The sequence below is a fragment of the Apteryx mantelli genome, chromosome 4 (genome assembly GCF_036417845.1).
Source record: "Apteryx mantelli isolate bAptMan1 chromosome 4, bAptMan1.hap1, whole genome shotgun sequence".
Classification (NCBI taxonomy): domain Eukaryota; kingdom Metazoa; phylum Chordata; class Aves; order Apterygiformes; family Apterygidae; genus Apteryx; species Apteryx mantelli.
The window spans coordinates 44859126-45101458 of NC_089981.1; the positions used below are offsets into that span (position 1 = coordinate 44859126).

General features: G+C 42.5%; 10 protein-coding genes across 31 annotated transcripts; 5 read left to right on the forward strand and 5 right to left on the reverse strand.

Moving 5' to 3' along the window:
- Positions 1-36119: 36119 nt before the first annotated feature.
- On the forward strand, positions 36120-54775 carry C1QTNF4 (C1q and TNF related 4). Its single transcript, XM_067295552.1, has 2 exons — positions 36120-36207; positions 53084-54775. The coding sequence occupies exon 2, from the start codon at positions 53089-53091 to the stop codon at positions 54190-54192; it is 1104 nt and encodes a 367-aa protein (XP_067151653.1). The 5' UTR covers positions 36120-36207; positions 53084-53088; the 3' UTR covers positions 54193-54775.
- A 1650-nt stretch (positions 54776-56425) lies between these two features.
- On the reverse strand, positions 56426-60983 carry FAM180B (family with sequence similarity 180 member B). The gene is made up of 3 exons (XM_013959358.2): positions 60583-60983; positions 58336-58415; positions 56426-57672 (listed from the first exon to the last, which is right to left on the reverse strand). The coding sequence occupies exons 1-3, from the start codon at positions 60647-60649 to the stop codon at positions 57229-57231; spliced, it is 591 nt and encodes a 196-aa protein (XP_013814812.1). The 5' UTR covers positions 60650-60983; the 3' UTR covers positions 56426-57228.
- A 5789-nt stretch (positions 60984-66772) lies between these two features.
- On the reverse strand, positions 66773-72161 carry NDUFS3 (NADH:ubiquinone oxidoreductase core subunit S3). The gene is made up of 7 exons (XM_067296335.1): positions 72087-72161; positions 71870-71941; positions 70859-70956; positions 70453-70602; positions 68806-68931; positions 68275-68394; positions 66773-67018 (listed from the first exon to the last, which is right to left on the reverse strand). Exons 1-7 carry the CDS (start codon positions 72136-72138, stop codon positions 66851-66853), a joined length of 786 nt encoding a protein of 261 aa, XP_067152436.1. The 5' UTR covers positions 72139-72161; the 3' UTR covers positions 66773-66850.
- Positions 72162-72264: 103 nt separating this feature from the next.
- Positions 72265-80229, forward strand: KBTBD4 (kelch repeat and BTB domain containing 4). Of its 3 annotated transcripts, none has more exons than XM_067296332.1 (4): positions 72265-72384; positions 74639-75259; positions 77854-77960; positions 78548-80229. In XM_067296332.1, the coding sequence occupies exons 1-4, from the start codon at positions 72366-72368 to the stop codon at positions 79406-79408; spliced, it is 1608 nt and encodes a 535-aa protein (XP_067152433.1). In that variant the 5' UTR covers positions 72265-72365; the 3' UTR covers positions 79409-80229. The 3 variants fall into 3 exon arrangements, with proteins under 3 accessions (XP_067152433.1, XP_067152434.1, XP_067152435.1); XM_067296333.1 differs by having other exon boundaries at positions 72265-72295; XM_067296334.1 differs by lacking the exon at positions 72265-72384 and adding an exon at positions 72582-72731.
- A 149-nt stretch (positions 80230-80378) lies between these two features.
- PTPMT1 (protein tyrosine phosphatase mitochondrial 1) lies at positions 80379-83095 on the reverse strand. 3 transcript variants are annotated; one of them, XM_067296337.1, is made up of 4 exons: positions 82893-83095; positions 82743-82823; positions 81928-82119; positions 80379-80639 (listed from the first exon to the last, which is right to left on the reverse strand). In XM_067296337.1, exons 1-4 carry the CDS (start codon positions 83061-83063, stop codon positions 80499-80501), a joined length of 585 nt encoding a protein of 194 aa, XP_067152438.1. In that variant the 5' UTR covers positions 83064-83095; the 3' UTR covers positions 80379-80498. The 3 variants fall into 3 exon arrangements, with proteins under 3 accessions (XP_067152438.1, XP_067152439.1, XP_067152440.1); XM_067296338.1 differs by having other exon boundaries at positions 80551-81099; XM_067296339.1 differs by lacking the exon at positions 80379-80639 and adding an exon at positions 81106-81192.
- Positions 83096-83275: 180 nt separating this feature from the next.
- CELF1 (CUGBP Elav-like family member 1) lies at positions 83276-148047 on the forward strand. 14 transcript variants are annotated; one of them, XM_067296341.1, is made up of 15 exons: positions 83299-83338; positions 100584-100624; positions 117116-117303; positions 119344-119426; positions 119861-119909; positions 121855-121989; positions 122188-122267; positions 122663-122824; positions 124193-124274; positions 127404-127532; positions 135011-135124; positions 135297-135482; positions 136431-136574; positions 138499-138667; positions 145042-148047. In XM_067296341.1, exons 3-14 carry the CDS (start codon positions 117126-117128, stop codon positions 138624-138626), a joined length of 1470 nt encoding a protein of 489 aa, XP_067152442.1. In that variant the 5' UTR covers positions 83299-83338; positions 100584-100624; positions 117116-117125; the 3' UTR covers positions 138627-138667; positions 145042-148047. The 14 variants fall into 14 exon arrangements, with proteins under 14 accessions (XP_067152454.1, XP_067152442.1, XP_067152441.1 ...); XM_067296340.1 differs by lacking the exon at positions 83299-83338 and adding an exon at positions 83360-83440; XM_067296345.1 differs by lacking the exon at positions 83299-83338 and adding an exon at positions 83360-83440 and having other exon boundaries at positions 135014-135124.
- A 4453-nt stretch (positions 148048-152500) lies between these two features.
- On the forward strand, positions 152501-161792 carry RAPSN (receptor associated protein of the synapse). The gene is given in 8 exon segments (XM_067296358.1): positions 152501-152919; positions 155393-155731; positions 156436-156594; positions 156953-157051; positions 157147-157269; positions 159972-160025; positions 160645-160844; positions 161583-161792. Coding segments are annotated over 8 exon segments (1293 nt in total). The 5' UTR covers positions 152501-152673; the 3' UTR covers positions 161656-161792.
- A 319-nt stretch (positions 161793-162111) lies between these two features.
- Positions 162112-170528, forward strand: PSMC3 (proteasome 26S subunit, ATPase 3). Its single transcript, XM_067296357.1, has 12 exons — positions 162112-162238; positions 162362-162442; positions 166314-166439; positions 167533-167637; positions 167729-167791; positions 168268-168405; positions 168535-168678; positions 168882-169030; positions 169535-169631; positions 169780-169925; positions 170107-170188; positions 170308-170528. Exons 1-12 carry the CDS (start codon positions 162212-162214, stop codon positions 170416-170418), a joined length of 1269 nt encoding a protein of 422 aa, XP_067152458.1. The 5' UTR covers positions 162112-162211; the 3' UTR covers positions 170419-170528.
- Positions 170529-171208: 680 nt separating this feature from the next.
- Positions 171209-184275, reverse strand: LOC106498251 (transmembrane protein 178B-like). Of its 2 annotated transcripts, XM_067296354.1 has the most exons (4): positions 183840-184275; positions 176815-176928; positions 175440-175577; positions 171209-172629 (listed from the first exon to the last, which is right to left on the reverse strand). In XM_067296354.1, exons 1-4 carry the CDS (start codon positions 184219-184221, stop codon positions 172385-172387), a joined length of 879 nt encoding a protein of 292 aa, XP_067152455.1. In that variant the 5' UTR covers positions 184222-184275; the 3' UTR covers positions 171209-172384. The 2 variants fall into 2 exon arrangements, with proteins under 2 accessions (XP_067152455.1, XP_067152456.1); XM_067296355.1 differs by lacking the exon at positions 175440-175577.
- Positions 184276-187982: 3707 nt separating this feature from the next.
- Positions 187983-211118, reverse strand: SLC39A13 (solute carrier family 39 member 13). Of its 4 annotated transcripts, XM_067296360.1 has the most exons (11): positions 211033-211096; positions 205245-205358; positions 201517-201816; positions 200976-201089; positions 199158-199279; positions 197652-197804; positions 192106-192195; positions 191686-191736; positions 191323-191455; positions 191094-191193; positions 187983-189486 (listed from the first exon to the last, which is right to left on the reverse strand). In XM_067296360.1, exons 3-11 carry the CDS (start codon positions 201782-201784, stop codon positions 189411-189413), a joined length of 1107 nt encoding a protein of 368 aa, XP_067152461.1. In that variant the 5' UTR covers positions 201785-201816; positions 205245-205358; positions 211033-211096; the 3' UTR covers positions 187983-189410. The 4 variants fall into 4 exon arrangements, with proteins under 4 accessions (XP_067152461.1, XP_067152460.1, XP_067152462.1 ...); XM_067296359.1 differs by lacking the exon at positions 205245-205358 and having other exon boundaries at positions 211033-211118; XM_067296361.1 differs by lacking the exons at positions 205245-205358; positions 211033-211096 and adding an exon at positions 207717-207754.
- Positions 211119-242333: the final 31215 nt, after the last annotated feature.

The following is a 242333-nucleotide window of genomic DNA, read 5'->3' on the forward strand; positions in this document are numbered from 1 at the left end:
GTGAAATGCTGAATCCAAACACTGCTAATGATGAAAAGTAAATCATTTTCGTTCTTACAATACAAGCTGATAATTTTAACATTTTAATATGATTTTTATAGTGATAGCATTCCCTTAAAATAAAATAATAGCTTAATTAAAGAGTAAACATGTCCATAAATATATACATAAAAAATTAAATTGCCCCACATTTCTGCGTGAGTGAGAGGGAAGGAGAGAAGTAATGTACAGCAAGAGGTTGGTCTGTATTGTTTTGATGAGTGGCTACAAGGTGGAGGAAGAGGAAGGTGGCAGCACCCATGGCAGTGTGTGCATTTATATCAAACTTGTTGGAATAATAACCTATTGTAAAACAGTTCATTGAACCAGATCCTCATATAGCTGGGGCTTGCATCTTTGATGGAAATAAATGAACTCATCTGACATGAGAGGAATGTTTGATGAGGGTGGAAAGAATGCAAGGGCTTTTTGAGTAATCAGGGTTTAAGCTTACAGGAAACAAATGTCAGCTTGCCTGAGGTCACTTCACCTTCCTATGACAGGCATTCATTGCAGAGGAGTCAGAGTCTAAGCAGTGGAAAGAGAATGATGCAAAGGAGTGGAAGGTTCCTTCCATTAATCAGAAGCCCAAGAATAATCTCAGTTTTGTATCAGCAAGCAAACAGAAGTTGTTTGCATATACGTAGACACCTAAAGGTTTTGTGTGAAGTCAGTTAGGCCTTGGATTTGGAAATAAAGTATCAGTGAAAGTAAACCAGCACCATAAACTTATCATGACAGAACTGGAGAGAGGCCATGAAAAGGTCTTCTGACAACACCATGGTTGGCTACAGAAATGACCTGTCTATTAGGGAAAATCCAGAGAGAAGCTTACAGAAGAAGAAATCCTGGGAAACAAACAGATGGGGCAGTTTCGGAGCTGGAGGGAAGATAGCCTGACTGCATAGGGTGCAAGGCTTTCAAGCACTGGCTAATTAATCTTCCCTGTACTCATGAAAAAAGATGAATGTAATTGAAAAACACAGATTCAGAAAACATTAGTGGATCCAGACTAGGCCACAACTGAGTCCAGAGTTAGAATCTTGAGTCCCTGTTTTATCTCCGATCAAGAGATAATGATTTGTATTCTTGTTAAACTTCTAAAAATAAATCCCAGTGGTTTGGAGATTATCCCATTTAAAGTGAAACTGGCGCTAAACAAAGGCTGAAGCCAGAAAGCCCTGGAGATTTTTGTTTTTTCAGGTACAGTGTAGATGCAAGACAAGAAACGTCACAGCATGTTTCCCTGTCTCAGAGATGAGAAATTGCCCATGAACCAGATTTAGTTGGGCCTTGGATACATTAAGCCCACAGTCATGAACAGTCCCTTTACTGATCTGAAGGGTCAGCTGCCCTATGGCATTCTCCTGCACTAATATACACGTGTCTGGTCTCTGGTGCACTTTGCTGCCCTTGTATAGCTATGATGGCAAGTTACAGAACAGCACCCTCCAGGAGTCTAGTACTAACACTCTGCTGTTCTCTCATCTGTTTGTCAGCCACAGACAGTGGGATAGGTTTCAGGGCTTTGAAAAGAACAGGAGAGGGAAAGGCATCTCCAGGACTCCCCACCAGTTTAGAAAGATGTCAGGCTTTCCCTGCTACTGAAACAGAGAATGATATTTTGAAGCTGCTGCCTCTTTTCCATCCTTCTGCAGGCTAGGGAGGACTTCCCATTTCCTCCAAAGGATGGAGAAGTGGCTGCAAGATTCCTATCTCACAGTGTTGAGATAACACCTAAGACTCTTGCAAGAAAGAGGACTGAGCTCTTCTAGATCTTCCATGCCACTCAGGAGATCAGGAGGGTGTCCAAGGTTTTCTGAGTTAAGGAGGTCAAGATATGGCACAGGGAACATTTAAACAAATGTCTCCTGGTTCCCTGCAATTATTCTGGCTGTTTCTCTGACTGCTCCCAAGCAAGTCAGCTTGGGTCTGAGCTTGGTATGTGTAGATTCACCAAACACTCCTCCATGCTCTGCTGTCCGCCGGTTATTCTGTTTGGCCCTCAGGATGGCAAGGATCCTCTCCGCATGCACCTTTCTTCAGCCTTTGCAAATACGACTTTGCCCTGATCTGGTGAGACCACCTGTAAATGCATGAAAAAAGTTTGGTCTCCAAGATCTGTTAAGCTTCCATCCTCTGCCAGGAGTTGATGTATGACCAATTAATACCAACTTTGAAGATAGATTTCAGTTGAGAAATTGGTCAGTGACCTGCCAGAGCAATGAAATGTGCAGATTTGATGGAAATTTCTCAGTCCATTCTCTCTTGCATTTGTGTGTAAGTATGGCCTTTCCAGTCTCCTCTGAGAAAGTGGGATGATTTGCACAGCCTGTAATTACTGCTGAAGGAAGAGCAGACAGCTTTCTGAAACCTCAAAAAGTTAAGAGAATAATGTAAAGCACCAACAGATTCATTTATACTCTGGCATATGAAGCTGAAAATACAAAAACTTTCTATAATGCACAGTCATTATCCTCCTCTGATGGTAGTGTTGAATTGTGCACAGTGGCAAGAAAAGCAAAGATCCCAAACCTACCAACTGCTGTGATAAGAGGGAAAATCCTGAAGTGAATGGGACTGCAGTAGGATTGTGACATTTTAGTGATAGTTTAGATATACAGAAATGTCTGAAGTGGACATAGTCAATCTTCTATTCATTCTCTTTCTGTGTGAATAGCAGTCCTGTAGGAGATAGAAGCATAAGGTGAAATTCATCCACAAGCCTTTCAGTTTTGGGGACACAGATTTAAGGAACTTTTAAATCACAAATTGTTTTTATCTGAAAATTATGTAGTGAGTTTTCATTTTGCTTCTACGAAGTTTGTCTATATTCAGTGATACAAATACATTGCACAGAATTTGGCACATTTGATAGCCTTTTCTCTTCTCTTTTGCACTGGCCATCATTCCCACCTTCTCTTCGACAACATATATCCCAGTTCTGCTGTTCTGGACATGGTGAGATATTCTGGGCATGGAAAGGCTCCTCTGTTTCCTATAAATTATACCATTCTGCTGTTTCTTCTCCCTATTTAATTGTTCGTTCCTGAACCAGCACTCCCTTATAGCTCCTTTTTGCCTTCACCCTGTTATGTCAGACAGCTCTACTCCTCCTGTTAGCAAATCCCCTTTTGCACTGGACAGGCAAAGACACCCCAGAGGTGGGAAGAAGATGGAAGCAAGGGAAAAGGGAAGTGGGAAGAGGGCAACTAAGAAAGATGGGAACTGAGAGTGCAGGGAGATGGAAGAGTTGGCTATCTACAGAGGCTGTACCACTTGAACTGCAAGTATGATGTCATATCATTTAATCAGGCATAGTTTTACATATGTAGATCCTTTGATTAATTTAAGCCAAATTCCACAGTAGCCAACCCCTGGGTTTTTGTTGACAGTCCTTTTGTGTTTGGTAAATATCCTTAAACTCACAGCTCCTGCAGGCCAGTGCGTATGTTCGACATAGGCTCTGGTTTCTTCTGCTTTTTTTTCCCAAGTTCATGTGACCTGAGCACTACCTAATGACTCAGAAACACTCAAACTAGTGTCTTCATAAAATTTTAAGATTTTACACTAGGTGTCATGATAAGAGATTAGAAAAGCTGCCAGTCTGACACAAAACTATTATAATAGGCTGTTCAATACAAAATTTTACCAGTCTGACTAAATTAGTAAGTATTGTTTTGTAATTGAAACTGGTGGAAATCAAGGTGGAGAGACAGGGGGAGAGCCTGAGTATAGATAAGAAAGATTCTGGATGAAGAGAGAGAAAGATCTCATCTAGACTAAGGAAATAAGTTGTGTTTAAAAATGTGATGTTTTGGTCACTACTGACTCTGAGCTCCCTTCAGGACTCATTAAAATACAGGTTTCCCTATTTCCATGAGGGGTTTAAAAAATGTAATATTGCTTGTAACACTTTTTAAAAATACATCTGTTATCCAGGCAAACTGTGTGGTTTTGAGAAAGTAGTGGAGGAAGAACTGTGGAGTAGAGGGTATTTCACAGCACGTCCGAGGAAGGAGGTCAAATATGTATGTGAGTTTTGGGGGGAGGATCTGTAGCATGAAGGTCTGTTTGTGAAACAATCAGTTTGCCTTGCACCCAGTCATACCACAAGACTGCTTGACTTAACTCAGGAAGCAAAAAGTTTTGTAATATCTGCTTGCTTAGTATAGTTGCATAAAAATAGTTAAACTGAGATAACAGTACCCAGTCTGCAGTTATTTAAAGGAATCAGGTGACTGGCATGAAGTCTGCAAATAGATAACATACATCTGGACAAGCCAGAATGAACTGGCTATGAAAAGAGGAAGTAACCATTTGGGCCAGGCTGCTCTTGACCTATGCTAATATGTATACAAACAGCAGTGATTCACTGATGGTTAGGGGAAGAGAGAAGATGGCCACTTCAGTTCCAGCTTTCCTCATCAAAGAGCTCTCACTCCAGGCCATTTTAATCTTGCAAAATAAGTACCAAGAAAATGGCCGCCAGATCCAAAATGGTGTCAGAATCACATCATTGTATTCCTAATACTTAACTAGTGGGTTTGGTAAGTGCTTGCATTTTAGTTGATAACGGATGAATTGCCTAGTAGTTGAAGTTTTGAGACTCCCTGGTGCCTCATTTTTGCAAGTGCCCTTACCATAGTGGTCCCCCATTCATGTTAACAGTTACAACAGATCCAGTGTGAGGATTGTGAGGAACTGTGAAGTTTTGGGGGAGATGGCTCCCATGTTTGAACAGAGTGTGAGGGAATCTGCATATATTTCTTTAATTTTGAGGGACAAGCTACAGAGTTTGAAAATACTATTGCCAGTAGTCCATACAGCCTTGTTAGAACAGAGGTGCTGCAGAGCTGTGAGAAGTGTCTCTTTACCAGTGCCTGCCTGTATGACTCAGTGTACCAGGAAGAGGCCAGTAACTTCTGAGTTTATAAATCACTAAAAAAAAAATAGAAATTAAATAGTATAATAAATGGGACTGCCATTGATTATATGTCTCAGGAGAAATATCACCACTATGTTTCAGAGATTTTTTGAGGTCTGCCTTCCTATTCCACTGAATCATGCTGTTCTTGATTGTTTCCTCAGATCATTCTCTCCTCTTCCAAAAACTCACATATTCTCTCACTAAACCTAGTAATACATTGAAGGTCTAGTAATTTTATCATATAGGATTTAAACTAGGAGACACAAAATGCTTATTTTTCCCAAAAAAAGTTAGAGGATGAGCAATCATGGTTTTAAACATCAATCTTTTGCTTCCTTTTGCCTGTATGAAATGTGTTATGGGAGCTGGGAGCAAGAGCGACAGCAGGGCAGGCAGGGCACTGTCCTTACCAGCAAGGGCGCAGGCCCACCATCCTCAAGCAAGGGGAGCAGAGCCGGTCTGGCGACACCAACCAGGATCAGGATCAGTTCAGGGTCAGGATCAGCCCAGTGCCAGAAAAGTCTGTAGTGACGAGGCAGATCCAAGGTCAAGCCAGGGATTCAAATCAGTGGATCTGGATCAGTGAGGTACATGTCTGCTGCAGCAGAGCTCAGGCAAGGACCAAGGAGGGGCAAGACCCTGAGCATAAGGGGCAGTCCCCGATGAGACTCCTCACAGCTCTCTCTCATAACGCTCTTTCTACAGCAGTCTGATCCCAGGTTACAGCTGCGCATATCAGAGCTGACCATGGGCACAGGCAGCCAAGCCCCTTGCGGAGGGGAGAGGCTGTGCCTGGGGCCCTGACAGCTGACACACAGGAGGGTTCATAGAATGGACTTGATTATCTACAAGGGTGCACACACATTTAGCAAAAAGTGAGTTAAAAGTTTTTATCTTTAGAGGTGGAAATTATTTCTCTTGAACTCCTCATTCACATTAAACCTGATTTATCAGTTAAGCTTGCATTGGCAAATTTACCATAACAGTCAATCCCCGGGTAATCCACTTTGATGAGAACTTTTTTCTATTCATACTAAACAGGGGTGGTGGTAACTCTTCCTTTTAGTCAGATGTTGATGTGAATCACGGCTGAGATAATTGATAATCCAGACAGTGATAGCTGGAAATAGTGGCATTACAGGACTTCCAGATTCAGTTAAAGTAACATTAATTTTAATCGCTGTCTGGTTCATGTTTGCACAATTAACTGCCTGTTCTCTGCTATCTTAAGATGCTCCAGTCCCTCCAATAACAAAGGGGAGATGCCCATTTCTCAGGCCACATGGAGGTGGTGGCTATAGGTGCTGGGCCATGCTCCTGTAGGGAAGAAGGCATGGCTACTTGTCTGCTCTCAGGAAGCAGAGATGGCCAGGTGTATTGTATGGTCCCTAGACTGCCACTTGGACTATGCTGTATTCAGAGAAGAAATTCTCATAATCCTTGTTTATGTTTCCCTGCCAGATCCCTTCGGATGGCGTTAAGACATGAATGAGAACTAATTCTGAGAATGGAGCATTACATTCCTCATATTTACAAGTTTGCTCATCACTCTAGAACTAGCATGCACTTTATTGTACCTCACCTATACAAATCAAAAAAATCTTGAGATGCAATCTGTAACATTTTATTTGACAGTCAAAAAGCTTGAAAAGAACATTATTAAATATTTCAAGACAACACTTTTCAAAATAATATTAATGGTCAGAAAGTAACATATTTTCTTTTTTATTGAACTTTGGTGGGTTTTTTTATTTAGTATTTTTCTGTCTCTGTTGACTGAATATTTGGAACTATGCTTCCTCTGATTAGTCCAGATAGTTTTTTATTTCTCTTTTTTATCTCTTAAGCATGTTTCTTTTCTGTTGTTTGTAGTGTGACTTACGGAATCAAATGCAAATAACACAGAAATAAATATTTCATATGTCATAAAACCTGACTTCTAAGTGTAATGTAAGTGAAGAAACTTATGAAACTTGTTTCTTAAATCTCCAAGCTTATCAAAAAATTCTGAGATATTGACACAATTTTGGAACACTAATATTTTAATAACACAAGTTACATTAAAAAGAAATAAACCTCACAATAGGAGAAATATTATGTGCATTAAGAATGTCCAAAAACGTAAAAAGGTTGCTGTTAAGTTATTTTAAATTAAACATGAGGATCTAACAAACCTATATTCTGATCAACTTCTTTCCTTCCATGAAAACTGCAATGAAATTTTTTGATTAGCTCCTGCCATCTACTGCATGGTGGAGGAAATACAGCATAGAAATGTGAAAACTGTGTCAAATACAGGTATTTGCTGACAGTTCAACAGAACAGAAATACTCCATAAAGTTAGGGCTATGTCCCTTATTTTTTGTGTTGGATACAGAACACAAAGGAAGAGGAAAAACATTTGTTTTGTCCAGTATGCTGATGAAATTTGATTCCAAAGATCTTGCTCTAAGCAAGCTGCCATGCTGCACATTATATAGCTTAGCAGTGTGCTAACTATTAAGGGAAACACTTGTTAGATCAGTTAATTCCTTGCTTAGGAAAGAAGTCAACACCTGTGTGCTGTTTGGACCCATGCTGTCCAAACAAATAGCATTAACCTTAACGATCAAGGATTCCTTTTAACAAGTTGTGTAATATTGCTTATGATGATCCAGTCTAATTCCTTACCCCTCAGCAGGTTTTGATATTCTTGTGAACATCATTTCTGTAACTGTCCTTACATGGCAGAGCAGTCACAGCTGTTCACCTTCAACCAGCTTTAACTGCTAGTCATTGTGAAAGATAGAAGCCACAACCACTCCAATGAACAAGCAGGAGGATGCAGTAGGACCTCTGTTCTCTCCACAGAGAGAGCTAATGAAAGAATATCTGTCTCCAGGAAAACACAGTACATGATTCAGATGTCCCCTATGTTGACCAGGCTAACCTCAGTCTGTTGGGGCCCTGAATGCACTAATAAGCCTTCATGGCCCTGACCAGCTTCACCTGGGGTCTATATTTAATGTCATTTAGGTCTACAGGCCTGGGCTTTCTGTCTTTGCCTAAGCTATTTTGCAAGTGTGTCTGTCTTCAGCTGTGTCTATGCCTGGCTATAGACCCTGCTGGTCCTGACCCACAGACTGACTTTCTGGCTTGACCTTGGACCTGTATGGTCACCATGAAGTTGTCTGGTGGCCTGGGCTCTTGGTTGACCCTGACTGCTATCCTCAGGTCTACTCTGCTCACCTTACTGAGGTATGGGAGGACTGGGCCCTGGTTGGTGAGGCCCTTGTCCTGCTGTCTGGGTTATTGTGTTTGGCTCCCTGTGCCTTAGAGAGCAGTCAGCCCTTGCTGCTCCCTAGCATGGTCTACTAGAGCTGGTGATACCTTGCTGCACTTCTTCAGAAACTCTCTACTGTACCTTGCCACCCTTTTTTCTTTTTAGGAAGCAATTACAGGGGTGAGAGAAACACAAATCTCTCTTCTTAAAGTTCGAAGGAAGAAGTAAAGCTTGATTGCCTCAACTTGGAATTAAAAAAAACTCTTATATAACCCTTTGTTAAACTGTTACATGTGGTAAAAATATCCTTAAATGGTATTATGTATTAGTATTAACTGTTTTACCTTAGTTGCCCTTCTAAAAACATGCCGAGTTTTCAAATGAGATGTGGTTAGACTGACTGCATTCTCTGGGTGACAGCTTTGGTTAGAAGGGCTAGTTCTAGTTCCAGATAAAGTCTGGAAACAACTACAGATGTGGTTCTCTTAGCTTCTCAAGGCAGAGATTAGATTCTTTTCATTGCTCTCTATTGTCCCATGGCTCTGGCAAAATTAAACTCTTAAAAGCCTAGGACAAAAAAGGACTTAATGGGTCATCAAGTCTTTGCTATCACACATAGTGTTACTTACACTTAGATAATCCTATAAATAAACTTCTATAGTCTGCTCAAGACTAAGTAAGAGAGCCTCCTGACTTTTCTCTGTATTTGAAATTCCCTTTGCTTATACAGAATTTCGGGCAAAACTTTGTGATTGATTAATGACATACCTTTGCTAGTTAAATAAGTTTGTGAATGAGAAAGCCAATAGTGAATCACTTCTAATACCCAAACTTGCAAGGCCCGTTCTAGGTTACAATTTGTTAGATAAAATCATAGTAGTTGAAAGCTCTTCTCCATATATTGTTCATAAATGTCAGCATTTCAAGTATTTAATCAATAATAAATCTTAAGTTCTATAACTGCTTAAAATTCTTAACAACTTAAGAAACAGTGGTGGAATTTTTCTTAGGGCATATTGACTAGGCATTATATAATTGGGAACAAGTCACTGCTATGAAAATCAACTTAAAATCTAAAACTAATAAACATGTTTCATAAAATGTAATATAATTAAAAGCAGTTTCAGACTGCCTTGACTTGGGGCATGAAACTTTATTCAAAATTGTGCATATGTATTAGTGTTGCAATAGAGCATGTGCCTGCACATGTATGTTTGGGTAGATCTGCATGCATGAATGTATTGCTATTCTCTAATGATTAGAGCATTTCAGATCAAGTCAAGTTTCATAAATTTGCAACTTCTTTACCTTAAAAAAAAAAAAAACAAAAAAAACTGCAGTGTCAAAGGTAATTCGCAGTGCTTGTCCTACAGTTCAGGAGATAGTTGCTTTGAGATTTCTAAGAGTTTTTGGATGTCAGTAAGGGCCCTCCATTAAAATGTGGAACATGCTTTGAGTTTCTATTCTCTACTGCAACAAGGACTCTAAATGTGAGAAAGCCCCCAAGAAAAGCCCTTGGCTTGCTACCTTTTTAGCAAAGAAGTTCTATGAGTAGCAGAAATAATGGAGTCTAGTAACCTACGGACTTGTGTCCCCTGATTTTTTTTTTTTTATTTTTTTTCCCCCCTCCCTTCTTTCACTCTCTCAGTACCCATAGATTGCTCCCAGGTCATCTACTTCTGTGGCTGGACAGAAGGCAGCATGATTCACTGGGTTAGTGGTTTGCAGTTACATTTGAGCTGACTCCTTAACCAGCTAATGCCTCTTAAATGGATAAGAGATAAGTGACCATGTGATCTTTGTTGAGTTAGAGAAACAGGCTAAAGAATCAAAAGCAGTCACAAAAACCAGAGGGTTTAACTTAGTGACCTCTATCTGAATTATGCCATACTGGAATTTAACCCTGTTGGGTCAAATGGAGAAACCTTATGATATCTCTATTTCCTCCCTTTCTGGTAACTTCCTGAGAAAGTTAACACACTTAAATTTGGGGTGTGTTGGGAGAATTCCAGTCAGGCAAACCCTCATGTTTGTCCCTTATAACACTCAAAATGTGTGATTTCTGGAAATGTTGCTACACAGACTAGCATTTGCATAAATAGGATTTCTCCCTCAAAGACAACACAATCCTAAAAGATAAAGGAAAAGTGCAAGTCTATCTGCTCAGTAATTCTCTTAGAAAACTTCCTTCTTTTACAACACAGCATGTGTCATCTGGCCATTTAGAAGGGCAAGGAATATTAATTGGAGAAGACATTTTAATATGTGGGAGGGATTATGGCCATTTTATGTGTCTGCACAGGGTGGGGGGGAAGAAGGCAAAGACTATCAAGGTTTGTGGGAATCCTAGCCTTTCACTTGCAATATACTTTGAATTATTAGCATCTGACATGTTCTTCCACTTCCCATGTTTTATTCTGAAAGATGGCTGTGACTGGAATTTAACCCCAGGATTCCTTCCAGGTAGTCTTGCACAGGCCTTGCATCATGTACTGTAAGCTTGGGAGAGATTTTTAGGATTTTTAATTTTGCGTGATAGCTCTTCATCCTGCAGCATTAATGGGTGATTACTGTGTAGGAGAGATGGAAAGATTCTTTTTTAAATCTAAGATGACCTCTTCTCACCTCTTAGGAATCTAAAATCCAGTGTCATTTTAGATTTGTGTTTCAAGATGTTTCTCAGACTCTATTCCTAGGAAACACCATGTGTAGGCACTAGAACAATATGCCTTTATACATCAGCTGCTCAAGGGTAACTCTACTCTCTTTGGAAGTAGACATGAGGAAATTTGAGATAATTTACCTTAAACTAACTTGTGTAAATGTGTTTAGGGAGATGTTTGTAAATGTAAAAATGTGAAATATTTTTTCCATGTCCAGTATTGAAAATGAATTTAGTGATTTAGCTGTGGGTGTGTAACAATTTTCATTTGAAAGACCTCACATTTGAATAGGCTTCTTGCTCAGAACTTTGATCTTTCCTTCTCAGATTGCTATCAACCTTTCTAGTATCTTCTGAATTTTTTCAACCTATCCCAGAGCTCAGTTTCTGATCAGATTCCTATTCTTTATAGCTTACCTAAGTCTTATAAAGCTGCAACACCTGTACACCTGTTGTGTACAACACCTTATAAAGCTGCACACCTGTATGGTGATACCAAATTCCTTCACCACAGCAACTCTCTTATGGAGAACCCTTCAAGGGACACTGCATATATCTTGTAGAGCTGATCTCTTCCTGCTTCATTGCATTAGATTTGATTCCTGACAGGTCTTCACTCATGATATTGTTTGCTGGTATATATCTGTTTGCTTGTTTATTAAGGAGAAAGTACATCTTCACTTTCAGAGGCTTACTGGGTTTCTCTTCACCATCCAAAAGGAGAGAGCAGAAACAAATGAAGGGGAAAAATGGTATTACTGACCCATTTTGTTGATGAAGAGGCTAAAATACAGAAGTTTGATTTACCCACAGGATCTTGGAAAGTATGATGTAGCATCAAAAATCAAGTTTGCATTACCCAAAACAAGTTTATGTAGATGACTGAGTCATATTTTAAGAGGTTAAAAGCTTTGGCTTCAAAAGTTTTGTACCAGAAGCACTGCCTTCAGCTCTGTTTTTAACCTGAATTTTTTTTTTCCCCCTCAAAGCAAAAGAGATTGCATATCCATTATACATCCCTTTTGCATGTCAGTGTGTGCTTGGGGCAAGTAGGAAAGTTTATTTCTCTGCATCTGATGACACGAAGCCATTCCTTTAACTGGTAAGTCTTTGTCTGGACATGCTCTAGAATCAAGCCAAACAATAACTCCCTGGTTTTGCACTCTGTTTCCCCCCCACCCCCACCCCATCCAGCAAGCTGATATTTCAGTTGCTGCAGGAGTTTTCCCCTGAATGGTTTTGGTCTTCCAAATGAGTAAATTACTGGTAAATTACTGGTTCTTGTGGATGTCCACTGTCATTCTCTTTTTTCCTCTTAAAAGGAAAATGAGAGACATTAGAAGGTAAAGGCCTATGTCAGATGGACAAAGCAACCATCTGTCTCTTTATGAAATCTAAAACATGGTCTGGCTCTGACCATCATAGTTGCATGAGTCATTGGCCAGGGATGTGTTACTTGGCTTGTGAGCCTGCATGTCTGCCAGAAGGATGCCAATCTGTTTGAACTGTTCTCACTTCTGGGCTGAAAAAGCCCACAGCATTGCCCTGCAGGAGTGAAACACTGCATGTGTTTCATTGTGCCTTACCAAGCAGTCATGAACAGCAATGGTGAACTCACAAAGTTTTCCAAGCTGTCTTTTAGTCAGATCATCCTCTCCTGTGGCACTACATGTTACATATACTAATTTTCTGAGTTATCCACAAGATGAGAGAAAAAGAGGAACAGTTATACATCTTGGAGGCAAAAACCTAAGCTCTGTTCCCCAGGTGCATGTAATGCAGCTCTGCTGTGTCTGACAAAGGAACTGTCACCAGACGAGACCACTGGTAGAGTGCCCCTTCTTTCTTTGTTTCCTACCCTTAACTGGGGACTATTATCAAGATTGGAAGCTGTTAGTTTTGGAAAATAATGAAATACAAAGGCAGAGTCTCTTTTCATGTTCCCTCTCATGCTATTTTTTATTTCTTGCTCCTTGATATATGGTGTTGCACCACTGACTGGCTGGACTTTGGTTGTTTTTCCTCCATCCATCTAATAAAGAAAGCAGCTGCAAGTAATACCTGTTTTTTCAGACAGAGGATTGCATTTCACTGAATTGGAAATCAAGAGTCATAGACCTAGCAGATTGTGCAAATCCAGCTAGTAGTCCATTGACACTTCTGGCAAAAGATGCTTTTGAAATCTCTTCTGTAAAGGACCTCTTTCTTAGAAGGGGAATTAAACAGGAGAGAGCAACAAAGAAATAAAGAGGCAATGTGAGCTCTCAGAGTCATTCTTTATTAAACTTCATGTTGAAACCAAACTGAAAATTGGCAATGCTTCCAGGAAAATTTAGCAGAGGAACAGCTTGCAGTAATCTAGCAACAGGAGTTACTATGGCAATAGCAGTACACTGTGAGATTTAGTAGATATAATTTTCCATGATTCACTGTATATTTTTAGCTATTTTTCTTTTTGTTCTCTCCTGCTAATTGCCTTTCTGAAGAAAAGGAAGGACAGAATGGTTAAGTCTTGCCCTCAGAAAAGATAGAGGTGTCAGCTGATGCTTAAGGGGAATCTTCGTACATCAGCCTCAAATGATCAGCCCTCCAGAAGAAATCCTAGGGCCTCTACTCCAGCCTTATCCATCTTGTCTTGACCCTTTTAACACCACTGACTGTTCTCTGCTTCTTGAAATCCTTTCATCCTCTGTTAGCTTTAATTTCCTTCTCTAGAGCTTCTCCCTCCTAATTCACTGTCCAATCCATATGAATCATTTTTCTCCTTTTCTTATTTTTTTCAGCAGTTATCCAACATAATTCTTTTCCATAATGCCACCTCTTTGTCATGGTTTCAACTCGGGGACCCACAAATTTAGCTCCATTATCCTGGCCTCCCTCCCTCTATTCAGCGCTCTGTGACTTCTTTGTGGCTTGCTGATAGCTTGCATTGAACAAGGCTTTAATATTCCCTTATTGTCAGTCACATTGGTCCAATTCTTTGACCAAATGATAAAACTTGTCATCTGAAGCCTTCTCTTGTTCCACTACTGCTATAGTCTCCACTCTTGTGCCACGCGTGTTCAGACTCATTCAAAAAGTTGATGACTGCATGACCTTCCCTGTTCACTTCAATTGTTAAGTTCCCTTGTGTTATTCCTTCTCTGCTATGTCAGGTTCTACTTCTTCTTTTTCTCAGCTGTGTGAACTTAGTTAAGTGCCTTCCTCTATATTGGTGCTTTTACCATATACCATTACTGATCATCCCCTTCACTTCACCGCTGTCTTCATCTTTTTGTTCCACAACCTGTGCAGGTATCTCAGTGCTTTGTCACATAGACCTTTATACGTGACAGAAGCATCATGGAAAAGGTAAAGATTACTTGCTTTAAAGATTATTGCTTTTTTGCAATTCACATGCCACCTTATATGAAACAGTAGCACCTTGGTAGTGTGTAGGCAACTAGAAAACTACATCAAATCACAGGTAGTCACCAGAACATACTCATGCTATTATTACTTGTCCTTCCTTACTCTTCACCTCTAACCATTTGTTTGTTGAATTCACTTAAATCTTGTAATTATTATGGTTCTAAATGTTTTAAAGCTGGGACTGTCTGCCTACAATATCCTAGTATATGCACAACTCAAGGAAATGAGGTTCTGTGAAGCCTCTAAGAACTTTGGAAAGACAGTATAAATAGGAGTGGCAAAAATGCTGACAATGAACCATTCTTTAAGTTATTCAAGGCTGGAGAGGTTTCCAAGGATCTCCAGAGGACTTAATAAAGGGCCAGAAGTTGGATACCCACTGTTCTTTACTCCTACTGATTTCAGTACTAGCTGCTAGGATCAGCATAATAACTAAAAATAAGCACGTATAAAAATAAGAAAATGTATCTAGGAATTAAAGTTTAAAAACACAGACAAATCGGTTTATTAATGCGTAATATAATTATCCAGTCAAACTTCCAACTAAAAGATACAGGAAGGTCTACATGTTCATGTATACTCATGAGCAGTTAAAAGGGCTATAGTGCTTCATCTCAAGACCCTGCTGATCAGTAGCTGGGGCTGTGGTGCAATGTTATATAATGCAAGCTTATGACTTTGTAAGACATTTTCCTATCCAGCATTTCTGGGTTGTTTTTTTTTCCCCTGTTTAGAAAGCAAAGCATTTCAAGTATATATTCTTTCTGTGTTTTTACACTATGTAGGATGTGCTAGATGCAATCATAGTATAAAATATAACAATACTAATTGACTTATGTCACAGAGGATAGCAGACAAAAGATGTCCTAATCTATTTTGTGATATCATCCCTGTGCTCTTGAAATGCATTTTTTTCTTGTTTCTGAACCTCAATGAGCTATGACAACATGGGCATAAGGCAAAATAAAAGGAAAAAGCTTCCCAGTTCTGAGTGGCTCCCCATGTATGAGAAGGAAGGAAGGAGGAAACACCCCATCCCTCAGAATAACCTGATTTTTAGACAGGTGATTAATGCAAAACCTGAAGAATGAGAATTCCTTTCATGAGAATCAGCAGTATTTGGACTACATTGTCTTCTTCATAGTATCAAAAGCAACTCATGTTACAACCAGCTCTCTGGGTGAATGGGTTGCTGTGTTCTAGTGCAGCAGATGGTACTGCAGGACTGTGACTCTTGTTCAATCCACAGCATTTCTCTTCATCAAGAAATAGGACCTTCTGCTAAGAACCAAAGCATTACTCTTACTGAAAATTTCTGTAGGAATATAGTAGTAACAAATCATTTTTATTAAAATCTAATTTCAATAACCTATCATAACTGGTTTTGATTCTCAATCTGTTCAGTTTCATAGAGACTTAGAACAATCTGTCGAGTTCTACTGATGATATTTTTAAGTCTTTTCCATGCACATGAAGAGCATCTGTCTTTCAATCCACCAAACTAAGGTCAACCAACCAAGGACCAAACCAACATCCATTGCAGCCAAGAGATTCAAAACTTCTATTTCCCACTGGGCTCTGTTTTTTCTGACTTGATCTGATTTCCTTTCTAAGGTGATAGGAACTGTTGTCTTCTAACTGTAAACTATTTTTCTGAGTTTCTTTTTAAAGATGCTCAAAGACCTTTGGTCATTAATGCAGATTTTTAAAAAATGATTATTATTGATATTATTATGGTTCTACAGCTAAACACCTTTTAGTAAATGTCACATATGTAATTAAATGCAATAGTGTAACTTCAGAAATGTTTCCTGTTCCTACAGCTATCACACAACACTTCCTGCTTCATGGAACAACTAATGTTCAAGGCAGAAAATCCCTGTTTAATCCCCACGTTTTACCAGAGAAACATCAGAATTCTGGAGAAGAAAGCAAACGTAAGATGTTCTGCCTATTCTGGATGGCTTGCCAAGATACGGTATTGCTATATATCAAATTTAGAATCATAGTTTCCAAACTGTATTCCCTGAATTATCCAGTAGATGATGCTGATGTATTACAAACTATTCTGTGTTCAATCTTAGTCAGAGGAAAGAGAATCAAATCAAACTTGCTTTTGTTAATTTCAGACACTTTTAAAAATTCTGATTGCCCTTTTTAATCCCTATCTCTTCTAATAGGTATAATTCTAAGTTTCACAATGTGTTGTTTTTTAAGCAGAACTTCTGTTACTAAGGGTTGACTCTTTCAAACATCTACCTATCAATCTTTCAAAACTTTCTGGCATTCTACTGAGTTTTACAAAACAGTTTGACCAGTTTCAGAAGTCCCTTGGGTATAGTTACCATCTACTTAATCAGATGTTGTGATACACAACATTTGGTTTTGTGTTGTCAAGCATTTATTCTTGTTTTCAGACTGCAGTAAATACATGAAGACAAATCCTTGCTCTTAAGGGAAAAAAGCTAGACATAAGAAGAAATAAATGTTCCATTCCCATATATAAAGAAAAGGACAGACCTGAGTCTCTATGAATATCCCAGGGTAAAGAATGATCAGTGATCCTCAACTCTTCTGATCTTTCCCTAATGTAAGCATACCTTAATTATAAACTATGGGAGGAAGCTTTATAATCACTTTTACTTTGCAGTGGATTCTGAGTTTCTTGCTGAGAGAGAGTTGCTCCTAATTTCACAAGAGGCCTCTTTAAAGATCCTGGAATTACTTGCAGAATGAGCGTACTACTAAACATATATAACGGAGTACAATCTTTTTCAAACAGTGTCAGTGTTTGCATGGCATTTATAGACACTGCTTATACTTTGCTGCCAAAAGGAAAGCAGGGTATAAAGAACAGATCTGCCAAGGTAGATGGAGAAAAACTTGAGTTTACTCTGCTTGCCTCACTCTTGACCTCATTTTTGGAAGTGGTGGGCTTCTAGCCAGCCCTAACCAGAAGCTAGGTAGCTAGTTAATATTTCTCTTATACTAGTAGACTAGAACTTGTCCTTCCAGCCATTGGATCCTCTTACAGCTGTGGTACCTGCTTGCTCAATTGCTACATGGCTAGAAGAAGAGCCAAGAGGAACAAATACCATGTTCCAAGGAGGAAAGAAAGAGTACAAAAGAGAAATGAGTGGCCTTTCTTTGCCCTTTCTTTCTTTCTATCTCTTTTCAACTCTGCTCCCTTGGGAAAAGTGTGGGCACCTGAGGAGCTGGAGAAAGGAAGGCTCTTGCTTCCTGCAGCAAGCAGGTCTGACTGCCTGTTCCTTCCAGGCTATGAGGCTGAGGCTAATTAGACCATTTAGCTTTTCTTATACGTTTCCCTGCAGGAGGGCTGAGTAGTGTGAGAAAGTTGAAACTTCTTGTGTCACTCCAAAACAGGCTCAAGGACAGGCAAAAACCATTACTGATAATTGTACTGCAAGAGCTGGCAGCATAAAGGAAGTCAAGAACTGGTAGCCCAGCTGGCAGCCAGAACATGAAGCAGACTTAGGAAGAACATGAAATGCAGGATTCAAGGTGTAGGCCTTAGATTGTGTGCCTTAAGCAAACAGCTGGGCAAAAAGTGCCAAAATGTGCTAGTAAACCAGCAAGAAAGCATGTTAGCAGAAGCATATTTAGTCATGTAAGTTACGTAGGCATAGCTGCCAGGTTGGTCATTGTGTAGTTATTGATCAAGGGAAAATAAGACAGTGGAAGGGCAAATTGTTTCAATAGAGAACACAGTCATCACCTGATCTCTTTGCATTTTCCTAGTGTCAATCAGCAACAAATACCTGTGTCACTATATGTAAGGAAGAGAAGGGAGACAGAAAACAGTGCTTCAGCCAACCACGTCTTCTCTTCTGGACAACAGTCCTGGCCAGCAGTCTGGCTCAAATGTGTTTTTGTGATGTGTAGGTTCATCTGGATGTAAGTTAGCTTCATGCAAGTGTAGCAAAAGATTCTGTATTAGTGTGTTGGAGGCATAATATTGAAGTGCATAATAATTTGTATCGACAGTGTCAAAGAGGCATCTCTAACAATCCGAGGAAGGTCCTATCACATGAAATAGCCAAATCAGTAGTGCAATAAAAGTCTGCTTTTCTCCACATGTGTATGCCATGGCAGGAGGTCATAATATAGGAAGCAGCTGGATTCCTCTGCACAGCACTTGCCTCTGTGAAACAAGAAAGGAAAAAACTTTCTATAGAAATGTAAAAGGAAGGGAAAGGATTGAGAAAACATAGATCTTAGAGGTTGCCTTAGGCCCTGGCAGGCAAAAGAGCCATTGGACTGAAGAGAGAAATACTGAAGAATTGGATCTGTTTTGTTTCATTTTGAAATTTGATACACCCTGCAGAGGGACAAACTTTTTGTGTAATTGACAGGAATTTTAACATACAAGTACAGCTGGATGATGAGAAAAAAGGTGCTGGTTGCTGTAGCTTAACTTGACAGAATTTGTCAGAAATGACTTTGCTTGCTGTGATGAGTAGGCACAGGAGACATTTGATTGCCGCTGTGGAGGCTGTTTTTAATTCATTGGAGACATTTAGGTTGGGAGGCTGAGCTTTGTGGGGCATTGTATTTAAGTAATTTGGAACAATAGTTTGGGGTGTTGTAGGGGAAGCTAGATTTTGAGCACATTGATAATGAGGAAGAAATGTTGAAGTCAGCTTGTATAAAGCTTTGGATAGTATGTGGAGCTTTGTCTGCTTCAGTGTCTATATTGAGATGGGTATTTTTAGTTAGTTGAACAAATTTGCCTTAAAATGGTTTAGATTTGCACATACAGGCATGAATTCCTGGGCTGTATGCTTGAATATGGAGAGACCTTCATATTTAATAAAGATCCAGCCAAAGAAGATAGGTGATGAGATATGAAATGTAAAGATTTCCAAAAGATAAACAGGAGTGAAGATATCCAAGAGATGTCATCAAGAATGATCAAGAACTCCATAATGAGAAAGAAATTTCTCTCAAGGTATTAGTTATTTCTTTAAAAGAAACTGAATTTTTACAGAGAAAACGTTTTATGATAAACATCCAGTTCATGCAATATTAAACATTTAGCATGCTGAAGGAACAACGTTTTTTTGTCATTTTAAGTAGTGCACAGTGAAAGTACACACACAACTTATTTGTATGCAATCTCTGCTTCTGTAAATTGCTTAGAAATTGGTATAGCTAATGATTTGGGACTGCATGATACACACGTGGGGGTTGGGAAAAGTTGAGATTTCAGGGGGATTGGAGCACTTCAGATAAGGAATGAAATATTTGAATATGAAGGCTTGGGATGTTGAGAAGGACTAAGTATTCTAAACAGCTTAATGCAAGGGAAATACTGTGTACAGAGCTACAAACTACCAAATAGAAGAAATCTGATCAAGTGGCCTTTTCCTATGGGTAAACAAATTAAAAACATAGTACTCTTGTGGGGAAAGGAGAGGAACAGAATAGCAAAAGTAGGGCATGATGACATTTTCTGTCCAGTTAGGTAGAATATTTGGAAGTGAATGGAATACAGTTTGCACTGTTACTTTTGCTTCAATGATTAACAGGCAAAATAAAGTTCATCTTATGATTTCAGTTATAGATCTGAATATCATGAAAATATTTTTGATTCAAATAGTGAAGCCCTTTGTAGACAAAGGAGCTGGCACAGATTGAAAAACAAAGGTACCTTCTTTAGCCTCTTGAGGTAAATACATATAACTTACAACAGATAGCAGTTGTGTAGGAAAGTTGGCAGTGTTAGATAATGGAACAACAGCAGTGAAAAATATTGAGGAAAAAGCAGTTAATGAAAAATTAAGGAAGGCTTAGAAGATTTTTGAAGGCAAATTAGTTTTGGAGTGACAAAACTGACTTGGAGCCAGCTCCCACAGCACCCAAGTCTCAAGAATGAGATTTCCCAAATGTAGGTGATGTCTTTGAGCAATATGCTATTCATTTTTTCATAGCAAATATGCAGTTGGGGAAAACACTGAGTTAGAGCAGATGCAATAAGAGACAGCTTTCCCACAGTATGTGAGAAGACTGGCAACATGAAGCTGCTTTGATCTTTCCTTTCTCGTGATTTGCAGGACAGTCATGAATACTGCCAAACTGTGTATGCAACTTCATAAGAATTCTCAGAAGAAGGAATGCAATACAAATTTACAGCACCTGTTCAGGTTTCAGTTGATGATGATCTCTAGCAGTTATATGGCATGTGCCAATTAGTCTAATATAGTTGTAGCAAATTCAATGCAGCCATATTTGAAGAAGATTTTGGAGAAAAATAATACCTGGATAGCTTTTCTTCAAAATATTTTGTCAAGCTGCACAAAAATTTTCTACTGAAGCTATTTTTTTCAGTTTTTGTGAACCAGCATACCACAAAATCTGTCTGCTTGCTGTAGAAAATTTTTATATATTTTTAAAGGAGTATCTAGTGTATGTTTACTTTCAAATAAAAATAAACAGAAAAATATTAGCACCACAGTAACTCCAGGGGGTTATTGTTGGGATGACACATGCTCCTGTACTTCCTCTGTATTCCATGAGGCACCACAGGAGACAGAAAACGAAGTCCATATAGAGAACCAGGTTAATACAAGACGATAGGGCCCAAAGGGAGTTGAACTGAAATTCCTATTGCACTTTGGTTTAACAGGTTGATGTTTTTCTACCAGGCCTAATCTTAAGTAATTTGCATGGCACCAAGGAACATTTGTTTAGGCTACATAACAGATAATCTTTTATGATCTTTCAGACTTTCACTGAAGTTTTCCTTATTATCAGGAGAATATTTGGGAAGTTCTGGTGAAATTGACGGTGTGAATAAAGAGTTAATCAGAAAATACAGAAACGGAATTGGAGAGGAACTATCTTCAATTTATTTGTATCAAAATTTTTGGATTTTCACAGAGAATTTCAGTGAATATGACAATTTTTTAAAGACCTCCTCTGAGTAAAGTGGAAAATGATCTATGAAGTGTTGCAGTCATATGGTCATGTATTTCTTTGTCTAAAGGTTATACCAGTCCCTGGTGATAGCAATTGCATGCAGCTTTTATTTTGGGCTCTGCAACCTGTGCAAAATGAGACTGTCAGGAATGATGCTGCCCTATGATCACTGATTCTATTCAGAAACACACATGTAAATGACTGACTGGGACTTTGTTATGGAGATCTGGGGTTTGCAGTCAACTTTAATTAGAGAAGTGAAGGAATCTGGTGTTTTACAGCACTGTTTGAAATCAAAAACAGTGAAGAAAACATCACTCAAAAAATGAGAATTTATGACTGTTTTGTTGCGTGGGCAAAGTAGTGTGGAGGGGTGCTTTATTGCAGACACTTCTGTTACGTCATTCACTCAAAATAATGTGACTTACCACACATACAGACTGGTAGCTTATTTCAGCAGATACAGTTAAATGCTAAACTGAGAACTGTGGAAGCAAAAAATGCTGTCTTGAAGAGCTGGAGTGTGCATGCATGCTGATCATTGGTCTGGGATCAGATTTAGAGACAGGGGAAATCTGCAGCTATCTAAGATGTTTGAAAGAACTACCTAAGCACATCTGGAAGAATTATATAAGCCTTGTGAAGAGATCTAAAATGACATTTGCAGGAGGCTGTGTATGTGTTGGTTTGACAAACATTTCTTCTAATGACAATGTTGCCTCAGCTGTCCTTGCACATGCCTGATTTCTGACAGATGCTGCTCCCCCCGTTGTGCCAGGACAAGAGTTAGTGGAACTGCACAATGAACAGGACCAAGGAACTGACCCAGGTGATGAATCACCTTACTCCTCAGGGTATTTTTCAGACAGATCTGTTTTCTAAGGTGGGTTAACATGTGGCAGCAAAAGTACTTACCCTGAAACATTTGAGGACACATTTGAGGGACAAGAACAAAAATTGCCAAAGGATAGAGGTTACTTAGACTGAATCTTTGTTCAATTATATTTGCAGGAGGTTCAGAAATGCCCTGGTATGTGGTTATCTGTACGAATAGCTTGGAAGGGTGTTTGTTCTATAATTTCAGCTAGTAAGGAAAGATCTTGCATCCCAGTGATGCCTAAAGGAGAGTTAATAATATTAAAAAATTTGTCAGTTTACAAGTTTAAAAAAGTGACAAATTTAGTCTTAAACCTGCATACGTCTAAGGAATATGGGGTGATTTCTGATAATATGCAGATTGTCGAATAGAAGTATTAAAGAATGAAGTTACTGAAAAGGTTGATCCATCCTGTAAGAACTTTTCTCTGCCTCTTTGACTCTTCTAGTTATTCTTTTGGATTGGGTATGAAGAGTTTAGTATTCAGATCTTAGGGAAAACACCTCTGAGCTGTAAAGTAACTTTAGCTATTGTGGGTAAGTGCACCATAATTCAGAACTCATTCAAGAGACTTGTAGGAAAATCAAAGGTGGATATAGAGATATAAAAGTATGCACTGAGGACAGGATGGCCTCAGTGTTGTTTTAGAATGTGTTTAAAATATAGAATTACATTATCTTCATTTGAATATAAAATACATTTTTATAAAAAGATTTATGAGTTCTTAATTTCAGGCAAATTTTATTAAAACTAAAAAGCTCTGGTGTCGCGGTCCGCGGGAGTGACGGGAATGAATCATACGCATTCACAGAATGCAGGTTCAATTCCATCTTTATTCAGCAATTTGCCTATTTTAGAAGTACAAGTATTCGGCGCTCTGGCCCTTGATTTGTGGTTCATACAGATTATGTCACAGGTAGCCAATCATTGCACCGATCACGCACACAGCGGTCATGCCTTGTACCTTGCTGCTTGTTTAGCAAAGCTGTCTAGCCCTTAACCTTGGTTCCCACTGGCTTCTGCTAGTTTATCTGTACTTTCTCAGGATGTATCATTCCCAGCTGCACCAGTGTCCTTGGTAAACTACTTCAAAGCACATAGCAGCAGCTACAGTCTGAGGCCTAAGGCTTCAGCAAATTTAGCTACTTATGCTAAGCAAGTTGTGCTAAGCAACTAATCCTAAACAGTGTAGTTCCATACTCTATATTTCATATAGATTATTGTTCTGAAGTACCGCAAGGGCCCCAACACTTCCCCCTCTTCTTTCAAATAATAGATCAACCATTTTCTGTACCCGAGCTAGGATACATTGTAGTATACAAGGCCCACAAATCAATAGGAACATACCCACGATACCTATGGTAATCAGTTGTTTTAATCCTGCTGCCAACCAGGGCCCGATCCCCAGCCCCCGAAGCCACCCGTCAATCCCAAGGCCATTCTCCTGCTTCAGCTTATATAGCCCATTCTGAATGTTTCGTATACGCGCGTGGATTGATTGTGAATGGTCGGTAAGATTGAGACAACACATCCCCTCAAACTCGTCACACCCATGTCCATGAGCTAAGAGCAAGAAATCTATAGCGGCCCTATTTTGTAACACAGCGTGGTTTATGCTCAGTGCATCCTGAGACATCTCATCTAGTACTCGTGATGTAATAGTTAACTCATTTTTGGTCCAACAAGCCAATTGCTCTGCCAATTTCATCGCCTTAAGCCCAGCGGCTCCCGGCAGTAGCGTAGCAGTCGCCAGCTGCCGGAAGCCTGACCAAAATACGGGATCGCCAATGTCCTTGCACTCTAGCTCATGCACACTCCTTCTGCCCCGCCCGCGCTTCATCAAGACCAAGTTCTGCAGTTGGGTGAGATTGGGGTGGAACAGACTCAATCTCCCCAGGTAGCACAGGCCTCCACGCAGGATGCGTGGCACACCGTTCCAGGCCCTATCCCCGCATATCAGAAATATACCAGGCGGCAGTGCTTTCGCTGTTATGTGGCTTGTTGCGTTGCAGTTCGTATACACCTGGCCATGCACGTCACCGCTGCTTAAGGCGGAATTCAAGGTTACCCATTTTGATGACCGCTCTTCCACCAACCCCCCCAACACTCTTTTGTTCGTGCCCAGTCATTGCAGCACGCTCACAATCACAATCCCGTTCGTTCCGGGTGAGGCTGGTGCTTTGTTTTCGTCCTCTGTCAAGAGCTTCCAGTTCCTGCCGCTGGTCTTCAAGCGCAGGTAGTAGCTGACTCACGGGCTGTTTCCAGTGGGCAGTCGTCCGCAGGTCCAACGTTACTCTTCTTCAACCACGGTCGAACCCACTTCGCGGGTATCCACTCCGTACCAGTACCTGCAATGACACAAGCATACCCTCGGCCCCAAGTGAGTAATTCCACAGGCCCCTGCCATGAATGTGTTTGTGGTACCCATCGGGACACGAGCGTCTTAATAGGTCTCGTAGTCTGTGCATGGCGTGCCCCTGGGCTGATCAACTCCCCTTGGTCTATTTCAATGAGGTTGCGCCAATTTAACACATAACAGCTTTTTGCTACGATGTCATGGACGGGGAGAGATACCTCCCCCTCCTTTTTCAAAATAGCAAAAAGGCGTTTTAAATCCTGATGACGGCGCTCCACTATGGCCTGGCCAGTGGAATTATAGGGGACCCCCGTGGAATGTGTAATGTCCCAAGCTCTCATAAACTCAGCGCACGCGGCGCTCGTATAGGCAGGTCCATTGTCGGTTTTTATCTGAGCCGGCTTCCCCAGCGCGGCAAAGGCTTGCAGCCAATGCAGGCGGCAGGCAGTAAAGCGTGTGGAGGTTGCGGCAGTGGCCCAGGTCATTTTACTGAATGTATCGACTGATACATGGACAAAGCGCAGTCGCCCAAAGGCAGGGACTTCTGTGACATTGGTCTGCCATAACTGGCGAGGTTCTAACCCGCGTGGGTTTGTCCCTGTATCCTGCAGCGGGGGAATGTGTGCACAATCAGGGCACGCGGCCACTATGGCCCTGCTTTCTGCCCGGGATAAGTTGAACTCCTTTTGCAAAGATCTAGCTGACTGGTGAAAAAACGCATGAGATCGTTGTGCCAGCTGTAACCTAGTTTTTTCTTCACCGGCGGCTGAGACTTGGGCATCTATGCGCTGGTTGCCCTCCGCCAATATTCCCGGCAGTCCCGAATGACTACGGACGTGTGTGCACCAGAATGGCTGAACGCGAGAATTTAAATGGCCGCTTGCTTGTATCAACAACGCCTGAATCTTGGGGTTAGCGGTCTGCCCAATAAGAGCAGAGTGTAGTCGTTGTAACACACCCGCCACATATAGTGAATCAACTATAAGATTAAGAGGTTCTTCTGCAAAGTCCTTCAACGCGAGTACAGCTGCCATGAGTTCTAAAATTTGCACGGAGTGCTCGGGGGCACCTTGCATGATCTTTCGAGCCCATTCTCCTCGTACATTCACGTATTCGTATCCGTACTTCTTTGTTTTGCCGCTAGCGTCCGTAAAGACGGACTTCGCGTTGTGGATGGGGCCATCTGCCATTACCTTCCTTTCTTCAAGCATCAATTGCGTGTGCAGTAGTGGGTGCTTTGGATAATGATTGTCGAGGGGAACCCCACACGTCGCCAGGGCGAATGAAATGCTCTGTTGGGTCCATTCGGATACGAGATCCAAAGAAACCAGAGGCAGAATGATGCGTGAGGGCTCCTTCCCTGATATGATGCGGACGCGCTGTCTTGTTTTTAGTAACAGTTCTCCCACAGCATCTTTCCTGGGCATAATCACTGTGCATGGCTGGACTGGCGAAAACACCCACTCCAGGATCGTGAGCTGATTTGTCTCGTTTGTTTGACCAATTATGCCAACCACCTCCTGTTGTTTATTGTAGCACACTATGTCAATGGGTTTCATGGGGTCATAGCGATAGGCTTGTACATTTCCAAGCTTCCTCTCTATGTTAGCCATGACTTCCTGCACTGGAGGAGACAACGTTCTTGCTTCTCTGGGGTTCTTGCTATTCTTAAGTAAATTCACCAGCGGTTGAATTTCCTCATTGGTAATGCCGCAGTAAGTACGGATCCATTGAATGTCCCCAAGAAGTTTCTGTACATCGTTCACTGTTGCGATCTTCCGCGTGATCGAGGTTTTCATTGGGTAGACTCAGGTCTCGGTTATGACCATACCAAGATAGTTCCACGGTGCGTGTTGCTGGATCTTCTCAGGGGCGATGGTAAGACCCCAGGCCTGGAGTTGTTGACTCAATTCCCGTTGACTCTCTTCTAGCAGCGGGGTTTCTGTTGCGACTAATATGTCGTCCATGTAGTGGTATACTATAGCCTCGGGATGTCTCTGCCTCCAGGGTTCTAAGGCTCGGTCTACATACCATTGACATATCGTGGGGGAGTTTTTCATACCTTGGGGTAGAACGACCCACTGATAGCGTCTCGAAGGACCAGATCGATTTATCGTTGGCACTGAGAATGCAAAGCGTTTGGAGTCCTCCAGATGTAAGGGGATACTAAAGAAACAGTCTTTCAGATCAATTACTAGCAGACTCCATTCCCGCGGGAGCATGGTAGGTGATGGCAGTCCTGGTTGTAACGCTCCCATATCTTCCATTGTTGCGTTCACAGCTCGCAGATCGTGTAGCAGTCTCCATTTTCCTGACCTTTTCTGTATGGTAAAGATAGGTGTGTTCCATGGGCTGGTTGAAGGTTGAATATGTCCCAATTGTAGCTGTTCTTCTACCAATTTGTTAAGTTCCCTTAGCTTCTCCTTTTGCAGCGGCCACTGCTCGACCCACACTGGTTCGTCAGTCTTCCATGTAATTTTCAGCGTGGGCGGAGAAGTGTCAGCAGCGGCCATTACTAAAAAGGGCACGAGAGAACTAGGCCCCACTGAGACAGAAGGTCCCGGCCTAAGATCCAGAGAGGGGTATTCATTATGTATGGTGTTACCACGCCCAAATGACCTTCTTCGTCGCAGATCTTCACGGGTCTCGCACTTCTCCAGGTGGGGGCTGAACCACCAATCCCCTGTACTGCAGTGGTGCTATCCACTAGCGCCCAAGCGGCAGGCCAGGAGTCGCGAGGTACTATGGTGACGTCGGAACCGGTATCCATCATCATCTCGGCTTTTAGGTGATTCATTCCGTCTGGAGAGGTAATGATGACCTTTCGAATGGGTCTAGTCGAGGACACAGCAGTCGAGAACAAGGCCAGGGGCGTCCCCGTAGAGCCGAAACCTCCTCTTCTATCATCTCCGCTGGCCAGGGGGACCGCAGACTTGAAAGGGATCAATTGGGCAATTTTGCTTTTTGCTGGTATTGTAACTGGGGGACAGAAGACCTTCAGCATGATTTTTATAGGTCCACAGTAGTCGGCGTCGATGCATCCAGGGAGAACAAAAATTCCCTGTCTAAAGGCAGATGATCGTCCTATCAGTAAGGCTGACAGCCCCCCCCCCAAGGGGCCACAAACGTCTGAATTTACCAAGTGGACCTGCTCAGTGGCAATGCTTACTGATTCTGCCAGGGCCAGATCGATTCCGGCGCTCCCTCTTGTGGCTGCATGGTGTTCGAAGAGGCAACCATGGGATATTTCTTCGCCGCGTCCCAGGCGCAGCTGTTCCAGTTTCCCGACAACGGGGTGCCGCTTTTCTTGCATTTTGAACGGCACTCACTTGTCCGATGCCCAAACTTGTCACAACGCTGGCAGATACGGTTGTCTTTAGCCAGTCGTCTGAGGGGGCAATGTTTCTTCCAGTGCCCAGGTTGTCCGCAGATGTAGCAGTTCTCTGTTTTGCGGCCGCCCCCTCCTTGTGTAGGGCCCTGTTTCATAGCTACAGCTAATGCAGTAGCATGGATCTTCGCTTTTTGTTTTTCTAGCTCCATGGGTGCTCGGGAGCAAATTTCCACCATTTGGAGCAAAGTCGCTCCTGGAGGCAAGGTGGCAAGCAGTTTTGTGCAGGTTGGATTGGCGTTCTGCGTAGCGATCTCCTTAACCATGATTGTTTTCATATCCTGTGGCACGTTTGGGGCCGCATCAACGGCTTCCTTAAGTTTGTCCACGAACTGCAGGAACGGTTGGTCTTCCGCCTGCCTTATTGACAGGTAAGGCGGATTAGCTTTCCCTATTTGGGGCAGTGCAGCGAATGCCTCTAAGGCAGCGTTTTTTGACTGCATCAGGACTCGGGGATGCAGTGCCGCCTGTCGAGCGGGGTCTCTAAAAGCTCCGTTGCCCATCAGCATGTCCAAAGATGTCATACGTAACGGGTCATCTGCCGGTAAGTCCAAATTAGATAATTGGCATTGACCAAGCAGTTCCTGCCACTTATTCAGAAACACCAGCAAAGAGGTGGGCCCCAAAATCAGTTCGGCAAGGGCGCGGATGTCGCTCGGCACCAAGTTTTGATATTTTACCAGTGCTCTCAGCTGCGCTTGCACTTGATGTTTATTTATCCCGTACTGCATTACCAGCTGTTGCAGCTTTGTTACCACTTGCCAATCCAGAGGCTCCCACCTCGTCTGTCCCTGACCCGTGGTCACGACCGGGGCTACTATAGGGAAAAACTGCATGTCCCCAACCAGTTCAGCATTCTGAATGATCCCGCGCCACCTTTTTGCCATGTCAAAGTCAGGGTCCCTAGGTGGTAGGGCTTTCTCCGGTGCTCTCGGTAAACAGTCCAAAATCATTCGATACTCTTTCTGTGTTAAAGGGTTTTTTTTCCAGGCTTGCAGATGTTGCTCCGCCTCCTCAAGGGACCACGTCCCTTTGAGTACATTGGTAATCACCCAGTCTCTGGGGGCGATCTCTTGGTTCTCCTGGGATCCGCCGGCAGGATCCCCGGAGAACCGTTCCTCAACCGCCTTCAGGCCGTCCACAATAGCCTGATGTGCCTTCTTATACGCCTCCCTCACATGCGCCTTTTTCGACCCCCTATCCAACCTCCTCATTTCCTCCAACAGTTCCTCCATTTTTTTTGAATATTCAGTCAGATCAACGCTTTTCTCCTCAGGTAAAGGCACAGTGGCCGGATCCACTTCCATAGGGGGAGCGGACGGCTGCGGGGGGGCGGCAAAGGCATCAGCAACGTCCCCTTTCTTGTACGGTGGCAAGTCCTCATATCCTGTGCCAGTCCCCCAAGCCTCCCGCTCTAGCTTAGAGAGAGGTGCCGCACACGGCAGGGAGGGCTCATCTGTCACCGAGGGCCCCCCCGCGGATGGTGTATCAAAGACAGGCACCGCGCACTCCGCTCCGGGCACCGCGCACTCCGCTCCGGGTACCGCGCACTCCGCTCCGGGCACCGCGCACTCCGCTCCTTCCGCGCACTCACTCCCCGGCGAAAGTGCCGCTGCAGAGGGCTCCACTTGCAGCGCCCTCCGTATGGCAGCAGTCGCCTGTGCCTCCCCGTGCAGCTGTTCGATCATGAGCCGCACGTCTCGATATATTTTGGCCAGACGCCTGGCCTCTTTTTCTCCGTTCTGGATGGATTCCCACAGTTCCTTCCCGACCTTCTTCCAGGTTACCGCGCTAAAGACCTGGCTGGACTCCCGTAACAAACCGCGCCGCCTTCCCCACCACAGCAAGTCCACCAGCGCCTGGCGCTCCACCTGGCGCTCTGTTTGTGCTGCCACTTGTAACAATTTTTCTAACGTGGCCTTTTCTACCGCTGATACAGCGTTTCCCATACCGCCCGCCGCCTCACAAGGGCGCCTGACTCACCGGTCAGAAGAGTTGCGTAGCTACGACTTTTCTTTTCCCGTCTTCTTTCAGACGGCCAGGCTCGTTTTCCCCGGGCACGAGCCTCCCGGGCGGTATCCACTCCCGTTACTCGAACTCTTAGCAAAGCCAGCTTCTCCTCTGCAGTATCACGTCGGGGTCGCCAGATGTCGCGGTCCGCGGGAGTGACGGGAATGAATCATACGCATTCACAGAATGCAGGTTCAATTCCATCTTTATTCAGCAATTTGCCTATTTTATAAGTACAAGTATTCGGCGCTCTGGCCCTTGATTTGTGGTTCATACAGATTATGTCACAGGTAGCCAATCATTGCACCGATCACGCACACAGCGGTCATGCCTTGTACCTTGCTGCTTGTTTAGCAAAGCTGTCTAGCCCTTAACCTTGGTTCCCACTGGCTTCTGCTAGTTTATCTGTACTTTCTCAGGATGTATCATTCCCAGCTGCACCAGTGTCCTTGGTAAACTACTTCAAAGCACATAGCAGCAGCTACAGTCTGAGGCCTAAGGCTTCAGCAAATTTAGCTACTTATGCTAAGCAAGTTGTGCTAAGCAACTAATCCTAAACAGTGTAGTTCCATACTCTATATTTCATATAGATTATTGTTCTGAAGTACCGCAAGGGCCCCAACACTCTGGAACTTAGCTGTCAGTGGATACAGTTTCAATTAAGATATTTATGCATCAAGGAAGTGATTGCCTCTCTGTTTATATAGTTACTATCAACAGATTGTGGGGTTTCATTTGGGCTTCTGAAGGGATGCGAGTACAGTGGTATTGTTAATCTTTCATACATGCATATGCTAACTGATCCTCATCTTTACAAGTTGATACTGGGACATTACTATTGAATATAACCAGTTAAGACTTGATTATCATATTCAGTTGTGTCAAATTATCATATTGATATGTGAAACAACTATTCTGGAAGATATAATTCTAAGGAAAAGGGAGAAAGAGTGAAGGAGAAAGGGGCAAGAGAATACCTGGAAAGATGGTGTTTTCCTTCCCAATTGGATGGGAATCAATTGTTAGGCAAACTTTTTTTAAAGCAGTTGTTGATTGTTTGGGGGCTTTATAGATGACTTAGATGATCTGATTGTGATGACAATTAATCCACTGATGGACATATACAAGGCCTGTGTATGTGTCTGTAGGTGTCCCAGTGGAATTCAGAGTTGCAAAGCTTTGATTTAGTTAACTACTTCGAATGTAAGGGAGAACACTTAGCTTCTCTCAGAAGGATTTTCAACTTCCCACCCCACTTTGGTCATAGTGAAATGTTTGGTAGAACTTTAAATTTTGTGAGATTATAACCACACCTTCCTTCCTTCACTGGTTATGTGAGCCTTCAATATTCCAGTCATGGAAATCATCCTGACATTGCAGTGCTGCCAGTTATATCAAATTCTTTTTATCATACAGAACTGACAATTTTTTTTGTACTTGTTTCACAGGCCCTAGCATTAGGAGATTGAATAAGTGAAATGTTCTTTCTCTTTAAATTCTTTGACACATTGTGTGCCATACACTGAGTTCAAACAATACTTTTTCTACCTACTTCTGTTGCCAATTTTGTGTCTTCCTATCTGCTTCTCCAGTGAAAGATTAGCATTCATGTCTATCAAGCGCAGCAAAAATGCAGCAAGCTGCCCTGTTATCACTGTCGTTGGCTTTATCTGTGCTTTTTGTCATGGAGTCACCAGCAGCTATTGCTCACCTTCTTGCAAGAGCTCCTATCAGATATTTCCTGCAATTTTCTGTTCCATTTTGCCAGACATGTTCCTCAGTAGGTGGGTTGCTGAGAGTCTAACACCCATTTGATATGCTGAGTGTTTTCCGGGTGTCTTTCCTCCTCATATCATGAACTGCTAATTTGCAACATATGGTTTCTGGTCTTCTGTGGTTTCCTGTTGCTGACCCTTCTCCCTGCAACCCTTACCAATGATGCCTGAATCTAGTCATCCAAGGAATATTAATTTGCTCCTATGGTACCCAGGGCTACACTTCAATTCCAGGAACATATCTTATCCAGCACTTCCATTTGCTTGCACCACATGCACCCAAAATCTCTTTCAATTAGCAAAGAGGGAAACACAGCTCATCCAACACTGGTCTCAACAGTTGTTCCCTCCTCATTCATGCACATGTCATAGAGCTACTCCTATGTGGAAGGAATCACAGTTCCCCTCCAACATACATTTCTAGATGCACTTACTCCAGATTTTGACAAATCGACTTACCCAGAATATCTGCCCCCTTAGCTTTCTGCTGTTACAGCACTCCCCAAGCACCAGATATGATCAGTGACCCCAAGGCTTAAGCTTTGTAACTTTGTATTCCTCTAAAGCCTATGACATGAAGGTCTCTTATGTGGACTACTCAGAATCACAGAACCCCAGCCCATGAAATGGAACAAATCAAATAAAAACTCACCAGATCCTTTCATTTCCAAGTACAGTATCTGCAGCTGGGCTCTCAGAAAATCCTGTTAGCTATGCAGTGACCCATGATGGTCATTGATGATATCTTTCCTTTGCTGTTGAGAGACTTCATTGTAAATCAGGTGATGCCATCTGCTAGCAGCTGATCATTTCATTTCCAGATTAGTAATATACAAACCAGCAGTAACCTAATACAGAATTTTGAGGCACATAACCGTTAACTGTTTCCGCATCAAAAATGAACCATGTAGGTTTATTTCTCTTAGCCTTACACTGTCCTACTATAACTTAGTTTTCCAATTAGTGATTGTTTACATATTCTCGGGGTATTCTTTTTAATCTTTAGGCTTCTTTGAATCACTAGTTACTTTAAAGCTTCTCATCTTTAAATTGATAATATTAGCAGCTGTAAACTCAGCCTGGAAGTTTAGAGAATTGATTTCCTCAGTTATTCCTCCTCAGTGTACAGTTTTCCTAGTTGAAGGACACACCAAGTTTCTTCTCAAAGAAGCAAGGTTTTCATAAGTCAGGCAGATGTATCATATATCAAGAATTCTCAAGCTGCTTGTTTTCACAATACTTTAGAAAATTAAGTATTCATTGTTGTCTGTGACAAAAGAGAAATACTAACATTGGTCATAAATGAATCATGATGGCGATGCCATTCAACAATACAGATCGAAGGTTAAAACAGTGACATGGATTAGTTACCAAGGACAGAGTCAACAGCAATAAGACTAGTAAAGAATAAGGAATATGCATATCTCAAGACCAGAAGGTCTGCGCTGCAGTAAGACCACAGCAAAGATGCCTTAGCAGCAGAAAAAAATGGGTTCTGACAACAGGAGGATGGCAACAAAGTTGCAACATGTCATACTGGCCTTTCCTTTTGGCAGATACCCAAAATGAGAAAGCAAAGACATGGGCAGCTGCCTTGCCCAAGATTTATGGATGATGAAGTGAGCAAAACTGAGGCCATAATCATAACTATTTGACTCCTAAAGGATATAAAGGGCTTGTCTAATTTATAGGTTGTGTCCGAGCAATGTGAACCTAAGAGACATACCAAGGACTCGATAACTAATGTCCCTTGTCCTGTGTCACACACACATGATCCTGACCAGGCTGCTTAGACACATCTCTTGGTGCTTGTGAGTCAGTACGAGAGAATGAATGAGTGAAATCTAAGGGAAGGAGTGCAAGTGACTGAAATCAGTTTTATTTAAAATAAGTATCACCATCCCCTTCCATAGGGTCTTTTGCTGAGTTTTGTAACACTGATTCTTACACTTCTAAGACTACCATTTAGTGATGAGTTATACCATGAGAATTCTGATGATACTAACACCAAAAAAGCACCATGGCACTCCCAGGAGCCTTCTGCAGGGGATACGTTCTTGTGGGGAAGACTGCAGTGAAGGCTATGGTGTGAGATGGCACTAGGAGGTCTAGCACTTTTCCTTCTTCCCTTCTCAGTTTCTGGGAAATGTATTCCCTTCCCCTCACAAAACCTATGCCCTCACCCACCTCCTTCCTAGGGACCTTCCTAGGGACAGATAAAACAGCTCTGATCTGTTTTGACACTTTTCCAGGGGAAAAAAAAAGAGAAAATTCACAGGCTGGGTGCTACTGGGTGGGAGAAGTGCAGTCCAATTCTTACCCCTCTGCCTCCCCTGGGCTGGGGCAGAGAAGGCGTATCGCAATATTGTCCCAGAGAGGAGGAAAAACTGGTGGAGAAGAGGCACAGCTGGTCGAGGCAGAGCAGAGCTCATCTGGATTACAAAGGACAATGCAGAGCATTTGCCCAGTTTACAGATACTTTTATAATACTGTAGTATCTTCGTAGTCAGTCATTTTGGCCTCAGCAGCAACATATATTTAGAATGGCAGCACTATCATACCGTTGATAAATTACTCATCGCTGCTATCATTGCTAGATGATTAAAAGAATGCATTTGTCTGGGCTATGCTCAAGATGAGCATTCTCATCTCCTGGGAGATAGTGGTCCATTCATTCCTCTAGGAACAGTAAATTGGATGTTGAGTAATCTATCCTTTGAAATGTATAAAGAAGCTGTTCAGACAGCACAAAATGTGTTTACCCAGCAGTACCAGCTGGATGTGAGCCTATCCAGGATCTTTTGTTCAGCTGACAGTTGTTACCAAAGCCACATGAAGGTTAGCCTCTAACTCGCTTGCATCTCATTCTGCTTGTCACCTTTCCCTTGGTTCTGTTCTGTAGGAGGGCAGAAGGAGGAGGATATAACACACAGGCAGATGCAACCACTGGTGGGGAGAGGGCTAGGGAGGATTTCTACAACAGCACATATTTAACATGGTGTGGGCACCTCCATAGATGTGCTATTGGGGGAAAGGGTGGAGGCAAATTCTTATGCTATAAATTGCCTCCTTGTAATAAAGAGGAAATTACTTTCTGGTCATTCCAGCCCTCTTCCTGTCTTTGAGGAAAGCTGTTGCTTTTTCTTTTCATGCTCTCACTGTCAAGGGCTGGGGATCAGCCTCATGACTCTGTATGTGAGCTCTGGCACCTAGTGAGGAAGGGAGTGGAAAGAGGTGATGGAGAACTGGTTCAAACGTGTTGGTGCACAAGTCCAGCACCAGCTAGTGCAGGAGGAGATCCTGGTGCCTGCCAGAGCAGGGGTAAGTGGAAGCGAAGGTTGGAAGGTAGCATAGGCCAAAGGGAGGGCAGCAAAGGCCACAGCATCCTTGCCAGGTGCCCTGGGCACACTCTGAGATGAGTGCACTGGCATCTACATCTCCCAAAGCAGGTGTGTATAGGAGAGGGAAAGAAATCTGGTGTTGGAGAACTAGAACTTTATTTAGCCATTCAAATCTTTACATTTTCTTTCTGGAAGTTGACCTTAGAAGATTTCACTGGACTAACAACAATAAACATGCTTTACAAAACCCCCAAATTGCTGTTCAGGATAGAACAGTAATGTGAAAAGCCTGCTATTTTGCCATCAGCAAAAATCAGCGCAGACCTTCCGGGGAACCAGTATTAACCTTGCTGTTCTTAGGTGATGATCTAAGGCAAAGCAAGCTTTCTAGAGAGTGAGAAGAGCTTTTGTTAGACCAAACAATACTGCTGGTCTATAGACAAGCTCTTGGACTCACAGATCTTCAGAGCAGGAGAAGGTCAGACCTGAACAAGGTCTCGGGTAGCCGAAAGCTTGTTTTTTTCCCCGTTATATCATTTAGCCTAAGTAACGCAGTTCCCTCTCCTCCATAAACTTGCTCGAAGGCTCCCGGGGTGGCGGCGCTGCTCTGCCGGTCACTTCGCCCGGGACAGGAGGGCGCGGAGCTGCCGCCCCGCGGCCGGGAGCGCCCGGTGCCCCGGCCGGCCCCCCAGCGCCGGCCTGCCCCGCAGCAGCGCCGGGCGCTCCTCCCTGCCCCCTCCGCCGCCGCAGACGCCGCTGTCCTGCGCGCCCGGTGCGCAGCCCCGCCGCCCCGGCTGCCAGCGCTGCTCCTGCCCGGGCAGGTAACGGGGAGCCCGGCGCGGCTTCCCCGCGGCGCCCACCCGGCGCCCCCTTCCTTCGCCTCCCGCTCACCCTCCTCCCGCGCCCGCAGGGCCCTTGGGAACCGGCGCCTCCGGAGCGCCGATTTGCTGCCGGGTGAGACAGGGGAGCGGAGCCCGGGGCCCCCTTCTCTCCGCCGCCCGCCCCCCGGGCCCTCCTCCTGTCACTGATTCGGTGCCGGAGCCCCGGCTGTCTGAGCCCCCCCTCCGCGGCCCCGGCCCCGGCCCGCCGCGGCGCCGGCGGCTCCGAGCTGTCAGTGCGCAGGCAGCACTGCCGCTCCGCGCACAGCCCCGCGCCGCCAACGGCCGCCAACCGCCGCCAACCGCCGCCGCGGAGCCGCCGCCGCGGGGCGGCACCAGGTACCGTCCCGGGGGAGCCGCTGCCGGCGCGGCCGGGCTGCACCTGAAGGGGAAGCGATGGGGATGGGGCTCCCCCGAGCGGGCAGGGGACGGCTATGGGGCTGAGGGGGGACGCTGGCCGGCGCGGCGGACGGCGAGGCCGGCGGGGCTGCGGCGCCGGGAATGGCCGTGGCCGGTGCGAGGCGCCTGGGCGCGCTTTGTTGTCCGAGCCGCGGCGGCGGGGCCGCCTCCCGCGGGCTGCGCCGCTCCCCGGCCCGCGGGCGGGCTGCGCCGGCCCACAGGTTAGTGGGAAATACCTGAATGAGCACCCCCTCTCCCCGGCCCCCCGTTCTTCTTTTCCTTTTCATCTCCAATATTAAAGGGTTAGCATTTATGAGGAAAAGGGTATGACATTTTGGCCGCGCTCTGGGCGGTTAGAGTACTTTCCCGGGGCCACCGCGGGGGAGGCCATCCTGGAGAATTTCCCAAGGGGCAGTTTCTCAAGTGGGAACTAGCGTTAGGCTTGCGTGGATCCCTGCTTCCGATTCCTGAGGGAACCGAGTCTCTCGGGTTTTCCGAGACTGGTATACATGGCCGATTCTGCGAAGTGCAGATAATCTAGGCTAATCCCTCTCTGGGTACTTGGCAGTCACCCTGTCGTCTCCTCAGCCCACTCCCTGAGAGCTCCTAGGCAAATGGGTCAGTATCTCCAGGTGATCCATCTACCAGACACTCGGGGAGCTTCTGCACTGCTGGCTGGCTGGCTAGAAGGCAGCATTGTGGCCCGTCAGTTTATGCACATACTGAATGAGCCATACTTCAATTATTCATTCGGGTGCCTTTGCAATCTTCTGCAGTTTCTCTTCTCTGGGAGGATGATGTGTAACAAGGCTTTGAAATACTTTGCCATTGAGGCTGTGATGCTATCTAGGCACATGGCAGCTGTTTGCTTGAATAGCCATCCTCAAGGGTTAATTTATAACAGTAAAAGGTATGTAAAGGGAGAATGAGGATTCCCAGGAGGGCAGCATTACCCTTTACATTCTTTGCGTTCCCCTCTAAAAAGCCATAATGCAGCTAAGACCAGAACCTTGAATAGTTACTACACTAGATTCTAGAAATGAGATTCATATTTTCTGTCTGGAGGAATTAATGCCTTCAAAGTACATGTCGTCTCCATAATGGAGAACCTATGCCTTCAACATGGGGTTGATTTAAATCTGATAATTTGTCAGTGTGGTGGGCATTTTCTGTTTTACAGATGAAGAGACAGGTGCAGAAATGGAATACACTGGAGACAGAGAGTTGGTGGCAAAACTTGGAATCCCATTTGTTGTTATTTCTGTTTTATTAGTGTGATAATCTGTCAGTTGTGCTGTGGTCTTCTCCACTGGCTCCAAAGAGTGCCCATTGATAAACTGAGAACCATTCGCATTTTCCAAATAAAGGAGAAAGGGTGGACCCACAGTGGCCAGCAGCTGTACTTATCAAAGTATAGGACTACTATACATTTCCAAACAGCAGTATGGCCAGTAGTTGATCTCCAGTTCTTGGAATTCTCTCTCTTGTGTCCGATAGTAATCCAGATGAACACAGGCACACAAACAGAGAAATGCTGTGTCTCTAAGGTGTGAAGAGCCTAGATTGAACCTTCCGTGTGTAACACCCAATATCATGAAGATCAGAAGAAAAAGACACTAATAATAGTGCAAAGCAAACATGCAGTGAGCCTCCAGGTGTTCCCTGTCATTGTACCAAAATTTCCACACTCTTATTGTTAGTTATAGGCAGAGTGCATTGAAATAAAATAATCTGATAGTGGCAGCTGGTGAATTTCCAAGATGGAGAGTACCTCTGAGAAGTTAATATTCTCAGCTGGGAAATATCTCCCTCCAGGAGACTTCAGGTCAGTACTTCGTTATTCCTTTCAGCTTTCCTTGATGTTTTCTTTGCCCCCCTGTGAAAGGAAATTTGCTCAATGCTCAGATGAGATACACAACTGCTGTGCTGCTGCCTCTCTTGTCAATCACTTGTCTTCCCCAGAGTGCATACTTCCTCCAGACAGGTTAGAGAACAAAGGAGGAATTCCTGCTGCATCTGATCAAAGGTCTGAGGTTTCCAGCAGATGTAACCCAGCCAGCATCAGGAACTGATCACAAAACAAAGCAGTAAGTGGCTACTCTGGAGACTGGTAATCAATTGCTAACACCCCATCGGGAAACAGTGCAGATTGATAAAGTCCTGTTTCTCCACTTTCCCCATCTATCTGGTTCATCCATTCCATGGGTTTTTTCTGCTATGTCTAGGCCTCAGCCACAGTGCCAGGAAAACCTTCCCTGACTGGGGTAAGGCATCTGGGGAGGCTACGCAAGTGGTTACTGAAATGAGAGCCAGAGCCAGATGAAAGATTCAAGCCACAGTTATTAAAAGGAATACCAGACCATCTTTATTCCTATGTGTACAAAGGATATCTATTATGTGCCTGCTTGTGATCACCCTGACTGGTGTTTTGAGCTCTGAGGACGGGACCTGCAGTCCTTTGGTCAAGGGCAGATGCAAAGAAAATGTTTAAAGTCCTCTGAAATCAACCAGGTGCTTCAGTGCATTTCTTCCAGTATGTGCTGCTGGGATAACCCACAGTGAGTATAATAAATTAGGACATTTTTAATATATCCCTAAGTCTTTGAAGAGAGCTGGTCACATCTTTCCCATTCATTGTTTCAGGATTCCAACAGATTCTGACAGAAGTCACTGAATTGGCTTATGTTCATTTTACATATTAAAAGGTTTTTTGTGAAATAAAAGTGAGAGATATAATTTGTTTTTAAGTAAAAACTGAGATTCTCGATCGTGGTTGTACATTAATTTAAATATTTGCCATGGCAAGGTGCAGATCTTAGCAGGTGAAAGAGGCTATGGACTGAGTAAACATGATTTTCTGAACAGGAAAATCTTCTTTAAATAAATATTGGAAGATTCACAGGTCATCATCTGTGTATTTTTAGGCTATTCCACTCCTTCAGACAGACCACAAGCTGCTTAAAACTGATTTGATAGCTGTATCAGTGTGTCCTGGATTTGCTTCTGTTTAGTGTTTTCTTGGATGACCTGGATGGTAATATAAAGAGTGGGAGTATCAGATTTGCCAATGACATGCAACAGTGAGACTTAAGTACGTCAGAGGAAGAGATCAGAATTCAAAATTATTCCCACAAATTGGAAGAAATGCTAGGAAAATTTGGTAGGAAAAAATGCAAGGTATTACAGCAAGGCAGGAATAATCAACTGCATAAGTGCAAGAGAGAAGCAAATGACTAGGTGGCAACTCTGCGGAAAAGAAGCTGAGGGTTATAACAGATCACAAGCTGAACATGAGTCAATGTCATGCTGTTGCAAAAAAAGGCAAACATCTTGCTAGGATATGTAAAAGACATATAGCCTAGAAGACACGTGAAGCAATCCTCCTGTTTTAGTCAGCATTGCTAAAGCATCAGCTGGAGCTGTGTTAAGTTTTGGTTATTACACTTTGAGACAAGTATGGGCCAATTGGGAGAGAGTGCAGAGAAGGGCAGCAGGACTGATCAAAGGTCTGGAAAACATGACCTACAAAGAAGGTTTGAAAGAACTGAGATTGTTTAGCCTAAAGACAAGAAAGCTGGCAGGAGAATATAACAGGAGGTAAGAAATAGCAGACTTTAGAAATAACCTTCTAGGAGCTAGGATAATAAAGCTGTGGAATATTTTCCAGAGAGGAGGTGAAAATTCCATCATTTTAAGAACAAGTTAGACAATTATCTGTGAAGAATGAAATTAGGATAGTGATTCTATCATGGGGAGATACATTGTACTATTTGACTTACTGTGTTCCCTTCCAGATGTATTCTTTTATCATTTTGTGAAGGCAACATGCTCATTTGATGTAAATGAAATAAAAGCTACCTGCTAGCCCCGTTCTGATGTCTGCCTAATAACTCAAGGGTAGCACAAGCCCTGTGCAACAATGCAGCACTTTCTGAAAAGAGCCTGAAAGAAAAGGAACAGCTTACTAGAAGACAGTTAAAATAGCTCTTTTTGGAGAAGACATAGGTAACGACATTCTGATTTCCCTGGAGCAGATGCTTGACTGAGTCTTATGAATGCTGAAAAGAATGATATGGAGAAAGAACAATGAATGAGGCTTAGCTGTTAGCAAAATGATATGAACTGAAAATACAAACTCTTACCTCAATTCTAATATTTTACTTCTTGACTGAAAGACCATAGTCCAAAAATGTTTTTTTAGAGATAAAATAAAATATGATAACAGCATTCAGAACTAGAATAAAATAAAGCACAGTTCTACAATTGATGTTTTTAGGCATCTGTCCAGGGAGGGAAAATCTAGGTCCTCTAGTACTCATGGTTTAACATATATTGTTTAATATAAATGGAACAGATGGTCCCCTGTGCACAGTGAAAAATACTGGATCTCTGAGAGGAGACAGGTAGAAAGAATTAAGGGAGCAATGATCATCTCTTGGATGCTGTAGTGATGGGCTGCCCATAAGATCCTGAACAGAACACACTTTGAGTCCAGCCAAAGAATTTTTTAATCCTCTAAGGGGAGAAGGATTTCTCTTTCTCCCCAGGCTATTTAGACTTTTCCACTCAGACGAAAGAAAAGGTCTGAGAGAAGCTAAAGACATACTAGGAGGAGTGGAAGTGTTTTTTACACCAGTCAGGCAATTGGGAATCTTTTATATGAAAACAGATACTCTCTGGGACCAAAAGGCTGCAAAGTGACTGATTGAAAGAATCTGTGTTGAATGAACAAGACAGGAGAAAATGAAGAATTAGGCTCTGCTGTTTAGAAGGCTATTTTCACTGAGCTGTTGCTCAATGAACTGTAGCATATTAGCATTGGAATCTGGTGTAGTTTAAACACTCTTACACTGGAATTACCGTAAATTGTTTGAAATCCTCGTAGTTTGATTTACTCTGGGACATGTGAGTACAAAGTGTAACACTCTATAAGCTCTGATTGCTCTTTTTTTCCACCCTCATCTTTCATGGGTGCTTGAATACTTAGTAAAAAATAATGATTTATTTAGAAAGCTGGTCACTTGGTGCCCCAGATATTTTGGATTAAATTCACATCCCCTCCACCCAAGGACTGACCTGTGATTCACATTAGCTCCTACTGCTTTGTATGAGTTTATTTCAGCTCTCCTTCTTCTCCCATTCTTTGCTTTGCTTTCTTCACTTTTCATATGACTATAACTGATCTCCCAACCCAGTCTTTATTTGAGAGAGGGAAGGGGTATCCAAAAGAAGGCTTACTGTAGCTTGATACTAGACTAGGTTCAGCTGTGGAACAAGGTGGTTCTGGAAGGAGAGGGAAGCAAATTATAGTGTAAAAGAACTCCTTTTTTTTTTTACTAATAGGAGGAGGGAACAACATGGAAGATTTGTTCTCTATGGAGCCTGGGAGGAAATCTGAGAGACAGGCTGGGTAGAAAACTACTGAACAAGCTAGAAGGGGTTCTGCAGATGGTAATATGCTGTTGGAAAGTCTTGAAAAGGTGTTGATAATTGTCTTATTAGACAGAAATAGCTAGAAGGAAGATGTAGGACTGAAAGAATTTGGGTAGAGAGAGCACTGACTTGGAATTTGTACTGAATATCAACATTTGGTTCCGGATGCATGGCTGAAGTTTCCCAGTGGGTTTGAGAGGAAAATGTGTAGGCTATTGCAAATGGTACTTCTGGCAGTATACACCACATATTTACTGTAGTGTAGCGATATCCAAGACAGCTTTAAATAAGACATCTACACAGCAGTGTTTAGAGCAGGCATATCCTTCATGTTAATTCATTTTTATTTTTTCTTTTATGGTATGACCAGTTAGGGTCTAAAAGTGAGGTAAATCCTGCCACTGTGTTGCTATCGTTGTTACTTTCAGTATTCTAGCAAAATTCTTTCTATAAGAAAAGATTAGAGGCAGCAGCTTCAGGCTGGCAAAGGCAATTTTGTCTAGGAAGAAACTGGCTGGTCTTGCATATGAGGCTGGAATCTGTGAACACTTGACAGGCTGTGAGCACCTTCTGCCATGAATGAGGAACTGATGAGTGAACAGCAGTGTCCAGCCACGCTTTTTGATGGTGATGCCAAAGCCTTTTGCCAGCAGCTTCCCAGTGCAGATTGTGAGTTTCACAGAAATAGTCACACAAACATTTCTATCACCATTAAGAAAAGGCTGGCCTTTTTGAAGTACTGAAAATAATGTAAATCCAGAAAGCAGATATTGGAAAGCTTTGTAAAATTATATGAGCGTATGGAGGAGATTGTTCAGTAAATGCTTCTCCCTGTTCCTCCAACCAGGGCAGTAGACTGTGCTGTGGCTTGTGGACAGCAGCACCTCTGTATCAGATTTACACAGGGAAGTCCAAGTTCAAAAGAGAGGAACTTCATAGCTTCCTGTTGAAAAAGATGACAAACTAGTTAAACCTGTGGACCAAAATATACTCAAGAGTTTCAAAAGTGGAAGCAGAAACTGGGGTTTTCCTGAAGATATCAACTGTGGATTCACAGCCTCGGAGTGTCTCATTTATACCAGATACAGCCCTCGAAGAAATTGTTGTTAGTAAAATGTCTAAAAAATTGGAAGGGTCCAGGTTCCAGCTTTCTATAGATATCCCATGGGTCACATGAAAGTTATCATTCCCCAGAGAGGTCTCATTGCAAGTGATTTGGCAGGAAAGACCATTGGAAATGGGGAATTAGGCATTGCTGATTGTGAAGGGTCATTGTAAACAAACGTTACAATGACTAACATGAAGTACTGCTTTGCTACTTATGACTCTGTGTATGTGGACATAAAAGAAACAGAATCCTGCTGGACCTAGAATTTGATAAGCCTGATTTGTGGAAAGCAACTAATGCTGAAGAGCATTATGTATACTGCAGGACTTCTTTGCTAATCAGGAACTGCTGTACCACCCCAGAAAAAATCCGAGTCTCAACAGACCAGCTGGTGACAAAGGTGGGAGAAGTCACTTGCAATGTTTATTCCTTAAATGATTATTTATTGATCCATCTACCAACTTGATGGGTATGAAAGCAACAGGATTGTCATGTCAGACCATTTACAGAGAATAGGACCAGAAAAAAAAAGTCATTAGTGTACGTGAACTTTCATTGACACCTCCCTCTCTCAAAAACAGAGCTTGGCACAGCAGAGTTTTCATTCTGAAATAATACCGGCCTCTGCTTTGGTGCTGAGTGCAGAATAGTTGTTTCTTAATTCTCCAGCTTCAGGCCTGTGTCCTGCCCCAGCAGCAGGAGCAGAAAGGAAGATGCTAGAGCAGAGATAGAAGTAGTGTTCATGGAAATATACGGATCTTTAGTGCTTTTGATCACCTTCACTAAACCAGAGCTCAGTGAATTTCCAAATTGAGATGTTGCAGCATGTTGGCAGTAAAGAGCAGCACTGCAGTGCAATTCACAGTGTTCTCTGACTATCCTCACAGTAATGAAACAGTGGGGTATGAAAAGAAATGAAGGTGATTTTTTTGGCCAAGTGTGATGGCAGATGTTAAGAGACAGCATGCCTTCTTGCCTTACCTGTCAAGACAAGAAAAAAAAAACACCCCAGAAAAGCAAAATTCCTGTAGGCAAATGCCTCAGTATAGGATAGGGTTTGTCCAGATGGATTTGTGAAGCCTACTGTCAGAACACCAGTAAATGGCATGTGACATTTAAGTATGTTAAGCTCAGCATTTGATGGATCAAAAGACCAAAACAATTATGTTTTCATTGATGAAACATAGCATTACAAATTGGTCTGTCAAGCTGCTCTTGCTGCCATCAAAAGGGAACTGAATCTGATCCCATTCTGAAATTTTCTGTTAATTACAGATAATCAAGGAGAGGATCAGTTACCCAGTTTATGAACCACATCTTTGGTTGCATTGGTAAAGAAACTCCTAGCAGTCAGTGAGCTCAGACATGACTAGGATACAAAAATACTTTTGTCATCTTTGTATGTAATCCCAGCTGGCACTTAGCTATTCATTAGTTTCCTTAGGGGATGATTATTGTACTCCACAGGCTCATCCTAACTTGTGATAGGATGATCAGCCAGCAAGAACCAGCATATCCCCCTTTGCTTTTATCCAGATGGGCGAAGTGGCAGGTCTTAAGCAGAGACCAGAGGGCAGCATTCCAGGAAGGTGGGAAACAGATGAGCTGGAAGCAACTACACCAGGCACAAAGTTCCAGGAAAAATGAGGATTATGTGCCCATCCAGATGGGAGAGACAGAGAGAGAGAGGAGGTGTGGCTATGCAGTTGGAGAAGAAAGTACAGAAGAAAAATCTAAAACTTGTTCTGTTTTTGCATAGGACCTTACATAGCAGTTAAACTAAAATATTATCTTGGCTGATACAAAGTACAGGAGCACCAGCTCATGGAAAAGAAATTGAGCACATATAACCATTCCAGAGAGAATGAAGAACAAACCTTCATAGGACGCCACAAGTTCCAACATCTCATAATGATACCTCCACAGCCTTCAAGAGGAAGATGTAACAGAGAAGGTGTGATTCCTGTAATCTAGAGAGAGTAAAGAGAGTTTAGGACACCTTAGTGGGTGGCAGCTTCCACAGATTCCCACTAGTTCCAGGACAAATAAGCTTCTCATTACAGTTGTTTCATTCTTACTGAGGGAACAAGATAAGAACACTTAAGGCTTACTGTGAGATCATTTCCCCCAGTTGCTGCTGGTGTACCTGGCATATCTGTTGTTGGCTGGCTGGGAATATGAATGAAAGTGACAATAAGGAATGTGAAGTAAAACTAGTACAGCCTGCATCTAGCTGGAGCAGTTACTCTCATTGTGATGATACTTGCATTTATTTCTATAGGCATTTGTTACAACTAGTGATTGAAAGAAAATTGACAGATGGGATATCAACTTTGAGAACAGAAAAAGAACCTCCATTTTTGGTCTGCATGGTGGGAGGATGAGGTGGAGAAGCTGAAAAGATGCCTCACTCAGTTACGTTGAAGGGAACTGCTAATCAGACACAGAGAGAAAAGCATGGTTGAGAAAATGAAACAATAACTACCAAGAACTATGCCTTTGAAATGCTGTTAGATTTTCATTTGTTAACAGAAGGAATGGGGATTATCCTGAGAGCTAAACTTTCTTTCACTGGTGAGGAATTTATTTGAGGCAGTGACCACAACTTAAGCCAAGGAAGGCTCCAAAGGGATAGAAAGACTGAACCATGGTAAATGACAATAAAACAGAAACATCAGAGCAAGAATCTGAATTAAATGATTTGAGAATATAGATTGTAGTGTTGTTCTGCACACTTAATGTTTCTACTTTGTCACTCACAGCTCAGACTTACTTGGTTGGTTGTAATGCAGAGATGTTTTAAAAACCTCTAAGGATGAGGGAGCTACAGCGCTACTTCAGGAAACCTAAGAATGAGCTTCTGTTTAGTATGGCTGTCTAAATAGCTTTTTCATTCTCTATCAGCCCTGTAAAGTCCCCATGCTTCTTTACTTCTTGGGAAGAACATTTCTCTTTTTCCTGTCTAAAATTATATTATAAGAGAACTCTTAACCTCTTAAGAGAGTCTCTCATGGTCTCTACAGCCATTACCACCTTCTTCTTCACATTCCTCCTTTAACACTGCTGTGGTACTAACAAAATCTTGCCTGTTGATTCCAGCTGGTCAGATGATGAAATTGTCTTTTCAGCTGAACAGTAGGTCTGTGCAGGGGCAGTCTCTTTGGCAGCTTCCATGCGCTTCATATGGTTTTACCTCCCGAGACAAAGCAAAAAACCTAGGACTTCTATGAAAAAGTCCTCCCTCTATGTGACTTCCAGCCCAGCCACTTGAAACAATGAAGTTACCCTCTGCTCTGTTCTCCAAGATCTCTGTGCCTATCAATCCCTTTAGAGCTAGCTTCTGCTCTGGCCAATTTGCCTTTTGGGGCTTCTCTCTCTCTCTCTCTCTCTCTCAATGGAGATCTTTATGGTATATGCTCTCAAAGTGTCAGTTACTTTCTTCCATCTACCAAAATGCTCCTCGTATTGCAGGTCAAACCATCTCAGTTAATCCTTTATGCCAGTGTGATCTGCCTTCTGGTGCAGCAATCCAGTTCTTTCTGCAGAGATGGGATGCTTCAACAAAGCCTAGTTCCACAGCCTTAGTATATCTTGCGCATGCTAGGAGAAGGAGATACATACATAAATCAGGCTAAAAAAGGAAATTAGGCTTGGGGGTGGGAAAAGACGTGGTTTAGCTTTGACATTACTGTAACTGCATCCATGCAAAAATTTCTACTGTTGAAATGGTCTCAGTGTTTTATGTCTAAAGGTAATAGTGTTAAATAAACACTGTATGGTAACAGAGGCTTCTGGCTTTCTAAGGCTGTGGTTCCCAATCTTCTCTGCCCTATGCTTTCACATAAACCATGTGCCACTGAACTCATTCCAAGCAATGGTTAGTTTTTTCGCTACTTACCGCTGATGTGATTTCAGCTACAGTTGGTTTAATTGCAAGTGAGGAATAACTTCATGGTATTCAACACTCATCTTATAATCTATAATTTAGTCTAATGTTCTAACAAAGTTTTCTGTTCTTTTTCCACTTACTGATCAGTGTCAGAGTATGTTTCTTCTCATTGCCTCTTTTAATCTTGTTTGCTTGAGGAGTGTGTATGTGGTGGAGGTTGGATTTGCGTAATTTATTCATTTAAAAAGTAGCCAACATTTAAAATCTGTAGTACATTTTAGAGCCTTAGTCATTTAGTCTAACTCCTGGCTCCCATCTAGGGTATGTTTTAACCATCTTCTCTGTTAAAACACCACTTTGCCCATCTAAATTAATACATATTTACATATATGTAAGTAGTCAAAAGGAATATCACATTGTGTCACCCTGGCACTTCAGATGTGTATACCAAATTTCCCTGAATGTTTTTTACAGGAAGAACAGGCTTAATATCATGACCATTGTGGTGCATATATATCATCTTATATATCACATTCTAGCTTAAACAGAGTTGTTAGGCCTTTGGTTGAAATGTAGCAGGTTTCATTAATGTTCCAAAGTGCAGGCTAACATTAGAAGTTTCTGCCAAAATACAGTCTCTCCATTTCCTTTTCCTGAGTATGCCTGGAGTTGGGGCACTTCAAAAGAATTTTTTTCTCTCCACAAATCTTGAAGTACACAGAAGCTGACTTAATATATTAACAAACTCCTTTGACTCAAGGAGACATTTAAAATGAAGAACTTTATATTTTAGTGCCCTATAGTTCTGCAATTCAAAGTGTTGCTTATAGTTTCAAAAAAGCATCCCAAATGCTTCAGACTGTTTTACCCCTCAGGATTGTTCCAGAGTTCAAAAAACCACATTCATCAAAAGCAGAGAAAAGCCAAAGCCATAAGTGAATCATTGAGTTTGTCACAAAGTACTCTTTATACAGATTTTGCTTTCAAGGAACTGCTACAACTAATTTCTCCTTGATGTTATAAGAAGTGATGCATTTGCATCATTATCGGATGCTCATAATCTGTATCTGGTGAGTGGAACAGGCAGTGTGTGGTGTCTGGGAAGAAAAAATCTTGCTAACCAAAGGCCAAGAAGGCTGTTCATTACGCAGGCTTCTACTGATTAAAATAATTGAAACACTTGCCGCTGTCCTTAAATATTAGAGTAAGAGCTAGGAAGAACAGGGCTTCCCTCTTGCAACTTACAGGATTCTATGAACTTTTACAATTAATCCAACTGCAGTGCTTCACTTTAATTTTATATCTCATTCTTCAGTGATCGTATGGGTAAAACTCCCACTGAAATTAAAGGACTTTTGCTTAAGTTAGGACTAGGGAATCTAGCTCATTAGTAATTTGGGGGGGGGGGGGGAATCATGAGTTTTACAGAAAATCTGGCCTGCAAGTCTAGAAATGGGGTCACCTTTCTATTATTGAAAGCACCTTTCTAAATCTGTGCATTTCAGTGGAAGGATAAAGGTAATTGTCTTTCCACTGGTGGATTGATTCTGTTCCAGGACAGAAAAATCACCTCCAGCCAGCACAAAGCTATTCATTAAGTTTCCTGGGTCATGCAAATGGTGAATTCTCTCTTTCTTTTCAAAAAAGGTTTGTAACTCCTGCCTTGCTATGTGAGTCACTGCCATTTCAGTCCCTTCTTTTCAGGTCACTAATTTAATGCCAGTGCCTTTGAGAACCGTTTAGCTCCGTCATGTGTTTTGTGCCTCCAATTCCAAAATTCGTTTCTTCTCTTCTTCCCTCTAGGCCACTGTCTCCTGTTGGTACAGCCTGGTGTAAAGGCACTAGGGTATCTTATTTATTCCTTGGGTCTGCTTAGCTTCATTGTGTACTTCTGTGGTAACACTGGAGGTACTACCATGATAAGGAACAGCAGGGTGGGGGACAAAGGAGTAGCACAGCTGCTATGCATGACCCATGCATGACCCATACTGAAGACCAATTTCCATCTCTGGCCTGGGTCTCTCACCTTGCTCTGCAGTTTCAAGACTAACGCCATAGCATGAACTTGAGGCTGATACCATAGTGCCCGTGACCAGCCTCACACCCCTGATGCTATCTGTTCCCTGACAGTTCGCTGGAGGCAAGTTACCACAGTAAAAGACATGGGGAACAGATGCAGTTGCTGGAGGAGCAAGAGAGCATTTTGAAGGCTGTATCTTTCAATCTTACTACATTAACACTTAAGCCCAAAAGTTGTTGCGAGTTGCTTCTGTTTATGGCACCATTGTAGCTATCTGAGTCTTCTTGATTGGCAAATTATTCTTAGACTTGTTTAGTGTGAAAGGCTGTTATTAGATACTTTCTACATTACTTGTAATAGGTAAAGAACCTAAATAGTCCTGAGAGTGGTGAGTGGGAGTGTCAAGGAAACAACATGCTAATGGCAAGACAGCATAATTAACTGCCTTATTTAAATGACTTGCCAGTAAGTTATTAGGAAGAGCTGATAAAGGGACTCTGCAGCAGCAGAGGGTCTTTGCAACTGTAACTGTCTGATCTAACCTTTTTCAAAGTGACCTTACTACAGAGTAATTAGCTTTGGAACTGAAACAAGGGTAGTTGTCATTTGAAGGAACATTAGGTCAGATTCACTGAAGAGTTTATTAAACTGCTTTGTCTTTCTGCGATTGTTTTGCCAGCAGTGCTCTGCTTATGATATATTCCCTGACTCCCAGACATGCTGAGCGAGCCCCGGAGCACAGGCAGTGCTTTAGAACCAGGCTGGTTAGAGTGACTGAAAACACAAATGCCAAATCCTTTCCTGTCATTTCTTGTCTCAAGAGCATGCAGCGATGTCAGAGTCATCCTGGTACTCCATGCAGCCGCACCGTGGTGATTAGTGCAATAACAATGGATGAGCATGAATCAGAAACATCTAATAGACCTTTTACGTTTGTCTTTAGGGCTTGGTTTTCCAAGCTGGAACCTGAAATAAGCCTGCAGTGCTAGACGTAGAGCTCTCTGCAAACCTAATTCTGCTGAAGCAGAGGCTGAGCTCAGAGTGGGACTGGGATTTAGTTCTTGATGGGATGTTAGGGCTTATTAGTGTTGTTTAAACTGCAGCAGTGGCCAAATGCTGTACAGACACAGGAGAGGAGAGAATCTTTGCCCTGAGGAGATCACAAACTGAAAAGCAAAGGGAGGAAAAATAAAGAGCATGGAAGCACATGCATGGCAATTAGCCATGGCTTAACAGTTCCATTAAAAATGCTTTCTTAAATTAATTTGCTAGATAAAAGATAGTCTCAGAGCTGCCTTTAGCTGGGTATGTCATGCGTAGGGGTTAGTAATGTTGTGGATTTACAGCTCTGAGAAGGCAGAAGCTGTGGAAATCAGTTATTATAGAATCAGGAATCATGTCTCAGGAGGTCTCTAATCCAATCTCCTGTTCAAAGCAGGGCCAACACTGAATGCAGATCAGGCTGCTCAGGGCTTTATCCAGTCTGGTCTTGGAAACTTCCAAGGATGGAGGTTCCACAGTCTCTCTGGGCAAATTGTTCCAATGTTTATTATCCTCACAGTGAAAATTTTTTGCTTATACCCAGTCTGAACCTTCTCTTTTTCATTTTATAACTACTGTCCCTTCTCCTCCCACCATGTGCCTCAGTAAAGAGCCTGGCTCTGTCTTGTCAGTGACCTCCTCATACTGGAAGGCTACTAATAGGTCCCCCTGAAGCCTTCTCAGGGCTAAACAAGCCCAATTCCCCCAGCCTCTCCTCACAGGGCAAGTGCTGCAGCCCCCAACCATCTTGGTGGCCTTCCTCCAGACTCACTCAAGTATACCAACATCTTTCTTGTATGGAGGGATCCAAAATTAGATGCAGTATTCGAGGTGTGGTCTAACGAATGCTGAATAAAGGGAGATAATCACTTCCCTTGGTTTACTGGCTGAACTTGGTTGAATACAGCCCAGTGTGTTGTTAGCCTACATCACTTCCAAGGCACACCACTGACTCATATATAACCTGTTGTTCTCTAGGATCCCCAGGTCCTAGAGACCTTTTCAGCAGAGCTACTCCCCAGCCAGTGAGTCCCCAGCCTATACCAGTGCAGGGGGTGCGTCCATCCAAGGTGCAAGGCTTTGCATTTGTCCTTGATGAATTTCATAAGGTTTCTGGTGGCCTATTCCTCCAGCCTGTCTAGGTCCATCTGAATAGCAGCTGTAGCCCCAAGTTTGTTGACTGCCTCCTCTCACTGCCCCAGTTTGGTGTCATCTGACACTGATGAATGGGCATTCTGTCTCCTCCATGTCTCTGATAAAAAATATTAAAGAGGATATCTAAAACAAACCGTTTAACCATGACGCTTTGAGCCTGACCACCCAGCCAGCCTTTTACCCATCTAGTAGACCATCTACCTAGATTATAACATCCCAATTTGGATACAAAAACACTTTGGAGGACTGTATCAAAAGCCTTGCTAAAGGGTGAATAGCATCCACTGCTCTTTTCACAGATATAGTCATTTTATCACAGAAGGCAATCGGTTTGGTTAGGCATGATTTACCCTTGGGCAATCCCTGCTGACTGTTCCCAGTCCCTTAATCATCTTTGTGTCCCACACTGAACCCAGGCTTGGATGTACCAAGACCTGCTCTATGATATTCCCAGGGACCAAAGTGAGGCTAACCAGCCATTAGTTTCTCAGATTGTCTTGCTTGCACTTTCTGAAGATGGGTGCAACATTTGCCTCTCTCCAGTCACCAGGCACCTCCCTTGATCTCCACAGCCCTTCAAAGATGATACAGCAGCCTGGCTATGGCATTGGCCAGCTATCTCAGCACCCTTCGATGCAACCCGTGAGGTCCAATGGATGTGTTCAGGAGAAACATTTTGAGTCAGGAAAAGCATGTCAGGAGCAGGGAGGAAAATACTGAGATGTTTGTGAGAGAAGTGATCTGATGTAAAATCAGGACATGGATGGATATGTCTTTTTATCTTTGCTGGTATGTCCTTTTCATGTAATTAGGTGAGAATTTAATTCATTCTCATTTCAAATTTAAAGTTTTAATCTCAAGTATCATGGAACAAGGACTGTAGGTCAAACTGAATTCCTGCTAATGAGTTATTCTAGCTAGCACATCTTGCCAAAATGGGGTCCCATTGCCATCTCACAGTCTATGTGGATTCCATCTGCTTTACTTCTATTACTAGGTCATCCCAGTTCTTTCAAAAGCTTGCCCCTTTATCCTTTGTAATTCAGGATTTATCTTCACCCCTCCCCCAATAAGTAGCGTGTTTTACTCCTGTTCTGCTGGCCTGTGAATTCATTGTTTGCTGGCTGGCAAGGCACCAGTTCTAGGGTGACAGATGGGGTAGACTGCAAACCAGGCAGTTGCCTCCCAGCCTGAATGATATTTTAATAAGCGCAGAGAGGTGACAGAGAGAGAAGCTTCTCACTGGAATGACTGGCAGTTTTGTTTTCAGCCTGAAAGCACTAAGAGATGATTTTTGGCCTTACTCCAGAAAATCACAGAAACTGGAGGCGAAAAATCCCATTAGCTCCTAATATATCCCTCCTTTTTAAGGGTCAAAGAAGATTTTTCTCTTTGGTCTATTCTGCGGATAGTGAGTTGTTTCCCCTTTTCTAGTATTTCAGTTCCTTCTGTACTTTGGAAGACTTGCCTTTTACCTATCTTTTCCTTAGTTTTTTCATTTCATTTACTTTCTTCATTTTCATCCTTCCTCCCTAAACAATCCCTCTGCCCCCAGTTTCTCTACACCCTTCACAGATTCACAGTGAAGCTCGTTAAAAGCCATCAGTCTGTCTGAATAATGGGGCCTACCAACTTTGTTGGCTTCCAGCTTCTACACCATGTGAAACAGCTAGTGCAGTGCCAGTCAGTGACATCTGCATGGGAATCTCTAGAGCATATGTCCTCTTTTCCCTGCCCTTCAGCTGCATCTCAGTTGCATAATGCAGGTCCTGTGTAGGGCTTTGTTTCTTCCTTGGTCTTATGAACAAAAGTTTCACAAAAGGGAGCTCTGGCAGAGTCCCAGCAAGCTCTGAGATCCCTCTGCATTGTGAGCAATGCAGTTCTCTGCTGACAAACTATAAGATAGCCAGGATGTCAAAGGAGATAATTTTCTTTCTTTTATAAGTACAGGACAAAAAGGTCCAGCTATCAGTGAGGAAATTTCAAAAAGGTGCTGCGATCTAAACTGAGATATGGTCCCAAACACTGATCAGAGAATGCACTGGAAACTTCTCAGTGCTTGACATAGACCTTGATGTCTATTTTGCAAGATTCATGTCTGGGTCTCAGCTGGTGTATGAGCTGGAAATTAATGGGATTCCTGGTAAAATGTGCTTCCTTTTCCTTTCAGATACAATGATGACTCTGAAGGTTCAGCTCCTGTTTGGCTTCCTCTGGTGTGTGCTTTTTCTGCCTACAGACAGCTTCCCAGCAGACACCAGTACTGAATTCCGCTCTGCTTTCTCTGTAGCCAGAACCAGCAGCATGGAAGGGAGCTCTGAGATGGTCATTACATTTGATAAAGTGTATGTGAACATTGGCAATGACTTTGATCCGAAGACGGGGTTGTTCCGGTGTCGGATCCCTGGAGCCTATTACTTCTCCTTCACTGTTGGGAAACACCCGAAGAAAAATTTGTCTGTCATGCTGATGAGAAACAAGAATGAGGTGCAAGTGATTGTGTACGATGAACATCACCGCAAAGAACGGAAGGTAGCCAGCCAGAGTGCCATGCTGCAGCTTGACTACGGTGACACAGTCTGGCTGCGTTTACATGGAGACCCCAAGTATGCTCTTTACAGCAATGTGGGCCCCTATACAACTTTCAATGGCTATTTAATCTATCCAGACACTTCTGCCTTCTTCCAGAATGCTCTGAGCTCTCAGGAGCTAGGGCCACTCCATCACACCATTCAGCAACTTCCAGGAGAGCAGAATGAGGCTTCACAGCGACGCATGTTATCTGATCAACCAAACAGGGAGCAAGACCCTCGCTCTGCATTTTCTGTTGCTCGCTCACAAAGTCTCCAGGGGACAGATAACAAGCAAACCCAGCATGAACCAATCACATTTGACACAGAGTTTGTGAATATTGGAAAAGATTTTAATTCTTCCAGTGGCATCTTCTCATGCCGTATACCTGGTGCATATTATTTCTCCTTCACCATTGGCAAAATGCCCTTTAAGACCATGTCAGTGAAACTTATGAAGAACCACAATGAGGTGCAGGCCATGATCTATGATGACAACCACTCCAAGAGGCGAGAGATGCAGAGCCAGAGTATCATGCTGCCCCTGCAATATGGGGACACTGTCTGGCTCTACAGCCATCAGCACGATGGCTATGGTGCCTACAGCAACCATGGCAAGTACATCACCTTCACGGGCTTCCTGATCTATTCAGAGGCTCAGTCAAAGCGGCTTCCGGGTGCCAGCTCACCCCAAAGGTCAGAAAGTTAAATGCAGATGTGAAAGGAGCATTAAGAGAAGCCAAGGTGCCATGTACTTGGGTGTAGCTCCTGTTCAGGTATCATCCTCTACTTTGAGCATGCTAACATGTGTCCAGTGTTTTCCTTAAGCCGCACGCTTGTGCCCTGGCTGCAGGGCTGTTGCTGTATCTGTCATTCATCCATAGAAAGGTCTTTACAGGATGTATGTGTGTGTCTCGTGTTGGTGTTTGATTTAAGCATAAAGCATGTGGTAGTTTTGGGGACAGGGGTGGGGCACTGTAGTTAGATGCTGAGGATCAGAAAGTAATGTTACTGCAGATCCCTAGCATCCAGAAAGCAAGACTTTCTTTGCATATCTGGGGAGGTAACAAATGTAATGCAAATGAATGTAATAAAAATACAAAAGAAAAAACATAAGATTTGCTGAGATTTGAATTTGTTATTACCTGTGAGAACTGTGTGCTTGTAAATGCCTGAGGTACCAATTCAGGAGAAAAAGAAACATGGTGGTTATACGAGCTGTGGTATATATTACTGAGCCCGTCTGTCTGTGTATTCTATGCAAGATCAGATGTGTGTGTGAAGTGTTGGTACCTTTTATGATTTTATTGCAAGTTTCACACAATGCTTTTCTTAATCTGAAGTTGCTGAAGTCAAGAAGCTGTGTTTGAGAATCTCAGCTTCCATTTAATGAAAATAGTAATAAATTTTAAAATAAACAAAAATCACACTTCTAGCCCTTGTAAAGGAGGAAGGCCCAAGTCTATGAACTGACCAACCTTTGAAATCTCAGAAACAAGGTAAGTAAAAGGAAGACAACATGTGTTTTCTAATCTCCTAATTTTTGTGTCAGGAGCAGGCTCATGATTTATAAGCATGAGTAGTATGCCATGCAGTGGCAGTATTGACTGCAGTGGCATTTATACTCCCCAGCAATGATCGCCTTGAATGCAAGGGTATGGCTAATCTGCCTCACACCATACTGCTGACCTAACCAAAATGGGATCAAAGATACCATTAAGTGATACTTTCAGCACCTGTGTTCCAGTGGTTTCCTATCAAACTGTATTCCTTGGAGCCCTAGAGCTGCTGTAGGGGGACTGATGTGGCACTATATTCCTGCAGGGCAGGAGATAGCCATAGCCTAATAGGCTGAGGTGAGTAATGGGAGACCAGTAGATTGGCAGTTTCATTGTAGCTGTGTGATCAGTGCACTGGTCTGTTTGAGCTGGGCTCGATGCTCAGCTGAGCCATGGTTTGTCTCCCAAACATAACTGCAAAAGTACCCCAGCTTAAATGTGCATGAAGCTTTGTGATAGCACTTGAGTTTAATTTATAATCATCTGCTCAATAAACAACAAAGCCCCTAAAATGACCCTAATGAAATCCTGAATTCAAAGCAGTACATTTGTCTTTGAATCACCAAGCCAAAGCCTCACCTTTATCCAGACATTCACATAGCTCAGACTTTATATTCTCTAGCAAGACAATATTTTCATGAACTGGTGCCATCCCAACCCAGCCTTTTAGTCAAGTTCTCTTCTCAAGCTGAACTTGGTTGCAGTCACTCCCTACCTCCATCACCCCTGCATATCCTAGACATTAAAGACTGAGGACATATTCAGGTAAAGTGTGAAGGGTCTTAATTGAAGGTGTACCAAAAAAAGCATAAAACTGGAAGACCACTGAAGTGTTACCCTAGCTGTCTTGAAGTTAGAATTTAAATAAAACACTAATCTTAATCCCTACATCCTTTGGAAAAAATATGCCTTACAAACTGTATAAATCCATCTTCTCCTGTTACAGTCCTAATTGACCTCTAAAACCATTCTCTGTGACACCTTGCTTCCAGGCTTCTCATTCCTGTTTCCCTGTTTCTCCTCTCCATCTGTTGGGTAACAATGACATGGAGAAAACTAAACTAGGTCAAAAGGTAGCAGTTCCCACTTTGAATGTGATACAGTTCTCTTTTGTTGAGCCTGGAAAATTAAAAGTATATTGACACAAAGGGTATTATCTCTCTCACCTAAGTGCAGGGACTGCATGTTCAAATTTAATGTACCTATAATGGCAGCACGAAACCCAATAGAAATAAACAAAAAATCAAAACTCTCCTGGGTAGTTAATTACATTCACTTAATTTTGCACTACAGTGTGTAAGACAGAGAAATGTAAATGCTCTCTTTCTACAAAAAAATTACATTCCTGTTTTTGAGGATAGAGATTGTGTATTTATTATACTGGGCTTGTAAAGTGCCATAGCTGTACAAAAAGACTTCACAGAAGAGGTAAAATCTGCAGTTGCAATAACTAGGTCATGATCCTTAGGAATTTAAATGAGATATAAGGAAGTGTATTCCAAACTTATAACTGATACAAAGCAGTATATATATGTAAATGTGATATATGTATACCAGAAAGCTTCACAGAATACATACATTTGGTGGGGGTGGGGGGAGTTGTTTTTTTTTGTTGTTAAGGAAAATGAACACACAATATGGTAAATTACTGTAGACACATAAAATGTGATGCCACATGAACAGAAATCTGAAATTAAATACATCACCTTTACGGTGAAACACAACAGCGTCTACTCAGTTGGTTCCTGGAGAGAAGAAAAAAATGCTGCATTCAGCTGAAACCATGGAATGAATATAAGGAGGCAAAACTGAATAATCGAGGATGAATTCAACTGGTATGCCAGTGTCAACACCCTGGAAAAAACAATGCCAGGACATCCCCCTATTAAGCATCAGGGATCGAGCTGGGTAACACTTCTAAAGAACCGGGCCCCCTCAGCACAGCCCACTTCAGCAGCACAGATGAAAGGGTGAAATACACTTTGCAGCTTTGTCCTATTTCATTTAAAAATGAAAGCCTATGGATAAATCCCCAGAAGGTTGGCAGCACAGTGCAGAAAGCCGTACCAAGAAGGGGTGCTGCACTTGCACAGTGTCCCGCATCATGTGGAATGGTTGCCAGCACTGAAAACAACTGAGCTTGCAGCTGAACTCACATGTGTCCTTTGCTAGGGCAGTTTCTCTTACTAAGTGGCTCTCTTGGTCCTGGCCAGGTTGGAATGATAGAATTGCTTTAGCGATGCTAAATGTAGCGGCTTCTCCTTCCAAGGCCAGGAAGCCAAGAGGAGGGTGGAATTTGCAGGGCAAAACCCCTTGCAGAGATCGCGAAAGATTTCATCAACTAGCTGTGAGAAAAGACTGATCCAGAGATTTTTATCCAGACCCTGAATGGAGCGAATCTGATAGGCACAGTAAACACTGGTGAAAAGGAGATGGTCAAACTCCGTTACAGGTAAAGGGGTATCAGTCAGTGAATAATATTTCAGTTGCTGCTCAATCTCTGTCGGTGTTTTGGGAACTTCATTCTCTAAAATCCAGAGGAACCGCCGTGCTGGGCGCAGGGAGGCCAGCTCTTCATCCCGCAGCTGGACCATCGTGTTGGCCTCAATCTCCAGCCCTGCCCAGAGCATCTGGAAGAGAAGAGCAGCTCGCTAACGGGAAGGCCAGCACAAAGCTTCACAGAGACGGGAGGCCACCCGCAACTCTGACAAACCTTGGGTTGGACTGAGAGAGGGACGCTCTCGACTTGCTGCCCAGGACCCTCCTCATCCTACCCGAGCCCGTCCCTGCCAGTTCCAAACCCCTTCTGCCCTGCATCTCGCCTTCCCTTTGGGCAGGTCCTGGGGGGGCGGCAGGCAGCCCAGCGAGGCGGCCAGAGGCACGACAGGCGGCAAAGCGGCCCGGCGGGCAGCCCCAAGCTCCTGGCAGCCTCACCGCCGCCGGCAGGGTGCGGGGCACGGGGCAGTGCGGCCGGGGGCACCGCAGGTCTGCGGCCCTTCCCGGGATCAGCCCCCTCCGAGGGGGGAGCGGCGCCCGGGCGGCAGGGCAGCAGCAGCGGGTGCCTGGCGGGGGTGTCACCTTGGCGCTCAGGGACCCTCCCAGCAAGGCCTGCGGGGACAGAGCCTCGCTGGGCTGCACCCCTGCTTCGGCAGGGCGAGTGCAGATGTGATTAGATAATCGCTGCGGTGCTTTCCAGGCCCCGGCAGCGATGCAAACACGCGGCGCATGGGAGTTCCTCTGCGCCGGCTGGGCGGGAGCGGCAGGCGGGAGCGGTGCCTCGGCCCGCAGGCGACCTCTAACAGCACGGCGGCGTCCTCCGGCCTGCGATGAACTACGTTTGCCCCGGCACCATCCTCGCTGTAAAGATGCTCATCTGGAAAACATTAGACAGAGTTTGGGAGTGCACGAGCTCAGCCCTTGTTTATTATTGTTATTCACTTGTCAGTCACGTCCTCAACATTTTTGAGCTGCCGCTCATAGTTTGCCAAATATGGCAGATGCTGACCACGAGATTTTTGATGAACAAAACAGGATCTGTAAGAGAAGCAGAAGGGTTAATGGGGGCAAGTGTAAGTGTGGGGGATGCTGAGCCTGCCCGCTTACAGAGCTAAAGCGTATGGGAGCGAAGGCACCTGCTTTGCTAGACAGCGAGGAAGCCCCTCATGCTGAGGGCTGGTTAGAGTAGGATCTTCGACTGGTGTTTTTCGTTGCTTTCTAGTTTTTCTAGGAGAAGGTAATGCTGCCCTGGGTGCCTGGAAGCTATGAGAACTTTTGGTGGTTTTATTATTTGATGCTTATCCTGGTTTTATACCTGTTCCCTAAGCATCTGCAACTGGCCACTGACAGAGACAGTAGTAGGCTAATGAAAATCGGTTCAGATCCAGTACGGCTGCTCTTATGTCCTGCTAATTCCTTTCTGGGCTGCCTGACACCACTTAAACTGGGGAAAAATTGTTACTGGGTCAGAGGAATGGGAGTTTATTAATATGAGTCATATTAATCATAAGAATTCTTCAGTTTTCATTTACTAATTCTTCTAAAACTTCTACTCTAACTTTGTGCATTTATTTTGCCTTTATATATAATTTCTTTCTCAGTTTAAAGAAAAAAAAGCAGTGTCAGTCCAGGACCCTGAGAGGGAGGCTGTAACCCCTCCCTTTTCGGTGTTATCAGTGTAGTCATGTAACCAAGACCCTCTTCTACCTGTTAGAGGCTCATCCTTCAGGCCAGGAGAGATGAAACAGAGGCCCATAGGCAGCCAGTCTGAATCACAGACTGGCTCTGGGCATAAGGACTGATGCAGCAGAAAGGAGAAGGCTGGCAAGAAATAGTAAGCTCTCTGACACATTTTTTTTTTTACATTTTTGTATTTATAAAGGCTTTTTCTAATATAAGAAAGGGAGAAAAAATATGTATTCGAGAGTTAATGTCAGGAGGTGCTTATAGAAAAAATAAGGTTTAATTGTGTATGTGTGTGGTGACTACTACCAATCCACTTCCAACTTTCCATTCTCGATTAAAGCTTTTCAGGGAGATGTGCAAGCTGCCTGAAGGAGTGCACTGCTCTCCCCTCTGACTAAGGAGGTTTGTTTCTCTGCACAGCTGCAGGCTCCCTGATCTAAGCCAGCTGCATTTTCTGGAGTGTGAGCTGGGATACTAGCTGCTGTTTCCTCCTGTGCTGTGGATGTGCTATTCAGGCTTATAGCTCAGGTAAAAATATTACTTCCTCCGAAACTTCTGGGCTTCTCTCTCAGTTAACTGATCCACATTTCACCCTCCTGTAGCTAAGTTCACAGATACCGCTACTGAAAGACATCTAATTGGATGCAAAGTCAATGAATTTGTTGAAAGCCACCAAACTGCTCTTATTAAAACTTACTGAAATTGTCTCATAAATATATGCAGTCTTAGACTTTTTTAAAGAAAGTAATGCAAAAATAAAACAAGACATAACAAATAATGTTTTAAAATAATAACATAAATGTCCTTTGGACATGGGAGGATGATTCCTTACTTTTTTTACCATTCAACAGGTTTTTTTCGAAAATCATCTAGAAAATTCACAAACATTATTGCAGAGGCAGACTTTTTCAGCAAAGACCCGAGAAAACTCTCCCCCTGCCAACAAAAGTAGCACAGGTCTTCATCTTGCAAGTGGGCATAAGCGTCTCCCGCACTGAACACCTGGGCACACCGTAGGAGGTAGTGCAGCTAGTAATCGTTTGTGACTGAAGGGTAAGACATTAGCACAGACTGTAAAGGGAAGTAAGACATTCAGGGAACAAGTAAGCAGCATGTACTCGGAGTAAGGCATCCTCAAAACTCTATGGAGATAAATTCCTTATTTCTTTTCCTCATTAAGAGCAGAACCCAGCTGGGACTCCAGTTAATATGCTCTCAAACCCAGAGCTGCCTATGTCAGCACAGCTTGCTGATGCATCTGACTGTATTTGAAGAAGCAAGCAAAATGTAGCACCACTGGAATTGCACAAGCATTTGCCTAGCCAAGAAGCCACATCACTAACAGATGTCCTTCCTACCTGTCAGCCTCTGGAATCCAGCAAGTGCATACAGGATCAGCCAGGCTTTGAGCTGCACATGGGCCATGGTAGCTGTGCCCGGCAGTGGTTCACACTCGCTCTGCAGATAATGTGTGAAGTGCGAGCTGTTTGCTGTGCTCTCTTTCCTTGCTTCTTCTGATCCCAGCAGCCTCTGTTGGAACAGATCCACCTTTCTCTATTTCTGGTTCCAGCCCTGGGAAGGGCTTGCAATTGAACTTGCTGTCCCCGAAGAATATTTTCCATAATATTTTGGAAACTTGAAGACTTAGTTGTGAAGTTTTTGGCAGAATTGTTCAAGCTCTTCTTCCACAGGATAATTTTTTCACTGCAATATATTAAAGAAAGTTATTAGTTGCAAGAAATTTCACTGAACACTTTAACGCCTCTGAAGAGTGGGTGGACCTCCCAGTTCCTTCCCCCTCTACACAGTGTCTCCATCCCATCTCCCTGACACTTCTACTCAGCTCCTTGACTTCATTTTCAGTTTTCCCTTTTACTGAGTTTGAAAACCTGAAAGCAGTCCTGAAATGACACAAAAGGATAAGGCTGGCAGTCTGTGTGGATTCATCGTGGGGCAGCAGCAGCCAAAATGTACAAGCAGGCAGATGTCATTTGTTCAGTTCGGTAACAAACCTCCTGGAGAGAGAACTTAATATAATGACCTAGCAAACAGCAAGGATCAGAGCCAGTCAGGCTTTAGCACCTTATCATCCTCTGCTGGGACAAGACTTCTGGGTCACAGTGAGCATGGTCTGCCATAGGTGTTGTGAATTATATAGACAAAACTTCATATTACTCCTTTCACAGCAGGTATCTGTCCTAGCATACAGCTGTAATCTGCAATGGAAAACGGAAGCAGCAGAAATCTACATCTCTGTGTATGTGTTTAAAATTGCAAATCAGAGACCCAAACAAGGTAACAAAGTAAAAAGTCTAAACAAACAAAATAATATCTACTAATGCAAAGAAATAATGATCAAACTGATGATCTACACATCTTTGCATTTTTATTAGTGCCTAGTCCCCACTCAAGCTGTTCTGTATTTCTACTGTGTACGGCACAGTATTGTCATGGGCTCACCAACAGGTTCTTGGCTGCTAGGGTTATACAAATAAGTAGTTATACCATCTCTGTCAGGTTAAAGCTGTCCTTTAGGGAAAGAAGTCTGTCTTCTGATTAAAAAGACATGTGGTGGAGCTGAGACACTCACCTTTCTCAGCAGGTTAGAGGATGCAAGTTTGCAGCGACTACTGTCACTAGATATTTTATTGAGGGTAGGGATGATGTACCAGTTAGTAAGTTGTCAATGATGTGCAAAGTAACAAATCTTCTAAAGCTTCCAGGTAGCTATACCTGGCAATATGTGGACTAACACCAGCCGTGAAGAACAGCAGCTCATAGGAAAGAGATGCAGATATTTATCAAGGGGGTGGGGGGGAGATTGGATTTTGAGGCCCTCAAAATCTGGAGACAACCCTGTCCTCAGTTTGGATTGAAACAAGAGCTGTGTTTCTGTCATAGCCTTGGCTAGCTTAAAGTGAAGCTACCTTCTGTCAGCTTTGATTATTTTCTGCTACTTCTGCTTTAGTTACATTCCCTTCTTCAAGATGAGATATCTTTTATTGAACTGTGAATAATATGCTACTCAAGAGGCAGACTCTGATGACCCGTCTGTGTAGTGAGATTGATGTGCCTTCTGTTTTGTGCCAGAGTCCCCTGACAATCCACGGTGTACACATGACCCTGTCTAGAAGTCACATTGCAAAAAGCCTGCATCTGATGGGGGCCATGACACAGCCTCTCTTTAGAATGCATCTTCGGGGTTTTGTAGCACGTGCCAAAGGAGGAGACTAGGATTTTGGCCAACATCTGCAAGGACCACATTTGACTTTATTAACAAGAATATTTCCGAGGAACAGCATGCAACTAACATATCGAAAGGAAGATACCTGTGCTGGTGAGGGAGAAGAGAGGAGGCACACAAATTGTGCTTAGGTGACTGATGCAGCAGCAGTCAGAAGACGAACATTAGTGACAGATGTTGCCTTGAGCTGGGGGAATTTTGCAGAATTGCTGCATCTCTCACTATCCCACACAGAAAGGTGATTGGAGAGTGTTCATAAATGTACCCTAAGCCTTACTTGTTTGTAAAGCAGCAGTAATTATTTGGGAGTTGTGCACAGAAACAAGTCTGGGTTTCTGACAGCTGCACATTGTCCCTGCATGTGCAATGTTAGGTGGTGCACCTGCTCCTCCTAAGGGATTTTTGTCTTTACCAGGTATTCACAGCTGAGTGTGCACAATCCTGCCCCCTCCACACACCCTCTGGTCATACCGTCTGTTGTAGAAGCAGTTTCAAAGTGATGTCACATCAGACAATGTTTCTGCAGGGGCACCTTAACCAGCTGAGTCATTTCCACTATGAGTTCTTGAAGTAGGAAGATGGGAAAGGAGAACAAGATCTGCAGAATCAAAATCTGCAAGAGCTTTTTGAATGTTGATCCAAACTTTTTTCCAGGTAGCTGAAGCTTTGCCCAGGACAGGAGAGAGTGCAACAGAGCGAGGAAACATCAGAGGAAGAGACTAGTGAGGTATCAGCCACCTTAATACTATGTTGCTGGGGTCATAAGTGGCAGCATCTGCTGGGAAGAATGTAGGGACAATGTGTGAAGGTGTTTGAGTCCTCTGGTTCTTACATTATAGACCTCATAACTCATGTCTGCTTTTTGGCTTATTTAGTGCCCCTGTTCATCATTATTTTGTTTGTACAGACTTTTTACTTCTTTACCCTGTTTGGATCTCTGTGATTTTCAATTTTAAACACATACATAGAGGTGACTGTACAGTTGAAGTTACACATTCTCTCGACACTGTAGATTGCTGCTGCTTCCTTTTTCCATTGCAGATTACAGCTGCATGCTAGGACAGGCATCCTGCCACAGGTACCCACACAGGTTGTGCTTAGAAACATATATGGTCTAGGGCAGTGCTTGTAAAACTGGAGAAACCCCTTGATTCACATGTCTGACCCAGAACTTTGGAGCTCACAGTCCCCAGCCTGGGCCTATCTAGCAGATGCTGAGGGGAGGAGGATGAGGGGGAGAGGGAGGTTAAAAAGAGGGGAAGAAGTAGATATATTTGTCACAGGGAAGGGGCGGTTTGAGTCACAAGAGGCAAAGAAGAAAGAAGTGCTTGAGGGAAGTAGGAGGGAAGCACTGTCTGTAACTAGGCAGGGCCTCCACCATGATGCTGATATTTTACAGGTATGGGGCTGTTGGCCCTTAAGCAAATGGCTTCCTTGTCTTTTTCTTTCAGTCTGTGAGCCAGATCCACTGCTTGAAGCAGTAACAGGCTGCGCGGCAGTGACAGAGGGGACCCTGTCCCATTGCACCTGTACACAGAGGCCTCCCCATAGGCCTCACACAACTTGGAGAGGATGTAATGGGATGCAGTGGTACACATCATACTGAGCACACTGGCGCCTAGCCTGTCCTTCAGCAGTGCCATAATCTCTACTCTGCAGGAGTTCGAGGTCCATCTGAAATCCTCATCTGGATTTTGACTGTAGATTGTAAGGGCCTGTGCAGACAGAGTAGCCCCAACGCTGGTGGCTGCTCTAACACTGTCAATAGCCACATCCTCTGGGAGAGGAACCTGCTGGCCCAGCTGCAGGGATAAATGCCAGAGTTCTGGAAAACTCCAGCAAAACACACTCAGCTGGGGTAGCTCAACATGCTGTCTGTGAATCATTATGTAAGGTGTACTAGACCCTGCAGTATCAGGAAATGTCTCTTCCAAATAATGTAGCTGTGAGTCAGCTACAGCAGGTACGTATCTCATTCATTGTCCTCCTACATTTGGGGAATCCAACCCAGGCTCATGGAGGCTGACAGTGTGGGCCAGGCAGGGATGGAGGATTTGGAAGACAACTTTGTGCTTTGACTGAGCTGACAACAGCCTTGGCTGGCATGAAGCGAGTGCCCACCAACCGCTAGGAACCCAGAGGGGGCAGGCACTGTAGGCAAGGACAACTCTTGGGGCACAGAAGCAGGGGCTCTGGAGGTAGTGTGCCAACACTGGCAATACTTTGCAAAGTTGTTTGGCCCCTAGTCTCCTGGGAGAATGTCTGGGTGAGTAAATTATGCTCTTTGTAAACTCCCAGACTTCTCTAATGACAAGAGATTGGGGTCCATTAGCAATTATTCTGCATATAAAAGACCTGCTGGATCCAATGCCTGTCCCACAGGGCTGACTACTCACACTTGAGTACCCACCATTCTTTAGCAAACCTTGCACTTTGTTTAACTTGACATGGCATTGTGTCTAACATTTCTCTCTGTCATGTCAATCAAATTCACCCTCTGCACACATATTATGTTTAAATGGCAGTTTTCCTTCTGTTCCAGCTACCATCAGTCTTCTGGCTTATCACAGTGAGAAATACATATTTTTATGATATGCAGACCATGAATCTTGGCATAGTGCCTCAAGCAACCTGGGATGGGGGAGGGAGAACGTAGGGGGAGAATGTGCTTTATAAAGCATTTTCACAGTAACAGAAATGATGCCAGGAACTTTTCTCTCTTGAGCAAGAGGCATTGGCATGCAGGAAGAACCAGTGCACCAGAAAACAGAACCAGCTGTGGAACGTGTAGGAATGACTAAAAGTACATTTCCTACTTAATCAGCTCAACTGATGGAGCAGGCAGACCTGAAGTGGAGCTAGGAATTGTATAAAATCTAAAACTTCTGTTAATTTCCGTGTTCCCTTCTCCTTCCCATAAAGAGCTATAACTTTTAAGGAGAGTGGCAAATGCTATTGGTTTTAAGTGGAAAATGTTGCTCTGAGTAACATATCAAGTATTGCCAGCCACAGCAATCTGAAACAAATTAAGGGGGAAAAAAATATTTAGCAGGTCCAGGCTTACAAGGCTAGGGTGGAAACAAACAAACATAAAAGTTGATTCTTACCATACAGTTCAGCTCTGGGATTTTGTTCCTGCAAACAAATCACATTCTAGTCAAACTGGTTAACTGCCCTTTTTCTTTTTTCGTCCTTTATTTGAATTTCTTATTGTCCTATCCCTTCCTTCATCCCAAACCTCTAACCTCCCCCAACCCCTTTTTTTAATTAATCATCTTTTAATTTAAAAAGCCATAAGTGGTGCTGTGATGATTTAGAGGATCTCTACAAACAGTTGGTGAACTATTTTATGAAGTCTCATATATGATAATTTTCACACCTTAATGAAGGCAGTCAGCTTTCTGACACACAGCTGCATCATGCATTTTCTGGACTAGAGACAAGGTGACATTATTAACTGATGACTGCTATCATGTAATCTTGTTCAAACAGGTGATGGGTCAACTGAAACTACAATATTTCTCCACCTTTTTTGGAGAGTTGAGATTTTCCACAAGAACAAAGATAATGCTATTATATCATAGAACTCAAAAGATTTGGAATAGCGACAAAAAGACTTTAAATCCTTAGAGGGAGGGGAGATGTTTCTGACTGCAGGAAAAAGTATGATCAGAAGAGGCTGGAGAAAGTAAAGATCACTAGATTCTGAAAAAAACGCCAGTGTGAAGGAGTGGCATGCGAGAGGTTACCTGCAGCTCCTCCTTGTGCCAGCAGAACAGACGCTGACCTAATTCCCAACGAAACAATGCAGACATTGCCACAGTTGTTTTGGTCTGCATCCACCTACTTGTGCTGTCCTAATAGCAGCTGTATTAGAACCATTTACAAAAGCTCTGCCTGTTTGCTACATTATTACGGTCTTCCCAGCACCGTCTTCCCAGCACCCGTCTCAGAGCTGAGATACTGCTGTCCATCCACTTAAGCTCCACAGCTGTTTCAGCACAGGCTCCTAGAGTTTGCACTGGTGAGAGCTCACGTTATGATTTACGTCTGCAGGAACAGCTAGAAGCAGTGTATCTAAAGTATCCTAACCACAGGAAATGCCTGGACTCTTTTCAATTTGCAAGCCAAAAAGACACAAATCCAGTGTCTTGTGACTCAAAGCAGGAGATAAACATCTACCAATTGGACTGTCAGGATTGTAAATTGCCACTCCTCATCCTGTGCTCTTCAGCTAGTTCAAAACAACATGATTTATGCAACCATGACAAGCAAGAAAGTCATATCAACATGACAGGCAAGAATGTCATATCAACTTTTATTATTATAAATACTATGGTAGAACAGAAAGGATAGTACCACACATATTCTCCCTTCTGCTACTACTTTGCATCTTCTTTCTTGGCTCCTGCTTCTATTTTCAGGGTTTCTGGAGCTGCACGATAGGCAGGAAATGTCTCCCAAGGACTATTCAGATCAAACTTCCGAAATTCCTGAGACAGCTCCACAGGTTCTGCCACCACCCGTTTCACCTCATCATCATACCGCACCTGTAACAGTGCAAAGGACACAGGCCAGTTGTTATCATACAGTCCCCAGCCTGAGCAGCTCTACCATTAGCTGTACCCAGTTATGACATGCTCCCAGACCACCCTCCAGAACAGGCTCTCCCAGTTCTTGTGCCATACATTGGCCACAAGTCTCTGCCACAGTTTCAATCCTCCCCATTATTGGAAAAAAAAACCCAAACCCTCCAGATGCCACCATGGCCTCTGAACGCTCCAGGAAAACCTTCATCTTTGTTACCACATATCCCAGGCGTCCTGGCTAACCACCCTGAGGTAGGAGTGCCCAGGTTACAGTTCATATGCAGTCCACCGGGAATAACATGTTCAGTTTGTCATATGACCAAGTTCTCTTGAGCCACTGAAAACCTGTGGCCCATCCCTGTGGCACACCTGGGTACCACTCTCATGAATCTTTACCTCCGCAGTTTCTTTGGTTTCAGTTTGTGTTCTTTACGTAAAGCTCAGAACATGGGGCAAAAAGAAGACCTGAGTGAAGTGTAGGTTAGTACCAAACACTTCTGACAGGTTTGATTTGTCCTCATTGTGCCAGTCCAGATCGCCAAACCACATCTCAGGAGATGCTGCATGATCCTCACTCACAGCATTCCCTGCTATTTCTGTTCTCTTAAAACCCTCTGCTGCCCCGCAGCACCTCACTTTCTCCTGAGACTCAACTCAGTCTTAGAACTGCACCATATATGAGTGCTTCTGCAAGGTTGTCATTTGGACTGGGCAGAGACCAAACACACTTATTGCACTCGTGATTAACATACAGAGGTAAAAATTTGATAGACAGCAAAAGTCAGTGCAACTCAAGAGTTTTATAATCTAGGCACTGGCCTACAAACACTCCACAATGTGGAGTTACAGCTGCATAAAGATCAGCTCAGTCCTTTAAGCCTCTGGGAATCTCCAGCTTTTCAAAGGAAAGCTTAATCTTCCAGATGAGACACTAAAAGCAGAAGAGTTTTCTCTGCATGACAATTCCCTTATGCTTGTATACAGCAGATGAAATTTGCTCAATGTCTCCGGCCTTAGGCTCCCTTGTTATGGATGATACTTTGTGAGGACTTCAAAATTTCCAGGCTAGAGGTACACACAACTCCTCTGGAAGGCAGACACATGAAATATCCTTAGGGCCTTTCAGACCAAGGATTATAAAGCAATCGCATCTCTGTATTAGAACTCAGAGAACAGTATCAGAGATTTGTAATTTTAGACATCAGCATGTCTCCTACCTCCACATAACCAGAGAGTGGAAAGTCCTTCCGGAAAGGGTGGCCCTCAAACCCATAATCTGTGAGAATTCGCCTTAGGTCAGGATGGTTGGCAAAGAAAACACCATACATGTCCCAAACCTAAATGAAAGGGAGCCAAATAAGTTGAATTAGATAATATATCTCTATCTTAATCTTCCTAGCAGCTCTATGCTTCCCCACCTCATCCAGAGAGGCCAATCCAATCAAGAAAACAAAGGGGTCCTCTAGCACAGTGCTGGAAGTAAGGCTCTTCTTATTTAGAAAGAAGACCCCTTTGTGTATTATGCCAGAAAAATTTCAGTTGCATGCCCGGCTTTGTGCAACTCCTGTGCAACTGATTCAGGAAATCTTTCAAAAGATTATCTAAAACTTTTCTTCTCCTATTCCCAAAGGCAGCCAGTGAAACACTTCTCCCTCTCTTCCTCAGTGCCCCAGGAATCCGTTTAATCAGGAAAACTGCCTCTCTCCACTGGGATCCCACTTCCAAGAACTAAGCGCACTGGAACTCACCTCTCTTTCATACCAGTTTGCTGCCTTGTGCACAGACACTGCCGAATCAATAGGTGTCAGCTCATCAGTATATGTCTTCACACGGATCCGACTGTTGAACCGCAAAGACAGGAGATTGTAAACAATCTGAAGCAAAACAAAACAAAACAAAAAGATTGGTCTTGTACAGACTTTACAGATCTCTTCACAGTATAGTACTGGCTGAGCAGAGATACATGTAGACTATTTCAAACAACTTTTTTTCAGCAAAATCACATGAGTACTTCAGAGTTGGGTGCTAAAAGACGCCCCATAACCGAGGCTCCAGTAGCTTATCTCAGTTTTTCCCTTAGAAGTGTAATAAAAAGGATGAGAGATTTAGAAAACACGACTTAAAGAAGAGCTCAAAAAAACAGGGATACTTATCTTAAAAAAAAATAATACTGAAGAGATCCATCACAAACAAAATAGCTATCAGTTACTCTCAGCATACAGTGGGAGAAAGATAAGAGGAAATCCACTCAATTTTCAGCAATGAAGTTGGATAGCAGGGAAAATTTCAACCATTCTGGTGATAAAATACTGATAAAATCTGCTTAAGAGGATTATTAAAACCTCCAGTGGGGAAAAAACATACTACAAGCAGACTAAAAAAAAAAAACATTTGTAAGGTATCACATAGTGTGTTTGACTGCCTTTATGCAGGTAGCTGGAAAAGGTGAATTCATCACACTATTTCTATTACTCTACTATCCTGATTTATGAGAGAAAAATTCTAAATTCAGAAATCTTCAGCTTCTTCAGAGACTGGAGGCCTCTGAGCTAAGAAACTCTCTATTCACCTCTGAGGTATTTTAGCCTAACACAAGTTATGTTATTAATGTAACAGCTAATAACTGTTAGCTGTTATTAGCAAAGCAAAGAGCCATATTTGAAAACAACAGACGTCCTCCGATTAGGTAATTCAGGTAAGGTAAACCTGCCATCCCTTACTTTGTTTTCTGAGCAGCAGTTGCCATTAATTTATCATCACAAGATAGACCAAGAAGAAGAAATAAATCAGCTACTTTTCATCATCCTTGCTACTTGTTGGGAACTAAAAATCTACCATCATGCTGCTCAGATTTTCTCTCGTCTGAAAGATGGTCTGCCCAAACTGGACAAGGAAAGGACATCTCTTCAGCCTAAACCATAACCAAACTCCTACAGCACATGAGTCCTATGTATCTTCTGCTGGTTTACATCTTTTTTTTTTAAGAAAAGGAAAATTGTTAAGGAGAAGATTGGTAGAATTTAAAGAAAAATACGTCTGGTTCTGTCAATGACAGCTGACAGGCATAACTGGAAGAAAGAATAGTACTAATTCACACCCATCCAGAAAAAAAGTGTTTAAAAATTTTGGTAAAAAAAGAAACTTGCAGTAAAACACAAAGGGAAAGCCAGACTAGGAATGCATTTAACTGAGTGCGTCAGTGCAGTGTCAGTTACAGTAGTGCAGTATCCATTACAGTAGTGTTTCCACGATCAACAGGTTAAACAAAACCCAGCATTTCAGAGTGGATTTGCTGACTGTCAGAAAGCAAAGAATGTAGTCAGAGCTGCAACAGCATCCAAAGTCATCAGCACTTGCGAGAGTTTCGGAGTCCTGTACCTACAAACAATTCTTACCTCAAAGCGATACTGCCGAGATGGGACATCAACAGCAGTCAAGTCAGCCAGTGATTTGAACTGAGCATTGGTGTGATCTCGAAGGAAGGTCAGAACTGGAATGATCCCATCTGGATGAATCAAAAGCTCCAACTCATTGAAACAGGTCACCTAAAGAAAACAGTGGAAAGAAAATTAGTATGGACACTAACAGGATTGAACCCTGCGCTGAATCCAGCAGGACACGTCAGCAAGGAGAGTATATGGCACAGCAGACATATACATGACATCAAGTAAAGAGGCTCAATAATAGTGGTAACTTCTATCTAATTCTGACAATCTGTGTTCCCCAAAACAACTTCTCACATCTAACAAAAAAACAGTGCATTTGTCCCCTTCCAAGAATGATTCCATGGACAGCACCTACCTGCACTTGCTGGATATACTTGGGCAGAATCTCAGCCACGTACTCCCCAAAAGCACATAGTTGCTTCTGTTCTATTTCATTTTTTGGTCTGACAGTAGCTAAAGAGAACAACAAAGTTCCCAAAGTTATAACAGGGTAAGCTACAGAAAGAAGAGTAGCCACTCCCATCCCTAATTACTAAAAACAAACAAACAAAAACCTTCAACCAGTCTAGCAGTCTCTCAGTAGCTCTGGCATAGCTGGGCAGCTTCGGGTTCAGAAAATCTACAAAGGTCAGCTCACATATGGGATATCTCAAACTAAACACAATGTATATAGATAGTGGAATATATAGTAGACTATAATAGAGATTAGACTATATCAACATATGTGGTAAACAGTACAACATGGAAATAGAGACCTTCATAAGGACAGCAAGTCTACATCAGAGCTAAGCCACATGGTCACAAACTATTTTCCCTCTGGAAAAAAAAGGAAAAAAAAAAGAACCTTTTTTTGTGCATTGCATATACAGCAGGAAGGAACAGTCCAACAAGATGAAAGGAGAAAAAATAGCAGAAAGAAAGAGAAAGAGAGAGAGAGAGATAATGTAACAACCTGAATTTAGATAATGCTTGTGATATTCAGGCTGATCTAGGAAAAAGCTGTTTTTGTAGACAGAATAGTCATGTTTTCATGCGATCTGCCAGCATCTAAGAAACTCCCTCATATCCAAAACACCTTAGGGTTGCATTTGATGAGTTCTTTTTTAAAACGACTGCAAAATCATCAGGCAAGACTCATGACAAGAAGAGGTTATGCAGTTGTTACCCAGGAACAACGCTGAATAGAACAAGCAGGCAGTAGGATGAGGGAGGATGGGGACGAGAGCACAGAGCGAGCACGGCTAACGGCTGTCAGCGAAACCCCACTTCTGCTCGGAGCTCAGGTTAACGAGCGCGACGCATTCGCCGTTTTCGGATACCCTCCCTGAAGGACGGCACCGCGCACAGATGCGGCCCGGCTACTTACGGCGCGTCTCGGCCGCGGAGCCCCCCGCCGCGCGGGCCTGCACTGCCGCCGCCGCCGCGGGGCCTACGCCAGCTGCGGAGAGAAGGGGACACGGCTGGGGCGGCCGCCCGCGCCCGGGACGCCGCCGCGGGGCAGGCGCCGCGGGAAGGCCGAGCCCCGCCGCCGCCAGGGCCAAGGAGGCGGCCCCCGGCAGCCCCCCCCCCCGGCCCGGCCTCACCTCGCAGCGCGGCCCGCGCCAGCCCCCGCGCCGCCGCCGTCGCCGCCAACATGCCGCCGGGGCCCGGGCGCGCAAGGGCACGGACCGGAAGCGGAAGGCGCCTCCGCCGCGGAGCTTCCGCCGCGAGGCGGAGGTGCGCGCGGAACTACGCGGGGCGCTTCCGGGTCGGTGGCCGGAAGCGGCGAGTGCCTGGCGGCGCCTGGCGCAGGGTGAGGGGCGCGGGGAGCCGCTCGGGCACCCCGGGGCGGCGGCGGCGGCGGGAGGCTCCGGGGCGGCGGCATGAAGGGAGGCGCCGCAGGTGGGTGCCGTGGGCCCGAGGGGCGGCCGGGCCGGGCCGGGCCGGGGAGGCCCGGGCGGGCTGGGGGCGCGGCGGGGCGGCCGCTGGGCGCGGGGGGGGCACTCTGTGAGCCCGGCCCGGCCCGGCCCGGGGGTGAGGGGGCTGCGGGGCCGCGGTGAATCCGGCCGCCGAGGGGCGGGGCCGCGGCCAAGCCGGGTAACGACGTTTGCAAAATGTCTTCGCTGCGAGGGGTTGAGGAGGCGGGAGCCCAAAGGAGCCCAGGTGAAAGCTCTGCTCCGGAGACCAGCTCGCCTTCGGGCGTTTTTAGGTTTTGTGCATCTCTTCGTAGTTCTCATGTGGCCTTAATGGTAATCTTTGATTTCCCATGAATTAGGTTTCCTTCCGCCCCCCCCCCCCCGCCCAAGGTATAAAGTTGCTGTCAGTTCTGTATTTCACTTCTTTGATGCCACTCGCTGTCATGGCATCTGCGAACCTCTCAGGAGAAAACAAAGAACTAGGTGTGCCAGGTATTAGCTATGTCATTACATAATATCGGGCATACTGCAGTTCACCTTCTCTAGCACAAGGAACGTGTGGAGTGTAAATTTTTGTTTCTTGGGACATTTTTAATGTTCCTGTGCTTCTCTTTTCTTATAGTGGAGAAATCACGGATGAAAAGAAGGACTTCTTGTTTACAAAGAGGGACATGAGATTTACAGTAGTCTTTAGCTGCTGTTGGCATTTTTTTCATAGCTTGGCTTCAGTCCCTTGGAAATTGTGCAGGGCTCCCTGGGCAGATGGTTCTCCTGCACAGTCTTGTTAGTTCATCCTTATCCTGGTTCTTGGGCAGTTGCTTAGGTGTTCTGCGCTGTGGCTTTTGGGTACCTTGAATATAAGGATCAGGAGCGGAAACTGAAGTGGGAGCTGATGCGGATGACAGGCTTGTGCTTGCAAAACTGTGTTTCACTGGAAAAATAGTACTGATATACTCTGCATTGATTGCAATTTCTCGGTCTCTTACAGCTTAATGTGTAGATATTTTACAATAATTCTAGTCTGGCTGAAAAGTAACAATAAGGGATATAATTGAGGCAGGCCATCATCAGGGATGGGAAAGAGCTGACAGCCAGTTAGAGATGTAGAAACTACCTCCTGTGAACAGAATTTTAGTAAAAAATTTAGGAGCCCTCCTGTACCGAGTAGACCAATGGTAAGAAAGTGCTCTCTTGACAAAATAAAGCAGAAGTATAAAGTGGAAGAGTAACTGTAAATCTCTAGGGGGAAAATCCTGTCTCTGGGTGATGTTGTATAGAAATCATGTTCAGTATTAATTGAAGCAATTTGTGCTATCAGTCGCCATGGCTAATGGTTGAGGTTAAAAATAAGTTTTAATGTGAATGCAAGTAGGCATCTATTTGCTTCTAATGCTGTCAAGATCCATGTTAAAAGCTCTTTTGTACAGCAGTTCTTCTTTGGGTCATAAGCCTCCTTCTCTATCGACAAACTGTTAGGAGCTCTGCAAATAATCTCTGTTCCCTACTAAGAGGTGTTATCTTGCCAGTTGAGTTCTCCTTGCCACTTGGGAAACAGTGGCTAACAACATCTAGCGTGTTGTTTTGCATATTGAAGATGTCTGGCACATTAGCAAACTGAATATGACCATCAGTTACTTGGCAGGCTTTTCGTTTGGTTAGTTTGAAGGACTGGTCATTTTGTCTGGCAGACTTTTTACGCCTCTTTTTTGGTAAAAACAAACTCACCTGATTTGATACCACTGCACAAATTCATGATGCTGTTTTTGAATGATAATTGACTCCTACTGATGATATGAACTGCTGCCTCTGCTCTTTGTTAGTACAGTGCTGTAATCCTTCTTTCTTCTACTTAGCGCAGCTGTACTACTGTGGCATTCTCTTGGCTTTGCCAGTTTCCTAGTGTGGTTGCTGGATTTTCCACCTGAATAACTGTTGCTGCATTTCTTTGTGTCAGTGAAACGAGTGGTGAGAAGATATGTATGTCTTCTAATTCTGTCAGGATGTGATGCTGACTGTACTGGAAGTTTGGTATATCTTATAATCTTAATCGTGCCAACTTCTCATTTGTTTTAGCTGTTTGAGGTTTTGAAGCTCAAGCAGAAGTTTCTGGCAGTGCTATTTATATTCAATCTAAAATATGCTGGCCTCTTACCAATATCCTTGATTTTTCCCTGTACCCTGGACTACTGCATAATCTTGTTAGTGGAGGGAGAAATCTTATAACTGTTGTGATTTTACAGATTGCTGGAGGTCTGATCTGTGCAGCACCATGGACTCATCAGAAGAGACTGGAGGCTCATCCACAGAAGAGAACTACTTTGTGAACTACACCTTCACTGATCGCTCCCACTCAGGCCGTGTAGCTCAGGGCATTATGAAATTGTGCTTGGAGGATGAGCTGTTTGCTGATGTTACAATATCAGTGGAAGGCAAAGAATTCCAGCTGCACCGTTTGGTCCTCTCGGCTCAGAGCTGCTTCTTTCGTTCCATGTTCACTTCCAACTTAAAGGAGGCCCACAACCGGGTGATTGAGCTGCAGGATGTTAGCGAGAGTGTCTTTCAGCTCCTTGTGGACTACATTTACCATGGGACTGTAAAGCTGAGGGCAGAGGAGCTGCAGGAAACCTATGAAGTGGCAGACATGTACCAGTTGACTGCCCTTTTTGAAGAATGCTCCCGTTTTCTGGCCCGAACGGTGCAGGTTAGGAACTGTCTGCAGGTCATGTGGTTGGCAGATCAACACAGTGACATGGAGCTCTACACAGCTGCCAAACACTGTGCCAAGTCACATTTGTCTCAGCTTCAAGACACAGAGGAGTTTCTACACCTACCTCTCCGCCTATTGACAGATATCCTTACAGGTAAGGAGTTTTTGAGACTAGCTAGAATGTGAATGTGGAAGGAGACTTGAGACTGCAGTGAGAGAGTGTGGCAGGGACTGAATAACCAAGACAGATGGAAAGATACAAGCTTTCAAATCACTGTCTGTTCAGAGACTTAGCTAAGCAAAGCAAAACACTGAGCATAATTTCATCAGAGAAAACTGTTAACCATCCCTGGTCATAAAGCGATTAAGCTATAAAGCAGAGTTCTAGGAAGAAAAGATTTGAAAGGGACATAGAGGATGCCGGTAATTCCCAGCAGTTCCTGAGGCAACAGGTAAGCAGCATGCGATCTTGCGTGTTTCTGTGAGAACAAGGAATCCATGATTACAGATTTCTTAAACACAGTTTATTAATCTTCAACAATTTGTTGACTTTTTGTTTGCATTAAAAGTGAAAAGAAGAAGCCTCATCAAAAAATTAATGAAAGTCTTTTTTTTTATTCTTAATCATTTAACATAGTAATGCAACAACTCAACAAGCTGTATTTCTGGACTTCTGTTAGTGTTATTACCAATTGTATCTAATCATTAGGATTATTTAGGCTAGGCACTCAGCTGACTCAACTAGAAGTATTGTAAAATCTTAAGTAATACAGTAATTACCCTTCTTGTAAAGGTAATAGCCTTCTACAGGAATGGTTGCAATGAGTCAGTGTTGTGAAGGACCTGTCAACCCATCAACAGCTTAGTCCAATTTCCACCAATCCCTACAGATTCTGTGCTGCCCTAGTAGCCTACAGCCAGGGCTTTAAAACCTGTCCATGATGCTGCAGTACAGTTCCATTTTTGTGGGTTTATGTATCATTCCTAGAGAAAGCAAGAGTATAGAAGAAGCCTATACATTCAGATATGCTGGATTTGGGAGCCCAGAGCAGTCTCCTTTGTTGTTATAATTAAAAAATAACAAAACCAAAAACTTCTGTAAACGGGTAAATCACTACACTTTGTGTCACATATGGTTTATTTGCCGTTATACCAGTAAATCTACCATGACTGGCTTTTGGGGAATATTGGCAAATCTGTCCTTGAGACTTAAAATAGCCTTTAAAGTTGATGCTATGTCAGTCTTTACAGATATTGCAGTGTCGTATTTGCTTTGCATCTAAAGAAAGTCACAGTCAAAAACCTATTGAGAGTATGTACTGATACCTCAAAAAAAACCATGATAAAACTAGAGGAATTTTGATAACAGTTCCTAGTTTTGTAAACCTAAAAAATTCGAAGTTGTGTCTTCATTAAAAAAAAAGATCCTAAAATGACAGTTGAAAATAAAGCTATAGTGGCCAGTCGCCCTTAACTCTTCCCATTGGTGATGCTATGCAATAACCATTGTTTTAAGATGATAACCTTTAGTGTATGCAGTCTTAAATTAAACTAATCGCTTAAGAAATTTTTTTTCCATGCATCATCTATTTCCTTATTTAGGTATGGAATAGAATCATTTTTTCTCTTGCAGTTCCTGTATGTTGATTTAGTTAATGGATAATTAAAGAGAGGAAGCTATTAGTAGCAAGGATTAAAATAAATTTCATGAAGATACTTATTTATAAAGCTTACCTTTTGTTGTGATCTAGGACCGATTTCAAAATCAAAGCTTTTCTATTTGCCCACTTTGGCCTGGCTACTATATCCAGTGAACAGTTTACAGAAATCCCTTTTACTAATAAGCAAGCTCAAAATACTGCCTTTCTTCCCCCTTCTTCCTGTATAGAGAAAAATGTTGGAATTTGGCTGATGACTTCCGCATCATTGAGCTTGGACCTTTTTGAGAGAGCAGATTACAAAATCGGAGAACCTTCATAGGGAAGTCTCTGAATGAATACAGGTGTAAATGCTAATGTTATGGCAGCTAGCTGGCTTTTAGACTAGAAACAAATATCTAAAAACTTTTGGTAATATACTGATGATGATGCAATAGCTTATGGCATAACCAAAACTTCCAGTTATGTCTGGAAGCAAACGGAAATCTGATGCACTCTGTTAACTGTAGAATGCTTCCTATTATCATGCTGCTATGGAAAGCTACAGTAGCTCACCACAGTACATGAGATTTCCAAATGCTGACAGGATAGCAGCAAGAGCAAATATTCAGCCTTGAGGGTCAACTGTCTGAAACAGTGCATGGGGAAGAAAAATTTTTGCAAATCACCTATGCTAGATTAACTTGCAGAAGCAGTTAGTGATCCAAGAAATGCAGCTGTTGCAATTCTCAAATAAGAGAATCTTTTCGCTTAAATGAGAGAGTATTTTTCATCCTCTCAAAGCATATAAAGTCTCTTTCCTGCCCTCTTTCTCTCTGACATAGGTTCCTTTGTTGAAATTCATCCAAAATATTTAAAATCTGGCAGCTCTGTCTTCTGATATTTAACCAGGCAAATTTGATGTAGATACCTGGCTGAGCAGTGCTGATCATGTCTGCCAAAATCTATAAACCCCTGTCTCTTTTCTTCCACTCTAAAGGTAGGGTTTGTGGCTGGATGGCGAGGAGTTGGAGAAATGGAGGGTCATGGGTGCGTATATCTTTGATTTTTGTGTAGATCTGATAAATTCCTTTCTGTCCCTGAACCACAGATGGCGTCCCATGTTCTCAGAATCCAACGGTTGCCATAGAAACCTGGATCAACTTCAACAAGGAAGAGCGAGCAGGCTTTTCGGAGACGCTGCGGTCGAGTCTGAAGGTATTAAAAGGCCTTCTGTTCTGGGGTTGGTGTACTACTTCTGGTTTTGCACTTCCCCAGGAAAGGGTCTTCTACTCACAGGTGTGACTTGAAAGGTGCAAAACATGAATTGCCATTGCAATTCATGGTGCTTGGGTGAGGAATACTTTGTCATAAATAGAAACCCCACCGACAGCTTCTTCAACTTCACGCTGCTATTGCCAGCAATTAGGGCCATGCCATAAGTAGTTCATTTCACCAGACACCCAGTTACTGAAGAGCCCATTCAGAAATCTTACAGTTTGGCATTCCCCTCATAATAGCTCTACTTGCTCAGTGATGTGACCAGCCTTTAATTAAACTGCAGACAGTAGGATTCAAATGAACAATGTTGCTCACTGCTAGATCAGAGATGAGGGGTGGCTTGAAAAGGCTTTGAGACTCTGAATCCTGAGTGCTCTAGGATGGCAGGTGTTGGGAGCAGGTCACACACCACCGGCTCCTGGGTGGGTCCTAAAACACTGAAAGATTCAGTCTTAGACAGGAGTGATGTTTGTGTAAACATGCCTGAGTTCTGCTGAAGCTGACACACTCCTCCTTTCTCTCAGGTGATTGGAGAAAATGTTCACATCTACCTGATTGGGAAGGAGTCATCGCGTACGCATTCGCTAGCTGTCTCTCTGCATTGTGCCGATGATGACTCCATAAGTGTGAGTGGCCAGAACAGCCTGTGTCACCAGATCACTGCAGCCTGCAAGCATGGTAGCGACCTATACGTTGTCGGTGGCTCCATTCCACGACGCATGTGGAAATGCAACAACGCAACTATAGACTGGGAATGGTGTGCCCCTCTGCCCCGTGACCGGCTCCAACATACCCTTGTCTCCGTGCCAAGCAAGGATGCTATATATTCACTGGGGGGGAAAACTCTGCAGGACACTCTCTCTAATGCTGTCATATATTACAGAGTACGAGACAATGTATGGACAGAGACCAGCCAGTTGGAAGTGGCCGTATCTGGGGCTGCAGGTGTAAACCTTAACGGTGTCATTTACCTGCTGGGAGGGGAAGAGAACGACTTGGACTTCTTCACCAAGCCCTCTCGGCTTATTCAGTGTTATGATACCAACACAGAGAAATGCCACGTGAAGCCATACGTACTGCCTTTTGCGGGCCGCATGCATGCTGCTGTACACAAAGATGTGGTGTTCATTGTAGCTGAGGGGGATTCACTGCTATGCTACAATCCCTTACTGGATAGCTTCACCCGACTATGCTTGCCAGATGCCTGGAGCTCAGTACCATCCCTCTGGAAAATCGCCAGCTGCAATGGCAGCATCTATGTCTTTCGAGACCGCTATAAAAAGGGTGATGCAAATACTTTTAAACTTAACCCAGCCACCTCTGTTGTAACAGTCACAAGTGGCATCAAAGTGCTGCTCACTAACCTGCAGTTTGTCCTGGCCTAGGAGGGAAAAACAGGCCCAGTGGTAGAAAGGGCAGCAAAGATGTTCTGCAGTGCACCTCAGAGGCACCCAGCATCCTCAGCACCAGTTCCAATTACTACAAGCTCACAACATCCAGTAAACAGCCCATCCTCTATACCCGTGCAGAGGAAGTACCAGCCGTCTGGCTGTGGGCCTATTCTCTTACATAGCACTATTAAATTTGAACTGCTACATCTTAGGTTTCAGGTGGACTAAACACTACTACTGTGATCCCTTGATAATAAGCTGCTTGTGTTTGAGGCCAAAACTCCAGCAAGTGGCTTTTTTAGCCTGGAACCATCCACCAATAACAAATCCTATAGCATATGGACAACCTCCTTCTTGGCCCAGACTGCTAGTTTTAACTGTCCAGGAGACTGCATTGCTGCCGTTGCCAGTCATGGAGAGTAGATGTGCTGTGTCTGTCCTCCAGGGAAGTCCCCATTTAAACATTCCTGTGTCCCTGTAGCAGCAGGAGGGACTGGCAGAAATATTTACAGTGGACAGATTCCAGAGCTGAGCCCAAACCTTGAGTGGGTTGTGTGCTTCAGCACTTCTCCTAGAGGAGCGGTAACAAACTGGGAACCTGCTTTCCGCTGTACTGTCACCTAGCATAAAGAGGGAGATGATTCTTAAGAGCATTGGCTTTCTTGTCTGTACAGGGAATCCCAACTTGTAATCATAACGTAGTGTTGGTGAAAGATGGAATTAAGTCCACTTCCTCCTACCCCTCTCTGGTACTGTAACCCTTTGGGTGAGAAAGTGAATAAAGTCTCTGCTGAGACACGGTTTTCTTTTCCTTTGCTGCAAATACTACAGAGCATTATGTGGATGGCAGTTTGGCTCTGCACTGATGTTGTGTGTGGGAGAAAACTATGGGGCTTTAAAAGAACTAAGAGCCTAGCCATAAGGAGAGAAGCATTAATGAAACAGCCCAAGCTCCCCTTCAAAGTAGTGTATTGTAAAAACTTCTTTATTGATTGTCGAGAAATACAACACTTGAGCCTTCATTAGTTCATTAAGATCCAAGTTTTTTTGAAAAGGAGCTGAGACACTGAGATTTTTATGGTTCTTACTGACACTTTTCAATTGTCCCAGCAATGATGTTCCTGTGAAACGCCTCCAGGACCTTGACCTGTTTGTGCCGAATGAGGATGTGGGGACGGATCTTGGCAATAGCCTCTATGGCTTCCTGAGGGCTCCAGTGATGCAGCTGAAAAGGCAGAAACACTGCATGTGAAAATCTGTTCTATCCTTGTACAGGTTAATGGAGCCTTCAGGGAGGCTACAGACAACGTAAGAGTTCAGATAGAAAACTTGCTCCTTTTGTCCCTCTCAATTAATTCCTCTTCCTCTCAGAGGGGCCTGAAAGTCAATGCAAGTTCATGAAGTGAGTCCCTCAGTTAAAGAAAAACATTTGATGTCTGTGACCTCCATTTTCTCTCTCTCATGCTTCTGTGATGTAAGTAGTTTCTGTCCTAGTCCCACCAGACTGGAGGAAAAGGGCTTGTTTCTTTTCTTTTCTTTTTTTTTTTTAAGTCTCTATTAGTACTCCCCTTGCTCCAGCACTTTTGTGCATTACTACGGAAAGATTTTCCAGGAAGTGTTTAAGAACTCCAACAGAAGGATCCACGGTGGGATTTTGTTTTCAGAGCTAGCTTACACAGTTGGATCTGCAGAGGAACTCAGAAAACCAAAGTTACTTCTCATGATCCCGAATTATGTTTTTAGAGGTGCTCACCACTTCGGGTAAATAGGGAAAAAGTCTGAACAAAAGAAAAAAGGAAATTTAGCTGCTCAGTTAGTAAATTTACCCTCATGTGAGTGACTTGTTATTCCCAACTCAATCTGTTCCTCCCTAAAAAGGATTATGAACAGCAGAGTCATTCAAAACCTGATCAGAACATGCTGTATTAGTGGCCCAGTAAACTGAACAGCTTCTTGAAGTCTGACTAATCTGCCAGAACCAGCAACAGATACTATGAGACTGCATGTTTCAAAGCTTCCTGTCAACAGCAATTTCTGTCCCATAACATCAAACCTCTTTGCCAGTGTCTGTGCTAGTAACTGAGCTGTCAGAGGCAGACTGTGCATAAGAATGAAAAGACTACTTACAGTGGTGGCTCCTTTGCAACTTCACTATCTCACTGCCAGGAAGCATTAACTGGTCAGTAACGTAAGGGCAAATGAACAAAGTGTGCAAAGATAAGCTACATTATCAAAGGAAGCTCAGACTGCTGTTCAGCAAATACAAGTGTCACTTGTTCCTTTACCTTGTATTTGCCATCTTTTACAAGACAGCAACATACATGTGGGGCCTAGCTACCTACCTCTCTTCAAATGGGTCTCCAGTCCAAACTCAGTAAAATCATGGACTATTTATGCAATTGTACGCGCTTAGGTTTCTTGAACAGAATCAAGTTGTAGAGGGCCATCTCTGAACACTTTATTTGCCCAGAGTGTATGAACATAAACCCCACTTAGTACAGAACCTTTCTTACTTGAATTAAATATGCTGCCACCATGGTGGCACTGCGGGAGCGTCCTGCCTTGCAGTGCACATAAACACTGTTACCACATTCTCGGTGTTTCAGTATGAATTCAACACCCTTGTGGAGGTTTTGCAAGGTGGGAACTCCAGTTAGATCCACGGTGCTGAGACGCAGTTGCTGTACTCCCATTGCCTCCCATTCCTGAAATAAGCATGGTAGATTCAATTAGCCAACAGTTGTGGGGGTTTTTTTCCTAGAAAGAAAAACCTGACCCCTGTGAAAACATTTGGGAAATATAGCAAAGTTGTAAGCAGATTTTGCAATGTTAATCCTTTAAATCACATACAACACAGAAAGCTTTAGTGCTGGTTATCAGAAAGGAGAAAAAGAGAACTGAAGGAAAGCTGATAAGATGTGGTTCAGCTAAAGGAAAGGAGGCGAGATGGGTTCTCAGCCTGAAAAAAAAAAATCTCATATTTTCACAGCAACACATGTACAATTAACGCTCCCCTTATCGCCGCCATTGTAGCCCTAATCTTATTCTTGCATCCTCACCTTTTACCGTTTTGTCCCAGTTTTAAAACTTGGCCTAAGCCTGAGGAGGCCAAGTCCCTATTTACTGTTAGCAGCCCCAGTACTTGCTGCCGGGATCCCGGTGGGGAGCAGCTTGCCTGCACGCCGCAGCGCCCGATCCTCACCTACCCCGGGAGGAGCCGGGAGCCGGCGGCGGCGGGGGCAGAGCCGGGCCGGGCGGCGGGCGCGGCCCCCCCCGCGGCCCCGGGCCAGTCGCTAGGCGCCGGCGCGGCGGGCCGGGCCAGGCTCACCTGAGCGGAGCAGCAGAGGAAGCGGGTCTCGTACTCCTCGTTGAGGGTGAGCACGGCGCGCACCTTCTCCTCCGCCACCAGCTGCGGGCACAAGCACCGTCAGCGCTGCGGCGCGGCCCGTCGCGGCCCGGCCGCCGCGCCCCGCCTTACCCTGCGGCTGCGCCCCCGCAGCGGCAGCGCCCCCAGCAGCACGGCGCCGTCAATGCGGTGGAACCAGGGCCGGTGGGAGCCGGGCAGCCGCGCCCGCACCGCCGTGTACAGCAGCGTCGGGTAGAAGAGCAGCCGCGCCGCGCCGCCGCGCAGCGCCGCCGCCGCCCCCATCGCAGGCCGCACCGCGCCGCGCCGCGAGGGGCGGGCAGCGCCGCGGGCGAGCGCACCGCGCGGGAGGGGCCGCGGGAAGCGCGCGGGCGCGGGGGGCGGGGCCGCCCCGGAGCAGCGCGGCGGCGGCGGCCGGGCGCGGGCGGCGAGGGAGGAGCGCGGCGGCCCGGCCCCTGCCCTCGGGCCGCCGTGGACTCTCCCGGAAGCGCCGCCATCTTGCGGAGCCGGCCTGAGGCGGCGCAGGGAGCCGAGCGGGCGCGGGCGGATCCGCAGGGCAGGTGAGGGCGGCGGCCGCCAGGAGGAGCTCGGACGGGACGGGCAGGGACGGGACGGGACGGCGCGGAGCGGAGGCCGTGGGCAGCGCGACCCGCCTGGCGCAGGTAACGGATCTCCTGCGCTCCTCGCGCCCGGCCGGCAGGCCGCCCCGCGCCGTGCCGCGGCGGGACCCTGCGGGCGGCCGCGGAGCCCCGCCCGCCTCTCCCCGCCGCGCCGCCGGGGCTGGGGCAGGGGCCCGCGGGGGGCCCCGCGCCGCCGACCGGGGGGAGGCGGCCGCCCAGCTGGCGGCCCCGAATCGAGGGCCGCCCGTTGCCGCTGGGGATCCGGGCGCTGACAGCGCCGCGGGCGCCGCCAGGCCCCGGTCGCAGGGCGGCGGCGGCGGGGGGCGCTGCGGGTGCGAGCGCGGCCCGCGGTGGTGTCGCCAGCGGGCGCGGGGAGCCCAGCAGCCCCCGGGGGCGGCGGCCGGGGTGGTCGCGGGGATGCGGCCGAGTGCCGCCGGGTGGCACCCCGGGGACAGGGGACCCCGAAGATGCGGCCCTGCGGCCCTGGGGCGTGCGGAGGGATAGAGGCGAGTCAGGGGTGGGAGAAGCGAAAGGCGGGGGCTCGACTTCACCACAAGGTAAGAATTTGCAGTCTCAGGCGTAAGGAGGAGTGGCAAACGCCACTGGGATGAAGTGGGAAGAAAAATAAGTCAATATAAAAAAGAGGAGAGGCTGCACATCAAATTAATGATAAATGCATAAAGAAGAAATAAGAATTAACAGCATGAGATTTTTTTGTAGGAAAATTGCTGAATAGGAAGTTCAGAGGCAGTATTAACTGGGGAACCTTCCCTCTTTTAAATTCTTGAGGACTCGTGGCCCAGACGTTTTCACCTTTAAGGCACAGACATTCTCTTCTGCCAGAAGTTGTCAGGGAACATTTTTCAGATGTTGCAGCTTTCTTGTATTGTATTTCTTCAGTGTGGTCAGTGGGTGTGTTTCACCGGGAGCTCACTTGATGCAGAAAAATATCTGGCTGGGATTTGCATCTTGAAATATGCTTTGCTTCTGGTCTACAAGAGCTAGGACTTTCTGAGTGTCTTGCGAAGTTCATGGTATGTGTGTGTGTGTGTGTCTGTCCGTTCCTCCAGGCTTGACTCTTAAAATTAGTGATCGCAGTAATTGCCAAATTCTATCTTGGAGTCTTTAGTTGTCTTTCCTATTCCTTTTCTATACATGAGTTCATCAGATAGCTTTTATTACACTGGCTTGCTATTGCATATCCGTAATAAACCCACCCTTTCCTGCCCCCCGGCTCTGTTCTGGGGAGTTCTGCATAACGTCAGATACTGTTTAAAAATATTACTTACCTGTTTGCTATTGGGATGGGAAACCTCCAAGTGAGTGCATCCTGCAACTTAATATGTCCAGTTGCATCTCTCCTGGTGAAGAGTCCTCTGGGTAGCAGTGTGACTCTCTTATCTGCCAAGGGACATAAGTGCACATATATGCACCAGTACAACTGTTCCCTAAGTAGGGATTTTAAAATATGATGATGTCACTGATTTTTTTTGTTTGTTTTTAAGGAAGCTTGCCATTCTCTTTCAGCCTGTACTCACCTTCAAAATTACTGTTGATACTTACTCTGGGAAATTATATGCTGTTTTGTGGAATAGGTTCACCTTTTCCAAATAATAACTCTGAGATGGAGGTATTTTTCCTTTCCTATCCAAGTTCCTAATGTTATATTGGAGAAAATGCAGGCCCGGATCCTGCTGCCTTAGTTATGTGCTTGACCTTCTGTATCTGGGTATGCTTTGTAAATAAAATAATCTAGTAAATGCAGGATTGGGAACTTGTTGAACTTGGGAACTTTGTGTACATAAGGAAGGAGGAACATAATGTCTGTAGAAAGAAGGTTTAATATTGTCTTAATTGAAAAGTGTCTGTCATAAAATCATGAATATGAAGAACGCTAAGATTTATATGTTAAGTATTTCCTTTTGAAAGTATATGGCCTAAAATAATCAAAAGAATTTACCCATCTTTCAAAATGGAGGTATGGTAAAGAATGCCACAGTAGTACCTTGTACTTATTACTGTATCCACATTTTTTTGCTACTTGTTTAAAACTAGATGCAGTGGTCAGATTAGCATTACATGGTGGGGGGAGGGTGTCTTTAACTATTGTTTCTTTTGCTAAGAGTAGGAATTCTGAAATTATGTGTTGCCTAGCACTGCTCCTCTAAAGGGAAAAGTAAAAAAGGTGACTGTCATAGATATGGATTTATTATTGATAAGGTATACAATTATTCCATAATTTGCAAGGTCCCTTGCAAGAAATCTTTGCATAAATTGAATAATTATGAGGTGAGACAGAAATTATGGCTGCATAATGTAAAATTTGAGAGAAACATTTTTTAATATTGTGTAATTTTTCTTTTGAAATTACAGCAAACAATATTATGCTGATCAGTAGAATGTCATAAAAAATTAGGTGTTTATGTTGTTCTTGAAAATATTTACAATTGCATTCAGTAAATAAAATATTGCCTGTAATCCAGTCTCTAATTGAAATTAGTAAGAAGCTTTGTTATGAGCAGGTTGTTCCTTAACTATTTCTTGCACCTTTTTCTGAAATGTGGGCATTGATTATCAGTTACTGCATTTATTCTTAATTTCATCTGTCTGTCTTCTGGCTCTTTTGGTCACAAATCTTTTCAGAGGGCCCACTCTAAATAAAAACTATTTTAGTGTTTTTTACGTTGCTTGCCAGGCTACATGGGAATTAACATAAATTCTCTTTCTTTTTGAGGTTTCACAGTTGTTAATCTCTAAATCTAATAATCTAAGAAGAACTCATTCTTCTGACTCTTGAGCTAGAGACTGCTGTTCAGTGGTGATGTCCATGATGCAGTCCAGGTTTCCAAGTCATAATGTGAAATTTGCTAGTGAAACAGCAGCCATAGTCCAACAGACTCAGAAGATTTATATTTCTGAGTTCTTATTTATCAGTCTTGCCATAAATGTCATAATGCTTTATTTCAATCTAAGCATTTTCAAAATTGCTTCTTGTCTTCTAGTTTGCCATTCAGCAGGACTCTGCAGTTATTCCTTGCCTTGGTAACTGCCCTCAGGCAGGAAGGTATCATTTTTACCCATTGATCAATTATTTGGTGGAAAAAAATCCAACATAAAGCAGAATGAAATACTTAAGAGTTTATTGGAATGAGAGTTTTAAATTGAGAAAAGTTATCTAGGCCTTATAATGGGTATTTCTCTTGGAATATCCCAACAAAAGATCCTGAGTTGTGATTCCATCACAAGATTTATTGAGATGAGAAATTGTCTTCAGTGAAAAAGATAGCCAGTAGTTTTAATACCCTTCATCCTGTCATTAGAGATGGTTGTTTTATATGGAAAAATGCAAGATAGTGCTTTTTCTGCTATTGCTGTCTCATCTATTTTAGATTGTCCTGCCAGGAGACTTTGTATTCAAGGGCATTATAGTGAAAAGAGAGAGCTTTATCATTCACACTTTCCTGAAGAGATTTCCGAAATGTGAACTGGACTTCATCTTATTTGTACCTGATACAATATTCAAGCATGTAAAGCTAAAATGTACATTAGGTCAAAGCAGGAAATTTCCATAGAGCGGGGGAGAAAACACAAACTGATTTAAAGCTCCAGGGCAGGTTACTGAGCAAACGCTTTGCTGCAGGGGTGAGTAGCTCATGTCTGAACTGTGATAGTCAGTGCAAGATTATTGGTTTACGATAACAGCATAGTAGGGCACTGTCATCATCCAGCTAAAGGAAGTCGTCTTTCTGACATCTCACGTAGTGTGGAAGCTTCAGTCTAGCTCTGTGCATTTTAAAAGAAAAAGCATTGTTGCTGGCTTAATTCAGGATGAACAGTGAGCAACTAGATAGGTGAACAGGAGTCTTCAACATCAAACTAGTAGTTTTCAACTCTTAGTGAAAAATTTCAGTTGGTGATGCAGCTTGTGGCACAGGTATGTTTGTTTTATATGCCACGTGAGAGCTTTATCCCCAAAGTGGAATCATTAGTACATAAGCTTTCTTTTCTGTCCCATGTATGCATGTCATCCTACCATCCAGATTTGTCCAGGAATTTCAAAGAAAAGGTAGCTACTGATGCTAATGATATTTTATCATTCAGTAGTGTTATATTTCAGTATTCTCAATATATCATGGTCTGGGGGGGTTTTTTGTTTTGTTTTGTCTCCCTGTCAGAGGCAGAATACTTACAGCAAACTCTGTTTTGGTAATTACTTTGTACTGATTTAGAGTGGACTTGCAATTGATTTAATGAGCTGGCTTGCGGTGATAAAGTTACAGGCAAACTAAGATGCTATAAGCTGGGCTTAAAGTTGTGTATCTATGGTTTTTTGCAATCATTTAACTAAATTACTTATAAATTTAACTTGAAGTGACTGGCTTAGATCAGGGCATTTTCTTCTCATTTCTCTCTCATTCTAGAACCTTGCTAAAATTCGGGCAGATGAGCAGTGACTTTGGGTTCTTTATCCTAGCTTTTTGTAGCACGTCTCAAGGAGATCTTAAATCAGCATTTGAATAAAAGGATGATGGCTGTTGAGTATCACAATATCATGCTGGTACACTGTCTATCAGGCTTTTCTTTGCAGGCAAATATTTCTTTATCATTGCGTATTGAGCATTCTCTTAGAACTGAATTCTGTCCGTTTCTCGTAAGAACTGAGTTGAAATTCTGTGGTGACTTATTGTTTTTACTTGAAATTAATTCAAGTTTTTCAGATTTTTCTTAATCTCCTTCAAAATTGGTCTTCCTGTTTTCTTTCACTTCTATCTGCAGACAGTTTCTTACTGTGCCTTTCACAATAATAGTGTAGTTCTTATCTACTGAATTTCAGTAATATACAGTTCAAAGTATTATGGTGTTTGTTCAAACAGATTTAAAAATCAATTTTTCACTGAATCCATGGAAATTCCTTGCTTTTTTTTTTTTCCTTCAAACTGTGCAGTTCAAGAGAAATTCCAACATATGCAGGATATCCACAGATCCTTCAGAATCTGTTGGAAGGGGAACATTTGCATCTGTCCTTTCAAAGCAAAGGAGATGTTTATTTGTGAACTCTGTAATTCAAATGAAGTATTTAACAGACAATATCCAAGTCCTCTTATGAAAATAGTTGCATCCTCTTTAACTTACTCTAGGTAGAGATTTGCTGAATGGTCACCAGACCTCTTAATATCTTTGGAAAATTTTACAAATTAGAGCGTGGGTAGATGATGCTTTTTGTGAGAAGGCAATGACATACTGTTTTTTCAATGTCACGTCTAGCTCTTGCATTTCCAGCAGGCACAACAAAGTGTAAAAACAATTCTTCTTTCATTTATAGTCATGTGTTCCCAAGTAGAGCACCTTCTCAGAATCTTTCTCCTTAGTTACCTCCTTCTCCTCATTATTTCCCTTCCAAAAATTCCTGTTTTCTATTTAAACTTCTAAATTAAAAAGGTAAGTCTTGATGACAGGTTGACTACATGAAAAAATGCATTTTTTTCTGTTCTTTTGACTTGCCTGTCATTGTGTTATGACTGTATGGTGCCTCGCACAACTTACGAACAGAGCAGTAATGATTCCTTGCAGAGTTGTAGCCAATATTAGAATTTACCATTAAAAATGGTCAATATGCAAAATCTTTGGAGAGAGGGTTGTTTGTTTACTTTTCTAAAGCACAGTTTTGACTGCTCAGAAAACTGATTATATATTAGGTGACTTAGGAAATAAGTGAGAATTTCCTGGTATTTGTGGAGTAGAGCCCCACTTATTACATTTTGGATTGTACATTCAGTGCCTGAATTTGATCATTATCAGAGTCTGGGTATAGATAGTACTATGTATATTGCATGGTTAAAGAAGCTGCTATAATATTGATTCTCTGCTGCAGAATTTGCTTCAGAAATTCTTTTTTTTTTTTTTTTAAGTATTTTTTGCTTAATTCAACAGTACTAAGCATAACAGGCATTTCGTGACTGAATTAAGGGGAGCAGGACTAGGGCATAACTTTTTTGTGAGGAAAATTTTGAAGATGTGCTTAGCAATACAGCTAATCTTGAGTATAGCAGTGTCTTCCTGAAATTGGTAGGAGCCTAAACCTTTACTTCTGTCATGTGAAATATGAAGAATATCCAGATGGTTGGTTTAAATACCAGCACTTTCATGTCTAATTGCCAGTCACATTAGCAGAACTATCTGACTGATGCACTTTTCATTCTGAATTAGTTACTATTTTTCTTGAATTAGTTACTGTTTTTCTGGTATAGCTGAAAGCTGCAACTTCTACTTACTTATATGACAAAACTTTTCTGGTAACTTGTTTAATGGAGTTATGCATCACCACAAAAATGTGTGATATAGTAAACATAAGAAATAGCAGCATAATGTAATAAATCTGTCTCATGAAAATTACATGCTTTAGTATGTAAACGCAGCTGCTTTAGAGTTTGCAGCCTGTGCCATACCAGTGCACTGAAAAATTTAGGAACTAAGCCACAGCGTTTGATTTCTTTTAATATTTAGGGATTTGGGTTTTCAGTGACACTAATTGTTGCTCTCTTTCTGTGCCAGAATACCAAAAGGAAAAAAAGGTGGGGGTTATACAGAGGTGGTTTTCTTCTTTTTGATTTAAGAAGAGTATATAGAAAATGACTATGTGTTTAAACACTGCTGTAATGGACTGCTGAGAAAGCAGACTTAGGATGTGTCAGGTCACCGTGGTAGTTTCTATCAACCAATGGGAAAATTCTGCTTACTGGTTTAGGAAAATACTTAAAGCTGGGGGGGTGGGGGGTGGGGCAAAATGATTGCTATAATTCAAGTAAAAAAAATCAAACCAACAGCTTAGTAGATGGACATGTGCTTCCAAAAGCAACAGGGAAGACCTGCCAGTTCAGTAGTTCTTGAAATGCTGGTGAATGTGGGGATTCCCTGGAAATTATATTTTGTCTTGTGTCCAAGTGGCTGCCTGGATTCTGTTGGATGGAGAGTGTTGGAAGCTTCTGCATTACAAAGGTGGACTCGAGCAAAATGGACTTGGAACTCATTTCAAAACAGTAACTCTTTTTTTTGACTTCGTATACTTTCTTCCCCGGTACAGTATGACAGTGAATGAGTGTGCGTGTGTGTGAAGGAACTTGTCTTAGCAATGGTCTCTCTCAGAGACCATGTATGGGTAAAGCAGTTCGGCTAGTTCAGCTCCCTCCTCCTCCCTCCTGGAGAGCTGAGCAGAGTCTATTCTGCTGAAACGGTTGTTCCACTTTCTGCTTTCTATATTTGTACAGCAGCAGCACGCTAGCTAGCTAGGCGGTGTGGCCGGCCTTACGCACATTCGGCATTTGCTGAGCAGAATTGAGAGCCAGGGCTTACAGTCTCTGTCATTACGTCCGTCCGTCTCTCTGTCTGTCTCTGCGTCTCTGGGAAGGACTGGCGTTCCAAGTGAAAGGTGATCTGTTTGTGGATGTTTTTTGGTTTTTTGTATATTGCAGTTCATCCAAGTTGGGAGTCCAGGACTGGGAGTGGAGGAGGGTAGGCAGTTGTCTTGCAGGGAGAATATGTAGTGGGCGGTAGTGACATCAGAAAGGTTCAGTTTTAGCCTCCAGAATTGCTGCTGGCTTCTGGGATGAGGGTTTTAATGTCCCTGCCTGCTTTGGGGAATGATTAGCAAGGACCTAGATCCTGCCCTCCAAGGTCTGTTGTCACCACCTGCCATGAGGATTAATGAAAACTAGATCCTGCGTGTGCTGTCTTTGCTTGTTATGGGCAAGGGGGATTAATGAGGAGCTAGACCCTGACCAGCCTAGTTTGGAATAAGGAGTTGGTGTTGGGGGATGGGGCTGTAGGGAATACCTTATTAGGAAGAGCTAGAAACATGTAACTAGGATTTCCCTAGCTGTATATTTGCATAAACTTCATAATAAGGTCCTGCATGAAGTGCAGTGACTATTCAAAATTGCTTTTCCTCAGTACTAGATCAGGTGAACAAATATTGTAGCCTAGTGCAGAAAGTCAGTTAGCTGCTGACGCTGTAGTAAACTGTGTTGATAAGACATTCTTTGAGTAGTGGAAAGGTGCTCAAAATAGTGGCAACAGCTGGATCCATGCTTAACATTGGGGGAAGTTTTTGGAGGGAGAGAGGGAGGGAAATGGATAATAGGGTGCTTTTTCTGTCTTTTGGGGGATGCTGCCCATTTACAAATACTGCTGCCTCTTGAGCTTCTGAGTACGCAAATAATCAAGCCTTTTGTTTCTGGAATTTGAGCTAGGAAAACATTTTTACTTGTGAAATAGAAGGCAGCATACTTGCTAAAATCGTCCTTGAGGACCATGTTCCAGAAACTGTCTGAATTATTTTCCTTTTCTACCACTGCAATGTGTCTAGCCTATTTCCTCCTGAAAAAGCTGTGTGTATCTCAAACTTGAAAGAAGCATATTTTGGAGGTGAATGGGGAGAGGATCTCAGCCTCCCAAAAATATCTGGATACTTTGTCTACAGGCAGGGAACTGTGATTGATTTGTGACAGAGGGTCATTTCGCTCTTGGACTGCTTACACTCAAGTGACTGTTGTGTGGCTGGTTTCTGATTATTCTTTGTGTAACAGAGACACGCAAAGATAGTTGTTCTGTCTTCATCTGGGAAACCTGTGAAATTCACTGTGAATATGCAGCTTCTGGGATGTTACAGTCTTTCTTAAGTGTCCTGGTATCTTTTACAATTCCCACACACTCCTCAAGATCTCAGCCTTTCTTTCTTCCTGCTTTTCCATTCCCCGTCTGCCTGATTTACATCCTTCCATTCATACTGGCCAGAAGAAGATGACAAAAACAAAATCTGAACTGTTTCGAAGTTGCAATCACTAATTAAAAGCAAATTTTGGCGTCGTTTAATGCTGATGATCACGGTTACTCAGTTCCAGTGCTTTGACATGTTTTCTAGTAGCATGCCTAATTTTTGCTTGTAATCTCATAGCAAGAGCATAATTAGGCAGTTTCAAAGGCCTCTTGAAAGTATATTCACTGTTGTGTTTTTAAAATGTTGTTTGTCCATTCTCTGAAAAATGTCGTGGTAAACGGGTAGAACATTGAAGAAGTTTGTGTTTACCAAGTGCATTGAGCCGATGAGCAAGATAGAGCCAGGCCACAGAATAACAACAAGGAATTTAAATCTGCCATTTTGTAAAAATCTTCTTACAGACAGTATGTAAGAGAGCAACATTGTTTAGAACCAAGCTGTCAATTATGTTTCTTGGAAGGCAGATGCTTTGAGTTATCTGTGTAGTAAATCTGTCCTGTACCTATTGCCCACTTGTGCAGAAAGAGTGACTTAGTACTCACCCTATTTCTAGTTTGAGTGATTTATGTGGCATAATATAATGCTTTAGATATTTATAGACAGAAAATCCTATTTGGTGAATGCACTTTGAGTTTAAGGGGGAATGCCCATTAATCCATTCGGGATTGACTGCATTGTTGTCCTGTTTGTAGAGACAATTTAAGCAAGGCTGGAGACAGGTGAGAAATTAACTCTTATCTGACATTCTTTGAAATGCAGGTTCTGAAATTCCACAGGAGGGGTAACTTTTTACTTTCTTCTTACCTTTAGTACTTTTATTTTTTACTTAAAAAGTTGCTTTTTTTTTTCCCTTCACTATCATAATCATGCAGTTGAGTAGTAATGTCAGACTAAGGGTGTGCATGTGGGAAGATTTACAGGTATTTGGAAATAAGTCCAGGGTTCATTTGAAGTTAGTTACACTTGTAAATGCTGTTCAACTGCAGTTACAGATAATATACTCCAGGAGGAAAAAAAGTGAAAAGTGTAAGTTGAAAAGGTTTTACTTTCAATTTAAAAAGCTAAATCTTATATATTAACCAAGAATAGGAACTGAAGTGTCTTTAAATATTAGATGCAGTCCACTGATAAATAATTCTTTAAGAGGCTTAATTGTCAGTAGTAGAATTCAACTGCAAAGGGACAGTATAAAGGTGATTATGTGAAAGAACGTGTACACATATGTCTTACAAAGCATGTTTTTCTTAATGGAAGTGGTGGAAGCCTCAGCACTTGGGGCCTTCGAAACTAAGAAGAATTAATCAGTAGAGAATTAATTATGGGACATTCAGCACTAGATATGATGTAGTTCTGTGAGTAATTTGAACAAGCATATGCCAATATTGCTGTGAAACAGGCTTGTTCCAGCTCTCATGCATTCCCACTCTCCTTTGTGCTGCCAAGAGCACTGGTGTGGTTGCACAGTGAACTGAATCAGGGACCATGCCTGGGTTAAATAAAATTTGTTCCTGTTGTTTGTAGGCTAGATCAAGCCTGGGTCGTTTCGCTCCTCAAGCTCGTCATGCAGAGGTGGGAATGGATAGCCAGGGAGGGAAGAGTTGGGCTATATTCTTTTGGTAAGAGTGCTGGCTTAAACTGGATCTGCAGTAAGAGTATCTTTCAGTTGCTTTCTCCCCATTTCCATCTTATCTTTTTGGAAAGCTTACATCCAATCTTCTCTAGAAATAAAGCCCCAGAAAATGAAATAAGAATTGTTTGCATCTGGTGTGTTACCTGCTGTGGCACATTGAATTTGGTCCTACACAGAGAGATACTAGATGCTGTCATAATATATTGCATTATGAATTCAGTAGTTGATACATGATGCAGCTGTACAGAGAAGCCTGCTGTTCTTTTGGGAAAAAAATTGGTGCCCTCTGCTGATGTGAGGGCAGAGGGAAGATGGTATGCCACACAGATTGCTTTATGTGAGTTTTTGATGCCATTTTCTTAATCCAGATATGTGAAGTAAAGAAACCTCAGGAATTCAGCAAAATATATAAGAAGATTTTGTCTGTTTTGATTCCTCATTAGGACATGCAGCCAAAAACTATATTTATAGTACTTGTTTTGTCATAAAGTTTCTGAAGTCTTCTGCTAACATTGGAAGCCAGCTGATGTCGTACTGTGCCTTCCAGGAAAAGTGAATGGAAAGAATGGATGGAAACGTGCATAAGTGCAGAATGTCTGAAAATACGTGCATGAAACTACAAGCGAACGCTGAGTTTCACCAGTTCTTGGCAAAGTGCATGGACACTCTTGTTCCCGTGTGCAGCTGAATCTAACAGTGCTGAGTACAACAGTCACTGCAGTGAATAGCTGCCTGCCTGCACCACCTTCCTGCCCACCCCCAAAGGTCTTAGGTCGAGGCAGGGATGGAGCCTTGCACAGCAGGGAGAGCTGCTGGGTCCTTGGGGAAGAGAGCAGCCAAGCTGCCCTGGCAGAGCTGTCAGTGAGCATGAATTACTAAAGATGAGCAGCCTGGAGGGGGTGTTTTGGGGTCCCCACAAGGGCATGAGGGTGCTTTGTGGAGTAAAAGGCAGTGGAAATCAGTAGGAAGGACATTCTCTTCCAGTCTTCTTTAGGTGACTTTTAGATGTTCAGGACTCAGAGTGAAAGTTACGCTTCTTATGACAAAGCAAGCTCATCTGAGGAGTGGCGTTAAATGTGTGAATGATCTTCAGGCAAAAATAATGCTTCAAGGTGCTACATGTTTTTATGCATTAATGTGTTTTCAGTCTGTATTAGGTTGTGAATTAACACAGGAAATATGTTTCTTTTCTAATTTTTTTACAGTGCGTAGTATACTTCAGACTCTATAGAAGAATATTGAAGAGAGGGTGTATATTGCAAAAAAGAAACCAAACTTTATAAAGATGATGAGAAATTGTGACAAATCTTCAGAGAGCTTGAGTGCAAGCTTGGGAAGAACTCCTTTTCAGTGAAAATGGCTAGATTTTATTTCATTAGATTTTTGAACATAAGTTGGGACATTCGTAAGTTAATGGTTCCACAGCAAAGCCATAGTGTTTGCCTCTAAAGAAAAAGAAATAATACTGAATATTTTGAAAGGTGCAACTCTACACACACAATATTTGCATCTCTAGAAGTGTTAATGAAAATTATTTGCTCTTGGAAGTGGTTTGAATCAATGCTTATTCTTTAATATAGAGCATTGACCCAATTCTTTGCTGATGTCAATGAGTATAATTTAAGAGTTGCATCCATTTACTTCTGCAAAGGCTTGAACCTTGTGCCTGTTTTAAAAAAAAAAAAATATATATATATATATATATATATTTACTGTCTGATTTGCAAGCGTGGCAATGACAGGTTCTGCAAGGTAGAGTTCATGGCAAATATTTGTCTAATATAAGCCAAGAAAGAGGCATATACAAACTTACAATAAATCAGTATTTTTAATTGTTCTTCTTTGAAATAAATGCTTATACTTCATCATTTTGTGAATGAATTATTATATAAGATTATATAGAATTCTTAGAATTTCATACCTACTTGGAATTTTTTATTCAGTTAGATTCTGATCTCTCAAAATTAGGACGCTTCAGAATTATTTTGCATCTGAAGCTGGCATTTGATGCTGGAAATGGTCATATGCACAGTATCCTCTTTTACTAAATTGTATGTATCAGTACAGAGTGATGATGACCTTAGTTTGAGGATCATGATGTGGGGAGATCTGGCATACCTCTTTCTTCTCTCTTTGAGTTTGAACCTATTCTCCTCTGTGCAGTCAAAAGAAGGAGGTATGTAAGTACCTTAGGAGATAATTATAAAAGATTTATTTCAATGCAGAGTTATGCATATTCTGCATTTAAACAGTGCACAGGGATGATCTTCCCATGGAGATTTTTGCCATTGGATTTAATGATAGGTAAGTGGAAGTGTATTTGAATCTTTCAGCTGAGATGGGTGAGGTTGTAAAAAAATTTAGCTGGTATTGTCGCTTCGGGAAGTAGCCTTAGCATTTAAGCTTAGAACGTTGCTTCTATTCAGCGCTGCTCGGTTTAAGTTTTCTCCAAAGAAACCAGTAAAGTCTGCACTAGAGTTAATATGTGTTCCTCTGGGGTGTGCAGAATCCATAAAGACAAAAGCATGAATGTGCGAGTTCTGGGTGTATTGACTCCTCATTCAAAGAGTAAATGTAATGTTGCACTGGTGTGAACATTCTGTATTTGCAACAATTCAGATATTTTGAGAGTCCCTTAATGCAGTAAACTGGAAGGATATAGCAACCTTAACTCTTTTGCTGATGAAGTACTTTGCTTTTATTAACAGACAAATGTTTTGTGGAAACTTTTTTTTTTTTTTTTTTTTAATGAAATCTACTGCATTTGGAGCTGAGATGCTGCTGTGACAATGTGATGATAATCTCTGGCTCCTATTAAATACTTTCTATTAGTAGTTCTCAGAATATTTTTTTTACAAAGAAAACAAATCAGATGCTGGTAATGCTGTGCAAATGAAAATATTTAGGATCATAAAGTGATTTCTCTGATGTTATTCAGACCCGTGGCTAGTAATAGATCTCGTGTCTTCTAAGCCCCAATCTCATATTCTTAACAGTAGACCTTAGGACTGTTTTGCATTCTCAGTGTGTCTTTTTACACTTTCTTTATGGATTACAAGGCTAATGTTTAATCTTTGAACAGTTTAAGCTATAATTGTTGACTGGGCATGGAATAGACATTGCAGATATGGGCTACATCCCAAATCTTGAGAATGTTATGATATTCTGGTTACCTGAAGCATGAGGATTAAAATGTTTTCAGTCTTCTTTTTTATTTTAATCTGTAGTAGTCCCAAAATGTCCACTTCTTTTATTCTTCATTCCATTTTTCCTATTGTATCTGTAAGCCAGAGTGGAACAAAACTGTCTTGTGAGTAGTTCAACTGCTTCTTTTACTAGCTATACAGATTGTCTGTTAACCTGTATGCACATTAGTACTTGTGCCTGGAACACTGAAGAAAAGTGTTTGACAGCTTTGTCTTCAAAAATAAAGTGAACAGTCACAGAGACTAGGAGCAGTTGTGCTGCACTGAGCAAGTTGCTTCGGATGCTGAGAGGTCTGGGTGGTATAAAGATTGCAGTGGAAGATGGGAAAGTATAGCCATGTCTTTGAGGTTTTGGCATTGTGGGAGCCTCTGGTTCCTATCAGGTTTCTCATTGCCACCTCTGTTGCCTTGTTGTCTCGTAAGTAACATTTACTGGAAGGTGGTGCACTTTCTGTGGGTTGTGGCCTAAGGTGTGTGGTAACTGAGACTTCACCTGTTTTGTATGGGGCTCCCTGTTCATGGCCTAGCTTGTGCAATGCACTTGCTCCTTCACTCTCTGACTCATCATTATCCCCCTCTTTCACTTGCTCCGGAGAAATGGGTATTTTTATGTTTCCAAGTTTTTAGCATTGGCCATATTGAATTGATACTTATAAGTGTATAAATCTGCAGTGAATCCAGACTTGCACTGATTCATCTGAGAGACTGTTGACTCCAGGATATATATCTGAACTAGAGGTTTGGGGTCTATTGTCACCCTGTTTAATGGTAAATGGTAATCCTGACATCCCACAAATGTTAGTTTCTGGAAAGGCTAATCGGAAATCAGAACTAACTTGTCTAGACAAGTGCTGACTGTCATAGTAATTTCATTGATCAGAATCCATTAAATGATCCAGTAATTTCTTACAGATGCTCCAGGGTATTGGTGGGACTGAAATTTTGCCACTAAGAGAGGAATAGTATCGCTAGATTTGTTTGGCTTATCTCTGTTGTCTGGTATCTACTGGCCAGAGCCACTTGTTTTCCTTACCAGACACACTCCTATTTGTATTGTATTGCATGCCGGAAGTTACAGCTGTTCATTCATCAGTGGCAGTGTATTTTATCACTCTTAAATCTGGTAGGGCTAAGTGATAAGCCTTCATTTTTCCGCCTGGGATTGTCTGGTGGTGTCAGAATTCCTCCCAACTTTGTGCAGAAGAAGTTGGAAGTGGCCTCTCTGCCCAGATGCAATATTTCAGTCAGGGAAGGCAATTACAGGAAAAATTTTCTTTGCGGAAGCTGTGATGAGGTGTCACAGTTCGCACCTTTTGCTTGTTTTGCTGTCCCCAGAAAGAATGTACACCCATGCAGATATGAAAACAGCTCACCATCAGCCTCTAATGCTGGGGCAAATACACAGTTTGCACAAGACCTTTTGCCATGTCCGCTACTACAGAAATTGCTATGCTACACACATTGCTAGCAGCATATCAGCCATATGTTCCCTCATCTGAGGTATCTAAGTCCTGATTTCTTTTGAGATGAAATAGAGTTGTCAGATTCTTTGGCCTTTGGGCCAACTCTGTCTGATGTATAAACTTGCATAAAGTATTCAGTGTATTTATGTTCTGCTTGCAATTAAATAAACCAAATAATTTTGTTTTGAGAAACATTTATGATTTAACAGCATTCTCCCAGGCTCTCTACAGGTGGCTGTCTGATTTGCTGCTTGCTTTTTTAGAGCTTTTATTGAGTTAGATTTTGCCTTTGATTCAGTGAGGTGGATATTTTTCTCAGTGGTATCCACGAATTATGGGTTCGTCTGGCTATGTTAGCTGTACTTTAGTCATCTTTGAAGTTTTTAAATTAATTCTGAAGAGTGTTGTATAGTTACATGTGCTAAGGGAAGATTTTTTTGAAACCTGAAAAAGTTGTTTACCAGTATATTCTTATGCAACATATTGATCTTACAAATGCTTATTTCAGGTTTTACTGAAAGTTGAATATCACAAAAATATACCTCCGCATTTGTAGCAGCTCCACAGGCTTAAATATCTGGCAGAGTTTGGGTTTAAAGGGAAGAAAAAAATAAACATTTGTATTACTTGATGTTTTGAAGCCAGGGCTGTTAGCAGGCTTTTGAGACCGCTTTTCCCCCATAAACAAATACTCTTTAATTAAACTTCAAAAAAGCAAAGGAATGTGGGTGAGGTGGAAGAAGGTGTCCTCAGGTAAAAAATTTGCCTGAATCACTAGTAGGAGCTTCATAACCAAGAGTGTTACTTTAAAACAAAACAGAAAAGTATATAAAGTGTTTTCTGACCAATAATCAGTTTTCTGTAATATTCTAGAAAAGATAAATGAATTCACAATTTTTGAAACACTCATTTCAGATAACTAATTGTTGTGTTTCTTGGGATTCCTGGGTGAATTTTTATTTTCTTTTCCTAACTAGTATTATGAGAAAATTCAGTTGTTTTAGTTTTGTTTAGGCTGCTGTGCTCACTTAAAGGATATAATATTTTATTAGAACAGTTGAACAAATTGGGAACAAATTACGACTGAAAATGACCACAAAATAATGATAAAAAACCTCAAGAGATCTCCCTTTGGAAAAAAGGTCATGAGTACATGTGATAAAGTTGTAGTATACTAGCAGGCAAGTTAGAAAAGGAGAGGGAGCACTTATCCTCGCTTCTCAGAGAATATAGAACAGAGGTTATAAAGAGGCCTGCAAAGCAGGGAAATGTGGGAACTCCAACAGCCTTGCAAAACTCTCTCGTTGCAGATGAACGCAGTTCGTTTGGTTACCTCTAAGTAGGTAAATGGATTAGGATTTTCTGTATAATACTGCTAGACAGCTGTAAATGTAGTCCTGCAAAATTGTGTGCAGAGAAGAAAACCTTTCCAGAAAACCCCCTCAAAGTTTGTATTTAAATATGAAGCCAGCTTGTGTTGTGGGTCATCTACTGAGTCTTCCTGCAAAATAAGAGCCCTGTGTCACTGAATAGTGTTCCCTGTTTATGAGATGCAAGCAGATGTTGCTAGTGCAGAGAGTCTGTATAGTTCCTGACTGGTGATTTGCTTAAGATGTCGAAATAACACTTTTCCTTGTGTTGTTAATCATTTGTGTTTCCTAGTTCAGAGCTTTTTCATACATTTCCATTTATACTATCCTACATTAGACTCACCATCCTCAGGTTTATTGTCATCCTTTACTGCTGCTGCTGTGAAAATAATACGATATGGGAGTTCAGGATTGCGGGTGGTGCTGACAGTAACTCTGCAGGGGGCACAAAAAGCCAAGCAGGTGGCATAAATCCACTCAATATTATTAGGAAACTGCAAGACTTCTTCTTTTCAGTCCTTTCTTTTGCACCTTCCATTTGTTCTCCTTATTTTTAAAATATATAACTTTGTTTTTGAGTCTAGTGAGGGTGGTTACCACCTCATAATGATTTCTGTTACTAGAAATATGCTTTACTTTGACAGTTCTGTACCTTTCACAAGATGAAGTTCATGTTGTCATGATTCCTATTATCTGATTTTTAACTCCAAAGTCCTCAGTGTCTGTTTTTCCTTGTCTTTTAGAGTGAAGACTGGAACTGCTAGAGGGAGGTGCATAGCTGCAGGTATGAACCAATTACAGTTCACATCTTTCAATTGCTTATTGAAGCCTCCTTTCAAAAGTCTAGAGAAAAGCTGTTTTCAGTTTCAGTGATGAAAGCGATCATTTTCCATTGCAGTGAGCAGTGCTCCCTGAACCTTAAGCTCTTAGTGGTTTCCTGCCTTTGTGCTGCTAAAGAGGGTTGGGAGTGTTAACAACTTAGATTGTGAGTACCAAGTAAACAGGCTTTCTGAGCTCCATTCAGGATGTAACAATTTTAGAAAAATAACTAACTACAAAACAGAAATGTTTGCCTTCGCAGTAATTTCTTGAACAGAACAAATCTCAAGTACTCTATAGTACATGAAACCTGAAAGATGAGTATTAGTGGAACAACTTCCTACATGCTGAGACAGATCAGATTATGTGCAACATAATGGAAGCATGGTCTAGGGAGAAAATGCTTGGAGCCAAGTGTGGGTATCTTCTGGTGCAGTTTTGTGAATGCTTGAAGCCCAGTAAGGGTGCAGTTTCACTACATGGCTGAGCCAACCTAATGGCTTGCTGTTTCCCTCTTGCCTTTACTCAGTTCCCAAGTGAGTAGTCCTGCTTCTTTGGCTATGTGTGGCTCTCATGGTGGTTTGACTGCATGGTAAATAAAGTCAGCTTGCTAATCCAGGGAAAAGCTCTTTTGTGATCAACTTATTATATCTCTGGTTTAGCCATTTGGATTGATTTACTGTGTCAGAGGAGCACCAAAGGAAGAGATCAGACTGTCTCATGTAACTATGCTTCTTAAGAGTTTCAGTTTCGTTCTGAGAACGATTAGCCTGTGACTGCTATGTTAAGTAACACTATCCTGCTCAAATGGCAGTGTTTGTTGCTCTTCTGATGAATAACTCTGCTATGGCAGAAATGTTTCAGGCATGCTTTAGTCTGTAGACAAAAGAGGGAAACTCTTTGACAAGGAGTCAGTATAACAGTCATATCACCTCCCAACCCTTGCAGAATGTTCTCAGTAGCTTTACCAGGGCCCTTTAGAGGCGAGGAATGTATGTTTTTATCAATTACAGGAAAGGTAGATTTTTTTTTTTCTATATCACAGTTTTGAAAAGAAAAGTATACTCCATCAGTAAGAGCTTGGAAATATTTGAAATGGTATTCTGCCAAAGATGATGTTTGTTAATACATTTACCTCAGCTTGAAATGGGATATAGAGGTCCGGGATGAAGTGACTGTCCCTTCTCAAGAGATCTGAGAAATAAAGCAGTGACATGATTTTACAAATTCCTCTGAATACTTGAAAGACATTCAGTTATCCTTTTGTACAAGACTGCCTTCTTGTTCATTGCCTTGCTCTGAATTTTCTTCACTGAGCTTAGAGGTCTGTTCATTAGTCAGGCTTCTCATGGCTTAGTCATACTTGTCAATTAATGGTAATGCTGGGAGCTCCCTTATGCTTCATTTTGGCCTCTCTGTAGTTAGTAGCTCAGTGAAGTCATCTGCTACAGAACTTTTCTTAGTTCTTTCTTTTTTGGTAGTTTTTTTTTCTTTTTTTTTTTTTTTGGTAGTACTTCTAATTCCAGGTTGTCTCAGTGTTTTGTTTGCCTTTTGGGAAGACTGTCTATTTAGGTTTACCTGAAAAGAGGAGGCATTGGCATTGATTGCTATGCTTGTGGATATCTCAGGCAGTCAGCGACACTGCAGAAAGCCAGAAGGAAGAGAAAGGATCCGTTCCTTCTGCTTCACTCCCTTAGCAAGGAACGTGCTTGTAAGCTTGGCTGTCTCTGTGTGTAGAGCATAGTTTCCCCTTATTTTGGTACGTTGACTTACTTGTCCTATCCAAGACAGAGAAAGAACCAGGAAGAACTGTGGTGGGGAAAAAAGACATGGGGCAAACTTCTTGCTAATGAAAGTAGTACAAAAGAAGTACTATGGTCAGAGGATAATTATGCATAATTTGATAGCTTATACTAGAGGCCAGTCCTGGTGGCCAGTCTGGCCACTCCTAAGGTGCAGAGTATGGGATACTGATAACAAAACCTGTAGCAAGGAGCCTTTGAGATTAGCTCCATTCCCTACCACCAGCTATAAAATGATTATCTGTGTGTCTCTGCTTATATCCTAGGCAAAGACTTCAGAGGAAATACAGGTCCGAGTGTCCCATGTAGATCCAGTTCAGTAAGATATTCTGGAAATAATTTTTTGAAACCTGGACTAGGGTTCAGAGTGTTCACTGTGGGAGGAGAAGCAGTAAGCATAGTCTTTACAAGGTGAAAAGAACTGCCTGGGGAGAAGGGGTTGTGCAGTCCATTAGCACTCCCAAACAAAGCAGGGTTAAAGAGATTTAGGTTTAAAAATTGTATTTTTTTCCTGGTTTTATAGAGTTCAGTAAATCAAATCAGTGCAGGAAAAAAAGAAGAGACTGTAAACGTGCATTGATTTTTCTTTGAGTATGTATGGATTCATACCTGAAATAAAATGTATTCCCCCCTCCTTTGAGAAAGAAGGGACTAGCTTTTCAAACCAAAGTGTAGGGGTGGGATAGTTAAGGAAGCACGCACCAGAAGGAAAGGGATTCATTTGTCCTTAAATTGGAAAACAACTAGTGAGGGCTGAATTTTGATATTGAGATGAGGCATTTGTTTTCTACTATGGCCAGATCATGTTTGCTAAAGCTTTCATAAATACATTGAGAAGGATTTAATCATGCCGATAACAGAAAGAAAATCAAATTTGTCTTTAAAGGGCAGGATTTCCTGTCTCTGTGTGCTACTCATCAGGGTAGAAAGCTAAAGTTGGAAAGAAAAAAAATCTGACCCCAAGAATGTCTTCATTTTCAAGTGATTTTAATGAACTGGTGATTGATCTCTTTGTATTTGGAAGCACCAGTTTGATCTCTCTTTGAGGGCATTGGTCTCCAGGTATCATGGATGTGGCATAACACATGACTACTTTTGTAGCTGGCTGGTACTCTGCACTTCACCTTTCCTGTTCTTTTGCTGCTCCTTTGGGACTGTACAGAAGTTAGGAAAGAGAGAACAGCAATCCTTGTATTTATGTGCTTTTGTCTCAAAAGGTTATCTCTGTTGAAACAGACTAATCTGTCATTGGACTTACTAATTTTTAAAACTCACAGAAGTCTGCTAATTACAGAACATGGGTCCAGAATCAATTGGTTTGGGTTATTTAACAAAATAATCAAGTATATGATTGCTGAAAATAAGCCACAAAATGGAGTAGTTCCATTGGTGCAATATCCATAATTTCTCCTATTAAGAGAAACATAATCTGTCTTTTCATTAAGACACACCTGTCTTAATGTGAATGCAGAAAGGTGTCCTAATGAAAGAGGATCAAGTCTTTTCTTGAACATATGGTAATGTTGAGTTGCAAAATTTTCTGTATACATCCTGGTGTGAAATGCCACTTACGATGATGAGCCTTTAAATGAACTCAACAGAGATGTATCAGAGTAAAAGTATGATGGAATTCTGCTTTCAGACTGGTACAGAGAGGTAAAACTGAGGAGGAGTTAGCTTTCCTTTGAGACAGAAAATCAACTGACCTTCGAAATAGCACTTATTTTCGTTCCATACTTTCTTGGTAGCTGCTGTCTCTAACCAGACAATTTTTTTGAAATGGAGAGGTTACTCTGAGACTCAGGATTGCTCCTTGAATTCAGAAAGTCCTCACAACTTGCTTACCACACTTTCCCAAAGCAAATTAAACAGTTATTCTTCTCTCAAATATTATTGTTGTATAGTACCTTATGAGCACTGACAATTTTAGGACTGAGGAATTCCTGCCTTCTGTATTTACACTTATCAGATCCACACTCACCCTGTTGATGGTGTTCTGTTGGGGGACGAAAATGCCTTTATACTGTTTAAATGCCTGAAGAATAAAGAGCGCTCTAATGTTCATGTTGTTTTGACTTCCCTGCCTCTCCCTTAGGGTAATGCTGCTGTTTTCCTGAAAGCTCCCTTGGGATGGATCTGTAGGCCTGTTGTATGATGAAGAATAGAAACACTTATCCTTACCTGACACACATCTCTCTTCAAATAAAGTTTGTGCAGATCTGAGCCACTTCCAAAATAAAGTGTTTGATATGGAGATGGAAATGGATATTTAAAGATTTTAGATTTGTCTAGTCAGAAGGAACTTCCGATCTTCCTTGAGAGAAGTTGGTTCTTCCTCAGAATACTTTAAGGCCATTTATAGTTTAGCAAAGTATATGTAAATTTCTTTCGTTAAGATTTTTTTGTTTGTTTGGAGGGACTGTTTTGGATTTTTTTTTTTTCCTCCTTCTGTTGGTGAGTGACGGGATGAGTTGAGGTCTGCCCTGAAGTTGAAACCTGCAGCTGTCTGGTGTTGCATGTGAATTCTCTTCAGGTAACATGCAAAGCAAAGTTTTCATTAGGATAAAATGAAATAAGTAAGAAGTGGTGAAATGGTGACTGAATTTTTATCATAGTATACGGTTAACTGGTTCAGTTTTGTATCTGATACTGTTAGTAGAAATAATTTGAGACTGAAGGTCTCCTTCTCAAAACAGCTTACATGGCTATTCTGATGGCTGCAAAGGACAATGAAACTTGAAACTTGTTGCTTTCAGTTTAGTCCTAAAGGTTTCTTCGAACCTCAGGGGAGAAAAAAAACTTTCTAACATACTTTTAAAAGATTTTTTTTTAAGATGTCTGACTGCTATTCTAAGACACATCAGAAAGAAGACATTTTTAAATTATTTAATAGTATGAAGTTTGTTCCTTTGAGGTAGGGTTACATGTTACATTTCTTATGTAAAAAATCAACTCTATGACCCGTTCTTATTTTAAAATTTATACACAGGCACAAGGTATGCTGCTTTTACAAAACTTGATCAAAGACATTTTGACTCACTGTAGTTCTCGTGTGGGGTAATACAGCATGCTTTATATGTGCAATTGTGCTTGAATTGTATAGCTCAGTCTTTAGTCTCCCTTGGGTCAGATATGCAACTACACGGCAAGTCTCCGTGTAACTGGCTTGTGGCAGGCTTGCTTTGACGAGGAACAGGAGCTGTTCAGACCTCTGCAGCACCCGGCTGGTTTGGAGCTCCTGAGTAGAGGAATAGCTTTTAACTGTGTTTTTGGGGCACTCGACTAGCACAGTTCCTAGGTGATCTTTTAAAAAGCTCTCTTGCAAATATTGCAGAGATGACTAAATGTTTGTTTTACAGTGCATCTTTTTGACTAAGTACAGACCTGCCGATTCTTATAACACAGGAAAAAGTAGAAAAATACAGGCCTATTTGAAGCTAGATTTCTAGGTCTTGTATTGGTATTTCTAAAGTAAAATAGTTGAAGGAGGTCTAAATTATACAGTTGCAGAGAAGTGCCTACTGGGTTGTTTCTTAGACAAAAAGTCACCTTCCAAATACTTAAAGGTGAATTATTGACAATCAGTAGTGATTTCTTCAAATCTTGAAAAAAGATTTTTATAAGCTCAGACATATCATTTGGGGAGAGGAAAGGGAACAAAGGTGGTGCAAATGAAACCTTGCCTCTGCTTTTGGGGCCTGATAGTGTTTGCAAGCATCACTATTTTGATTCTTTCCCACTGAAGATTAAAAGCTGGTGTCCAAGTGTTGTTTACCATCCATACTGTGTATCACAGGCTGAATTCAGTTAAAAAAAGATGGAAAATACCTCCTATTGCCATGAATGTTCCATCCTGTGTCTCTCTCTTCACAGGACAGAGATGCATGTTCTCGCTTTCTGTACTCTGCCCATATCTTTATTTTCTTTCCTCTCATTTCTTGCCTTGTCTCATGTTCTGTGTCATATTGCTGCCTTTGTTTCCTCTTACTATTGCTGTGACCAAGCCACATTTTCTACTGCTTCAAGAATTTTTCTGTCTAGAGTGCCAAAGTATCTACACATCTTTCACATGTCTCCTAGGAACTTAAGCTTCACCTTCTTTTCCCAAAGTGATTTCCTCTGCATAGTTTCCTTTCCATAGTTTGTCTCTGCAAGATACAAGCGTCTTTGTATTTGAGCACTAGAATAATAAAAACTCAGAATATCTCCCAAGCTGTCTGGTAGAATTTTGGCAGGTGGTTTAAAAGAGAGGGGGGAAAAAAAAGACAGATGGCATTTTTTTAAATCTGAATTTGTCTGTTGCTCATCTTCCAGCAAAGCTTAAATAACAAATTTTATGTCTGTTTACAAAAAAAAAAAAAAAAAAGCTTTACAGACGAGGATAAAAGGATTGAATCTTTTGCAGTTTTAATGTCTGCATTTTTTCTTAGACGAAAATCAGCAGGGATAGGAGGACACCTATAAGCTTCTGCTTTAAAAGCAGTTTTCCTGGGATTCGTATGTCAATGCATCTTCCTTGTATCAATTATTAATTGTCAACTCATAGACAAGAAGTAATCATCACGTTTATCCCTTTTGGTGAGACACTTCACAAAGTTAGTTATTCTAGTGAGCCTGCATTAAGGCTTGTTATCTGTTCCACAAATAGAGACGTTAATAGGTTTTCATGCATCAGTTGCTCCAGATTCATGATTTGCCCTTTTGGCAATTTGTTCATCTGCTCATATGCTTCATCTCTGCCTTTATTACAAGTCCTTCTCAGATTAGTCTTTGCTGTCTTCTGTGCATCATGGCAAATTTTGCTGGGTTTTGGGTGTGTGTGTGGTTTTTTTTTTTTTTTTTTAATTCACTACTGCTATTAAGAATCAGCTGGTAAAGAGATCTTTTCTCCCCACCCTCTTCCACCAGTCTGCAAAAAATGAGGAAACGTGCTAGATAAAATCAATAAACAAAATTTAGCTGGGAAAGACGGAAATCTAATATACATTTAGATCACTGCTCTGAAGGCCATAATTGGGAGCTTTAATTAAAAAATTGAAGTCTAAAACTGGTGAAAGAAGATGTCTTGCACTATAAGGGAAAGAAAACAATCCAGGTACCTCCGTTGTAGAGCTTTATAAAGATTAACAGAAGTGTTTAAAGTATCATTGGGAGACAAGTATGAGAAGGAAGTGACTAACACCAAAGAAAGGAAAGTATTTTAATTTGAAGATTTTACTGGCCAGGATGTCTGTTCCATTTATTTCACTGTGCTGATGTTGTGGACTCTTACCCTGAGAAGAGGAGCTACAGGGTGGGCAGCTAATATAGCTGCCTTTGGAAAATGCAGGTAAATACTAAGCAAAGCTGTCTGTTCTGTAAATGGCACCATTAGGGACTGTGATGTTTGAGGTTCTTTCAAGCTTCTACCTTTGTCTGAAGGAGGAATTCAGTAGTTACAGATTGCGGAAATAGTTGTATACTTCAAAACAAGGTCGAAAGATTTTAATAATCTCAAACCAGTGAGCTGTGGAGGCTATCGGCTTGCCTGCTTTTTGTTGCTGTAGGGTAAAGAGGAATGTGTGGTCACAGACAGATATTTGAGGCCTTGGGCAGGGAGACGGTTTCATCACCCCCACCCGCACCCCCCCATTCCTGTGCAAGTCTTTGCAGCTTTGTAGCTTCATCATTGAAGTTGCGTGCACAGCTGCAGCAGGTCAAGTGCAGGGTTCGCAGCCGTATGCTGCTCTGTTAACTGACGGCTACGTGCTAGAAAAGTCAAAGTCAGCGCGGTATCGTGCAGCTGTTGTGCCCTAGAGAAGCAGGTCATTGTTTGCAGAGCCGTGGGTCACTCGCGCTGCAGGCTTCTGCTGCCCACGCCGCCACCACTTCTCACAGAGTAGATTCACTGCACGCTTTGTTTCCCCCCTTGGGAAAGCAGCTGAAGAGGCAGTGCCTCAGAGGGAGATGAGCGGAAAACTGGAGAAGTTTGGGGCCACAGTCTGAAATCTGTGAATTTCGTTTATCTGCTATAAGAGGGTCTGAAGACTGATGATTCAGCTTTTATAAGCATTTGTTAGGCATCCTGTTACTAGCAGTTACTGGCAGAACAGGACCTAGTTGTAGTTTTTTGGCTTTTCACATCTGAACAAGTGGTGTAATCTGTTTCCTAGTAGATTAGTTCTCGTGTTGCAGAGCTACTGTCTCTGCTTTGGTATAAGCTGGCCTCAAGAGTTAGCCAGGTATTGAGTAAACTGCAGGTTGAATTTATTCCTCAGTAATATGATGGCAACATCGAAAGCACCTGCAAGGCGTTTTAGGAGGAGGGGAAAATTTGTGTACTGGTTGCTGTCTGTGCTGTAACATTTCCTGAAGCCCAAAGGTGAGACCCCCCCCATCCCCCCACACACACTTATTACCAGTAATATTGTCAGTTGCTTTAGTAACAGAGTGTTTTTAATTAGCATTTTTGCAGTATGTGTATAGTTTGGTTCTTGAGTGGTTTTGATAGGACATATCTTCTCAGTTTCTATAGTGATTCTTGCCCTCCCTTTCTCCCAGCACAAATGCATAGGCGTACTCCTCTGGCACATTCCAGACTTTCCTAGATTCACAGAGGGTAATATTCAGTACTGTTTGCTGTCATCCTTTTGCTACAAAATCCTTTCACCCAATCTCCAACCAAACTGACCCAGTAATCTCTCAGCCTCTCTGTTTTCGGTTCAGGAGAGCCCAGTCTGTTGTGGTTTGTCTGGTAACCTCTGATGGTCTCTTCCAAGTACTTGTCCAGACTGCCCTTGCCCTCATGTAAGCTTATTGCATCTACAGTGTCCTTCAACAAGGAGTTCCAAAAATGTGCAACCCTTTGCATGAAAAGCCATCTCCTTTCCTCCTCTCAGAGGAGGAATCCTGCAATATCAGCCATTAAGGTTTTGCTTTCATAGCTCTTATTAGAAAAGCTTGCTTGGAGATGTCAGCTACGTGAGAAAGTAATATACACACACAGCCTATTACAGTTGATACATGCATTCACCTTATTGCCTGTAGTTCAAAGTAACAGTAAGAGCAGCATCTAGACATGCCACTCAAGTAAACATGTAGCAGTCCGTGCAGAACTGTTTGGCATCACATTGATATTTGGATAACATTGTAGATAAAAATCTTTGTTACCTGTTTGTGCTGTTACATTAAGGTCAAGGAGGGTGCATCAGAGCATTAGTTGATTCATGGACTTTACTGTGTGTACTTCCAGTAAAATGGTGATTTAAAAAGCCACTAGACTGTCTAAAACCACGGTGTTCTAGATTACTTCATTGATGCCTCTCTGACGTGCCTGTACACTAATGTACACAGCATGGCGAATGAACAGGGGGAATTAGATGTCTCTGTGCAGCTGCACAGCACGGTTTGGTTTTGTATCTTGGTTCTGGTTATGCCTTAGAGAAATGAATGTTAATAATTATAGATTAGTCTGTGTTTTAAAGATGAGGTTACTCAAGTTCCTTCCTAATGTTAGCTAGAAGGTGGTAGTTCTTATGCCCAGTATTTTGATGCATGTAACCCATGCGTTATTAAAAAGCATAATTGAGATTTTATATATACGTGTAGTAAATACAAGTAGAAGAATATATCCCTGTAAACATACAGTTGTGCTAAAATCCTGTCAAACTTTGGCAGGATTACAGAATTCACTGCCACTAAATATCTATTTTATCTATACATTCAAAAAGAAGTATTCCCTCTTACCAGCTTTAAATTTGTCTTTGTCAGTCTCTTCTTTAGTCATATGAACTTAGGAAAGTATAACTGCTTTAAGAATTGTGTGGCAGGTGTGGTTTTTTTGGTTTTTTGTTTTTTTAAGTGAATCAGATGTAGCAATAAGAAGATGGGAAGAGTGGAAGAAGCAGAACTTTTAAAAGAAGCATGTGTATTTAAGGAGGCCCATAGCTGATTTAAAAAAATACACATATATATGTATGTCTTTCTGTCTGTCTTCTTATAAACTCCACCATTCACCCTTCACTAGGACAGTGAATTTGTTCACATATCAATGCAAAAAATTATTTTATGGCCTTCCCCAGCAAGACAACCTAATTCCATCATTTTAGAAAATAGATTTTTGTATACTTTATTTTGAATTATTTGTCTTTACTATCACAGAAAAGTGTAAGGTTAGCCATCGTTTTATTTTTTTTTCCTTTCAGAGGAAACATCTTCCTGTAAGCGAGAGCAATAGGTGACTTTTGCTGCTTCATCTGGGGGTTCATCAGCCAGACAAAAGTTCCACTTCAGAATTCATTGCTTTTGAGCTTTCACAGCACTAATTGGAGTAGGAGCTACAGGTAAATAGTGACCTTTATTCCACACCTGGACGCAAACCAGATCAGATCTCCTGATCAAGAATTTATTTCACTACCTGAAGTAATTATTTTTTCCAGTTATACTTTGAGAAAGAAAAAAGTTTATATTACAAGCTATTTTTAGACTAAAATTTACCTACTTAATATGTGAAAATCCAGCTAGAAGATCTGGAAAGTAAGGAGGAATTAAATGCTCTCAGTTATACAGATAACAAAGCATTGCAGAACTTTGCTATTTCTGACAAAAGCAAATGCCATGTCCTTCTGTGCTTTTCTCCACTTAGCAACTTCATCAAATAGTTTATGTGAATTAAAATGTTTTTTAGTTATTTGAATCTGAATTACAGTCAGCCCAAAGCTTCTTGTATTTTGATGGCTAATTCAACATTTTCAGTGTTTCAAAGATTTGTGTGTTCACAGTGTATAACTATTGCAGAGATTGGCAGAGTAAGAAACTGAGTTTTGGCAGCAAGGTAAGGGGCTTTTTGTACACAGTGAGGCGTGGGGAGACAGTTTGGGTTTCAACATAGGCAGAAAACATTCTGTCAACATGTTTATATGATCAACAGGGAAACAATAAAGAATTGACAAGTAGTTACTCTATTCCGATGCATGTAACCTAGGGGTTATCTGTTTAAAAACAAAACTGCAATTCAGCAACACTGTGGGGATCTGGATATGCACAGATAATACAAGGGGAAGTTTATTCTAGGACCTGTCTCCTTCAAAGCTCCACTGACTCTGATTTACCCATAGCCTGCATCCTTTCCCATAACTGCCTCTCACCACCCTGCTCCTTCAGCTTCAGAATTATATATGTTATTTGAGGTTCAGATTATATAAAGTGGAAGCTGACATTATCTGTAACTTTCAGAGTTAATTGTCTGTGTCTAAATGAACATGGTACGGCTTACCTTTAGGGAACAGAAGTACTATGCAGGATGGAATGTGGGAGGTGTGGGGTGGGTTTGTTTTTTAAGGTTTTTATGCCCCAAAATATGATATAGTTCTAAAAATGTATAAATAAATGCTGACATTTTTGCAATGCATATCCTACAGTATGAGGAGTGTATGTAGCAGTATATTCTGCAGCATAATCTGGGGCTTCAGAATTATAGAAAAATGAGACTTAGTCTGCACTGTGTAGAAGTTTTAATGTTCTTATTGTCATGTTAGGACCACATTTAAATGTGTAGCTGCAGTTCATAGAGCTCAGAATTTCAGACATTGTTTCTATTATCCTTTGAACAGAAATAGTCAAAGAAAGGATCTGGAAGCCAGCAGGAATTTGACATCCGAGCAAAAAATAAGTGTGTCTAGCTCTCTTATTTTTGTTTCTTTCTTTGTGAGCAATAGCTAGGATGGCTGTTCCATCTTTTATAATTCCAAAACAACACAACTTCCTCATTTAATTCCTTCAATTTCTACACAGCAGTGAAATACCATCTTTTCCCACTCCTACAGATATTTTTACAAGCAAAGTCTGTAAGTCTTTTAGTCTCACATAACTTGATGCCTTCACCTAAATAATCTGAAAACAAGTGTTTTGTATACTAGTGTTTTGTCACTGAACTTTGCCATCATTATTCCAGAAATATGGTGCCCTGAGGCATAGAGTCAGAGCAAGCATACCTTCACACATCTATCCACCATTCATTCTAATATCAGTTCTTCCTTCCTCCAAGTTGTACATAACAGCATGTGAAATATTTTTGGCACCTGTTCATTAAATGCAGTGAGCACATCACATGAGAAATGAGAGCATTTGTAACAAGAATTAGAAATTATTATGTAGCTGGATAATCACACAAAACTAATGTTTTAATTATTAGCAAGGCCAGTAGACAGGTTTAGACATGGAGAATAATAGCAAGCCAGTGAAAGATTCTGGAATTTTTCTGCTTGTTGCATTTTTGTGTTAATTTAAAAAATGAGTATGTCTTCCACTTTGGGACCAGAGGGTTAAGGGAAGGGATGGGATAGGAGCAAATCAGAATGATTTAGTGAATTTTTTCTGATAACTAATCAATCTCAGTAACCTCTTTAAAACACATTTTCTAGAGTATCTGTTGCCAGCATCATCTTTAATTGAACCTGCAATGAGCATGGCTGCTGGGGGTTTTTACTGACTGCTTAAAAAAGCTAAAGATGGCAGGAGGTGTTCTGTTATCTCTTCATTGGTAAGACTGGAATTTACAGTGCTGGGCTATAGAATTATATAAACAGTGGACAGAACCCCATTGCATCTTCTCTTGTTTCAGCCAAATAAATCCAAAGTGTTTCCCCTCATGGGTTCATTTTGAAGAAATCTGTAAAGCGGGCTCCAGGCTAGATTTGGCATTTGAATATGAACAGTTTTATAAAGTATGGCATTTTTCAAGTAGGAAACCAGTAAGACATGTCTGAAGATAGACACAAACTTGCATCCTAAAAACTAATAAATTGACCTATGTTCCACAGTGCCTGTTTGTGTGCTCTGAGCAGGGGTGCATAGTAGCTGGCTTACACCTTTTTCATTAAAGAATAAGCTTTCTTGCATTTACCACATAGTAAGAGCATGCATGAAGTAGTTCTTGTTGGACATCTGGTATATGATAAATTCATATCCTCCCTTATTTTGCAGTAACTTGCTTATGTCTCTGTATTATGAGACCTAATTCCTTTTATATGTCTGTCTGTAGGCAGAAGATGGGAAATGCTCTTTTTCCAGAGGTTGAAAATGGTTGTTTATGTAAGAATAACTCCTGTGCTGCATCTGTGCAGTCATAAAGAAAGCTGTCTGTACTGGCCAGTCTAGATAACTACAGGTACATGCTGCAGTCACTCACAGGCAAGGAAGGTGATGACAGCTGTCCATCTAGCGTATTCCTGGATGCACTAAGAGAATTTATTAGTTGGCTGTATTGCATGTATACTTAGGGCTTATCTGGATTCATGCTGGACTTGAACTAATCATCCCTCCTGGAGAGCTCAGACACACCCAACTGGCTCTGCAGCACTAACTCTCTGCAATCAAATGTTTCTGCATCTCTCTGCATTCAGTGTTAACTAGGTTATCTCCCCAGTAGTTTGGTGACTGAAGACTTAGCGGTAGGTCTCTATTAGGCATATAAATACTACACCTCACAGTCCTTCAATCAACCCATGTTATTCCTGTTTTAATGATGAAGAAGCTGAGGTGTTATGATCACTGTTTTCAAAGAATGTACAACAGTTTTCAGCAAATCACTGCCAGGAACAGGATAAAAACCAAGGGTACTGTAACCACTAGACCTGTATTTTAATTTTCTTCATCTATAGGGTCTGTGTGTGTCTGGATATGTAGATGCATGATGGCAAAATATTGTTTCCAGAAAAATGTATGTTTTGCCCCTCTAAAGAGAAGTAGTACCTGACGTTCTGTGGTAGTTAAGGAGATTTTGAGTGATCAAATCTCCTTAGCTTTGATTTTTTGGACAGGTTCAGAGAAGCCTTTGGTTGGCGTTTTTCTCTTTCTAAAAGTTGGTAGAGATCCAAAAATAGTGTACAGGATGAAAAGAGTGAGATCAGTGTTTATGATAAAGAACTTCTAGACTTGTGCTCACCCTGTGAGTTGTCCACCTTAATACTGGTTGCATGGGCCTGTCTCTCTGAACCTCAAGGCCTTGGGCTGCCACTTTGGGAGGTAAGGAGTTAGCTGTGGATGGAAAGGCTGGAGTTTGTATTCTTTCTGCTCTATCACCCATTGCTATCTTCATGGATCTGACACTCTGTTTATCTGACAGTGCACTCGGTACTGCTTCGCCAGGGAAAATTACACAAAACAAGCCCAGTGCATCAGCATTTTCATTGTGTATTGAGCTGAGCCTCCCTTCACATGGTCACATCCCCTTTTTAATCTGGGATTCCATGTCCCTTTCCCAGTCCAGCCTGTTTCTGTGGTGTCTATTGCTGGTCTCCCTGAGCTTCTGTCTCTGTGATTTGAGTGTTTTTTGCGTGGCTGAGTGTTAAGACCTGCAGGACTTTTGGAAGTGGCGTTGTTTGGGGTTTAGGCAATACACTTGATTTAGGGTTAGCGGTTTGTGACAGACTGAGGTGATGGCTGCGTTCAAGTTGGATTTCCTTCCAGAGATGATGGTGGACCATTGCTCCTTGAATGCTAGCCCTGTGTAAGTATTTTCTGTCTTCATATCTAATTTTATAATTACGTTGACAGTTGGAACTGCTGCCTCTGAAGCCTTTACTGTCTGATGAATTTCCCTTGAAGGGGGAAAAGAAAGGAGCAGGAGAGCTTGCAGTGTGTTTTCTTGAAGAAATCTGAGTGGGTGTTGATAGCTGATGTTGGTTTCTGGACAGGGCAGAAAAAAATATTGTTCTGTCAGTTAATTTTTGGGTGGAGGCCTATGGGGGATAAAGCTATCTGTCAGGACTGTTTACAATATGCTACAGGTGCTCGTGCCATGAAATTGGTGGTTGAAATCCATTGTTGGGAGAACAGTTCCAGTTCTTCCCTATTGATGGCTTTTAATCCAGAATAAAAACATTATAGTCGGGAATAAAAGATTCCTTGAAATACTACTGGGGCCATGTTAAAAGTCACTCAGTTAACAGGAGCCACACTACACTCTCGAAGCTACACATGGGAAAGAAAGTAGTGCTGTAAATTACTGCTGGAGGAGGGTAAATGATTTCCAGTTGCTCACCATCAGAATGAAAAAGCCTGTCATTTACCTCTTTGTAAAAGGTGGTGTTTGCTTTGATGTTTGGGGTGGTGTTGGCCCCTTCCTGAGGGGGAAGGTCAGGAGGAGGAAGTGATTGGTGATGATTCCCTTCCTTTCTAGTAAGAAGCCTTGTGCTTTCTTAGGTCTGTTTGTAGAGGTTAAAATTATGATTTCTTTCTGGCACCAGTGTTTCCTCAGACTCTGGACAGCAACATGGTGAGGGGCAGGGGACAGACATTCCACATATACCAGTAAGCGAAATTTTGACAAAAATTGACAGAAATTAATGATTTTTAAATTACCTGGTTTGGGGAATTTTTAATACCAGGGAAGAATATGATTGCAGGTGGGCAAGGGGAGGAGCACTGTTTCCCATAATCTGCAGTTAATAAGCCATTCAATAAAAATCTTTGAAGATAAACAGCAAAGGGAGAGAGAACTGACTAGTCTGGAAGAAGGCTGCTTGTATCCTTTAACAAAGAGTTTGGGGAGGGGGGCAAATCATTCCATAGTTATTACTCCCCTCCATGTCCTTTCTAGATTATACAGGGACTGTCAGCAGTTTTATCGAACCAATCGGTATAGCTGCAGTAGGATGTCATTGCAGACAGTCTGTCACAAAGGCTGGTCCTGTGGAATATCAGGCTTTGGCTACTGATAACAAGACTTCACATTGCGCTTGGCAAACAACAAGGAGTCAGTACAGACAGCAGTGTATGGCTGACAGCTTGTTATGTAGAGTATAACATAGCCAGCTTTGTTAAGAGGCTGTAAATTGTTGATGTTACTCAATGTAATGCCTTGAAGCCTATTGAAGGTCTCCATGCTCGAAACTTCAGTGTTGCTGTAGTCTTAAGAAATAACTCTTCTTCTCTGTTAGCACTCTACTGTTACTCAACCTGATCCGCTCTGTGATTAAATAGATTGTCCAAGCCCAACCTGTTCAGGTTCTGCCATAAACTGAGCCTGTTTTTTTGCAAAATACTGTGCTGTAAACCTTTCATGGGACTTCTCATCTCTTCAGTTGTGCTCTTTTCTCTGTTTAAAGATGGATCTTCACCCTGGGGAACAGTTGCAGATAGTCACATTTAAACAGAAAATAATTTTTATCCTCTCATTTTTCACTGTATTAATACTGCTTATTAATGACTTCAGTATTCTGCAAGAAGACTGAGTTCAGGCTCCTTTCTGTTCTGGTTTCTTCATCTGTAAAATTTCAGAGTTGAACTCATGGTATTTTTCAGTCATCTCAACAGATTTATGTCCTGAATCCTAAATGTTGACTATATTCTAAGAGCAAACATTAGGAGAGGTTTAGCTGCGTAGGGAGCATTTGGTTTCCAAGTACACAACCGATGAGTGTGAATGATGTTTCTGAATATTTTCTGATATGCGGGACTGTGAAGGTGCAAGAGTCTCTTTTCATATATATATGTGTGTGTGTATATATATGTATGTATATATATATATATGTGCACACACACATATATAAAAAATGAATATATATATATATATAAATAAAAAATAATCTCACTATAAACATGCTTGTAGCTGCAATAGCATGTAGAATCTGTGGAAAGATAATATAATAGAAATTCCTTGTTGTTTTTCCTAGCTCAAAGAAAATGAATGGCACACTGGATCACCCAGATCAACCAGATCTAGATGCTATCAAAATGTTTGTGGGTCAGGTCCCACGGAGCTGGTGTGAGAAGGATCTAAGAGAACTCTTTGAACAGTATGGTGCTGTCTATGAAATCAATGTCTTGCGGGACAGGAGTCAAAACCCTCCTCAAAGCAAAGGTGAGAATTTCTGATGTGAGACTTGAGGTCTCAGCTGCTTTCGCACAATTACATTCTTCCTTGTTTGTTTATTCACCCATCCCTTTCTCTTGGAGCTCTGTGCACCCAAGTGTGCATGCAAGCCCAGGCTTTATATTCTTTAACTGTTTGTGTCTAAATATAGTTGTCCTTGGACTGTGACCCAATTGTTAAACTGAGCTGAGGAAAACCAGACTTTTGGGGAGACCAGAAGTAATGGCAGTGCTTGAAGAGTGCAGGTTATAAATGCGAAGAGGAACATCTTATGAACATTGTTTTGATTCAGAGCATCATTGTGATGCTGTGGCATGCTACAATGTTACTGAAATGTCATATTTTAGATAAGATATGAAAAGGTCTTAGACATTTCTGTCCATGGAATATTTTAAGAGAATGCTAATCCAATATCCTGACTAAATTCTATACCTGGTTTTGCAGTTCAGTAATATGCAGTATTTTATTTCCTGTGAAACTAGGTTAGCTTGGGTACTACCAAGTAATTGTTGAGTTTACCTGGGGAAGCTGACGCATTGCAGAGGCAATGAGCTGCCTTAAAATGACAGATGAAAGAACTTTGTCAAAAAGTGGCTGAATGCATCTGGGAAAAGACTGATGTAGTCTTATTCTTTTAGTTCATATATTATACCTATATTTTCCTCAGGTATTTATAATGTGACTCGTGAGAAGGGGGATTTATTGTGAGATGTTACTTGAGTTCACAGCTGATTAGCACATCCATTTTTGTTTGTTTTGTTTTTTGTTTTTCCTTTAAGGTAGAATGTGAGTGTGAGGAAAATCTTGACTGATATAGATTAATCATTAGTTATTAGCGAATAATTGCTACTGATCAGTGTCAGAAAATGCCATTATCTTAGACTTTGAAGCTAAAATAAACAGCAAACAAGGAGCAATGAGGTTTTGAAGCTCATGCCTAGGCTCTAGAGTATATACTGGTTTAAAATTAGTAAAGCAGATTACATTGACCCATACTTCAGCCTGCACTCTGACTAACACCTTCCTGACCAAGTCCCTAAGACTTATTAAATGGATGAATGAAGAGAGTTTAACCAAGGGAATTTGGAAATTTCCCACTGGAATGGAAATGGTGATGGATGGGGCCTTAGTTACAAATACTGTTACGTGTACTGTCCAGCTTCTATGAAGAGAGAGGGAGGAAGTAATTGGGATTTGAGAGAACATGCCCTCTGCTGACTTGCAGTTCTGCACTGGCACTTAGACTTGAGAAAGCAGCATAGACCAGAAGAAAATGTTCTTTTCTTCAGCTTGTGAGCAGCAACGAAGAGTTCAAGGTTGGGGCCTGCTTGTGTACATCATGACTGTATTAACTGTACCTGCTTTTGGAGACAAGTGGTTTATAATGAACCAAGAATTTTCAGTCAGGTGCCATCCTTATTTTCAAAATAACTCATTTGAGAATTGCTGGAGTGCAACCACTTTGCATATCAAAGACCATCTAGAGGAGACCAGATGCTGTTTCCAGGATTCAGGCCAAAGGCTACATGTTACTGACTGAAAGTAGGAAAAAAATAATACTGACCGGTATGTGCTGGTTGTCATTACTGGCTGGGCAATTTAACCGTCTGTATGAAAAAAAAAAAAGTTTCATTTTCAATTTACTAAGAGATAACATATTAGTTGGCCAGATATTTAGGCAAGGGATTTGAACCATCATACAGGGCAGCAAAATACTGTTCTTATTTATAGAAGAGATGACAGCCTTAGCCAAGAATTGTTTGGCAGATACATCATTAAAACATACAGTCATTTAGATACATTTGTGGTGTTGGGTCAGGTCTGAATAAATTCTATTTTATTACTTATTTCACCAGGAATCTTTTTGTAAATGGTCACAATCAGTAATTCCTACCTATTTACATGTCTGCCCTCTCTTGCCTGTCAGGTATTTTGCATGAAAAGGATAGAAGCGGGACTTGTAATATCTGTACAACACAGCAAGATACATAATGTTCTTTCTTGGCTAGCATTTTGTTTCAATTGCAGGGTGCTGTTTTGTTACATTTTATACCCGTAAAGCTGCACTAGAAGCACAGAATGCTCTTCACAACATGAAGATCCTCCCAGGGGTAAGAGAAAAGGCATGTTTTTCTTCACAACTCTATCTTGTCTTTCTGAGCTCTGGCACCACTGATGTATAAACATATGTTATCTTGCCCTCTGAAACTGTGTTTTAAGAGAACGGTCTGAAAGACCAAGGTCATGAGATTTATATGATAACAAATCTTAGAAGAATTTTGGAGTGTTTGGGGGAATAATATGGTAATTAAATGGGTGGTGTGGCTCCTCTAATAATAGTTTCTGAGCAGGAAAGATGGCATATCATTAGGAAGTACACAAGAAAAGCTCTCTTTCTTCTTCCGGAGATTTATGTATTGTCACATATGCCATTCTCTAAAGGCAATTTAGGCTATCCTCTCTAGCTTCCACTACTCTTGTGGGTTGTATTTCATCTAGTATAAAGTGAATGCATTTAGGATTAAATGCTCTTTCTGCATTTCAGATGCACCATCCTATCCAGATGAAACCAGCTGACAGTGAAAAGAATAATGGTAAGCTTTACTAAAGTCTGAGTTTTGTGGCATCATTAATGGTAGCAGGGAAACTTCAGTGTTTTCCTTTTGTTGAACAGCTTCCGACAGAAGTCTTCATGAACTGCAGATTTGATTAAAAAAAAAAAAAAAAGTGCTTTTAGTACTGTAGGTAGTGTAAGTGATGTCTCTAAAATTCTGTGAGTCTGCATCTCCTATTGCTTGTGGTAAAACCATGATGCCAGTTGGGGAAACATCCAGTGAGTTCTTGTTTGTACTGAGATGGTTTAAATCTAGAAAAAAATTTTTTTTTTTTTTAAGTGCTTTGCCAGTTTGAAGCAAGGCCTGTTGCAGCTTCAGTGGGACTTAAAACATCATCTTTTAATATACAAGGGAGAAACAGAATTCAAAACATTCTTTTAGAGAAAAGACTGTAAATATACTTAGGTATATTGGCCAGTCCAGGTGGATTAAGATGTTTAGCGCCTACCATTGTGTAAGTGTTGATTTATCTATGTATTTCCATGATGAGGTTTTCATATATATATGTATGTATATGTATAAAATGTATATACACACATGTGCACGTGCACATGCACACACATATAAAAGTATATGTTGCTGGCTACAACCTTGTGATTTAATAGCCAGTTAAAGTCTTGTCAACTGGAATAGTTTGGAGTTTTCCTCTTCAAATTCATAGGCAACTCAGCGAATAAGTTGATTTCTCTGCCTTCCCCCTCTCCATTGCACAGAATAGAAGACTATCTCCCTTGAAGCTTCAAATTGTGCAACATCCTTCATCATATTATACTTTATGTTGTGTTGAATATTGTATTTGCAAATTGTTTTATATTCCCAAATATTATTCTGGATACTTTGCTTCATCTCTTAAAAGTAGGTGTTTCAGATGGTGATTGGCATTTTTAACCAAGTAAAATGAGAGGTGTAAAGCTCTGCTCTGGATTTAAATTTATCCCATTCCCTCTAATTGACTACTAACTGAAAATAGTAACCACTAACTGACAAGTTAGAAGAAATGTTTGTGTCTGGACCATTTATTTTAAAGTAGTCCACACACTGAAAGGTGTTCTTCTGCACTTAGAGGTAAGATATGGTAGCACAAGCAGTCTGTCGTTCTGATTTGAGGTGTCATTTTCATGCTCTTACTACAGATTAGAATGGATGAATATGAAGCGGAACTAAAACAGTCGCTGTTGCTTCCACTGTTGAGACAGGATCATGAGGAAATAGGCAGAACTAAGTTTAAGTGATTGGCACGATGAAGAGGGTAATCTAAAGGGCTAGACAGAAGCCTTCTGCAGGTAACTTGCTTGTTTAGATATAGGATAGGCATGTTGACAATCTAAAGATAGAAGAGACAGAGGAGGAGAAAGGATGAAAGTAGTCCAGTAAAACACATACAATTCTTCTCTCACTCAGCAGGAGGAATGGACCCTAGGAAATGAGGGAAAGTGCTGCATCTCTCTGATGTGTTTTTTTCTTTTCTTACATACTTGCAGTTCACAGGCTTGCAAGGAAGAAAGATTCATCTAAATATAAGCATAAAACACCTATAGGCAACCTGCAGGTTTATTGAAGTATCTCGTATATATTCTCTTAAATGAAAAAGATTTAACTACTGGGAATCTGGTTTTGGCAAGTCCCTGCTCTAAATACAAGGGAAATAATCCTACAATTGTCAAATAAGTCGGTTTGACAAAACAAGATCTAATATGTCTTCATCAATCTTTTCCCCACCCCCAACATTAACAGTCCTATTACAGGGCAGCTTTACCTTACTGAATGTTTATTGCTTTTTTTTTTCCAACCCATTATTTCAGCTACTAGAAAAAACAAGTTAGAGCTGAAAAGGGCCTACAAAAACACGGAAAACTATGATCAGAGTTCTGCCTTGATGCAAGTGCTTCTTTGCTAGTAATACTCTTATCTTTTGATTTCTTAGCAGTAGAAGATAGGAAATTGTTTATTGGAATGATATCCAAGAAGTGCAATGAAAATGATATCCGAGTGATGTTCTCCTCCTTTGGGCAGATTGAAGAATGCAGAATATTACGGGGCCCAGATGGTCTGAGCCGAGGTAAGCACGAAGCTTTTCTGACAGTTCAAAAGTCTCCTCTGGATGCTGCCTTTTGCAGCCCAAGGTGGCATTTCAGCTGTTTCTGTGTGGGTTTTTTTTTTTTTTTCTTCTTCCCAGTAAGCATTTTCATTTCTTTATTCATCCCAATAATTGTGGATATAGCGAGTGACTTGGTTATTTTTTTTTTTCTTTCCCCAGGTTGTGCATTTGTGACTTTTACGACAAGAGCCATGGCACAAACAGCAATCAAAGCAATGCACCAAGCACAAACCATGGAGGTAAAACAAGTTAGTGAGTGGGAGAAAAAGATGTAAAGGGTCAGGCAGTCACTATGGAGTTTGGGAGACTAGGGAGCGGAGAGAAGGATGAGTGCAATGTGAGTCTCTCCACAAGTACTACTCCTGAACCTATTGTGTTTGCTCTGCTCCTATTTTTAGAGCTCAAGATAGAAACTTGATCTGCGGAGAAAATACCAAAATACAAATAAGCATTAAAAGTAAAACAGGTTTTGAACCTTTAAGGAAATTAGTGTTTGAATAGATGAGAAGGTAATATATATTATTTGAATATATGAAAGGGGAAAAAATGCTTCCAGTGATTGGGTCTTAATGCAGTATTTCTGTGACTGCTGGGGAGATAGCAAGGCTGTAACTGTGTGAATTACTATTTGCAGGGTTGCTCTTCTCCTATTGTGGTAAAATTTGCAGACACGCAAAAGGACAAAGAGCAGAAACGAATTGCTCAGCAACTCCAGCAACAAATGCAACAGATCAGTGCTGCCTCTGTATGGGGAAACCTGGCTGGTCTGAACACACTTGGACCCCAGTACTTAGCAGTGAGTTTCTGACTTTGATTCTTTTCATCTCTTTAGGGATTATGGTGTCTGATTGTGGTACAGTGTTTAATGTGTTCATTTTCGGAAGACTTCTGATAGCTAGATGCAGGGTTCTTAATCCCCATTTGTGGTTGGGAAGGCTGAATCACAAAGAAATAAAGTTATGTACTAACAGTCACTCGGGATATGTCTGACAGTGAAGTTTTTAATCCCAGTCCCTGAAGCCCTATGCACTGAAACAATTTTTCCCTGCCTTGTGTAGAATGACTTTGTGCTGGGAAGATTTTCCTCATATGTTGTGGCCTCCATATTTATCCAGTAATTCTTAAATGCCCTTTCATGTTTATCTGATGACATAGCTTTTGTATTCCTCTTCCACTGTTCCTTCTCCAGCATTTATTTTTCTCATCCTCTTCCAGTGAGACCTAGAACAGTATTTGGTGCTGTGTAAATAGAAAAGGAGGTCAGGCGCAAGCGCCGAGCAGCTCGCAATGCACAGTAAATAAACAGGAAATACAGAGAAGTTACTCTATAGCAAAAATGTCGTGACAGAGAGTAGTCCACTGTTTGTGGTTGCTTTCAGTTGGTTTTGCTGGGTCTCTAAAGGGGGGACTTTTCATAAACTATTGTCTCTGGCTCACATGGTTTGCCAGAGTGACTATGAGAACAGTTTTCATGTGACATCAAGATCTGGGGAACAGAAAAGGCAAATTTGACCTCATTCTTGCTATGATGTACTGCTGGAATGGGGGCATTCCCTCTTTCATTGGAATTTCTTTTTAACAACGCCTTGTTAATGGAGAAAGGAATAGGAAATCCCTCTAAATAGCCTTTCAGCTGAGGTTTATCATTTCCCTCATGTGGTTGCTGTGGTCTTGTGCTTAAGGAATGTGGAGGGAATCCCCTCACACAGTGGCTCTTTGGTTTTGGTATGGCATCTGGCAGTTTTCCTATGCTAGCAACATCAGCTGTAGAGTCTGGCTTGAGGTAGTATATCCTTAGCGATGGCACTTGTGGCTGAGGTGTTTTGAAGGGGGGTTCTTGCTCACTGCTGATTCTAGTGTTTTTTTGTCTTGGTGCATTAGATATTAACTTCCTTTAGGCTAGTACACTGATTATGCAGAGTGGGGAAAGCATTCCTTGTGCTGTTGCTTTTGCTGTGGTGTTGTGCGTGGGCAATGTGGTGGTGCTCTGGCTGCAGTGTGTAAGGGGAATTCTCTTTATCTTTATCCTTTGCTGCGATGTGGTGCGTGGGCAGTGGGAATTCCCTTTGTGACGGCACTCTGGCTGTGGTGTGATGCAGTTTCTCCCAGAAGCGGAGCCAGCCCTCACTCTCACTCTTGTTTTGTTTTTTGGTGTAATGTCTAGCTTTATTTGCAGCTCCTTCAGCAGACAGCAGCTGCTTCATCTGGGAACCTGAACACATTGAGCAGCCTCCACCCAATGGGAGGTGAGTTTTTTCCACCAGAAGACAGATTCAGTGCCAAAGTCAAGAGGAGGAGGGTAGAGAAAGTAGTCAAAATGCTGAGACATTAACCTCATTTGTAATAAGTAGTCCTGATTTATCTACTCCTGTGGAATGACACAATCCTCTGCTACAAGTGTGAATGTTCCTTCTTAATCTTAGTTAATCGTTGTCCCCAAGGTAAGTTGTGGTATGCTGTTAATCTCCCCTGCCTCTGGTATTTAAAATTATCTTTTCTTATGGTACAGAGACAGAGCTTTCTGTTTTCATTCAGATACAGATTTGAAGCATTGTGTTTTGAAATAAACACTCCAGTGCATATGTTTCAGTGACGATGGCTTCTTTAGGTCTCCTGTTTTAAATTCTTTCTTCTTAAATGCCCCAAAGCTGGAAATGCAGTCTTGCAAGGAAAGTGAATTAGTCCTTCGTTCAGGTTCTTTATTTCCTGCATTTGAGTTACATGGTTGATTACAATATTGCTGTGATGGAGGGACATGTTTCACACTGTCAATGAATTAAACCGACAAATTCCTTGCTATAGACTGCTAGTCAGAATATTCACCAAGTGTAGCAGATGAAAATATTGTAAGTGAAGACATCTGAAGCAGCTTAAACTTAGATCCTTTAGGGATGTAGAGACAACAAAAAAGTTTCTGAACTGTGTTTGCAAATTGATTGTCCCTTCTGTCTGTAAAATCCATGTTAGTAACCCCATTCACCACATTCTGTAGGCTTTTCTGCAGGTAGAAAAACTATAATTATGGTTTTAATGCTGAATATTTTAAGCTTTTTAAATTGTCTCCTAGAGATATACAGTAGTTCAAAACATTACATGCCATGTCTGCAAGGCGGTCAGTTTAAAACTGCTGTGAAAGTAATGTCTCTTGTGTGTCTGACTTGTGTTTGTACACCCATCAGTAACAATTAAAAGCTTTTGAAGTGTTATGTTGTGTGTTATAAGAATTTTTATTTACATTTGAAGTTGATTCTAACCATGGTCTCTTAGGTTTAGGGTTTTTCTTTTTTCTTCTTTCTGTTAGACCTCTTCAGAGTTCTTAGGTCTAAGTCTCCTGCCAGAAGCAAAATTTTTTTAATCAGTTTCACTAATATCCCATTTTCTGTGTGGTGGTGATCTATATAGATTTTGTTATGATGCTGTTTTTTTTCCCCTTGCTTCAATTTTAAAGCAAATTGTGATAAAGGAGAAAAATGATATAGCAGTTCATGTTTCTTTTTACTACAATAAGGATGTTGGGGCCTATTTGGTTGAGGTTGCATATAAAGTTTTCTGAGTTATCCTGTCTTCACTGTTTAAAGAATATCTTAAAAATTGAGAACCCTGATGTGTATATATATAGCAAATTGAAATGGGAATCTTTCATGGTGCTTTGAAATAATTATTCAAAGTCTAATTCTTCACAGAAAAAGTTATAGTTTCAAAGTCCCATTAATATCTCAGCTGATCTCCTTTCTTGAAATTCATAGAAAGAAAAATAAGTAGGAAATTAAATCCCACTCTATATCAGATTTAACAGACAAAATTTAATCTTGACCCTATTTGAAAGCAGATGGGAAAACAATGTGATGAAAAGAGGACAGGTGCAGTGTACACATGCCAAACTGCTTCAGAAAGGAAGCAAGCTGCTCTATCCTTCATTAGCTCTAACACTTGAAGAGTTCTAACCCTCTACAGCCCAATAGAAACAACAAACCTTTTTGGTTTTAACTTCATGCTGTTACAATAGCACCTTGAGAATCTAAATAGACTTGATCCTCTTGTTTTAGGCACTAAGTATGGATAAAGAAATATATCCTGCCACAAGGAGAAAATAATTTTAAAAGATAACATATGAAGTATGCTAAAGGTAGTAGAAGTTATTAAGAAGATAGTTTATGTTGCATTGGATTGCTGTCCATTTATGTTTTCCTGTTGTCTGTTTACCTACTTAAATTACAAACTGAGATTTGAATTACTTGAGATGTGTGCTTTGTTACCAAGTACTTACTGAGCATCCAAAAGATGAGGTGCCACATCTGCCTAGGACATTTGGTTGTTGTTACATTAATGGTGATAAACTCGATCTTGGATTTAATTTTATAGGAAAAAATACTAGGGATTGACTGAAATTAGATGGGAAGAGGAAGAACTGTTAGAATAAATAAAGTTAGAGACACAAGATGGAAGCAAGGAAAAGGGATGAGAGCAGAATAAGAAGAATGGAGCTAGCCTGCTGAAGGAGGGATAAAATACAAAAGTCTTGAGAAGGAGATCAGTATCAGTGACAACCCGGTGGCAGGGGAAGAGGGCAAACTATTCTCTCAGTATTGGCTGAATGGTTTATTTGAAAATTGTGACTCAAAATGAAGGTGAGACAGATGAGTAAATTGTCCTCTAAAAGTTCATCAACACTGGGACATCTTCCCCCTGCAGTATTCCTGGCTGCCTATCCATGATATCCCTGATGTTTCACATTTCCCTTAACTTTCATGTGGCCAGCTGACTAGCCTATGCATACATTCATTGATCTTGTGGCCGGGAATTGCGACTTAAAATTCTCCCACAACTGACTGCTGCTTCTTTGCTGCCAAGGAGACCGAACAGTGTGCTGATATTCAGGTGCTGGCAGGTTAAAGATGTGACTTTGTGGCCAGTGTTTTGCACAGCCTTTTCCAAAGAATTCCGCAGTTGTTGCTGTTCCCATACAAAAAGAACAGAGGGACGTGAGCCAAGGGGGGAGGTCATTGGCCTGGTGTCTAGACAAGTTCTCTGATGTGCAGATGAGCTATCAAACCCTGACTTAACTCTTAGTTATAAGTGCTATGCTTCCTTGAGAGGAAGGAACACTGCTTGGAAATTTCTGTTCTCTGGAATCTACATCTGGGATCATGACCATTTGGCCTTTTAGGGAAACTCATCCATCTGGGCAAAGAAAGACTGCTTTTTTAGCTGTGTGAAGGGATTACAATGTGGAAAAGGTCAGGAGCTAGTACTGAAGTCTGTTTTTAAGTTCCTCTCTGTCATGGCTGATGACCTCATGATGTGCTGAGGTTGCTGGATCTGATAAGCTTTCTTACTATTACAGCAGAAACCGTGAATTCTTCAATGTGTTACAGGATTGAATGCGATGCAGTTACAGAACCTGGCTGCATTAGCAGCTGCGGCCAGCGCAGCTCAGAATACGCCAAGTGGCACCGCTGCACTCACTTCCTCCAGCAGTCCCCTGAGTGTGCTCACCAGCTCAGGTAAGAGACTGCCTGTGCCATAGCATGTTATGGCTTCGGTTGCCTTGGGAGTCATTCCAGGATAGATGTGACCTGTTTTTTCCATCTTTTGTTTTCACATTAATGTTGGTTCCTTAATGGATGAGTAGTAGGTTCATTGGTATTTGTTTAGGGTATGTATCTTTGTACCATCTATATATATTTTTTTATTATTTTTTTTTAAACCTGTTTTTTACCTGTTGTGTTCCTTTCTCCAAACGGTCAGGTTAATTTTGAGTAAAAAGGGTTTTTGAGGCTGTCATGAAACAGAAGGGTAGGTGGCCTCTTTCCAGTCATGTTATTACAATCTCATCACATATTCAGTTTATCTGTGATTTTAGGCATATACTGTGGCATATTTAGTCTGTCCCTCTAGACGTGGAGGTAGAACATGCCTTAAGTATGAAGTAATACATTCTGTGCCCTAGAAAAGCTATTTCATATTCCTTTGACATTAGTGGAGAGAAGGCTACTACAACTACCTTACAGAAATAGAGTACTCAGGCCTCTACCACATTTTATTGGAAAGAGGTTGTTTGGAACTGATTGTATCTGGTGCACATCAAAAATCAGTTTCTTGCTCTTCCTGTTTCTTTTTTTGTTTGTTTGAATGGAGTGGGAAGGTTTGGTTTGGGGGGTTTTTTTTGTCCTCCTTTAGGCCGTGTACGTTGTCCAGAGAGACTAGGATTTCTCAACAAGGTCCTCTTGATAACTTATTGTTAAACATGATCATTAAACGCAACAAATAGGGGGAAAAAAAAATTTAAACTGTGCTTATATCAGTAATGCTCAACTTTTATCACGAACATGAGTCAGTATCCTACTTGGATTTCTATTCTTTTTAGTTATTTCTAAGTTTTGGCATGGGAAGGGAGGTCCTGTATTTTCAAGGTGCAAATTTCTAGGCCACTGCAGAGTGGTGTGTGTGATACTCACCTGTGGTTGTGAGAGACCAAAAAGGAAGAGGGGAAAAAAATGTGTTTTAAACTGCCACAGGTAACTTTTTGCATTGTGTTGGAGGATCATGGAACCAAGATAAGAGAGGGAGATTATAAAGAAAAGCTGTTTAGAAAACCTTATGTCACAAGATCACGAATTAAACTATGAGTGTTTTGCCCAGCTTTCTACTTGAGAAATCCCTGAGAGAGACCTGAGCTCAGAGAGTCTTCTGTTGTTAGATGGGGTTTTCTCCATAAAAAAACTTTGTGGTCTGTAATCCTTAAAGATAAAAATTTCAAAACTTATCTTGACTCCCAGCTATGGTAGCCTATCATATAATTAAAAAAAATTTTTTTTTCTAAAGGGTTGATGCTATATGAGAGTTATACTTACAATCTGCTGCTGCCGCTGCTGCTTCCTCTTAGAGAAAGCATTAGAGTGAATATAATTAAGAATTCCCCCTATGTTTCCTCAAGTAGTAGCAGAGCTGGAATGGTCAGGTTACTTTTTCTATGACTGGCGTTTGGAACCAAGATTTCCTTGTTGGCTCCATCGTCTACTGTCTGGAGCAAGTTTAGTCTCCTGTCTGTTGAGGTGGAGAAAGGCACTGGCAGGCTGTGGAGTTCAGATGCCTCACACATGCCACAGAAGGCAGAGCCAGGCTCTCCTCAGGTGTGCACAGCAAAAGGACAAGAGGCAACGGACACAAGTTGCAACAGTGAAAATTCTGACTGGATTAAAGGAAAAAAAATTAATGGTGAGAGTTGTGAACACAGGAACCGGAGGCCCAGAGAGACTGTGGAATCTCCCTCCTTGTAGATAGACGGAGATTCGGCTGGACAAGGCCCTGAACAGCCTGATCTAACTTTGAAGTTAGCCCTGCTTTGAGCAGACAGTTGGGCTAGATGATCCTCAGAAATTATGCTATGATTTTATGATTCTTTGGGATTGGTTGGCCTCTGTGAGTTTTGCCCTCTGTGAATGTCCCACAGCACCTTGCAGGTATCATTTCCAGACTTGTCTCAGGACTCTGTTACCCTTTTGATCACACTGGCCAGCAGGGGGCTAGCTGGTGAGGAACAGTGGTCCATTTTCAAGTACCATCTGTCCTGAATCTAAACAAATTTATGATGGCCTGTCATGTCAGTATATGCTTACCTGTCAGCAATCAAATAATCATGATGGGTCATTTGAGTGAATATCCTAGAGAGTTGTATCAGTTAGTTTACCCTTCACAGGCTTTCTTTAACCTGAAGCATTCACTGTTGTATTGCTCTTAGCACATATTTTCTAGCATAAATTCAAAGAGTAGAGATTGGCTTTGTTCAAGAGAAATAAAAGAAAAAAAAAAAAGAAATTCTGGAAGATATATGGTCTGTATGCAGTCACTGATCTGTCAAAAGCTGAAAGTTTTAGGGCTTTTCATTAGAGATATGAATATGCTTCACCTTTTAAAACTGTATTTAAATTGAAAAAAGCCTCAGTGCTTATAGGCAACACTTGGTCTCATGATATTTCTTCTCATAATTCATTATAAATCTTTGTAGCTCTTCACTCTGCACAAGCTATTATCTGTTAGAAAGCAAACTTGAAGTTCTCTTTTAATGAGTTGTTTTTGTGTGCATTCACACTGCATGTGTTCGCATAGAATGCTGTTAGACTTCACACTAGCCAGAGCATCCCTCCTGAACCGTACTTAGACCTTGGAAAAAACTTAGTATATAGCTGTTCAGTGCAATGTAAATGCCTTCCTTGTCTAAGTGGGACATATGGCAACATCCACTGTGATAACCTCTTAAACCTAACTGCAGATGAGATGACTACTGGCTTGACTTCTATCCATCTGTCATCCAAATGTTCACCTGATGCTTATTTTGACATCTATCCCAGATTGTCCTCGAATTACATAACTGGTGGAAAAATTCAGACAATGGTTAGGAGCCGTTACCACTTTAATTTTCTTTTACCCACACTGATAATCTTTTGTGTGTCAGGAAACTTGCTTGGAGGACCACACAGTGCAGAGTCTGTGGACTAGGCCCAGGTCACACATCAGTATGGTTGAACTTGGGAGGTGTTAAGTATTCTTGTTTTGCTGTCTTCCTGCACATTTCCGGTGATTCTTTTTAGATTTTCGCAGGCAGGTTGTTTTTTTTGTTTGGTTGGTTGGATTTTTTTAGTTTAATGTAGAACAAGATGAAGCAAAATTCCTTCAACTGCCAAATCTACCCTTTGGAAATGAACAGTCTGCTGCTGCATTCATCTGTAGGTAATCCATATTACAGGGACTATGACTTCAGCAGATAATCTCGCATTTAAACTGCTGATTTGTGAATGGGACATTCAAAAAGATGATATTATGGAAGTATTTCAGGACTGGAGCGTCTTAGAAGCCATCCTTTTGACTCAGACATCAACAAGAATTGTCTGCTCCAGAGCAAGATCGCATGTTTGGAAGTGCTGATATATTTTTCTTTCTCTTCCTTTCAGAGGCAACCATCAAAACAAGGTCCAACAAAGACTAAATGATTTTGCTGGCCTTAGCGTGTCCACAGCAATGTTGTTTTCAGGGATGTTGGAGTCTTTCTGCTCTTACTAGAACTACTTCTGGTACAATTCAGTCAGATTCATTGTCTGAATTTTAATGCTCTTTACCTCATTGCTTGTATGCTAGATGACTGAGTTAGAACAGACTTATTCTTCCCAGGCAAGCATCAGGAAAATCCCTTAATCTGCCTATCTCAACAAGTTCATAGTTAATATCCTTGCCCTAGTTTCATCATCTTTGCCAGCTATTCTTTACTATTTATTAAAATTTTTTGAAAGCCCTCTGTCCTTTCAGTAAGTTCTATAGGAGTTCATTCAGCAGGCATTTTGACCATATATCCTCAAAATGAGGATTATTTTGCTTCATTTCATCCTGTTGCTGTCTCTCAGTGGGAACTTAGTATAGCCCTTTCCCTTCTGATAGGAAAGCCCTTTGAACTGATGAGTGCGTGCCTTCTGATCTACTTGTTCATGATGACAATATTCCTGGTAGCTAGCACTTTGGGCAAAAAGGTAGGGAAGATGCATGCTTCAATCATCAGATCTCCTTATACCGTTTTCCTAAAGATAAAGTGACTCAACACAGTGAAACTGTGATTTCTGATTCCTATTTATCCTAGGAAATAAATCAGTTTAGCTTTTTCTTTCCTAAGTGTCATGCTTTCTCTGTAGAAGTAATAATGTGTTCCTTGAATTTTACACCATCTTATATCATTAGTGCAAAACTCTTTACAAGGATTCCTCATTTTTGTGTTCACAGTAGAAAGGGTAAAGAAGTTTTTGGTCATCTTGCAGATAATTTCACAGTGGGTTATAGTCTATGCAGAGGAATGTTGTCAATATTAATAGTGATCCTTTGCTTCCTAAGGGTCCGTTCAGCTATAGTTCAAACTAACAGTGATTTCTTAATGTATCGTTCCGATAGCTGACATCTGTAGGCTGGCCATCTGGGTCTATTCATGTGTTTGCTCCCTCCTGCCTTTCTACTTTAGAATCCTATTTAATCTTTGAGTTTTTCTTGGCTGAGAGAAACTGAGAGGGAAGAGCATGCTGTGCCCTTCTTATATTACATGTGAGGGGATGGGGCCTTGGATCATGATTTTACAGATACTGCTTGAATTAAACATAATCAGTGTCAGGTTTGGGTATATGCTTTCTTTTCTGTTTTTTGGCAATGTACCCCTGTAGGGAACATACACATAAGATTCTACATCTTGCAGAAGTACCGTTACAAGATAAATCACTAGATATAAATCAACAGGTCGTTCTAAGAAAATTTAAGCTTAATATCATTTCAGGTTTTTTTGCTTGCTGCTAAGAATTAGGAGGCAAGAAGAAAACATGTATAAACTCAGTGTTTTTCCATTCTTGTTAGTGTGTGCTGTTTTTTGATCTAAAAGAATATACTAGAACTAAAAGAACAGAAAAGATGATCAGAACTGTGGAATTCCTTCCCTATTAGGAGCAACTAAAGAGCCTGGAAAATAGAACAATGACACAGAAGGGAGGATATAATAGAAGCCTATAAATATATTAGTGGTATGAAGAAGATGAATAGGAGAAGACTGGTCACTGCATCTTCCAGGACAAGAATTACATGGTATCGAATGAAGTTTTCAGCTGAAAGTTGAAAAAATAAATGAAAAGAAGTATTTCTTCACATAGTGCATACTTAAATCATAAAACTCAGTGCCACAGAACATAGCAGAGCCAAAAGTTTGGGGATTCAAAATGTACTGAAATTCATGAATGAAGATTGTAAGCAAGGACTTAAATACAAAATTGTTGCCCTCAGCTGAAAAAGTCCTTGAGCCACAGATTGTTGGAAGCTGTGAGAGTTTGCCTAGGAAGTATTGCTTTGCAATTGCCCTGTATTTATGCTCTCCCATTTTGCATCTGCCGTTAGTCATCATCAGAAATGGGATATTGAGTTAGGTGAACCTTTGTCTGACTCAGTACAGCCATTCGTATGTACATATAATAAAGAAAATAAACCACGTAGTGTTAAATTTTCTTTATATTTTCAGGCCATATATACCTCTTATTAAGACATTATTTGTTTTGCTTAAATACATTTCTGATAAAGTCAGCTAAACTAAAATAATTGTATGTTCAGCTTTTTGCAGTGGTGTAAATGAACTGATATAAAATTATGACCCTTTTAAAGTAGGCAAGGCATTCATTCTCTCTCTCTGTCTCTAACTTTGCTCTATAGCCTTGGCTTCATTCTTTTTTTCCCCTACCACTACCTTTTTGAGATGGTGTTTTTGTCTGTCTCAAATGAAGTGTCAGTTTGAATTACACAACTTAGGAATGAACTGTTGCAGAAACAAATTATATGCTAAAATTGAGGCAGCTGCATCACTTCTGAATGTTGGATTTTATTCAGCCAGCTGTGCTGTTTTTCTAAAATCTTGTAGAATAGGCTGTAACTAGTTCTCTACATTTTACATTTAATGTGCTACTGCTAGTAAGACAGGAAGTGTTTCCTTTTTCCTCAGTCAGCATCTTGAAATATATGTTGGGACACTGTCTCTCAATTTCTGACTTGTTAAGAAAGTTGTCTAAAACTTTTCCCAGAGGAGGTTTGTCACTTCCTCCGTCAGCACAAAAGCTAACCCATTGTCTGCAGCGTAGCTCCCTGGGTTCTCATGCAGCTTTTGCTGGGTGCAAGATTCTACTTTGCCCTCACTTGTTAGGCGAGTTTGCGTTATTCCACTGAAATAGTTACCCTATTCCACCCCAGCAAAGACTTTGTATAACATCTATGAAGTGATGAGTATGTAGTGTGGGCAAATCCAGTTGAAAAATACTGAAAATTCTTTTCAAAATTTTAATGGGTATGCAAAGCATACTGAGAATTACAAAAATGAGAAGGAAACTGAAAATGCCTGAATTTCAATTCTTCTGTTACCACAGATCAGATAAACTCCTCTAGAAAGCTGACTATAAGATGCCGCTATAGCAGCAGTTTTCCAATCTTTTATTTTGTAGAATCCCTAAATGTTTTTCTGTGGATCTTACACAGCAAATGTAAACCTTCTAGTAATAGGTATAGCTTTTATTTACTACCTTCTTCAGACTTTTAAGCGGTAGTCCACAAACCTGTAGGAAAACCACAGTTGTATAATCATTTTTATCATGTCAATAATCTTTGTGGTGACCTAAACTTGAACCTCTGTTTCTTTTGATATACCAGCCTGGCAAGCTTTAGTCTCTTGGTTTTGGTGTCTGTTCTTCTAGAACTAACTCTACCGCTTGTAAATTTTGGCAGGCCATGTAAGTTGTTAGTCTGCTAGGAACCATATTCTTAAGACTTTGCTTAGTGAATAACGTGGCTGAGGATGTTAGTGTCACAGTCAACAGAGAATAGACTTTGTAGTTTGGATGTGTGTTCCAAGACTTTTCTTGGCCCTAGCCCCAGCTGCTGCAGCAGGATTTTTATAGTGAAAAATTATTTCATGTGTCAGAATAACCTAGGCATCTGCTGTTCCTGCTCTGTCAGTATGGGAAAACCATATGCTTAGTTTGACTGGAGCTTTGTTTAATGTCTCTACTATCTGTTTCAGGTTTTTTTCACCTTGTGTGATGTTTCAAGGAGAGATGTTAATATATAGCAATTCTTATCTCACTTCAGTCAGCAGGAAATAGGCATTGCTGCTGATCACTTTACACTGAGGAATGAAGTTTAGCATATATTGACTGAATGTAAGGTGTCTTACTCCTCATTAAATTATTATTACTACAAGAGTAGATGTTACCATGAAGAGGAATTTTTTCAAAAACACAGGAAAGGGTTAGATGATACAAGTGATATGATCAATCAGGTTGTGGGTTTGGGATTTTTAGACATAAAGTATACTCTGCCTTGGTCTGATCAGTGCTAGCTTTTTCTACAGAAATTATTTTATGAGGGAGTTTAATCATCAAGACCAAAAAACATTGCTTGAAGTTTAATTATCTTATTTTAATAGCAGGTTCCTCACCTAGCTCCAGTAGCAGCTCCTCTGTTAACCCAATGGCTTCTCTTGGAGCATTGCAAACGCTGGCAGGGGCTACAGCAGGCCTCAATGTTAGCTCTCTAGCAGGTAAGCTATGTGTTGGGGTGAGTTGGGAAATAGCTGATTATTGTTCCTGAAGCTGTGCTAATTCTGTTTTTTCCTGCTCCCTGCCTCTTTATAATAATGCAGAATATTTAAAGTTAATTTATCTGGCTCAGTGGCAGTACTCGGTCATCTTTATTTCCTCTTTCCCATACAGGAATGGCAGCCTTAAATGGAGGACTTGGCAGTAGTGGTCTCTCTAATGGGACAGGAAGCACCATGGAAGCCCTCACCCAGGCCTATTCTGGAATCCAGCAATATGCTGCTGCTGCATTGCCCACGCTCTATAATCAGAGTCTCTTAACACAGCAGAGTATTGGTGCAGCAGGAAGTCAAAAAGAAGGTAGGCAGAAAGTTGTGCAAACTACTTCAGAGAGGTTTTCAAAAGGGTAAGCCCACCCCTGCAGCTACCTTATCTGCAGAGCTTTTATTTAACAGCATTGTTTAAAATTCTAGAGTCTCAGAAGATAAGGAAGGAAAATTTTTAAGGTCCCTCTGCTAAGGGCTGTCTAAAGTAGCTTTTATGTAGGAGGTTTGTCCTTGGATTATCTTGCCTTAAATGCTTAGTAATAGTACCCCTCTACTTTCTCAGAGGAGAGGAGAGTGTGGGTCTGCAGCCTGATCTGTCCCATTGTCAGGGAATTAGTTGTGTTTTTCTTAATTCTGTTTTCCTGGTTTCTAAATTTGGACCCCTGTGTCTTTGTCCTTCTCCTCTTTCCCCAGGTCTTTAATGCTGATCTTTTTGCTCTTTAGATTCAGAGTTAATTTAACATGTAGTATTAAATGATGACAAATGTGGGGATAGATTTTAAACAATGTAGAATGATTACGAAAAATTATGGAGCAAGGGATTAGAACTAAGAATTTGGGATAATACAGGTAATATGGCTACTTGTATTTTATATTGAGATTTATTTAGTTTCTTTTTGCAACAAGCTTGGTATAGCCATTTTTTGTTTTAGTCATCCTCTGGGCCTCAGGCTTATTATTTGGCCTTTGTTACAGCAAAGATCTGTAAGCCTATTTAGGTACAATATGGAAATTACAGGCAAAAAATGCTGGAGAAAGAGCTAGAATTATTGGAATGGTCAATCCCAGCAACAGATCATGCTGACTTATTCTGGAATCAAGTACTCTGCAGAAGTGCCCACAGCAAGTTCATTGTAACAGCAAGTTCATTGTTTTCTCTAGAAGATTTAGTTGGTTTGAATGGCTCTTTTGCCTTTTTGTGAAGTAGGCCTATGTTGCCCATGCTTTCTTCTGAACTTATGTTTCTACTTGCTGTTTGAAGGTCCAGAGGGAGCCAATCTGTTCATCTACCATCTCCCCCAGGAGTTTGGGGACCAGGATCTGCTGCAGATGTTCATGCCATTTGGAAATGTCGTCTCTGCCAAGGTTTTCATTGACAAGCAGACCAATCTAAGCAAGTGTTTTGGTATGTTGGGGCTAATCATTATCTGTAGAAGGGAGTGCACAGTAGAAAGGCCAAGTTAGTGGAAAATGAGAAGATAAGTTGAAGTTGCTCTTTGGGGGGAGGGGGGGAGGGAATGTTTGAAGTTCATAGTGAGGGACAAGGGACAGTAATGACAACTACGTATTTGCTTTACTGAACTACTTTAACTATTTTATTTGCTTAATTTAAGAAAGTTCTGTGTTTTAAGACCACAACGTTAAGTGATGTCATCTACACTGGTATGTGTGACTCACTGAATTTTCCCATCCTATTATCTCCTGTGCTTTGTTTGCAAACTGGGCTTCACTGTAGTACGTGCCTTTGGAATCTGTGGCTTGTTGTTGCTAGTAATCTCTTTTCCAGTATTTTGTCCAGTCTAGCTTTTAAGTAAAGTAGTGAATCTTTCTTCATATGCCTTAAAAAAAAAAAAAAAAAAAAAAAAAATCAAATCTGAACTTTTCCAATAATGAAGTGCATTTTCCTCATGCTCATTGTGAATTTTCCCTTTTCTTAGTTTCATATTATTATGCCTCACTATACCATTATGGCCCTAGGTAATTCACCATGATTGGTGTTTGCAAACTGTAATCATGATACAGTTCCTCCTCTCCCCCCTTTCTGTCTTTTCAATAATTATTTACATTGATTTGTGTACTACTTGCATTTATTATTATCCTTGTGAATTATTTCTATTTATACTTTTATATTATTATTATTATGTCTACAATACAGTAGAGAGCACTTACCTCTAATGTTTTGTAAATGCTCAGAAGGCAATTTTTAAAGCTTCCTCCTAATTCTTGAAGCCTTTGTAATTGAAATAAAATCATTTCAGCTGTTATTTGCTACCTATCTTTTGTTACATTTCTTGTTCTAATTTTGCTCTGCTTAGCGTGTATTGGATTGGAAGCATATCAGGGAAGGAAACCCCTGATATCCTAAAACTGCAAAGCAACCTGTCACTCTACTGTTATTATCCAATTAGATTATTTTTAGTTAACTTCTTAAGTTTGTTTTGCCACAAGAACAAAGTAGATATTCTCCATTAGCTTGAATAGTAGAACGCTGTGCATGTGGAGTGAAAGATTTGTAGTTTTGTTTTCCCCTCTTTGAAATCCCAGTGAGAACAGATGTGGCATTTTTGTAGTGCAGTAAGGTCTCACGACTGTTTTGCTAGGTGGAGGTTTTCTGTGATGGAATAGGAGAGGTCAGCCTTGTTCCATGGTTTTGGTAGCCTTGTGCCTACTTAATATCTTGTATCTTCTAGTATTAGATAATCAAAACATGCTAGGAAGTTAATGATTTTTTGAAAGACAAAGAAAATGCTGAGGCCTTAACATCTGTGTATAGGATGATCTCCATGGGCAGTGATAACAGCCATCAACTGGGGTTATCTAAGATAGATTTCTTCAAAATCTAGAGGATGGTCTTTCCCTGGAATGAGATACAGCTTTTTTCTTCATCAGACAGAAATCTAACCATGATAGTGGTAGCAGTGTCACACTGCTGTGACAGCTACTTCACTCCAAACAAACCTACTCCCATAATGCCAAGACGATGATTTCAGTCTTTTATCTTTAGTGAGTTTTCATATATAGATTAACATTTTCTAGATCTGGTTTTCTCACAGATGCGAGTTCTTGTACCCTCTTTTGTCAAATTTTACTGCTGTTTGAGTGTAAAGCCTGGAAAATATTATTTTAAATTCTTGAGCTTTGTATATCTTTTGGCCAAAGGTCCATACGTTAGAAGGCAACACTTTGTCTGAAAGCCCTTAGTAAGAAGTGTTTATGAATGATATAATAGAGTTGTGAGCTTTTACGTTGTGAGGGCCTCCATTTCCAGTCACGAGTAACTGTTACGGAGAACTTTGGTGTTCTGTAATTATGTATTTTCCTTTCTTTAGGTTTTGTGAGTTACGACAATCCTGTCTCTGCGCAGGCTGCCATTCAGTCAATGAACGGCTTTCAGATTGGCATGAAGCGTCTGAAAGTACAACTCAAGCGCTCTAAGAATGACAGCAAGCCATACTGAGCGCCCCTCCCCTCCGGGACTGGAGTGAGAAGGATCTTCTGGTAAGTTGGGGAGGAGCGCACTTAGTGATTCGAAGCCCTGAGGCTGTGTTTTTGCAGTCCTGGAAGCTGATCCATGCCGTTCTATCTGGCACATCTTCTCCTGAAGACTCGGCTGCAGCCTCCGCTGGGAATCCCGCTTCGGATGGAGGACAAGTTTGTGCTTTTGTTTCCAGTGTTTTACTTTGGAGTTTAGGTGCCATATCGCTGAGGTTTTTTTTCCCTATTTAAAGTTTGCTGTGTTTGTAACCAGTGTGTGTTGAGAAGGACCAATGCCAGCTCCTTGGGGATGGGGAGGGAAGATAAAAGGGAGCAGCAGCAACTGACACTGCCTTGGGGTAGAGAGGAGATGGGAAGCAGAGCTGACACCACACTGCCATGGAGGAGAGGAGAAAGGGAAGCAGAAATAGTGCTGAACAGCTGATGAAAACAATAGGATGGGAAAGGAGAACTGAGTCCATCCAAGCTTGGCTGAGCAAGGAACAGACTCCACATAGCCTTTGTCATGCCCCACTCCTTGAAGCTTCCTTAACTGTATGCCTTTGTGGGGTTTTAATAATTCATCTCTAAGCAGGAGACAGGCTAGAAGGGTGAACACATTTATGAGTTAAAGGAAAACTGCAGTGTTTTTTTCCTTCTCTCCCCCCCCCCCCCCGTGTATAAAGTGATGTTTATATAGCACTGTGAACATATGCAGCACTTTATAAAATTAAGTAATGTCTCAGCCCAGAAAATTCCACTGTCCATTTATAGTTGAATATTAGTGAGATGCAGTGAATTTCTCCGTGCTTAGGAAAAATTATCCCTATATAATTCAGCTAGGTGTTGTAGAAAGATTTAGAGAGAGACAGCTTAGTCTGGAGGGTTACAAATAGGGTTGGAAACAAGAAACTTCAGATCCCTGACAATCTGGAGAATTTTTTTGCCAAATCTTTTTCCTATCATTTTCTCAAATTCCCCATGTCTGTGGAGTAATGCCCTTCTACAGAGCATTGCTTTGAATTCATTCTGATAAGCATAATTTAAGACTGTTTGTTTCTCTATTGAAATGACTGTTAAATTGAGATAGAAAGCCAAGAGTTTACCCTAAAACAGCTCTTGAGGCTCCTGCTTCATATATGTTCACGTGACAGTTGCTTTTTCAGTCTTACTCTGTTGCAAAGATAATTCTCTATTTAAAAAACTAATTTGTGCAGTGGTTTAGTCTACTATTTAGGTATTTCTTTAAACTGCAGTTTTCCTTTAAGGTGGTGTGTGCCAGTGCAAAACAGGAATAACACAGGAGCTGTTGAACCAGAGCAGAGCATTGAGCCATCCAGTCTTATTCTGCCTTTTGGCATCAGCTGTTTTCTATACTGAAGGAAAATTAAACACAGCCCTCCAGTGAACACACGCTTTTTTTGCACGCTTACGAAATTGCTAATGTGTTGCTAAGGGCCTTGTTATACACTGGTTTTAGGGGGGCTCAAAGGATCTTTGACACTCTGGCCTGAGTTGCTTGAAGAAGTAAAAGTAGAGTCCCATGTTATAACCACCAAAATCCACCTCTGTCTCAAGTGGAAGTTTACAATTTATGTATGTCTTTGAGAGAAGTTCTGTTTACCTCATATTTTCTCCATTTCCTTGTTTCCTTTATATTCCCAGTTGATGATGCTGTTTCCCAGGGCACCAGATAACACTGCAATCTGGGAGCCAGTTGCTAAATAATGAGCATGGGGTCAGACAGAGGGTTTGGACTTTCTGTCCTGTTCCAGCAGGAGGAGCACTAAACTCATCAAAACTGAAATCATGTTCAGAATATGTACGCCCATGTGCAAGGGGTTCTGCTGTGGTCCATTGGGAATGTCAGGCATTCGCACGGACTGGGTCCCCTGGGATCTCAAACCTCAGAAGTACAGGGCCTGACCATAGCATCCAAGAAGAGTCCTTTCCACTTGTAGATTGAAAATCAAAGTTACTTGATACCAATCTGTCTATTTTTATGGCAGAAAGGTAAGATAAATCTGTTGGTATTCAGATCATTTTTGGTGGAAAAGGTTGAAAGGCCAGACTGCCAAATTTCCCATTTATGCTGGCATGTGGTACCCTTCCATGTTAATTATTTGGATCTCTCTAGAAACGTAAGCATACACTTAAGTGAACCATGTACACTTGAATTCTGCACGATGGGAGAGATGTGTCCTGGTTTTCTGAGAAGAGTGTTGGAGTGTGAAGGCCTCCAGGGTGATAATGGGATTTTTTTTTATAAATAATATACTTTTCAAGAAAAAAAAAGAAAAAAAAAACATGCTTCGGAGCAGCTGCTCCAAGTGCAACCTGCTGTAACCAAGAATGTTGTTTCTATTTTTATAGAAGTTTTATACAGCTCCAGGATGGAGAATATTTATTACCTAAATTATTTCACTGGAAAAAAAGGCCAGGGTTTTGTAGAATCCTGAATGTGATTGTTTTACACACATAATGATGTGCATGATTGAAACTACTGATTTTCAGTGGCCTGTTTGCAGCCCAAAAGCTGCTAAATGGGGAAGATGAACGCTGTGAACCAGTGGAGGAGAGCGCTGTGCTCTGGGGTCTCTACAGTCACTCTTACCTTCTTTGCACCCTACCCACTCTACTATCTGAGACCTTTGTCCTGTTTTTCTTTTAACCTGGTGCTCTGGCCTCTTCAGTAGTCATTTCAGTTGCCCTAAACTAGACATTTTAGCTTTTGCATCCTATAGTGTGTCCTCAGTACTGCAACTTTCGGATCAAGTGCGGCATTGTTGCAAATAGGTGCAACTCCTATTGATGTTAGGAAATTCACCAGTTTACATTGTGGCTCAGTTTGGTCAGTGATTCTTCCCAAACATAATCACCATAGACACCTAACTTGAGCTAGCTCTCGTGCCTTACTGGCATAACTATATTATAAGTATTGCCAAAAAGAAAAAAGAAAAAAAAAGTCTATGCAGGTTAAATTCTGAAAGGTGTGATCCTCAGATGGCTTGAATCAATGCTGTTCTGCTCTCTTCAGTAGAGCTGCATCAGTTTTCACCAGCTGAAGATTTTTCCCTTTTTGTGTATTTGTTTCAGATTTACCCTTCCCCCCCCCTTTTTTTGGTGTATCAATGTATATGTTACCAAAGTTAATAAATGTATGAAGTCTGTGACTGGGGCAGATTTTTTTTCTAATAATGCAACTGATCAGATAAAATCAACATTTCTGTGTCTGCTTGGTGGCTGCCACTGACTCTGGGGACTTCTGCTCTTTTTGCCTTCCAGTTTTAAGCCAGTTTTCCTCCTCATTCATTGGCAGGAAGGGTTGGGGGCCTGGGGATTTTGTTTGATTTTTAGACTCCTGTCATGTTCTCATTCAAGTGCAAATCAAATCAGTCAGCTGTTTTGGGGCCTGATGGGGTAAACTGCCCAAAACATAGAAGCAGATTCTGAATTAGCAGCTGATATGAAAGAATCTACTAAAATACTTTGAATAATGCTTAGAAATATCCTGAGGAGGAAATTATCTGCAGAACAGCAGTTAAATAAAAAAAAAAACAACAGCAATTTAAAAAAAATGCTAGAATATGCTAGTAAGAATGAGATTGGAAGGAATGATAAAATATATAAGAAATAAAAGTAGCAAAAACATTTGGGGCAAACTCAATACTCCCTGCAGTACTTTAATGTTGGAAGCTATCATTAGATGTGTCTTGTTTATAATCTGTTCTTGTGTCAAACTTCATGAATAGTAGGATAAGAGTTGGGTGAGTTCAAATAAACTGCAGAAGGATTTGCTTAAGTAGCCATATGGGCAAAGTATTCTGTACGCTCAAAAACCAAAGAATCAGAATTTTCTGCAACAAAAGCTAGTAGGATTTCTGATGAAACAGAATTCCATAGGTGCACCAGGAAATACTTGTGTGTTTCTAGAAGCAAGATGGAAATATTTGTCTACTTAGTAGATTTTTCTCAGAAGACATTTGATTCTACTTGACATACCATAATAAGATGGAAGTATTATGAACAATCAAAGTCTTAGCCTGATGCTGGTTAGTATCTAGTACTGTAGCAAACTGACTCATAGATTCTTCAGCCCCGCAGATAATCGGCAGTCTAAAATTAGCTGTCTCCTTGTAGCTTAGTTTTCTCTTCCAGCAATGCAAAGGTTGCATTATGAGACAATGCCTTTGGCAGTCATTAAAGTTAAGCCTAAGCAGAATGAGGGTTGCAACTTTTCAAAGGTATCTGAAACAATAGCAGTGAATATCTTTTTATATCTTAGCAATGAGATAAATGCATTAGCTGTGGGCTCTATTATCTGGAAAATAGGTGCTTCAGAAAATTTCTTAGAAGAAAATATAAGGAAAAAGATTTTTACCTAAATGACAAAAGCTATATTGGAAGCCTGCCTGCATTTCCTCTTGCTAATAGTTATGAATTAGGGAAGGAAAGGCAAATAGAATCCATTTAGTTGTGAAATTGTTCATAACTATTTAATTTGGAAACATCTAAAAGCAGCTTGGATAAATCACATTGCTGTACACAAGTAATATGCTTTGAGAGCCTCTTGATGCAGACACTTAAATATAAGGATGTTTTGCATCACTGATCAGACTTATCACAAAGTATAAAATGCAGAATGAAAAAAGTTGCACTACATTATCACAGTTGTGAGAATAAAACAGGGACACACTGAAATAACTTTCCCTAAGTTAAGTTCTTATCCAGCTTCTCATGGCTCTGCTCTTGCAGGCCAGTCTAAGGACCATTTTTGCTCATCCAGAAGACCTTTAATGTAACTTGGTCTTCCCCTCAAAAATGCTGAGTGAAATGTTTGAAAAGATATCAAAAACCTCTAAACAAATCACACAAGGAATTTCTATGGTGCATGCTAGATGTCACTTGGTTTCATTTCTTTTTTCATTCTCATGCCTCAGTTTCTGTGATGAGTTTGCCTCTCTGGTTTACAGCTGAAACCTCACAGTTCTGCAAACTAGCTAGAGCATTTCTAGAAAAACTGTAGAAATAACTGTAAGAGTCGCATTGTTCTGTTTGCTGGAGTTGGTTTAAGCTCCTTATTAAGTCCTTTCTCTAAATTAGAAAGTATGAAGAGCAAATTCATCTCAGCAGTACTAGTAAGTTTGCAGGTTTAGTGAGCAATGTGCTGCTTGCTTTGACAAGCAACGGTTGATATTCTCAAGCATGCTATAAATGCTATAGGATAACATGAAAGTCTCTCATCTTGCTCCAGTCTTTAACCAGCAGCATTGAGAGGTGCTGAAGAATAGGGCACCAAACAGGAGATTAAGATGAAATCTTAGAGAAAAGAGGAAAAAAAACCTTGCTTCTGTTCTCCCCTACCTCCCACATTCTTCCTAAAATGTTCCTTCTGTTCTGCGGTTCAGAGGCTGAGGGGAGGCAGCAGAGGTATTTATATCATTTAATATAAGAATTATTATTTTTAAAAATTCAATTCAAGAAGGCTTCAGGAAATGCATCTTTTTACTTGTGAAACTGGCAACAGTGACTGTAGAGCTTCTCAGAGCCCAGAATCCACTCCTCACAAAGCCAGGGAGCTGGGGACTGTTTATAGAAAAGGTTGGGAAAGGAAAATCCTTGTGCAGGTCTAATGGTATGAAAAGGGCTCAGCTAGGACAAGTCTTAACTTGCAGTCAAGTCTTAAGGAATTCTTCTCTATTGTGTGGGGGTTTTGGTTCCACTTATTTGTCTCGTATAGTCTTTTCTTTTTTTTTTCCCCTCCCCCCTCCCCCCCCCCCCCATATCAAACCACCCATTCCCAGTTTCCTGGGCTCCTAGGGAATGAGAAGGGGCTGTAGCTGAAAGAAAGAATGTGGATTTCCCGGGCTACCACTGCCTAAGAACTTCCCGTGTTAGGATGCAAGAAAAGTCTCAGCCATCAAACCACCTGTGAATCCCTTGTGTCCTCTGTCTTGTCTCTCATGGTCTTAATCTCTGTGGGCAAATGTTAGCCCTGGAGCCTTTTTTTTTTTTTTTTTTGGAGTCAGTCTCCTGGGGAGGGTGCTTGCTCTGCTCTTTTCTTAGAGCTAGTAGAGACCCTGGGCAGGGAACAAGGTGAATGCATGCTAATCAGTGTGTTAGGAGGCCGTGGAGTGCCCCACAGCCTGGCTGTGGAGAGGGAGATCCAGGCCTCTGCTTCCATTTGGTTTCTGGCAGTTTGATGTTTACTTGGTGTCCTTCATGTACTTCGACTTTTACTTGTCCATCGTTGGCATGTGCTGCCCTTCCCTCTTGACTCCCTTCCCCAGGAGGTCTCATCGTACGGTGCCCATTCTTGTTCTCTCTCTCTGTGTTTGGATGTACTGCTCTGTGTAACTCAGTGGGTCTCCCTCTTTCTGGTTTGTTTTTTTTTCTAGATTCCTGCCGTTTGTTCATCGTTGTGCCTAAAGCATGTCGATGTGGCGTTCAAGTACATCGTCCAAATCCTTGTCTCTTCAGCTTCTCTGATGCTTGAACTCTCACCTTTGACCTTGTGTTGACCTTTGATGCTGATGTGTATTTTTATTATGTTTGTTTCTTTCTTTGTTTTTGTTTTTGGGTTTTTTTTGTGCTGCCAAATTGGTTTTGCTAGAAAGACTGCTGAAGGGGAATATTTAAACTTGCATTTGAATATTAAAAAAATTTCTATTTTTCTAGACCTTCGTAAGATAACCACTTGATTTTGTGAATCTGATTCTTTGTAATTGTCTTCAGAGCAGCCTTGCTAGCATACCTTGTGGAGTATTTGTATTTCTGTGAACATACAGCCAATCACTTTCTAGGCTTAGTTTTTTCTGTGTGCTTAGTTTTAAAAACACAGTTTTGAAGAAAAAGTCAATTGTATGGTGTGACTCAATCTTTCAGGAGGCTTCCTAGTCACATTTTGCTGATCTGGTTTCTGTGCTTGAGGAGACAGCATGTATTTTTGAGTTCAAACTCGTGATTTGAGTGGCATCAGCAGAGAACACTTGAACTACACTTTTTTCTGATTGTAGCTATATTTTTGCCCTGGCACTTACTGATTTTTTTTTTTCTCTCTTCCCTGTGTGATTATCAGTCTGCAGTGAAAATTTGATCAAAGTTGATGTTGTATTTTGTTAAGCCCCAGCATGCTTGTTTTTTCGTAACTACAATCTCCTCAGCAAAATGTGATGGTTTTGTTTTATTCTTTCAAACAAAGATAGTGCCCAGAAATGTTTTGCATGTTTCCTGCTGTTTTCTTCACACCCTCGTATATATCGCCTTCACCTCTCTGTTTTCTATAGTTTGTGCAAAAACTGAGCAATTTAATGGGTTTCAAAGGTATCCTTTTAAATTGGTGTTTTTGGTATAACAAATGTCTAATCAGAAGCCACCTGAGGGCATCTACCTGTGCACTTAGACTGTCTGCCTGACAGAGCACCTGGACTTTGTTCCATCTCTGGAGCTGTAGGAGGTGCCCGGGGGCTGGGTTGCACTGCTCCTGTAGCAGGAGTTTTGGTGGAAGGGAATAGTTGGGAAGCAGGAAGGTGGGGCAACTTCACAGTATTTCTGTTTCCAAAATTCTCTGAAACTAGGGCTCCTTTGAAACACTCTTTACTAGTATTTTATCAAAGTTGGGGCACATTTTTTGTGAAGTCCAGCCCCAGTTTAATACCATCAGTCAGACCTTGGTGGCAGGATCCTTGAAGACTCTAGGTTAGCTCTTGAAATAAAATGTTTGGAATATCCCAAAGAAAGCGTTTGTAAACCTGGTCACACAACTGCTGGCTCTTTCCCCAAGTGACAAGCACAATACAACAGCCTCTGAAGCTGTTACCTGAACAGGGTACCATCCCCAGCTCTCTTCTCAAGGGCCTTAGCTGGGGAATCTCTACGGAGATTTTTTAAGGGTTTTTTTTGTGTTTTTTTTTGTTTTTGTTTTAGTTTTTAGTTTTTAATTGGGTAATGAGCTAAGCAGTTTTTCTGCCTCACAGGATGAACTAGAACAGGTTACCGCTTTCTGGGTGGCAGGCTTCCCCCTACCCTACATACCCTACGTGCACAGGTAGTAACTGGGATGTAGCTTCTAGACAAAGGCACCTGGAAGAGTGTTTGCTGTGGTGAAATTTCAGTCACAGGGAGAAGTGAGCTAGTGTAGGTGCCTTAACAGGAGAAAATAGTGTGGAATGAAATCCCAGGAGAAAGGGATTTGCTGAGAAAATAAATGCTCTTTGATTGGGTAGAAATCTTATTTTCATCCAGTGCTTGGGATAATAAAGATGCTAAAGGATTTACTCTATTCTGCTGCTGAGTTGGCTGAGGATACTATAATTCTCAATAGACATTGGTTAGATTTGTGTAGACAGTCCTTAATCTGCTTATAAAAGACCGAACATTTTTGGATTTGGTGCATATACCTGGGAGCGGAGTGCGAGGCTGGATGAGAAAAGGATAGAAACTTGTTTGTTTGGGAGGTAGGGTTGTGGGCTGGCTGCTGTTAGTCCCACAGTCTGAATGCACAGGGCTGGGTGTCAGTGGGGGGCACTGATACCCTGCAGTGTACTGAGTAACTGCCAATACATTTCTGTACATGCGCATTTGGTTCCATAAGGAACTTCGGGGAAACCTGTGGAAAAATATCTGAAGAAAACCAAAATGCCAAACGTTGGATGTTTCTTTCCTTTCTTCTTTGCTTTTCTTCCTTTGGTTGTTTTAATTGTTCTGTGGTGGTTTTAATGGATTTGAGACAGTGGAGCAGCAGCTGCCTTTCTGATTTTTGGCTGCTTTTTGTGAATAATTTAAAAAGAAAATTTACATTTTGGAGACAAACCTGTGGGCTTTTTTATTGGTACAAACATTGTATTTAACACTAGGGGTTTTGTACAGTTTTTTGCCTTTTCTACTAGAAAACAATGTAAAGTGATTCACAATGTGACGAGAAAACAAATTGCCACTATGACCAAATGTAGAGTCTGTTCTGCAGTAACGGGATTTAATCAACTCGAAGTCGTGGTTCAGTCGTAGAAATGCTTTTCTTTACCTTGTTTGAGCTGTTCCTTTTTTCTTGTTTTGATTTGCAAAACAAAATGTCTTTTTGTGTGAAATTGTGTTGTACTCTGTAGAGAATTACGGATTTTACTTTAATGGTTTAAAAAGCAGAGGAGCATGTGTTGCTTTTCTGAGCTGATCACAGAGTTTGTGTAGTGGATTTAAAAATGAAAAGATTTGTTACAGGTTTGGAATGAGCGAGTATGTGTTAAAGGAATTTTCTTCCTTTTGTGTGTGTTTTTTTTTTTTCTTTTTGTCCCAAAGGGCAACTTAAAGCTGTTTTAATTGCACAGACACACCGACAACAAGTCATTTTGTATATGCCAAGTGTGGTACCTTCCTTTGTTTATTTGCTATTAAACTGTTTGAGAAGAGTCGTTGTGTGTTGTCTTTGCGTCTTAAACTTGAGACTCTCTTTGGGTGCAGGTGTGGGAAGATGAGAGAGGTGGGAGAACTGTCTTCCAGTTTCTTACCTGTGGGCTATTAAACTTTCCTGTTCCAATGCCACTTGTTCTGGATTCACAAAATAGCCCTGGATTTTTACCTCTGCGTGATCCATTACTTTGAGGAGAAATGGAAAAGATTTTTGGTTGCTTTTCTTAGCCTCCATTTTGTATCATTTTACAGTAAAGTCTCCATTAGACAATATACGGAGAAGATCTTGGATAATGCAAATACGTGATACACTGGGGAGTGAAGTGTAGACATATCTAACCTCACAGCATTGGTGCTGGGAAGCCACTTGCCTGTGAGTGCACTGTGCTTCACGGTGTTTCAAGGACTAATTAACTTTAGCATAGTACCAAACTTGAGCTATATTTGAACAGTGCCAGTGTGTCGTGGTGTGTGGGATTAGATGAGCACTCTTGGAGATAACCAGCTCATACCCTTCCTACGATCCTCATACCTTCCTCTGCCTCCTTACCTCTTCTGGGACCAAGGCCAGTCTTGCTGAACCTCTCCTGGTCTGCAGCATGAAGGTATCTGCATCCCTGGTCCTGGAAATACTGCACTGGAAAACCCAAAATGGAATGAGATTTTTCAAAAAACCCATTAGAATCTCTCAGGACTTATTAGCTAAGGTTTTGTTACAAGCAAAAGGTATCTGTTGTGCTTTGAGAACTAAGATGCGTTAATCTTTTGAAATGAAATGAGTTGTCTAATAATATTTGGTACAGGCAATTCATATAGGTATAATTCATTTAGAAATTTGCCATGAGTTTGACATCAATATTGCCTGTCTCAGAGGGAAAGTACCATGATGGACGTGACTTTGCCACATTTCTGAATGATATAAAAATTCAAAAATCTTCTTTCTTTTTCTTTCTGCTGACTTGCATCTCAGAGATTGCAAGTGTTTTCAGGGCAGCTATGTTTCTCCTCCATGTCCTTTTCCCCTGTTATCTGACATACTCTGTTTCACCCCATTACTTCCTACATGATTGTAAATCCGAGAGCACTTGTAAGCATCAGGATTCAGTGCTGCATTCCTTCCTCTGCAGTGCACCAATTGCATGGCAAGGCACTGAGCCACCTGTTGCATATCATGCTGGGATCCCTGCGGTTAATTTGCAACTGTTGAGAAGGGAAGCTGGAGAGATTTCAGTTCATGTATGTCTGGGATGAAAGATGGAGAGAAACGATTGAATCAGAAAATGGATTATGTGGGATGGAAGATTCCTGCTTGTGAAACAAAGCTGGCTAGGCTCATCTCATGCGATCTGTAAACAGCAGCTGTGTCAGTTGTATGTTATGGAAGCTGATACTGGATCCCTCTGGGTAGATGGCTTTTTTTACTTTATGGAGATTTTTTTTTAACTTTACTCTTTGAAAGGCCAACGCCGATCAGTAGACTATTAAACTACAAGAGCCAGCCTATTAATTTCTGAAAATCATCAGCATTTCACATGAGTTATCAGATTTGTCAGCATCAACAGGAAATACACAAACTTGTAGATTAAGTCCTGATGTTAAGTATTTTAGGAGAAAATTTTTCCTCTTATGTCCTCCTCCTTCTCTCACTACTTGTTTGGACTGCAGGCTCTAATCTTCCTGGCTTTACCAGCCATGTACTCTTGTCTTCATATGGCCAGGAGCCACAAGGGATGCATCGTGCAGCCTAAGGGATGCAAAGGGGAGGAAGAGGAGCTCAGAGTGGTCACAGGCAGAAAGTGACTGGGTGTGTTACTGCATATGCTCCCTTGCATGACATTTGATGTTCCCCGATTTGGTGTTTCATGCACCTTGTAGGCCAACTTATTGGCAGTACCTGAGAAGAAACTTGGTCATTTAACATAGAAGCCACCCTTGAATCTCATATGGACTAGAGGGATCTTGAGCCACAGACTGATCGCTGTGCCCTTTGCTTCCCTGAGAAGCACAGGTGGTGTCTGGGTGATTCTACCCATTTACCCCTCCTTATTCGGGTGGCCTTATACTGGCATGTTCCATATGAGAGTATGTATCTCCTCTTTGGAAATGATTGATTTGAGCTTAATGTTTCTCCTAGTCCTTATTTTACTAGGATAAGTTTTCATCTTGGTAGGTGGGTGAGTGGATTCCTAAGAGACTAAGCACTGTTTCATAGGAGAATGAAGTGCAACTCAGAAGGCAAAGATGTGCAGTCTGACCAACAGATGCATGACAATTAATATTGATGGGAGCAGTGTCTAGGTGAAGTGGTCTGAAACCATCAGGATCAGTTTAAGTTATAGTTACTTGTGGACAGTAATTTTGCAAGGCAGTCTGCCCCAGCAGGGAATGATGTGATTTTGTTTCCCCTTTTTTGACTCCTTCCTTGATTCTTTTATGCAGCAGACTCCAATGGCTGCTGTCTCTGGCCCTCTAACCTCCATTTCCCCAAATCCAGAAATCTGATGGCTATACCATTATCACTGCCTTCAGTGAGGATCAGTCTTCTGCATCTTGTGCCCATCCCACCACCCACCTCTAGAGGGGCATATAACAATCACTGCAGGGAGGAGAGCCATTTCTTGCTCTCAATCAGACTTTTTATGAAAGCCCTAAAATCTAAAGATCTAAAATCTATGTAACAATGTTAACAGTAAGCTGAAATGATCTTTGTACATTAACTATCTGTGCCAACGCTTTACTTTTCTTCACAGGCTTCTATAGATTTATTGATAGTTTCTATTTCCAGAGTATTAAAGTGCACAGAGTCTATGCTGAAACATCTTCTAGTGGATTACCTCTCTGAAAAACAGTGTTAAATTAAGTAACAGATATCATAGATGGGAGATACAAGCTCACAAAAGAGAATAAGCCTGACTGCAGCACAATTTTTTTACCGTTTAAAAACTTTTCTAGGGAAACTTTGGAAAAAACTGTGGATGGTATCTCTTAAGAAAATGAATGTTATGTGAAGCCTCTGGGAAGGTTGTGGTTCCTTATTCTTTTGTTTCTTGCAGTCTTCTGTTTTTTTGTAGGGATGCTACCTAAGGAAGGCTCCCTTGGATTTGTGTTGCTTTAAGCGGCCATGACCCAGGCCAGAATGGTCCAGTTTGTGGCTTGTGAGATGATTCCATCAGCTGTTATGTTTGCTTGGGAAGAGCTACCACTGAATTCATGCAGGAGGAGGGCTTTGGCTGGAGACATGCCTGCTTCTGCATATGGGCCTGTTGTTAATTCTGTGAACTGCTGTTTTTTTTCTATTTGGCCTGTGAAAAGGAACCCAAAACCTATGTCTGGGACTTCTATTTCTGAAAAATGTTAGACTTTCATGAGGCACCTTTTTTTTTTTTCTCCCCTCAAGTTCAGTATCTCTTCTTGCAAAGGACAGAATAAATGTATAGACAATCAAGGCAAGGCCTATTAAAAATGCAGCACATAAAGGAAGTATGAAACCTGATTCCTGGAGTAACCAGTCTACCTTCTACTCTTTCAAAGATGTGTGGGCAAGTTTTAAAGCTATTTTCTAATTGGTCCAACAAGCCTTTTCTGCAGTCAGAAGATGCAGAAACTTGTTGCTTTGGCTCATTATTATAATTTGTCATAAAAGATCAGTAAGTTCTGAGTGCAGAGCTTTGACAGTTCCTTTGACAGCTCCAACTGATAATTCTCAGAGAACGATCACAGATGTCCAGTGGCAGTGAGCAACCATCCCTCAGGAGCAGTTTTCACTGTGATTAGCTTCTCATCATCCCTGAGAAGTTAAGGAGTCAGTGGCTTTTTTGCAGCAAATCTGTGACAGAGCTGACCCGGACCACAGAAACAGTCCATATTGCCTGCTGAGCTCCTCAAAGGGGAGGCTGAATTTTGTGCCTGGCAAGATATCAGACACATTGTCGCAAGTATAATACTGCACGTGTGTATGTGCTGGAGCTTTCAATTCATTCTCTCCTTTTTAAGGCATTCGTTGTTCTCAAAGTTGCTATCTTAGCTGGGGCTGCTGTGTCCCAGGCTAGCCCACCACCACCATCAGTGCTTGTTAAGGAGGGATGATTAGTGAGAAAGAGGAAAAAGAGACAACTGAGACATCCCTGTGACTGCAGCTGATTGTCTCTCCCTGGAGTATTTATAAGCTGCATAGTGGCAGGCCAGGGTAGGCAGTTGGCTCGCCATGACCTTGGGAAGCCTGACCAGCATTCCTGGGAGCCATGTGAGCTGGACTGGCGGGCGCAGCTGTAGCCAATGCGGGGGAGCCCAGCAGTGGCTGCTCAGATTGAGTTTCACTCCAGTCACTGGTGATTTTTCTCTTTCTCTCTCTGTTGTGCTTTTCCTCTTTGTTTACAGGATTGGCAAGGCAAATGCGCTGATGGAGTCTTAGCGAGCAAAACATTTGCCTAGTGGATTTGGGATTCTGTCTTCTGTGCTGAGCAAGCCCCTCTTGCCATTGCCTGCCACAGCTCCAGCACCCTGACATGGCTGGGATTTTATGGCTCCAAGCCTTCTGAGCACACAACCTGCCCTCCTCTATTAGGGCACTTTATGTTGTGTTCTCTCTCAGGCACTTCTTTTGTGCTGTCCTTGAAGGTTAGTGTATGAGGCTTTTTAATGCAGAGGAGATGGGTCAGGACCAGACAAAGCAGCAGATAGAGAAAGGACTCCATCTCTACCAGTCTAATCATACCGAAAAGGCCCTGCAAGTCTGGATGAGGGTTTTGGAGAAGTCTGCGGATTCTGCTGGCAGGTTTCGGGTTTTGGGTTGTCTCATCACTGCTCATGCAGAGATGGGCAGATACAAAGATATGCTGAAGGTAAGGCAATTGAGATGAATGCATGCTATTGTGTCACACCCACTGTGGAGAGTGGCTGGAGATTAGAATGGGAGAGCAGGGTTTGTATTTTGCAATATAGTAAGACGTACCACAAGCTTGGTACATATGGTGGGCTGCCTTAATCAGTGTGGTGACCAATAGGTCCAGGCTCCAAGATACACAGAATGCTACTTTTCAATGGCTCTGGTCCTTCAGGTTTCCCAGGTTAATCAAGTTCTCCAGTTAATCATGGGGACTGTCATTGATTTATTCCCCCACACACATGCACCATCTGATCTAGCTTCACAGAGAGATATGAAAACAGGGCCTCTGTCCCACTGAAAGATGTTTACAGTGTATACACCACTGTAAAAAGAGATTTCCAGGAGTATTCTGTAGAACAAGCAGCAACGTTGAGACATGTCTGATATCTTGTTGTTCAACTGCTGTTTGATATCTAATATAGATTTTACATTGCTTTTTATTATAATTATTTCTTTGTATCAGAGTGATTAAAAGGAGAAAGAGGGAAAAGGATGGGGGGTTTTTTGTTTTTTTTTTCTGAGAGACATATTGCAAGAGGGGCATGACAGATGAGATCAGAGAGGGATTCCCAGTTGTCAGGACAGCATAGAAGAAAGGAAGATGAGGGGCTTGATGAGAGAGTGGCAAAAAGAAGCTGAAGCTAAACTTCAAGAGTATGAAGATAAATGTATTTGATTAAATAAAAAGATAATGAATGGATCTGAGAAATGACAGGTTGCATACAGTAGCAGGCAATGTTTGAGATGGTGACTCAAGAATCTGGAAGGCAGAGCAAGCAGATGTAGTAGTTTTAAGAAACTATCTCAGCCTGAAATAGGGTCTTACTAGAGGGCCTTGATATTCTTGTCCTGTGGTTTTCAGTTGCCTTTTACTAGACTGGTAATTGTTCAGCACTTCAGCACAAAAAAAGCGTAGGGGGTACCCGCATCTCGTATTGAAAGGTTGTAGGTACCTCCTTCTAGCACTTGGCGGGGGGGCACATCTTACTAGTAAACCAATGTATGTGTCAAAGCCCCATCTTCAAAGCAGATACTTACAGGGAAGAAGAGGAGTCTGAATGCACTTGGAAAACATTTGAAGAAAAACAAGATTCTGAGAAGAGATGTGGGATTAGGTGGTGGCAGAAAAAAACAAACTGATTAGGGAAGAGAGAAGGTAAGATGTGACTACCTGAAGAAAAAATCGAAGGCTTCATGAGAACATGAAACAGGCAAAGGAATGGGCCCAGTAGACCTAAACCTTCATCTGTCACCTGAGAAGAGAACAGGAAGCAGGATCAGAGTAGGTGAATTTCAGTTCCTCCTAGTGTTGGGAAGGAAAAGCAGCTTCAATGAAACTGAAGATTTTACAGTGTGCAAGCAAATGTGAAGGAGAACTTTAACAGTAAATCATTGGGAGAGAAAATAAGAATTGGGGAGAGAGAGAAAGAGTCTGTGAATTAGAGGTATGAAATTAACTGTGATTTAAGAAGGGTTAGGATGCTCAATCTCTTTTGGAGAGAAAAATTACTTCACAGCAAGAAAGGAGCCTGTGGCAATTGGGAAGTAATGAAGAACTTGTAAAAAGGTAAGGGAACGTGGAGAAGCATAAGCTAATACACAGCACTGAGTTCACATAGCAGCTTTCCTAAAGTGCTAAGAAAAGGGTGAACAAATATACCAAAACACAAGCAATTAGGGTTTTTTTTTTAATTTTGTGGAAAATGTTCTAATAGCTTAAACTGTGTGGTACCATCGTGCAAAAAAGGAGGCAATTGGTGACCTTGGGAACTGCTATCAGTAAATCAAACTGTTATCGCTAACAGATTTACATACTGAGACAATTGCTAAATATTTACTATCACTACTGGTACTAATTCAACCTAGCAGTGTGCTTGGTTCATCACAAAACACAGAAGAGAATCCCTGCCCAGAAGAGTTTGCAGTCTAAATAAAAAGACTTCAAATCATCTAAGAGAACAGTATGCAGTGAATCCTGATGGCTGTAGAGCAAAAACTGTCATGACAACTAAGTGGCAATTTGGTGGTTATAAAATTGTTTAATGAAGCCACTTGTTATCATTTCCTTATTAATAGAGTACTTCTAAGTAATATTTTAAGAATTCCATAGAAAATTGAATAAATTAAATTGAGTGTAAGAGAACTGAGCTGGATTGTGCCAAATGTTTGCTGCCTCACATTCTCTTTAGGGCCATTTAACAGCTTTTTTCCACTAACTGCCAGCCTACTTCATCTTCCTTGCCCAAGAGGCTCTGTGGGGAGAGAGAGAGAGAGGTTTCTCCAGACTACTCATACACCTTTTAAACCACCAGATAACTGCTTCTCAGTCCCTGCTGCTGGACTTCTGTGCCCTGCTCAGAGATGAGCCTCTTCTCCACAACAGTGCCCCTCTGTGGATGTTTGGGCTGTGTTTAAATAAATTATATGCTTTTTATAAACACTTTCTTTTCTACTTAAAGTTTGCAGTGGTACAGATTGACACAGCACGGGAGCTGGAAGACCCGGATTACCTTACAGAGAGCTACCTAAACCTGGCTCGCAGCAATGAGAAGCTCTGTGAATTCCAGAAAACAATCTCGTACTGTAAGACATGCCTGAATATGCAGGGCACCACCGTGAGCCTGCAGCTGAACGGCCAGGTGAGCCTCAGCATGGGCAATGCCTTCTTGGGCCTCAGCATTTTCCAGAAGGCTTTGGAGTGCTTTGAGAAAGCTTTGCGCTATGCGCACAACAACGATGACAAGATGCTGGAGTGTCGCGTCTGCTGCAGCCTGGGAAACTTCTACGCCCAGCTAAAGGTGCAGTAACCCAAGGGGAGGGAGGGCAGGAGGGTGATTGTCTCTCAGATTCAGGAAAGGTGGAGAATAAAAAAAGATGAGGGCTTTTTCATTTTTGCAGTCTCATGTAACTCGAGAATGGTTTGGGATATTTTTATTAGTTTTACGTGCTTATTGTAAAATAAGATTTCTTTCTAGAGTAAAACTTCTAACACAGAAAGATGCTTAAAAGTGAAAATACATTATGCTATTACTTACTGCAGATTTGGTGAGGCCATAATTTTCTTCCTATTTCCTGCCATAATGAATAACCAGCCTCTGAGAGATCCTGACTACCCATATGGAAAACATGAGGACTCTGTGTAGATGCTGAAAGCAGAGATGATGCAAGAGCAGAGAACGTTTTAGTCTGTGGTTGTAGAGCAGGGTATATCATTCCTGCTGTGTAAAGCTTACAACATACTGCATAAATGTCAGTTGTTGTGCCTCAGTGTCCTGAACCCACTGAATAACATGAATTCAGCATATAGCAATTCCACCTTCCACAGTTTGATGTGCATGTTAATACTGAGACTAGGGCACATGGAGGAAGGAGGGCAGGGGTTGAGAGGTGTACAGAAAGCTGCTAGCTGTTGCAGTGTTAGTAAATCGAAAACGTTCAGTGGTCACCCTTTTTTTTTTTAGCTGCTCACTTTTGCTGTAACTACTGTCTGTCTGCTTTACAGGACTATGAGAAAGCCTTGTTCTTCCCATGTAAAGCAGCTGAGCTGGTGAATGATTATGGAAAGGGCTGGAGCTTGAAGTACCGTGCAATGAGCCAATACCATATGGCCGTGGCCTATCGGAAGCTGGGGCGCTTGGCAGATGCTATGGACTGCTGTGAGGTATAGGGTGCAGGCAGATGCAGAGCTGTCAGAGGTCTCTGCAAAGGGATCTTACCTAGAGGACAGGGCTGGGAGGAAGAGGGATACCATGGCATGCTCACTTGACTCTAGATGTTCCTGCTGCCTCCCAGTCCTAGAGCTGCGGTTTCAGTAGTCCAGGGCGTCTCAAAAGTTTGGGCCTATAAATGCCCTCTGGTCGAGAGCCTGTGAACAAGACTTCACTTCCTTTAAAGAGACTGTGGTATTTCTCTGGAGCTGACCCTTCACTGGCTGGAGCACTTAAGGCCTTCAGTCCCAGCTCCTCTTTGTTCTGGACCAGGAGCAAGCTCTTTTACTGACCAAAAATGATTTCTTTCAGGAGTCCATGAAGATTGCCCTGCAGCATGGGGACCGGCCTCTGCAGGCGCTGTGTCTGCTCTGCTTTGCTGATATCCATCGCAGTCGCAAAGACGTGCAGGTACAGCTCCTTTCTGCCAGGAAGGACACGGGATGGCAAGAAGGTATGAAAAGCAGGCCCTGGCAAAATGTGTGTTTTCCTCCCTGCTTCTGCAGACAGCCTTTCCTCGGTATGATTCCTCCATGAGCATCATGACAGAGATTGGAAACCGCCTGGGACATATCCAGGTGCTGCTAGGAGTCACTAAATGCTGGATGATCCGGAAGGAGTTGGACAAGGTCAGTTGCAAGCTATTTCTGCATGACTAGGGCATGCAGTCTCTTTCTGAGCTGTATGCCCATCAAAGTGCAGTAGAGTCCTATACCCCTTTGTTGGGGTACCCAACAGGGTCTGTTACTTGCACAGTGACATTTCTCTGAATGGTCCCTCTCAGCGAGGACTCTGTTACTAACAGTATGAACATCCCATTCTGGGTCAGATTGGTAACCTACAGAACTGTTTCATTAGTCAGTCCTGAAGGCTTTAAACACTACACCGAGAAGCCAGTAATGGGAGGAAGGAAGTCTCCTCCTGCAGCTGTAGACAATCAGCTTATACTTATGCTCCAAAATAGATTCTGCTACCTACCTTTTAGCTATACAACTAAGCTCATTAGCGTGGTAACGATGATAAGACAGCTCTATGGCTCCACCACGTGCTTTGCAAAAAGACATGGCATCAAATTCCTAGAGAAACTTCAAAGGTATTTAAACTGTGATGTGAAACAGAAATGAGAACAGAAAATCATTTGGGAATAGGCAACAGGTTGATACAGTACAAAGGAGTGAAGTTACTTATTTTGAAAATGCTTTAGGCAGTGCATGAGTGTCTTAAAATCTAGATTGCACTAGATGCAGCAGATTGCACTGCAGGAACATTATTGGAGCTGCAGAGTGAGATGCTCAAAAATTAGCCTTGAGCCTAGTGCATAGCAGCCTGGAATGACTGCGTGGTGCCACATCAGGATACTGTTTTGGGCACAGAGGCACTGAAGTTTAACTCTAATCACTTATATTAGACACAAAGAATTTTAGCTAAAACAAAACATCTCAGTTCGTAGAAAATCAAGTATGTGCCTGTCAGAAAAGACAAACTCAAGGTGCTGCCAACATCTGAGTGCCCTACAACAGTGAGTCAGTTGGGTGAGATAAACCTCACAATCCCAGCAAGTAAACACTACGTTTGCTTTGGAAGAAGGAACTGTGACTTAGAAACTTTGCTTAGTGGAATTCCTTCCCGGCCTCATATCTAATATTCAAAACAATGGGGCAAGACACAGCAGGTAGGCCTCTAAAGAGAATATTCTGTACCATCTCAGAGCGCTCACCTACCTCCTAGGTCCACTGATTCCATCTCTAGCCATTGCCAGCCTCACATATCACAAGTGATTCTCATCTGTGAGAGCCTGCTGAGAGCTTTGCAGAGAGTCCTAATTTCACCAAAGCCCACAAAAGAAGGGAATGAGCAGGTGAATCTGGGGTTCTGTCCAGGCATCAGAGGAAAGTCTGCCCTGGTAGTCAAGGACTCTTACTCACATTATTGCAAATGTAACCTCCTCAAATGTCAGAGCCCTGAGCACTTGCCCAAGTCTGTTCCTCAACTTGCCAGTCCCAATTTCCATTTCTCATGCTACTCATCCCAATATTAGTTACCTAATAAAGCACTTTGGTAGCTTTCCACTTGCAGATTGCATTTTTGTCCTAGCCTCCTAAGTCTTCCAAGTTTCCTTGGCCAGTCCCAATTTTCTTTCAGTTCCATTCAGTTTGTGTAATCAATACCATCCCAGTTCCTCCCAGTCTCCTGTCACAGCCTGCTTGCCCAAACTGTGTGCAGTCCTCACTTTCTTGTCTCAGAAAAAACATCCCCTGGACTTTACATCTCTTCCCCAACCCCACATGCTTCTTGCATCACTTTGATCCTATTCCCAGTCTTTAATTTCAGGGTTTTCCAGCACACAGTCGCCCTTCCTTGCCACAGCTCTCTGTCCTGTTCTGTCCTCTACCTTACAGAACAAGAAAGTAGGAACTGAAAGTTCCTTATCCCAGGCTGTTGCTGCCACCACAGGTCTAATGCCATCTCTGCTGCATTCAGAGCACATTCTTCCATCCCATCTGGTCCTCTTCTCACAGTATAGTAGTAATGCCAAATTACAGGGTGGAAATTTTATAATGTACCTCCTGAAAATACTGTGTCACAGGTGAGATGACTTCTTCCCCTCAGACAAACCTGAAGCAGGTCTCAATAGCTCTGGAAAGCAGAGACTGATTATCAGAACACTAAGAAATACTGTCACATCTAGGGGAGAGTAGGGACTCATTTGGTATAACAGCTGCTACACCAAATACTTTTCCTTCAGATTGAAAAAGATTGATAGCAACACAGTCCTACATTATACTGTGCATAAGTAGGACAAAGTGGACATATGAACAGTAGAACAAAATAGAAGAACATGGTGTATTGATAGTGCTGATGATCCCTCTCTTCCCCTCTTGTACAAGTAAAATTGGAACTGAAGTTGCCCAAAGATTGCTGAGCCTGTAGGGTGGGAAGGGAACAATGTTTGCTTTGCTTGTGCTTCATCCCAACCCTGATGACCATGTGCAGTTGAGTTTAAATAAGCCTGTATCCTCCCTGTTTGGAAATACCAGCCTCTGCCAATATCATACCCTGACTTTGTGTTGTGTGGCTGGAATAGAAATGTAGCTCTATTTTCTGAAAGATTTGTGATCTTTCAGAAACCAAGCTTTTCTTACGGATGAGCTTGTGTGGGGGAATACCTGCCAGAGAGCTATCTTAATCTCCAGAGCTGCAGGGATGCTTGTTTATCCAAATGCCACTCTGTACCTCTTCCTCCTCCTTTTGAGTCCCATCATGTTATTCATACAAGTCTGTTTTTGATATATCAGACTAAGAACTGATAATGCGTGCTCTCCATTCACAGGCTCTGGAAAGCATTGAAAAGGCACAGGAGCTGGCAGAGGGACTGGGGAACAAGGTAGGATCCCGTAGCTTCTCTTCAGCAGTGTCCATAGTCTTCTCTCAGGCAACTTGAGAAGACAAGTGTTAAAGTATTCAGACTTGTTATTGCTTGTCACCCTGTCCATATTAACCAGTTGGTGCCTGGGACTTGTTTTATTGTGAAGTGTTTAGTTGTGGGGAGTTGCACAGGTGATGATCAGTGTGCAAGTCTCAAAAGTGAGGGAGGAGTCAAAGTGAGATAAACAAATGGGAATGGGAGCAGTAAAAATGGGGCACGAAACAACCAGAGAGCTAGAGGATTAGGGGTCTCTTTCTTGGAAAATATCATTGGCCTGAGCAGCATCTGAACTTGTGTGCTGGCTGGAAGCCAAGGACAGTGAAGTGCTGTGTTTCTCAGGGATGGCTGAGGAATGCCATCTGGATGAAAAAGCTGCAGAGTGCCTCAAATCTGGGATCCCCTTGTGTGATAGAGAGAAGAGCTGTTAATGGCAGAAAGTACTCAGATACTAAACGTCCTTATGACTGATCCTGTCCCTTGGACAGCTTTCTATGCTGATGGTTCTCTAGCTGGCTGATGGGGCTGTAGGAGACTTCTGGTAGTGCTCTCTACTCCTGTTTCTGTCCTTTATGCGCAGCTTGGCCTGCTGAAGCTCCACTGCCTGTGTGAAAGGATCTATCGTACAAAGGGGCAGCAGCGAGAGTTGCGCGACCATGTAGTGAAGTTCCACGAATGCGTGGAGGAGATGGAGCTGTACTGCGGCATGTGTGGAGAGTCCATCGGGGAGAAGAACAACCAGCTCCAGGCACTGCCTTGCTCCCACTTCTTCCATTTAAAGTAATGAGCTGGAACTACACAGGGGTCCTTGTCAAGACATTAGTCACAGGAAAGTGAGCTATTTATTCATATCCAGAGTAGGACAGCTTTACAGATGGTCTTTATCCTGCTTACCTACGCCCCACAGGATCCCACTGCAGTGTGTCTTGAATCTCATGGTGATTCAGCCAGAATCCTTGCCTTGTAGGTGCTTAGCCCCATTCAAATTCTTATCTCCTTTAATTTCTCTTGGGGAATCAATTCTACAGCCCCAGGGGTGATTTGGCTTTTTTTTTTTCTTTTTCCCCTGCCTGAACACCCCCTAATCTCTGTTTCTGAACTGAATATGGTGTTCAGTCTGTTACTGTAATGCTGTCATGAAGGAGTAAGTTAGCTGTACATCATTCTACTGTTAGGAGAAATGACACAAGTATAACAAAAGAATTAACACTGAAAACTAAGAAATTACGCACTTAAAAATACACCTTAGGCTGACACCAAAATTAGGATTAAACACCTAGGCAGCCATGGCTTTCTTTCCAGCAGTGAAGGAAAGCAGCACTGTTTCCTTTCTGTAGGTGAACTTGTTGAAACGCTTCCAGGAAGGGGGTGGAAAAGACTGATCTTTGCCCAGGAATGAGGGGAGCCTTTTCATGGCTTTGTAGTTAACACCCAGGGGACCCGGGCACACCAGAGCGGGCGGGTGTCGCGCTCCCCCCGCCCCGGGGCCGCCTGCGAAATGGCCTTCTTGCTTTGCAGGTGCCTCCAGACCAAGGGGACGCGGGGCTGCCCCAACTGCCGCCGCTCGTCGCTGAAGCCGGGCTACGTGTGACCCGCCGGCGGGGCCCGGCCGCGCCCGCCGCAGCCCCCGGGCGGGGCCTGGCGCCTCCCGGCGGGCCCCCCCGCCTCGCGCTGCTCTGTACCGGGACTGGCTGTAATAAACGGTCGCGCCGCGAAGCCGCCTGCGCGCCTGCCCGCCTGCCCGGCCCCGCCTCGGCGCCAACGGCCGGCGCGAGGGAGGGGGAAAGGAAGGGGGAGGGGGGCGCTCGCGACGCGACGCGACGGGGCGGCCCTGGCGGCGGGCTCCGCCACTGCCCCGCACCAAGATGGCGGCGGGGCCATCACTCAGCAGATTTGGCAGGAGACACGTGACCTGCCGGCGGCCCCCGCGTCGGCAGATTCGGCAGGGCTGAGTCCGCGCTGCGGGGGGCGGCGGGGCCGGGCTGGGGCCGGGCTGGGGCCGGGCCGGGGGCGCCGAGGAAGAAAAGGGGGCGAGGGGGGCCCTAGCCCGCCTGTCGCTTCGTGCGCTGCGCTCGGCGCCCGGCGCGGGCAGCGCGGAATCTGCCGCCCGGCTCTCGGCGCCGCGCTGGCTTGCTCGCTCGGGAAAGATGGCGTCGGTGTGGGACGAGTCAGAGGTGAGGGGCCGGCGGCGCGGGGCCGGCGGCCGCGGCGGGGTCGGGGCGCGAGGCGGGGGCCGGTGCGGCGTGGCGGGGGCCCGGGCCCGGCCGCACGTGACGCCGCCGTTGTGCCTCCCGCAGGACGGCGTCGGCGAGGAGGTGCTGAAGATGTCCACGGAGGAGATCGTGCAGCGCACGCGCCTCCTCGACAGCGAGATCAAGGTAAGGGCGGCCAACGGCCGCCCCGCGCGCCGCTGGGGGGGGGGGGGTGTCGGGGGGGCTGCGGCTGGGGCGGGAGCGCGGGCGGCCCCGGTGCTTTGGGCGGGGGGGCGGCTTCGCTGGGGGCTTAGCATGGACCATGGGGCAGGGATAAGCATAAAGAAGATGCGGTTAATTAAGCAGGGAAGAGTGGACTGAGGAACCAGTAAGTCTTGAAGCCGGGGGTGGGGGGATACGTAAATGAGGGAGCAGGCTGAGGAAGGTGACAGGACAATTGTTTTTCGGGGCCTCGGTAGCTTGGACGCTTTGGAGAGAACTCTGCGAATTTGCCCAGCTCTTGTGGACACAGGGAAGGGGCAAATCTATCCCATGGCCTGGGACAGAAATAGGGTCATAGAATAATTCAGGTTGGAAGGGACCTCAAGAGGTCTCTGGTCCAGCCTCCTGTTCAGAGCAGGATCTGCCATGAACCAGGTTGCTCAGGGCTTTATCCAGTTGGGTCTTGAAAGCCTTCAAGGACGGTGACCGTATAGCTTCTCTGGGCAACCTGTTTCACTGCTTTACTGTCCTCGTGAAGAAAAAGGGTTGCCTTATATCCAGTCTGAATATCTCTTGTTTCAATATATATCTATTGTCTGTCATCCTCCCACCATGTACCACTGGGAAGAGTCTGACTTTTCAATACCTTCCCGTAGGTACTGGCAGGCTGCTCTCAGGTTTCTCTGAAGCCTTCTCTTCTCCAGGCTAAACAAGTCTGGTTCCTAAGTCTCTCCTTACCAGGCCTGTGCTTCAGCCCCTTGGCCATCTTGGTGTCCCTGTGCTGCACTCACTGCAGTTTATCAATGTCTTTCATGTATTGGGGCAGCCCAAAACTGGACACTGTGCTCTAGATAGGGTCTAACAAGTATTGAGTAGACAGCTGTAGTTGCTTCGCTCCATCTACTGGCTGCACTCCTATCAGTACAGGCTAGGATGCTGTTGGCCTGCCAGGGCATGCTGCTGGCCCATGTTCACCTGACTGTCCACCAGGAGCCCCAGGCCCCTCTCAGCAGGTCTGCTCCCCAGCCAGTCTCCAGCCTGTACCATTGCAAGGTGCTTTTCCTTCCCAGGTGCAGGACTTTGCATTTGTCCTTGGTGAATTCTGTAAGGTTCCTGTAGGCCCATACCTCCACCCTGTCAAGGTCCCTCTGAATGCCATCCCTGCCCTTGAGCATACAGACCATTCCCCCCAGTTTCGTGTCATCTGCAAACAGGTTGAGAGAGCACTATGTCGCCTCCTCTAGCTCACTGATAAAGGTGTTAAACAGGACAGATCCCAGGGTAGACCTGTTCCAAGATAGATCTATTCCATGTAGAAGAGCGCTTGCAACTTCAATAGAAGCTTGTCTCTACTGCCCAATGTTGGCAACATTGAGATAAGTGATTTTATAAATTTTACAAAGTAACTTTATCCTACTGTCTCATACTCTATAAGTAATTGTAATTTTTTAACATATTTTATTATACTTTTAAGACAGCAAAGTTAAATATGTCTTATTTTTAAACTGCAGAATAGAGTAAAGAGCATAAGTAGCCTTCTTCATTTTATGGTAACAGCATCATAATCAAGGTGGCAGAAATATTTATTGACACTCTCCCTTCTTGTTTACACAGTTGCCTGCCATGCAGTTTTCCTTGGAAGTTTCCCAGACTACTTTAAATCAAATTTCTGGATTTTTGTGTTTTTATGTAACAGATTCTATATTCACTCCTTATAACAGTTCTGTTCTGTGGATAGTTATGTGTTACAGTACTGTATTATGCTTAGGTGTGAAAAGTTTGAAAAAGGTAGGTTTTTAGGGAAGGTGGATTTCCCACTGAATGGAGTCATATAAGCTAATTCAGCTGCAGCCAGTTTTTCTGAGACCATTTGGGGTTACAGTTGCTTCTGTGGGTCTCACACTGTGTTTCCAAAATTTGTGATATGAACCAAGAAAGGAGGCAAAACATATGCTGGTGTCAGCCAGACAGCAGTGAGAAACAGCTGTATTAGCTACATTAGTCTTGGATATAAATGTACTGTTGGATGGTGATTACAGAACTATTGTACTAACTGTTTTTTCTTCCGGTTGTGACAAAAACCTTAGAAAAGTTAAAATTATACAGAGATGTAAGAAATCTGAGTTCTCCGTAGTGCTCTCAATACACTTTTTTTTTTTTTTATGGTAATATTTTATATCTTAGTGAAGGGCAAGATTAACTGAAACCATAAATTAATGCTCATAAATTAAAACGAGAAGTTCCAACTGGGCACAAGTACAGCCTTTTTCACTGTGGAGCAACAGATCAGGTTGCCCAGAGAAGTTGTGCAGTCTCCATCCTTGGAGGTTTTCAAGACCTGACTGGGTAAAGCCCTGAGCAACCTGGTCTGACCTCATAGCTGACCTTGCTTTGAGCAGGAGGTTGGACTAAAAACCTCCTGAGGCCCCTTCTAACCTGAATTATCCTATGAGGCTATATTCCATTGTTTTCCTTGGGACTTGGCTATCTTCTGTTTGGGTGATAAGTAATGGATATTATTCTAATGCTGAGTGTTTTGGTTCAAGGAGAACAAAATGTATTTTTCCCTACAGAAGCAGTTGATATGGTTTGCTTCTCCTATGTAAGTCTTGATACATGCGGTCCTGTAGAATGTAACTATAAAACTATCAATCATCTCAGTTTCTCTCTGTTCCACTGGAGATGGTGGTGGCACATCTCGTTGCAGAGGTAAAGGTGCTGGTAGTCCTGCTGCTGTCAGTAGACATAAGCCCTAATTCTGCCATTGCCCCTGTTCGTACTTTCAGTTTATATGGCTACTTTGCAGTGATAATTTTCTGTTTAAAGTGTTCCTGACTGTCTGTTCCTATGCTATTTGCATGTCATCTGTTCAGTGTTCCAGCACACAGTTCTTCTATAAACAAGCAGACAAAAGCAACTTTTAAATGTGTGCGTGTATCTACCTACCTATAAAAACACTCAGTTGCCTTATCTAGGTCACATTGCAACCCTGTAAGCTGATGCATTGTTAAAACTTATAGCATAGCATGTGGCAGCACAAAGGTGGGAAGGAGCAGCTGGGTAAAGTGATATGGGAATTTTCAACTGGTATAGTTGGTAAACACTCTGTCATGGAAATTGTGGCCTCTTCATCCTAGTGCTGCTGCACTGGGTATCACTCTGAGCTGCAGAGGAGGTCTCGTGTTAGAGGTAGTGCTGGTGGTCTGAGCAGCTCAGGATTCATTTGTTCCACAGGTGGAAAATGACAGGCACATGACAAACAAAAAAGGACAGATCAGAAGTGGTCCAGCATCATTTTTCTGTGCCTAAAAGCTTGTCTGCTGCCGCCAACTGCAGCAGCTGACCTAATAATGGAGGTGACTTTTACTACAAACTTTGCTTCACTTATATTTGTAGGTTATCTTGGCTACAATACTGTTGTTCATAGGTTTGATTTTTAGGAATTGGGGATTTTGTGACTGCATGATATGAATGTGCTAACTGAGTAACACCTGACAGTAGTTTTTGATGAAGCGTGTCTTAGGCTCCCGCTTCCACACAAAGAATTCAAGTTTCTGAGCAGTCTTAAGGTTATCCAGTGACACTGGGAAGAAATTCCTAGGGGTATTGATTAATTAGAGACTAGAATGGTCTGCATAGCCTTGATTCCTAACCAGGTTGGGCTAATCTGCTGACTTTTCCTGTTTTTACATTAGATTTCCCTTTCTCTCTCCACTGTCTCCTCAGATTTATTTATTTTTAATAATTGTTACACTTTCAGAATAATGTATGAGCTTTACATTGCCTTAATCTTCTGACAGTATTCCTGTCTCTTTCTTATGTGTACTGATTCCAGATCATGAAGAGTGAAGTGCTGAGAGTGACCCATGAGCTTCAGGCCATGAAAGATAAGATCAAAGAGAACAGTGAGAAGATCAAAGTAAACAAAACTTTGCCGTACCTTGTCTCCAATGTTATTGAGGTGAGAGGTGTGCATTTCTAGAGCAATGCTAAAAGGGTGCACAACTTATATCAGGAGAAGGGAGGGCAGGGGAGTGCATCTGTAGTTTGAAACGTGCTGTCTCTTCAAACTACTGATTATTTTGGAGTCGGGACTAAGATTTTTCAGTTGGTTTTGTTTGTGACCCAGAAGTGCTTGTTGCTTGGCCACTTCTTATCTGGGTCATTCCTTAGGCACATATTAGCTATTCTACATCTGCACAAAACCTAGCTATCAGAGTCCACTTAGTGTGGACTTAGGTGTGTGTAATTTGACACATACTTTCTGAAACTAGTAACTTAAATGAAAAGTGGTGGCTCTGTTGCTTAAAAAGCTGTAAACTATTCCCAGCTTTGCATAAAGACGACTTCTGCAGTCAAAGTAGCAGTAGCTAAGAGGCCCTCGTTAAAAAAGGGTCTGAGGAGTGAACAAAGTAGAAAGAAAGAAGAACATGGGTTGGAATTTACAACCTATAGAATGTTTTCCTCTTAGCAGGCATTATGGTGCACTCACTGCTAACTCAGTTGATGTGCATGTACCTTACTAGCCAAGTAGCATAAATGCAGGAGCTTCTATTCCTTAGCTACTTGTTTATAACATCATCTTGACCTGCTTTGTTCATTATAAGAACCTAATTTAAGATAGCTTTGTAAAAGCCTTTAGAAGGGCCAGACACTGCATCACATTTGTTTTATAATTCAGTAATTTTGCTGATCTACTTAAAAATGCTAACATTTTTCTATCTAAAAAAAAAGGTTTGTACCAGTGTTTTAGAACTTAATGAACTTAGGACTTAATGTGAACTGCCATAAAGGAAAGAGAAGTTGGTGCTATTAGCTACTACTTTGTTCTGTTGGACTTTATAGTGTCTTTCTGTGTGCTATTGTGCTGTTGCTTGATGAGGAAAGGAAGAAATTAATTTTTATAGGAGTATTTTGATGCTCTCTGAAGTTTACTGCTGCTGGATGATGGGAGGTTTTATTTTTCCTACTGTGTGTAATTTAGAAGTGTTAATCCTAGGATGGCCCCGCTTGTCTGGTTATATTATAATGGAATCTCTCACCCTGTTTTTCAGCTACTGGATGTTGACCCCAATGACCAGGAGGAGGATGGAGCAAACATTGACCTGGATTCCCAGAGAAAAGGCAAGTGTGCTGTGATCAAGACCTCTACTCGCCAGGTAAGACCCTGTGCAGTTAGGTGTGAGGAGTGCTGAAAAGGGCCCCATCCTGGTACAGCTGGTTTTGCTTACTTTGATTCCTTTCTTATAGACCTATTTCCTGCCTGTTATTGGGCTGGTTGATGCTGAGAAATTGAAGCCTGGAGACCTAGTGGTGAGTGATGCTGTTGTGACTGTTAGATATGATATGTCAGAAAATCATGTGGTCTTTTTCTTTTGAAAGGAGACAATCTGCCCAGATTACTCTGAGACCCCTTCTATACTAAAATTTTAATATAAAAAGCTTATGGGTTCTGTAATATTTGTAGTATAGAAAAGTAGTGTTGGGGGGAGTTTTTATACAGACAGGTGACTAAAATTCAGGTATCATCTGCCTCGTGTGCTCTCTAAAAAACAATCATCTTTTGTGTCATAAGTAAATCAGCCCCCTTCCTTTTAAAACGTGCGAGATTAGCTGTAGTGTTGGCCACTCTGCCAAGCTGTGGTGATTTGATGCGTGTCACTGTTAAAACTGCTGTTAGAGTGTTGGAGCTCCTGGAGGTCTAGTGAATCATCTTTGGTTGCATGTTTATTAACAACTGCTGTCTAAAGGGCCTGCTTTAAGCAAAGCTGGTGGACTTATGTTTACAGGGAGTGAACAAAGACTCTTACTTGATCCTGGAGACCCTGCCTACAGAATATGATTCACGGGTGAAAGCCATGGAGGTGGATGAGAGGCCCACAGAGCAGTACAGTGACATCGGGGGGCTGGATAAACAAATCCAGGAGGTGATACCTTACATTTAGTTTGCAATGTGACTGCGGGCAAGAGTCTTTGAGCTTCAGCTCATAGTTGAAGCAGCCTGGATTTGTGGAGGAGGATGGTTTTAATGGCTTAATATGTTTCTTTTGCTGTAGCTTGTGGAGGCCATTGTCTTGCCAATGAATCATAAGGAGAAGTTTGAAAATTTGGGTATACAGCCACCCAAAGGAGTGCTTATGTATGGACCTCCAGGAACAGGGAAGACACTTTTAGCTCGAGCATGTGCTGCCCAGACTAAGGTAAGAGGAAACGCTGAAAGCATATGTTGTAGGATAGTAGCTGAAAAAGAATGCCTCCAAGGGATAAGGGGTTATACCTCTAAACTGAAGTTACGATGATGTGTGTGTTTGTTTGTTTGCTTGTTTAATTATGAGCTTTTTGTAGCATTCAGCACTAACACTATTGAGAAACTAGGCATAGGATTTTCTCTTCTGCTTCCCAGGCTACATTCCTGAAGCTTGCTGGTCCACAACTTGTGCAGATGTTCATTGGCGATGGAGCTAAGCTGGTACGAGATGCTTTTGCTCTAGCCAAGGAAAAAGCTCCTTCCATCATCTTTATTGATGAACTGGATGCCATAGGCACTAAAAGGTGAGGTATGGGCCATGTTGGAAAGCTCCTGGGAGCCACCTAGCAGTCTCCTTTGCCTGCATTTGTGAGATAAGCCTAGCTTAATGCATGGCCTGGTCAGAGACACAGGGCAAAAACAATGACAGCAGTTGCCACACTCCTCGAGCTGGTGAGTGAAACACAATGATACTGGGGAGCCATCCGATGGTCCCCTGCAGTACAAATCTGTTTTCTGGTAACTGCATCAGGCACTTGGAGGTGTTTGCCCTCATTTACTACTTGGGCCTGGACAGCATTAGCCCTGTTTAGCGCTAAGGACATAATGGGACATTGATGCTGCTGACACAGTTATTCTAGTCGCAGTCTCTCATCAGTGTAAGACTTGCTGTAGCTTCAAGGAGACAGTGGAAGAGCTTAGCCAAGCAGTGTGCCTGCAGTGACTGTGCCTTTTTATGATGTGGTGAAAATATGATGGCAGGGTGGTCAGGTTCAAGCTGATAGTTTTTTTCCTTGTTTCCTCCTCAGGTTTGATAGTGAGAAGGCTGGTGATCGGGAAGTGCAGAGGACCATGCTGGAGCTGCTTAATCAACTGGATGGTTTCCAGCCCAACACACAAGTCAAGGTTGGGATCTAGCAGAAAGTGCTACCGAGGCCCAGGGGTCTTTGGCAGAGGATGCAAAACAATGTCCAGGGAAGAAGCATGGAGGAGCCCTAGGGAGGAGAGGTCTGTACTCCAGGTGCCTCAGACTGATGATCCTATTTCTACCTAGGTGATTGCCGCAACCAACCGGGTTGATATCCTGGACCCAGCTCTGCTCCGCTCTGGCCGATTAGATCGCAAGATTGAGTTCCCAATGCCTAATGAGGAAGCCAGAGCCAGAATTATGCAGATCCATTCACGCAAAATGAATGTCAGGTATAGAAGCGGCATGGTCTTCTGGGGCTATGTTTGTCACGTGTGGTGACAGTACTTCAGGGCTGTGGGGTGGGAGGCACTCTAGTTTGTTGGGTATTTATTTAAGGAAGCTCCATACCTTGATTTTTCTATTGGTTACATGTTCTCACACTTTTTTCCCCCCTGCTCCCACTCATATCAGCCCTGATGTGAATTATGAGGAACTGGCTCGCTGCACAGATGATTTCAATGGAGCTCAGTGCAAAGCTGTGTGTGTTGAAGCGGTAAGTGTTCCTCTGTAGCAGCCAACACTGAGAGGTGGGAGATGTGTAAGCTGGAATGGAGTAACTTTGAACTGATGTGGTGCTCATGTGCCTTCTCTAAATACACTCTCCTTGGGCAGGGGATGATTGCCCTCCGCCGTGGAGCTACAGAGCTCACACACGAGGACTACATGGAAGGAATCCTGGAGGTTCAAGCAAAGAAAAAAGCCAATCTGCAATACTATGCCTGATCTCTGCCCAGTCAAGGTTGTGGCCTTGGCAGAAGACAGGATGAGACCAGACTGTACCCCTTACTTTCTGTCTAGAAAAAATAAAGCATTTTTTCCCTCTTAAAAACTAATCCTTGATGTGTTGGGGCTATTGCCCTTGCTGCATGGTTCTGCAGCTACAAAAGGGAAGGGGAGAAGCTCCTGTCCTTGGTGCCCATCCTGCTGCCTTTGGAGCCTCCTCCTGCTAGAACTGGACTAAATCCTGCTGTGTCTGGATGAGGAGCAACAGGTAACACTGCAGTAAGCGTGCTTTGAAATGGATGATCTGCAGCTCAGACAGCAGCCCCTATTTTCACCTGTGCAGCCAGTGTACAGACTACAAGTTTGCAAGGGTCTTACCAACTTTTGAACAAACATTTTGCAAGGGAGAAGTGAACAACATTCACACATGAATGGTGTTTTAACTTTATTATCTAACCTTCGCTGTGGAAGCTTTAGCACTATGGCTGATATGTATGCAAGTTCTCTGGTGAATTGGTCTGGTAATTAGTGGGGGGAAAATTCACATCTCCATCCACTGAGCAAGTCTTTCAGTACCTTTAATGCCAGTTGAGAATTACAACTTCCATTTAAAAATTACACTTTTCATAAATACACTGACTTTATCATTAAATATCTTACATGCCACTGTATTGTATTTGAAATACAATGTAAACATCTCCAAATGCTGGCCGTCTCATCTTTACCTGTGCAGTTTTTGGAAGCTTGGGAGAGAGGTGGGGATGTGAGGGAAGAAAGAATAGATGAATGAAAGAAAAATGCACCCCGCAGTACTTTGGCTGATGTTCCTGAGTTAGCCCTAGTACTTACACTGGTTCCAAGGCCCTTACTGCTCATTTTAGAGAGGGAGCTTGTTCCAGTGGAGCATGTGTGTTCTTGACTTGCTGCGCTCAGGAGGCATTTGACATTATAAATGGACGAGTGGTGAAGTGAGCAGAAGCCACACGTTCCTGAGGAAAATACACTGCAGTTCCTTTGGACATTAATGTTAGAGGGGACTGTACATTTCCTGCTATTCTAGCAGTACTGCTATTTGAGCTCAGGGAGAATTACTCATCTCCTTTCACAGAACAGGAGTCACACCCACAGTTAGCTAGTGTGGTGAAAGCTGATCCCAGCAGCTCAAACTATGACTTACTTTCAGAAATATACCCTGGCCCCTAGCAGAATAGTTACAAGCTGCATGTTGCATACATCTCCCCATTAAAACAAGGGCACGTTTGTTAGTCGAATGAGTAACCTTACCTGTATAAGAAGCTGAGGAAAACCTTCCCCTTCTTGCCTAAAGCCAGTAAGAGTTCATCAGAGTCCTGCTGCTCAGCGCAGGCTCCTTTCAGAAACAGCTTTAGTAGTGGCTAAATAGCTGATACTACAGCACAGAATAGCACAGCTTTCTGCTTTAGATGAATTAATACTAAGGATGGGCTAATTCTTTGGCCTAAACCTCGGCTTAGATCAAGGTTCTTTTGGGAAATGATGGCCTGAGCCAACACTAGACATGTCTGTTGCAAAAGTGTTCAAGCCAACTTCACATAACTTGCCCTAATTGGGGTCTGAATTACAACAGACCTGCAGCAATAGAGTTGGTGCGTAAACATCCCTTACAACTGGACAAGAACAGGACCATGGGGTACAGTTCAGAAAACAGCACAAAAAAAAAGACATAGCCTTGAAATTAATCCCTTGTAAACAGAAGAAAAACAAAAGAACTGTCCCCCTTAAACCATCAATGAGCAAATCGGCAATAATTCAAACCTGGAGTTACTTGCAATGTCTAAGACTGGAGTCTGTAGCGGCATCCCACAGGCTGGTATTTCCACAGCTATGGCACCACTCTCCACACGCTGACATGCCACCTCTTCCTGGTGTTAACCCACGGCTCTGCCCAGGCTGCGCTTTCCAGAGTCTCATCTCACTCCCTCAGTGGTCACACAGCCCCATTTTCTTGTCTGGGTTTTTGTACTGGTGCCCGAGAAGTGTTGAGTGAAGGGGCCAATGTACAGAGGAATCCAGCCAGCAGCGTGAGGCCCAGGCCTCCCCAGGCACAGAACATGGACCAGCCATAGCCATGACTGATGTCCTCTGGCAGCCCATAGACATAGCGAGGATAGCGCGATAACTCAAAATTGATCCCAGCTACACAGGTGCAGAGTGAGATGATACAGCATGTACCTGCAAGAGAAAAGCAAGAGGCTTCTACACTGCCCTCAGAAAGGTTAATTATGCTCCTTTTTCTTTCGTCACCCTGTCCAGCTATTTCAAAGTCAAGAATTAAAATTTCACATTTTTTTCTTCTGCCAACCATCCTTCTCACAAGAAGTGGGGGGGGGAGGAAAAAAAAAAAAAAAGCAAACTTACTTACAAGGTGAGGGAGAAAAAAAAAAAAAAGGGCAAAATACATAGGCCCACAGCATACCTCACTTCCCAAATAACCAATATTGCCCTAGGTCCCTCTGTTGCAATTTAGAGCTCAGGAGCTTGTAGCTCATTATGCTTCAGTTCACCTGCACCATTATTTATTTCCAGTGACTAATGTCGTAAAGTTCCAGACAGCAGCTGGGTCATAGCACCTGTGGACGTTAAATAGCTGAAGCCCAGGTCCACAAAGTGCACTGCTTGGTTTCTGCCGAGGCCCTCCGAACTGCCAGCTGTAGCCTAGGCCCATAGACCATGCCCAGGTTTTTGTCACCTGCCTGTTTTGCTGCTACTCAGTCATTAAACACCTAAACAGCAGTGAGAGTCACAAAGTAACATTTCTCTTTCATGGCCCAGTCTTGCTGGTGTTCTCAACCCATGAGCCCATGCCTGATCAACTCAAGTAAAAGCTAGAGGAGCAAAGTCAATCAATCATCTGCAGCATTAAGGCACCCCAGTCTGTCTAAGTCACTGAATCAGCGACAAGTATGCAAGCTTTAAGTGGCACCAGCAGTCATTATGCATTGTGAAAATATTCTGTAAAATTGAAGTGGACTACTTTCCTCAAGAAAAACTGTGATCTCCATTAAAAAGAAAAAAAAAAAATCCTTTGGGTTCAGGGCTCACAACTGAGGAATATATATATAAACAAATAAATACATATATATATATATAAATAATAATAGACTATATATATAAAATAATTATTCTAGAATTATATATATATTTTTTACATTCCAAATCAGAGTTGGGGATTAGAATTTAGGCAGGTCACATCCATCTTGATTGTTCTAATCAATTCACACCAAGCAGCTGAATGCTTTTGCACTCTCAGGCTGATATTTCTGAAATAAACCAAGTTTTTTGCCTTTTATAATTTCCCCCTTGTCCACAAATCCATCCTTGCTTCAACCCTTAAAAAAGCCTCTTTCACATTGCTCTGGAATTCACAACTAAATCCCCCCCCCTTATTTTTTTCTTTTCTAAACAGAAATTTTGCTGCACTATTAAATCCAGAACCTGGCATTTCTTTGTGAAAGGTAAAAGAAACCTGCTCTGGCAGAGGCAAGGGTTGGGGAAATGGCTGAAGTGCAGCACACTAATTAGTCAGTAAGACTCTTGTCTGATCATCTCATCAATGGGAGGGGGGGGAAAAAAAACACAAAAAACAACTCATGTCTTGGGTGTGGTTAGGCTGAAACACTAAATCCTGTCTGCTTTCATCCTGTTCTGGCCTAAGTAATGCTTGTCCAAGCTGAAGACAACTTTCTAAAACATCCATGTTAAAAGGATCCTGTCAAACTGAGAAAATACTAAACTGAAGGTCAAGGTGATGATTTCATTCTCGCCAACTCTCGATCTGTGTCTAAATAATAACATCTCTTACTGCTGACAGCACGCCCATCACAGCAAAATCTTAGTGTGGAAGCACTTGGAGGCAACCCAGTATCTCTCTTCCACTTACAACACTTCACTCCCTCAGTGCTGTGCAATAAAGAACGAAAGGAAACTGCAGCTGGGTGTGCAAGGTGACCAAGGACAGGACAAGCCTAAATTCCAGCCTTCCCAGCATCACTCCATGTCAGTAGAGCAGTTTTCTGTGCAGGTCCCCAAAAATCCTCCTAAAGGAGTTTTGCTTAAGGCAAGGGAAGATTCTCTCTCTCCTCCCTCCCCTTCCCCAAAGTGGCACCAAACAGTGTCACAACTACTTCTTTAATTGATAGAGATGCCTTTATAACACTGAGTTCCTTGCATGCATCCATTATAGATACTCATAGCTATCCTCTTAGCTAGCAGCTTTGGCTTTTAAGTAGAGCCCCCTCTTTTCCTACTTGAAAGTTGCCTACTTATTGCTTACAATATTTTAAAATCTCTGTCCCCACAGTATCTCAGCACCTCATCCTTCTGGTACATTTGTTCCTACTATGCCCCTTTCAGGTAAAGAAGATATACTGCCCCTGCTTTTGAGCTGGACAATCGAAGTACAGAAAGACCCTTGGCCATGTAGAAAGTCTGCACGCAGACTGGAGGAAAGGAGGTAACAGCATCTGCGAGTGCTGAGCTCATGCCCTTAGCACTGGGCCAGCCTTCTCCAGGCTTGGATGCATCCCTCCTGCAGGACAGGCAGGATTTGGATGCTCTCATTACCCGAAGAAGTGAGCACAACACACTGTGTGGAGCAACAGAAAGGGGCTCCACATTGATTTTTCTTTGTCGTTAAGATTCTTTAGGGAAAAAACACAAGATGAGCTCTCTGTCAGGAGCAGCAGGCCACATGCCCCAAGTTCAGAGCAGGGAAGAGGGCTGTGCCCATGGGCCCCCTGGCTATGCTCCCCCTGTCTCCAGACCAGCAGGCCCCTGTGCACATACAGCAGGGTCTACCCAGACACGTGCCCAGACCCACCCAGGCCCAGGTCCTGCCCCATGCTAAGCTGGTGGTTTGCTGCACTCTGGTATCGCTTTGCCTGTTCGCTGCCAGCTGATTTCACCTCTCAGAGCACTGTCCCAGCCCGTAATGGCAACTGTGGTGATTTCAGGAGCAGAATGCCAAAGTGAAAGGCTCTCACCTCCCATTAGGAAGAGTAGCCCAGCCACGTACTGCATGAGCTCCTGCTGCTTGCAGCAGCCCAGCACACCAATAATCCACCCAAAGAGGATGATGGAGACTGCCATGCCAATGAAGCCAGCTGTCATCCTCCGCAGGTCTGAGGAAAGAGAAAGGAGAGAAGCAAGAAGGAAGAAATGAAGATGGAGGCACCTGGACAGGACAGCAGGGGGAGAGTCTAGACAGTTTCAGGTTTGTTGTTCCTAAAGTTTGTACTCCGCCCATGGGCATATCCTCCTGTAGCTTCTTTGAAATAAATACTTTGTGTTTTACACTGAAACTTAGGAAACCAGCCAACTGGACTCCCTTATGCTGGGCACTGTACAACTAGAGAACATGCCTGTCCTAACCAAGAGGAATACTGGCCAGAGCAGCATGGGACAGAAACAATGCATTCTTATCAGCAGAATGAATTCTGCAATGGCTTGCAAATGTCAGTACTGCAAGGACTTTCTTTTTTGTTCATGGTGTGTTTCTTTGGGGTGGCGTTTGTTGGGTGAGTGTCAGCTGAAGATAGAAACAAAAGAAGCGAGAAGGGACACTGAAGGGAAGTAAAGGACTACCAAATGAAAGACAGGCAGTGTGAAGTGAAGACAGGAATAGTGGGAAGACAAAAGCAGACAGCAGATCAATACAGTATGAACAGAACAAACTACAGTAACAAGCTCTAAAGAAACTGCTCAGACACCAGTGATATGAGCAGCACCTTGTTACCCATAATACAGCTGCTGTTCTTGTCTCCTGCTGGTTCACTCTCTAGCTGGATTTCCTCAGCACTGAGGATCACGTGACTGGGGCTATGCAGACTTATGGGAGGCAAAGGCAACAAACAACAAATATGGGGAGAAGCAGGGGCAGAAGAGACTAAGTCATTTTTGGCAGCAGACTGTAGCGGTCAGTCAGGTGTCTAGGAAGGACTTGGGCCGGAGGTGGCTTGTGGACAGGTAAATGGCAATGGGAAGTTGCAAAGACAAACTGAGATGTTTTCAAAAAGCGCTGGTTGCAGGGGAGCTACAACAAGTCACCAGTGTGCACATGGCAAACATGACAAGCTCTGTACAGAACATACAAGACTGCAGCACCTTTGCCATAATCTGGATAGAAATTATCTACACCTGGCAACGCACTACACATACTCCTGTATTCCTGAACTCATCCACATAAGCCATTCCAAATCTCATGGCCCCTTCCACTTATACTACGTCAGCTGCTTTCCCATCCTCTCTACCCAATACGTATTTATGCTTCAACACCAGCAAAGGCAGAGCCCACACCCAGCACTGCAGTAAGGCATTAAATGATCTGACCATTTTTGTACCCTGCTTTGGGTTACTTACGGAGAGCATGCCACTCATCCTGCCGGATGGTGTTGGTGATATTAATGGGTAAGTTGCGTGGCAGAGAGCTAGAGGTGTAGTGGTACTTCACAGCAGTGCAGCGCTGAATAACACCTGTAAAAGAGACATCAGTGTGAAACGAAGTGAAAACCCTGTGCCTTGCACTTGATGCTGAGTTGGCTGGCCCAGCAGAGGTCACACCAGGGAAATCTTAGTTCAATAACAGAGCAAATATAATCAAAAAGGAACTGTTACTTCAAAGGCTTTAGGGATTAAGAGGGGACGGAGTCTTGCTACAAAGAAACACTGGCAAAGACGGAACAGGGTGCTGACCCAGGCAGGCTCCAGGAGGAAATGGCTGAAGGTAAACAGTAACGACAGTCGCCAAAACAGCTATGGAGACTTCCTAGAGAAACTGGTATGATGCTCTTTGGGATGGCTGAGGAGACACGAACATTTCAGAGTACCAACAGGAACATTTTGTCTCTAAGGAGACAGAGCTGAAACACTTCAGAAAATTTTGAATGAATACTGGAAAGTGAATCACTTGGGAGAAAAGTTTGAATTCACTCCAGTACTTGTTGGCTCTTAGCTTTGCTTTTCATTAGCAATAGTGCCCAGGTAGGCTTGTTCCCGCTTTAGTTTAAAGAAAAGTGTATCCCAGATGCAAATGTGAACCTACATGCACACTCTTCTCGAAAGAGATTTTTAACTTAGCAAATCAGTAACAGAGAAGATACTGGGAAGAGGGTGTCTTTCCCCCCTTTTATAAATATAACCGGGGCAGAGCAGGGAAAGAGCACAAACATGCACAGTGGGGACAAAGAGAACAGCCAAAAAGATAAAGAGCAAAGTGTTACGAAAAGTCCCCTAAACAATGGCTACAGGGTCATTACCACTATTTGAACACTGGGGCAGAAGAATCGTTCAGAAGCAAACACAGAACCTGGCCAGTGAGTTAATTAAGCTGGTGAACAGTCCCTAGCAGGGATCAGTGGACTTCAGCTTTGCATAAGACATTAGAAAAGCAGCAGAGGAAATGAGCTTTGCTCTGCTCCCGCAGCAGTGGGAGGCGTGACTTTGTTCTTCAAGAACATTTCCCTGGGACTGTACAACCTGGTTCCTGCAAGGAGGATGCTTCCCCTTCATAGGATTAGGAGTGGGATACAAGAGGCCCTGCCAATTCCAGTGATCAGGCCAGGGAGGTAAAGGTGATCTAAATTTCCCCACATTAAGAAAACACTGATGTTTATTACTGAAATGGAACAAGAAGAGATGCAAAGATCAGGCCCAAAAAGGGGAAAAGGGGAAAGACTAAAGGTTCAGTTCCCAAAGCCCCACAGCATTTGCAGCGGGCTCCTTTCCTCAGCTGCACGTCCCACTGCCCCCTTGCCCTGCTGCAGTGCCTCCTCCCTGGCCCCACAGGGCTCTGGCAGCGACGCCGCAGAGTTGCTGCCTTTCACCTTCAGCCGCCTGTTCTCACCCCCCGGAGCAGCACACCTTCCTTGCTGGTTTTTCAGCACAGTGTTTCACCTACAGTGCTGCCTGAGCAAACAGATCAGCAAGACAACCCAGTTAGAGGGGATGCAAGTTCATTTGCAAAAGCTCTGTATACATCTGAATTAAGAAATCAGGCCATATACAGCACATTACAGTATCTAATTAAATTTCACCAATCACTGATAATGTAGTAATTTCAACATGACTTACATGTGTTGTAGAGAAATATGTTTACAGTACAAACTAAAGACATCTTAGATTACAAGGTGTATAGGGTTCATCAAAAGTAAGACCTATGAAGTTATATATACTGATTATAAAAGTACTATATTTGAAGCAATATCTTATATAAGAGCAAGGATGACTACTTTTGTAGCTCATCAGAGAAAAATCAAAGACTAGCAAAGTACACAGCAAAATACTCTTATATCCAATATGATCAAAGCTATGGAATCCTTAGCTGAAACTTCACTGAAAAAATCCTTCCTCCATGTAGAAGAAAGCAAAACCACTCCAGCGCTTCTTATACAAAATTGGTTGTTTAAAAGTTTTTGAGCATCAATTCTTCCTGCCTCTGGTTTAAAAACACTACTCCTAACCCTTTCTTCTCCAGAATTCAAAGCACTAACTCTATGCAGGTTGCACATAGAACTATGCTGAAACATCCAGTTTGTAAAGTGAAGAGCTCAGAAGTTGGAGAACTCCAGGGTTTATGTTGCCCATCTGGTTCCAGCTCTGACCTCTAATTCACGGGCTTGGTGACAGCATTCAACCATGCGATCACAAGCTATTTTTGCTGTAAGATTCCCATTTCACTGAGTGAACAGGATGGACCTGCTCTGCTGTGAGCCACCAAGGACAAAACAAGCAAGGCCCCTCGCTGGAGCTGCCTGTTCCATCTGCTGGAAAAACTGGAACATGTAGGCCAGGGAGGCAGGGGATCAGCAAAGCAGTGAGGGTGATCTCACAGCTGAATACCATCCACCTTTTCCCGCAAAATTATGACATGCACCCCAGTCCTTGGCAGCCAGATTTTTCCTCTGCAGTTACTAGTTAATTTTTCTGGTTTTCTGAATGAAAAGCTCTGGGTCTGATTTGCAGAGACGCTATGCACTCAGACGTACAAAGGTACTCTGTAGGGCTTCATTCAGAATGGTACAGCGCTTTGTTCTCTAAGGACTCGAGAAAAAAAGAAAAAAAAAAAGGTTTTCAGTCTCAAAGTTACTGCAGAGTCAAAGGTATCTTAAAGGTACCCCAAATTAGTGGCGACCTTTGTCCTAAGTCCTTTTATACCTTAAATCCCAGTCTATAAAATGAGGACAGCACCATGCCTGCCACTTTAGAAGGTTGCTAGCACAGTGATTTCACTTTTGTTTATAATCCACTCAGACAAGCGCCATAAGAAAGCCTGCCAAAATTAAAAATTTTGCCTTCAGGCAAAGGTTTGAAAAGGATGGAGTAACATGGTGAGCAAGAAGGAGAAAAAATTAAGCAAGTGGTGTCTTTTTGGCACGCAAAAAGTTGAGAATGCAGGGCAGAGGGGGGTACGTGTTCAAGCGATTAGATTATCATAATGCGTATGTACAAGACAAAGGTTACACAGACAGCCTGTTCCTAGCAACTCTTAGTGGCATTAACAGAAAATTATGAAAGTTGTACTGCATGTGCAATTTTCTTGATTAAAAAAAATAAGTGTAAGAAGCAATCAATTGCTTTGTGCAGTGTTGCATTGACACTTTCATGGCTGAGCTACATGACTGTGGCCTCCTAGAGCCAACACTTCCTCACACCTTGCCCGCACATGCTCTTCTTCCCTAAGGCTTGCGGCCAGGTTTCCCTCCCATGCCTTCACACAGCCCTTGGGCACACAGAAGAGCATCCCTGGACAAACCTTTTTTCCTGCCTGATGACTAAGGCTGGGCAGGACCAGAGGACTTTGGCTACACAGAATTTCTGGACCTCCAGATGCCCAGCCTGAGCACAGGCCCATTTTTTCCTGAGCTGCCAGACACCTGAAAAGCCAGACCCAGGCCAGCTCTACCACATTCAGTTTGTAATCCCAGGCTCTGGCCCCCAGATTTTTCTCAGTTTAGTCTTCCACTCTTTCTGACTTTGAAATATGTGGGTTTCTCCTCTATGCTGCCTACAGGCCAGTGTTGAGAGGAGAAAATGGAAGGGCTCTTACTTTCAATTTTGATACCTGGCTGAGTTCTTATTTCAGAGCAGTTCTGCTCTCACACAGCTGGGAAAGGTCCTCTCCTCACCACAAACCAGGCTAGGGAGTGGCTGGGGACAGTTAACGCTGAGCTACCATGGGACATCCTGCCCTCCCCTCCCTTGTGCCCCAGCACCAAGGAGCCACTAGAGCTTCCTGGCCTATTCCTACCATTTCTGTCCAGGACTGAGAACAGCACAACAGCAATGGGATCACACTGTCCCCATCATCACCCAAAGAATGCCACTAGATTTGGTAAATCAACTTTCCTTTATAGAACCATGATAACTCTTCCCCAACAGATTTTATTTGCCTATGGCCATGACTAAACAGATTGAGTTAACTATCGCACTATAATACCTGCTCTGTAGACCTTGCAGTCATTCCCGTAACTCTTCCAATTTATCAGTTGGGAAGGACTGGAAGTACAGACACCAAGGCTGAGCAGTTTTCCCCCAATGGCCTCATTAATGCCACAGACCAGAGCATCCCTCCGATTCAGCATCCAGTGGTTCTTCTCACCTTCCCAGCCACATCGTGGCATTAAGAGGTCGTGTCTACCCAGTACTTAGTAGACCAACCAGTCCCAGCCCAGATTCTTTTCAGAGCAAGCTTGAAAAGCAACAAAATCCCCAGTTTACGGGCAGTGATGAGCCTTTTTTCATTTCTTGAATTTACTGGGGTTAAAATGCACATTGCTCAAATCAACCCACCAGGTTATCCAAAGAAGCCTATTTGATCTGATCTTTCCCAATTAATCATTTTCTACTATCACCACTTTGGAAGCAACACTTTTTTCATATTGATGGATAAGAGTATTAAACAGCAGTTAATAAAACCCTACAGGAACTCACTAGTTAACAATTCTCCATGCACAATTTTTTTGTTGCTGTATCAGTTATGCAGCCCACAATCCACTTAGCACAAGCTCTAGTGGTGATGTATAGGGCTAAAGTTCTTATACCTGGGGCTCACAGAGCGCCTCCCTACACACAAAGCCTCTAAGTTTCCCCTTCAAGTATTTCAGTTTCTTGACTGCTATCTTGTACTAATTGCTAAACTTGATTTTCCCCATTTAGTTTGTACATTCTTGCTTCTTTTGCCTTTCCTCTTAATTGTATTTTAAAAATGAAACTGTCCTTTTTTTACAGTTCCAAAATAGCAATGTTGCATGTTAAGAAGAATCCCACACATTATTCTCCTCTTATATTTAAATATTTTCCCCCTCAGTTCTGCACAATTTTTGACTCCTGCCTCTTCCTTTTACATGTATGTGCTTTGTACTAATAGCAGTAGAACTGCACTAGAAATCCATGTAATTATTTAAAGGGATAAGGGCACTTCTGGACTTAGTCATTTACTCAGAACTCAAGAGAGACTCAGACAGGAAGAAAAAAAGCCCTTATTCTAGACACACTAGAAAATGGAGAGTATAGCTCCTAATTAAAACTACCACTAGACTTTCACAAGAATTATTTACTCCTCCGCCACTAAAAGCCTATAAAAATCTTTAGTTTTAGAAATATATGAAAGCATCACGTATCACCAAAGATCTAGCTGAAACATTACTGCAAGCCAAGAAGAGAGGGGGGGTCTTCCAGAGCACAGTAGTGATCTTAAGCTCACACCAAAAATAAACATTTGCTTCTCTTCAGAAGCTCCAGACCTAGTAGTGTGCTTGAGAGAAGAGCACAGCAACAGCCAAGCCTGACCATTGCTGGAAGAGGCTGCTTAATTACAGCTGTCAGAAAAGACAGACACAGTGGGAACAAGGAAAGGCAGCTAGTGAAACAGGTCAGGGGAAGGGCTGAGAGTCCTATCTATTTGAGGACCTGACTCTACAAGAACGGTTAATAATAAACTTCCCCTTTATAAGATGATGTCTAAATCTTGCAGTAGTTACTGCAGACCGAACAGCCAAACAATATAAGAGAAGCAAGGTTTGTAGGGAAAGGCAATCTCTTTTATTAGACCAGCTGAAGAAAGAAAGTAGAAGGAAAACTGTTTAGATTCAGAGTCCCTCCAGTTTTACATATCAGACCATATGTAAGATCCTTACATATGCCCTCATGCATGCAGTGTGCAGAATCCAGCCTCTGTGTCCGACAGATGTATTGCTGGGAAAATCCCCCAAACCCAGAAGTATTAGCACCAATGTGGCATTCCGTCCACCCCTTCCCCAACCTTTGCTAATCCCAATGGGAGCTGAAAGAATTTAGCTTGATGTGAAGCAGAAAAATAGATACACATTTTAAATGACAGGGTCAATTAATAGAATGAAATTAATGAGCTTCCTTTTAGTGAACTGAGATCAACATGAAAATATAAATGAAAAAGCAGAAAATGAATCTTAGGAGATTAAATAGAGAAAGAAGCTAATCACACGGCACTTGAGTTTCTAGAAGTAAGAGTCACTGCTGTGCATTGGAAAGAGCGGACAAAATGAGCTGAGCTTCACAGTGCCAGTATATCCATCCTCTGCTGTGCAGGATTAGCGTCACAGTTGGAGGCCACGCTGAAGAACTGCTCCCGCTTTCTTTTGATAGCATTTCCATTTTGTGCCTCAATGGAAGCACTTCTCCCAGTCCCTATTCTCCCTATGCTAATATGCACTCGCTGGATCAATAAGTCTTTTTATTTATCATTAACCATTCACAGTGTTTCTTGTCCTTAAGCTTGTTTAGTATGTCATTTATTTTGACTTGGTGGGTCAGCCCACCACATTAGTGGTGCCATGCAGTCCAGGAACTGTTTATGCTCCATGAACTGCTCAGCTTGGTATCATGTGCCACAATAGCAGAAGATCCCCAGCTTTCCCCCTCCTCACCCCTGGAGCCCCGAGTGACGGCAGATGCAGATCTGTCACGGCGAAGGCCTGACAACCCACTGCAGCAACGTGAATCCCCTGCACTAGAACAGGAATAACAGGTCCCTTTCCCCTTGCCGTGAACATCCCAGAGCTAGAAGCATAAAAAAATACCACTCACCTTTTGGCGCTCGATAACCCCAAAGGTGCCAGGGATTAGGCGAATGCCCACCAAGCTCTTGCCTGGGCGGCAGACCCCAGCACGGCCGCGGGAAGGGCCCTCCGCGGACGCGCTCCCACGCGGCACTGCAGCATTTTAAGCGGGCGGGAGGCGTACGAGACCCGCGGGCGGCTCGGGCCGCGCTCGCTGGGCTGCCCGCGCCCGGCCGCCGCCCGGGAGCGGCCCCGCCTGGGCGGCCCCGCCGCGCTCAGCACCACGGACAGCAGCGGCCCCGCCGCCCCGGCCCGGCCCCGGCCCCGACCCCGGCCCCGGCCCCGCCGCACCTTTGCGGATGAGCTCCTCGCTGTCCGGCTCGTAGCCCGCGCGGTGGCAGCGCCTCCAGAGCCCCGAGACGGTGGAGTTGAAGCGGCGGCCGCAGTGCGAGTCCAGGGCGGCGGCGGCGGCGGCGGCCGGGGCGGCGGCCGGCGGCCGCCCAGGCAGCAGGGCCCGCGGGGGCCGCGCGCGCAGCGGCAGGTGTGAGCTGGGCGCCGACATGGAGCCTGGCGGGTCGCTGCGCTTGTGGCCGAAGCCGCGGCAGCGCTCGCGGTGCCGCCGCGCGTCTGTCTCGTACCAGGAGTCGGTGCCGATGGCCACGGCCAGGAGCGCGAGGGCGGCGGCGGCCAGGAGCAGCCCGCAGCCGCTCAGCGCCTGAGCCGCGGCCGCCATCTTACCGCGCCGGGGGCGGCAGGGGCGGGCGCTTCCCCTGCAGCCCGGCTGGGGGCCTCCGACCGCCGCGCCGCCCCCGGAAGGGAAACGGGGCCGGCGCCCCCCGCGCCCGGGCCGGCGCCCGGGCCCGGTCCTGCCCGTGCGGAGCCTGGGGCGGCCCCGGCCGGGCCTCGCGGAGGGGTCGCGGCCTTCCGCCGGCCCGAGGGACGCCGCCGCGCCCCGCCGCGGCGAGCGGCGTTCGCGTTGCCCGGCGCGCGGCCCTCCTCGGGCAGCGCCACGCGGCAGGTGCGCGCGAGGGGGCGGGGCGGCGCTAACGGTCGCGGCCCCACTAACGGTCGCGGCGCGCGGGCTCCGGCTCTCGCCGAGGCGTGCGGGCCGCGGCGGAGGCCGGGCCCCTCGCAGCCCTGCCGCGGCGGGGGCCGCTGCACGGCGCTGCCCGGGGCCCCGGGCCCCCGGCCGCTCCCGCAGCCGCCTCTCCCCGCTCGGCCTCGTCCCCTCCCTGCCGGCGGCGCCGCTGGCCGGCCCGGGCAGCAGAAAGGCAGCGATGCTTACTGGTAAGACAGAGATCGCAGGATCAAGCATTTTTTTAAATGGGGATGAAATACAAACAGCAGCAGCATTTGCTGGCATTTTGATTATGATTTCTCCTCACCCATTTGTTATCACTTGATGGAAAACAAGGTCTGAAGTGCATAAAATAGATTGACATTTTCAGCTATGAGAAGCAGGCTAAATCCAAGCCATTAGTTAAATACAGGGGACACAAAATCCCTCTTGATCCTATTTGTTCTTTGGAAGTTGTTCTTCCAGCTGCAGCTCTATCAGTCCCCAAGGCCAGTTGTTAGGACATCACCTTGTCAAATCTGGCATCCAGCTAAAATGATCTGAGAGTACCGTAAGTCTAAATTACAAGTTTAACCTCAGTTTTTCAAAATCCTTGATTTTGCTTGACAAAAAATTGTTTGAATTATCTCCAAAGAGCAACTGTTCAACTGCAGGGGATTTTGGTCCCTTTTTTCCCCCTTCTCACTTCCTGCACTCTCAACTAGCAAGCATAACCTAAATGCCCACCACAACACTTCTCCTGAGGATCCTGCTCAGAGCAGCCTGCTACTTCTCTCCCCAGAGTGCTATGCCTGCTGGAAACATGCAGCAACCATGGATAAAGCTTGCTTAAACGCATTTCAGCATGTCTCTCTTCAACAGTTTGTACTGGACAGATGGGATTACCATCCATGCAGCTGCACATTACTGCCTTGAAGGCAGACAAATTGAAAGGAACTGACAGGATTGCTGTTGAAAGAATTTTCTAACACATACCAGCTAAATTAAGAGTCTCTCACACCAGGAATGAAAAATATTTTTCAAGTACGATCACTGCTCTAGATACTGCTCCCCAGATAACACAGAAGATCTTTCAGTTATAACAGCTCTTTCCTGGAAGGATCAGAATATTCATGTTCCCTGAACCTGGCAATCCTATTATGTCACCTCCAGGCAATAGTTTCAGAAGACTAGAGGTTTGGCAAGACCATCACCCTAAGAAGTTCCCATGTGCATAAGATTCTTTCTACCTGTTCTCCCCTCTGTACTACTGCAATTGTGCAAGTGCCACTCCCTGGGGAGCCTGTGAACCAGACAGCAGACTGTCCACGTTACCTTTGAAAGAAGGAAAAAGGGATGGGGCGGGGGGGGGGGGGGGAAGAGAGGCTCACAACATAGCCCCACGAACAGAAGTATCAGTGCAACCACAGAGGGCAGCACGGTGAAACCAGGGACACAGATTCCAAAAGATACATTCCTGGCAAAACCCCCATACCATGAAATCATGCCCTCAATCACCTACCTGCCTTTGTTTTCTTCCAGCTCTTAGGTTGTGGCTTGCTTTCTTTCTTAAAAAGGTCTTTCATAAGAACTAAGAATCAGTTACTACCATTCAGTATTTATAGCCTGAAAAATCTTTCAAATGAAGGGTGGGATAAGACATACTTTAAACCTGTGGTTTTGGAGGACAGAAAACATTCCCTTACAAGCTGATCTTCTGGCTCTTTCCATATACAATTTTTGATGAATGCAGGTAACCAGCTTAGTGTTAAGTGTTGAGGAAGGTAACTATCAGCTAGGCCTAGAAGTTTTTAGGTGAGGAATCACTAATCACAAAAATGGCTGCACAACTCTCTGAGCAGTCAGTTACCATACAGGCACTCCCCTCAAGGAGGAGTAACTCACCTGATCATTCTTCTCAGCAAACAGACCCACATCCAAGAACTATGATTCCACATACACTACAACACTACCGGCCCACAATGCCATGACAGCAGGAACAGCAGACTGGTTCAGGAACCTCTTTTTCAATAGTAAAAGCTCAAGGAGTAGAGTAAAAAGCAAGACAGAACCCACACACTCATCTGGACTACTGAACAAGAGATACTGCTCTGTAATTCAAAGGCAAAGAAAAGATGCAGCTTCAAAACAGCAAATACAAACCCACACTGCAGACCATTTATTTCATCTCTATTGTCTCTGTACAGAGCAGACCAATACAGATGAAAGGGAAAAATGCATAAGAGCAGCTGAAAAAAAAAATAGAACTAGAAAATATGATTCTCTCTGCATTTCCAAAAGTGTCAAATGTGATGGAGTGATACTCCATTTCCTCTGAAGGTTCTGCATCCTCAGCCCCAGGGCTGACACTGCACACAGAAAATTAACCAGCCCCTCCCATAAGCCTTGTGCTGCCTTATACCAGGATACCTTCCCAAGAACTGGCAGACTGTCAGGCTTATGGTACCAGCCAAGAAAAGCAACTCAGAAATTAATTCTTCAGTGTCATCCACTTCACATTCCTAAATGCTGAGCACAAAACCTTGACTATGGTTTACAGTTTTGGCAAGGCTCAGTGCTGATGCAATAACACCAGTTTCTGGGCACTTACCTGGTAATGCCTTGACTTAAATGCCAGCTGCATTTTGAACAAGACATCTGGGGAAAGAGCAGGCATATCTTTCTATGCAAACCTGCTTCCTTCAGATTGCTACTACAGGGTCTGGTTAGCTTCAGTCTCCAAGGGAAAAAAAAATTACAAAGTATTAGAATGAGGGGGTTAGTATACTCCCTGAGTTCCTGCAGGCTAATCAGATGAATCCTCCTTCCAGGAAAACAGGAAGTGGATGCTAGATTCAGACTTTGTAACAAATGGATGATAGAGGCAGGAGCTGTCAAAGGAGGGCAATTTTGTAATAAAGATGATTGCACTAAGCCTCCTGCATTGCTACAGTGAAGCTAGTTAGTGACGTAAACCTAGGGGTGAGGAAAGCTGAACAGATTTTAGACAGCAGTTCCTGGGCAGAGAGAACTGCAAACACAAGTTCTCCAGCTCTCTCCAAAAAGTAGGACAGGAGCTGTCATAAAAATAGAACAGTGTCAACAAGGAATCTCTTGGAGAAGTAAGTGCCTCTGCTATGGGCAGTGTACCCGCCTCGTTGCTCTGAGCCAAATCACCTTCTAAAGAGACTAGCCCTGTGCAGACTGGAGAGCTATACTGATTTACAAAAACTGTTTAAAGACAGAGCTGAACTGGTACAACTCACATTATGGCACTTGTTTTGCATCCAGTAAGGTCGAGTTTTAAACAGATTTATGTAGAGCAAGGATGACCTCTGCAGAAGGGATGATCTAACAATGGTGTGGATCTTTGTAGAACTAAAACATCCCTGTGGAATGGGGGCCTGGTCAGTCTGTCAGCTGGGATGCACACAAAACACAAGAAACATCATTTATTTTTATTGATCTCCGATTGTCAACAAATTGAATCCCAAGCATCACACAACAGAAAGCTCCTCTTAAAGCATACTTACTGCCACCCTTTCATACCCTGTTCTCTCCTTACTTAGCACACTTAGCTTTTCTAGACTCATTTTTAATCTTTTCACCAGCAGTTTCACCCTTCCCATTTCACCCTTCCTGTGTTCTTTGCTGCTGTGCCCTTTCCTTTAAGAACTGTCAGTATTATTTCTTACCCATTCATCCCTGACAGGCTGTAACTCCACTGTGAGGCAAAAAGCCCAGAAGTAGACTACTATCCATATTTTTGGTAATAGCATGTTCTTAAATACTCTACATTGAACAGAGGAAGAGCCAGCCTTGGGTTACCTGCAGCTGACCGGGCTGTATTGTGTTCAGCCCTTGCCCAAACCTCAGCCTAGGACTGCTCTAGCATGCTGAACAGGGCTAACACGTCAACCTCTCCACCTCAAGAGAGCTCTGAAACTTGGCTTGGGGAAGATGGTGGGTGAGTCAGGTCTTGAGAGCAGGCTCAGAGCCACACTCAGCTAATGTTTATGGGGAGAGGGAGGTGGGGAGGGAGGCCAGTAGCAGCAACTCCATGACTTTCCTTCCAGATATAGGTGAGCTGATAGTCTAGCAATAGAAGAAACGTTTGCTGACCATTTTTCAGATAAACAGCTATGCCACACTGGTTACTGGAGTGGTTAGGGCTGAGGCAAGTAATCTTCAAGCTGAGCCATTTAATTGTGAACTGTCCCAAAGTGCCTCAAGTTTCTGGCTCAATTTCAACAAAAATGAGTACAAAATAAGCCAAAAAGGTAGACTACCAAGGCTAATACTACCTTTAGAAACGACTGATCTCATTGAACAGCCAGAGATCAAGTTGGAAGGGGACCTTCCCCCGCTATCTGCAATGCAGGTTTTCATAGCACCATAACTCCTGGTGGGTAGGAAGTTCTGGTTAAAGCTGTTAATTTACTGTTGTTTTGCCATCCCTGTTCTGTCTCCAACCCTTTGAGTGGTAGGACAAGTCCTTCCTCTTCACCAGCTACAGGGATAGTGTCTTGTTTTCATGCAAGGGCTTGGGAGGTGCAGTTCCATCATAATGAACTGAATGAAACATTGGCCATTCTCCATGGAGCAGTTGTTCAGTTCATTTCTGCTCATTGTATCTTTTGCTCCATAAAAGAGGAAGCCCTGATGTGTGAGATTTTAGCAGAACAGGGAATGAAGAGCCAGGGAATGAAGTCCTGCACACCCAGACCTCTTTCTCACCTGCTTCTCATACTAGCAGTCAGATCCACACGTGCACACATAGGAAGTAACATTAGTGTTCCTTATTGCTTTGTCAGCTCAGAGTCACTGTGGTGGCTCTGGGAGGCATCATGAGGTCTGCGCAGAGGTCATTCTGTTGTGAGCGAGAGTAGCACCATGACTGTAATGCCGGTACACAGGAGCAGAACTTGCTGTAGGGAGTTCCTGGGAAAGAAACAGTAAAATTAGGAGGGGCGGCAGACCAATCCCAATAGGCAGCAGTGTAGAGGCTCTTGACTGGTTTGTTCTTTGCCCTTCCAAATTCATCACAAGGACAAGACAGCAGTTGAGCTGAGAATCTTCCTCAGCACCCCAAACAAAGAAGTTGTCCATAAACTGGCATGTATTTGTTCCATTCAGCTGCAAGACCTGACTCAAGTTTTCCAAATCAATATAAGCTGATTAAATCGTGCACCTACTCAGAGGCCTATTCCTGGCCTTTCTCTTACAATAGCACCAGCATCTATTCAGCATGTTCACAGATGGACTAGGGACCTCATTCGGCCAACAACTACCTTGCAAAAATAAAAAAGCTAATGGATTTTGCCACTCATTTAGCATCATCTCAGATTTATGCTGGATTAAAGTGGCTACGTACCCACTGCCTCTGCACACTCTGAACAGCTGTGCCCACACAAGAGGTTATCAATCCAAAAGCAAGCTCCCAGCTGCTCATTAAAATTTCTCTACCAGAGGTTCCTGCCTCCTCAGATACAACTGTGGAGCTGTCTTTTGAGCACTTTATCCATCTTGGTCAAAAGGAAGTAGTCAAGCCAAGAAGTTGAGCCTCTTAGTTAAACTGCTGAAGTTAATCTACCTCATTGCAATTGAAATAGGTGAAAATACTCATGAGCAGCTCTGTCAGCAGGTCTGAGAGGGTCTCTACTGTGGTACAGATGAGTTTGGAATATGACTGGACACAGTCTCAGTCAGACTCCAGGAAACTAAAATATTACCTAAGAGAGGAGGCCAAATACACTAGAATTCTTCAGTGTGGAATACAAATGACTGAGGTGGGATACAATAAAAGACTATGAAATGGTGAATGATAAAGAGAAGGAAACTATTATTCTCTACTCACACAGCAACACAGGGGCATCTAATGAAATCAATAAGCAAGAGGCTAAAAAACAAATAGCAAGAAGCATAATTTCACACAGTGCAGTCAAACTATGCAAACTTGTTGCCAAAGGGAGATTGCAGAAGCCCAAAGTAATGGGTAGGGTTGAAAAGCAATTAGAGAAATATGTGAAGGATAGGTCCATGTATGGTTATCAGACACAAAGGCCTGGGTGAGCCCCAGGCTCAAGCAGTCCCTAAGCCACTAGTTGCTAGAAGCTGAGAAGATACACTGTGTAAGGGATCACCCAACTGGACACAGTCCTGAGCAACCTCCTCTAGCTGGTCCTAGGGGGGTTGGACTAAATGACCTCCAGAGATTCCCTCCTACCTCAATTATTCTGTGATTCTGTGATTTTTCACTTTCCTTGTTTCCTGCAGTCTTTCCTTAAGCATATGCAATTGGCCACTGTCACAGATAACATACTGGGCCAGCAAAATTTTAGGGCTGACCCAGTTGGAGGGTCTCATGTTTTACAGGGTCTTTGTAGTCCCATCAACTCAACACCTAGCACAGCGGTTTATCTATATACTAGTCTTGTCCACGGGATTTGGAAAGCTGGCATTCACGTGCTCCCAGAACAGGCATGGGAAAATGTTACATTCCTGCTCCCTGGTGGTAAGAAGTGCTGCAGCTAAACAGGAGCACTTACCAAGGATTCTTTTCCTCCAGGAGATCAGGCACAACATTTACCAAGGCAATATACAAAAATCCTCCAGAAGTGAAAGGAAGGATCCAGGCTACTGTTTCCCCTGCACAAATACAGAAAGTTTTCATTATTACTGAGGCAAAATCACAAGAGAGAACAGAGTAGGTAGAGAAGATCTACACATGGCTACCACAGGCCTCCCCACTCCTACAGAAGCCCCAGGGAGCCTTACCTGCTCCTTTTGGTGACTGAGCGCATATTGCAAAGCAGGCTCCTAGAATCCCCCCTAAAGCTGTGGAAAGCTGCATCTTGGCTGCACTCCAGCGGTCAAACCCAGCCCGAAGTAGGATTGCAAAGTCCCCTACCTAGGAAAACCAAGAGCCAACAGCTAATGAATATGAGCATCCCCAAATACAAAGGCCATCCTAACAAGACAAGTGCTTCAAGACTTCTTTTAACTTCTCATGTTGCCAGTCTCCAAGAAGGAGCATCTTTTCAAGGGACAAGAAAATGTTAACCAGACTTAGCCCTTCTCTTTTAGCAGATGAAGCACCTCTTCAATCCCTTAGGACGGCAGGATAAAAAGCCCTCTCACCTCATGTGGGATTTCATGCAGGAGAATTGCCATTGTGGTTAGGAGCCCAACCTATGGCAGAGAAGAGAAGTCAATTAGGAAATGGTCCTCCGGCTCTGAAAGGCTGAGACTTTCATCAGCATGTCAAGGCCCCATTCTCCAAGTTAAGACTCTTGTTACTCAGGGTTTTGAAGCATTCAGTGAAAGGGCAGATGAGGTAACGTTTCCCCACATGTCAGTACAAAGAACAAAGATCTCCCAAGTTTGAAGAAGCTCTGGCTCAGAGGGCCAGGATAGGACTGCTTCTTACTGAAAATGCTTCTCCATGTTCTTGGAAGCTTCCAGAAAATAGGAGGGATTCCTCACATCTTTGGTATTTTTGCATCACACTTGAGGACAGGCATCTCCAGTTCAGTATATGGCATGTGACAGAAACCTTACCTTTCTGCTAACCAGGAAGCTGGCTGCTACTGCTAGGCCATGTGTAAAGTTATCAATGGTGTTGGCCAGCAGATTGAGGTATCCACTAATCTGCAAAGAGAAGGAAGAGCCCCTGATAAAGGAGAAGACATAACAAGATGAAAGAAAGCACCAGACAAGATCTGGACACAGGTTATACAGAGCCATGATCAAATGACACAGGACAGGACATGGCACTTCTGGTGAAGATCTTAACATCAGTGCACAGGTACAATTTAAATGTTGTGTTCAGTTTTAGAGTAAACTATGTTTTAGGGTAGACAAGCATTGTCCAAGATTAGGAAATCTATCTTAGTGGAGGAGAGAGAGAGAGAGAGGGAGAGAGAGAGGGAGAGAGAAGGCAAATGACAGAGAAGCTCTACATACAGAGAGAGACAGAAAAGGTGAAAGGAAAAAGATAGCCAAAATACAAGAATACATTGATTGTAAATCAGACCAATTCTAGGCAACACTCACTAATTTACACAGGTGACTGGCTTCAAATATGACCTGACCTGGTCTTCTAGTCATGTATTTTAATATATAACTGTTAAATGTCTCCTCTTCAAGAGCTGGCAAGAGCAGTGCAGCAGAACAAATGCTGCTGAAATTGCTTTTTATAACCGAACAAATCTTCGAGCATTATACTAAAAAAGCTTGTGCTTGTGGGTTTGCTTTCCCTTAAGAAAGAATAAAAAGAGAAAAGATAGTGATGACAGTCACCAAAAATCCACCCACTAGAAGGCTGGATAGCATGTATATGCATACGCATGCTGACAAACACATTTCTGAAAATTACAGGCATATGCCAACTCCCTTCCCCACTCAAGTCTATCTCCATGTTAGACTTCCCTATTATGCTAACCACTGCTATATCTATGGGTGTTTCCAGACAAATTCTGGCTATTTGGGCCAAACTGATTTATAAGGGTACCACCCAGCCCTTTTGCTCACCATTTCTGTTTTTCCATCATATTTAACAAAAACTAACATGTGCTGGCTCCAGACATACTGCAGTTCACTATGCAGCACTGCATTTTAAATTATCACCAGTCTGGGTGGTAGCTAATACACCGGTCTGTTTCTGGACTGCAAGAACTAAGCTGGCATACATTAGCTCCAGCTACAGAGCAGCAACCTGTGGGTGGAGAGGCAGTCTAGAAACTGGGACATCAACCTCTTATTTCACCATAGTATCAGGCACCAAAGTTTAGCTGGAAGAACACAAGTGCTGGTGGGTTTTATAGTCAGGCCATCGGCACACTTTTTGGTCTTCTGTTCTTCCCTGTTTCTATTGAACTCTGCTTGCGGCATCCTTCTTCTTGCTGTGGTCAAATAAAGAAAGTGTCCATCTGTATGCTGCAGCTCATGTGGAGCTTTCAGTCGAGTATTGAGTATCGAAAAGGCATCACCTTTCTGCACAGCATTTTCTACTGCACAATCTCAAGACATTTTCAAAGGCTCTAAACTTTCAAAAGCACGTCCACGATTAAATATGAAAATGGCCTATTAAGCAGGCCTAACTACAATAAGTAATAATCTAAACATCTCCACAATGGATGCAGAACACATTCCCTTCATGTTTTTGTAAGAAGGAGAACATAAAGCAAGGCGTGCAGACTCACGAACACATAGCAGTTTTAGTTCTCATTCCTCATTTTCAGTCTAATGTGACTGTCTAAAATTTCTCCTTTTCATGCTGGAATTTTAGATGATTGGGTTTTCCCCACAGGATAGTAATTATTATTCATATAAGTTTTACACACACACCATACCATTGTATATAGTGGGGGGGAAAAAAAAAAAAGACTTCATGATTAAAACATTAGGGTTTTTTGTTGTCAGTGGCTTGGGCAAACGCTGTCACTGAGAGAAGCAAAGCCTTGGAGTGTTCAGATATAAATTGGGTTGATTTGACAGTTACGAGCCTCTGACATTTACATTCCGAGAATACCTAATAGGAGGTTCTCCTCAGTCATAAACAGTGCAGCTAGATGAAGTGTTTATGTTCATGCTGCAGAGTTAATGTCACTGTGCAATAAAACATACATCTACAATCAGCAAGGATGCCTGTGTCATGGGGAAAAAGAAAGAATGTGCAAGGAAGAAGTACTCTATTCTCTCAACAAGTAAAATCATTCTAAAGGCTGTAATGCAGGAAAGCACCAAATTATATTTGGGTGCAAAGGACCCTTCTCACTTGCAGTGTTTAAGCTAGAACATGTTGTTATAGCCCTGGTTCTAATATATATGGCCCACAGACAACCAATTGCAGCTTACTAATCTTTGAAGCCCTGAAGGGTGACTCCACTTTCTGTTTGTTTGTTTAAATAGTACCTTTCTCCTCTTGTTTTCTTAAAAAAATGGGGTTATTGAGTGGATATTGGAACCAAAGAAGCCTGGTTTGATACGGGTTTCTCTTTTCTTTGCAAGCACCTACCTTGCTCATTTCTAACAATATTGTTTCCCCTGCACGTCCTTTCCCCCCATGCACTGCATGACTGCCCCTTCCCCACCAGATAAGGGCAGCAAGACTTACCTTTCTGCTGATTTGCCAACAAGCCAGTGCAGCCAAACAACATGCAACATTTCCCCAATACTTCCTCAAAAGGACATTAGTTTGCATTTCTCCTCTATCCACACGCTGATTTTTATGGAACTTGCAGAAATTTGATTACCTTCGAGACTTCTCTTGAACTCGGGTAAAATTAATTATAGGTTCAAAAGTTATTGGAAAAGGAAGGGCAGAACAGATGGACAGACAGATGGAATGACTGTTTCCTAATGAAACAGGGTAACAAGACAAGAATATCTTGGTAGTTTTGGTAATTCCCCCCCTACCAGAAAGAATATTGAGATCTTCTGATTACACACTCACCAGGTAGAAAGCAACAGTTAAAACTATGTATGTAATTTATTAGTTGCCAATTTGTGCCTATCCACAAGTCAGTAAGACTGAACAGACATTTTAGGATCTTAAAACTAAAAGGGCTCTTACTGATCATCTAGACTGATTTTTTGTATAACACAATTGAAAGGACCTCATTCAATTTCTGCATAAAGCCCATTGTTTCTTAAGCTATACTGTATTTTGTAAAGAGCAGCTTAAATCATGGCTTAAACCTCACAAATGACAAAGAATCTACTATCACTCTAGGTAAGCTGATCCACGGGTAAGTTACCCTCAGTTACACAGTTCTGTTTGATTTCTAGCCTGCTACTGTTTAACTTCAACTTCCAACTATTCAAATTTAATCAGGCCTCTCACAAGGGTATTTGTATACTTTAACAGTCACCCCGAACTGTCACTTCTATAGACCTAAAGATTAAAGAAAACCACCTTTTAACCATGTTTTCCAAACTTCAAGTAACTATTTCAGCTCCTTCACGATCCCTTTAAAATTTATTAATAGTTCCTTGGATATTGTGAATAACACTACTGGAAAAAGTGTCATATAGCTGTTTCATTACTGTTGTATAGAAAGAGGAACTCTCTTCCCTTGCCTTAACTGATATTTCCCACTCACCCATTCTCCTGGCTGTAGCATCATAATGGAAGAATGTGTTTAAACAATTTTCTCCTATGATTCTTGCATGTTTTTCCAAGGCACTGACTTCCTGGAAACTGCACCTATGTTGTAAATGTGATCTGCATTCTTTGTTTCTTAATCTAGTGCTTAATATTTTCATGTATTGAAACATGTTAAAAATTCAGCTGTTTTGATCAAGTTATTCAGTTTACCCAGTATCACTGACCTCACACAGTCATAACATGCCATTTAAGTAACAGAGTAATAGCTGCAAATGTTAAAATGTACTTTTTTCAAACTATCCTTTACAAAGATTGTAAACCAGCAGTGAACATATTTTTGAGTGAGGCTGCATCAATCCAGTCCCTAGTTATAGGTAGCTTTTGTACTATCTCTGTAATAGATAATTATCAGTTTAAATACAGATAATATTGGCAAAGTTGACTGTATACAGCACTAGTTTTATTAGAATTTGGGACAAAGTTAGGTTTTATATATGTCTCCCAGTATCATTACAAATCAACCTTATGCTTGAATAAAAGTCAGCAAAAGAGTCTGGAGGACAAAAAAAAAAAATCTATCTTCCATAAGACCATACCAATTAGCATTAATTACATTATTATTTTTACATTAGGACAAGGCCCTGAGCAATTGTGTCCCCCATCAGTGTTTTATTTCTGCTTAAAACCAGTGGTGGACTAATCAGCCTGTAGTCCCTAAGTCCCTGTATATAGCTTTCTAAAATAAAGGCACAATGTTTCAAAACCCAGTAATACCAGCTTCACCATCACTGCCACCAAGGTGACAACTTGCAATTTGTATAGTGCTCCGTATGTGCAGATTACATGAATGTGAGAGATATCAAAAATGTACAGTGATCTCAGCATATCTTTCACATTAATGTGTGGTAAGAGTCACAAAGTCACAGCAAAACAGGTTTAAAATAGAAAGATTGAAGAGCCTCTGACTGACTACATATCCATGTTTGAGTTAGCTCATGAAACCACATTTTCTTGTTGTAGTTACTCTCCTGCAATCTCGTACATTTTTTATGGACTCTCAGACTCAAATTGGAAATTCTCCTTCGCAAAAGTGGTCTACTGCTCTCTCTAATGTTCACCCAGACAGGGCTTCCACAATGCGAGGACAGTAAAATAAAACCAAAAGGGAAAGCAAAGCCAATCTAAAGGTTAGCCACTGCCTAGTGGTTTCTCTGCCCCGCCTCCAATCCTATGAGCTTGCTGATATCCCCTTATCCCAACACTACAGGCTGCTTGACAGCACAGCAAGCTGATTCAAGAAGCTAAATTAGCAGAGAATTAAACCTACAAAGCAACAACAATAAAAAAAGTTCTCGGCCTGTTTAGCTCCTTGAACTGGCTCACTGTGGGATCAGATGAGCACCAGTGGAAAGGATGGGATGGGAAATGCATGTTTGGAGATAGAAGTGGACAAGAGGCCCTTTTTGGCAGCGGATAGTTGCTAATCTGAGAAACCAAACCCTTACGTTTTACAATGAATAGCTTCAACTGTCAAAATGCATCTAAGAGTTGCCTGAACAGGAAGTGTGCAGCTCACAGCTGCTACAGTGCAGACACTGAAGAAAAGAGAAATCATTGCCCCAAAATTTAAACAAATAATATATACTGACTATAAGATATAGTGTAACAAAATGTGGAAGTACTGTGTTCTGGTCTCAGGATTCAGTCAAAACAGACTATTGTGAAGACGTAAGTCTGAAAAAATGACTTTGCCTTTCTTGCATAAGCTGCAGGGCAGATTTTCTCCAGTAAGACCGCTATTTCCTGCCTATTGTAACTGTGATGGACACTTTGACAGAGCAAAAATAAGCATAACTTGCTCATAAACACCGAGTTCCCCACTCTGGGACAGTACTTTCCACAGACAACTCTTTCTCCTGACTGAATTTTAAAATATTTGCCCCAGAAAACATAAGATGTAAAGCATCTAGGAGAAGTTTGCTTGTGGATGTCTTACCTTGATCCTGTTGTCTGTTGGAAGAGACTGGAGAGAGGAGCCATTACACTGAGCTGAAACTGTTCCTGCTCTTTGGGGTCTGCCTGCCACCTTCTGAAGGGGGAAGCCACTTCCATTGGGAATCTTCTCCTCTGGTGCTTTAGAATCAGAGCCCTAAATTAGGGAAAAACAACTTGTCACTGCCTTTTTGTCCCCAACAAAGAGCATGAATCGGGGTCAGAAATCCAATCATCAACCTTAATCCTTTTGTCCCTACAGCCCAAATCAGTAGCTTTGGTACCACGTTCTAATAATTATAACTACCAGAAATGAGAAAGATTTCAGAGAGCTTTTTGTCACATTTGTAAAATGGAATTAATGTATTTAAACTTCATCTATAAGGCTAACTGGCTAACACACTGTTAGACAACATGAGCAAAGACTTCCCAAACCATCAGGAGATGGAAAATATCAAGAGACTGGGAATCTGAGCCAGACCTTATGGCTATGAGCCATGTCCCATTGGAAAGATGGGGACAAGAGAAATTCAACTCCATCTGGGCAGAGGGAGAAAGTGGGGGGAAGAGTCTTGTTCTCTCCAGTACATCAGGATAACTAAGATCAGAGAATTATTCTATAGTTGGGATTGTCAGCTTCCAAACACCACAAACTGTTCATCTCAGGCTTTACTCTCTCGTATTAGGAGAATAAATTCCTTTCAGAGTTTAAAATCTCATGTTAAGTCAGAGTAAAATCTAGTTATGCAGTGCCTGATCTCTAGTTTCATCTCTCAAAAGGCATGGCACAGCAAGGACTGAACAGTCAACAGGAGTTGCTGCTACAAGTTGTGCAGATTGCTAAGGACTAGCCATGTTCCTCTGTTTTGGAGTTACCTTCTGTTACTTCTTTGTTAATGCATCCCTTGCTGCAGGATGACTCTTGCCTGAAGCATTACACTGTACCACCTGGCCAACCATAAATCCCTTCTCCCACACAATGTACCAGCTCCACAGAACAGGGGCCTGGTCGAGACTATACCCAGGAGAAGAGGGCAGTGAGGAACACCTTCCAGAGAAGAAGGGTCTCTTTGTACTGACTGAGGCCCAAGAAAGAAGTGAAGTGCCTAGTAGTGAGTCACAATCACCGAATGGAGTATGCATTGGCAAGCTGTCATCCTTCAAAGCTCACTTAAGAAAGTCTCATCTGCAGAGAGCTCCAGCTCCCAGGCCACATAAAAGGGGAGTTCTCTTTTACACAGATCTCAGAGAACAAAACCAACCCAGAGGTGAGAAATCTCAGATAAAACCACAAAACCAAAGCTTGAATATGAAACACCTTCTCCTACAGCCTAGTGTCAAAGAAGTGGCAAAAAGCTCCTAAAGGCCATTGACAACAAGCTACTCACAGCTCCAGGCCCATCTGCTGAACCTGTCAGATAGGGCAGAGGAGGTGTTTAGTACAGTGCTTATGTACCTGACTCATAAACCAAACACAATAGCACTCCCTCCCCTCTGGCTACTCACTTACCACACCTGGAAAATCCTTCTCTTCTTTCTCTAGGAAGATCTTCTCTAGTGCCAGGAAGGTCAGGAAACCAATGATCACCCAGAGCCCAAGAAGTTTCTGCTGCTGAAAGCTCTGCCCTTCTCCTGAGGGACAAGAGAGAAATGATATTCTATCAAGGAGGATGCAGGGTTTTCCCATATGGGAACCCATCCTGTCCCAGACAGATTAACCAAGAGTCCCAAGATAACAGGAAAAAAAAGAGGTGTTTCCACTGTCCTTTTGAGGAGTAAGGAGCAAATACAACTCACAGCAAATTAGTTTCATCTACTCATTCTTGATCTAATAGATATCCTCATCTCAGGACACTCAGACTGAGAGCCCCCACCCCTTTGCTTCAGTAGGGCAATCCAGACTGTTTTCTGACAATACTAAGAATTTCCCTGAGCTCCAGAAGCAAGGGGAGATTACATGCTGGTATCAACAAAAATCCTGCAGCTGTGTCTACTGAGCAGCAAGCCCAGACAACACTCCCCATTAACAGAGCTACAGACTCACCTTCCCCTTTCTGCCACACCTGCATAAGTTATTAAGCCCAAAGCTATAAATTCTTTTTTTCAATTGCAGCCAAGCCTGTGAGATAATCATCCATTCAGCCTGGCTGCAGACATGGAGGTTGCATTGCACTGGAAGAACAAAAAGACTCTTTAGTGGGGCATATATGGGTCATGGAAACCTTTGTGCTAAGGACAGTCTGGAAAAAGCAAACAAGATACAGCAAGAAGGCAGTGTCACTGGGAAACCACTGTAAGAAAGAGGAAAAAAAAGGACAGCGAGTTCTACTGACAGTGCCAGAGCTGTGAAGAGGGAGAACACTAAGCGACCCATAGATACACGAAGGATCTGAAATCCCAGGACATAAGTGCAATGGAGCCTGGGAAACCCAGGGCATCCTTTTCCCTCTCTCACATTCTCAGTGGGGAAAGGATTTCATGGTTTTCACAATAGGTGGAATTAAGCAGTACTTGGCTTCTTGTGTCATCAGTTTGCCAAGGCAGAAATATAATCATTACAGGTTTCAACAAGCCTGACTATCTGAGGGATGAAGAGCATACACCAATACCACAAGCACTACCTCAACGCAACCAGTGTTTAGCTTGCAGGTCAATACTGGGCTCTGTCACCTACATTTTTTGTTTCCTTTGCCCCATCTCAGCCAATGGCTCTAGGGACAGTCAATTTTTCATCACTTCTCTTGAGCAAAACTTGAGAAGGCAACATATTTGGGCTTCAACAGATCAAAGTACCCAGTGGACACACCTGATTAAGTCCCAGGAAAGAGGTTCTGTGAGTAGCACTGTGATAGAGACAGATTTCTAGGGGAGATGTTATCTAATGAGGCATATTCCCACCTGAAATGGCGCATGTGTTCATGTATCAGACCATACAGATTCATTATTTCCTAATCGGTTTAAGAAAGCATCCCCTTTCCTTAGGGAAAACACTAAAAAAAAACCAACACAGATTTACAAGAGTTCAAGGAAAGATGCGAAAAGTTCATAGATGAAAAATCCATTGCAGGTTGCTAAACACAAAGAAACTACATCCAACTCAGGAAGCCTCTTTAGAGGGCTGCAGAATACAGAGAAGAAATATTACATGTGCTTTGGCTGTTCTTATAACCTGCCCTAGACATTCACTTTTAGATACCAAAACAGAATACCAGTCTAAGCCCATTTTGGGGCTGACCCAGTCTAGCTGTTCTTGTGTTTTCAACATGGAACAGACTTAAAAAGCACAGCAGTAGGCATAGCTGCTTCTTGGCAGAGGGGGCTTTCATACCTGCTGTTGCACTGCATGTGTAGGCCCAAGCTTCAGGAAGCAGGTGCAGAAACACATTCCCCAGTAGCCCACCAATTGCAAAGCTCAACAACTGCTTCAAACGATGTGATCCAGCTAAAAAAGAAACAAAAAATGATCATAATTCAGCCCAGAGCCAAAACATCACCAGCTGAGATTTTGCACAAAGAAACCTAAATTAGAAGCATCTGCAAGCCAAGTTTTCAAAGAGAGTAGGGGAAAAATAACTAGAGTTCAAGAAAAAGCCCTTGTACCACTTGGCTGAGACAGCAGTGTGTGGGAGGGTCCTGGACCAAGCAACTCCCTGTGGTACATATCCCAAATGATGCTTTTTGCACAAGCTCTGGCCAGGACCAACCCTATCAGATTGATGGGGATGGCCTAAAACAATGAACCGTGTCTATTTTAGAGGGCAGTATTCCTATGACACTGGGATGATCCAAGGTCCTATTCATCACTGTGCCATTCAGTCACAATCCAGGACTTTCAGCTTCAGAAAGGCTAACCCACGTAGCAGGCTTACCTTCTGAACGCAGAGCAGCTCCTGTTTCAAAAGGAATCACCAGCAAGGGGAAGACCCCGCTCAGCCCCACCATGAATGAGCCAATGAGGGAACAGATCCAGGCATCCAGCCGCTCATTACTGAAAAGTTTTCCCCAGGACTCAGCCTCCTTCTCACACAGAGGACCAGAACTAGTGGCAACATGACCCTTTGGGAGCTGCTGAGCTTCACAAGCCACGATCAGAAGCAAGGAGAGTGTCCCATCAAGCAGAAGCTTTTGCTTTGTCATCTCTAAGTGGTCTCAGCTGGGCTGGCCAATCTCTGAAAAGAACAGGGGAGAGCAGTTCTGAGAGCATTCAGAGACCCCCCTCCCACCATCCAGATAGAAAGGCCTTAGTTGCTCCATTCCTTCCCTCAGCATCTTAGTGCATGTGTACATCCTCCTTTTCCCCATAAGGAAAAATTTGAAACTCTCCCCGATTTCAACATAGCACTCTTTAGTGCTGTGACAAGGACACTGTTTATCATCAGTTATGTGAAACTGCCGACAAAACACCTTGTGAAGAGGTGTGGCTTCCTGCACCTCCCCCCTAGATGGGTTGGACTTGGACTCTGCAGAGGCAGTACCCTCAGGTACCCTTGCCCTTCAGTATCCTGAGGCTCCAGAGGAAGGTCTTGACCAGAGATGCTACCAGGATAAGTCTCCTCTGCCTATCTGGTGAGCTGCTGGAAGAGAATCCCCTCTGACATTTTTTTATTGTGAAGTTGGTATGACAGAATTACAAAACGCAAGGGACATGTGGCTGTGGGATTACTGGGTAGAAAAATAAAGACAACCAAAGATATGGAGTGGCATCCATATAACAAATTAGGATGCAAGACAGACAACTAAGTTGGAGAGGTAACGTGATGGAGGTCTATAAAATCATGAGTGGTATAAAGAGGGTGAACAGTGTTTGACTATTCATTGTCTCTTCCAATAGTTGATTAGGCCTTCTACAGACAGCTGGAAGTAGCTTCATGATCACAGGCCCTGGTTCTCATGGGGAACTTCAACCATCCTGATATCTGCTGGAAAGACAACACAGCTAGGCACAAACAGTCCTGGAGGTTCCTGCAGAGCATTGATGATAACTTTTTGACACAGGTGGTAGAGGAGCTAACAAGGAGAGGTGTGCTGCTGGACCTCGTACTAACAAACAAAGAAGGACTGGTTGGAGATGTGAAGGTTGAGGGCAGCCTTGCCTGCAGTGACCATGAGATGGTGGAGTTCAGGATCCTGCGAGGAAGAGGCAGGGCACTAAGTAGGATCACAATCCTGGACTGCAGGAGAGCAAACTTTGGCCTCTTCAGGGACCTACTTAGAGGAATCCCATAGGTTAGGGCCCTAGAAGGAAGGGGGGTCCAAGAGAGCTGGCTAATATTCAAGCATCACTTCCTCCAAGCTCAAGATCAGTGCATCCCTATGAGTAAGAAGTCAATCAAAGGAGGCTGGAGACCTGCATGGATGAGCAAGGAGCTCCTGGCAAAACTCAACCAGAAGAAGGAAGCATACAGAAAGTGGAAAGGGGGACAGGCCACTTGGGAGGAATATAGGAACATTGTCAGAGTATGCAGGAATGCGACGAGGAAGGCTAAGGCCCATTTGGAATTAAATCTGGCTAGAGATGTCAAAGACAACAAGACGGGCTTCTTCAAAGACATCAGTAGCAAGAGGAAGACTAGGGAAAATGTGGGCCCTTTGCTGAATGGGGTGGGTGCCCTAGGGATGAAGGATACAGAGAAGGCAGAGTTACTGAATGCCACCTTTGCTTCAGTCTTTACTGATCAGGCCAGCCCTCAGGAGCCCCAGATCCTGGAGGCAAGAGAGAAAGTCTGGAGAAAGGAAGACTTGCCCTTGGTCGAGGAGGATCGGGTTAGAGATCATTTAAGCAAACTTGGCACCCACAAATCCATGGGCCCCGATGGGATGCACCCATGAGTGCTGAGGGAGCTGGCAGACATTATCGCTAGGCCACTCTCTATCATCTTTGAAAGGTCATGGAGAACAGGAGAGGTGCCTGAAGACTGGAAGAAAGCCAATATCACCCCAGTCTTCAAAAAGGGCAAGAAGGAGGACCCAGGGAACTACAGGCCAGTCAGCCTCACCTGCATCCCTGGAAAGGTGATGGAGCAGCTCATCCTGGAGGCCATCTCCAAGCATGTGGAGGACAAGAAGGTGATCAGGAGTAGTCAGCATGGCTTCACCAAGGGGAAATCATGCTTAACCAATCTGAAAGCCTTCTGTGATGGAATGACTGGCTGGGTAGATGAGGGGAGAGCAGTGGATGTTGTCTACCTAGACTTCAGAAAGGCTTTTGACACTGTCTCCCATAACATCCTCATAGGTAAGCTCAGGAAGTGTGGGCTAGATGAGTGGACAGTGAGGTGGACTGAGAACTGGCTGAATGGCAGAGCTCAGAGGGTTGTGATCAGCGGCGCAGAGTCTAGTTGGAGGCCTGTAGCTAGCGGTGTCCCCCAGGGGTCAGTACTGGGTCCATTCTTGTTCAACTTCTTCATCAATGACCTGGATGAAGGGATAGAATGCACCCTCAGCAAGTTTGCTGACGATACAAAACTGGGAGGAGTGGCTGATACCACAGAGGGCTGTGCTGCCATTCAGAGAGACCTGGACAGGCCGGAGAGGTGGGCGGAAAGGAACCTCATGAAGTTCAACAAAGGCAAGTGCAGGGTCCTGCACCTGGGGAGGAATAACCCCATGCACCAGGACAGGTTGGGGGCTGACCTGCAGGAAAGCAGCTCTGCGGAGAAGTGCTGCACTGGGAGTGCTGGTGGACGCCAAGTTAAGCATGAGCCAGCAGTGTGCCCTTGTGGCCAAGAAGGCCAATGGTATCCTGGGGTGCATCAGGAAGAGTGTTGCCAGCAGGTCGAGGGAGGTGATTCTCCCCCTCTACTCAGCCCTGGTGAGGCCACATCTGGAGTACTGCATCCAGTTCTGGGCTCCCCAGTACAAGAGGGATGTGGCACTACTGGAGCAAGTCCAGCGAAGGGCTACAAAGATGATTAGGGGACTGGAGCATCTCTCATATGAGAAAAGGCTGAGAGAGCTTGGCCTGTTTAGCTTGGAGAAGAGAAGGCTGAGAGGAGATCTTATCAACGTGTACAAGTATCTGAAGGGAGGGTGTCAAGAGGATGGGACCAGACTCTTTTCAGTGGTGCCCAGTGACAGGACGTGAGGCAACGGGCACAAACTGAAACACAGGAAGTTCCATTTGAATATGAGGAAAATCTTCTTTACTGTGAGGGTGACAGAGCACTGAAACAGGTTGTCCAGAGAGGTTGTGGCATCTCCTTCTCTGGAGATATTCAAAACCCACCTGGACGTGATTCTGTGCAATGTGCTCTAGGTGACCCTGCTTGAGCAGGGGGGTTGGACTAGATGATCTCCAGAGGTCCCTTCCAACCCCAACCATTCTGTGATTCTGTGATAAGAAAAGCCAGGGGGGCTTTTCTTATGGCTCATCACATGAAGCCAGTGGGGGTCAGCTTCAAAACAAACAAACAAAATCCCCAAATGTAGCTCTTCACTAGCAGGTAACATATAGTAGCACTTAGTAATCTCTGTAAGTATTAGTAGTAATAATAGTAATAGATAGTAATATCTGAAGCATTAGTGACTATATTTGAAAATTTACAGAAATTATGTGGGAAGGCCCCAGAAGGCTGGAGAAGTGTCATGCTTCACCTACCTTAATAAACAGAAAAAAAAAAGGGGGGGAGGAGAAGACTTAAGGAGTTACAGACCAGTAGCTTCAATCCTCAGAAAGATTCTTGATCAAATTAAGTGATCAGTTTGTAGTTACCTAGAAGATAAAGTGATAAAGATAACAAAGCTTTAAGTAACAGACAAACAGAAAAGGGCCTGAAATCATCAAGATGAAATTCAGGGTGCTGGAACCAATCTAAGGGCCTGCTGCAACTGCAGCTGAAAGGGGCAGTGTTGCCCCTTCTCCCCCACCGCTTCATTCATTCCCCCTGCAATGCTCTCACCTGACCCCATGGGTGAGCAAGCTCAGAATAAAACAGAAAAACAGTTTTTTTAAAGGCTCCATCCTCCTCTAATTTCACTAGCTGAACTAGACCACTGCAGGAGGAAGGCCCAACTGCAGCAAGCAACCAAAGAAAAGTGAAAGGACAGGGTCACATGGCTCCCCAAAAGGAGGACACTGAGATCCAGGCACAGTGACCACAGACACAAGGAGCAGAAAGGATGCAAGAAAGAATTGATGAAGAACCCTTTTGGCTAGCTGTGGGAGAACCACTAAAACCTTCTGTGGCAAGATAACATCTGGTCAAGTGTAAACTCTGCTGACCCATATGAAACCCATCACTTTTTTTTTTTTTGGAAGAAGAAGAAGACAACGACGAAGACGACGACGAAGACGACGACGACGACGAAGACGACGACGAAGACGACGACGAAGACGACGACGAAGAAAAGCCCTACATAGCAAATTCAAACCAGCTCAAGATTTTGTGGCATTTTATTGCAGTGTTTTGATCTGGCTATAGGAATCCTAAACCTAGCTTTAACATACTGTCAAACCAATCTCACTAAAGATAAGTACAAAATAGCATACTATAGAGAAAAAAAAAATGCACATGACATAATAGTAACTCTGAAGTGCCAGGAAAAGAAAAAAGACACACACATATTGAATCCAAAAATTAAATATGTCAGCAATGTAAGCCTGCTACAAAGAAGGAAAATGACATCTTGGGACATATTCAAAGCTATACTGTGTGCATGATGTGGAGGCAGCGATTCCATTCTACTCTACACCAGTTAGACCTGGGCCAACAGACTGCATCCAGCCTCGCAATCTGTACTCCACAGAATAGATACAAAAATTGAAGACATTCCAGTGCAAAGAAATAAAAACAAGAGTTTAGAAAGCATGACCTGGAAAAAAAGACTAAAAGACCTGGCTGTGTTTAGTCTAGAAAAGATAAGCTGAAGAGAGTAAGAGTGAAGAGAATAGAAGGGTCTGCACACAATAAAAGTCACGAGAAAGTGGGAAAGTGCACAACTCTTCTTCATGGACATTGAGGAATCCACTCAACTGGTAAATATGATTTGGCTTGGCTAAGAAGAAACAAATTTAAATGATGTCAAAGTGGTGATAAACAGTTTATCTATGATGCAGAATCTCCTACACTAGATTTTTACTTTTTTTTTTTTTAATATTAAACACCTGATCCAGATGCTGTTTCACTGCAAAGACTAGGACCAGATCCTCTCTTGGAGTCCTTCTGAGTCCTACATCCATGATTCCCTGAAGTTGGTTAGACTCTTGTTCAACCTGGTGGCACCCTATCAAAGGGAGGCAGCTCTTGGTCTGTACAGTATTATTGGCACAACTACTCTAAAAGAATAGGGAGGGCATGGGGGGAGTGGCAGCAAGGCCCATTTTCCTTTCCCACAGCACTCCATGTACAGTAAGCACCAATTCACCTCAGCCACTGAAGTGGACAGGCGCTGGGCTGTAACAGAAGTGCCAGGAGAGCCCAATGTGCTAGGGACACTGCCCTCCTCCCAGTTTCAACAATGCAAAACTCCTGTTGTCACTGCAAGGTACCTGGGACACTTCAGGGCCATCTGGCTTCCTGCACTGAGATTAGGACTCCCCTCCACAGCTATGCAACCAGACCCACAAAGCTACAGTAACACTAAGCAACAATTAGCCAAATTTCCCTGTGAAAAAGCAAAAGGATTGGAAGTTCTGAAAACATTAGCTGTCCCATAACTGAGTACACTCTCTCCTGTTCTGAGCACATATACAGGCCAAAGCCATTCAGCCACAGAGGCCCCTGCACAGAGAGGTTAAGGGACTCTTCAGGCAGATTACACTAGCCACAGCCTTCTCTGCTGACTAGCTGCTGCATAAGAACCTGTATTTACAGAACTTCCTGCTTTAAAAACCAGGCAGGTATCCCTTCCAACCCCAGACTGGGCCTGACAGATGTCCTCTTCCTTTATGATAGGATTAGACCAAGAAAATGACTGGGAATAGCTTCTCCGTGAGGAGTAAAGCCACTCTGGCAAAAATCAAGACTTATACAACCACCATACGAGCATGAAGAGTTAAAGAATACACGTAAAGAATACAAAACAACTGCTCTCTGCAGCTTGGCAGTGATGGAAATTGGCACAAACTAACCCCTTCTCATCCTGATTTTGTCAGTGAGCTGTAATCCAGGATGTGCACGTGGTTGTCACAAAGTTAACAGCTTCTGAGAATCAGGCTGGAAAAGAAAACACAACAACTAATGCAACAGGTCCATTTCTTCCTTCTTCTTATTCTCCCTACTCACAGCCCATACCTGCCACAAGGGACACCTGAAAGGCTCTTTGAGACCGAGTAACCAAAATCCTGGTTAGAGGCAAAAGCACACAGGAGAAAAGGCACGTCCAGGACTTGAAGCCAGGCATGCAGCCTGTTTTCAATGTCCTTTCCCCAGCAAGGAGAGGGACCAGGTTCCTTCCTGAAGTTATGGACAATAAAGAGGGAGGAGGGGGGAAGGCTGTGGAAAACCAATCCCCTAACTCACATTTGTGTCAGCCAACCTTCTGTGGCCCATAGATCTTTCTTTTCTTGTTAGTCACACAAAGGAAAAAAATTATATTCCTTCACATCTGACCATCATTACCTTGCAGCTCAAGAGCATCTCCATCTCTCATATAGTAAATTCTTGATGGCTATAAAACAGCTGTGCACCAAAACTTAGTGCACCATCCAGGACACACCTGCATTGATCTTTGTGTGCAGCTAATTATTTAGTACATATTCCCAGTATGTGCTTTTTCCCAACATATCATAATCACTTGCTCTAAAAAAATATATATATTTTTTTATCTCCATAGCCCCTTTGCTTCTCTATCCCATAGCTACACACCTCTCATGAGATGTAAAGTTTATTTAATGTCTGTAAAGTCTCTGAATTCAAACTGCCTGCTACTAAGCCAGGTATTTAAGGGGAAGAAAGGGAGCAAACAAAATGTAGTCCTAAGATAAGAACTGAAGAGAGAGAGAGAATAATACACTGCCACTACAGTTGCAGAAGGTGGAAGTCTTCCTACCCCTAATTTTAGTCATCAGCATCTGTTTTAGGAACTCAGCTAGAGAAAGCCATAAGCACCCAAAGGGTCTCAGAAAGGTGTGGTTACTATGAGGCAGAGGCATAACTGGTTTTACAAGAGATTTGTGTTCTTCTCAAGAAGGGTATATGAGCTATTTAAGAATATTTATTTAAGATAAATAGCCAGCACATCACCTACTCATTGGTTTTGACAAATGACATGCTTTGGTATCACAGCACTTAACTGTGCTGCAATCCGAACCTGTTCACAGTTTTCACCGGTAGCACTCTCTATAGCATCCATGCATCCTGTGGAGGTCTCAAAGCTGAGCAGCCAGGAGCTGGGTCTGCTTAGCTCTTTCTACAACAACCTTAGGTCTGTAGTGACTAAAAGGTCTTCCCTGCTCAGGAAGAATAACTAAATGAGAATTTGCCATTTACACACTCAGGAGTAAGGGGAAAAGGCAGAATGAACACCAAGTCAAGAGAACAGTTCCTGCCCACCGCCCAGGAGACTCCCTGGGCTGCCCCTGCCTCACAGTGCTCACTGAGCACATCTGCAGCAGGCTGCGCTTGAGAAAATGCAGACAAAACTTAAAGCGCCAACGGAAAAAACTACTGGAAAAGAGAAAATAAAATAAAATATTTACATAAGAGAGATTCCTGCAGCAGCCCGCCTCCTCCCCTCCCAGACACTTTGCCTTTTCAGACCACACAGCTTCAGCTCTGTCTCAGTACAGTTGCTCGCTGCCATACAATGACATTTTAGATGTTCTCGGTGGAAAAGAAAAGAAAAAAAGAAAAAAAAGAAAAAAGTTTTTTGCAACTGTTTTCTCTGGAAGCCTGGTCTTGGAGTTGCAAAAGAGCACTCCATGGAATGGAAAAAAGTTATTTTCCAGGGAGGAAGCGTAAATTTCAGCCAAAAAAATTCTCCACAAGCCACCTCCCTCCATTAGCCCTGCAGAGAGCTCTGAATTCCTGCTGGAAGCCCTGTCCTCTGCAGAGGCACAAAAGGTTTCTGGTCCCCCAAAGCACTCGCTTCTCTCCCAGTCACAGGCCACCTTTAGGGAACCCATTGCTCTGGTGGGACTCTTCCCCTCTCCCCCATACCACTCATACAGAATCGTTTTGCACAGAGACTCTCACTTCTACAAATTATGCACATCATAGCATGCATAGCTAAAAATTGTGGATGCACAGGTTTAAAGAACAACAGAGTGTCACAGAACAGAACAGATTAGACACCTCGCAACCCCAAGATCATGCCTTTTCCTAGGGGATTAAAATACTGATCAAACACTACAGTAGTTTGGGATACAGTGATTTCTTCCCCAGCGACCAGCCTGTGAGAAAAGTTTATAGAGGCAGCAATCACCTTCACCCCCTCAGGGCTGGGTGAGGTTTCCCTCCTCCCAGCCCACTCTCCGTGGGAGCCGCAGCAGAGGCCGGGCAGATCTCCCGACCCCCCAGCAGCCAGCCGCGGGCCTGGGTCCCGCGGCCTGAGCCCCGCTGCGGCCGGGCCGGGCCGGGCCGGGCCGGGCCTCCGCCACAGCCCCAGGCCGAGCTGGTGCAGGACACCGCTCTCTTATCCACAGGCGATTAACACGGCAGCCCCACTCTTAGCATCGTTTCTGATAACGTTGCGGACGGCTTCTGAGAGGACGGACAGCTCTGTTTTTCCATGCTAGGAATGCTGACAAACGCAAAGTGAGGCATATGTGCTGGAGGGAGCAGTTAACCCTGTTCCTGCGCCCTCCGGGACGAGCACGTTAGCTGGGCTCCCCAAGGGGCAGATCCTGCGCTGTCTTGCTGAGCGCAGCGCAGACCCCGACCAAGGGAGCGGCAGCAGGACGGCAGCGAGCCGGCTCCCCGGAGGGGCAGCGGTGCCGTCTCCTCTCGTTACAGCTCCCGGGGCGGAGGCGCGGGGCAGGGCACCCCCGGGGCGGCGCTTCCCCCGAGAATCGCCTCTTCCAAGTTGCTTCTAAACTTTCTCGGCCGAACCCCGCCGCGGCTGAGCTCCGAGCCCGCGGCGCGCCGGGAGCCCCCCCGCGCCGCCCCGGGAAGCGGCGGCGAAGGCGGGGGCCGCCGCCCGGGGGCCGGGGCGAGCCGAGGCCCCGGGGGGCGGCGCGGACGCCCCGCAGCTCGCCGCCTCCAGAACACGGCTCCCCGAGCAGCGGCCCCGCCGGGCGCTGCTCCCCGCCGTTTCCCCAAACTTGTCCCGCGCTTGGCCGGGCTCCGCCGGTGCCGGACACGGGCCGTCGCCGCCGCCCCCGCTCCCCCGTCCCGCCGCCGCCCGGAGCTGCGCGGCCGCGCCCCCGCCCCCGCCGCCCGGAACAGCGGGGCGGAGCGGGCCGGCGACCCCCGGCAGCACCGCCCCCGGCCGCGAGCCGCCGTTACCGTGCGCCGCCGCTGCCATCCAGCCGCGGCTCGGCTCAGCTCAGCTCGGCGCGGCGCGGGCCTGCCCCGCCCGGCGGCCCCCCGGCCCCGCCTCCCCCGGCCGGCCACGTCGGTCCCGGCCTCCTCAGCACCAGCGTCGTCGCCCCGGCGGGCCCCCGCCGCCGCGCGCGCTTCCGGCCGCCGCGGGGGGGCCGGCGCCGGGCCGCGCTTCCTGCCGCCTCCCCGCCCCGCCCGGCCCGGCGAGGCGCGAGCGGCTTGAGCTCCTCCGCCCGAGCGCGCCGAGCGGAGCCGAGCGGAGCCGAGCGGCGCGCTGCTACCGCAGCGGAAAGCAAAGCCCTCGCAAAGGGTCCTTGGCGTTTGTCACCCCGTATCCGTCATGGGGTCGGGGGTATTTCTGGGTCGTTTGCGCCTTTCTGAGGGTAGATGCACGAGAAGAGATGGCACAGGCTTCTGGACAGTGGGATACAGACAAACGCATGCTGTGGAAGACCTGCCCTTGAAAATATGTTTACTGGGAATTTGTTTTGGAAAAAATCTGTTTTACTTAATTGGATTGTAAATTATTTGGGCTGCAGATGGGCAAAAACAAGAACAATAGAAAACCTATTTTTGAGAGGAATTTCTGGATGTTAGGGTAGAGGAAAGTATGGCAGCCTCCTCCTAGGATTTATCCTCCGAAAGTTTTTAAAAGATACGACGACTTTTAAACTGTGTCTTTCTTATACAGTTTTTTTTAAATAGGTGAGTGCATTCCAACCTCCAGGGTGACACTTATTTAATACTAAAACTTCACAAGCACTAACGTCCTGACTATTACAGGTGAAGAATATCCACGGATCTTACAGATGTTTGTAGAAACTGCATGTCCTCAAGAAATTAGGTCAGAGGAGAACAAAGACTGGCTTTCAGACAAGCTAAGCTAGTTTGAAGCAATACAGACAGTTTCCAAAATGTACTAATCTCTTACCATTTTCCCTGAGACACAGAATTTGCCTCTCACTCCAACTGTCAGAAAGAATCCCATTTCCTAAGGAGACGCAGCTAAGGCTGCCACTCCTTTCTACAATCTCACCCTGATCTCATTACATCACACCAACGTTACGCCTGGGAGCCAGAGTTAGGAGCAAAGTCGGCCATCAGCGCCCTGCGCAGTTTAGCTTCTCTCTCTGCATCCATGTAACAGGAGCACAACCATACAGAAATGCATCGCAAATGCAGTTTGAGGAAAGTTACATCTTTCTCACTTGCAAGCACAATGCTTATATAGGAAATTGAATTCTCTGAAGGTGATTTTTCAAAGGAAGTGAATTTTGCATTTTGTTCTGAAGTTGTAAGATTTATGGTTCCTGTGTTCCCCAGACATTTTCCTATTGCCTGAATAACCGTCATCTGTCTTCCTGAATCTCCCTCCTGTGGCTGAGGATCATATCTGTGATTATCATAGTTACAGACAGGCAGTTCCTCAGGTAATCTAAGCCACACTTTGAGGATTTTGTACTGTTAGGATCAACAGTGATATCATGGTCTCAGTGAAATAAATGGGAGTTTGCTTTTGACTTGAGTGGATGCAGCATTTCACGCCAAGCAATTCAGCTTTAGTTTGTGTTTCATTGTAAGCCAGGGAAGCAGGGCAGAATTCTGGATGAAACGTGCACTCGATAGCCTGTGTCTTCAAGTGGCAGCTGCTGCTGCAGCGTGCATCAAAAGGAGCTTTTTCACAGTTGGTAGCTGCATTCCTAACTATAGTGAATTTTCAGTGATAGTCTAGAGATCAGCATGGCTAAATCAGAGTCCAGCAGGCTGGGTCCAAAAGCTGTTATTTTGTCACCATAGCTATTGGATGATTGGAGCAGGGAACAGAACTACTGTGTTCTCCTACCTTCCCCAAGCCACTGAGACTCTTGAACCTGATGTCTCTGAAAGTGACTTCTAGATTTCTGTATTCTTTACTGAACAATTTTCTCAGCTGAGAAGAAAAAAATCAGACCACTTTTAATGGTAAATTAACAAATACAGTCACCATATAACCAATCCTCCTCCTCTTTGACTTGAAACTGATGTTCTTGCTTCTCGGTCACTAGCATCTTTACTGGGCTACCTCCAGCACTTTCCCTTGTTTATGAGGTTTGTGGTCTCCTGTGACTTTCTTACCTGAATGTCACAATGTATTGGTAGAACTGAAGCAGCTTTCCAAACAAAGATGTAAAGCTTGCACAGCTCACTGGCACCCAGGAAGACAAGGACACAGGGTACACCTCATGCTGGCCCCCCCCAAAGGCTGGCATGGTGTGTGTCCACAAAAGCCCAGAGATATCAGTAGAGCTTAGCATTTTTTTTTGGACAAATAATTTGTTTACTGAAAAATTCAGTTACTCAAAAGTATTAGTGAATTAATGATAAATGTTCCAAACAATTTGATTCACAAATCTAAGCAAAAATGCAACTACTTTGTTTGGACATTTTTTATATAGGCCAAAAAGAAATACCAGAATTAGTAATATGTGTCAAATCAAGAAAAAGTTTACTTCAATCAAAAAGACGTATTTATTGCCTGGTCACCAATCTGAAAAATCAGTTTAGAGCATTCAGGCTGAAGAGCTGACAAAATAAATATAAAAGGAAAAATTGGAAAATCAGTTATTTTCACACGTCTAGCTGGTTCTTGAGATTACTGGATAGCAGAGTTCAGTAGCTCATAGTTGCTCGGGAGCAACTTGATAAAATGTTGGGAACAGTGGAAATATTGTTAAAACTGTAATACTTAAGAAACACCGCATGGAGGTGCTACCTGCCTTCAAAATGAGCAACTGAACAACTTCCCGTTTCCCTTTCGGGGGTTGAACGAAAACGTCTTTCAGCGGGGATATTTCAGCAGCAACAGGGTAGGGAAGAAGATACAAGCAGGTGTACTATATCTGATCTTTCACAGTGCTACTGGACATAAGCAATTAAACCCAAGGGTAATAATACATGAGTGGCCTTCATAAGATCTCCAAACGCAGCAGGAACTTACATGGCATGTTACAGTGAATGCTTGATAATAATTTGTTATTGCCATTCCAGTTTACAATCCAGAGCATGTTACTTGGGCTTCAGGCACTAAGGGAACACCCCAAGCCTTATGCACGCTACCGTCCCTGCTGCCACTCCGAAGCTGTAGCAGAATTTCTCCTAGCTACACACAACCTCAGTGGAAGTTAGGCTCTGAGTTTCTAATGAAAAACATACAGAATATCTACTTTTGATTAAGGAGGTGACCCTCACTCAGGTGGACTCCTGGCTTTCTAATCACTGCTGGGGTGTGTTTTTCTTTTCTTGGAGGACGTTTTGGTCCTGAATTTCCACTATAAAGCTTTCTAATCAAGGTACTGGAGTGGCTTAGTAAATTCATGCTTCCTCACACCTAACAGTACTCTCTGCACTCTGTCCCCAGGACATTTTTAAACAAATTTTTTTTGTTATTCTACTGTCAGAAACTACCTTTTGAAAGATAAATAGTGCCAAGGATGACGTAGTGCTAGGTCCTGAGAGTGCACTTACTGCAAAGAGAAGGTACTAAAGCCTCAGTGAAATTTCTGGAGAGAGCAAACAAAAAAGTCTGATAGTGGTACATGTGTGAGACTAGATATCAAGCCCTGAGAGACAGGGCATGGCTGAGCAGAGAAACAGGAATCGACCATGAATGGGGTCGGGCAGGAGACTGTAACAAGTTCTTCCTGGGGAGAGTGGTCAGGCAGTGGAAGAGGCGCCCAGCTGTTCATCTCCACAGAGGCTGTGGAAAGCTGTGAGGTATCTCCATTCTTGCAGACTTTCAAAGCTCAGCTGGACACCACCCTGAGCAACCTGATCTAACTGTGAAGTTAGCCTTGCTTTGAGCAGGAGGCTGGACTAAACGACCTTCAGAAGTCCTTTCCAACCTATATTTTTCTATGATTCTATGATTTGGAAAAACAATATCAAGGGGTAACAAGTGAATCAGAGGAAGAGCCCTCTGAGAGTGTGAAAGGAGCTGTGAGGCCCCAGCAGCAGGCATTTTTGCCTGCTCTTTGGTGGGAGCCAAATGCAGTAATGCTACTGCCTGGAAGTCCTGCTCTGACTCATCCCAGGACACATTTCTGCAAGGCACAGCAGAAAAGGAGAAGTGACTGCTGAGCCCTGAATGGGGGGGGAGGAGAGCTGGCCTCATGGAAGCTCAAAACAGGGAATTTTAGTCTTACTCATCATATTATTTTTATATTTGGTTTTTCAGATGTAAACCTCAGTGTTTCTGTCAGCATGTTAACTCTGTGTGCACCACAAGTTTGGCCACTAGCCCCAGTGACTCCTTTATGTCTGCTTCCATGCACAGATGAACAGCTTCCAGCTGGGAGCTCAGTCTGACCCACTGCAGTTTACTACTATTTGTAAGGAATAAATGGACTGCCTGATGACTGCTATTTGGGCTGGGCAGACTTCAGTGTCTTGCTAGAGAAAGAAGGAGAAAGATGGGCCTGGTCAGGGAAAGGTATAACCAGAGAGCAGGTTAGGGCAGATGAGTGAAATGTGACAGATGAGCCAAAGAGGATTTATGGGAAATTCAATGAGCTTCATCCTGAAAAAGTGCTCTATCTAGTCCTTCTAAGGGAGGAAAGGAGGGGAAATCATGTATATGGCCATGAACAATGTGTAGGGCTGGAAGGTTGTAAAGCAGAAGACCTGCATGGATTCTTTCTTTGTTAAGGTTTCAGAGTTAAATAATAAAGAGGCCACAATATTACCCTGCTGAGCTGGGCATAAGTATGTGTTTGATACACAGTCTTTATCTTATTTATAAAAGTAATTAATGCTGGGTTCTGACCATGAAGAAAGGTTTTCTTATGTACTTGATGCTCAACAGTTAAAATCACTGTACCCTATTTTCTGCAGCCTAACAATCTTCTTCACCTCTACAGGTTACAGCCAGACCATAGTACCTGCCTTTCAGTCACAGAGGACAGGCTGCAGTTCCATATGCATGTTTCAATATCAGTGTTGCAGACATACAAATATTTTATAAACAAGATTCACACTTTCATTCTCTGCATAGAAGGAGATCTAAACCCCTTCCCAGTATGCACATGATGAGGTCCATATTCTGAACACTAGTGCCAAGATTCATACTCTCAGCTATAATGAGAATAGTGAGACCTATGGTGTCACTCATCCTGAGCGCTGCAAGCTCCACACTGTACAATGGTACATACCCTTTAAGTGGAGCAGCAATCACATGGCAGCATTATAAGATTGGTGTTTACACTCTAAGGCATGATGTGCAGCAAGGACTAAATACCAGGCCACTATAATGAAGTGAGCAAATGAAGTTCATTGAGTGCAAGGATCCCCAAAGCAGAAATGCTGTGATTCAGAATGATCCCCACCTCAAGTCAGCAGAGCCAGAAACTAAATTTTTCAGCTTCTTGAATACTGGAGGATCCATCATTAAGTATTCACCACTCAAACTCTAAGTCCAGGTATTAGAGTCCAGTCTGGTTTTCTATGCATGAAGAGGACAAGTCAGTGGTTTACAGTTTCCTACCAGACTCTTGAGTCTCATTATTACCTGGGTTCACACTGATTATAAATCAACGCAGTCTCCATTTGGGTAGATTACAAAACTACTCAGTAACTTGGTACAAACAGTTCTGTAAGAACACCAAGGAGAACATTCCCTGATATGTTTGAATCTGGTGTGCTGTATGATGGAATAAATCCTCAAAGACTGAAGAAAACTTTGAGATTTCAGTTTTTCCATTTCTATTTGTTTAAGGTGACAGAGGTTGTGTAAAACTGGAACTGAACAGAGTGCAATTGGAAAAAAAGTTCATCTGAGGTATTTCAAAGTAGGTAGTGGAAGCTTTTCTTTCCTTTTTTTTTTCTCCTTTTTTCTCCTTTTCTCTTTTCTTTTTTTTTTTTCTTGTTGGCAAAAAAGCCCAGGACTGAAGCAACAGTTGAAGTGCAAGACTGAAACTTAGTGGCAGGCATAATCACAGAGCCGGGTTGAAAAAAAGACTAGCAAGAGAATTGCCACTGAAGTTCAACTAGCATTCATTGTTACACAGTCATCTGAGAAACCTGAAGTTTTGGCTAAATAAACAGAACAATTCACATGCAACATCCAAGATGAGCAATCCAGTACAGAGCAATGCTTTCCTGGTGCTATAATCAGTGATAAAAAGTTGCAGGCAGAAGTAAATTTAGCAGAGACATCAAGAGGAAGAATTGGAAGAAGGAACTAAGCACCTGGGAGAAGAAAGTCTATGTAGGGACCAACTCAAAGAAAGGCTTAGGAGGAGAAAATGGGGAGTCAGGCATAGGATCTCAAAGACGAGGTCCAGAAAACTGATAAGGAAAGTATCAGATATAATTGTGATAGAGAAAAGATAGCTGAGAAAAGTCAAGAGAGAAACAGTGCTGCCAAATCTTTTTTTCCCACAACTTCACACTAAGTGTTTTGTATTTTATCTTTTGCTTTGTGTTCCCAGAAGCCCTACCTCTTGGCATAATGAGAGTCCCTGCGGAATCTCAGTTTCTCTTTCTTTCAAAAGTTTTTTTTTATCGTCATGGTTGGGCAGCTTGAAAAATTTGAAAACCTGAAACCTCCAGAACTGAAAAATCAGAATACAAAAAAGAGAATCCCAAACTGATATTGCAAAGATCTACAGATGTTTTAACCAACCACAACATTTTTAGGTTCATCCTGTATCTTGGAGCTTCACAAATGCACTGTAAGAAATAGGCTATGCCCTGAACAGTGCTCAGTGCATTTTTTTCCAGAACAGGCATTTACTCACACTGAGCAAATGATCCACTTACTAATGGCTGGTTGGCAAAGCCAGTGGCCCCACAAGGATCACAGATCCTGAGGTTGAAAGCTTATCTTACCACTCCCATTTCTTGCTATTGCCACAGACCTCTTCTCAGCAGTCTGGGACTTGGCTCCTCTAATGCTGGGCTTGTCCTACACAGCTGCCCACCCCTGATAACACAGCTGAGGAGCCCAGAGGAAGTTGTACAAGATGCTTTTGTCAACACTCCTTCCCACACAGACCATCTCCCGTCTCCTTTGTTACTGTAAATTGACATCAGAGCTGCTGAATCATGTTACGAGAGTCACAAAAATGTTATTTATGCTGAAGAAACAAGGCCCCCTCCCTCTCATTAATTCCTGCCTATGTCAAAATGGAGCCACTGATTTTTGTCCTAGCTCCTGCTCTGGCACTTTGGGTGAAGCAGGCTGAGTTCTCCTCATTCAGGCACAGATGAAATAAACATTCAGACACAACCCAGATTTGATGCCATCCTGCACCGGTCTTCTAAAAGATATCCTTGATGACCATACAGTGACTGGACAGTTTACCATGAACACCCATTTGGCACCAGTTTCTGAGACACTTGTCTGACAAGGTCAGAGCCCCAAAGGAATTCTTCAAATGATATACTGCACATTTGAAAGTTGGCCTCCCACACAGAAAACCTATTTGCACTGCAGAAATATTTTGTTGGGGTGCTTAGTTACAACATGCTTTATTCCTAAGCTTGTAGATGGAACTGAACTATGGTTTGGCTTTACAGCATTGTAACTGGATTCCTAACAAACCAGTTTTGAGAACATTGAGGAAAGAAAACAGAGTAGTACATGGAAAGGGATGCATGGAATAGAAGGACTTGGAAAGCATTAGACAAGTTAGAAAGACACAGGGGCACAGAAAAGAGGAGAAAGAGGCAGGGGGAGTCACGGATATAGTCAGCAAGACACAGGTTCAGAGACAAGAACTTATGGAGAAATGAAACATGTTAAGAATATGCAGAGAAAGAGAGTAAGTTATGTCAAAGAATGGAAGAAGCCTAAGAGGCCTGGCAAAAAACAGGGAAAGGCAGAGATTAAACCAAGCCATTCAAACAACTTCTAACAATACACATTTTCTGCATATAAAGTCATAAGCATTTAACATTTTTATGTGCAGATAAATGCTTTTCTGAATCATGTTTTCCTAGCCCAATGAGGTATAACTTCCCTATTTTAAACTAATACATAAACCTCCTATAGTTTTGCTAAATTATGCAGGGAAAAATTCCAGACTTTGACTGTCTAAATAAATTTATCAAGAAAAGGTGCCTATAGATCTTGTGCACAAATTCAATTAAAAATTGTGATATCAATTAGAAAAATCTAGGAAAATTCACAGATAAAATGAGCTAAAGTATAATTTCTTTAGGAAATTGGGCTCTTCTGCCTTATCTTCTAAATTCTTATTTTGCAACAAGCTAACAGACAAAGCCTTAGCCAAAAGGAAAATATGGAAAAATAGTAAAGATTTCAGCCAGTTCTTCACAAATTGACAGTCCTTCTCTACTAACTATGACTCATCCTAGGATTATCAAAATACATGGTAAATTCAAAATACTGTAACAAACTACTCTGGAATTATGAAATGCTGTATCTGACACAAATCATTTGTTTCCAGTACAGAACAAAATTTGTTATTGTTGCGATTAATATGGTAGGAGTAGATGAGAATAACATTACGATGAAAATGACAGGCGTGCAAAAAAGAAGACCCTTGGTCCCCAATGTCTCGTAACCTAACTTGAAATCAAATGCAACAAGTGAATGACACAAACCATAGGATGAATGGTTGGAGAGAAAAAGAAAATAAATTAAAAAGCTATGGTCAGCAACTTGCATCAACTGTATTATTCAGGTGTTGTGAAAATTTTCTTTTTTAACAACAAACATGCTCTCTTGTTCAGTTTGGCCGTCATTGTTTTGCTTATAGCATGCCAAAACACAGTACCAAAGTAAAAATACTCACATATTCATTACTAAACAGTTAATTAAAACCAAACTTTAAAACTCTGCATAAACTTTCCTATCACATACTTTATGTATCTCAGTTTCACATACAACCATTCCAATTCTATTCAGAAAACATCCTTTTGTACCATCACTATATGAAGATATACAGAATTACGCTATAACTTCATAGGCTGTGGAACTATTCCCCCTTTGAAATCTTTAGCCTATACTTACCAAGACAACACGAGTTTTAGCACCTATTTCCATTAAATGTAAGAAAAGGGCAAACTCATGAATGAGCGGGTGATTTATGCCATGGTAACTGATACCAGGTGAGTGACAGCAGTGAGAGCTGGAGGAGTTCCTTCACTGTCCTCTTCCAGACCCATACGGATTTCAAGCTCTGTTGCACAGTTTCAGCTATCTCTTTTCTTTTTGATAGTAGCATTTAGTGCTTTTTTTCATCAACAGATCTCAAAACATTTTACTCTTCTTTAGACACAGTATTTTACTTCAAACAAAGCACGGAACATGTATCCTCCTGTGACTGACAGGGAAAATGAAGGCATGGCAGGGGGCAAGTGACTGGTTAACGAGTCCAGGAGCTGGGACATTAACTCAGTATCCCAGATTACAAAACAGACCCCAAACAGAGGATCATGCACTCCTATATTAGCATTTTCAATTCCATTTTCTTTTATGAAATCTACCTTTTGCAAAAGTAACTGGGACATTAAAGGTAACTAAAATGACATTTTTGCAATTATTTGAGGATTGAAAGAGAGCAACAAATGTAGTAGCATGAGACATCAAGAGAGAGGTAGTTGGGAAAAGAGCACTACAATGTGGCTTTTGTACAAAGATAGGTGAGGGCAAAGCAAAATGTCTGGGGTTTGTAGGGTGATATTATTGGAAGCAGCAAATTAGTCACCTTTCATGTTGGGGAGGATTTAATTATAGCTTTTTGTTTTCCACATGGTTTGCTGTGGGACTTTGACAGAAGACACATGGTTTTCTATCTTTGGCAAGATAGCGAAGAGGATAAACTTGGCTTAAAAGCCAGACAAGACTTCAGATCTCTTATTTTGCCAGCACAATTAGTAATTTTCCAGCTATGGCTCTTCAAAAAGAACTTCCATCAAGTATCTTTAATAGTTTGTAATAAGATAAAATAAAGGGTTTTAATTTTTGGATAGAATATTTTTGGACACTGAATGGCCATGAGATTTATCCAGCTACACGTGGAACATTTATTTTGGATTTTATCCTTGGGATTAATTTGAAATGGCTTAGCTTACCAGTGGAAAACCTGGAATCAAGATGACCCAGGTGCAGACTTGCCACATAGGCTCTAAATTTTGAACTTGTGTTTATCAACCTTGTAATCCACTCCATTCTGAAGGGATTGAGAGGATAAGCAGATGGACTGCAAAGCAAAACTAGAATATTTGAGGCTTGATAAAAGATGCGCCAAGAGACATGTACAGTCTTGCCTGCTATTTATTTCCTGTAAGAATTAAGACACATATTCATCACTCAACACATTGGCTGCAAAATAGCTGTTCCTAGTTGTCATATGCCTGTCCTAGGATGGTCTTTGTCATTTAATTGAACAGGCTGTGGAACAATAAAGGAAAAATCATTTTTTGGATAATACAGATCCAAGAAAAGCACAAAGTTCAGATACTTTTTAGGAGCAAAATGGTAGTTTGATAGGTCCTACAAATACAGAGTATAGGCCTACGTCTATTGCACAATGGACAAAAATTTAAATTAGAAAAGGTGAGGAAGAAACTAATCTCTGAAAAGGCTATTTCCCTGAGGGTATTTAAAAAGCACAAAATCTTAAAAGCACTCAGATCTGTCATGAAGGAGCTGCTTTTGCAAAGTCTGCTGAAAGGGGGCTGGCCCTGCTAACAGGCGAAGAGATGGTCTCAATGCACTAATGGTTCTTTCCATCCAAATTTCCTGTGTGTGTCACAGCTGTTGGTCTGTGCAGCTGTCTCAGTGTGTTTTTTTGCCTACCCCATCTCATGTTTATAAACGGCTTATCATTTTGTGTTGCAGATCAAGGAGATGAAGAGTAAGAAATACTACTATGATTTCTGTAACATTTTCCCCCCATTATGAGCATAAAATCCTCAACAACCAAATATCTCTGTCACATTTGTTGGTAATTCTATAAGAAACACCAGCACATTCTTACTCAGACAGACTTTTCCCCTTGGGCTTTAGGTTTTCCTTTGTTTTCTGTTTGTTTTCTAGGCACACATGCTCCAGAATTTATCTTCCAAGCCAAGCCAAAGGCTTTAGAAGGCCTTGCCCCTCAGGAACTCCACTAAGCACCACACTTCCCCTGCAGGGATGATTTATAGGATATGCATAAAAGGAAATAATCACAGTTTTCCTACTTTATTCACTCCATTCAACAAATTTCTAATCAGGAGGGAGTGAAGTGATGTGACCTTTTAGTGATGGAACCTTATGGGAGCTACCACCAACCAGGTACCATGAATATATCCCCCTGGGGCACATGGGGGCATTGGTTTTAGTCATGGGTGCCTTCAGACAGACTAAAGCAGGTGCTATCAACCCCTGATTCCCTCAGCTTTCTCTCATTTCATTCAGCAGGTGTTAGTCAAATTCATTTCTCATCATGTAGAGGTGAAGGTAACAGCCCGACAAAAAAGAAATGACTGATGAAAAGTCTACCTCCACCTCTCCAAAGCCCACAAACCCTAGCATGTAGTAGTTTGGCACTGGTTTACAAGAGCATTGCTCCATAATTGTTAGTCCTCACACTGCACACTGATCTTGTGTTCATGTCATCCTCCTTTTCCGTCTTCGTTCTTTGGGCAGATAGACCTGAGTTGCTTAGTGTTGCTTCAGTGTAAAATAACACGTGGTGCTTGTGGTGTGGGAAGGAAGCTGGCTGTGAGAGATAAAGGTTGAGGTTAAGAGCAGACCGACTGTTATGCTCCTGGGGCTTTGCTGCTCTTTGTATAACCTTGGTGTGGCTGAGTGATACAAATCAGCACTCTTCTGATAAAATCTATCTACCAGCGGCGACAAGCAGCCCTACCTCTACATCTTTTTGGAGTTATTACTGCCCTGACATTCCAAAATGTCCAGATGATCAAAGGTTATTTTTCCATTATAGTAGTAAAAGAGAGCAACAAAGTCTTTGGTTGGGGCTCAGAGACTTGGAAAAGAAAATGGGCCAGTAATTGAATAAAAAAAAATATCAGAGGAGCTGAAGGAAACAAAAGCCTTCTGGGAAATTCCAAGATTGCCTCAGAAAAGAAAAGTCACTGAGAATGTTTGTGCAAAACCACCATCTTCTCCTTCCTTCCCACAAGGACTAGTGCAACTCACTTTGAAAGAGAAAGAAAGAATCAGAGAGCAAGAAGCAGTTCACCCAGCTGTCCCACTCTGCAAAGCCCCACTGCTTTACTTCACTCAAACCAGACTAGCAGGCAGAAATGCAAAATCATGCCATTTATGACCTAAAGAAACAAAGCTCAATCTTTGCATGGGTGGGGGAGAGATACAGTCAAGCTTATCACCAAATGGAACAAATGCAGGGTAGAAATGGTCTAGTTGCTTTATCTTTTTTTTTTCCTCTGTGCAAGCCTTGATTATTTTTCTTCCTTCTACTTCACCAAAAAGTGAAGAAAATCAGAAGGGTGTTGTGTATATGTGTGTGAAAATAAAGACTTTGTTTATGGCCTGTTCCATTATCCATTTTTTAGTGCTGGAGTGTTATGGTTCAGCCCTATGACATTTCTGCCATAAAAGGTGAGATGTAGGAGGAAAGAGACTTTCTAAAATAAGTTATTTCTCTTTCCCCTGACAAAAACAGTATCCTCTGTGAAACAAACGGTGGCATTAACTGGCAGAGAAGTTAACCGTCATTGCTGAGGTTAATGGTGCTGCTCAGGACTGGAATTATATAGGTTATACCTATACTGTCATGTTAGCTCTCTGATTACCCACCCTGCCCACACACTGGCTTTTGCATGGCTCTGCTCTGGAGGAAACTTTCTGGCTTAGAGTAGAGGTCTACCCCTAATGGAGTTGTGGAGGCACCTGGCTGGAGTCGCTTGCTTCTGGGACTACAAATCCAAAACGAAGTTCAGCTTCACTGCACATAGTCCTAGAGACTGAGACTGATGGTTCTGAAAGCTGGAGACTTGAGACTAATGGTTCTGGAAGATGCTGCACCAAAATTACTCCTTAACTCCTTAACTCAGGAAGCACTGAAAAAACAGAGATCTGAGCTGATCTCCTCCTCAGAGTGGTCCTTAACCCATTTTCAGAAAATCTTCTACCTGATCTTCTGAAGTTTTATGCAGTAAGGAAGGTTCTTAAGTTCCTGAAGGCTATAGAATAAGCAAGTGTGGATTTACCAGGGAGGTCTATGACAGCTGCAGTCTCTCCCTAAGCAATGCCCAGAGCAGGGTGTTTGCAACCATTGTGTCATCTGATTCAGACTCAAGCTGTCAGCTCAAAGGGAAAAAAATACTGTAAGCATCTGCATAACTGAAACATGGGACAAGCATAATTTTAAATGAGGCTAAAACTGCACAAAATTCACAAAGAGAGGAAAACTCTGCTCTTACCCTGAGTTCAGCTCTATCACATAATCCTGGCATAAGGAGGTTGTTCACTGTAAGAAAAGTTGGTGTAGCCAGAATGGAATTGGTAGGTAGAAATCCTCTGTCATTCACAAGACACAATTTGCATATTTTAGGTACTGATTTTGTTAAAGCAAAGGTAAAACATTTGCTTTAAGCAATACATAAAGTTAATGATTCACTTTTTCTTAAGTTCTGATTACATCATGGAAAGTATTTTTCTGCACTGGTTTAGCTGCAAAAGTACTGCTGATTTTATATTTTATAGATCAGATTCAGCTCTGAGAAGAATTAGATTATTTATTGTTAAAATACCTAGTAGCCTAAATGTTCCAACAACTGCAGTTTAAATCAAGAGAATTCAGGACCTATGAAAATCTAGTCTAAGTGTCTAAGGAGAGAACAAACTATTTCCCTTACACATTGTAGAAACTGAACACAGTCAATGTTTCAAATGCCCTACTAGGTCCTACTGCCCAACTCATCACAGACATATCCATCCTTGCATATCAGTTGGGTTTTTTTTCCCTGTTGTTAATCCTACCTCTAAATTAAATAGAATTATGCTTCAATGAATGTTATAAAATATAATACATTTTGACCTAAGGCTGAATCAAGAAATTGATGGACTGGAATATATATGTTACCAGATTAGTTTGAAAGTGATGAGACTGCTTTTATATTTTGAACTTTTAGTCTTCATCTCTTTTTTCTCTTTCTCCATTGCCCCAATCCCTTTTTTGTCTGTCAACACAAACAACCAAGCAACAAAATAAGCATATAAACATGAACCATATTTCACAAAATGAGTTCTAAAGAGTTGCAGCTTAGCAAAATGAGGTTATGAGGGGTTAAAAGAAGCTGCTGACTACTAAAAATGTAATATAGGGTTGAGAGCAATCGGAGTGATTACCTGACCAGTGAATTGGAGAGAACAAATGGAAATACAGAGTAAAGTCTGAAGAGTAATTTTCAAATTAAAAAAATAAAAACAAATAGAGTTGAAGAAATCAATGTGTATGATAGAATGGCTACTGGAGAAATGATGTTTCCTGTTGTCCTTATTTCTTTGTGAAGGCCTAGAAAGCTATGCATTTATGATGCTTACCTGAGGCCTTCTATAATCTTGGCAAGAACAGCTGAAAGAAAAGGTAGAAGAGCCAGTTCAGAGACTGGCCAGGTAGAGCCATAGTTAGGAGAGATAACAGCAGCTTGGCATTTTGAAAAAGTTCTCTCTGAAAAAAATAGGAAGGAATAATTGAACAAAATGTAATCAAATGTAACCAACTTAGTCTTCTATAGCACAGATCTGGCTCTTAAAAAAAACACTGGGCACGTCCACATTCTTAACACTGCTCTCCATTTTCAAATCTGCCCTCACATGATACAGTTTATTACAAATTATGCCTAAGTACACAGAGGGTGATTTTCTAGCCTTAAAGACAGTTTTGTACCTACTTGACATGCAAAGTACTATACCAGACCAACCAATCAATGCTTTCTCTGTGGAGAGGCACGGAAAAAACTCTTTTTAACTACAAGATTCTCTCAGCTTCCTAAGCACTTAAAAATCACTAGTCCTGAACACTTTCTGAGTACATTTGCATAAAATGCACCCTTTCCCTTCTATTTCTTGCCTCACACATTAGATTATTTTCATACTGCATTCTTGGAGACCACTAATATGTTAAAAATTTCAGAGAGCGTGTACAATTCCAACAAGCACACAAAGGTTAAGAGGACTGAAAACTCCTGGTTTCCCTGATTATCTTCACTGGCTTTGTATGTTAGTGTTATGAAAATGAATGATAATTTGTGATTTGTCCTCTGACAACTTAAATTTCTATCTGCAGAAGTTATTAACTTCTCACTTTGGATAGGTCACAAGGAGAAAATCGTGGTAAGCTAGAAACAGATTGAAAAGAATCATCAGACCTCTGGAAAATATCTGGAAGCTAGTTGTGAGTTGTGGTCAAAGTTGAATAAAGTAAATGAGGAAGAACTGGTGGAATAGTTTGTTTCTGAATGTTTCGTTTCCAGGACTGATTTTCACATGAACAAGCATGATAAGGATCTCTCCCTTGCTCAGGTCAGGCTATTTTTCACATTTACATAGCCATGATATGGAGTCCCAGAAGTCCAATTTTAAGTACAGGTCCAATATTCCCAAAGGGCCAGAATTTGATGCAGACCTCAAGTTTAGAGTGAGCTAGTGACTTTTTGTGTGTGGATGCAGAGTGGTAAGATATATTTGGAGTTAAACGATGTGCTAATTTGTCCACATAAATATAATCAATGAAGATCTCCAAGAAAAATCTGTGACAAATGTGTGAACTGGGAGATTTCACTAGAAACAAACAGGAGGCCAGTAATGCTGACTAGGATCAGAATATATTTTGTCTAGTTTGCCACCAAGAGGAAAGGGTAACTGCATCTCAGTTTTCAGGAGAAAAGACATGGACAATCAGGGCAAAGCTGAGACCTTTTTTTCATGAGAGATCATATAGGAGCTCAAAACATAAAGAATGTTCAGACTTTGCAGAGCAGTATTCTATCCAGTAAACCTCATGATTTTATGAATGCTTTTAGATCTCTGAAAATAACTAACAGACAGAATAACCAGTAGGAAGAGAGAGGTGTTAGATCAAAATGAAGAGAATATGGACATGTTAATATTGGAACTAGTCATGTTGCTAATCTCTGTGCACACTTGAAATGAAAATGTATTTCATGGCAGGGAAAAAAAAAAACAGTTATGAGCTTTAGAAAAATTCCAAAGCATGTGCTGTTAAGAGAGTTAACGTAATGAGGGGAGTTACAAGACAAACTGAAGTCGCCCGCTGAATGACTGTGCAAAACGGAAACAATCTGTATAAAATGAATTACTTCAAAATGAAACATTATGAAGTTTTTATTTCAGATTAAATATTTACATAAGTAACCTGTGCTAAAAGTGTCATAAACAGCATTCTAAACATAACCTGGAGAACAGAAAGCTGGACAGAGGACTCCCCATATTAACAAAATCAGATAAAATATTCAATTTACCGTAGAACTGCATTTCCATTCACCATAGAATAAGATCAATTGAAATGGGACAGGAGCCAGAGCTGAGGGATGAAGCGATATGTCATTTATTCATTCTGCTGAATAAGATATTTCTCAGTAATCCACATCCAGGCAAGATTGCTTAAAGATTTTGCATGCAACTTTGCTGCCTGAGTAAAATCAAGCCATTTTCCTAGGGATCTTTCTCCAGTGATCTAGTGACATTGACTTCAAGTCTATGCTTTCTTTCTGTATAGGACTTTCAGATCTCTTACAATAAAGCTCTTAATAGTCTCTGTCTTCCAGTACTGTTGGAGACTACCATTTTTTTTGTCACAGAGACTAATCTGAGCTTCGTTTTTTTCCTTTTCCTGTTTCTTGCATCCAAGCTATGTGCATATCCCAACATTTTTTCCTCCAGACCATTTCAGGAATCTGACCTTTCTCTGCCTGGTTAGAGCTGTAGGATTAATTGACTTTTACTGGCTGAATCAAAAATAAATAAATAAATAAAGGAAGTATAGGAAATTCATTTTAACCCTAAAATATTTTTACAGTTTTCTTACTGAAATGGAAATCCCCTGACATTTAATCATAAGTTGGATGAAACATTTCTTTCAAACCATAATTATGTACCTTTCCACTTTAAACTTTGATAAATTTTGAAATAATAAAAAATCTCATCTTTCAAAGCTCCAACTCTGGCCAAAACAATCCAGTGAATTTAACAAGAATTTACGAATAGTTTTGATGGGCCCAAATCACCATTTATTGGACAAATGAAACATCTGACAAAAAAATAATGCCCAGATCTAGTCTCAACAGCTAACACAGTCTTTCATTCCTGATCCTCTCCTGTCTCTTCTATTATTGCATTTCTTTTGCAGTAGCTTCTCCAACTCACAAATCTTGCTCGCTTAATTCAAAAGCCCATATTAAAATTTTATTTGCCCATCACCCAGCATATAAACTTGCATTTATTGCTCTTTGACTTTGCAAAACAAATTTTCAAGATCATTTTCAGGATCCAAGCACAACAAAAAGCCTTCTCAAATTTCAAATCTTTTTGCCTATTGTATCTCTCTTGCCTCTTTTCCTTGTCGCAGATTGTGCCATTCATCTCCTTCAGCCATTCCTAGTTCTATTCCATTTCCCACAGCATCCCCACAGAACGGTATTTCCTACTCAGTGCAATTCACTGTGCTCCTCCTTTTATATGCATAGGACATCTCTATTCTCTGAAATCTTATGATACAGTCTTTTCTCTGCAACCATGAGAGTGAGAAATATTTTTTCTTATTTAATATGAAAAACACCCACATCACAAGATATACATATATATCTCCACCCTAAAAACACCCGTTTCTCCCGTGTTACCAAGGAAATGAGTACATAGTTAATCATTATGAACAAAACACAATCCTCCCCATCTTCTCTATTTCTATCTTCCAGTCTGTCAGTCCTTCAGGCAAGAAGCCGTCTTACTGAATTTCTGTACAAATTGTTGGGATGATACAAAATAATCAAGTATAATAACAGTCTCCAAACTCTACTAAGACTAACTCCCACTGTAGGGGATTTAAGCTATAATGACTGGGAAACGCAGGACACTGGCTGTTAATGACTGGGTTAAGTTACAGGCCTGAGAAACTGAAGCCAGGAATTGCACAGGCACCCAAAGGTCAGCAGATTTCTCATCTCTTTCTCTGTGTACCCTGCAGTGTTCTGTTAAGGTTTTGCAATAGGTTCAGCAGCTAAGTTTTTTGGGGTGGGTGTAAGAACGCACCACTTCCTGTGGTGGCCGTTGTGCTTCCTGTTTTCTCAAGGCTGATGGAGACAAGCTGGTGGGGCTGCTGATTTTGAAACAGAGGCAGCTGCATGATTGTCTTGTGAGAGCTCAGAATGAATCACCATCCCATCCTTACAGAAAAATCCCGAATCTTTCCAAAGTTGGAACTCTAACTCTGGTAGCGCCGGACTAGCTGCTCGTGCATTAAGAAAAGGGTGGGGAAAGCCCGCCAACTCCAAACAGTCAAAAGTCAAGAGCCAGGCGACAAAAGATCATGAGATTGGTTCAAAATTCATACAACTTTTGGAAAAGAGTTTGTCTGTTCATTTTATTTGTCTTCCATTCTTTGAGACAGAGGCCATTCTCTGCAACGAAAACAAGAAATCTTTTCTTCACTTTTTTAATATGAAAACCACCAAGTATTACAAGGCTTTTAATTAAAACACAAGTTGGTAACAGTGGATGGACAGGCAGGTTGTTACTGAGACACAGAACTGCCTTTCCACAGACCTTTCCACAGACCAATAATCATTCTAACATTGGAGGGTTCAAGGATATGCTAAATTCAGTTTGTTGGTAAAAGAAGGGAACTTTTTTTGGTAAAAGACAGAAAAGGAAGGGAAAAGGAGTTCACAAAAAATCCTCTGATGTAGGATAAAAGATGCAGAATAAAGCTATCTTGTTGCAATTTCCTCCAGTTATTATTATTAAAAATTTGGTATCAGTATGAGATATTCTCCATACCTATTTACAAATAACTACAATATAACCAGGTTTACAATAAATTCTACCCTGAGCAGGATATCCTCAAAACTAAAATGAATATTTGAAGCACCTGCTTAGAAGTGCTCCCCCCCCCCCCAAAAAAAAAAAAAAGGGAAAAAGAAAAGCAGTTAAATTCATACCGGACTTTGAGCTTCAGAATCACATTGGCCCCTAGATTGTCTAGAAATTTGAGGCTAACACCTGTTAGTTAGCATATGCTAATAAATATGCTTGAGAAATCTTGCATAGACAAGGCGGTGTGCATTTTACCATGCACTAAGCTCACTGAATTAAATATTAGGCTTCCCTCTATGCTTTAACTTATCCATCACAGCACTAGACTTTTCCAACAAACTAACATGACATCTTTTGAACCTGTTTCAGTTCAGACCCAAGCTCCTCAGCCTGCTCCAGGGAGGCTCACAAATAAAGCCTTGACTCACTGCTGTTGTCTTCATGACCATGACCAAAGCAGCACAGGTCTACATTTTGGAGACAGGATCGATAAAAAAAAGGAGAAAGTGAGAAAATAAGAGAGAAGACCTCATTCTTCTGGGTGGAAGGAGCAGTGATAAAAGGAAGGATTGGTGGGACCCTGCTGGGAAGGAATGTGTGGTCACTCCTAGCATTTGGGGTCAGCCCAGAGAGGAACAGAGACTGCTACTTAAACCAAATAGTTCTGTTACTCCTTGATCTTATACTTTAAGTCTCATGCCTCAAAGTGATGGTATGTTCAATCCAGCTGACTGCCAAATTTAAACATTGTGCTGGATACATTTAACACATAAAAGAGAATGCCTTCTACATTCTATTACCCAGCTGCCTACACCCTTGATTCTAACAATCTGTTTGTACCACATGCTGCACTGTCATTTTCTAAAATACTCCCAAATATTTGCACATCATTTTCCACTTTCTGGACCTTTGCACCTTCCTGCTCTTCCCCAGTCCCCCATATTCTTAGACTGTGCTTTACACAAATAATTAATATGGATGAATATTCCTTGCCTTTCTGAACTGTTGTCATGGACTTTGTCATGACTCTTTTCACAGAGAAGTGAATACGAAAGAGCTTTGGTTCCTCTCTCCGCATTGCATTTGTTTCACTTTCTTCTCTTTTCACCCACTGACTTGATCTGAAGCTCTCCGAGCTCAAGTGCAGGGTTCCTGATTTCCCAGTTCATAGGATGAAGGCACTGGCTCTGCTGGGGAATGCAAGAAATAGGGACACATCATTAGATATCTTCATGATCTGGCTCAGCGATTTGGCCACCAAGCTTCCATTTCTTTACCCACATTCTTTTCTGTAATTTTCACCAAGCCTGCTTAGCCATATCTACACTGGATTTCTCATATAAAACACTAGAAAAAGAAAGGGCACATCCGATTTTCCCTAGCACACCAATGAGCAAAACCTTTCTGAGAATCAGTCTATGATGTGTTGTAAGGTAACTTCTTTTTTCTTTCTTAGCTCTAAAATCGTAATTATTGCAGTCCTGAACCACATACATCTTTGACAATCTGGCACACTGCCCAGTTTGTAGCAGTGTGGCACTACCATGGTTCTTGCAGGGCAATTCCTTATAACTGTAGCTGAGGTGTTCACAAATTCAAGAAGCAGCGTAGAGAGATACAGACCAGTTTTTGGAACTTGGGGGGAAATGCAATGCTAAAAGACATGGAGGGTGGTAACATGGAAGACACACCAGTTTTGGATGACATGATCAATTATGCTAACTTTCCCAAAATGTATATCAGCATTTTCCAGAACTGAACTAACATAGAGGATCAAATCACATCACTGTCCAACAGTGGCTCCACAACTTCTGCAAGAGGAAGCAGGCCTTCACAGACCTGTGTGATAAGTCTGTCCCAGCCCTTTAGAACCACATCCCATGACTGACAGAGCCCATAACAACCAGAGAAGCAGGTTGCTATCTGGAAATTGGCTACCCAAGGCTGCTACAAGTCCGTGGCTAACCATCAAGTCAACTGTCAGACTGCTAGGCGGGGGAGAGGGAGTTGCAGTGTTGTTATGAAAGTTGTTTATCCACTGATTATCAGCAACAAGAGTGTACGTGAAATAACAGCAGGCTTTTACAGACGGAGCCTCTAAATTGCATTAAGATTACTGATGATGCACTGTGTCTACAGTTTGCACTCCAGCAGGAGCCAGTGAAAATTTTAACTGTAAAAAATCTTACTCCTCACTTCTTGATAAGTAGAGATGGCTTGATAAGTAGAGATGGATGAATACCAGTGTGGATAGCACTAGAAAAGTGCAGGATGTGGGACTTTTAAGAAAACCTGGCATATACAAAGTTGGGCAATTTGGAACCTTATTGTTTCACATAGAGATAGTCATAAACAGTGTCCACTCGGACACTGCTAGTCTGCAGTCTTGTCCTTTGACATAACGCTGGGATTTTCACTTCAGATGATCATGTGGCATAGGCATGAATACAAGCTTGAACTTGTAACTATCAGTTAGATATATCTTAAGTCTGTTAAAGAGGAAAAGTTGTGGTGACAGAATTTCCCAGAATTTAACAAATTCATATCACTGCGTAAAAGAACATATTTGTGAGAAGCTGAGCTGGATGACAATTCAGAAAGTAGTAGTTAGGAATTCAGGGCCCAATTCTCATTTTCCGGGTATCCTCTTTTCTTTACTCAGGACCAACAGCATATGTGAGTATCAAACATAGAAGTTTCCAAATTTGGCAAAAAATGGTAGGGAATATGCAAGAAGAGCAAGAGTTTCTGTGTTTATATGAGACACCCATAAGAAGATAATATTACTTTAAAAATAGAAGTCCCTTTCTTTGTCTTGTTTTCACTCTTGCTCTTCAGGTTTCTTTCCTAATCAAACTGGGTTTTGCAGAGAACAAGTAGTATGCTCTCAACACTGTAATAAGAAACTAGTAAAAAAATACCTCCTAGCCTGGGTTGAATCTCTTTCACTCCTTTCTACATAGATACGTATGAGCATAACTGTAGGCTGGAGACAAGTGCATCCAACGCCACTGCAATACATGAAAGGAATAGCAATGCTCAGCAGTAAACTGATCCAAAGTACATTTTCTAACTGTTTTAAAAACAGTTTTATGTATAATTTGAGGAAACTGGAACTAAGGGAAACCTAACTAAAGAAATACTTTCCTGAAACACTTTGCATTTCCAGTCCAGTCCAAAGAAAATAACCATGCTCCCTTGAAACATATACACAAACTCCAGGGATACGCAATCTCTGGATTTATCAGTACCCAGAGAAGGAGTGGCTCTGTTGTAAGAAAGAAATAAAGTTCCTCACCTGTGCAAAGCTGGTGAACATGGATCCTACTTGTGGCACATATATATGGGCTTAAACCTTTTGTCAAATAGTATGCACTGTGCTGGATGTGTGCCCTCTATCCTTATACAGTTGGAAAGAAAAAAGAAAAGTGGAACCTAGTCCTAATAGCCACATAGTTCCACAACAGATCCAACATCTCGCTGGTAAAAGTCATACAACAAATGTGAAGGGAGAAAGTGGCTTGGGGATCCATGTGCATAAAAACAGAAGAACCATAAACTGCAGAAGTGCATTGCCACTTTAAAACTGCTTCAAATATTTTGTTTTTATTGGTTTCAAGTGGATTTAAAGACAAGTTAGTAATTTCTGACTGCTAGGAAGAAGACCAGAGACCTCGCTACAGACTGTAGGAGAGTTCTCCCAAATCTGGCATCTCACCTGTCCATCAGGTAACACAGTAATGTAATACAAATGCACTGAAGTCTGTACCATGTTCCTTCTAAGCCCTTATAAGATACGTCTAAGACTGACTGGGAAAACAGTTTTAGCCTCAGTGGAGCATGCTAAAATGCTAAAATAAGAGGAAGGCCCTGCTGATTGTCTAGATTTCAGACAGATTTTCAGGGGATGGTGTTTTCTTTGTGCTATGACCTGTCGTGGAGCATCTCTATCCTGACTAATGTATTACTATGTAGAGATCTTCAAATTGATTCCTATGTGACAGCCAATGGTATGGCCAGACCCATGGCTGAGCCTAAGTTTCAGCTTAGTGCCTTACTAAGTAGGTGTACCAACTTGCCTGAAGGATCTTGAAGATACTGCTGCACTCTGCAGTGTGGATAGTCCTACTATGGCCCTCTAAACTGTTTATTATTATTCTGAGAATAGAAGGCGGCCCTCAGGATGTATAAGGTGTGTGTTTAGCATCATAACACATAAGAATGAAGCTTAGGGAAAAAATCCTTTTCTTTATTATAAAGAAGAGATTATAAAGTTACTGACATTTAAATTACCAGCTACTTCAGTTAATCTTATACAAGGTTTTAATGCCACAAGATCACCCTACAAGGATGATCTGCTAAGAAAGCTTATTTTCAGGCAGCTCTCCTTTTTTGAAGTGATGGCCACAATAAATAGTTCCTGATGAAAAGGTGGTAAATAAACAGACTATCACAGATTTGACAAAATTTGATTCATCAGATCTTTGGGTTTCCAAAATGGAGGTGATTCTGTATAGGAAAATAAACATGAATCAAACTTAAGAATATAATGCCTTGTACACTCACAAAGGAGGATTACAGGCTAACATATCTAACTTCAAAAGTTAAATCTTGATTGTTTCAAGAATGTAAAGATTAAAGATTTTAGAAGATGAATGTGGTATGGGTCAAGACTTTGCTCAGAAGCTCACAGAAAATGGTTTCCATTTAATTATGTGCAAACAGCAAGTTAATGGCTTCCTGATTTGGGTTATGTTTTATTCTCCAGTCAAGCATCTTTCATCATTTATGTTCCCAACACCCAAGTTTCTAGAGGTAGTGCTTGGGGGTCAAGGTGAAAAATCTGTCCTTGTTTCTGTGAAAGCAGATCTAGACCCTTTGATAATGACTGAATATGAAGGTGTTGAGGATCTGTTCACAAGTCCTGTTTCAGGAATCATGGTTTTATGACTACTGCTACAATAGCTGCATCAAGTTTTGATCTTTCTAAGGATTGTTTGGATCAGGAGAATAAACAGAAAAATATTTAGGAAACTTTTTTTCCATGATAGCAAAAAGGGAGCTGGGAGAGATCCCAAGCTTGTGCACATTGCAAAAGAACTTACTGTATTTGCTGTTGGATGGAAATGGAGCTACACAATGTTTCTCCAAGCCTACACGTGCTGACCATGAAGACAAGCCTGGTCTCTTCTCACTTCATGCAAAATAGGAATGGGAAAGAATGGGGAATGTTCTCTGCTGGAGATTCTGAGGAAGAATAGATATCCATCAGGCCATTCTCTCACTGCCAAAGAGTAACATGTGGAACAAAACAAGCCTTGTCTCTCTTGAATGTTTGATGTTATAAAGTTTCAGAAAGAAAAAAAAAAGCACTGCAGATCCCACTACCAACTAATAGCTATTTGCTAAATATAAAAGGCTCTGGTGACAGAGCTGAGGACACCTTGGTATATACAGATATCTCAGACACTAAGAGCAAATTTGCTAATAGGTTTTGGTGCCAAAAAGTGCCATAAAGGGAAAGAAACCAGTATTATAAAGCTTGGGTGCTTAAACAACTATTTCCAGCTACAATCAGTATTCTAGCTGCCAGGAAACTCATGGGATTCATGTGTTCCGCAACTTACCTTTTGCCTCCCACTTACAGATGAGGATTGGCTAGTGTTGAGATTTACACTGCAACAATACAGGTTTATTGTTATAGCTAGGGCAGATTAAACAGCTCTTCAGTTTATCCTCAAGGATCATGCCCAATTCTTTTATGGCCCATGGCAGCCCTGTTCCTAGGACCAGCATAGCTACTGAAAAAGATTATGGCATCTTTGTAAGATTTTCATTTTGATAAAAGAATTTTTGTATTCAGATGCAGAGCCATGAACCCCAGGCTCAGTCCTTGGTTCTTGAGGGACTCTCTGCCATGTCCTTCTTTCAGGGAACTAACCATACAATGTAACACAAAATGCAGTTAATCTGCAGAGTCCCAGAGGTCTCTCCCTCTGCAATGTCTTCTTCTTCCTGAAGCCTGCTTATCAGATCTACAGAAAGTTAATCTCGTCTCAACTACAGTGCAAGGGATCAAAGCTGTGATCTCAGAATGACACAAAATAAAGGAGATTCTAATCCAAATAATTTTAACTGTCAGCCTCTCTCACATTATTTCTCTCTCTGCTTTCTGGGTTCACTATTCAGTTACACTATTCCTTTTGTGCAGCATATCGTCCATTGCCTGGCTTACTACATGTAATAAGATCCAAGATGCACTCAAATAACCTAATAGGAGACTTGCCTTCTGGCTAGAGAACCTCTGATCAGCTAGACTTCTTTCCCCAGGTGAGAGGAGTCAGTCTGTGCCTCAGTTCCCAACTGAGATCTTCAAGATCACCTTACCATAATTCCAACACCCAGTACAAGATGATTCAGTCAATAGTGCCTCAGATCATTTCTCCTACTGGTAGTTTGAGGATGAGAAGCAATCTTCCACTTTTCATAGGACAAGAAGGATTAACCAAGTGAAATTCACAGCCTAAAGTGGATGGGAACATCAGGAAACAAGCTCAGAAAACCATCTCATCATACCGTGCAAAGGAGGAGTAACATGGCAAACGCTGTTCTAGTAAATTTGTGTTTACTGGCATGCTGTTGGGCAATAGCTTTGGTAACATGGTGTATATTCATACATACATACATACACAGATTCTTACATATACGCATAAACACACACAGACATTCCGTAGAGCTGGAAGACAATTTGCAGGTGGTGTTCAGAAAGGCACAAATATTGTAAGGCGCTCAGCCTACAAGGTTATCACTGTTCTTCACAGCACTGCCAACAGCAACTTAGAGCCAAATCTATTTAAAAACAGTAAAGGCAGAGAAGTGAGGTTGCCTTTGGTTGTGCTTTTTTTTTTCTCTTTCCCGTTGTAGCTTCCTCTTTCTCTTCACCAGCTCAGCACTGCTGGCAGCTTTTTATAAACCACGATTCCTACTGCTGTCAGCTTGTTTGGAAACTACATGGTGAGCTCGGTCCAGCAGCTACTGCTGTGGGTTTGTGTTTAATTGCAGACCGGATTTGCTTTAAATTCTGTACCCACCACCATCATTTTCATTCCAAAACACTCAAAAAAGTCTGCATATTCAAAAATACACAGTATGAAGCAGAGTTTTGAACTAAACATACACAGTTAAAGTAGCATAAACCAGAAGTGGAAATGCAGTCACACATCTGTAAATAAGCAGTAAAGAACTTTTGCACAATGCACATCGGAGTAATGGCCTCTGGAAGGTTAAATCATGGCAGGGCAGTCAGTAATGGAGTTATTCTAGGTTGACAGTAATCTGCACTGAGCATGCAAAGAGATATTATGACCAGAACATTATTGTGAATCAAAAAGTAATACTGAGAAGACCTTCATTTGTAGAGGAATCCTCTACATACCTCAGACACCTTTAACACCTGAGACAGAGAGGATGGGTGAGTACAGTGCTGTCTAGAAAGATTATAGTTACATGAATAATCAGGAAAAAAAGAGTGAAAAAGCTACATCTAGCCATAGCATCAAGGAGAGATTACTAGGAAAGTAGGTAGATGTAACAATGGGGACGAACAGGGCCAGGACTGAGGAAACTCTATGGGTTAGGATGGTGCGATGAACAGCATCTGCACTCCTGAGGTCTTTACTCTGTAGGTTCAGTGGAGAGAAATTTGGTTACTAACTTGGGGCGGACATTTTATATTTCTTTTCACCATAGCAGAAATCCTACAGCCAGTTAGGGATTGGGGGCTGCGGGCAAGATCTTGGCTGGAGGCAAATGGTACTTGGAAGAAAAGCTATACAAAAAAAAAAAAGAAAGTCCGTTGCTTCCTCTAGATCAAAAGTTCAAAAACTTTTTTATTTGCAGATCTCCAAAATGTTTCCATTCAAGTGCAAGTTCCTACAGAGTGAATTTAAGCCCACTGACAACAGGTCTGGGTTTTGGGTTTTTTTTTAGATCCCTCAAAAGTACTTCATGGACTTGCAGAGGCCTACAAACCATGAATTGAAAAGTCATGACTTGAAAATGTAGGTCTAAACATAGTATTTGTATTAGTTAAATTAAGCTTATTTTATGTATTACTGAACTTCACAAAACCAACATTGGTAACAATACACTGCAATTGTAAACTGTTAAATTTAGTCAGTTAGAAGTTTGCACTGTTTTAAATATACAGTCCAGTATTTGAATAAATTGTAATTAAACAATGAAGGCTTCATATGTAGGTGAGGTCCAGGATTGAAGAGACAACAAACATGAGTAAGCCAAGAGGTATAGGAATGGGAATAAGGTGACTGGAGAAGAGATGAAGCTCTATTTAGCAGTGGAGCACATTTTATCAGCAGTTTTATCTATATTTGCACATGTTGTAGGTAACTGCACATAGTATTGCTAATAGAACTGTAATTATCTCAAACCACTGTATTATCACTCAGTGGTTACTAACAAGACCTCTCTCAGCAGATAAAGCCATAGGGAAAGTCTGTCCCTTTCTTAGCTGGTAGGAATCCTGCAATCTGGGGACAGAGTCAGCCAAGTTATAAATACTCAGCTGTAGCCCTGCTTTGGTGTCTACTCCTCCGTCTCCTACCATCTCCTACTCAGAAAAGAACCATTTCCCTTTTCTTAATGACCACTGAAATCATTTAGGGAATTTCCAGCACACGGTATGCAGATTCTGATTCACTTTAACCCCAGAAAATGTTTAACTCCTTCTGGGAATTATTGTGAATTGATCCAGCCCTCCATGCTAAGATACCCCAAGTTCCTCTTTCCCTTTTTCCCTTTCAACCATATACAAACAGTTAACATCCAAAGCATTCTGTTCCTTTACACTCTCACACACACATCTGGCACTGGAAGGACGTCTTCCTAGTCATGAAATCTTAGGCCCTCCACAGGGTTAACTAGGCCTTATTTGTGGAGGTTTCTTCTCCTAGAATGGGAAGATAATTCCATCTTCTGAGATACATAAATACCTCTTGGCTTATTCTTCCGTAACATTCTCTAAATTGTTTCACTGCTACCACTAATTTAACATAGTCAAAGAAAATTTCTCTTTTTTCTTTCCCTTCTACCTCCTTGTTTTAGCATAACTATTCTTGTTATCCTCACACTAAGTTGTCATTGACACCATGCCAATCAACACCAGCAGGCTTTGGGATATGCAGTTTCCTTTCGCAGGACACCTGTACGATGAAACTTTTTCACTTTCTTTTCATTGCCAAAAGTATCACTCACCAGTGACCTGAACTATGGCAGTCTCCTTCTCACTAGCCTTGCTGGCTTCAGAGAGTCGTTTCCCTTTCACCTTCCTCCAGTCTAAGGGGGGATCAAAACAGTGTTCAAACACTCTCTTTAATATTTCTCCACTAAATTCCTGTCAGCTACCACATCAAAAACAAGTTTCTTGTTCTTTTAAGACCCTTCACAAAACTGGTCCTCCCTAGTACTTGTTAGTTTAATGTATTATTATATAGTTCTTCTGGCATAACCAGAAGTTTGAGATAAATACTGAACTGCCGTACAGAAAATTGTTTGCATTAAAAAAAAATTGCAAGGCTAGAAGAAACCAATACATGAACCCAGGGGAGCAACAGGAGGGAGGAAATAAAGTTCCATCCCATATATTGTTAGCAGCACAACTTTATAAAAAATAACGTGCCAAAATACTGAGCAAAACAATTGCAACCAAAAGAAAAGATAATTCCTTTCAATGGGCCTGAAGTCTTTACATGACTGATGTAAAATTTGCCAAAGCGTTAAGCAAATGGTGGTCCTAAAAAACTGAACAGTTTAAGATGGAGCTACTTATCTCTAGACTATTTCAATTTTTCTACCATAAGCTTAATGAATGATGCCAGATTTTTACCAATCACTGCAGATTTCAAGGTAACTGAAAAACCTACAGGCAAGAAAGCAAAAATGGAGACAAAAGAACATAATCACATCCAACTTAATTTCTTAGAGATGGTTTAAGGTTACAAAGGAAGCTAAAGTAAACTAATTCAAAGGCAATTTTTCTTACCAGTAACTACTTTTGTAAGAAAATATCAATATAAATAATATGCTACAGTTTGTCATACACAAGTCTTACACACCGATAAGGCTGTAACATGGGGCTTGCATGCATGCTTCATCTCTTATACGGCCAAATGCATACTGTGAGATTGTGTAAAGAGCCTTGACTTCCAACACTTTAGTTCCTCTTGTTTATGCAAAATTCCAGACACAAAGTCCTTGTGAAAGCAATGGCAGAGAACGGGAAGTCCAGCTGAACACCCACAGACCACTTAAAGAACTTATTTATGAATAGTGTTTTTCTCTTTTGAATTCTGGGAGATCACTAACAGATATAATCCTAGTAAAATGTATGTGTGAAAAGCATTATTTGCATTAGGAGAGCAAGGCTTCCGCCTAGATACAGCTGCCCTCTCAAGAAAGAACTGTTGCCTAAACACCCAAATCAAATTCCACATAGCAGAAATATTTCTGACACAGCCTGTGGAGGCCACTACGGACCCTGGGAATGGATCCTTTCTAAGGGTGGGTTTAGATCAGCAATTTAGTTTAAAAACATAAGTGCACTTCTAAAATTAATCTCTTAATCCTCCCCACTTACTGTACTTCAATTTGCATTACAGAGTAGTTTTAAAGCGAACAAACTGGATTCTTTTCAAATGAAACTGAACCAGATGATGCACTTCAGGGCTCCAACTTCAAATGGGATTTCAGTCCATGGGACCAGACTGGAATCAGTCTGAAGTGACCCCCCTTCCTCCCAAAAAAGAAAGTACAGGATGGTTGCTGAGTCTTCAGCATCAACAAGCTTCTGTTTACAAATATGCTCTTACTGGGCCGTATTGTTTGTTAATGTAGACATAGCTTAAGATACATTGACACACCAAGTCTGCAGTTTGTATTTCATGTTTGATCTGTCCGAAATGCATCTGAAGAGAAGTTACTATCCCCACCAGAAATCCAAGTAACAGAGAAAACTATTTATTATGTGATTTCATATCAAATCATCTCAAATGCACCTCATCCTTATAGTTTTATTTTGACTATTAAAGTATCTGACTTGGGAGGAAAAACCTCAAGTAAATTGACAGATTAATTTAAATGGAAATGAGAGATTGGATTGTAGGATCAAGGTACAACTATATGAAGGGATGTTAGATACTACTGCTTGCATCTTAGTGACACTACTGACTCTCAGATGTAGATATCAAGAGCAGATGGCATAATAACATTCTTCTACATTAATTGCTTGAAATGGAATAAATATAAAAGTTTTGAGAGACTGAATGACAGCAATGTATAAACTGGTCCTGAAATTCTGTTGTCTGCAGAATGCAGAAGACCATTAAAAACTGACACCAAATCATATAGCTATTTGAACATGCCTTAAAGCCAAAACAAGTCTTTCCAAATACAGTAAACAATCAAATATAGCTGTGATACAAGCAGATCTTGAAGCCGTATGAATTGCCCAAAGGGAGATTTTCTTCTTTGCTTAATTCTGCTCTACAGACAGTTTAAAACTTACTAATAAAATGATAAAGGAAGTATTTTTCATTACTGTAAGAGATTGGTTATCATAATGTGGTTCCTAAAAAATCCATGAAGCTTTATGGATTAGTACTTACCCAAGTTATTCTTCTTCCTTCCAAAGAAAACAAGTATCTTCATTCTGATATAGATTTAGTCCAGTCTACACTTGAAATCTTTGCCAATAGTAAAATTAGTTAAGACTGTGATATTTTAATGACATTTTTATGACATTTCCCACTGGCTAAAGTTCTTGTATAGATGCAGTTACATCAAATTTGGGAATCCATACATGGCAGAATGTCAAAAGCACTTTTTTGCTACTACAAACTGCATCAACCCCAGGAGGGAATCTCATATAGCCAGGAAAAGTCTTTGTTCAAGTGTAGTCACAGTAATAAACCTGTAGGTCTCACAAAGGAACATCAGTGAATGATAACCTATCACATGGAAAAGGGGAGTACATATTAAAGTGGAGACTACATTCAGACTGTTAAAGATCCTAAAGTAAAGCTCCATGTGGGAACAATTCGTAAAAAATTCTCATCAGCTGGTAGCTTGCAGCAGCTCCTTTCTAGTTCCTACTCTCTTATTATGGAAATATGCAACAAAGATATTTCAACTCATGTCTTCCAATTCAATAGTGGTA

Coding starts and splice junctions, on each gene's coding strand:
- C1QTNF4 (XM_067295552.1), top strand. CDS start 53,089: ATGATGACTCTGAAGGTTCAGCTCCTGTTTGGCTTCCTCTGGTGTGTG.
- FAM180B (XM_013959358.2), bottom strand. CDS start 60,649: ATGGCCCATGTGCAGCTCAAAGCCTGGCTGATCCTGTATGCACTTGCT. Junction 58,416..60,582: donor TGGATTCCAGAGGCTGACAG/GTAGGAAGGACA, acceptor AATGTTTTCCAG/ATGAGCATCTTTACAGCGAG. Junction 57,673..58,335: donor ACGCCGCCGTGCTGTTAGAG/GTCGCCTGCGGG, acceptor CTTCTCTTCCAG/ATGCTCTGGGCAGGGCTGGA.
- NDUFS3 (XM_067296335.1), bottom strand. CDS start 72,138: ATGTTGGCGGCGACGGCGGCGGCGCGGGGGCTGGCGCGGGCCGCGCTG. Junction 70,603..70,858: donor AGTATATCCAGCAAGTGCAG/GTAGGTGCTGTC, acceptor TGTTTTCTTTAG/GTGACCTGTTTCAATGAGTT. Junction 68,932..70,452: donor CTCGGCAGTATCGCTTTGAG/GTAAGAATTGTT, acceptor GTTTTGCTTCAG/ATTGTTTACAATCTCCTGTC.
- KBTBD4 (XM_067296332.1), top strand. Junction 75,260..77,853: donor ATTGACAGATATCCTTACAG/GTAAGGAGTTTT, acceptor CCTGAACCACAG/ATGGCGTCCCATGTTCTCAG. Junction 77,961..78,547: donor CGCTGCGGTCGAGTCTGAAG/GTATTAAAAGGC, acceptor CCTTTCTCTCAG/GTGATTGGAGAAAATGTTCA.
- PTPMT1 (XM_067296337.1), bottom strand. CDS start 83,063: ATGGGGGCGGCGGCGGCGCTGCGCGGCGGCGCGGCGCGGCTGCTCTTC. Junction 82,824..82,892: donor TGCGGGGGCGCAGCCGCAGG/GTAAGGCGGGGC, acceptor TTGTGCCCGCAG/CTGGTGGCGGAGGAGAAGGT. Junction 80,640..81,927: donor TGGCAGCATATTTAATTCAA/GTAAGAAAGGTT, acceptor CTGCCTTTTCAG/CTGCATCACTGGAGCCCTCA.
- CELF1 (XM_067296353.1), top strand. CDS start 117,126: ATGAATGGCACACTGGATCACCCAGATCAACCAGATCTAGATGCTATC. Junction 119,910..121,854: donor TGACAGTGAAAAGAATAATG/GTAAGCTTTACT, acceptor TTGATTTCTTAG/CAGTAGAAGATAGGAAATTG. Junction 122,268..122,662: donor ACCAAGCACAAACCATGGAG/GTAAAACAAGTT, acceptor TACTATTTGCAG/GGTTGCTCTTCTCCTATTGT.
- PSMC3 (XM_067296357.1), top strand. CDS start 162,212: ATGGCGTCGGTGTGGGACGAGTCAGAG. Junction 162,239..162,361: donor CGGTGTGGGACGAGTCAGAG/GTGAGGGGCCGG, acceptor TGCCTCCCGCAG/GACGGCGTCGGCGAGGAGGT. Junction 162,443..166,313: donor TCCTCGACAGCGAGATCAAG/GTAAGGGCGGCC, acceptor TACTGATTCCAG/ATCATGAAGAGTGAAGTGCT.
- LOC106498251 (XM_067296354.1), bottom strand. CDS start 184,221: ATGGCGGCCGCGGCTCAGGCGCTGAGCGGCTGCGGGCTGCTCCTGGCC. Junction 176,929..183,839: donor CGAGGAGCTCATCCGCAAAG/GTGCGGCGGGGC, acceptor TCTCTTTTACAG/GTGTTATTCAGCGCTGCACT. Junction 172,630..175,439: donor GCTACTCTTCCTAATGGGAG/GTGAGAGCCTTT, acceptor TTTCTCTTGCAG/GTACATGCTGTATCATCTCA.
- SLC39A13 (XM_067296359.1), bottom strand. CDS start 201,784: ATGACAAAGCAAAAGCTTCTGCTTGATGGGACACTCTCCTTGCTTCTG. Junction 199,280..200,975: donor CACATGCAGTGCAACAGCAG/GTATGAAAGCCC, acceptor CTTGTCCCTCAG/GAGAAGGGCAGAGCTTTCAG. Junction 189,487..191,093: donor CTGGAGGAAAAGAATCCTTG/GTAAGTGCTCCT, acceptor TTTCTTTCCCAG/GAACTCCCTACAGCAAGTTC.